At 41.0% G+C, this 288,358-nt stretch overlaps 1 protein-coding gene and 1 non-coding gene across 4 annotated transcripts; both read right to left on the bottom strand.

Moving 5' to 3' along the window:
- Positions 1 to 92,087: 92,087 nt before the first annotated feature.
- On the bottom strand, positions 92,088 to 247,719 carry LOC126249507 (uncharacterized). Of its 3 annotated transcripts, none has more exons than XM_049951170.1 (9): positions 247,629 to 247,719; positions 211,730 to 211,902; positions 183,477 to 183,553; positions 161,579 to 161,635; positions 158,661 to 158,723; positions 129,057 to 129,183; positions 122,435 to 122,541; positions 122,302 to 122,355; positions 92,088 to 96,152 (listed from the first exon to the last, which is right to left on the bottom strand). In XM_049951170.1, exons 2-9 carry the CDS (start codon positions 211,899 to 211,901, stop codon positions 95,541 to 95,543), a joined length of 1,269 nt encoding a protein of 422 aa, XP_049807127.1. In that variant the 5' UTR covers position 211,902; positions 247,629 to 247,719; the 3' UTR covers positions 92,088 to 95,540. The 3 variants fall into 3 exon arrangements, with proteins under 3 accessions (XP_049807127.1, XP_049807119.1, XP_049807135.1); XM_049951162.1 differs by having other exon boundaries at positions 247,591 to 247,667; XM_049951178.1 differs by lacking the exon at positions 247,629 to 247,719 and adding an exon at positions 245,581 to 245,705.
- Positions 199,876 to 199,950, bottom strand: Trnas-cga (transfer RNA serine (anticodon CGA)). The gene has a single exon. It is a non-coding gene; the product is annotated as a tRNA-Ser (tRNA).
- Positions 247,720 to 288,358: the final 40,639 nt, after the last annotated feature.

Here is a 288,358-nt window from a genome sequence, read left to right as displayed (position 1 = left end):
TTTATAGTAGCATAAAGTAACAGTTAAGTCTCAAATAAAGTTGTTGCAATGTAAACAGTGTGAAATTTGATGAAACTGGATGAACACTTTGTGCAGTGCAATTTAGCTGCTTCAGCTCCTAACTAAGATCTGATACCATTTTCTCTGTATGATGTTAATATTAGTCTCTCTTGATTATGTCTTCAACAACAGAAAGAAAAGGGAATGTGGGAAAACTTAAGAAGTTGCAGATAAAGCAGAAAAAAATTAATTCAGAAGAATGTGGCAAAACAAGAAAAAATGTTAACAGTATAAATGGCAGATCCAAAGGAGGGGGGGGGGGGGGTGAGGGAAGGATGACATGCATTTTTCCATGTGTAAACAACTCTTAATCACAATTTCTGGAATCAGAAGACTATGGCATAAGGCGGGTAGTGCACACTTTACTTTTTGTTTATTTACTTATTTGTTACGAAGTGTTTTTCTCAGCAATACTGCTACAGGTGCTTAAGGTTTCTCTATGGGAACTGTTAGACCATCATGTGCTGATGTTTATGTTTATTCCTTCATTATAAACTTTTTCTATTCAGTATGGGCTTTCAAGCTGCTGTAGGTACCTTTCATGTGTTTGGAGGCACGTGCTAGAAACTAAACAAGTTTTGCTATTCTGAAAGATGCATCCAAGGTGATCAACTCCATTGTTTCACTTATCATCTGTTTCACAATACTGTGATAATTTACTATATTACACTGCATTCTATGAATGACATATTTACAATTTATCCTCACACTTCTTCATTTATGCAAAACTTTCATTTCCTTGTTTAATTCATCCTTTTGGAACCACATTAAAATTTAAGATTTTTGTTGCTCCCAAAAACCTGCCACTCTTGGTGGTGGTATGCCCCCCCCCCCCTCTTCCCAAATCTGCTCCATCCAAATGATTAGCAACAAAAGATTTTTCTGCATTGGTCCATACTGATGGTAGTACATCTCTAAATCTCCTAATAAAAGCAACAGGACTGACATTTCCTTTAAGTTTGAATCTATTTCATTGTGTACTCTGTAGAAAGTACAACTACCTTCACTCATCATTGCTTACATCACCGCTGTGCACACATGGCAAGTTTAAATCTGTATTCAGTCCCAGTGCAACGCTTCAGGCCATTTCAGTTTGAGTAGTCAATAATTGCACGTAACATTTGGTCACATGACTGCCTGCCTGGTGATACTTACTCTGTAATCTGAGCCACCTGTCTGTTAGCTGTTGTTGTTTCATGGCCATTTCCTGCACCTTCAAGTTGTGACTTGTGGTGTTATTGCCCTGCCATTCTCCAATACTTTCAACATTCTTAATATGTTCCTCAAGCTCTTTTCTTGTTTTACTCATGCACATACCTCTGTGTGTTTATTATCTTGTCCTTTAAAATCCGTGAGATTTAGATTAACTTTACCAACAGCATGTTCTTGACTAGCTAGCAGCCCTTGCCACAATTTATTAACTACCTCTTTATGATATTGATCAAAAACTTTTCTCTCTTCTTTGAACTGATTTCTATTATCTGTTTGTACACTGCCAATTTTCTCCAATTCTAACAGCTAACTCTTTTAGCAAAATTAGTCTGACTCTGCCAGATACATCTCATCATACTAGAAAGATCTTCTACCACTGGATTGTCTCTCTATTTCCAGCTGGCTAGTATTTGGTAATACTGTGGAGGGATTTTGATCTGCACTCTCAACATTACTATTTGTACCAAAACTGTGTGGCGTAGAGCGCCATAAATATTGATATTTGTTCTGTGCATAAGTGTGCTATCTTGGAGGAGAGGGCTTTGGGCAGGATGTTGGACGCTAATGGCACTTAGCCTCCGGACTTGTATCTGTGTAGAAGCTAAATGTGAATAAATCTGTATCTGAGTGAATTCTAGTTGTTTACCTACAACTATTACATATTCCCTTACTGGTGACCCCTTTTTTGTGTAATAAGCATCCGAGTTACCGCCCAAAGGTTATTTACGCGCCTACCGCGTCGGGTTTCTCCGCGATCGTGAGGGCCTTTGTTCAGCTCCAGACAATGGCCTTTCAGCATTCACCGCCGCCCGGATTCCAGCAACATCTCTCCAGCATTCCTGCCGTCGTAGTGGACATGCCGCAATAATCTTCGGAATCCTTCAGCCAGAACATGCAGTGGAATTTATCGAGTGCCGCCAGTTTCTTCCAACCGCCAACGGTCGTGGACTCTGGCTTTGTTAGCCTGGACCTTCCCACGTGTTCTCCACAGAGTGTGGGTCGGAACATTCCTACTCCTGTGTCGAACACACAATTCAATACAGTTCGTGGCGTCAAGCGAGGTTTTGCTACTTTGGAAAATCCAGTAGTAAATTCAAACTTGAATCAGTTCCCGCCACGTGTGTATCCTTCTGCGCCGGCTAGTCAACAGGTGTTCAGTGCTCGCCAAACAGCAAATATCACACCAAGTGTGCATCCTAGTGGACGTGTGTGGGATCCTTGTGTTGCTTCTAATCAAGTCAACAATTCTGTGCTGGACAGTAATTACTCCGACATCTACAACCAGCCCCACCACTCACGGTCGAGTGAATACTCTGTGCATAACGAACATTCACCGGCATACTTAAGCACTTGTGGCTTCTCTCCGAGCTACCATGTCAATAAGAATGCACATTTTGACTACGATCCTCACACCGTTTGAGCGTCCGTCGCTTCTCAGCCCCCCCCCCTCCCCCCCCCGGCGTCTAGTGAATTTCGCGATTCCCGCATTACGGGACGCCAATAATTCGGACTCTCAATCTTCTGCATGCTCTACTTCCGTCCGAAGTAATAGGCGCACCTCCGCAGTGACTGCAGTGCCGAATCTGCCGAAATTACCAGACTTCAAACCCGCTCACCCGGATTTCTGGTTTAACCTGGTTGAGCAAACATTCAATGTCTGTGCTTTGGACGACGACGCACACTTCGCCTGCCTCATGAACCATCTTCACGACCGCGTCGATTTAATTTATGATCTGGTCAAAGCATCACCCCTAGCAGGGAAGTATGCTGTGGCGAAACAGATGATGCTGGAGCGCGTCTCTAAAACCAGGAGAGAAAATGTGCGACAGCTCATCTACGAAGAGCGTCTCGGCGACAGGTCTCCGTCCCAGCTGTGGCGGTGCATCCGTCTTCTCGTCGATGAGCAAGTTATGCCTGATGACATGCTCGCAGAAATCTGGACTGAAAAGCTGCCTTTGCCTGTCCAGACTGCAATCTCTGCATATGAAGATAGGCCAGTAAATGAGCGTTTACGTGCCACCGACAGAGCATACTCCGCCAGGCAACGTGAGCTCCGTGCACTGCATTCTGGATGTGACCACACTAAGACGTTTTCTGCGCCACGCCCTTGTCTGGTGCTGCTAATAACAAGTTTGTTAAACTAGCCGCCCTGCCTGCACCTTCAACTCCCCGCAACGACAGTGCATCAGCCTCTGTGGAAGACTCTGGGGCACATACTCCGTCACCTAGCAACTACCCACAGGAGCACAGGCCCGCCCAACCTTACTGTTTCCTCCACGCGAGATTCAGGGAGCAAGCTCGCAGATGCCAGTCACCGTGTTCTTACCCAAACTCCAACCGCAGGTAGGCTACCGTGCCACCTCCTGCGATGTAAACAACGGGCACCATCCCATGTTGCACTCCGTTTCGGACAATAACAGTGAGTGTGGTCGAGTCTATGTTCGCGATTTATGATCAGGTGTATGTTTTCTGGTAGACACAGGCGCAGACGTCTCTTTGCTGCCGGTTCGCCTAGCAACCAATAAAGTGCAACCACATGAAACAGTACTTCGTTCAATGAACTTGTCTACCCTACAGTGTTCGGGTTCCACTTTGTATACAGTGAAACTTTTGCCCGAGTGCAAGCTGGAGTGGACGTTTCTAGTGTCAAAAATTGAAGAACCTATTCTTGGAATTGATTTCCTCAAGCACTATCAGTTGTCACTAGATTTTGTGCAAAATACTGTGTTTTACCCCCCCCCCCCCCCCCCCTAACAAACATATTCCTTTCGCTTCGCCGAGTGACAGTTCGGCTAACACCAAACATGTGTGCTGTGCTAAGAAGTGTGTAAACCTATCCTTGGAGCTGCAATCTTGGACAAATAAGTGGCTAGTGGAGTGCGCCAAGTCTTCGAAGTTGCGGATGGAACGTATGGAAATGCTGCTGCATCTCCGCGACATACACCACGAATTGGCCTCCACACAACAATGCCTCACGGCACTACAAGCAGACGACTCGTCATCTACAGACAGTCAGTCCATGCCAATCTGGTGTTTCCGTGCCCGCGCACGTTAACGACAATGTTGTGAACTCTGTAAACTGTGTCAGCACCCCCTTTTGAAATGATAGGGTATGCCCGAGTGCTCATACTCCTTGCATTCCGAATGGACAATTAACTTGCCAAGCTCCTCTCACAGATGCTCTCGCTGGCCCACAAACTTCTGGCACCCGCCAGGTACCATGGACACCAGACATGGACAAGGCATTTAATGAACTCAAACAGCTGTTGGCCTCCGCTGTCACTATTGCTCACCCACGGGCAGATGCCACAATGTTTATCACTACTGACGCTAGTGACAATGCTATCGGCGCAGTACTGAGTCAGACATACAATGATGTTAATACCCCCCTGCAGTTTTTCTCAAAAAAGCTAAACAACGCGCAGAAGAAATACTCAGCATTCGACAGAGAATTACTTGCAGTTTACGAGGCCGTAAGACACTTCAGAACTGATGTTGAGGGACGAGATTTCTATGTGCTCACTGATCACAAGCCGTTGGTTCCTGCCATAAAAAATCCTGCGGCTGATCCGCCCCCACGACGCTTTCATCACATCGATTACATCTTGCAATTTACAAATGACATTCGCTACATCTGAGGAGCGGACAATGTGGTAGCTGATTTTCTCTCTCGTGTTGGTGCTGTCACAACCTTAATTGACTTAACGGACCTACCTTGGTTGCAATCGGCAGACCCCGATACCATGCAGTTAATTTCAGACCACAGCTCCTCTCTCCAACCGGTATGCTCTACTTTCCCTGGCATATCTGACTTAGTGTGGTGTGATGAATCGACTGGTACATTGCTGCCATTCATTCCTAAGCCCCTTCAACGCCAGGTCTTTGACAAACTACACACATTAGCACAACCCGGTGTCAAAGCTTCCACCCGTCTGGTAGCTGAACGGTTTGTCTGGAGAGACATGCGCCGTCTTGGGCAAGGGCATGCATGGTGTGTCAACAGAACAAAGTTTCCAGGCACACTTCTCCACCCCTTGGCTGTTTTGCCCAACCTCCAGGCCGGTTTCACCATGTTCATGTCGACCTCGTAGGCCCTTTGCCCCCTCCGGGGGGTTTCCGTTACTTGTTTACAGCTATTGATAGGATGACTCGGTGGGCTGAGGCTGTGCCTATTCCGAACATTACCTCTGAGACAGTAAGTCAAGCATTCTTAGATTCGTGGATCTCTAGATTTGGCTCACCTGTTTACCCCACCACTGACCAGGGGCAACAATTCGAGTCTTCAGTTTTCTCTGACTTATGTAAAATGTGTAGTATTGTCAAAATTCATATTTCTGCATACCACCCCCAAAGCAATCGGCTTGTCGAGCGATGGCATCGCACCTTAAAGTCTGCCCTGCATTGCCATGACTCACTATGGACAGAGGCACTGCCCTTCGTGCTTCTTGGCCTTCGTGCGACTTTCAAGGAAGACCTCAAGGGTTCCGTAGCCGAGTTTGTGAATGGCCAACCTCTGGTTTTGCCTGGAGAATTAGTCACTCCGACCCCACTTCCACAGCCCTCTGAACTCCCTTCACTTCTCGAGCGGGTGCCCTTGCACTGCAGCAAAATTCAGCTGCCACCTCCGGCTGCTCATACACCTCCGCACGTGTATGTACCGCGCACGCTAGACTCTTGTGAGTACGTGTTTCTCAGAGACGACTCAGTCAAAGCCCCGCTTCAGTCGCCCTACACAGGTCCTTACAAGGTCATCAAACGCTCTGAGAATAACATGGATCTTCTCATAAAAGACTCTGTAACCACGGTCTCACTCAACCGAGTGAAACCAGCTTTCATTGAGCCTCAGGTGAACCTCCCTGATTCTGCCCCTATTTCTCCCACTCCTGCTTCGAGCGGCCATCCATCTTCCCACACTATGCATTCGGGTATTGATTTTCCACAGCGTGTTTCCTCTGCCGAGCACTGCTCCTTCTCCGCGTTCATCTAATTCGAGTGGCCAATCTTTCCGTGGCTTCACTCCTCACAGCCCTCGCAGTCTAACTGCCAACCACTCGGATTCTACCATTGTGTTACCATCTTCGTGTGACAGCTCTTTGTCACGCCGTTCAATCCACACTGGCTCCTCGTTGCCTTCGGTCACGCTCCCTCGTCTGTCAGCTGATCGCCCGAGGTTGTCTCCTGCGCAGTCCAGTGCACCTGCAACCCCCCTCTTAGCAGATGCTTCCCCCTGCCATGGCTTTCCCACACCTCCCTGCCTCCCTACCATTGCTCGTACAGGTGCCATCCAATAATTCACAACACATGTGCACCCTGATGACATACATAAATTATCTGTTGTCGTAGATGGCGATGCGTGTGACAATACTGAGGGAGGAAGTGCAGAATCTCGTGTGGTGCGCCGCTTTAAATTGAGCAGAAGTGCTGCGTGTGGCAATTTGCGTGCCTTTGTTAGGCCTTCTGGCAAGGTGATTCTCCGCCTGCCAGCTGATGAAGTGCTACACCTCCACTCCAGGACGGGACATCGTCTTCAGCCGCCGGCGTCGCTTGCTGACTTCATCGTCGACGTACCGGGTTTCACCCCCCGGTCTCCTACCAGTTGACCGCTTCTGCCTGACGCAGAAGAGCTGTGCGTTACCTTCCTAACTTCTCACCCCCCCCCCCCATTCACAGGGACGTACTCCATACTGTGCGGGGGGGGGGGGGGGCTATGTGCCGATATATCGATATTTGTTCTGTGCGTAAGTGTGCTATCTTTGAGGAGAGGGCTTTGGGCAGGATGTTGGACGCTAACGGCAGTTAGCCTCCGGACTTGTATCTGTGTAGAAGCTAAGTGTGAATAAATTTGTATCTGAGTGAATTCTAGTTGTTTACCTACAACTATTACATATTCCCTCAACTGTTTCCAGTTCTTCTATATTCCTCACAACTTAAATCTACTGGCACTTTTTTCCCTTGTGTGTTCACCTTTAATTATGTCTGCATTTGCCACATCAGTCATCTTGTCTGGCATCCATCTTAGATTTCTTACTATGTGAAATAAAAAGGATACTAACACAGCACAGTAAATTAGTCTACACAAAACTGTTTTAAAATTTGCAGCACACTATTCACACAATTAACCCCACCAGGAAGCAATGTGGTACTTTGCTGTACTGCACCCTTTGGCCAATTATGTGTGGCACTTGGCTGCCCGTGGCAATCTGGTTGCTGTTCAAAATACTGCAGATGCAATGGGATTGCTCTGCAACTCTTCTTTTTTGCGTAATCCAAATCCGATGAAAATCACTTCCTATGTACCGCAAAAGGGGGCTACTTTGCTCCAATATTTAGACACTTTGTACTCATGCTTGAAAATAGCTAAGTTAAAGCTAACAAATAAATTTGATAATTTCCAAGCAGTTAATTAAAACACAAAGGAATAATGTCTGAGTGAAGAGGTCTTTGGATTTTCATTTTATAATGAGTTACACAATTTTTAAATGTGGGGCAAAGTTTCCCATACAGGTTGAATTGAATTGAATTTTATTTGATCCTGTAAGATACATTGTGTACAGTAAATGTAATATAGGAGATGTCAAAGTATTAACATTCATTATCACTTATCTTTCTACACCTTTAGCTTACATTTTTACATCATTGATAATGAATAACAATATCTACAAATTTAATGGCATAAGTATTCTGCAACACTGTAAATCTCTTTTTCAATGAGATAGTCTTTAAGTTTCTTTGGAAAGTCATTGTCAAGTTCACTATCTTGCAGGTTTTTAGGCAGACTTCTTAGTAGTCTGATACCAGAGTACTGGGGTCCTTTTCCTAGCATTGCCAGTCGGTGGGGTATGCTCCGTACTTCGTTCTTCCTTCTTGTATTGTGGGTGTGTACACTAGCAGTTGTAATCCGATCCTCACTACCTTTTGTGATGTACATTATTGTTTTGTATACATACAATGATGAAAAAGTTAAGATACCTAAATTCTTGAAACAGTTTCTGCATGTTTCAGAGGTCTTTCTTCTTAAAATGGTCCTAATTTTTTTTTATGTGAACACTCGTTTTGTTTCTTGTTTGTTTGAGTTTCCCCACACAGTCACTCCATACTGTAAGTATGGTTCAAAAAGTCCATGATACACTGTACACAGAAGGTTCTTGTCTGAATACTGTGGTAGCTGCATCACTAAGAATATGACAGAGCTCAGTTTCTTACAGACATTATTAATATGTTTTTTCCATTTCAGTTCATTATCCACAAGAATACCTAAGAACCTAGCAGATTCTACTTCTTCCAGCCTTGTTCCACCAACCTCTAAATCCATGTCTATAGCCTTCACTTTGTTTTTAAACACTGCATACATACTCTTTTTTAGATTTAAAACCAGTTCATTTTCCAACAGTCATTGAGCTGTGACATTTGCAGATATGTATGTTTTTCTCTCAAGCTGTTCCATATTTTGGTCACTATTTAGTATTGTAATGTCATCAGCTGACAATATTTTCTTTTCTTCCACCTCAACACTTATGTCATTAACAAACAGATTAAATAACAATGGCCCCATTACCAAACCCTGTGGCACTCCCTATTTGATGGGTTTGGTTTCTAATTGGTAGGGGTTTCCTAATGATACATACTGCTTGCAGTTGCACAAGTATGATTTTATCCATTCACCTGGTTACCCTCGAATGCCATAGTTGCCTAATTTTTATATCAGCATTTTGTGGTCAATGGTGGCAAATGCTTTTGAAAGATCCAGAAACAAACTTTTTCTCATCTAAGAACTGTAAAATGTATTCCGTTAGAATGGCAATTGCTGATTCTGTAGATTTACCCTTTCTGAAACCATGTTATGAGGGTATGAGAATGTTATGTTTGTCCAAATAATTAACTAATGTGGTATACATAAGCATTTGTAGGATTTTCGAGTAACCTGATATTGGTGAAACTAGACTGTAGTTGTTGGGGTCATCCTTATACCCTTTCTTGTACACTGGCACCACCTTTGTTATCTTCAGTTTTTCTGGAAAAATTGCGTCTCTGAAAGAACAATTTGCAATGTTCAGCAGTGGTGTTGTTATCTGCTCACTTACCAGCTTTAGTACATGATTTGATATGTCATCATCACCAGCTGATTTCTTAGACTTCAGTTTCTGTATAGTTTTCCGCAATTCATCTTCCGTGACTGGTCTTAAGAACATAGTATATTTCCATGCCATCTGTGACCCCTGTGTTGTCCATTTTAATTGACCTAATACCTTCTTCTTTGTTTCACCCATCTTTTTCCTTTCTTTCAGCACTGATTACATTCCAAGCTGCCTTTGCCTTGTTTCTTGAGTTCGTTATGGTGGTGTCAATTGCTCTTGCTGTCGCTTCTCTTATTGTTTTTCTGTACTTCTTTTTTAACATTTTATAGTTTTCAGCTTCGCCCATCCGTCTCAGATCGTGAAGCTTCCTTTGCTGTTCTAGTATTTCACTGGTAATCCAGTGTGTTTGATCCTGCTGCCTTTCTTGTCTCTTTACTTTGGGAAACGCTACATTAAAATGGCACTCAATTGTTGAAATAAATGCATCATATTTTTCATTTACACTCTGGGCCTGTGGGGTTTCATTCCAGGTTTCCTTTTTTAACATTGTTCTAAAGATGTTGATATTTTGTTCACTGATGGTCCTAATTTCTTTCGTTGTTCGTTTTGGTTCTGATACTGTGTCATTACTTCTGCAAAAGCTGATTAGTTGTCCATGATGGTCAGATATTTCTGTATGAACTACATGTGACTCATAGTTACACATATTAGTAATTATGTTGTCAGTAACTGTCTCACTTTGTGAAGTCACTCTTGTTGGTGCAGTTATTGTTACTTTCATGTTATGCTGTATTAACAATTCTTCAGAATCCTGTCTTATTGTTGTGTCTTTTCCCACGTCAATGTTGAAGTCTCCACATGTAATAAGATTTCTCTTCATATTCATTCTCGATAAGCTAGCAATTTTTTTCAGAAAGATTCTAATATTGCCACATGGTGACCTGTACACATAAAACACTCTAAAATCCTCTGTCACTATACCAGTAACTTCAAAGTCTTTTTCTCTAGCTATGGGCAATGTAGTAGCTTCACTGTTTACATTCTTTAGTAGAGTACCTGTTTTAATATATATACAAACGCCACCACCCTTATATTTAGATCTGCAGAAGTAACTAGCTAGTTTGTAGTCCTTTATTGCAACATTATGTATTTTACTTTCAGTTAGTCCATGTTCACTTATGCATAAAATGTCTCGTCTTACTTCACTCAGGAGTACTTCTGCTTCTAATTTTTTGTTACCAAAGTATTGAATATTTTGATGAAGTACTTTTATGTAATTTTTCTTTTGTTGGTTTACATGTTGTGAGCTGTGTTCTGAGGCAAATTCTTTAGTATCATCTTTTTTTGTATGATGCTTATATTTTTCTTTTCCATCTAGAGTGTTTAATTTTTCACCCTCCTCAGGCCATATTGGTTTCCCTTGCTTCTAATGATCTTGCAGACATCTGCAAACATTCTGCTGAATGTTACAGACTCCAGTCTATTTAAATGCAAGCCATCCTTCGCTAGTGAGTTTTGGGTCTATAAAAATTGCCCTAAGACGATCACATTGTTCTTTAAGAGCACAGTTTATTTTGGCGATATATTTTTCACTCACTGACCTTCTGTTCATGATTCCGCTAAGTATCAACCGAGATCCTGCATACATGTTTCTTGCAGAACGAATCATGTTTCTTGTTTCGTTTGCCATTTCTTCCTCACTGCTGCTCCTTAATGAATTCGTTCCAACATGTGTAAACACCCCTTTATAATAATGTCTGGTTCCAGAAACTGGTTCTGTAGTATCCTGTCTTGCATTTACCATATTTTTAAAATGTTTACCTAGTTGTTGTAAACACCCCTTTATAATTATGTCTGGTTCCAGAAACTGGTTCTGTAGTATCTTGTCTTGCATTTACCATATTTTTAAAATGTTTACCTAGTTGTTGTAAACACCCCTTTATAATTATGTCTGGTTCCAGAAACTGGTTCTGTAGTATCTTGTCTTGCATTTACCATATTTTTAAAATGTTTACCTAGTTGTTGCGTTCTAATTCCAGGTCGTACGTCAATCTTGCAGTTGGGGGCAGCGATATTATTCAGCAGCGAATCGCCAATTATTAAAAAGTCATTTTCCTTTTGTTGCTTATCTGTCACCTTGTTTTTCCTTTTGCTGTATGTCACCACCTTCCATTCATATTTATCTTCCGGTTTTTGGCTTACTGAGTTTACCGAGACATCAACGGGAAATGTTGTTTTTTTAAAGTCCGATCGGTCACTCGTATTTTCGCGATCTTCTTGCTTGTACGTTTGATGGCTTTTACACACACAGGACTTCTTTTCTTGTGTTATTGTATCGTTTTCTTTCTTGATGATCGAAAGTTCCGTTTTTAATGCCCCAATGTCACTTTGTAGTAACTTTATAATTTCGTTTCTTGTATCAACTGCACTTACAAGATCGGCCGTTTCGTCACGTAAACAACCGTAACACGTCCACGGAAAATAATCGCTGACGAATTTTATATTTACTTTGGCGCACTTTTCGTGTAACCAGTAGTTGCATTTGATACACAGAATACCCTTCATCACGTGCTTTTCACATTCTCTACACAAAGAACTGTTCATTTTTTGCCTTTTTAACGTCATTACACTTCCTTATCGGCGCCATCTTGACTACTCCAATTTCAAAATCAGAGTTTAATTCTAATGAAAAAAAATGTATGGAACAGTGTTAGACACACAGTATAGTTCAATTTTAACATTTGTTAAACAGAGAAAAAATCCACATACAAAAATATAGTATCTATTTTTCAAAATTGCAGCATTATTCTTCTAAAAAAGTAAATATTAAATTTTCTTGGATATACCATATTCACCAAAAATGAAGCATGTTTATATGATCTAGGTACCATCACCTAAGCACCATGCAGTTCAGCATTGTCACTCAACCTCACTCAGTTCAGGAATCTGGAAAAAGCCTCTTTTATTCACCATGTTTGGTGGATCTATGCCTCCTACAATATCTTTCCATTCATAAAAGTGTTCATCTGGTTTTGATGGCTATTTCCACGATTTTTTTGACTTAGTCACAGCAGTTATTGCTGCCCCAGTCTCATTAAAGTTTTGAATAATACCTGGATACAGACGATCCTCATAATGAAAGATCAATAAAGCACCGACTTCTCTCTTTACTGGTTTAATTTGTGGTCCTAGAGAGTTCTGTAAGTTTTCCTCTTCTTCTTCTTCTTTATGACCTGCTTCCACAAGACGTCTCTTCCTGTAAGACTTCCAGGATTCTTCGTCAAAAGTGTCTTGTGTATAGTGATCTTCACTTCTCTTAGAATGCCAAATTTGCTTTCTTTTATGTTTTCCTGGTTGGCCTCTAGATGTTTGCAAAGCGGTTTCTGCTGCGACGCCCACATTCTTCACCATTCTACTACCGGTACAAGTTGCAAGAGAGAGGCTTTGTCCAGGTGAGACAGGAAACTTTTTTCTTTTTATGTACCTTTATCCTCCGGAATGTTGAGAGTTTTCTTTCTTTGAAAAATGAGCAGAAATGAGTCATTAAGATCGTCTTGTTGCACCTTTCCGTGTCTGATGCATTCAAGCAATTGTTCAACATTACAGGGAAATATCCCACACTTCCTAAAGCCACTTTCAAGGTTACTTTTTACATTTGGTTGCATCATATCAAGAGCCCTTTTCAGCAGAGCAAGAAACTGGTGTTTAGGAAGACCAGCACACTTCGTTCCTTCAAGTGTTTGCTTCCATTCACACATTTAATGCTGCCATACAGCTTTCAGGGATAAAAGAAGGCAGTGTCTAAAGGTTGAGTTAGATGAGTCAAAGTTGGTGGAAGACACACGAAATGAATATCATTTTCTCTACATGTCTGGAAAATTTGGATATTCAAATGTGTAGAGAGATTGTCAGTAATCACAACCTTTTTTCCTTCCAGCTTCTTCAGTCTGGGCAGCAGTATGGTCTCAAACCACTCACTGTAGGCCACTGCATCACAACATCCTGAACTAGAATGATTGTACTTGCATCCGTTTGGACCTCCCTCTGTCCATGTGTTCGACAGCTGCCCAGACTTGTAGACAACATAATGTGGCAAAAGTTCCCCTGCTGCACTGCAACACATAATGTAGCAACCTGAATTAGAAAACTTACAAATCCTTTCTGGGTAATTTGCACCTTGGCAACAGATAACACTGCTTTTACCAAGATAGTCTGTGAGACTTATCTCATCTAGATGCCAGATGTATGATGGTGTTACACCTCTCGTTACATTGGACAGATTTTCAGTGTATTTACGCAACTCGGTTTCATCAATAACTGCCCTGCCGCATTTGATGTTGGTAGCAAATCTTTCAGTCAGTTGAGGATGTCATTGAAGGAAACCTTTTGTCCAATCTTTCCCTAGTATATTGTTGAAAAATGCTTTCACATTATGCCCCATTCTAACCGGATAAGATTTTACTACATAACGCAGATCAGCAAAATTTAAGGGGAAGCCATAATGACTCATCATTTCTATATATTATGCAGACACATTCTCCTCATCTTCATTAAAAACAGGCTTCATTCCTGGGATATTTTGGTGTTTTTGTTTAAGTTAGTTTAAAATCATAACTCTTGGAATTTTGAAGTGATCTGCAGCCTTCTATAGGAAAATGTAACATTCCTGATACTTTCAGGGCATTGTTCCAACAGTTGGGGTGAATAATCGATGTACCGACGTGATACTGGTTTTCTTTTATATTCATGAAACATGTTGTTGTTGTTGTGGTCTTCAGTCCAGAGACTGGTTTGATGCAGCTCTCCATGCTACTCTATCCTGTGCAAGCTTCTTCATCTCCGAGTAACTACTGCAACTTACATCCTTCTCAATCCGCATAGTGTGCTCATCTCTCGGTCTACCTCTACGATTTTTATCCTCCACGATTTCTTCTAAATTGGTGATCCCTCGATGCCTCAGAACGTGTCCTACCAAATGGTCCCTTCTTTAAGTCAGGTTGTGCCACAACTTCCTATTCAAAAATGGCTCTGAGCACTATGGGACTTAACATCTATGGCCATCAGTCCCCTAGAACTTAGAACTACTTAAACCTAACTAACCTAAGGACATCACACGACACCCAGTCATCACGAGGCAGAGAAAATCCCCAACTTCCTATTCTCCCAAACTCTATTCAGTACCACCTCACTTGTTACGTGTTCTACCCATCTAATCTTCAGCATTCTTCTGTAAACCACATTTCGAAAGCTTCTATTCTCTTCTTGTCCAGACTATTTATCATCCATGTTTCGCTTCCATACAGCGCTATACACCATACAAATACTTTCAGAAAAGTCTTCATGACACTTAAATCTATTCTCGATGTTAGCAAATTTCTCTTCTTCAGAAATGCTTTCTTTACCGTAGACAGTCTACATTTTATATACTCTCTACTTCAACCATCATCAGTTATTTTGCTCCCCAAATAGCAAAACTCATCTACTACTTCAAGTGTCTCATTTCCTAATCTAATTCCCTCAGCATCACCAGATTTAATTCGACTACAATCCGTTAGCCTCATTTCGCTTTTGTTGATGTTCATCTTATTTTCTTTTGTTTCCTTTACTGTTTGCTCAATATACAGATTGAATAACATTGGTGATAAGCTACAACCCTGCCTCACTCCCTTCTCAACCATTGCTTCCCTTTCATGCTGCTCTACTCTTATAACTGTCACATGGTTTATGTACAAATTGTAAGTAGCATTTCGTTCCCTGTGTTTTACTCCTGCCACCTTCAGAATTTTGAAGAGAGTATTCCAGTCAACATTGTCAAAAGCTTTCTCCAGGTCTGCAAATGCTAGAAATGTAGGTTTGCCTTTCCTTAATCTTCTAAGATAATAGTAGGGTCAGTAATACCTCGTGTGTTCCAATATTTCTACAGAATCCAAACTGACCCCTGAGTTCGGCTTCTACCCATTTTTCCATTAGTTTGTAAAGAATTTGTGTTAATATATTGCAGCCATGACTTATTGTGCGGTAATTTTCACACTTGTCAACACCTGCTTTCTTTCAGATTGGAATTATTATATTCTTCTTGAAGTCTGAGAGTATTTCGCTTGTCTCATTCATTTTGCTCACCAGATGGTAGAGTTTTGTCATGGCTGGCTCTCCCAAGGCTATCAGTAGCTCTAATGGTTCAAATGGCTCTGAGCACTATGGGACTTAACTGCTGAGGTCATCAGTCCCCTAGAACTTAGAACTACTTAAACCTAACTAACGTAAGGACATCACACACATCCATGCCCGGGGCAGGATTCGAATCTGCGACCATAGCGGTCGGGCGGTTCCAGACTGTAGCGCCTAGAACCGCTCGGCTACTCCGGGCGGCTAACTCTAATGGAATGTTGTCTATTCCTGGGGAGTTTTTTTATTTAGGTCCTTCAGTGCTCTGTCAAATTCTTCACACAGTATCATATCTCCAATCTCATCTTCATCTACGTCCTCTTCCATTTCCATAATATTGCCCTCATGTACGTCGCACTTATTTATACCGTTTATATACTCCTTCCACCTTTCTGCTTTCCGGTCTTTGCTTAGGACTGGTTTTCTATCTGAGCTTTTGATACTCATACAGGTGCTTCTCTTTTTTCCAAAGGTCTCTTTAATTTTCCTGTAGGCCGTATCTATCTTACCCCTAGTGATATATGTGTCTTCCTCCTTACATTTGTCCTCTAGCCATCCTTGCTTAGCCATTTTGCACTTCCTGTTGATCTACAGTAAAGCCATATGCCCTTGGGAAAAATTAAGGCTGTAGTTTTGCCTTGCTTTCAGCCGTTTGCACTACCAGCACAGCAAGGCAGCTTTGGTTAATGTTACAGAGCCAGATCATTCAATCGTCTAGACTGTTTCCCCAGCAACTACTGCCCCTCTTCAGAAACCACACATTTATCTGGTCTCTCAACAGATAGCCCTCCGTTGTGGTTGCACCTACGGTACAGCTAGGTACGGCTATCTGTATCACTGAGGCACGCAACCCTCCCCACCAAAGGCAAGGTCCATGGTTCATGGACCATCATGAACCATATCTATGGGAAATAATACAGAAATATAGCTAAAATACATTTCATAGAATTGAGTGGGATTACTTTGTTCCATTTTATAGGTGGTGCAAAGTAGCCCCACAATTGCTGAAAATGTAACCTCACTTTTTTAGTTTCGAATAAGAAGTAAACAAATGCAACCACATTATCAGGTGAAGTAAATTTTAATTCAGCATTAAATTCTACAACCGATGGTTGTATACTTGCTCTTTCAGTAATAAAATTCTGTTCTGTAGAGACAACTTTTCAGACGCATGTTTCAGTTTTATAAATAACACTTCCATTCAGTAACTTCCACTCAACAGCTAAACACAAAATGGCACACCCAAAAAGTACTGGAAGACGGACTGTGATGCCATTGATGATTTAAAGCTGAAAACTTTTAATTTTAGTTGCGATTTCCCCTCCAGAGGTCTTTGAAATTTCTTCCATTTCTGGAGAAAAGTGACCCCCATAGGATCAATGTAGCCCCAATTTGCGGTATGCACAATTAGAGTTCGCATCCATTATTACTAACGCACTTCAGTGGTCTGTCATCTCTCTTCAGTGTCTACGATTACTGCAGTACCGAAAATTACTGTCATTTTCAAGCGACACATGTAACCTCCTTGGTAAATTATCACGATTCAATCTGGCACAGTCTGTCCTGATAAAGTTCTTTCATAAAATGTGGCACTATTTTCATTTGACGAAATTTCGATTAATTTCCTGTGATTCCTACTTTTCTCTACAGATCCTTTCTGAAGACCAGAGTTCTTTCACGAACCCCCCGTTTACATGGGGCTCCCAAAACAGTATTTCACAAACCGATTTTCCAATAACGCTCCTTGGTAGAGGTGCAAACATTCCAAAATCAATTCTGAAAATCCGCTTCTGGTTGCCGGTTTTCCAATTCCGCAATGGATCTTCGCTCCCTTGTAAACGCAACCGGTATTGATGTGCCTGGCCTATCTTGTTCCGTTTTGTTTTTAAAAAATTTCGGCTTATATGGACGGAGTGGCTTTTTGTACAGGGAGGGATAAGAAGATTTATTAGTCTTAAACTGTTCACATGTCTCTAACCAAAGAAAAATAGCGAATGTGCTGACTAACCATAAACTGTAAGAGTTGTTTTACAGCCACCGTATTTAACTGGGCCACCAAATCTGCTTCAGAGCTTCACAGACGTAGACAGCGAAAAACGGTTTCCGAAATTCGGCTGTCGTCTTTCGGAAGATGTGTCGCATGTAAACGTAGTGACAGTGCCTGGTGTACAGTTTCTTCGTTAAAAACGGTTTCTTCACTTTTCCACTACTTCGTCCAAAGCTTACGTTAATTCAGTCATGTCAAGCGTTAATATGTGCTACTATACCCTATTTATTAAATAAATCGACTAATAAGAAAAAAGGGATAGTGAATATCTCCACATAAGTAGACGGTTATCAATTCTGCAATGTGCTTGAACCAACCTAAGCACTGCTTTCTATGCTTATAGGGATCTATATGGAAACAATCAAGTTTAATTTGAAAATTACGTTCAGAAATATTAAACTGACTCACTATCTCACAATACAACTTCATCCAGTATCCAATAATATCGATGGACACCTTAATTATATTCATACTTCCATGTGGCATTAATGGCAGCCACACAGAATATACCACAATCTCTCATCAGGTTATAACTTTCGATACTTTCCAAATGTATTGACAAAACTTCTTCCAGATTTATAGGAATACTTCCTTCATTCACCGCACTCCTCAAAATCACAATACTGCAAATGCGTTAGCCCAAGCGCTCGAGTTCTCACAAAAGATACCCTATCTGTTGGCATGGACTGTTCCTTCTGAAGCCTAGTTAGCCAACAATGTGGTATCGACCAGAAGTAGGTGAGTGTGATCGATTATTAGTAAAGGTATCCACACTGATACCATTACAAGCTACAATACCTATGATATCAATAATAAGTTTTCATGATATCTTATTCATTCAAGCTGAAGTCAATTACTATATACGCAGTATATGAAATGGATTCAACCTATAGCATTCAATTGTTCCCCATGTGATGACCATGTTATAATGCATGGGTAGTGTGTGTGTGTGTGTGTGTGTGTGTGTGTGTCACTGAAACAGGTTTTTGACGAGCTAAATTTATCACAGTGGCAGTGCTCACACTATAGTGAAATTTGCTGTGGTGACGCCAAATTGAAGACTTCTGCACACCATAGCAAAATATTCCCTTACATCATGTTGAAATAATGTCGTCTGACAAATACCAGATACTTCTATTAGCCTACCCAGCAGCATTTACCGTATTTGTCGCAAACAAATATAAATAGTTCTCTCAATGCAACTGTCGGTCTTATATTTGAAAATGAAATCGCTTTTTGCCTGTTAAACTCCCATAATTGAAATTCTATGTACTGATATCCTTGAAACAGTGCACTCTGGTTATTCTGCTGTGGCTTAATTTATTATCTATTTCATCAACATTACCCCTGACTCTGCACTCATATTCTGCTCACAATGCGTTGCGAATAGTGATATGTTATACCTTTGGGGAATCGAGAAAATGTCTACTACTATTTAGTGTATGAATATTGCATCTTATGCTCGGTTTACACTAGCAAGTTATTGCAGCAATTTCCTTGCGCGGAGGAACTTGCCACGCGATTTGCGAGTGCAAACATATCGCCAAGTCGACTTGAGACTGTAGCAATTTATTGCGGAAGTGACTAGCTGCACGTTTTCCGCTTCCAGTGTGAACACCACGCAAGAAGTATCTGCAACTAACTTGCAGCTTTTTAGGATTTATTTCTATTTCCTACAAGTAGGAAGCGCAAGTTATAGTAAGTATGTCGTCTGCATAACACTCATATTTAACATTTTACTTAAAGTGGTGACTTAATTTTATGCAACCATCTATTATACGCAAACAAATTTCAGAAATGGTGGAGAAACGGGAATGGATGAAGCAGGATACAGAACATTTTATTGAAGCCGTGGAGAGCTATCCCGAAATACGGAACGTGCATAACTGAGACTTTAAGGATAGAGTGAAGAAGATGAGCGCATTAAATGAAATCTCGTCGATATTCGACACATCTATAAAAGAAGTACATAGAAGGTAGCATAACTTGAAGACACGACCCCTTTGCCATCTGCATCCACTCGCTTGTTGTTTTAGGGGTCTAGAAAAAGACGATGTGTAATTATTTCATGTTCTATTTACTTAGCTTGTCATTTTCCATTTTATGAGCATTAGAAAAAAAAAACATTTTTATAAGCATATCATTCTGTAAAATGCAGTTTATTTCAATAAAAATTTAATTTCATTGTTGTGTTTTCACATATCTTCAAATAATTTTCCCTTTTCAAGACCTTAAAAATGGCTCTTCATACATCGGGTATGATCAGAGAAATCGTGCTGACAGGAATATGAAACAAGTACATTAGGGACTTGTACGAGTCTCCTACAAAGAAAAGATTTCAAAATTTAAACTTTTTTTGGTTGTATGTTTCACATAAATAAATGAAATGCCTATGTTATTTGTAGCTCACCGGTAGCTATAAATCATAGAGTGACTAGCAAACGTTCCTTTGCTGAAATAGCAGTACCGATGTTTGTGTCTCGTTTTGATATGACTGGCGTTATTAACATCAACAAATACTCCAGATCATTTGAGGACATTCTGCAAAGGTTTTCAAAAGTATCCATGCTCTCGATACTAAGTTCTTGCAAAAGGTTATTACAGGCACCATTTTGCGATCTTCTCATTATCTACTCTCTAACTCAAATACTTCTCTTTTTCTTTTTCACGTTTTGCATTACAATTACAAGAGCTGCAGCATGTCTCACCCGCCTACTTGTCATTTTACACTTCGGCTGACACTCGTAGTGGTACTGAAAGCATATGTAAACAGTATCAGCAACTTGTTAACGCAAGTTTCTTGCCAAAGAACTTGCGTAAGAATCTTGCTTAATTCTTGCACTGCTGTGTAAACACAGCTGCAAGTGGCTAGCAATAACTTGCAGCAATAACTTCTGCAAGAGACTAGCTAGTGTAAACCCAGCTTTAGTTTAAATGAGGGCGACATACGCCGTAATATTTAATAGAAACGGTGCTTTTTCTAGCTTTTGTCGGCGAATGTCAACTTTAAGGACGCATAAAAATCACATCGTAATTAGGAGAACCATTCCCTGTGCACAAGTTAAAGATACAACCTTGATCTGTTTATAGGCGGATTTAAGTTATTGTCTGATTACTCGTTTCACCGCTATAATGTCAAACGCAAGATGCTGCGATTTCTTTACTGTCGTAGCTACTGCGACAGAGAAGGCACTGATATTAAGCTTCAACTTTTGTTGGTTAAATCATAATTATGTCTTTATTTATGAATACTTCTCGTTCGGTAGTTAAGCTTTGTAAGGCAACTGTGTTAGTATAATCCATTCATCATAAGAATAAACCTGACGTAAACAAACACAACGCGATGATTGGTCAGAATCCATAGCACATGCACACTGGTGTTGTTGCGCTCTTGGAAGTAAGTCCTACTTAGGCATAAGATATCTTATTACTAAGTTATGTTATATGAAATTTTAAGGTATTCAAATGTGTTAACAGCCATCAACATTTTTCTTAATCATGCTTCAGCTACATAGTTTTTATTTCAAAAATCGTGTACAGTCACAGCCTCTGAGCTGTTAATGCGCAGTATAAAAATGGCTGAGACTGCTTTATGTCCCGTAGTGAAACACGCACGTGGAACGAGGTTAAAAAGTGCCGAGAAATATGCTGTTCTTAATGTTTTTCATAAATTTACAGAGATAATCGGCTTTGAAGTTTTCCCATTGTTGTATAAAATGCAGTAATGTTCAAACACACATGAAACATGTAGCGCAGTCGGTAGCATAATGAATGTGAATTAAATTCCGTTATTCATGTGTTGGTACAAATCTCCCCAACAAAAGTTTCTTTTCTCGTTCAATTTGAAATACCTACATCTTGTAATTATAAAACTCACCATCATTTTTTATGAGGAATTTACGTCTTCTTGTTTCTAATTATATATTGGAAGCAAAATTCCTGTTTCCATTTGAAATACAAATTGTTGATCATCGATGTTTTATGAAAGACTGTTCATAAAACTTCCTTGCAGATTAAAACTGTGTGCCCGACCGAGACTCGAACTCGGGACCTTTGCCTTTCGCGGGCAAGTTCTCTACCATCTGAGCTACCGAAGCACGACTCACGCCCGGTCCTCACAGCTTTACTTCTGCCAGTATCTCATCTCCTACCTCAGTCGGGCACACAGTTTCAACCTGCTAGGAAGTTTCATATCAGCGCACACTCCGCTGCAGAGTGAAAATCTCATTCTGTTCATAAAAGTTGATAAAATTAAGAAAACATAACAATTTAATTTTTAAGGCAAAAATGAAAAACCAAATCCTCTTTATCTGAATAATATCCATCGTTTCACGCCCCAAAGGAAGATAAGTATCACAGAAACATGAAATACTATAATTTTAATAGCACCGAGCACGTTATACAAATGCTGCATTTTTACATTTGCTACTATACCATTAAAATATTGTCGCAGAGGAAACTGACCAGCAGAGGCACCTTGGTGTAGTGGTTATGATACTAGACTGTTGCATAGAGGGTCCTGAGTTCAAAACTCACATGAACTGTAAACTTTTAATTTCTATATGTGGTTCGAGCACATTCTAGAAGTATCTACAAATGTCAAGAATCATTGTACTGGAATGTTCTGTAACTGTATACATACCGTATATGCTCTGCCCTGAGGCAGTTCACTCTGCGCTCTTGCATGTGCAAGTGCTGAATAAACCTTGGTTAATTACACCGTCTTCTATGTGACATTATTCTGGTGGAGGCGCCGGGTATTGGAATTTGTGATAATGCACATTATCGACGACACAGTGGCTCCCATCAGGCCACGACAAAGCCGCCGTTTACGTGGCGAGAAACCCGAGCTCGAACCATATTCAACAGATCACAATCTGTCGGAGACAGAAGATGAAGAGGACGTTACGATGACAGCAACTGTGGGCCACCACATGAGACATCCTTCCGGGTTGTCTGGTGATGATGGCCAAGATCCAAACAAGTGGCTGAAGGTATATGAGAGTATAGCCAAATTTAACAAATGTGTTTGGCTAACGTGTTTTTCTACCTGGAGGACCACGAGAACAACGAGGAGATGTTGACAAGTTGAGAAGTATTCCAGGCGGAACTGCGCAAGAATTTCGGCAACACACAACGACAGAAGTGCAAGGCTGAAGATACATTAAAGTGCAGGGCACAGCGTCCAAAAGAAACTGCAGCATCCTACATTCAAGACGTCTTGAAGCTGTGTAAAAAAGTAGATCCTAGAATGAAGGATGAAGATAAGGTTGCACATCTAATGAAGGGTGTTACTGAGGACATGTGTCAAGTCCTACTCTTGAAGGAGGTTTCGACACCAAACGACTTCGTAAAATGGTGCCAGTATATCGAGACAATGCATCAAAAAAGAATTACATGGAAGAAGTTTGAACAGCTTTCAAACGTTGAATTGATGTCTGTGATGGAGGAAGAAACTGATTTTGCAAGTGTTCTTCGTCAGATAGTGAGAGAAGAAGTTCAGAAGGAACTTGGATGGCACGGCGAGCAAAAAACCGAGATGCTTCAAGTGTTCATAAGGGAGGAAGTAGAACAGACATTGAACCCAATCTCTCGTCTTTCATTTCCCTTTAAAACGGTGAAAAAGTCGAGACATAGGTAGAGTTACGTTCCTACAATGCCGCATGAGGAACCTGTTTGGGCACCAAGGAAGACTGGCGTCTGGAGGACACATGGTAACCAACCAGAATGTTTCCACTGTAGACGACCAGGACGTGTGGTGCGCTATTGTTGAGAAAGACGGCGGATATTTTATGACGCCCGCGCCAGAAGACAGCAGACCGATCATAGCCAACGCCACTCCAGGACGACGAAGATGAACACGAAGATGTCGAAAACTAAAGGGTGCGACCTTCCTTGGAGGTGAGGCCGCCGAAGAGAAAAATCCTCCGCCGTCGATCACTACAAAAATGATAGGAAACTAGATCGATATCCTCATGGATGGCCGACCAGCCTAAGCTCTTGTGGACTCTGGAGCATCATATTCAGTCATTCCGGAGAAGTGCCGTCCCCAGTTGCAGAAAACCGTATTCGTCAACAACAAAACATCTCTGCTGAAGGTGGCTAATGGGAAATACACTCCTGGAAATGGAAAAAAGAACACATTGACACCGGTGTGTCAGACCCACCATACTTGCTCCGGACACTGCGAGAGGGCTGTACAAGCAATGATCACACGCACGGCACAGCGGACACACCAGGAACCGCGGTGTTGGCCGTCGAATGGCGCTAGCTGCGCAGCATTTGTGCACCGCCGCCGTCAGTGTCAGCCAGTTTGCCGTGGCATACGGAGCTCCATCGCAGTCTTTAACACTGGTAGCATGCCGCGACAGCGTGGACGTGAACCGTATGTGCAGTTGACGGACTTTGAGCGAGGGCGTATAGTGGGCATGCGGGAGGCCGGGTGGACGTACCGCCGAATTGTTCAACACGTGGGGCGTGAGGTCTCCACAGTACATCGATGTTGTCGCCAGTGGTCGGCGGAAGGTGCACGTGCCCGTCGACCTGCGACCGGACCGCAGCGACGCACGGATGCACGCCAAGACCGTAGGATCCTACGCAGTGCCGTAGGGGACTGCACCGCCACTTCCCAGCAAATTAGGGACACTGTTGCTCCTGGGGTATCGGCGAGGACCATTCGCAACCGTCTCCATGAAGCTGGGCTACGGTCCCGCACACCGTTAGGCCGTCTTCCGCTCACGCCCCAACATCGTGCAGCCCGCCTCCAGTGGTGTCGCGACAGGCGTGAATGGAGGGACGAATGGAGACGTGTCGTCTTCAGCGATGAGAGTCGCTTCTGCCTTGGTGCCAATGATGGTCGTATGCGTGTTTGGCGCCGTGCAGGTGAGCGCCACAATCAGGACTGCATACGACCGAGGCACACAGGGCCAACACCCGGCTTCATGGTGTGGGGAGCGATCTCCTACACTGGCCGTACACCACTGGTGATCGTCGAGGGGACACTGAATAGTGCACGGTACATCCAAACCGTCATCGAACCCATCGTTCTACCATTCCTAGACCGGCAAGGGAACTTGCTGTTCCAACAGGACAATGCACGTCCGCATGTATCCCGTGCCACCCAACGTGCTCTAGAAGGTGTAAGTCAACTACCCTGGCCAGCAAGATCTCCGGATCTGTCCCCCATTGAGCATGTTTGGGACTGGATGAAGCGTCGTCTCACGCGGTCTGCACGTCCAGCACGAACGCTGGTCCAACTGAGGCGCCAGGTGGAAATGGCATGGCAAGCCGTTCCACAGGACTACATCCAGCATCTCTACGATCGTCTCCATGGGAGAATAGCAGCCTGCATTGCTGCGAAAGGTGGATATACACTGTACTAGTGCCGACATTGTGCATGCTCTGTTGCCTGTGTCTATGTGCCTGTGGTTCTGTCAGTGTGATCATGTGATGTATCTGACCCCAGGAATGTGTCAATAAAGTTTCCCCTTCCTGGGACAATGAATTCACGGTGTTCTTATTTCAATTTCCAGGAGTGTATGTAAAACCTACAAGAAGATGTGTCATTCGTGTGGATATAAGTGGCCATATACAGCCCTTAGAATTTATCGTCTTACAAGAGTTTAGTCATGACGTCATTCTCGGATGGGACTTTTTGAAAGCCTCTCAGTCTATTATAGACTGTGGTCGCTCGAAGATTATGGTAGACGAGATGAGATACTATGGACAGGAAGATGCACATCCGAGTGTGTGGAGACTATGTGCGCTGGATGAAGTGATCATTCATGCAGTCAGCGCTAGAAAGGTAACTGTCATGTGTCATGCCATGCATCAACCCATGGCTCTTGTAGTGGAATGTAAGAGAAGCATACCACTCAAGAATAACTTGGTCATCCCAGCGTCTGTCGTCTTGTTTAAGAATGGATTCGGTGAATTATGGATAGTAAACTGTCTCCAAGAACCGCAGATCCTTCCAAGACGCTTGTGTGTTGCAGACGCTGAGCCGTTAACTGAAGAACAGCTGAATGTCATAGATACCTCCCATGCTGAGTCTGTGGGCGAAATTAGTGCTGCCACTATGAGACAAGATCTTCTAGCTTGACTATCGCCAGATTTCACTAAGGAACAGCAGAAGAAGCTACTTGCCATTCTTCAAGCGTTCTCTGAATGTTTCAATCGACAGGTGAAGAGCAAATTAGACAAATCGAAGGAGAATCTCCGGATTAGCACTGGAGACCATCAACCAATAAGCCAGAGAGCATACCGTGTGTCAGCAACAGAACGTCGAATAATTCGCGTCGAGGTAGAAAAATGATGAAGAATGACATCATCCAGCCTTCGCAGTGCCCATGGTCGTCACCAGTGGTTCTCGTCAGGAAGAATGGCAGTTGGCGCTTTTGTGTTGATTACAGGAAGCTTAATAAGATAACTAAAAAGGACATTTAGCCTCTTCCACGAATTGATGATACACTAGATTGTCTGAAGGGGGCTAAGTTTTTCTCAACCATGGGCATGTATTCGGGACACTGGCAAATCGGAGTAGATGAGGCTGATCGTGAGAAAACTGCATTCATCACCCCTGAGGGGCTGTATGAGTTAATGCCGTTTGGTTTGTGTAATGCACCAACAACTTTTGAACGGATGATGGATAATCCTCTACGTCACCTGAAGTGGACGATGTGTCTTTGTTATGTAGATGACATTATAGTGTTCTCAGAGACATTGGATGAACACATAAAAAGACTGAGGGCGCTTCTTAAGTGTCTCCAACAAGGCGGACTGAAACTTAATCCAAGAAAGTGTCTCTTTGGAGCATAAGAAATCAAAATATTTGGACAGCTTGTGTCAAACAATGGTGTGCGGCCAGACCCAGAAAAGGTGAGATCTATAACGGAATATCCTATTCCTAAAAGCATTAGAGATGTGTGAAGCTTCCTCAGATTATGTTCTTATTACCGTCGTTTTATCAAAGACTTTTGTATCAAAGCCAGGCCACTCCAAGAGTTGTTAAAAGCCGACGCTAAATTTATCTGGGTGGTGCTCAACAAGATTCTTTCAATGTGCTGTGAAAAGCTCTGACGACTGACCCTGTACTTGGTCCGTATGATGAGAGAGCACCTACAGAACTACACACAGATGCCAGTGGGTATGGGATCTGTGCTGCTCTGTTGCAAATTTCGTATGGAAAAGAGAACGTTATAGCCCATGCTTCTATGACACTTACAGAATCCGAGAGAAACTACTTAACTACAGAAAGAGAATGTCTTGCTGTGATCTGGGCCACGTGCAACTTTCGACAGTATCTCTATGGAAGGCCATTCACAGTTGTTACAGACCATCATTCACTTTGTTGGCTGACAGGTTTTAAGGATCCAACAGGGTGACTCACCAGGTGGGCCCTACATCTTCAAGAGTATGACATTACCATACTGTACAAAAGTGGAAGGAAACGCCATGATGCCGACTGTCTGTCAAGAAACCCTGTGCAAGCCCATCAAGACTTTGATGAAGATAGTGACTGTCTCACTGCACTCCAGGATCTCCCTGCTGAGCAGAAGAAGGACGCCAAGATATCTCAAATGATGCTTGCCTTAAATCGGTCAGAGGATGTGAAAGGACAATTTAAGATAGTTAATGGATTACTTTGCAAGAAAAACTTTGATCTATTTGGTAAGAGGCGGCTACAAGTGATTCCTAAACACATGCACTTAGATGTTCTACAGAAATTCCATGACACACCTGAGGCCGGACATTTAGGATTTATTAAGACATACGATAGGATCCGGAAGAGATTTTTCTGACCAGGTTTATTTAGGAGTGTTCGTCACTATGTGTCGCACTGTGGAGAATGTCAGAGGAGAAACGCAGTTCCTCAGAAACCACCTGGCCGACTCATACTAATTCCTCCAGCCGAAACGCCTTTCTAGCGTGTTGGGATTAACCTCCTCGGACGATTTCCAACGTCTGCTAGTGGCAATATATGGATTATTGTTTGCACTGATTATCTGATATGCTATGCCATTACAAAAGCCGTGAAAACAGCCGAAGCATTCGAGGTAGTCAAATTCATCGTGGAAGACATTGTATTAAAACATGGTGCCCCAATATCGTTAATACGGATCGAGGGAAAGTTTTTCAATCGAATCTTGTGACAGAGATAAGCCGTCGGTGCAACATTACTCATCACATGACGACTGCCTACCATCCGCAAACTAACGGGCTTACTGAACGCCTTAATAAGACCTTGGCCGACATACTATCAATGTTCGTCAATACTGAGCACAGCAACTGGGATGAGGTGCTACCTTTCGTGACATGTGCCTACAACACCGCCAAACAAGACAACACAGGATTTACGCCATTTTTCCTGGTGCATGGGCGTGAGGCGACTATGACGATGCACACTGTGTTTCCGTTACATCCTGATGACGTGGACGACGACTACATCGGCCAGGTGTTAACCAGAGCTGAGGAAGCTCGGCAGTTAGGTCGACTGCAGGCTCAAGAAAACGATCGCCGAAGGTATGAAGCAAGCCACCATCCTGTTGTCTACTAGCCTGGTGACCTCGTCTGTATCTTCACTCCTTTGGAAGGTTGGTCTCTCTGAGAAGCTCCTCAGGCTCTACTTTGGACCTTATAAGGTTGTAAGATAGTTGTCTGATGTTACTTATGAAGTTGAAGATTTCTACCCTGACACAAGACGACGAAAGATCAGAGATATGGTCCAAGTCCTTCTAATGAAGCCCTATAAGGATCCTGCAACCCAGGATAAATTCACAAGACGACGAAAGATCAGAAATACGGTCCACGTCCTTCGAATGAAGTTCTGTATGGATCCTGCAACCCAGGGTAAATTCGAAGCTCCAGAAACAGGCAATAAGCGGAAAGGTGACGAAGAGCGTCGCGGCAAAGGAAGTTCTAAGAAGATCACCGCCAGGTCGAACTTCAATCATCGGGAGTCGGAGTATGCAGGACCGATGACTCATTCCCAGACTAGGTGGACGTAACACCGAGACACTCTTCTCTTACGATGGGAGCAATGTCGCAGATGAGCATGTGTAGTGCAGTCACATTGGTGAAGTGGTTATGATACTAGACTGCTGCATGGAGGGGTGTGAGTTCAAATCTCACCTGAACTGTAATATTTTAATTTCTATATGCGGTTCGAGTACATTCTAGAAGTATCAAATGGTTCAAATGGCTCTGACCACTATGGGCCTTAACTTCTGAGGTCATCAGTCCCCAGGAACTTGGAACTACTTAAACCGTTAGTTAGGACATCACACACATCCATGCCCGAGGCAGGATTCGAACCTGCGACCGTAGCGGTCGCGCAGTTCCAGTCTGTAGCGCCTAAACCGCTCGGCCACTTCGGCCGGCCTAGAAGTATCCACAAATGTCAAGAATCATTGTACTGGAATGTTCGGTAACTGTATATACCGTATGTGTTCTGGCCGGAGGCAGTTCGCTCCGCACCCTGAATAAACCTTCGTTAAGTGAAGTCAGAGTTCGTCATTCATCTAATTACACTTGCTTCTACGTGAGAATATGAACCCAACAGAACTGATTTGGCCCGAGAAGTGACTAGACTTTTATGCTGCCAGACGTACTGGAACTAACGCACACAGCTTTCTCACACGTCACTGCCGAACGTTGGCGGGATATAGAATGGCTCGTCATAGAGAGAAAATGCTGCTCCTGGTTGGCTTCGTGGATTCTGTTGTTGATAGGCTCGTTATCAACGTAGCAGGTGACACTTCCAGAACTGAAATGTATTTCTCGGATTCGGATAAGGAAGGAGTTGAGAGATTACCAGACAACTGACTGTAAGCAATACCATCAGTGACTTCAATATTTAACTATATAGTGAAATCCTTCAATACTCTCTTACGTTACACACAGCTTATGCAGAAAAATTACCCTGTGGTTAAATAAGGAATTTTCATTGTTCCCGCTTTTAATTACTATAGCATGTTAGCTAAAAATGATAACGTGTTGCGGCTTTCGTCTTGTCGTCTAAGGAGCGTATTGTGGGAGATTTGCTGTGTATTATTTCATTTTGCTTAAAAATTAAATGACGTTCGAAGCTGTATTGCTCCTCTGCTCGTCTCGTTTTACGTGTAAACTGCAACTGGTCACGTTACTGCAGGCTAGCTGTGCCAGCTGACCCGCCAGTGCTGTCGAAGTTAAATGCTCCGGTAAAGCAGTTGTCGCGTATGATCGTTAAGTCGATGTGCCCGTAACGCTCGGCGCAAAACGTACCCTTATTATCGTACTTAGTTATCGAGACAGCTTGGCTGCAGTCCCACGTGAAGCGGAAATCCAATGAGGTTCCAGCTAACGTGGTAGAATACATAGTGCAATGTTGTTGTTGTTGTGGTCTTCAGTCCTGAGACTGGTTTGATGCAACTCTCCATGCTACTCTATCCTGTGCAAGCCTCTTCATCTCCCAGTACCTTCTGCAGCCTACATCCTTCTGAATCTGCTTAGTGTATTCATCTCTTGGTCTCCCTCTACGATTGTTACCCTCCATGCTGCCCTCCAGTACTAAATTGGTGATCCCTTGATGCCTCAGAACATGTCCTACCAACCGATCCCTTCTTCTACTCAAGTTGTGCCACAAACTCCTCTTCTCCCCAATTTTATTCAATACCTCCTCATTAGTTATGTGATCTAGCCATCTAATCTTCAGCATTTTTCTGTAGCACCACATTACGAAAGGTTCTATTCTCTTCATGTCCAAACTATTTATCGTCCATGTTTCACTTCCATACATGGCTACACTCCATACAAATACTTTCAGAAACGACTTCCTGACACTTAAATCAATACTCGATGTTAACAAATTTCTCTTCTTAAGAAACGCTGACATTAGGTTCATTCTTAAGATGAATGGATTATAGCTGCAATATGTACGAGGCTGTGGTGGGGCGTAGTCGTCACACCAGCGCGCAGCTACTGCTGTAAGCGACTATTTATCACCGAAGAACGGCAACTTCGTAGTCGCATTCCAGTACAGCATTGCCGCATTCAGTTCTTGTTGCAAGTAGAGGCAAATAAAATGCGGAATTTCAAATAAATGCTCGATATGCAAGCACTTAGTAATAAATGTACATTTGTATAGCACATGTCAACAGTCAATGGAAAAGTCGATTAGCTCGAATAAATTTTGCAGTAAAGAATGATGATTGCAATAAAACCTACTTTAATCACATTTGCTGCTGGCTGAGGTGTCGCTGGTGCTATCGCAGTCGTCTGCTTGGATCAGAAATGGTTCTGTTGCTACATCAAGACAGTAGGCTCTGTCTGTATCACTGTTTTCAAGTTTGTGCACATGATTCACTGAATTTCTCCAGACGCTTTGGAGGACACTTTCCAGACCCGAGCGACACAACTGTAAAGTATCATTTATTTTAAAATTCTTGTTCTCTTTCGCTACCTTGTTCTTAGCAAATACCCAAATAAGTTCAATGTCATACAATTCACAATGGGCTAAGGTTCAAATGGTTCAAATGGATCTGAGCACTATGGGACTTAACATCTGAGGTCATCAGTCTCCTAGAACTTAGAACTACTTAAACCTAAGTAACCTAAGGACATCACACACATCCATGCCTGAGGCAGGATTCGAACCTGCGACTGTAGCGGTCGCGCGGTTCCAGACTGAAGCACCTAGAACCGCTCGGCCACTCCAGCCGGCAGTGGGCTAAGGCAACTAGAGAAGTTCACTGGTCACAATACACTTTCCAAAAGATATTCTTGCACCCTGAAGTGCAGTCGTACTTGTTCCAGTAGGCCAGCTTTAGTAAATTCCTCATATAAAGTGGCATTACAGGGAAGCTCTACATTTAGCTTTCCATCCATTCAATAATAGAACCTTTTCTCCATTTCGGAGATGGATTTCGTAATACTGAATTTATCATCATGTGATATGGAGCCTGATCTAAAATAACCATGGATCTGTTTGGTTAATTTGTCGAAAGCGCTCCTAAACCACTCTACATAGTATCTGGCATTCATTTCAGAAAGCTAACCTACACCTCCTTTTTTCCCAGTAAAACATAAGTTAGCATTTTGCATGAACCCATCTTTGTTCCCAGTGTGGCACATTGTAACCCTGTTTCCAGAACTGGATGGTGTTTGAATTCCTACCTTCTCGCCACTCCACTTTCGAATGCTTCCTCTGTGATAATTGTACACATTTTAAGAAGCATAAGGCATTTTTCGTTTCTGTCAACGCAACTTTCCAGAACGATGTGCACCACAGTAAATCTCATCAGTGTAATAAATAGTCTTATTTCCCACAAGAACTCGTCTGTTTTTCCTGCTACTTAGTTATTTTCCATCAGCACAGGTTTTTTGTTGAACTTTATGCATCTCAAGCTCAATTTTCGAACAGCACGCCAAAGAGTTTGAGAGGTGGCATGAGCCCCCTCTTATATTTCTATCTTACTCTGAGTAATTCGATTTTGCTCTCTAATTGCATGTGGTGAAAAGTTGCTATTCCTTCACACATGGACTTCCCACGCAGCGTCTCTCATCACCCGGGTGATCCGGTAACAGGCGGGTTCTGCTGAGCTTGAAAGGGTTAAGCCGACGGGTGTGAGGGAGTCGAGTGGATGCTTGCCAGACGCCGACATTTTCATAAGAGCGGGAGCGACACACCCACAGGGGCCTGAAGGAGCGGCTGGGCTAGAGATCCCGTTACTTCGCAGAAACTTACTGAAAACACTTTCTGGCGGGCTACAAGCGAGGTGTGGGAATGACTTGTGTTCCCAGGCGGGCAAATTCCCGCGTTTTCTGCAAAATCGTAACTGTGATTGGCTTTCTCAGGGCATAGCTCTGTGACGTAGCAAAATCGACGCAGAAATTGGTGCCTAGAATCTCCATTGGTGGAATGGTAGTGCTTTGGCAATAGAGTGAAATTTTCCGCCGGTTTTTGAGTTGCTGATTAGAACATTTAACCAAGGCCACTGTTGTGGGCGCGGGAATGTTCTGTGTTCGGCTTGTACGCGTGCTCTTGAGAGAGTCGGCTCTCACCTTTCGGTCGGGGTAGGTTACAAGACTGAGCTCTCACTGCTCTGGACAGCCTGCCTTCCGTTGGCTGTCTAATATACTTTCATTTTTTATTGTAACTGTTTGACGAAGTTGCTGAAGTTTCGACTTCAACGTAACTTTCCGAGTACAGTTGGCAATTGAGTGTCCTGCGTACAGGCAGCCGATGTTGTCCGTCTTGAGCAGTTTTGGCTAAAGTTGGCTGTCTCGGAGTTACTGTGTGACTTTGCTTGTTAAAATCAATCACTGTATCATCAGTGATTGTGTGGCAAGCCTTCTTCATCTCCCTCAGAGGCGCATTTGTATTGATAGGAAGTCTTTAGTCTGGAACAACCAGACCAGGATAATTTGTTTCGGGCTATACCCGCGACATTATCATCACCACGACGGGACGTTGAAGCAACCAGCCATCTCTTCTGGTACGCCAGATCATGTCCTTGCAATTAAGAAGACAGTTTGGTAATGTATGTCCGCAGCACCGGCAGATTAGGGAATTTGCTCTGTGATAATCAGAGCTCAGCAGAGCGCGCCTGTTCGTCTTTTCTTACGTGGTTCTCTCTTGGATGTTCATTGCCTGAGTTCTCACTACAGTAGTAGCAATTAATATTTCTCTTAAGATTTGATCTGCAAGGAATCGGCTCCACATACCACTTGGTCATAAATGTCACAATCTAGTTTATGGACAACCTCACCTTCACAGCATTTATTTGAGTATCCAATTTGATGTACTGTAAATGTTTCATGTGTTTGTTTACTATTTTGAGTTTAGTCATAATAAATAAAGTTGTTATTTTGGACAGCACTTTCATTCTGTTAATCAGTAGAGCAACCCTTTCATTTCTCACTATGTTAATGAAACTTTCCTTTATCTAATTAATTTCTATCAAATTAAATTATTGCAGGTGCCAAACTTTTTTCTACTCCACTTGCAGGCTCGATTACAGTCAGTTCGCATTTCTTCTTAATCCATGTGCAACAGCAAAAGTCAGAGTTAGAAAAGGGGGGGCTTAGAGCATCATTTCCATATGAAGATTCTAGAAGAATTTAGTGTTAAATACACTGCTAGCCCTGGCACCTCGCAACTTGTTTCACTCATATCATGACAATCTTACACTTGAGTCTTCCACTTCTTCAACATGGCTGCCACTGTTGGAAACTGATTTTTCACACAGAAGTTTTGGTTTTTCTTCTTACGACACCCCAAGTAAACTCAAAACTCCAATACAAACTTACGTCGCCTACCAAACTTTTTTTTATGATACACGACAAAGTTTCTCTATATTCTTTCGAAATACACCTCACTGTACTTTCACTGATACTGAGACAGTCAGAAGTTCTCTTTGCTGACTGTGATACGAAACTGCTCACGTCCTGTTCTTTTTTGGCCTCAAAGTAAGTACGCACACTGATCACCATAGACTTTCCACAACTCTGTAAATGACGCACACAAGTACAAACTAATTGTGATACGAGCACTGCCTCACACGACTAAACAATGAATGGGGCACAATTGTTCCCCATCTGAGGGAAAGCCGCGATGCAAACACTACAACAATAAAGTGGAAATAATGTCCAGAGGTTCAGTAACATAGTACACACGAGCATGCGGCGCATAGCAACACAAAAGCAAATAAATACAGGGTGGCGCACAATAAGTCACCTGATTTGTTTCGTGAATAACACATTTGTTGTTGACAAGATTTGTAATTTATTGATGTAGGAGTAAATAAAACAGCTTGGAAATACAACCTAATGAATCACGTGTTCAATATGACTGCAATTTTGGTTTACAACTTACTCAAATCGCACGCGTGCATTTGTGATGACTCTGACACAAATGGAATGGGATGGCAAAACTCCACAATCATGGCCCTAAGTTGCACTGCATTTTCGGGTTTTCTGTGGCAAAACCTTCTCTTTAAGGAAGCCCTAAAGGAAGAGGCCACATTCCTCCTCTTGCATAACGAACTGGAAATCTGTTTGACAATACTCTAAGGCCAAGTCTTTCAAGTAGGAAATCAAGCGCAACGTTAGCGTTATGGGACCGTGCTCCATCCTGCATGAACCATTGTGTCTGCAGTGGAAGACATGAGGCCATGAATTGAGGAAGGAACTGTTTCCACAGCATGTGTACACAGCGTTCGCCGGTTACTGTAGCATCAAAGAAGAATGGACCGATGATTACATGGCTTGACAATGCGACCCACCCACCCACACACACACACACACACACACACACTTTCTCCCTGTAGATTTCTTTCGTGTGGATTAGTCACGGAGGTTCATGTGCCCAGAATCGATTGTTCTGTTTTTTCACAAAACTGTTCACGTAAAAATAAGCTACGGCAGAAAACCGTGTGTAGCACTGCCTCTTCGTCTTGCTTGATTACTCACCTTGCAAACTGCAGTCTCCACTCCTTATCTCTCGCAGTAAGCTTATGAGCCACAGTCATCTTGTATGGATACAAGCGAGGGTCAGATTGAATAATTCTTTGCACAGATCGGCGTGAAATTCCGAACTCGGCACTGGCTCTTCTTGTTGATTTACTCTGACTACGAGTCAAAGCCACTAGAAATGCTTCAGTGTTCTCGGGCAAATGTATGGTACGTGGATGTGGCCGCTAACACTTTAAAACAGATCCAGTATCTTAAAATTATTTATGGAATCTGCGTGTTGTCTGTGGTCTGAGAACCCACCGTGTGGCAAAATGAGCATGAAACCTTCTCTGTGTCAATGTAACGGTGTTTGTCGCAGTGAACAGTAACACAATCGTTAGTTTTTGTGCGCCGGTCAACCGTCCTTTGTCCGCCATAGCGGCAAACTGAAATGGCAGACTCACGACGGAAGAGATGAACTCGCAACGACATCTGTCGTAAATTCCATGAACTGCACGAAGTTAAGCACACAATTTGAAAGCTATTGCACCCTGTAGAAAATGTGATATTAGCACTTTTTGCCGATGGTGGGGAGGCTTGTGCGCCTCAGCCATACAGATGGCCGTACCGTAGGTGCAACCACAATGGAGGGGTATGTGTTGAGAGACCAGACAAACGTGTAGTTCCTGAAGAGGGACAGCAGCCTTTTCAGTAGTTGCAGGGGAAACAGTCAGGATGATTGACTGACCTGGCCTTGTAACATTAACCAAAACGGCCTTGCTGTGCTGGTACTGCGAATAGCTGAAAGCAAAGGGAAGCTGCAGCCGTCATTTTTCACAAGCGCATGTAACTTTACTGTATGGTTAAATGATAGTGGCATCCTCTTGGGAAAAATATTCCAGAGGTAAAATAGTCCCCCATTTGGATCTCCAGGTGGGGACTACTCAGGAGGATGTCATTATCAGAAGAAAGAAAACTTGCGTTCTACAGATCGGAGCGAGTAATGTCAGGTCTCATAATTGCGCCGGTAGGTTAGAAAATTTAAAAAGGGAAATGGATAGATTGTAATTAGATATAGCAGGAATTAGTGAAGTTCGCTGACAGGTGGAACAAGCCTTCTGGTCAGGTGAATACAGGGTTATAAATACAAAATCAAATAGAAGTAACGCAGGAGTAGGTTTAATAATGAATAAAAAAATAGGAGCACAGGTAAGCTACTACGAACAGCATAGTGAACGTATTATTGTGGCCAAGATAGACATGAAGGCCATGTCTACCACAGTACTACAATTTATATGCCAACTAGCTCTGCAGATGAGGAAGAGAATAAAGAAATGTATGATGAAATAAAAGAAATTATTCAGACAATGAAGGGAGACGAAAATTTAATAGAAATGGGAGACTGGAATTCGATAGTAGGAAAAGGAAGATAAGGAAAAGTAGCAGGTGAATATGGAATGGGAGTAAGGAATGAAAGAGGAAGCCACCTGGTAGAATTTTACACAAAGTATAACTTAATCATAGCTGACACTTGGTTTAAGATTCATGAAAGAAGATTGTACAAGTGGAAGAGGCCTGGAGACACTGGAAGGTTTCAGATAGATTATATTATTGTAAGACAGAGATTTAGGAAAAAGGTTTTAAATTGTAAGATATTTCCAGGGGTATATGTGGACTCTGACGACAATCTATTGCTTATGAACTGTAGATTAAAACTGAAGAAACTGCAAAACTTTCGGAGTTTAAGGAGATGTGTTCTGGATAAACTTAAAGAACAGGAGGTTGTGGAGAGTTTCAGAGAGAGCATTAGGGAACGATTGACAAGAATGGGGGAAATAAATACAGTAGAAGAAGAATGGGTAGCTTTGAGAGATGAAATAGTGAAGGCAGCAGAGTATCAAGTAGGTAAAAAGACGAGGGCTAGTAGAAATCCTTGGGTAACAGAAGAGATATTGAATTTAATTGATGAAAGGAGAAAATACAAAAATGCAGTAAATAAAGCAGGCAAAAATGGAATACAAACGCCTCAAAAATGAGATCGACAGAAAATGGAAATGGCTAACTAGGGATGGCTAGAGGACAAACGTAAGGATGTACAGGCATATATCATTAGGGGTAAGACAGATACTGCCTACAGAAAAATTAAAGAGACCTTTGGAGAAAAGAGAACCACTTGTATGAATATCAAGAGTTCAGTCTAAGCAAAGAAGGGAAGACAGAACGGTGGTAGGAGTATATAGAGGGTCTATTCGAGGGTGATGTACTTGAAGGCAATGTTATGGAAATGTAAGAGAACATAGAGGAAGATGAGAAGGGAGATATGATACTGCGTAAAGAGTTTAACAGAACACTGAAGGACCTAAGCCAAAAAAAACGCCAAGTGAGTACATAACATTCCATTAGAACTTTGGAGAGCCAGTCATGACAAAACTCTTCCACCTGGTGAGTCAGGCGAAATACCCTCAGACTTCAAGAAGAATATAATAATTTCAGTCCCAAAGAAAGCAGGCTTTGACAGGTCTGAAAATTACCGAACTATCAGTTTAATAAGTCATGGCTGCGAAATACTAACACGAAATCTTTACAGACAAATGGAAAAACTGGTAGAAACTGAACTCCGGGAAGATCAGTTTGGATTCCGTAGAAATGTTGGAACACTTGAGGCAATAATGGCCCTACTACTTACCTTAGAGATCAGGTTTAGGAAAGACAAATGTACGTTTCTAGCATTTGTAGACTTAGAGAAAGCTTTTGACAATGTTGACTGGAATACACTTTTTAAAATTCTGAGGGTGAAGGGATAAAATACAGGGAACAAAAGGCTGTTTACAATTTGCACAGAAATCAGATGGCAGTTATGAGAGTCAAGGGACATGAAAGGAAGCAGTGGTTGGGATTGGAGTGAGACAGGGTTGTAGTCTATTACCGGTATCTATGTATTGAAACGTCCCCTTAGAAAAATTATGCATGACTGTGCTTAAACTGACACACAATAGTTTTTAGCGCAACGCAATCTGACTTCCAATAATCCCTAAAAGAGAATGGCCCTGACTAAATTAACCTATACGTTTCACAAATCACTTACCTCACAAAAATCTTCGTTACTCGAACTACTCAATACAGTGAGCTCCACTACTGCCAGCTAAATAAAAGATTCAAGCTACTGAAGGCACTAACTACTGATAGGCATAGTTAGCAAAAGAAAGCTTTTGATAGAGAACAAACAATGTATTTACCTTAATAGTGTTCAAAAGTCATTATATATATATATATATATATATATATATATATATATATATATATATATATCAGTCCATGATATCCAATATTACAAATTTACTCTTTCTGATGGACACACGTCCAGATCGTCCGCTCTCAAAATTCCGCCATCTCTCTCCCCACATCCACCACTGCTTGCAGCTCACCTCCAACTGCGCAACGCTACGCGCTGTTAACAGCCAACTGCCCAACACTACAATAGCAAATTCCAACAATGCCACCCAGCCACAGACTGCACACAGCACAGCCAGTGATTTTCATAAAGAGCGCTACACGGCGGTGGCGTTAGCAATATAAGAACCTAAACAGCCTACTTACAATATTAAGCAAGCAGTAAAGGAAACAAAAGAAAAATTTGGAGTATGAATTAAAATCCATGGAGAAGAAATAAAAATAAAGAATAAAATTGCGATTTGCCAATGACATTGTAATTTCGTTAAAGATAGCAAAGGACCTGGAAGAGCAGTTGAACGGAATGGACAGTGTCTTCAAAGGAGGATATAAAATAAACATCAAGAAAAGCGAAATGAGGATAATGGAATGTAATCTAATTAAATCACGTGATGCTTAGGGAATTAGATTAGGAAATGATACACTTCAAGTAGTAGATGGGTTTTGCTATTTGGGGAGCAAAATAACTGATGATGAACGAAGTAGACAAGATGTAAAATGTAGACTGGCTATGGCAAGGAAAGCGTTTCTGAAGAAGTGAAATTAGTTAACATCGAGTATTGATTTAAGTCTCAGGAAGTCTTTCCTATAGGTATTTGTATGGTGTGTAGCCATGTATGAAAATAAAACACATGCTAAAAATTGTCGAAAAAGCATGTTTCCCCCCCCCCCTTTCCCTCTTTTCAACTAAAATTTAATATTCATACACAAAATAATAGTAGATGATACCACGATCCATCAAGGTATAACACATCAATGTCTGTCATGCGATGTGAACAGAATATGAGCTCAAAGCCAGAGGTCAGTCATTATGATATGGATAATAGTTATTTGGTAAGATTCTCATTCAGAAATGTGTCTCCACGAAATGGAATTTTAGTATCGTCGTTGACTACTCCTGATTTAACATGCAAAATCGCATTGTGTTATGTTGGTCGCCACTTGCACCTTTGTTTTGAGACTGGGAAGTACCTGCCTTCTGTTTCTTTGTTCTGGAGAGAATAAATTACACAGCAGATCGTCATTTCTGATGCACAGAAATAGCTTAATACCACCTCAAAAATAAATAAATCAATAAATAAATAAAATTGTGCAATATTCTAATTTCCCTTATGCTATGAAGCCTGCTCATCACAGTAAATCTGCCAGTGAATGAAGATGAATACGGAGATCAACACACAGAAGATAAGGGATATATGCATGTTTATTCAACATTTCAAAATCACTACCATGTACTGACAGACAAAACCATGAGTGGGAAAAAAATCCTCTATTGGGAATGAACTACTGCATGGACAGAAGAATTAATATCGTCAACTGTAATATAAAATGAACAAAGACTGGACTCGCATAAATGGGCCGGCCGCTGTGACCAAGCAGTTCTAGGTGCTTCAGTCCGGAACTGCGCGACCGCTGCGGTCGCAAGTTCGAATCCTGTTTCGGGCATGGATGTGTGTGATGTCCTTAGGTTAGTTAGGTTTAAGTAGTTCTAAGTTCTAGTTGACCGATGACCTCAGATGTTAAGTCCCATAGTGCTCAGAGCCATTTGCACCATTTGAACCATAAATGGGAGTTGTATAGATCTCAGATCAGAAACAGTAGTGGCAACCTTAACAGTTTATTAGTTAATAACACATTAACTGATAAACTTTTAAGACATTCCCAAACAACCAGTTAGTTGATACATGACAACTTAGCAACGCAGCCCAGCTTTGCGTGGGTAGTGTTATGTATCTTTGGCCAGACGACTTGTATGGCGTTGTGTGCTTTGTTTGTGCCCCACTTTATAGTTACGATGAATTTCAGAGAACACCGTGAAGTAACTGAATCTCATCACTTTTATATAACTTAAGCGATGTAAGCAGCACACGGCAGGAAGGTAGTCTGAAAGCATGGATGTTAAGGTGCCATTACTGCTGATAAAGTTGGTCAAAATTTACGATTTTCTATACATTATCATTCTTTCAGTAATTAATTAAAATGTAGGAAATATAATTTAATCCTCTATCCTTCTAATTTCGTAACACAATAATAATTAAGTGCATATCTATAATTATCGATACATATTAATCGATGCACCAATGATCGAGTGTAGCATATGAGGCTGCTAAATTCGATCACCATTGAAATAACACAAGAAGTAATTGCAGCATTTGTGACAGTAAAGTTGATTGAACAAATACAAAATAAAAATCACTTAGAAACCTTTACTAACATATTATAATTATTAACTAGTACATTATTTATTAATTATAAACTGCAGGAAATATTCAAATAACTTCATACTCACGGCCAATTCACACTGTCTATCACGTCATGTCACATCTCATCAAAACTTTCTGAAATGCACTTCAGATGGCAGCATCCACATTGCCCATCCCGTCCCATTCAGGTTTCTCTGGAACAAAATTTTGACAGCTGACCTCATCTGTTAGTTGTTGATCTCGTGATCCCTAAGCTCATTTCGACCCGATAGATGGCCATGTGCAGATCTCCATATTTCGTTTTGTCATGGCTGATATAAGTTGTTTGTAATTGTTTCGTTTTACGAGGGAAGTTGTTTGAGCTGTTGCCCCAGATGATCATTAGGCGAAATATTTGTCAGGATTTGTAAGCAGTGGGTCATTGCGGTACGCAATACGTGAACAAGAGAAGTAAGTTTGAAAAGTTTTATTAACAAATGCTGATTATAAAAGACACATGCTACGTGCACCCATCCTCATTGTGTCTGACATCCCAATTATGGTAATGATGAGGTAAGAAAAGAGACATATTCGTACCCGAGGCCATGCTACTTAATACAGCGAGCTGCGGACGCTGGCCAGTGGCTTAAGCGCGCGTCACACTGTGGCCAGACACACGTGTACTGAGTACTTGTAGGGAAGCAGCATACTCACGCCTTATAAAATTCACATCAGTCTTTCCATTGTGTGCCAGCCTAGTCCGCTGTAACTAGCTCTGACGTCATAAATATTGCGCAATACTTTAAAATGAAGTAAATAACCTGAAACGTTTCTAGCATGTCAGGAGTAATACAAAATCAATATGTGTTGGATATCAGTTCAATAACTTTAACCATTTTCGAAATTTTGATGTTTTTCTGTAAAAATCATTGGCGCAACAGAAAAGAGCTAGAAACTTAAAAATTTATATTTAGATTCCTTTTGCTTAATAATTTAGTAGAAACAGTATTATGGATCTCACAAATTAAAATTTTAGTTGAAATTCGTGATTTTCTGGTTTTTGTCTTAGAAATTAAGGAAGCAAGATAGATTAAGTGGGCGAATAAATAAAGCTAGGATGTTTAAATTTAAGTAGAAGGGAGATCCGCTATAATCATAAAAATGTGAGAAGTTTCAACAGAATAACTATAAAACTATAGCTATAGCGTATCTCCAAAGAGCAAGTTCAGAGCTCGTCTACTGCGTGTAGTGTAATTCAATTAATTCTCTCGCCCAAAATATTTGACTTAGTCACGTCAGACTTTTATTATGATTACTTACTTGTATGCTGATTGCACAATTAAATTGAAAGCTTCATCGTCCATCAGCAAAGGAAGCAAATAATTTATTCGATAACTTCAAGTGGTGCATTACTAGCCCAGCGGCTAGTTGGGAGAGCAGATCTGATCAGGCGTTCCCTTAACCGTCTGCACCGCGGCTTTTTATGTCAGATCGCTGCGTGAGAGGAAGAAGGCCCCAGTTCTCTCCAGATGCTGATTAGCGCACCACCTGTGCCGGGAGTCGCGTCGCGTCGGTATCGTTTATATAAACAGCCTCGGATGCCGTAATAAGTTACTCAGGATACGCGTAACCATGAAATTGTTTTCGAGTGAAGTGTTAATTTTGGGATGACGTTAATGATCTATCTTTAGTTTGTGTATGTCGTATTTTCACGTGCCGCCGCAGGACAGACATTCTACCATTATTAGTGTGGCGTTTGATGAACATTATCATCAAATTATGGCGAGCATTCATTTAAACATTTAATTTGAACAGTTATAGTTGCATCAGCACATTAGACTCTGAACTGCTCTGGTAGTTGGATTGTGTGGATTCTTTTTGGTCTGTGACTTTCAGAATATAGTGAACATTTTAGAGAGAATGGTTTTTGATTATGAATCCCAGACAATCTCCTAATTCCTCAGAGCTATAAGCTGTAGCTATAAATGTATTTCTCAGATGAAGTGGGCACTAGGAATTCTAATTACAGGCTTCACGTTTTGCTAATCACTTTCTGGTTGCCAATATTGAAATTAGAGAGCCAGTGTTGAGAATGGCAAACAACAGCATTAAATGAATAATAGGAACATTAATAACAATTATTCCACTCGCCGCCCCACATATGGTGCATCGGCCGGGAAAGAAACTGAGTAAAAGTGAAAGTGATTTTTAAATATTCGGATTCGAGAGTGAAATGCGACACGCAACTGAGTAATAGAACAGTGATAGTGTTACGTATGCATGTGGACGATGCAATTGGATTAACAACGTATCTCGATTGACGGAGCTGGCACTGAGTGTAGCAGCGCGGCCGGCATCGCGAGAAGCCAGTTTCGCTTCACCGCAGTCGTTCACTGGAGCAACCGGAGCCGCGCCTGCAGTTGCGGGCCATGCAAACACACAGCAGCCGTCGAAGTGCCGTCTGCAGTTCAACGCGCCGCGTCGCATCAGTAATCCTGGTACGTCGCGCCGGCAACGCCATACGTCGTGCAGAAGGAACTAAGTTAAGTGAAAAGCTGTTAAAACTTTTACTAACCTGCACTAAAAGACTGTCGGCGATGGAACCGCCAGAAGAAACTGAGGTTAAACTTAAATCAGAACCTATGTCTGTTGAGGGAACTGTAAATCCAGACAACGGTTCAAGTGTAAATATGCATGAAAATAGTAATGTTAAAGTGAAATATGAAGTATTGTCTCCTGACAGTAGTGTGAAAAGGGGCAATGATTCAATAATAGAGACCCCTGTAGTAAAGCAGAAATCAGAAATTGTTAATTTATTGGATGATAGTTTATCTGATGAGTTAAAAACGAAACAGTCATCAGAGGTGGTAGAGTTTAAAAAGGATAAGTTAGATATGACTGATCAATCAGATGTTTCATTTCGTTTCGATGATTCTGGTATTGCAGCTAGTTTTTCGTCACTTGAGTGTGATAAAAAAAACAGCTAGTGAGCAACCCAAAGATACTGGGGCTATTGATTTATATGTTATATTACAAGCAATAGCTACCAGTAATGCTAAAATGACAGCTGAATAAAAGTCTGAAATAACTGAGGTCAAAAGCAGTAATGCTGAATTAAAGTATGAGATTGTGGCCAGCCAAACTAATTTTAATAAACGATTGGAGGTAATGGACAATACCTTCAAGGCTGGTTGCAATAAGTTGAAAGAGTATCTGTACAGTTTGAATTATAAAACTGATTACAATCATGAGGATATTAAGAAAAAGGTTGCTCAACAATTTTCTGAAATGTATAAAACCGTAAAATCCGAAGTTGCTGAGGTTCGCAAAGACTTTCAAATGGAAGATGCGAAGCTGGAGCACAAGTTAACAGAAAAGATCGAGGCGGAATCTGAACTGTGCTCAGATAGGTTTAAAGATGTTAATATAAAAGTAAACATATGTCAAGCAGACGTAGATGCAATCAAAATTGATACTACTCATATTGTGCAAAGAGTAGATAATGTTGAAATGAGAGTAGAAAATATTAGTACTAACATTGCTAACATTGAGAGGAAAGTAGCTTCAGTAACTTCTGGTAATGGTAGTATGCAACAAGTTGTAGCTGCAAACGCCGCTTTTATCGGGTGTCGGCAGTTCTTGCCGTTCGATCCAGATAAAAATATCCACCCGATAGATTTCTGGAACGATTTTGAAGATGTGATTCCACCAACTAGGTCTGAACGAGAGAAAATCTCATTTATTAGAAGCCATTTAGCGGGTGACGCCATGCGTTGGTCAGCTGATGTTATGTTGAAGTGTAAAACATTAGTGGAATTTAAAACAGCTTTCATTAATGAGCACTGGTCTAGCAATAAGCAAAATGAAGTGTTGAGAGGATTTTGGAGTGGAAAACGCTTCAATGCAGGCAAGGAATCTATTAAAGAGTTTGCTAGGTCATGGATCTCACGTTTGTCACATTTGGCGGAAAAGCTGAAACCTGAAATGATAATACTAGGTCTTGAAGCCAAACTGCCATGGTATTGGCAAACTAGAATTATATCTGCCCCTAGAGACAATCTTGATCGTTTCATTGAGTATTTGGAACGTGTAGAGCGTGTGGCTGCCAATGAGGAGCAAGCACGTAATAACAGAAATGGTAATAACACTAGTAGTAATTTTAAGAACGAGCAGAATGGCAATGTAAACATCAGAACAGTAGGTGTTCGCCATCCTAAGAGAGGCAGGAATTGGAGAAATAATTATCAGAACCAACAATGTCATCTAAATGATAGTAATTTTGTTCCGAACAAAATTATGCAGGTAAACAACAGTGCGGTAAGCAATGCTGTGCCAGCTAACTATAATGGAAATAAAGGAAACAGTAGTAGGCTGAGGCAGGAAAACTAGTTCCCATCTATGAGGACACTGGCGCTCACCAGGCGGTTACTTTTCCTAAGCCAGTAATTACAGTAATTGGTAAGACAGATCAGAATACTCAGACTGAACATGTGGATGAGGGGTCGGTAGCATCTAAGGATACAGCAGAAATATTAAACCACTCACAGTATTTGATAAATACCAGGTTAGAGACGCTTTCTAAGTGGGAAGAGAAAGAGAAGGCGCAGCAGTGTAACGATAGGGAAGAGCTACAAAATACTGAATTGTCAGGTGAAGAAGCAGAAGAAATTCATGCTTATATTTACGATGAGGATGATGTGCTCTTATCTAAAGTGCCTGTGCAGGATGTTGATACTGTACTAATAGATTCAGAACAGGAGGTAAGTGAGAATGCAGAGGATAGCCTGTTGTGGGTCGATGAACCCAGTAGCTGTGACCAGTTGTCACTTGAGAAGGAACCCAACGATAATAGTGAAAGAGGTTTAGCTGTAACTAGTGTTATGCCCGGTCTGGAGGCGCAGAATCGCTCAGACTACATTAATTTGGGTCATGTTCAGCAAACTAAATCTAATGAAACATGCGGTGTTTCGATTTAAAATTAATAGACCGACTGGAAAAGGCAGCTGAAAATGTAATTCAGGAAACCCCTACACACTTTGACCTAAATGTAATGAAGACAGATGTCGATCACTTTAGTTGGAGACAAATTGAAAAGGAACTATTGGATGAGTTTGAGGAACCACTGTACAACCTAGAATAAGCCACCCTATAATAATAGTGAATATGTTGGGTATCAATGTACGTTGTCTTTTAGACAGTGGAAGTGAGGTGAGTGCGATATCTCAGTCCTTCTTTGATGCATTACCTGGTAAAGGCAAGCTTACGGTAATGAGGGTATCAGGACGAAGAATAATTGGTGCTACTGGCAAGGTGTCAAAAACGGTCAAACAAGAAGCTTTGCTGCCCTTTAACATTAATGGTAATTTAATTGATCATCCATGCTTAATTGTAAATAATACCAGTATTGAGGTTTTAATTGGCATAGATTTCTTGTCAAAATATCAGAGTGTTGTTGACTTTGAAAGAAGCCAGTTGAAAATGGTCTTGCCGATAACCGGGGTAATTATGGTACCTTTTATTGATAAACATGTAGTAACTAATGATGAAACTTGGGAGCTGCCTATACGAGTTCTGAAAAATAGGAGATATTGGGACGAAGGTGTTAATCTTAGTAAAAGTAAGCTAAACACAGAAGAAGAAGAAGAAGCAATTATTTTGGACAAGATAGAAGCTAAATTTCAGCTAATCAGAAGGAAGGACTGAGACAGGTTTTAAAAAGGCATCATAAGGTATTTTCAAATCGACCTGGCGCGGTCAAAGGTTATGAATGTCAATTAAAGGTGAAACCTGGCCAAGTGTTTTTCAGGAAACCATACCAAATACATGTAGCTAGGAAGGAGGCGGTTCGAAAGGAGATACAGAGAATGCTAGAGTGGGGTGTGATTGAAAAAGCGGTCAGTGAGTACAATAATCCTCTTGTTGTTGTACCAAAAAGAGACGGGAGTGTCAGATTGGTCTTGGACGCTCGTTGGTTGAATGAAATAGTGGTTAGGGAAAGTGATAGACCGCAGAACATGGACGAGTTATTGCAAAAGTTCTGGGGAGTAAAATTCTTAACTTCTATGGACATCACATGTGGATATTGGAATTTGCCACTGGCGGAAAAATTCAAGGAAGTACACAGCTTTCTTGTACGAAGGAGTTTGTTACCAATACCTTGTGGTACCTTTCGGACTTAATATCTCTGTTTGTGCCTTCGTACGTGTGATGTGCCACGTTTTAGGACCAGCCTTAAGTAATAAAATAACAGTCTACGTAGATGATCTGTTAATAGCAACTTCTACCTGGGAAGAACACATAGTTTTATTAGAGGAAGTGTTAGAGGCTATTGAGAGAGGTGGCATGAAACTAAACATTGAAAAGAAAGAGTGTGTTAAAGAGGAAATAGGTTTCTTGGGATATATGATAAGTGGAAAAGGTATTCTTCCTGACCCAGGCAAGCTAGCAGTCATTGAAAAATTTGAGGCTCCCAGAAACAAGAAACAGTTGAGATCGATGTTCGGTCTTTTCGGCTTCTATAGGCGTTTTGTTAGTGATTAGGCTTTTAATGCGCCCTGTCTTCACCTCCTGCTGAGAAGGAATACCCCTTGGGTTTGGACAGCAGAATGCCAACAGGCGTTCGAGGTGCTTAAACAATCTTTAATTAATAGTCCTATTTTACATCATCCTGATTTTGAAAAACCATTCTGTATATCTGTTAATGCTAGTGGCTATGGTATAGCTGTGGAGATATTCCAAGTAGAAATAGAGAACGAACAAGAAGTCCACAAGACTATAGCTTTCGCAAGTCGATCTTTACAGGCAGCAGAGAGAAATTATGGCATCTCAGAACTGGAAGCATTGGCAACTGTATTTGGGGTACAGAAATTTGAGCAGTATCTATTAGGTCACATATCCCAAATTGTATCATTACCCTTAACAGAACGAATTAGATCAATTTGCTTCTTTACAGTATTGAACTGTTGCTGGATTTCACTCAGGTTGTACTTGAGGACAAGTTTTGCATAACTTGTTGAAACTACCATGTCTGATTGTTGTTCAAGCAAAACATCTGTACTCTGTGGTACTATTACTACATCATTATTAGAATATGCTATCATAGCAAACATTAGAATAAAAATGAACATGGTTAATTAGTTCTAAATACTAGAGTTAACAATGAACATAAAATAAAAGAGTTTCTTGAGGTAACCTGTGGAATAAAAGGTTTAGTTTCACTTGTGCACTCATGTAACAGCTCAGTACTAAATTTTCACAACACATTCACATAATCACATGGCTGAAATAAGCACACGCATTGCACTCTCACACTCTACATACGTTTATGTAGATTGTAGGGGTGTCTCGAACAGGATCGCTCGGAATTTGGCGATGCTTCAGCCTTGAAGTCTGGACTGCGACCTCGCGATTCTCGCTTCCTGAGTTTGAGAACAGCAGGTCTGCCTCTCGGTCGGTCCTTGTCGTCTTGCGATACTACAGGAAATCTTCCCAGAAATGACTTTACACGATTGAAATGAACAACAATCGAACGAAACGGCAGCTGGAGCTTAAGAGTGACTGGCGACAACACCTCCAAGATTGGATATGATCCCTTCCAAAACTTCTTAAACTTTTTGACTTGACCCTTCTTTAACACCACTTTGCTCATATACACAAGATCTCCAGCTCTATACTGTGGCACTGCTGCTTGGCGGTCGTGTTGTCTTGCATGCTGAAGAAAGGATTGATGATTTCGCTGTTTCACTCACCTCCATGCTTCCTTTAGCTTGTGTGCTAGATCCCTTACGTGTTCATTGCTGATTCTGGCAGTCGATAGTGCAAAGTCCAAGGGTGAATGCATTCTTCTTCCCTAGACGATCTCATATGGACTTAGGCCAGTTGAGCTGTGCATTTTGGCATTGTAACAACTTACCAAGTACGGTAAACAGACATCCCAATTGTGTTTGCTGCTCACATAATGGCTAATCATTTTAATAATTGTTCTGTGGACCCACTCGACTCTTCTATTTCCTTCAGTGTATGTTGGTGTAGTTCTTAAATGAGTTATATGCATGAGCTTATGAGTCTGTTTAAGTAATTCACTCATGAAATTCGTTCCTTGGTCACTAATTATACTTAATGGTGATCCAAACTTAAGAATCCATTATTTTACAAAAACTTTAGCTATAGTCTCAGAGCTCTGATCAGGTATTGGTATCACGAGATGGTATCTAGAGAAATGATCTAACATTGTCAATATGTATTTGTTTCCATCTTTAGTCTTAGGTAACGGTCCTACAACCTCTAGTCCTACTCATTCAAATGGTTTACTTGTCTCTGGCAGTTCTTGCAATGGCGCTCTATTTTTTCATACATTATTCCATCTGTTACAAGAATCACATTGTGAAACAAACTCGAAAACGTCAACTTTGCGGCTCGGCCACCAAAACATTTGAGCTATTTTAATGTTTGTTGCTTTTTTTACCATAATGTCCTGATAATAAAGAATCGTGCTGTTCTCTAATGATTTGCTCTTTCATGCTTTCTGGGATAACTAGGTGGTTTCCTTTACTAGTGATTTTGTACAATAATCCATCTACTTCAACAAAATGTTGATCATTTTTCCATAATTTGCATTGTGGATCTTCTTCTTGAGCAGCCTTTAATTCTTCTTCTCGACTTATTGTAACTCAAACATTGACTTTTCGACTCATTGCATCAGCATTCACATGTTGTTTACCAGGTTGGAGAATAACCTTAAATTGGTACTCACTCAGTCTTAATGCCCATCTTGTTAATCTGGAACTTGGATCCTTTAAGCTCAATTCCATTCAAGTGTGGCATGATCTGTAATAACTGTAAATTCTCTTCCTGTTAAGAAACATCTGTTATACGTTATACCAAAAACCAAAACACAAAGCTCCTTCTCAGTAGTAGTATAACTACATTCTGCTTTGTTTAATTGTCTGATAGCAAATAAGATTGGATGTTCATAACCATCAACTTCGTGAGACAAGATTGCACCTATAGCAAAATTGGATGCATTTGTTGAAAGCATAAAAGGTTTACTGAAATCCGGATAGGCTAACACTGGGGCTGTGGTTAGAGCAGTTTTAAGTTCTTCCATTGCCATTTGCACTCTGTTGATCAATTAAATGTGGCTCCTTTCTACAGTAGCTGTGTCACTGGACGTGCTATATTCGCATAACCAGCTATAAATTGTCTGTAGAAATTTGACAGTCCCAAGAATGATTGTAGTTCTTTCAAGTTCTGTGGTTCAGGAAAATTCTTTACATCTTCAACTAATTTTGGATCAGGTCGAACACCTTCACTGCTTATAACATGACCAAGATAGTTAACTTTACTTTGTGCAAAATGACATTTATCTGTTGATAAAGGCAGGTTTGAGCTTCTTATATGCTCGAAAACAGCTTGTAGTCTCTCAATATGCTGCTTCTTGATTTCACCAAAACTTATTACATCATCAATGTAAACAAGTGCTTGTGTTGGGGTGAGCCCTCATAAAGATGAATCCATCAGGCGTTGAAATGTAGCTGGAGTATTACGAAGTCCAAATAGCATATGAAGATACTTGTATACTCCTGTTGCTGTTACAAATGTAGTTTCTGCTTGATCATCTGGATGTACTGTTAACTGGTGATAACCACTTGTTAAATCACATACTGAAAAAATGCAACATCTGCCCAAGTAATCCAAGATTTCCACTAAATTTGGTAAGGGGTAAATGTCGGGTGTGGTCACAGCATTCAAAGACCGGTAATCAACACAAAAACGGAACTGTGGTTCTCCAGAAATTGATTTCTTCTTTACAATTACAACAGGCGAACACTACGGTGGGTCTGAAGGATCTCTTGGCTTTATAATTCCGGCTTCTAATTGTTCTTTAATCATGTCTTCTAGTAACTCTCTTCGACTGAATGGTATTCGGTAAGGTTTCTGTGTGATTGGGGCTGCATTCCCTGTATGAATACGATGCTGAACTAAATGAGTGACAGGTAAATCGGCAAGTTCTCGGAATAAATCTCCATACTCCAACACAAAAAGCCCTAAAATCTTTTGTTCATCAGCTGTCAAATGTTCTATCTTCTTCCAAATTTTGCGCTTCAGTTCATTATTAACTTAGTCGCCTCATTGTAATTTTATGGTACTGTTACCAAAATCTGTGTTTATAACTGCAGCATTGTTACCTCATCTGAAATCTATATTACGACACTTCAACAACTTTCGCTCCTCGTGACAAAGCAACATCCTCATTGCTCATATTCGTTACTGTAATCGGGACTTTTGCGACATTCTGTCTCACCTACACTTCTAGCAACATAACTATGGATTGTATCCAGTAGCTCACTTTTCTCGGATCGCTCAATTAATAACAAAGTTCCTTCCTTGCATTGGGGTGACTTAAATTCAGTGTAGATTGTCGTTCCTGGTCCCTTGGGAATTTGCTCAGGCTGATCAAGTTAAAGATCGACTCGGACGGTTTGAACTGATGCATCGTTTGGGCGGTCCATTCCCATGACGTCAGTATTGCTGATCCATTGAGTACGATCAGAAGAATGATTTCCTAGGTTGCAGTTGCTACGGCCTAGTCTGATATTTCTTTCTGTGACAAAATATCTCTGCCTCGTTAGCGGACAAGAAATCAAAGCCAAGTACACCGTCATAACGCGTTTCGTTATTTGAAACTACTTGCACCCTTGTTGTGTATTTATCTTTATCTTTATTTTCACCTTCATCTTGGCCTTGGCCAAGAATTAATTCTACGTCAGCATCTCCATATTTATGTAGCATTCCTCCGTTTAACCCTCGCACTTTTAATAGCGGCGGTTTCAGTTTATCCCGTTTATCTATGCCACACCACATTAATGAGGTCTGTGCTCCTTTGCCAATAAGTAGTTTGATGTTTCTTCCACGATATACAGCACCTATCACGAAGTCATTTTCGGTCTGATTTTCGCTGGAACTAACAGGAGTCACTGTGTCTGGCAAGGGGAGGACGGAGTGGTGGCCCGTACGTCACCGTACTTGTTTAAAGATCTGGCAGATTGTCTGTTCGCATTACCTTTCTTCTTGTTGCTACCCAGCTTATTGCATCTGTAGCAGTGTACTATCGTGTTGAAAACTCTGCGTTCTTGTTTCTGCATGTCATTCGGCCGTCTTAGTGCTGCAACGAAACCAACAGTTGATTCTACTGCTTTCTGAAACATTTTACATCGTACCAATCTAATAGCTTTGCTTACTTCCTCTCTGTGCAACTCATGAATGAATATGTCCAAAGTTCTCTGGTTGGCTTCGAACAACTGAATGCGATTTTCATTTTCATCTTCTACTTACTCGTTTGTTTGAGCGTTGATGTTTCGAATTCTGTCGGCAAACTGCTCGATAGATTCGCCTCGTCACATTCGCAAACTGTGAAGCTGCTCTCTTTTACGTTTAAATCTCTGAACAACAATCGTTCTAAACCAATTGTAATCATCTGTTTTCATGCAAGTAGACTCCGCGCTAATGAAATCTTGTGCTGCTCCCTGTATTCTTAACTTGGCAGTTACTAGCTTATCGGAATCTGTCCAGGATCCTAACAGGGCGGCACCTTCAAGTTTGAGAAAAAACACCTTCACATCATCTTCGAGTTTCCCACCAAACACTGGTACTGATGGCAATAATGAAAAATTCTTTACTGTAGTTGAACCTGTACTGCATGAACAAGTCTTTCGGAATGTTATGCTCGCTTCTTTCTGCTTTTAACTGCCGAATCTCTTCTTGCAGTTCATTAATAACAGTTTGTAGATCGACAACGTTACTCTGACTGGATTGCGACATTTCGTCTAATTTAACGCCAACGAGTCACTCAAATGTAAAATAAAAATCCATCACTGTCTTTCGTATTCTAGTTAAACTGGAGTAGACCAACCTGAATTCAAGTGTTGGATGGCCCCGCGTCGTCGGAAGATGTTCATTCTGCTGCTGCTGCTGCTGCGCGAAGTTTACGTTGTGCTGCACCTCTTCAGCACTGTAGATTTTCCGTAATTATCCCCATGCTGACAGCACTTCCATAAAGGGGTTGTTTGAGTTGTTGCTGTAGATGATAATTAAGCGAAATATTTGTCAGGATTTGTAAGCGGTGGGTCCTTGAGGTACGCAATACGCAAACACGAGAAGTAAGTTTGAACTGTTTTATTAACAAAGGCTGATTATAAAACATGCACGCTACACGCACCCATCATCACTGTGTCTGACATCCAAATTACGGTCGTATCGAAAGGCTCCATGGTGAGCTAAGAAAAGAGACATGTTAGTTAATAAGGCGCGCTGTAGACGGCGGCCAGTGGCTTGCTCGCACATCACACTGTGGCCGGACACGCGTGTACTGACCAAGTAAATTGTCAGCATTCCAGACAGGTTGGCTGGCGAGTGCGTGCTAGGTTCCGTACGGCTGCATGCAACCCGTAGACCCTCACAGTTTCATTATTTTTGTTAAATGCTGTATTTTTATAGTATATGATGAAAGATTAATTAAAGCAAGATAAGTCGTAAGGTCAGTATTGCCTCACGTGTGCCAACATTTCTACGGAATCCAAACTTGTTTTCCCTGAGGTCGACTTTTACCAGTTTTTCCATTCGTCTGTAAAGAATTCGCGTTAGTATTTTGCAGCTGTGACTTATTAAACTGATAGTTCGGTATTTTCACATCTGTCAACACCTGCTTTCTTTGGGATTGGAATTATAATATTCTTCTTGAAATCTGAGGGTATTTCGCCTGTCTCATACATCTTGCTCACCAGATGGTAGAGTTTTGTCATGACTGGCTCTCCCAAGGCCGTCAGTAGTTCTAATGGAATGTTGTCTACTCCCGGGGCCTTGTTTCGACTCAGGTCTTTCAGTGCTCTGTCAAACTCTTCCCGCAGTATCGTATCTCCCATTTCATCTTCATCTACATCCTCTTCCATTTGCATAATATTGTCCTCAAGTACATCGCCCTTGTATAGACCCTCTATATACTCCTTCCACCTTTCTGCCTTCCCTTCTTTGCTTAGAACTGGGTTGCCATCTCAGCTCTTGATATTCATACAAGTGGTTCTCTTTTCTCCAAAGGTCTCTTTAATTTTCCTGTAGGCAGTATCTATCTTACCCCTAGTGATATAAGCCTCTACATCCTTACATTTGTCCTCTAGCCATCCCTGCTTAGCAGTTTTGCACTTCCTGTCGATCTCATTTTTGAGACGTTTGTATTCCTTTTTGCCAGCTTCATTTACTGCATTTTTATATTTTCTCCTTTCATCAATTAAATTCAATATTTCTTCTGTTACCCAAGGATTTCTACTAGCCCTCGTCTTTTTACCTACTTGATCGTCTGATGCCTTCACTACTTCATCCCTCAAAGCTACCGATTCTTCTTCTACTGTATTTCTTTCCCCCATTCCTGTCAATTGTACCAGCCCTCGTCTTTTTACCCACTAGATCGTCTGCTGCCTTCACTGCTTCATCCCTCAAAACTACGTTTTTTTCCCCCATTCCTATCAATTGTTCCGTTATGCTCTCCCTGAAACTCTGTACAACCTCTGGTTTAGTCAGTTTATCCAGGTCCCATCTCCTTAAATTCACATCTTTTTGCTGTTTCTTCAGTTTTAATCCACAGTTCGTAACCAACAGATTGTGGTCCGAGTCCACATCTGCCCCTGGAAATGTCTTACAATTTAAAACCTGGTTCCTAAATCTCTGTCTTGTCATTATATGATCTATCTGATACCTTTTAGTATCTCCAGAGCTCTTCCATGTATATAACCTTCTTTCATGATTCTTGAACCAAGTGTTAGCTATGATTAATTTATGCTCTGTGCAAAATTCTACCAGACGGCTTCCTCTTTCATTTCTGTCCCCCAATCCATATTCACTCACTACGTTTCCTGCTCTCCCTTTTCCTACTCTCGAATTCCAGTCACCCATGACGATTAAATTTTCGTCTCCCTTCACTACCTGAATAATTTCTTTTATCTCATCATACATTTCCTCAATTTCTTCATCATCTGCAGAGCTAGTTGGCATATAAACTTGTACTACTGTAGTAGGCATGGGCTTTGTGTCTATCTTGGCCACAATAATGCGTTCACTATGCTGTTTGTAGTAGCTAACCCGCACTCCTATTTTTTCATTCATTATTAAACCTACTCCTGCATTACCCCTATTTGATTTTGTATTTATAACCCTGTATTCACCTGACCAAAAGTCTTGTTCCTCCTGCCACCGAACTTCACTAATTCCCACTATATCTAACTTTAATGTATCCATTTCCCTTTTTAAATTTTCTAATCTACCTGCCCGATTAAGGGATCTGACATTCCACGTTCCGATCCGTAGAACGCCAGTTTTCTTTCTCCTGATAAGGATGTCCTCCTGAGTAGTCCCCGCCCGGAGATCCGAATGGGGGACTATTTTACCTCTGGAATATTTTACCCAAGAGGACGACATCAATTATTCATACAGTAAAGCTGCATGCTCTTGGGAAAAATTACGGCCGTAGTTTCCCCTTGCTTTCAGCCGTCACAGTACCAGCACAGCAAGGCCGTTTTGGTTAGTGTTACAAGGCCAGATCAGTCAATCATCCAGACTGTTGCCCCTGCAACTACTGAAAAGGCTGCTGCCCCTCTTCAGGAACCACACGTTTGTCTGGCCTCTCAACAGATACCCCTCGATTGTGGTTGCACCTACGGTACGGCCATCTCCATCTCTGAGGCACGCAAGCCTCCCCACCAACGGCAAGGTCCATGGTTCATGGGGGGCTTAAACAAATTGTTTGTATACTATTGGCATATATGATTTTTTATGGTTTTCTGCAGGGAATAAATTCTCTTTTCCTTTAATTCACAAATTTCGTAAATTGTGGGCCATTGGTGTCATGAAATTATGTGGTGTCCTTGGTTATATTCATCTGCTTCCGCCATATGTATTTATCCGTGTGTATAACAGTTCTTAATCGGGCTACTTCTTCCAATGCAGGTCACTTGTGGACCTGACATTGAGATGGTGCGTGGAAGGAAAGAAAACTTTCGTGGTTTTGCACAAAAAACGAATTTTGAGACTTAGTATTTTAATAGGATTGTTATTCAGACGACACACTGACTCACAAGGTAAACGTTCTCGCCACGAGAACTAAAGACAGAGTCTCTCTATTAATTGACAAAAAAAATCGAATTAGGTTTCCCTCATTTGTTACTGCCTTCCGTCATAGTAAAATACATCTTCTGCTGACGCTTACAACGGTTGTGCCAATGTTTTTTGTCAGTGCTTTTCTTACGTTCAAATACAATTGCTCCCACACTGTGTGGTAACATGAGTGAAAGCGCACAGTGTTTTGTATATATTCGTATAGCTGAAATTTAAGTTTGTGCTGAAGGGGGTACAATAACCTTTATTTGTCGGCGTATTTCTCTTTGTATTTTTGGGTTGGATATGTTAGCTGGTTTGGATTATATATTATCTTATAGGAAAACACACAACTTAAATATGGAATGATAATTTACCAAGTATTTACATGAGGGTGCTCCAACTGCGATTACTTGTCTCTTTGGCAACATTGCTAGTCTCTGTGCGCATGCGCTCTAAATATGTTTGTTGACTGCGCAACAACCATTAAATGTTCCACATATTATTGGGTACGGTCGTCCGCGCTTCCACTCGCACTTTTAGTGTCATTTTCACTCTGAGATCCCTACTATCCGTAGAATAGCTCGTTGTGGCCTGGTTTTCCATTGTGAGTGCGGTGCATGTGCGTTTATTCTCCAACAACCGATGCTGCGGCATATAATTCACCTTTAATACAGCCCGGGAAGGATCTTCTCCATCATATCCACATTTTCAGTGGGATGAACACTGCATATCAACATCCGACGACAAGGTAAGTGATGCTTGCAGAATTGTAGTTTGCTGCATGACATTACCATAATTGATCCGTTGCACTATTGCACATGTGTTTGGATACCACTACCTATTTTGTTGTTCACTTTGGTGTGAGAATTGTTTTTAGTCCTTGAGGTTTCTTCCTTTTCTGTTAGTTTTTCAAGTTCACCTTTTACATATGGCTCGATATACACATAAAATTCACAAAAAACCTTTGACATAACAATGCATATTACAATAGCTTATATCTAAAGCTGACATTCCACCCATTATTTGTATTAAACATAGAAAATTATTAAGTACTAAAACATTACAAAATTCCTTCTCCAATTACAGTTACTGGTTAGTAAAGTTTGTTTGTTAACTCCCAAAAAATATTCCTTTGTACTTAAATACAAATACCTTATTTACATTTCATTACATTGTGTTATTATATATGCGTTTAACATATCCACATTTTATTTTCGGGTCATGCATACATCAGTCATGAGAATTTACTTTTTTCCTAGGGAGAAACAGAGAGAAACATTTACATCACGATTTTACTTTACGCATTGCTGACTTTACTACGGTTTGGCGCTGCCTCCTACGTTGGGGAGGGAATATTTAATACTATTCTACTGGTTTATGGATTATTAAGGAAATGCTGTTCTTCCTTTCTTAAATCACTTACCAGGGAACTCCGTTTTCATGGAACCGAAACATATTAATGACTTATGTACTGTATACCATTCTGTTGCTTATAATTGTTTACATGTAGCTTTGTGTTCGTAATGCAAAAGTTTTTGCATTAAGTCATGCTTACCTCTTTACGATTATGTGGAAATGTCGTCGTTTATAATTGCATGTGACGCGATATGAATTGATTATTTTCATTTTAGGTCACATGCCTCCGTGAGCATGTGCACTTTGTAGTCAGTAGGCACCAATAAATGTTTTGTAATTGCACTGCGACAGTGTATATTCTTATTTTTCATTTGCTTGATGACCAAAATATACACATAGACATACTAATAACTAAATCATTTCTTTGAGGTGCGCCTGTTTTTTCATTTGGTACCTATAACACCTGTCGTAAATCTCTGCTTCTGTGCCATGTCGATGCACTGGTTGCTGCAATATAAAAGACTTTAACTAACTTAAAAACCAATTGTGTTTCGTAGCTCATAGGCCACACATATACTTGGTCATCACATTCGTTTGGAGACGTTTTTCATATTTCATTATTATTTGTTTATATATTTATTTATTTGAATTTATATTCCTTTTATTCATTTACCCTGCAAAGAAAGTTACTTTGACATCTCCTACGGTATCTTATCCTTTTGTTAGATAACACGTCCTGTATGTTTCGTTGCAATGATTTCTTTTAATTCTAGTTACAATGTATATATTTTAGTATTGACGCAACTTCGCATGTTGATATAAATGTAATATTATATTCTTTCGTTCCCTCATAGTAAATATAGTTGTTACATGTTATTATTTATTTTGAAATTAGGCTTGATACTTGTGCAGCTTCGCTTTTCTATTTGGTTGCGCTACGAGTTAGCCTGTTGCACTTGCGCAAGATCATTGTCTCATCCCTAGTACTGACTTAAGCATCCATTATTGAGCATGCACAACTGAGTCGTACGCTGCTGCAGTTTGCATTTTGCTTCGCATGAAGCTGTTTTCTCACTTCCTCCCAAACAAATGTTTGCCTTTGCTTAGAAAACAAGAAAGTTACTTGAGTTTATACACATTTCATTTAAAATACACATAATAAAATTTCTTACTTATAAAACTACGACATTAATTATAAATATATTTTAGGACAAGAAAACTGCTGTGACATCGTGTCACTACTCGTGAAAAGCTTTTAAGTCTTTGTGAGGGTGGAGACCTTTGTCTCTCCCTGTTCTTTCGTATACCAATCTATAAGTTCCAAGGTAAGGTATTTTACAATAATATAGGGCTCTAAGTATAGTAATTGCCATTTTTTGTTCAACTTACCGCTCTTTTTGTCGATTTGGGATGTGTTCTCAAGAGGTCTCGTTGCCTTTCGAAAAAATGTGTAACTCGTTTTAACTTTTTGTTGTATATTCTCTTTCTGTATTCTACTCTATTCTCTAGTGTAATTACTACTTGTTTGATTTTATACTGTAAAATTAATTCCTTAGTAGGTAATTTTGGTATGGCTGATTCCCATTCGTCAGTTTGCTTTGTGTTAAACATAAGTTCATTAGGAGTGAAACCTGTGGAAGAGTGGGGGAAATTTTTTACTGTTTGCATAAATGGAGTCACGTATTCAATCCATTTTAAATGTTTATTATGAGTGTAAGTCCTTATAAATCTATTAAATTCTTTAAACACCCTCTCCACAGGACTTGCTTCTGGATGGAAGAAACTTACCAAGATGTGTTTAATGCCCTGTGTACTCATGAATTGTTTCCATTTGCGAAATAGGCTGCATTGTCTGTTAATATTGCTTTGGGTTTCCCTACTAATTGTAAATAATCCTCTTCAATTCTGGCTGTGGTGGTTTTGATAGCATAAAGTTTGATGTATTGTGTGAAAATATCATATAGAGCTATTATGTATTTGACACCACCGTTTGCTGTAGGATATGGCCCTGTGATATCGAGAAACCATTTCCAGTGGAGCTTAGGTTAGTATGGGGTGTAGTTCTGTAAACTTTGACACATTGGTTGGTTTTGTTCTTTGACAAATAGCACACTTTTTTAGTATTAGTGAAACACATCGTTGTAAATTAGGACAATAACAAAGTTTGGAAATCTTGTCTGTACATTTTGTTACTCTGTAATGTCCCCATACTTTGTGTGTGTGTTTGATAAATTCGTCGATGTATTCCTCTGGAAGGCACATGCACCAATGATTAGAACTTTCGTGCTTCCAGTGGAACAAAACGCCTTTGTACAACTGATACCATTTACTTACCCTGCGGTTTGCATTCCGGTTAAGATTTTGTATTACCCTCTTACACATGTTGTCTTGCTGCTGTATTATTCCCATTTGTTTACAAAATTTTTTGTAGTGTGATTTATGTGTACTACTTTGCATCAATAATGTATGGATTTCTGAATCGTGCTCAGACAGTTCACTGAACTCGTCTGGTCCCTGTAATAATCTGGGTAATGCATCTGCAATAAAATTCTGACTGCCCTTTATGTATATTGTTTCAAAATTCAATTCCTGCAGGTACAAACACCACCTCGCTAGTCTTCGGTGTAACAGTTTATATGCTAAGAGAAAAGACAATGATTGGTGATCACATTAGACTTTAGTGTTTTTATCCCAAAGAAAATATTCAAATTTCTTAAACGCCCAAATCACTGCTAAACTTTCCAGTTCTGATACGGAATAAGATCTTTCCGCCTCTGATAAAGTTCTGCTGGCAAAGCTGATGACTTTGGGTACAGTTTTTACTTCTTCTTTTTGTATCTGGAACAAACATGCCCCCAGCCCCTGAGACTAGGCGTTTGTGCTTAAACAAAAGTCTTTGGATATGTCAGGATGACTCAAAATGTTTGCTGATATTAATGCATATTTTATTTTGGTAAAGGCTTCCTGGCATCTCTCATCCCATATCCCATAACCAAGGCTTAAAAATGTGTGAGAAATCTCATGGGACTTAACTTCTAAGGTCATCAGTCCCTAAACTTACACACTACTTAACCTAAATTATCCTAAGGACAAACACACACACCCATGCCCGAGGGAGGACTCGAACCTCCGCCGGGATCAGCCGCACAGTCCATGACTGCAGCGCCTAGACCGCTCAGCTAATCCTGCGCGGCCTAACCAAGGCATATTCTTTCTCAACAAGTAGGGCATCGCTATTCATAAGCTGCTGTGGTATAAATTTTCGGAAAAAGGAAGTTAGTCCTAAATATGCTTTTCAATTGCTTTCTGCTCCTTGGGGGTGGGCAATTACATAGGGCATCTAGTTTCTTTGGGCTTGGTAATATACCCTGTCCTGAAACGACATGTCCTAAAAATTTTACTTGTTCTTTGCCAAAGTTAGATTTTTTTTAGGTTTGCTGTTACTCCGTACTTTATAAATCTCTGAAATACCTTTTCTATTATACTGATGTGTTCTGCCAAAGTTGATGTGGCTATTAACATTTCGTCAACATAAATGGTTTCCCTCATTTTTACCGCCTTCCGTCATCGTAAAATCCGTCTTTTGCTGACGCTTACAACGGTCACGCTAGTGTTTTTTGTCAGTGCTTTTCTTACGTACCAATACAGCGTGCTAAATTCCTTGCCCTCTACTACATTTATAAAGTTCATTTTCATACATACCGGGACCGTATTTAATACTTTACAATGAGATGGATTGCAATATGGCTGCAACTTGAAGTGAAAAAAGCACTGTGGGTAGAATGAGCTTGATTAGGAAAGGCAATTCACACCGGCCATCGTGTCAAGATGTAAATATTCACACTCTCCATCACGTCACGGAACGTCAAGTCACTTCAGAACACATGATCTCAACTCGCATTACCGTCCTTAACTGTTTTTTCGCGGGAATTGTGATCTTTGCAAGATGATTTTCAACTGTTTTTACGCACGAAGTGCAGCTTGCAGGAACAGCTTGTATATTAGAGAAGGAAGGCAGAAGTGTAAAACAACAGAAGAAGAATGTGGGTCCAAAAAATCTCATTACGTGGTACAGTAGGGGAATTTCGCACACTACAATGAACTCACAGAGGTGGAATCTGCATTTTATGAGTGTTTTAGAAAGCTGAAGCACCAGTTTTTTCGTGCGTTACGTCAAATTGCAGCCAGAATTACTAAAAGGAATATAGTGTAATGAGTTGCTATCACATCCCATGACATATTGGTATATTTAGTGTTAACTTTAGTTGCCAGATAAGTGCAAATTGTTGTGCAATAGTCGTGTCTCCCACAATACCTTTCCCTTCAAGATTTATAGGTTTTTCTTAAGTCTTGTATTTCGCTTTTAATAGTTCAAGTGCCTTATTTGCACTGGGGTTACTTAGAGTGGCCACATAAATTTTGATCACTGATTCTGGCAAATCCAGAGAGCTTTTGCCACAAACAGATATTTGAACAAACAGATATAATACATTGCTTGATGTATACTTCAAAGAAACATTAGGCTACTGTTGCAGTGCCTGAAAGTTTCAGCCCATTTCTTTCTGAAACATCACAAATACCTGACTATGAACAAACGAATTCCACTGAATAATCAGTCTGATTGTACCCACAGTACGTTATTCACTTCAAGTGTCAGCCCTATGGCAGTCCATCTCATTGTAAAATATTAAATGCTCACTATGTATGAAAATGAGCTTTATAAAAGTAGTAGAAAACAAGTAATTTAGCACACTCGTGTCATACAATTCAGATGGGTGATTTGTTGCTTCAGTTACTGTTTCGTCATATTTTATTATAAAATTATAACTTTTAACAAAAGGAATAACGAAACAATTTATAAGAAATAACAGACAGCTGATATCAACCAAGAAAACCACAATGAAACGAAACATGGGGATGTGCAAATGGCCATGTAACAGGTGGAAATGAGCTTCAGTGTCACGTGATTAACAATGAACACATGACGTTAGCCGTCAAAAGTTTCTTCCCAAGATACCTTGATGGTGGCGTGACAGGACGGCAAGTGTGGATGTTGTCACTTGAAATGCATTTCAGAATGTTTTGATGGGACGGGACGCGACAGACTGTGTGGACTAGTGATGTTTTATAAAGAAATGAACTGAAACCTCCAGGCATGGCAACAGTAGCATAATACTTTTTTGTGAAGTATACATCAAGAGACGTATTAGAGTTGTTTATTTAAATAAGTATTTGTGGTAGGCTTATTTACTGCTCTGTGGTTTGTATGTGAAGCAGCATCGGTGCTCAATATTTATGTGGTTTCATTAGCCAGTCCCAGTAGAAAAAAGGTACTTTAACAATTAAAAGCCAAATGCAAGACGAAAAAACCTATAAATCTTGAATGGAAAGGTATTTTGGGAGACATGACTATTGCACAAAGCTGCACAACTTAACCTCACACAAACCAACTTTTCATGGGATGTGATGGCCGATAAGAACCATGTGTTCTATACAGTAATTTTGGGTGCTATTTAATGTAAAAAAAAATGGTGCATCTACTCCCTAAAATATGTATTAAATACAGATTCCTCTTCTGTGAGCTCCTTGTATAATATGTGAGATACCTTTCCTCCACATAATGACATTTTTTTGGACCCACATCCTTTTTGTGTTGTTCTGCAACTCTATCTTCCTTCTCTAATTATAAGCTCTAACTACAAGCTGCATTTCACATGTAAAAACAGTTGAAAAGCATCTTATGAAGATCGCTATCAAAATAACAGATCAGGGCGGCCACGTGAGTTGAGATCACGTGACTTGAAGTTCTGTGTTATGTGACAGATGGTGTGAATACACCTTGATGAGATGGTACTTTGATGGCCAGGGTAAACCTGCCTTTATTTAATGTCCATGGGAATAGTGTTTCTTAAAAAATTGCCAGTTTTCTGAACAGTGTAACTCAAAGAATAGGATTTGTAAGCCCATATAATATATACCATCTTTTAAGACATCTTTTGGGAACATTTTTATGAATGAACAATAGCTTTAGCTATCAAACTTTTTTAAAAAATTGCATGTTTTTGTTGCAAGTAAAAAAACTCATTCTAATTATTTACATAGATCATAGGTACACAGTAGTCAAAACATAAACAAAGTAGATGGTTTATTTTTGCCCTGTAAGTTCTTTACACTATTTGTCTTTAAAGCAGACGATTGAAAGGATGGTGGTACAAAAAATGTTAAGTATGATTATCAAAAATTTTGGAAATGACTTCAGGGTTTTTCTACAAAAAAGCATTTTATTTTCAAAGGTAAGTCACAAGACTAGTCTACTTTTTGGTTAAGTGTGTTTTAAGGCAATATACGAAATTTCAGCTTTCTATCTTTAATAGTTTTTAGCCAAAGTGTACCAGTACATAAAATAATTTAACTTTCTCGAAATTGGAGTTAAAGCTAAAACTTGCTTGGCACTAATGCATCCCAGGTCCATATTCATCTTGTTTCCTGTGTTGTTCTTCCTACCTTCTCTTTTTCACACTTGTTCTTCTTATTCTTGCATCTTTGGTGGTTTCCAACACTGATTTTTCTGCATCAAAGAGTCTTTCAGTCAATGGCTATTAGAGCTCTATGCATATTTAATCCACCAGGCCCTCCCATCAGTTCCATAACATTAAGCCTTCATACTGCTCTATCGTTGAAACATAGAACAGCATCTAGCACATTTATTTTCGAAGTATTTAATCCTACTAGACAAGTTTTTGGTACCCGTTTCCCTATACGATTGTTGAAGCTTTCATTTGGATTTTGAGTCTTACCGTGTAAACATTTCTCTAATAATCTTGTGTCACTAAGACACCTATATACAGGTTTCATAACTTCCATTATAGCAATCTGTCACCTGTGGAGAATTTATGAATGAAGATAGCCCATACTGCCGTTTTCTTTCCCTAAGGGTTATTTTTATTTTGCCTTATGGCTGGTCCGTAGTAATACTGCAGCCTGTTTCTTCGTCTGTAAACCGACCACATCCCCTAATGCACTTACCATCAGCTAATTTCTTTTGCTTCAAATTCCTCAGTCTTGCATGTAACCTTTTCTGGACATGTCCAACACATTTCATATTTACAATTTTTGTGTCAGCGTAAGGTTTGGATTCACAGACTTTTTGGTACCCTTTTGAGTCTTCCATCTCCTTGGTAAGATATATACATCACACCATATTTCTCCACTGCCCTGTGGAATATCTTTACAACACCTTAAGATTCCATAGAACCACTATAACCACTAAAATTAATGAAATCTTTATAATTTTCAGTTCCACTAGTACAACCATGACAGTACTTCGTAATACATTTTACATCAGTGCCTTTACCATTGTCCAAGGAGGTGGCTATCAGTACATCATTTGGGGAACTATGGCCTCTTCGTTGCCAGGATGCTTCCAGGGCTGCAGACAGACAGGTATTGCTGTCATTCATGTCTTCACTTTCCTGAACAGCAGTTTTCAATCTATCATTTGCTACATCTTCTGAAGTCTGTAGAATAATTTTATTGTACCTGTAATACCTTGTAGGGGGAGGTATGTACATAAGAGTACAAAGAAATTGTGTACTTCTGTATCTTTTGCCTGTACACCTCATAGCATAAGCCAGTTTAATATTTGTGTTATGCACTCTCTGATTAGTTATGTCACAAGTATAACCACATTCGCTTAAATCACAAAAAAATTACATACAGTTCTTAATTTTGATGCACAACCTCTTCTAGCACGTATCTCAACTACCTTCACACCACTATTGCCACATTCTTTTAACTGCAAAGCTTTATTTATTGGTTGACATAGAGCAGAAAGATCAACAATAACACAACCTCAATCAGTAGTTTGTGTCTCTATATTATCAGCATTAATACTGTCAAGCCCATTGTCCAAATATTTCAGCTCAAGCTTCGAAGCACTTGGAGTAGTTGAAGCTGATTCAAGTGTTGTATCACGTTTTATTTCAGTATTAGCAGAGTTAATGCGTTTGGTGAACGGATTTCCATAAAACTTACATTGTTTAATTTTGAACTTCTTAATTCTTCCCATTGCTTTCAAGTGGAATAAAAAACTCATGCACACAATTACTTTGCTGCAAACAAAATATTCGCACCAAAACAACAGCAACAAACAAAACATAAGCAACTCTAAAGCTTTCGCAAGTTAGCCAACTTAAGGGACTAAAAAGTCATAAAAACGAAACAAATGAGAGCAAAATTATATTTTTAACACAGCTAACTGTATGCTATGGGGACATTGAGGTGCATGCAACCACTTTTAAATTCCTCTAATTTTGGTACTTTTTACATGTGACGAAGCAAGCTGGGATAATTTTAATTTCCCTCTTGTTTTGCCATCTGCTTCCTTAAAATTAGTTTTGTTACTTTCAACTATTTAACATTAGCTTATGTGAATATAATCTGCATATGCATAAAAGAGAAAGACTGGCCCTCAGTTGTAAAGAATATAACACCAGATTTAGTTTTGTGATTAGCTTGGGTATGTAATTGATTTTCTAATTAATTCCAACTATTCCTAGTTAGTACCTTTCATTATATGACGAAATCAGTAATTGTTTCTTAACTTAAATTCTATTGTTGTCATATAAACAAATATAAATTCTGTAATAATTGTAAATATTTGGAAGATGACATACTGGTAATCTTAAAGTACCTATTTAGCTCTCTTCGAAAACATGTTAGCAAAACCAGTCCCAAATTAAATCCTAAGTAATTAACAGTTTTGTCAAGAGCATTGTTTGCATAATTTTGTTGGTTAATTTCATGATTTAAACAAATAATTTGGCCTAACTCTTGCAGCAGAAGAAACTGCTAAAAAGAACCGATGTTTCGATGTATTCAGTTAATGTAATGAGTTAAGTTTTAATAGTAATTTCTGTAAATTTAACTTTAAACAATGTGTAGTTTCAGTAACTATCATTGTGATGGTATATAAGGGCCCAATTTTTGGTCACTAGACAGTCAGTCCACAGCTGGTTTGAACAACAACAATGCTTCAAGTTAACAGTGTAATAAGTTAAACAATTCGGCTGTGTGTTACAACAATGACAGTATGTGCTCAATACGTGCCTGCTTATTCTTCGAGAAGTGTGAATTTTGTGGTTAGGTTTTACTGATTGTAGATGTTCAGCAGGAAACTATAGTAGGACTTTGTGGAGTTTCGCCTGCAAACTATTAATGTGGTTTATGGAAAGTTTAAACAATATTGCACTGGCCACACATATGTAACTGTGTATTATAAGGGGTTTGTGAACAGTGAAATTAAAGTACTTTAAAACGTAATTGTGCACCTGTCGGCTACATCATTTAAGGTACTCGTTGTCGGAATTACAAACCCCATATTTCAGCCAGTAACAGGACACCAAGGACAACAAATGAAGAAATAGAAAGCAGGTGGAACCGCTACGTGCGGTCCATTTTCATGGAAGTAACTTTTTCTCATTCAGAAAACTACAGAGAATTTTTTTAAGATAAAAATTTAAAAAATCGATTTCGCAGCTTTTCACAAACAAGTCCCCTTAACAAGACATAACCTGTCACAAACCCATAATGCTGTTTCATTACTGTAAAAATGTCACTATATTAATTGATATGTGTAACATCAATGCATGTAGACCTCATCTGATATCTCAACCTCTTACTTTTGCTACAATATCAGTTTGCTTCACAGAAGTTTTGACAACAGCTTGAGGAAAGACAAAGTAAGTTTCTTTGTGAGTGACCCCTTTCCTCATGATACTGATTGTGAGGTTCTCTACCTCATCACTGACACCAATAATTTCCCAACAACAAATTTACAGTTTCCATTGTTGTCTTTCAGATCAACTAGATCAAGATCTCCTACTATGTATATATTTCCTTTCGCAGAGACACTCTCAATATTAGGCCTGCCAAAGATTTCCCCACCCCCTCCACCTTGCATTTCCTCATCCTCACTGAGAAAAATACATTCTCTCTTGCCATTTTCTTCCGAGGGCTCACTCTGGTTATTAACCCTTTCCAGCCCAGTGATGCCATATGGCATCATCATATTTAACTTTTTCCCAAGGCCAAACTGTTTGTTCAAAGATTATAAACAAGGGTGCAGGGCTTTCTAAAGTTCATTGTTCTTAGGTTGGCTACCGTGAATTCGCTAAAACAGAGAGCACCAGGCTACAATGCCTTGACAAAAGTATTGTTGCATGGTGTCTACGGTACAGAGCACCCAGCTGGACTTTCAAAATATTATATCAAGTTAAAGGAAGCAAACTAATATAAAAGTTGCACTAATAAATTATTGTTGAAAGTGTAAATTAACTAGTAAACTCTTTGAAAATAATGCTAGTTACAGTTATTTTCTGCTTGGAAGTCACAAACATGTGTGATTCCTTTTGGCGTCATTGGGCATTTGTTATGTTACCAAATGTAGTACATGCAATAACATCGACTAAAGTTTACCATAATGTGTAACTCTAATATTTTCAAGTTTCTTTTGAAGCTTTATTATACTAACTAATATTAATATGTTAAAATTTTTATTCATATAATTTACCATTTTTTTTGCTGCTTTAGTAAAAAATTCCTGGTTGGTTTACCAGATGACTCGCAATCATAAATCATTATCAGAAGAAGAAATATTGCTACTTCTTCAAGGTGATTTATCTGATTTGGACCTTGATACATCAACTGCGGAGGAAGAGATTGAAAATGCCTGGCAGCAGGACCCTACTACACTGGATATACAGTTTCTTCAAGGAATGAACCTTGATATGGTTGAAATTCTGGACACTCAAGCCAATGCTGAAGATGATGTTCCCTTAGCTTCAAGATTACTTGCTGAGCCAAACCTTGCACCAAGTCATTCAGCTCAGAAAATTCAGTGTGATACACACCGGGATCTTTGGTGGAGAATGGAGGACATTGAAGAAGTGGACACATCATGTAATGCAGTTTTTTCTGACTCTCCATGAGATGAACTGACACCTTTGCAGTATTTCAGAACAACATGTAGTGATGACATTATCCAGAACCTAGTCGAGCAATCTAATCTATACTGCATACAGAAAACAGGTGCATCTTTAGATACAAATGTTCATGAAATAGAAAAGTATATAGGGATAAACATCCTAGCAGGTGTTGTGAAAATGCCTCGTTACAGAATGTACAGGGCAGAGGATACAAGATATTCTCCAATAGCTGACTCAATGCCTAGAAATAGGTTTGATAAGCTGAGAAATTATTTACATGTGAATGACAACACTAAAATGAAACAAACAGAGGACCCTGATTATGACAAGCTATTCAAGGTGAGACCATTTGTTGACAAAACCAAACAAGGTTTTTCAATTATTGAACCTGAGGAATATCATTCAGTGGATGAATTAATCATTCCTATCAAAGAATGTGTTTCCACCATCAATCGTAACTGTATAGTATTCAATGTCTTTCCGATTCTTCCTCCAATCCTTAATTGTCGTGACACGTACATTCAGTTCCTTTGCAATTTTTTTTGGGGCGATTCTCCTTTGTCCAGTCTTTGTAGCACTGCTAATTTTTCATTTAGTGAAAGAGTTACATGTTTACGTTTGAATCCAGACATGTTGAAAAACAGACAACTGTACACACAATGAATCTACAGTAATAAGTACTGTAGAGAACACGGAATAAAGCAATCAACGACGTTTTTTAATCCCAACAAAGGATAAAATTGCACAATAACGTACAGTATAACAATATGCACAGCGATAGACACCGCAACAATGGCCCGACAGGCGTCCAGTCATTGGCAAGTCGGCACAGGCTCGCGGGCCTGAGCATGGTCAGACTGACCGGAGTGCCGGACCATCCAAGGTCGGATTAGAGGGGTTCTATTGTATGTTAAATTGTATCCTATTAAGAAAGCAAATGCACCAACCATGATTCCCTGTCTGCAACAATACTTTCTGGTGGTAGGAAAACCAAAAAGGTTTCTTACCAATAACGGACCTCAGTTTGTTAGTAACGATTGTAAAGAATTTCTAGCTTGGGAAGATATTCGTCAAGTATTAATGTCCATGTTTAATCCGTCTTCCATCCCGTGTGAAAGGGCTGTGAAAGAAAGTGGGAAATTCTACAGCACGTACTACTATGAAAAACATCCTTCATGGGCAATTGTTCTATAGTTTGTTATGTCCGTTTTCTCTCATTCTTGGTACAATTTTAGCAAGTTTTAGCTGGTTTGGAAATGTTCCCTCTATAAATGAGGTATTTATGATATTTGACAGGGCTCCCGTGATGTAATTTTAACACTTGTGTAGTAAGTAGCAGGGTATCATACCATGCCCTGCAAAATAAATCTTTTTAACTCTTTTTTTAATAATATCTTCAATTTCAGATGGTGTTGTAGAAGATAGGAAAAAGGAGTTCAGAGGAGTATTGTTTTTGAGAAGACAGTGTACAGTGTTTGGAGAGTTAGTCAGGAGGTTTTTGGGAAGAGAGTGTAGAGTATTTGATTAGTTGGTAGGAGATTTCTGAAAAACAGCTGTTGAATTTATTGGCAATTTTATGTACATTTTCAGTCTTTTGTCCTTCTATATTTAGTGTGATTTTATCCTCTATCCTTAACTTTCTACCAGTCTGTTCATTTACTATACCCCAGACGGTCTTACATGTGTTGGAAGAGCACCTAATTGTTTCATCATTATGAGCTTTTTTAGCCCATTTGATATTAGTAATTTTTATAGTATACCATGAACTCTCTGGATTTTCTGCTGTCCAGTTTGCTGAGTCTATGCAGCTGCCTCATCTTTTCTGATGAAGTTTTAATACCTTTTGTGACCCAAGCATTGTTTTTTGTTAATAATAATCTTTTTCTCTGGGAAATGGCAATTAAAGTAATATTCAAAAATTGCAGAAAATTGTTATATTTTTCATTTGTAGTCGAATAAGCAAATACAGTTTGCCAGTCTTCTTTCTTTAAGTTAAGTGCAAAGTTATTTATTTTACTGTCCCTGTAACTTCTACACTGAATAACTTTTTCCTGTTGGGAGTACATTGAGTGGTGGATTAAAATGTATTGTTAGTGCACTGCGATCTGTAAAAGCAACATCTATAATTTTTACAGTGCAATCAGTGTTAGTAGCAACCCTGTCAAGACAGCTGTTTAATCTCGTTGGACATGCGACATTCATATTTAAGTTGAATGACACCATTAAATTTACTAATTGCGGCTTTCGAGAAGATTCTTCAAGGAAGTCAATGTTGAGATTACCACATATTATTATATTTTTCGAGTTTTTGTGACATGCTTTTTCTAGCAGTAGTGAAAAGTTTCTGAGGAAGATAGAAAAGTTACCACTAGGTGATGTGTATACACACATTTATACATATTTAGGTCGGCAAGTACTACCCCAGCTATTTCAATGCTTTTGTCTAAGGAATACACTTCACAGGGATGGAAATGTTCACAGCTAATGCTATTTCTTATGTAGATCCAAGTTCCACCACCTATGTAATTTTTCCTAGAATAGTGGTGAACTAATCTAAAGTTTTGAATATACTGATAAGGTAATTCTGACTCTTTTAGCCACTGTTCACTAATACACAGTAAGTGCATGTCTGACAAAACATTAGTATCACTCGTAAGAATTTCAAGTTCACTTACTTTATTTCTCAATCATTGTACATCGTGACAGTATATGTTAGGGTTGTCTCATTCTTCTGTTTGAACAAGATTTATGTCTGCTGTGTCCTCTTGCGAAAGAGGGGACTTGACCATAAGAAATCTTCGTCATTAGCTGACCCTTTTTTTATTTTTCTTGACGATCTTCTCGGAGATATTGTGATCTTGCTGCTTGGAGCTGTACTCCCGCAAGAAACGTGACTCTCCAATTATGAACATGATGTGGTGGGAGTATGTTGCGATCTCATAGACTTCTATTGTTGAGCTGTTGTTTAAATAACGGTATCCAAATTTTGACTGTCTAATAATTCACCACCAGTTTCTTGTGTTTTTGTGGGTGAAGTTTTTTTATCTGCTTCTTCATTAATTCCAAGAGAATTTTTTGACGCAGCCGTTTCTTCTTCTTCCAATAGTTCAGTTTCATTACGCACATGTGCTTTCAGTGCGATTGGTGGCGCAGTGCTTTCATATAATTTGGACGTTTCTGTTAATAATGCAGCAAGTAGATGGTTTCGTAGGCGTTTTCTGTGCCTTCCATGGCGAGTAAAGTAGCTTCTTTCTTCGGAGCAATGTCTAAGAACTTGACATGTTTGAATGCTTTACAGATTTTTTGAAACTTCCTGTTTATTAAACTTATATCAGTATTTACACATGATCGTTTTACTAAGTCATGTCTGTATGGAATGCTAACGGCGATCGTTTTCTGTTGCGAAATTCTTTCCAACGTTTCGTGTAATGCTCTGACTGCATTTTTTGACTCATAATTACATACATTAGCTCCAGCAATAACTACACAGACATCATTTGGGTGTCTCTCCCACTTTAACTATTTCCTGGAGGGGAGACCCGTGTTTTACAGTTCCTACAACTAAAAATTCCGATTGCTTATTCATAAGAATAGTGGCCAAATCTCACCCATGGTTATCAGAGAAAAAACCAATTTTTGGTTTTGTTGCCTCTTCTCTCAGTAACTTGTTTTGTCTTTCTGGACGTAAATCGAGTTTTAAGCCATTTACTACACTTTAATGCCTTTAGATTTGCTCTGTATACTATTTGTTTGCTTCTGTTTTGAGACTTTCGGTCGTACGTCTACATCAGTTCAAATACCTGACCTCTTTGCAATTCCAGTCTTCTTTTGTGAATGTTTCTCGAGCGCAAGGAGTTGAAATGTTTTTCTCGTATTTGTAGCATATATTGAAGCACTTTGTCTAGCGCAAACCGTTTCCGTACAGATATTGTAAATAGCACTTTGTTCTTTTTTCATACACGAAGAATTTATATCGACACTCAGTGTATTCATTAATGATTCAATAGCTTTAATATAGTTTTTTGCCATTAAGAGTTCTTCTTGCAGCGTATCTGAGACGAACTCTTCAGTACCGGCGTTATACTTCTTGATTGCACTATCTCGTCGATTGCACTGAACGAAGTCACATTCACAATACGTGTTGTATGTTCTTCATGCACGATTTATGGATCCATAAATGTGTGAAAGAGCACAAACGAATACCACTGTAAACACTATTTTGATGGCTTATGCACTTTAAATTGTATATAACTGGCTTTTCTATAGAACACTTTACTGTTATTTGCGTACCCGACGCCATCTTGAAGTTGTTAGAGGACAGAGCAGTGTTGCCAACTCTAAAGAACCCGAGCCGCTAGATTCAATATCAATAGTCGCTAGAAAGGCGCTAAAACTGATTTTACTGGGGGTGTACTGAAAATTTCGTGCTCTGAATGGTGCAATAAGCCGGGGGGAGGGGGGGGCGGTTAATAAAATATTAATAAAAATTGTCTCTTACGTAATTGCAATGTTGTCTTAATTAAATGACATATCGCTTGCAACAACATACATATAAAATACGCTAACGTTTAATTAAACATGTTACCATAATTGACACAACACATAAATTGTTGTTTCAATCACAGTAGTCAAATATACTAAAAATATACAACTAGATTTGTAACAAAAGAAAGCAAGAACTCAAATTAGGTTACAAAATATTGACATACCGATATGTGAGCTATTCATCGTCGTCACTAAGAAGATCGAATAACTCTTCTGTTTCATGCTCTGACAGAACTGTAGTTGATGTAGAGGGTTGAACGTCGCTCAAAAGATGTTGCAGTTCGACTGGTTTTGTCGCAAATGAGTAATTTTTGTTCGTTCCAATAAGCTCCAATACGTCTGACGGTATGTCAAAAGATGCACAATCTTTATTTTGTTTCTTCAGCTGGTCTCTCAATATGATCAAACCATTAATTGTCTTTAACGATAAACTGTTATGTTGTTTGGTTTTTATAATGTTCATAGAGCTGAATATTCTTTCCACGTCTGCATTTGAATGCGGTAGGCATAGAACAATCATTGCTAACTGTGAAATCAAAGAAAAAGGATTCTCCCCTGTGGCATTTTTACACTGCAAAACCTCACTCCAAAATCGACAATGTTAGTAGTGTTATTCCACCTAAAGAGGTTGATATTATGCCATTATTGCAGCATACCTTCTATGAAATCGCCACTAAAACTCAATTCTTTAGCTACATCCGCTACAGCATTATTTTTATTCACTTTTAGTGTTTCTTCAACATTCAGCATTGACATCTTTTTCAGGATCGCAACGTTTCTTGGCAGTCTTTGTTGAATTTCTTTTATGAGTTTCAGACTAAACTGAATGCATCTCTTCTTTAAATAAACTTTATTTTCTTCAGACATAAAAAGCCAAGGTTCGGATTTGGGTACATACATTCGCTTGGAACTGGTGTTGTCAACAAATCAACAGTTGGAAAAACTATGTTTTGTCCGAGTGACTGCATGAGAAATACAGGCGTATCTAATAATTTAGTGGGGTCATTGTCTTCTCCTTCAAAAGCTTTTATTGCTATTCGTACATCTTTCGAAGCATGTTTAAGGTAAAACATGTAGAGATGATTTGAGTCGTCACAATACATCTTGTACAAAAGATCGGTAGTTTAACAATTGTCTTGAACCATGGCAAGTGAAAAATGTAGCTTTAGTTCTTCCCACTGCTCCAGAATTCTTCGTATTGCTGGTTCAATTGAAATCCAACGTGTTGCACAGAACTTCAAAATTTTTAGTGGCTGTTTTCCACAATTTATTGTCTCATAAACCTTTTTATATTCCTCTTGTCTTTTGGGTGAAATGGAGAACCAATTGTAGGTTTCCCATACAAGAAACTGTAAGCTGAAGAGAGTGACAAATACCACGGATCAATACCAAATTCTTCAAACCATATTCTCTCTTGAGTTGTTCGAAAAGCCCATTGTGCATACCAACCATTGCAGAAGCATTATCTGTGCCAATTCCTACCATATTAGCGATTGGAAGTTTGAGATCTTTCAAAGAATTCACAAGAACAGCAGCCAGATTTCTTGCATCTGCACTTTCTACTACAGCGAGTTTGAGAAATGCTGATCTAATGGTTTGGTTGTTTACACTATAGTACCGTATAACGATACCTAGCATTTCAGATATTGATACATCTGTGGATTCATCTATTAGTACACTGTATTTTTGGTTACCTATATCTTCAACGAATGATATGGAGCCAAACTTCAGTTATAGTGTTAGTGCAGTTTGTACGATGTAATTGCATGTTTTTAGTGCCCTCATCACCGGAAAACACCTTCTTGCACAGTATTCCTAAATAATCTACAGCTAAAATAGAACAATGTTCAGCAATAAATAAAGAAAGGGAGCCTTCCGCTCTGCTTGCAATTCTAACTGTAGTTTTCGGAACAATTTTCACAGGTAAGGTAGTTTGAGTTTTTTTAAAATCAATTTTTTGTTTATGCTTCATAGTTTTCGAATGTTTTCTAATATCACACAATTTAGCATAAAACTCTGTTGCACATCTTGCCTTGGATGAGTCTCCAACGACTGGTTTCAGCCACCCATTGAATTCAGGTTCTGCTTCCCACGCATTCCGATATTTTTGAGCGTACTGCTTCTTCGTCTGTGGTAAATCCATTATGTATGCCACCACAACATAAGTTTCACCAATTTATAATCACTGAAAATACAATAAAATTTAGGCGAACTAGAGGTCATGAAACAATCTACTCACTCGGTAACTCGATATCAGTCCTATTGTTCATTGTTAAAAAGGTAATGTCTGAGATACCCCTTATCGAATTGTTCTTGCGTAACCATTGTGCATGTGGTAATAATTTGACTGTGAGTTAACGTTTAGAAAAATTAGAGGTTGCTGGACAGAAATGTATTTTATTATACTTAATATTATGTATGTTTCTTTTTTTTTTTAGTGCCCTCATCACCGGAAAACACCTTCTTGCACAGTATTCCTACATGATCTACAGCTAAAATAGAACAATGTTCAGCAATAAATAAAGAAAGGGAGCCTTCCGCTCTGCTTGCAATTCTAACTGGCATTCTACGGAAATGTATGATGAGATAAAAGAAATTATTCAGGTAGTGAAGGGAGACGAAAATTTAATAGTCATGGGTGACTGGAATTCGTCAGTAGGAAAAGGGAGAGAAGGAAACATAGTAGGTGAATATGGATTGGGGGGAAGAAATGAAAGAGGAAGCCGCCTTGTAGAATTTTGCACAAAGCATAACGTAATCATAGCTAACACTTGGTTCAAGAATCATAAAAGAAGGTTGTATACCTGGAAGAATCCTGGAGATACTAATAGGTATCAGATAGATTATATAATGGTAAGACAGAGATTTAGGAACCAGGTTTTAAATTGTAAGACATTTCCAGGGGCAGATGTGGATTCTGACCACAATCTATTGGTTATGAACTGCAGATTGAAACTGAAGAAACTGCAAAAAGGTGGGAATTTAAGGAGATGGGACCTGGATAAACTGAAAGTACCAGAGGTTGTAGAGAGTTTCAGGGAGAGCATAAGGGAACAATTGACAGGAATGGGGGAAAGAAATACAGTAGAAGAAGAATGGGTAGCTCTGAGGGATGAAGTAGTGAAGGCAGCAGAGGATCAAGTAGGTAAGACGACGAGGGCTAATAGAAATCCTTGGGTAACAGAAGAAATATTGAATTTAATTGATGAAAGGAGAAAATATAAAAATGCAGTAAATGAAGCAGGCAAAAGGGAATACAAACGTCTCAAAAATGAGATCGACAGAAAGTGCAAAATGGCTAAGCAGGGGTGGCTAGAGGACAAATGTAAGGATGTAGAGGCTTGTCTCACTAGGGGTAAGATAGATACTGCCTACAGGAAAATTAAAGAGACCTTTGGAGAGAAGAGAACCACTTGTATGAATATCAAGAGCTCAGATGGCAACCCAGTTCTAAGCAAAGAAGGGAAGGCAGAAAGGTGGAAGGAGTATATAGAGGGTTTATACAAGGGCGATGTACTTGAGGACAATATTATGGAAATGGAAGAGGATGTAGATGAAGATGAAATGGGAGATAAGATACTGCGTGAAGATTTTGACAGAGCACTGAAAGACCTGAGTCGAAACAAGGCCCCGGGAGTAGACAACATTCCATTAGAACTACTGATGGCCTTGGGAGAGCCAGTCATGACAAAACTGTACCATCTGGTGAGCAAGATGTATGAGACAGGCGAAATACCCACAGACTTCAAGAAGAATATAATAATTCCAATCCCAAAGAAAGCAGGTGTTGACAGGTGTGAAAATTACCGAACTATCAGTTTAATAAGTCACAGCTGCAAAATACTAACGCGAATTCTTTACAGACAAATGGAAAAACTGGTAGAAGCGGACCTCGGGGAAGATCAGTTTGGATTCCGTAGAAATGTTGGAACACGTGAGGCAATACTAACCTTACGACTTATCTTAGAAGAAAGATTAAGAAAAGGCAAACCTACGTTTCTAGCATTTGTAGACTTAGAGAAAGCTTTTGACAACGTTAACTGGAATACTCTCTTTCAAATTCTGAAGGTGGCAGGGGTAAAATACAGGGAGCGAAAGGCTATTTACAATTTGTACAGAAACCAGATGGCAGTTATAAGAGTCGAGGGGCATGAAAGGGAAGCAGTGGTTGGGAAAGGAGTGAGACAGGGTTGTAGCCTCTCCCCGATGTTATTCAATCTGTATACTGAGCAAGCAGTAAAGGAAACAAAAGAAAATTCGGAGTAGGTATTAAAATTCATGGAGAAGAAGTAAAAACTTTGAGGTTCGCCGATGACATTGTAATTCTGTCAGAGACAGCAAAGGACTTGGAAGAGCAGTTGAACGGAATGGACAGTGTCTTGAAAGGAGGATATAAGATGAACATCAACAAAAGCAAAACGAGGATAATGGAATGTAGTCAAATTAAATCGGGTGATGCTGAGGGGATTAGATTAGGAAATGAGACATTGAAAGTAGTAAAGGAGTTTTGCTATTTAGGGAGTAAAATAACTGATGACGGTCGAAGTAGAGAGGATATAAAATGTACACTGGCAATGGCAAGGAAATCGTTTCTGAAGAAGAGAAATTTGTTAACATCGAGTATAGATTTAAGTGTCAGGAAGTCGTTTCTGAAAGTATTTGTATGGAGTGTAGCCATGTATGGAAGTGAAACATGGACGATAACCAGTTTGGACAAGAAGAGAATAGAAGCTTTCGAAATGTGGTGCTACAGAAGAATGCTGAAGATAAGGTGGGTAGATCACCTAACTAATGAGGAGGTATTAAATAGGATTGGGGAGAAGAGAAGTTTGTGGCACAACTTGACTAGAAGAAGGGATCGGTTGGTAGGACATGTTTTGAGGCATCAAGGGATCACAAATTTAGCATTGGAGGGCAGCGTGGAGGGTAAAAATCGTAGAGGGAGACCAAGAGATCAATACACTAAGCAGATTCAGAAGGATGTAGGTTGCAGTAGGTACTGGGAGATGAAGAAGCTTGCTCAGGATAGAGTAGCATGGAGAGCTGCATCAAACCAGTCTCAGGACTGAAGACCACAACAACAACAACTCGAAAAATGAAGGGAGTTGAAAAGTTGAAGAATTATAGATCGATACGCTATCGGCGATAACAGGCTAGTGTGTAATGAATAATGAATTGTTCTATAGTCAAGGTTTTCTTACTCTGTAGGCAATTCCCACATTCAGGTTTAGTAAAAAATGCTTAACAATGGGACATGATCTGCTAAGAACTTAATTTAACTTAGTAAATCTAGAACAAAGTCAGTGTAGTACCCATTATATAGTTAAAATCTTAGTTTTGTTAATGAAAATAGTGGCCCAAAATAGTTTTGATTTGTACTTCAAAAGTGGTCAGTACTCCAAAACTCGCCAGATAAGTCGCTAAATAATTTTTGCCGCTAAAAAGTGTTTTTTGTAGCTAAGACGAAGGCAAAAGTCGCTAACTTGGAAACACTAGGATCGAGCCCGTTAAGTACTTAAGTCACCTTCACGCTCCGCTCTAGTCATCAGCGGTCTCGATTGTAAGGTCGACAGCAGCAGCCGCGGTCTCTGAAGGAGTGTGCCCACAAACGTATTTAGAAGATGTCGTCATCGGTTGTTAGAGGATCGTGCCCGATACGTATTTAAGTCGTCTTCACGCTCCGCTCTAGTCAGCGGTGGCCTCGATTGTAATGCCTAGCCAGCCAGTCTTACCCGCCATCAGCGTATAGTTAAGTCTTATTTTTGCCTAGCCAGCGGTTGCAGATTAATAAACTGCAAATAATGTTAGATTAATAGAAAATGGGATTTTGTCTGAATCATTACACAATTGTGATAACACGATACATAATTATACCTTTATGAGATGTGATGTGTAGAGGAGGCTTTATATAAGTTTTTGGAACGGGTTGGTAGTGTAAGTACAAAGATGGGTAACACAGAACACGTACACCACACTTTCCAAACAACCCTCGCAAACATGTGTGACTGATTCTTCCTCATTTGCCGTTCCGTAGGGTTTGCCAAGATTTTTTTTTTCTCCGGGGACTTCAAAGGTGAAGGTGAGAATGTCCGTTCTGTAGGAGACGTTTAACACCATACCTCCTCTGGCTTCTCACTCAGGTACCGGCGAAGTAGGAATCCTGGGGAAGGGGGGTGGGGGGGGGTGGGAAGGCTTTCCTGTCTTTGGGCCTATCTTGTTTTTCTTCTTCGATCTTGGCAACCATTTCTACTTTTTTCCTTTTTTACTTCTCATCTGAGTACTAGTGTATCTTTCCCTCTTTCCATATTCATATACTTCTATCGCTGAAGTCCTACTTGTTTTCTGTGGTTTCCAATAACCTACAACTTATTTTATAAAGGGTGGTCCATTGATTGTGACCGGCCAAATATCTCACGAAATAAGCGTCAAAAGAAAGAACTACAAAGAACAAAACTTGTCTAGCTAAGGGGGAAACCAGATGGCGCTATGGTTGGCTCACTAGATGACACTGCCATAGGTCAAACGGATATCAACTGCTTTTTTTCAAAAAATAGGAACACCCATTTTCTAAGAATCATAAAAGAAGGTTGTATACCTGGAAGAAACCTGGAGATATTAAAAGGTATCAGATAGATTATATAATGGTAAGACAGAGATTTAGGAACCAGGTTTTAAATTGTAAGACATTTCCAGGGGCAGATGTGGATTCTGACCACAATCTATTGGTTATGATCTGCAGATTGAAACTGAAGAAACTGCAAAAAGGTGGGAATTTAAGGAGATGGGACCTGGATAAACTGAAAGAACGAGAGGTTGTAGAGAGTTTCAGGGAGAGCGTAAGGGAACAATTGACAGGAATGGGGGAAAGAAATACAGTAGAAGAAGAATGGTTAGCTCTGAGGGATGAAGTAGTGAAGGCAGCAGAGGATCAAGTAGGTAAAAAGACGAGGACTAGTAGAAATCCTTGGGTAACAGAAGAAATATTGAATTTAATTGATGAAAGGAGAAAATATAAAAAATGCAGTAAATGAAGCAGGCAAAAAGGAATACAAACGTCTCAAAAATGAAATCGACAGGAAGTGCAAAATGGCTAAGCAGGGATGGCTAGAGGACAAATGTAAGGATGTAGAGGCTTGTCTCACTGGGGGTAAGATAGATACTGCCTACAGGAAAATTAAAGAGACCTTTGGAGAGAAGAGAACCACTTGTATGAATATCAAGAGCTCAGATGGCAACCCAGTTCTAAGCAAAGAAGGGAAGGCAGAAAGGTGGAAGGAGTATATAGAGGGTTTATACAAGGGCGATGTACTTGAGGACAATATTATGGAAATGGAAGAGGATATAGATGAAGACGAAATGGGAGATAAGATACTGCGTGAAGATTTTGACAGAGCACTGAAAGACCTGAGTCGAAACAAGGCCCCGGGAGTAGACAACATTCCATTAGAACTACTGACAGCCTTGGGAGAGCCAATCCTGACAAAACTCCACCATTTAGTGAGCAAGATGTATGAGACAGGCGAAATACCCTCAGACTTCAAGAAGAATATAATAATTCCAATCCCAAAGAAAGCAGGTGTTGACAGGTGTGAAAATTACCGAACTATCAGTTTAATAAGTCACAGCTGCAAAATACTAACGCGAATTCTTTACAGACGAATGGAAAAACTGGTAGAAGCGGACCTCGGGGAAGATCAGTTTGGATTCCGTAGAAATGTTGGAACACGTGAGGCAATACTAACCTTACGACTTATCTTAGAAGAAAGATTAAGAAAAGGCAAACCTACGTTTCTAGCATTTGTAGACTTAGAGAAAGCTTTTGACAATGTTAACTGGAATACTCTCTTTCAAATTCTGAAGGTGGCAGGGGTAAAATACAGGGAGCAAAAGGCTATTTACAATTTGTACAGAAACCAGATGGCAGTTGTAAGAGTCGAGGGGCATGAAATGGAAGCAGTGGTTGGGAAAGGAGTGAGACAAGGTTGTAGCCTCTCCCCGATGTTATTCAATCTGTATATTGAGCAAGCAGTAAAGGAAACAAAAGAAAAATTCGGAGTAGGCATTAAAATTCATAGAGAAGAAGTAAAAACTTTGAGGTTCGCCGATGACATTGTAATTCTGTCGGAGACAGCAAAAGACTTGGAAGAGCAGTTGAATGGAATGGACAGTGTCTTGAAAGGAGGATAAGATGAACATCAACAAAAGCAAAACGAGGATAATGGAATGTAGTCAAATTAAATCGGGTGATGCTGAGGGAATTAGATTAGGAAATGAGACACTTAAAGTAGTAAAGGAGTTTTGCTATATAGGGAGTAAAATAACTGATGATGGTCGAAGTAGAGAGGATATAAAATGTAGACTGGCAATGGCAAGGAAATCGTTTCTGAAGAAGAGAAATTTGTTAACATCGAGTATAGATTTAAGTGTCAGGAAGTCGTTTCTGAAAGTATTTGTATGGAGTGTAGCCATGTATGGAAGTGAAACATGGACGATAACTAGTATGGACAAGAAGAGAATAGAAGCTTTCGAAATGTGGTGCTACAGAAGAATGCTGAAGATAAGGTGGGTAGATCACATAACTAATGAGGAGGTATTGAATAGGATTGGGGAGAAGAGAAGTTTGTGGCACAACTTGACGAGAAGAAGGGATTGGTTGGTAGGACATGTTTTGAGGCATCAAGGGATCACAAATTTAGCATTGGAGGGCAGCGTGGAGGGTAAAAATTGTAGAGGGAGACCAAGAGATGAATACACTAAGCAGATTCAGAAGGATGTAGGGTGCAGTAGGTTCTGGGAGATGAAGAAGCTTGCACAGGATAGAGCAGCATGGAGAGCTGCATCAAACCAGTCTCAGGACTGAAGACCACAACAACAACAACAACATTCGTGTAGTACGTAAAGAAATATGAATGTTTTAGATGGACCTCTTTTTTCGCTTTGTGATAGACGGTGCTGTAATAGTCACAAACAATTTTAGATGAACAGTTGGTAACAGGTAGTTTTTTAAAATTAGAATACAAAACGTGGGTACGTTTGAACATTTTATTTCGGTTGTTCCAATGTGATACATGTACCTTTGTGAACTTATCATTTCTCAGAAATCATGCTATTACAGCGTGATTACCTATAAATACCACATTAATGGAATAAATGCTCAAAATGATGCCCGTCAACCTCAATGCATTTGGCAATACATGTACCGACATAACTCTCAACAGTGAGTAGTTCGCCTTCCGTAATGTTCGCACATGCATTGACTATGTGCTGACACATGTTGTCAGGCATTGTCAGTGGATCATGATAGCAAATATCCTTCAACTTTCCCCACAGAAAGAAATCTGGGGACGACCAATCCACCTGTAATGAAATATGCTATTCAATACCGCTTCAACCGCATGTGAGCTGTGTGCCAGACATCCATCATGTTGGAAGTACATCGCCATTCTGTCATCCAGTGAAACATCTTGTAGTAACATCGGTAGAGCATTACGTAGGAAATCAGCATGCATTGCACCATTTAGATTGTCATCGATAAAATGGGGGCCAATTATCCTTCCTCCCATAATGCTGCACCATACATTAAACCGCCAAAGTTGCTGATGTTCCACTTGTCGCAGCCATCGTGGATTTTCCTTAGCCCAATAGTGCACATTATGACGGTTTACGTTACCGCTGTTGGCGAATGACGCTTCGTCACTAAATAGAACGCGTCCAAAAAATCTGTCATCGTCCCGTAATTTCTCTTGTGCCCAGTGGCAGAACTGTACACGTGGTTCAAAGTCGTCGCCATGCAATTCCTGGTGCATAGAAATATGGTACAGGTGCAATCGCTGTTGATGTAGTATTCTCAACACCGACGTTTTTGAGATTCCCAATTCTAGCGCAATTTGTCTGCTACTGATGTCTGAATTAGCCATGACTGCAGCTAAAACACCTACTTGGGCATCATCGTTTGTTGCAGGTCGTGGGTGGCATTTCACATATGGCTGAACATTTCCTGTTTCCTTAAATAACGTAACTATCCGGCAAATGGTCCGGACACTTGGATGATGTCATCCATGATACCGAGCAGCATACATAGCACATGCCCATTGGGCATTTTGATTACAATAGCCATACATCAACACAATATCAGCCATTTCCACAATTGGTAAACGGTCCACTTTATCATGGGTAACGTATCACTAAGCAAATACCAGCCGCACTGATGGAATGTTATGTGATGCCACGTACTTATACGTTTGTGACTATTACAGCGCCATCTATCAAAAAGTGAAAAAGTGGTTCAACTAAAACATTCATATCTCTTTACGTACTACATGAATATGTAATAAGAAATGGTGGTCCCTATTTAAAAAAGCGCAGTTGATATCCATTTAACCTATGGCAACGCCATCTAGCGGGCCAACAATAGCGCCATCTGGTTTCAAGCTAGATGAGTTTCGTTCTTTGTAGTTTTTCCATTTGATGCTTATTTCGTGAGATATTTGGCCCAATCACGATCAATGGACCACCCTGTATATGTAGGCTGAAGAATCAGGCTGCACAAACACACTTACACATACACACAAAAAATTCGATTACAGAAACAATGATCTTACACATCAAAAGGGGACAACCATTAAGCGTTGTAGGGGAAATGGAATGTGTACCCTGGGAAAGGATGCATATATTGTTGTTTATTGTGGCGGTTCTGTATTGCACATATATATATATATATATATGTGTGTGTGAGAGAGAGAGAGAGAGAGAGAGAGAGAGAGAGAGAGAGAGAGAGAGAGAGAGAGAGAGAGAGAGGGGGGGGGAAACATTCCACGTGGGAAAAATATACCTAAAAACAAAGATTCTGTAACTTACCAAACGAAAGTGTTGGTACGTTGATAGGGACAATAACAAACACAAACACAAACACACACACACACACACACACACACACACACACAAGCAGACATATGTAAAGGCAAAGAGTTTGGGCAGAGATGTCAGTCAAGGCGAAAGGTGTGTGTGTGGGGGGGGGGGGGGTGTATACCTGTCCCTTTTTTCCCCCCCAAGGTAAGTCTTTCCGCTCCCGGGATTGGAATGACTCCTTACCCTCTCCCTTAAAACCCACATCCTTTCGCCTTTCCCTCTTTCCTGATGAAGCAACCGTGGGTTGCGAAAGCTTGAAATTTGTGTGTGTGTGTTTATGTTTGTTATTGTCTCTATTAACGTACCAACGCTTTCGTTTGGTAAGTTACAGAATCTTACTATGACGATTCAGTATCATATATGTATAAGAACTGTAACCATTTCCGAGTATATATAAGACGGAGGCATGAGTAAGAAAAAAGAACGTAAGTCAGAGAGAAATCAATGGGGGTAATTATTAAGGAAAGTCAGTCTAACAAACGTTCTGACGATTTGTAGGATAGTGGGACTCTTATAACCCAAGTAAACATATTATATATTAAATGGTGTATGGAGACATAGTATATACCAAGTATGTATAAGTTGAAAAGAAGGGGAGCACTCTGGAAACTAAATGAAGTATCAAGAAGTGGTGTTGATGTGTAAAATAGATTTGTAACTTTACCAGAAAACATTCCATTATAGTGTACATAAAGATGTATACTAGGGAAATGAACCATGAGGCCTACTCGTAAAGGATAGGGGGATGCACCCAGCATTTACTGAATATAAAAGGCAGATCTAAGAAAGGCTGACCTGTACTGTTCGGACAGGGGCACTAAGAAGGGGATTGACCTGTGCCATAGGAACATAGGAATCAAGTGGAGCGTACCTACTGAAACGAAAGGAGGGAGTGCACTCATAGGGTCAACCCATATATAAGGTATAGGTACTGTTCCAGAAGGGGAAATGGACAGTATCGTGACACAAGTCGCACATTTTATAGGGATTATTCTGGCAAGTTTGAATTCTATATACCACTAGCATTATGTTTTACGAGTATCGGAGAGATCACTTTCATTTGCCCAAAGTTCCTCCAGAATACAAACTACTATGAGTTATGATACTAGTCGGTACTGAGGAAAAATATTACAAAAACTTAAGAATATAGGATGTAATATTTAAATGTCCATGACACCTGGAATTTACGATTGGAGGTGAAGAGCAAGTCCTCACGATTTGTAAGTAAGAGTAATGCGGAATGAAACTATAAATAGAAGCTTATGTTCTAAAAACAAAGCAGAATAAAGAATTTGTGGAAAAACAACAATCGGAAGCCTGCTCCAAAGAGTACAAGGATTTATGGAGGGGGGGGGGGGGGAAATATATAGAATGTGTATATAGATTTATGCAGTAAATGATTACTTTTGAAATGTGGATACTAAGTACGATATCAGTGTACATAATGGTTATGTATAAAATACCGCGTGTTCGATCTGAGGAGGGGGATACGTAGTATTTTGAGAACTTGCACGTAAATTCCGGAACCACTCGACCTTCTACCACCTTGAACACGCGATATTTTAAAGATAAGTGTGAGCGAGAGCCTATTTACTGCAAGTGCAAGTCTGGGTCAGGTTATAAGAGGATGTAGGTTCACTTTGTTAAGACTTCAAAAAGGAAGACACCGTGGTAATAGTGGGTGGGGTGGGCAACAGCATAGATAGGAACCAAAATTATTCAATTGAGAGTGACGTGGTGAAGATAGCTTCAGCAACTAGACATAATGTTGTTGGGATTGTCTGTTCTGAGTCGCCATGACCGGCCTCTTTTAGACTCTTCTGTTAGGAGAGTTAATTTAGAGGTGGAATTGCTGCTTGGATCGGGTATGGGGTCTCATATCGGTGCGGTACCTGTTGGGTCTATCAGCAGATGGAACTATGCTAGGCATGGCCTTCACCTCAACAGGAAAGGGAAGGGAAGGGAAGGGAAGGGAAGGGAAGGGAAGGGAAGGGAAGGGAAGGGAAGGGAAGGGAAGGGAAGGGAAGGGAAGGGAAGGGAAGGGAGGGAAAACTGTCTGGGCTAATAGCAAGTAACTTAAGTGGGAGGGGGGCACTGTCACAAGTGTTAAAATACCATTGGTTATAAGTGACAGATCAGCAATATTTTTAGGGTAGGGAGGGCAGAAACGAAAGTTGTTCAGAGACAAGCTGAAAATGGCATTCACATTGATAAAACAGGCAGCCAGAAAGCAAATTTTAATCTACACAATTCACACAGACAGCCTCCGATTGAAACTGAAGATACTCAAAAATTGGCAGGAATATTAGGTTCATCTAGTCTTAATTCAGCCAGTGCACAAAATCAGCTATCACAATTGCATCAGAATATGTGAGGACTAAGGGGTGAGTTTAATGAGATGCTTATTTGTGTTGAAGAATTAAGAGTTGAGCAAACCAGTTGAAATAATCTGCCTCTCTGAACATCATGTGACCACTGGTATAGATATGTTAAATGTTACAGGATTCAAGTTGGCTTCTTATTTCTGTAGAGGAAATATGGAGAGAGGAGGAGTTGCCATATTTGTCAGAAACTTATGATTAAAACAGTACTGATATTAATAAATTTTGTTCAGAGCAGCACTTAGAAGCTTGTGCAACTTAAGTAGTATTTCATAATAAGTCCTTTATAATAGTAGGAGTACACAGATTTTAACCTCTTCATAAAAGATCTGGAAGCTCTGCTGTCCCACCTCACAGGAGAGAGAGAGAGAGAGAGAGAGAGAGAGAGAGAGAGAGAGAGAGAGAGAGAGAGGAAATAGATGTTGCTGGAGATTTTAATGTGGATTTATTGAAAAGCCCTGCCAGTGAACAATTATTGCAGTCAGTAACACTATCATTCAATTTAGTTCCTACTATGAACTTTGCTCCTAGGATATGCAAATGCTCTGAGACTGCTATTAATAATATCTTTGTAGATAAATCTAGGGGAAAAAGTCATATCACAAAACCAATAGTAAATGGGCTATCTGCTCATGACATGCAGCATCTTGTGTTAAATGTTGAAACTTGTCAGGATAAAAAAAAATCAACTAAATCTGAGTACAGGAGAGTAATAAATAAGTAAAAAATTGAGAAATTCAGGAAATTGCTCAAAGACATGGACTGGATAATTGTTTACAATACATCTGACTCAAATGGAAAATACAAAGCATTCATTAATAAAGTTGCCTCCACTTTTGAGAATTGTTTTCCCCTTAAGGTAACTTAACTCACACACAAGCCAAAAAATAAACTGTGGATTACACAAGGAATAAAGATATCATGCGGGACAAAAAGGAGGCACTCTACTATCTAGGAACAGCTTTGAGGTTAGAGTTGTAATGCATTACAAAGAATACTGCAAAATACTGAAGCAAGTATTCCAGAAATCGAAGCAGCTTTATTATGAGAGAAAGATAATCACATCAGGTAACAAAATAAAAACTGTATGGGATATTATGAAGAGAGAGACAGGTGGGGCCAAAAAGGAAGAGGAACACATAGCTCTAAAAAATAAATGAAACTTTGGTAACAAGTACAGTTAGTGTTGCAAACCTCTTAAACAACTACTTCATTTCTGTTACTGACAGCTTGGGGTTATCAGGTTCAGTGAATAACATATCAACAAAGTGAATCAAAGAGTGCTCATGAGAGTTAAGTTTTATCTTACATTATTTGTGTAATCAATCTCTTATCAGTGGAACATTTCCAGACTGGCTAAAATATGCTGAAGTTAAACCTCTTTACAAGAAGGGGGATAGGGAGATACCGTCAAACTATCAACCAGTTTCACCTTTGCTGGCTTTCTCACAAATCTTTGAAAAGGTTTTATTCAAGCGTCTCCTTAAGCATCTGACTGCAAATAATATTGTCCAAGTCACAGTTTGGATTTCTGAGGGGTTCTAATATAGAGAAAGCTATTTGCACTTACAGTGAGAATGTACTTAATTCATTAGATAATAAATTACAGGCTACTGGCATTTTTTGTGACCTGTCAAAAGCCTCTGACTGTGTGAACCACAGCATTCTCGTAAGTAAATTTAGAGCATTATGGTGTGACCGGCAATGTCTTATCTATCTAACAGGAAACAAAAGGTGTCGTTGCAAAATACCTGTGCAATAAGCAGTCAGTCTTCATCTGACTGGGAATTAATTACATGTGGTGTTCATCAAGGTTCCATTTTGGGTCCATTTCTTTTTCTAGTGCATATTAATGACCTCTGATCTGTTACATTGCCAGATGCTAAAGTTTGTTTTGTTTGCAGATGATACAAACATTGCAATAAGTAGCAAGTCAAGTACAGATTTAGAAATAGCTGCTAATCAAATTTTCACTGACATTAATAAGTGGTTTAAAGCTAATTCCTTGTCATTAAACTTTGAGAAGACCCACTATAAGCAGTTCAGAACCTGTAAGAGATTTCCTTCCAGCATGAGAAGAACATATGAAGACATGAAGATCAAAGAGGTTGACAGTGTTAAATTTCTGGGATTACAATTTGATGATAAATTCAGTTGGGAAGGGCATACAACAGAATTGCTTAAGCGCCTAACCAAGTCTGTATTTGCCGTGAGAATGATGTCAGATGTAGGAGAGAGAAATATAAAAAAGTGCATACTGCTCACATTCATTCTGTTATGTCGTATGGGATCATATTCTGGGGCAACTCATCAAAGCGAGCAAAAGTTTTTAGGGTGAAAAAGCGTGTGATAAGAATCATTTGTGGTGTAAATTCGAGAACATCTTGTAGAAACCTATTCAAGGAACACTGTATTCTAACCACCGCTTCTCAGTATATTTATTCCTTAATGAAATTTGTTGCAAGTAATACATCTCTATTTCCAAACAATAGCTCAGTACACAGTATCAATACTAGGAATAAGAAGAATCTACATAAAGGCTTACAATCACTTACCTTGTTCCAAAAAGGGGTCCAATATTCAGAAACACACAAAATAAATTGCCAGCAACCATTAAAAACTTGGTTTCAAATAAATCACAGTTTAAACAGAGTTTGAAAGACCTTTTGATAGACAACTCCTTCTACTCCATAGATGAATATCTTAACAGAGACTGTTAAGTCAGCTTAAGTAAAAATATGTTAGATTTCAGTTCTGACAACACTCAATCACAACAGTCAAGATTAGGTATTTTGCGTATGATAAATTTATTAATAGTGCATAACAGTGTTTCATTCTGAGAGTGTGTTAATTCTGTAAATATTAGCTGTCCCAATTTAATGTATTGTATTAACTTATTTTCGACTATCTCCTGACAAATGATCAGGGTAGTAAGTATTATATTCAAATATTTTTATGACATCCTTTCTGACATGTTCCACACCCATGAGAATCATGTCATTTTTGGGCCTATGGAACGAAAACAGAATCTAATCTAATCAACACGTCTGTGTGTGCAGTGTTGATGTTTATCATGGGAAGACAGGAGCTGCATCAAACAAGCAGCAACAACAAATATTTGCCGTAAGCACCACAGTAGCTGTAGGAGGACACGGAGTAATTAAATGCTACTCTTTGTTGTGTTAGTGAATGTGACTGCAGTAAAAAAAAAATAATAAAAAAAAATGAACATTTGTCTATAGACTTTTAACTTACTTCGTAGCTTAGCTTTGAATGAAGCGAGACGCAGGGGACGTCTATAAATTATTTGTTTGTTAAAACCAGGCGCTGTCACAACATGTCTTCAAGATGGTTGCTACACTTGACGTTCGTCAGAAGCAACGTGCTGTCATAGAAAGCAGGTTACCTTATGAAAGTGGGCACGGCAATATTGAGGATTGTCCTCGCAGCGGCAGGCCTCGTACTCCACACACTCCAGACAATGTGCAGAGAGTTAACAAATTGGTGACTGCTGACGCATCACAGTGAACGAATTGTCACACTACGTTGGGATAGGGGAAGGAAGTATTTGCAGAATACTGAAAGTGTTGGTGTTAAAAAAACGTTTGTGCTAGATGGATTCCCAGGATGTTGACAGTGGCTCACAAAAAAAACGGTATGCAACGAACTTTTGGAACAGTAAGAGAATGGTGGAGATGAATTTCTTGGAAGAATTGTGACAGGTGGTGAAATATGGCTCCATCATTTTTCACCAGAGATGAAGAGGGAATCAATGGAGTGGCATCATGCAAATTCACCCAAGAAAAAAAAAAAGTTCAAAACCACACCTTCTGCTGGAAAAGTTACGGCTACAATGTTTTTCGATTCTGAAGGACTCTTCTTGTGGACATCATGCCAAGTAGAACCACCATAAATTCTGATGCATATGTGACGACACCGAAGAAACTTCAAGCTCGACTGAGTTGTGTTCGACTACATCGGCAAAAGCAGTATGTTTTGCTGTTGCATGACAATGCACGGCCACATGTCAGTCAAAAAACCATGGAAGCGATGACAAAACTCTGATGGACAACACTGAAACATCCGCCTTACAGTCCTGACCTGGTTCCATGTGCCTATCATCTCTTTGGGAAACTGAAAGACTCTCTTCGTGGAACAAGGTCGGAAGATGATGACTCCCTTGTGAATGCTGCCAAACAGTGGCTCCAACTGGTTGGTCCAGAATTATACTGTGCGGGTATACGGGCACTGGTTCCACCATGTTGTAAGGCAGTTGAGAGGGATGGAAATTATGTGGAGAAATGAAAATATTGTTCCTAAAGGATGTATCTACACACTGTAAGACTTTCAAACATTTAGAATAAAAGATGGATTTTAAAAAAAATAGTGTGCATTTCTTTTGGAGTGACCCTCGTATCTAACAGGTGTCATCATAGTTGACCTACAAGGATTTGTATGTTTATGTGAAACTTGTGAAGATGAAAATATACCTGAACTGAAAGTATGAGGTTACCGAGTTATTTCTAGTGTGTGTGTGTGTGTGTGTGTGTGTGTGTGTGTGTGTGTGTGTGTGTGTGAGAGAGAGAGAGAGAGAGAGAGAGAGAGAGAGAGAGAGAGAGAGAGAGAGAGAGAGAATTTATTAGTTCCTCTACCCAGCATTATTTCTTCGGAGAAGTTGTGGAGATCGATGTGCAGCCGCATATCCAGAGAAGAGGAGCGGCTAAAAGTTTCAAGAAAGTCAACTGTAGGAAGAGAAGTGTGAAGTTCACAATCCAGCTTTGCACTGCTTCTCTTGTCGCCAAAACTGTCGGAGCTCTCTTCAGACATCTGAAATGTGCTACATCCAAATGCTGACAGATGTGTCGAGTTTGGAGGTGGTAAAACAAAAGCTATGTCTTTTCTTCACAAAGTTTAATTACCTCCAAAGGCAAATGACTGGACAGATTGTCTCAAATTACAATTTTACACCCGGAAAATTTTCTTACACGTGGGAGCTAAAGTTTCCTGAATAACTGCCCGCAAGTCAAACCAACCATTAGCACTTAAGTCGTAGACTGCTCTTCTCACCCCATCCCAGGTAGATGTGTTTTGCCTTACACACTACATAAGGTGGACCATTTCAGCCAATGCACAAATCATGAAACTGATGCTTGATAGGAGTCTGGAATCTGCTACACATGTTTTACCACAAATTTGCTGACTCCCAGGTCATCAGTAAAACTGAGTTTGTCAAAGTTAAATACATTTGATGGTGGCACATCTTGGAGGGTTTCCTTTAGATTGATAAAATAGTCCCTTATCTCTCTTGGTATGGCACATCTTGATCTTTGTACAATTTCTCATAATCAGGCCATTAATATTTTATTCCGTAGCATGACTATACTTACCCATTCCTTTCCTGGTCTGTTATCTATAAATCTTCCTTATTACTTGAATAATCTTGACCTACGTCACAAATGTCTGTCATAGGAAAACCCCACTCAGCAAATGTCATAAAGCCCTCCACCAAATGTCATTCATCACAGGTTAACACTGTCTGCCTCTCATAATTTAAAAGGATGCCTATTATTAACTCTGTCATTGAGTGTAGTATATGGTGCAGCATTTTCATTAGAAGTCCTTCTGATTCTCATATTATCCGATTTCACAGCTTCAACTTTTTAACATAATATTATTACAGTTATACTCACAAGATAAACATATTAATTGCTGGAATATTAATGCAGTGTTAAAAACCTTCAAATCAGGGCTCTACTAATAACTATTTCTGTTTGAACATTTGTCACTATATGTCAGTCTGAATAGTTTTAACTGTATTCTATGAAACTGGAAGTTCCACGACAGAGACGACAAACAGATATAAAGAGTGGCAACCACTCACCTATCACTGACTGATGTCTGGTGTATAACCAGTGACCGCAGTGACTGCTTAGGCCTTTACTGTATTATATTTTGTAACATAGGAGGAAAGGGATTTAAAATCACAAATGATCCTGCTCCCCTCCTCAGCAAGGGTATAATCTAAAATTATGTAAACAAAGCATTTTTCTTTAATAAAGGTGAGTTTTATTAGAACTTTCATACATATTTACAAAATTAAATTTACTGTTTTAAAAATAGATCAGTAAAAGTTACCTTAACAGCACTACAAACAAATGGATTTTAAATTTCGTCCACATATTTAAGCATTTAAACCTCTGTCAATGTTTTTCACAATTATTTTACACAATGATCATTTTAAATATCCAGTATCTAAAAAAGAACTAAAATAGCAAAAACATGTATTATATGTCTTTTTTCAACAACTTCAGCCATTTACATATGCCTCATTCCATGTGAAAGGACCCTTCATAATAATAAAAAAAAGTTTAAAAGATCTTACAGTGTAGCATATCTTTCTGTAGCCAAAAGGTCAAGGAAGCAGAAACTAATCCCAGTTTTCATTATATCCTGGCCTGAAAGGTGTAAAACAGTTACAAACTTATTCTTGGTGTCGGGGAAAAAAATTGTAAAATTTAATGTGAAATGTTGGCAGACCTACAGACTAGTGTCTTTGAAGTTGAATGTCCATGTATTGTGCATATACTCTCTGGATAATTGTGAAGCTGTAACTGTGGTTTTACATTTATAATACAGGTAAATAAGCTCTGTATCTTAAAAAAACAAAATACGGAATTTCTCTCACACCCACAACACAGAAATAGACATTTATTTGTTTATCAGTTTAGGTTCATGTTATGTAAAGTTGAAAGTTTGTAAAAGTGAGGTTAGTTCCATGGGATACAACTCTGAATTATAATTTTTTTTTTTTTTTTTTTGTAGAAACACTACGATGTCAAGAAACGCGTTTCGAGTGTGACACGTCAAAGTGTTAGAGCTGTTACCGTGATACCATAACTTTGTAACAAGGAAATTTTACTGTAAAAACAGACAGTTATTGTTATTGTTGATATTATTGCTGTGATTGTTATTATTATCAACCAGCTGAAAGTATTATTCTTGTAATTTATTATAGGACAAGCATGTCATCCACTGAAAGGTGCTGCAAGTTTAGGGAAAAACTGAAGCAATCTCCAATTCAGTATCAGGCAATGTTAGAAAGGAACGCAAAAATGATAAGTTACGGAGAGAAAAAAATAAAGCTGCCTTGCAGGATGATCAAAAGAAACTTAAACATATGCAAGATAGGGAAAGACAAAGGGGGCATTGAGAAAAGAATAAAATTTCTGCTCAAACTCCCGCTTCATCTTGAAAATCGTCGCCCTCTAAATCATATAGTTCCAAAAGATCATTTGGGAAGGCGGTAAACAAGGTGAAGAAAAGTGTAGCATGCAGCCTAGGAAACGAAAGGTTGTAGTGGCAAAGCTGTATAATGAGCTGCCTGAAGTTGCAAATAAACTTAAAAAAGATATGTACAAGAAAGGGAGTAAGTTTCTCAGTGCAGATACAGAAAATAAAATAAAGAACTTCTACCTTCGTGACGACATAAGCCGAAAAGAACCAGGAAGAAAAGATGTGGTTAGTGTCAAGAACCCTGAAACTGGAGAATGAGAACAGAAACAGAAGTGCTATATGATGATAATATCTGAAGCATATGAAAAATTTATTCTTGAATATCCAGAGTGTCAGATAAAAAAATCAAAATTCTTCTCTCTTCGTCCACCTTTTGTATACCCTGTATCATTTATGCCACATAATGTGTGTATTTGTCGATACCATGCAAACATACAGTATTTTGTTGAAAGCGTTGCAAGAGAAACCAATACATTTCCAAGCAGAGCACAAGCACAGAAAATTATAAGTGTATGTCCAGTGCCTGCGAAAAGTGTAACACTTTAAATGCGAAGAGCCTTGTTGATGATGAAGTACTGAACAATGAGCTTGAATGGACGCAATGGAAAGATGCTGAAGGTCTCCCTCAGTGTATAGAAACAGTTGGGACAGTTTTGAATGCCATTAAAGAAATAGATAAAACAGCTTCTGGGATTCAAACTGCACTGTTATGTTAAGAAGCAGCAATCAAAGTACTTTGAGGATGCAAAAGTAAATTTCAGTAATCACGATTTGATTTTGCAGGTTGACTATGCTGAAAATTATACTTCTGTTTGTCAGGATGAGATCCAGAGCGCTCACTGGCACCAACAGCAGACAACTATATTTACAGCTGTGGCCTGGATTAAAGATGGCACCGTACGCAGCTATGCCATTGTTAGCGATGACTTATCCCACAATAAATATTCAGTTTGGACAATGATTAAGCTGCTTTTTCAGGACTTAAAGAGAGAATTTCCTTATCTTCAAAGAGTCAAGATTTTCTCCGATGGTTGCGCAGCGCAATTCAAGAATCACTTCACATTATTAAATGTTACATATTTACAGGCTGACTTTGGCATTACTGGTGACTGGTATTTTTTTGCCAGTTGTCACAGTAAAGGTGCAAAGTTGATGGCATTGGTGGTATCATGAAAAGAACAGTGTAGAGAACTGTAAAATCACAGAGGGTTACTATTAACACTCCTTATGATTTTTACAAGCGCGTCGAGGAGAAACTGAAAGGGATTACAACCCTCTACTTATCATCTGAAGAAATTAATTCAGCAATGGCTATGTTGGATAATTGTTGGAAAGGCGTACAGCCTATTCCAGGATTGCACAAGCTCCATTGCACAATTGGGAGTTCTAAGGGTTTCGGCTACATCTGCTCAGGCGATTACAACAGTGATATCACTTCATAACCATGAAAATGCACACAATTCGATATGTAGTGTTGATAGTGAAGAATCCTTGAAACTTACTATAGGAGACTTTGTACTGTCAGAGTTGACTGCCACTGGAAAGTCCTGTTTGAAGAAGAAATACTTTGCAGAAGTTCTTCAAGTCGATGAACAAGCTGAGCAGGTCATGCTGAAGTATATGCAACCAATTGGGAAATGCTGGATTTGGCCCACAGAAGAAGACATATATATATGGGAAAATATTTCAGTAATCTCCCAGAAAGTAAATCCACCCAAGCTGTTGAACAACAGAGGCAACTTGTTTTTCAGTAGTATTGAAATAGGCCTAGTTCTCTTGTTTAAGTTTTTATCATTTTAACATAATAATTAAAGTACTTTCTTGCTGTTTTGTTTTAAATTACACTCAATAATATTGATGTATCTATGTGTCACAACCGCAAAGTCACACCCGCAACATGAAGGAAAAAAATATGTTGTGTTTTGGAAGTGTCTGTGAATAAAAGTTATCATATCTTGTATTTTATTACTCCTTTCTTCACTGTGTAAAAAATTATCAACCATCCTGATTCAGAAGTAGGAGACAAAATAACTAAAGAACACAGCTATGCGCAAATGAAGGGTAAAGTTTTGTCACACCCGCAACACTTCTTCACGATTTTTTTTTTTTTTTTAGCAGGTTGAGTGTAAAATTAAAACCTAAAATTTTTTTACAGGAACTTAATAACATTCTATTCTATTCATTAAATTAAAGTTAGCCTTACTCTGACAACTGAAGTACAAATAAATATAACTTTACGCGTGAAAAATAGGGCAAAATGTCACACCCGCAACAGTGGAATGACCCATATGTTAATGTCAATGTACTTAATCACCATACAAATCGTTCAACTGAGCAATGACTTTTCTGGAAATTCTTCCTGGGGTGTTCATCTTTTTAGCTGATCCATGTCGAGGAGTTGTAAGTAATTTGGTACTCTTCCTAAGACTCTCATATGCATACTGAGCGCCTATGTTATTTAGCCTTTGAGACCTCCTTAGTGAATAGTGTTTCTTCTCAGAGTCTAAAACACAGTTCTTTGTCTCTGAACATTGTTCATCAGAGCTGACCGGAATTCCTATCTGTTCCAAATTATTTATTGCTGTACTGCCATTGCTTTTTGTAGCAGTTGCTTGCGTGGTCTGGCAGTGACATGAACATTTTCTACAGACAGTTTCCTGATTTGAAGACAGATTTTTAACAATTTCTGTCAAATTTGCCAGTTCATTTAAAGTTTTATCCAACTTTTCATCCATGTTTTTTAGCTTCTCATCCATGTTTTTTAGCTTTTCATTTATTTCAGTTTGTTCATTAAGAATTTTCTGTTCATTTCTTACATCACAAGTGTTGACTCCTGTGTTCTTGTGTATCTGCTTTAAAATTTGAGACTTTAATAGGCTTGACTCTTTCACTAATTTTTCTTCTATATCATCAACATTCTGAAAAAAAAAATTAATGTTATTTATGCTACCACAGGTTAAACATACGTACACACCAGTAATAACTATAATTTTGAATTTCCATGTAAATAAAATTAGAGTCAAACGTACGTTTCCAAACTATAATGTTTACTAGAATTAATGAACTCACTTTTCCATTCTAACAATCAGTTTTAGTTTAATACTCATTCCTTGTGACTGAACTAATTATTATTCGAAACAGGAATAGTGTCTGGTATTTTAGAAAGAAAGTAAGAACAGACTTTTAAGTTTAAGACTGAATAAGACTGCTTGACACGCCATTTCACATCTCTAATTTTCTTTTTCCTGTTTGAAGACATGTACACTATGTGACAAATAATGCTCAGTTTCTTTCATTCTTATTTAAATACTTAAACATAGGAGTGAACTACCAAAATTGTGAAATGAGCAGATGTGACATAAATGAAGTACCGGTAGGCTAAGAAAAAAGTGCATCTTGATCTATTATGACTGGTGGAAAGATGAATTGACAATGAGTCTACATGAGCATGCATTACTATATGAAGTTAAACCTGTCAACATACAAGCATGAAAAAATAAATAAATAAATAAATGTCACAAAAAAACACTAATTTGAGAGAATAAAATAAAGAGATTATTTTGGGCCATACTGACCTAAACACTGGATATGTCACAACTATCATTTGCAACAAACTATTTTAACGATCAGAAATCTGCCTCACTGACAGCTCTTGCAATTACAAATGAAATCAATGATTTTTACAAATACCTCATTCGACAAAAAAGATAAAAGAATACTTCTTTTAGGAGTTTTGGACCAGAACGGGACTAGCACAGTTAAATTCCTCTGCTCACTGTTACTAGTCTAGTCACTGCTTTACAGTTCCTACAGAAGGGATAGATAAGAGGCTGTAATATATTCCTCACTGGTTCTTAAAACTACAAGCATCTGCCATTCCAGGTTATTTTTAGCATTTCTGCGAAACTCTCTCGTGGATAAGCTAACTTTTAACTATTTGTTCTGACCACATTTATGTACGTTTATAGATTCCCTGTTAGTCCTCTTATTTCAGCCCCCCACACTTGAGCAATTGTGCAGAATAGGTTGCACAAGCACTCCACTTGGCAGACTGACTGCATTTTCCCTTAATCCCACCAAAGAACCTAAGTCTGCCACTTGCTTTATGACAGTCTATGTGACTGTTCCACTTCATAATCCCCGAATTATTACACCTAGGTGTTGTACGAGATGACCAATTCCAATTGTGACTCACTGATAGTTTAGTACTAGGATACTTCGTTCTTGTATTTTGTGAAGTTAGCAATTTTACATGTCTGAATATAACCTGATATAGTACAACTGCACACACATGCAACATGTTTATAGTGATGTTCACGGGAATGCCAATTCTAAGGCTGTATGGAAATAGAGTCCAATAATTGTGGATACCACAGCCAAGAAAATGAACAATTTAAATTCAAAAGAATGTGTAAAAAGCCTTACACCACCGATAACTGTAACTTGAGTCATGCTGGTTAATAAATGTGTGGTAATGTATTCTATCCTCCTTTGCATTACTCCAATTTCCATGATCTATCATGTTTGTAGCGTGTTCTTCCCAGTTATTTTCTATAACTGTATGCTACACGTGTCATCAAACCATCAAAAAATTGAGTTTGTGTGTATGTCAGTTATCATAACTGTGTATTGTGTTTCTGAGATCAACTTTGGGAAAAAACCTTGTATTTGCCTAGGTGATAGCAGAAAACCATATGAAATTCAAACAAGGGTTGTCTAATCTGTCACACCTATAGGCTTTCATCTGATATGTAGATTAAACCTAAGTCTCACTGACTAATGTGAGTCTCAAGCTGTTGTACTGTTTTTATCTTTATACATTTCTGAAGACGTGACGTGGCATCTGCTACATACTACTGTTATAGTGTAGTACCCCAGATCACGTAAGAAACAGATTGCCCAATCGCTTGGTCTAGCAGGCAACCCTTGTCAGGGAACAGCCACCAGGCGGCAACAGCGTCACACCCTTACTTGTGACACCAACCACTAGATGGCACTCCGTTCTGTGAAATATGTGGCAACATCGTCCGAACGCATGCAGCTTTCCACCATTTGGCGTCTGTGAAGTACAGCTGTTTCTGACATACCGGTGGTAGTGGATCGAGTCGTCATGTCGAGGGCGTGCGAGTATATCAACTGTGGAAGGAGTAGACGGACAAATCCTGAACTAAAAATGTTCAGATTTCCCGTCAAAGATAAAGAAAGGTTACAGGAGTGGATTTTAAATTCAGATAAATCAATAAATTAGTTACGAGTAAGAATTAATAAAGAGCCCTAAGCATTCGATCCTATCTAAATTTTGTCGATCTTATATTCTGATATAACGTGGCAGCCCTTCCTGTACAAGAATCATAGCATACAATTTTTAAATGAAATCTTTGCTGCGATTTGGACTTTTTTAAACTGTTTATTCACTGCACTATTGTAATTTTGGCTGTAGAGGCATTTTTGTGTGCAATGAGAAAACTGAAACAAATATAAGATATGGATAACAAAATGCAAAGCATAGTGTGGTAACATTTGGTAAACAATTTAAGAAGCATTACCTTACAAGACTTTGTACTTGAAAATGGCTCTAGAGCTGAAATCGCAACAGTGAAATAAATGAATAATAGCCGTCATCTAACTGCTAGGTCATCGGTCCCTCTAAATCCTGGTATATACTAGAGCGAACGAAGTGAACGAGTGTAAAACCTCGTTTACACTGCAGCAAACGAGTATTCATAGATAATTCGCCAATTTTCACTGCCATTCATTTATACTTGTGAACAAGTGTTTATACTGGAATGAAGGGAGGAGATTAGAAGAGAACGAGCATAACATGCAAACTGTAGACGCTGCCTTTTTTTTTTTTTTTTTTTTTTTTTTTTTTATCTGTGCGCTAATAATCCTCTCACAGCTTTCACTCTAAAACAACACTACTTATAGTAACAGGTCTGCGCGAGTGCGGATATCCCCAGTAATAACTGTGTTGCAGATAAAAGCGTACCTCTGTTGCGAATATTTGCGGGTTATCTTTAAACTGTACAAAGTAAATTTTTAACATAATTATGGTTTGCCGTCTGTGGCTCTTCAAAGTTGACACCGCCAAAATATGCTCGAAAAACACGCTTCCACTTGTATATTACCGCGTTTGCAGCCCCCTTTCAACAACAATCCAAAATTCATCGTTTTGTGCCACTCTTATATCATTTACGATAAGTTACATGCAAAGTAAAAGAATTTAAATTTGAAATGACTGTCACTGAAATATGTCCAGCATTAATTCGCATCATAACGGAGTGTGGATTTTGAAAACTTTCTAGTGTTAACCTGCACATGGAGATCTTTTTTACCACCATAATCCGTATGAGAAGAGCTGTATAGCAAAGAGGAAATAGACAGCATGGAAGGCGAGTGTAAAACCTATGTGACTGCAATACAGTCTGCATTTAAACAGTAACTCGCGAGAAATGTTTGTGTGTTATGTTTCATTTATTTCATTTCGCATATGATTGTGAGAAATAAACTTGGTTTGTAGAATTACAGGAGCTAATCTACATTCTTAGATTGAAAACTCGGGAAAAACCACAGCCGATCATGAGCTACTACAGTCAGCAGTGTGACAAATGCATTTCGCGCGCATCGCTCTAGCCGAACGCAAATCAGCGTCATTCACGTCACAGAAGATACAGCGTTGCCAATTCCGCGACATGGGCAGGTCAGTTAGCATTGTAGCGTCGCCTGCGACATTTGTTGACCAACAGGAAAACTATTTTTTCGGTTGCCTGTTCTGCTGTAAGGACGTCAATCTGTTTCTTACGTGATCTGGGGTAGTACTATTCAATAAACTTAAAGCACTGTTCATGTAACACAGCATAATGTCAATGTTAGTTTGAATAGTGACACCTTCCCTGACATAACACAATCTGCTTCATTCCATGGCAAATAACTTTCTAAAACCAAGATTGCATAAATACTTATTTGTTTTCGAAAAACGGCTTCAACAGGCTTTGCTGTCATCTTCTGACCTTAAAATTGTTACAAAACATGTTCACTGCAAGCTGGAGCCTCATGCCGAGTTGCCACATTAGTGGATAAAATGTAGCACATTAAGCAAATGTTTGTCACAATGAACAGAACTCGTCAAGCTAACATACACAGATGTGCTATTTCACATTTTAATGTATACTGTGTTTTTTAAGACTTAATCATCTGGGAGTGCTATACATACAGAAATGTAATAGGCTCTTCAAAATAAATTAGTGTGCTCAATTTTTTGCCATATAACACCCTCACACAAAGAAATGAAACAAATATCTAGATATTATCTCTAAGTTTTAAACTTACACAATTTTATAATGTACAGCTAGTATTCTCACACAGTAATAAAGGAAAGAAAAAAGTTTCCAATGAACTCTAACCACAACCATGTTTGCAGCATCTGAAGATAAAATTTTGAGAAAGAATTTAACTGTGGATAATAGTTTATTTACTTTGATAATGACCACATCCTGGGCAAATAACTGAAACACCATCCAATCTATCACAGAATGCAAACTGAAAAACAATCTGTCGGAACATCTAGCTTCAAAATTTACATATTTGCAACAATTCCTTTTGATAACTTATAGCTCATTAGAAAGAGTAGAGGACTGAGTATACACAATGCACTTTAAATTGTGTGGAGACTGTCATGTTACAATACAAGTACCAAACATACAAATTGCACTTCCAATCAATATTCTAAAATACAATTTTCATAGACTGACACTAACATTTTATTTGGTTTTTTGTAATACTGAAACAAAATATACAAGCTGGAAAGCAACTTTATGAGCAAAATAATAATTAAACTTTAATGATGTCTTGACAAGTATCAAAACAACTGCTGAAATAAAGTTACATTTGCTGAGGGGGGAGGGGACCACAAACTTACTTGCACACTTAAAACCGGAATGCTAAGATATTTTTTGGAGTTACTGATCCTTATGAAGAAGTAGAAATATTGCTACGAAGTCTTTCGCGACGTATTTCTTGAGTAAAAATCTCTCGGTGTACATGCCGCGTCAATTCAGGATAAAACTCCAAGCTTTCGACCACTTTACCTCCTGATTCAAGGGATGGCGCTGCAAGCAACGTGGGATAGCAACTACATCTATGGAAGTAGAGGGCACCACTTCACTACGCGCCATATCGCTAACGTATTCCAGCCAATCAGAAGCCGTCCTTTGCATATAAAAGTGGGAACCTCGCTAGTTCACGACAGTCAGTTTTAGCCCTGACGACGACCATGGAGGTAGTGGTCGAAAGCTTGGAGTTTTATCCTGAATTGACGCGGCATGTACACCGAGAGATTTTTACTCAAGAAATACGTCACGAAAGACTTCGTAGCCATATTAGTTTCCTCTACGGGGAGGATATAGCACGCAGCGTTCGTCACCTGGAGAAGCTGCGCTTGAAACAGTCTCAGTTGCTGAGCAATCTGGCTTTTTTACAACGCTGTCGTGACAAGGAGGTAGTACCGAAGTTTGCAGTCGTCAAACACCACATCAGAAGCGCTGCAGTAAACGGAATTTTACGAAAGACCAGCCATGCTATTGTGAAAGAGAGGATACATCATACCAGGTATGAACTAGACATGAACGCTCGCCTGTTATTTAGTTGCCATTTATTTCTGGCTGGAGTCCTCTCACCATTGGACTGGGAATGGGTGGATATGACTTTGGCGGCACACCAACGAGCCAATTTAAGCAGGACTACGGCGAAACAGGCCGATAAATTTGAGCGGCTTAACCGTGATCAAGGAACTACTGGGTCCAACGGCATTCACCGCACTGTTATCAACTTCTCTGACAAGGAACTTGATGAAGCTACCATCTCGGCTCTCAGTAAAGGATTGAACTTTGCTCCAACTCCACGTAAGTTACCTGTGGTTGAGATCATTAGTGGAGCGGAACAAGCAGTTCGTCATCTTCCTCAAGAAGCAGTGGATGACGTAAGGCTTGCTACTAGCCGGATTTTAGCGACATCCAACCCGCCTAAGTCAAACATCAGCAGAGAGGAGAGACAAGGACTAAAATTGTTGCAGAAGGATGAAGATCTAGTTGTTTTACCTGCTGACAAGGGGAACGCCACGGTAATCCTCAATGCTACAGATTACCACAAGAAAGTTGGATTATTACTGGAGGACAGCACATACCGGATTCTCAGACGGGATCCCACATCGGTGCTCAGCAGGAAGACAAGGGAGCTACTAAAAAACTCTGGCCTCTCCGACGAACTGGTGAAGAACTTACGGCCGAGAGCACCTAGGCCACCAAGACTGTACGGTTTGCCAAAGGTTCATAAGGAGAACGTCCCGTTGAGACCGATTGTTAGCGCTATTGGCTCTCCTACGTACAAGCTTGCAAAGCACGTAACTAAATTGTTGGCGCCTATAGTTGGTCACTGCCCACATCATATTAAAAATTCAAAAATGTTGTTGATATCATAAAACAGATGAAGATAGGCCCAAGTGATATCATCGTCAGCCTCGACGTGGTTTCTCTGTTCACCAAAGTACCTGTGGATGAGACATTACAACTGTTGGCAGCTCATTTCTACTCAGAAATTTTGAAGTTGTTCCGGCTTACCTTGACGACCACTTATTTTTTATACAGTGGAAATTATTATGAAATGACGGATGGAACAGCCATGGGTTCACCACTGTCACCAGCAATAGCGAATTTTTTCATGGAGGACTTCGAAGAACGAGCCCTGAGCAGTGCTCACCTCCGCCCATCATGCTTCTACAGATACGTCGACGATACTTTTTTAATCTGGCCACACGGCAGCGACATGCTGCAGCAGTTCGTCGAACATCTGAATGGTGTACATCCAAACATAAAATTTACATTGGAGGTAGAGAAGGAAGGGAAGTTACCTTTTTTAGATGTGTTGGTAGAGCGAAAGCCGGATGGACGACTGCGCCATTCTGTGTACAGGAAGCCAACCCATACAGACTTATATCTGCATAGCCATAGCTTCCATCACCCATCTCAGAAGAGAGCTATGCTGAATACTTTAGTACACAGAGCCAGGACTATTTCCGACAAGGACCACCTCGGTCCCGAGATTAACCATTTGACGACTGTTTTCAAGAGGAATGGTTATTCTGCCGGTGAAATTAAATCAGTATTGTCCAAGAAAGTAAGACACGATGCCGGCCACATACAAGAAGAGGACCAACACACAGCGCGGCTTCCTTTTTGCGGTGCTACAACGAGCAAGATAGCCAGAGTCATGAAGAGGCAAGGAATAAAACCAGTTTTCCGACCACCTAGGAAAATTAAGGAAATGTTGAGACCAGTCAAAGATAGTCTCGGCTTAAGAGTGCCGGGAATTTATACTATTCCTTGCGAATGCGGCAAGAATTACGTGGGCCAGTCTGTAAGAACTGTTGCCGCCGCTGCATCGAGAACCAACGCCACCTGAAATACAGGTATTTGGAAAAATCAGCGGTGGCTGAACATAGCCTGCTTAACAAGCATAAGATTTTATTTGAAGAAACCAGAGTAATAGCCCACACATCGAATTACTGGGACTCTGTGATCCGGAAAGCAGTCGAAATTAGACTTAGCGATAATAATTTTAATAGAGACAATGGCTATGCACTTAGCAACACTTGGAAGAGTGCACTGGATAAAGAAAAATCGCAGAGAAAAACTTCTCGCACTTTACCTCCTGATTCAAGGGATGGCGCTGCAAGCAACGCGGGATAGAAACTACATCTATGGAAGTAGAGGGCACCACTTCACTACGCGCCATATCGCTGACGTATTCCAACCAATCAGAAGCCGTCCTTTGCATATAAAAGTGGGAACCTCGCTAGTTCACGACAGTCAGTTTTAGCCCTGACGACGACCATGGAGGTAGTGGTCGAAAGCTTGGAGTTTTATCCTGAATTGACGCGGCATGTACACCGAGAGATTTTTACTCAAGTAGAAATATTATATAAAAAATACAAGCTGGCGTTCTATGAACCGGGGCATGGAATGTTAGACCCATTAACTGGGTAGGTAGGTAGGTTAGAAAACTTAATAAGGGAAATGGATAGGTTGAAGTTAGATATAATGGGAATTAGTAAAGTTCGATAGCAGAAGGAACAGGACTTCTGGTCAGTTGAATACAAGTTTATAAACACAAAATCAAATACGGGTAATGCAGGAGTAGGTTTATAATGAATAACAAAATAGGAATGCAGGCAAGCTACTATGAACAGTATAGCAAAAACAAGACAGACACAAAGCCCACACCCATCACTGTAGTACAATGTAATAAAATGGAACACCTTCAGCTGTCCTTTTGCTGTTATTTATTATATAGCTACCAGTTTCCGAGATTCAGTGCACCACCTTCAGGCCTTAATTGACACTGAGGGATTAACTCCAATTGTGTACATGTTACCTCAGTGTCCAACATCAATGAACTAGCTTCCATAGCCTGTAACAATGATGTTGTGTCTCCAATCATCAACTGGCAACTACCAACTGTTTGAGACATATCATCACTGTTACAGTCTACAGAAGCCAGTTCAAAGATGTTGACCACTGATAGAATCGTGTGTACGATTGGGGTTAACCTCCTCGGTGTCAGTTAAGTTCTGAAGATGGTGCTCTGAATCACCGAAATTGGCAACTATATAATAAATAACATTGAAAGAACAGCTGCAGGTGTTTCATTTTATTACTTAAGTGAACGGTCAAAGTTCCTCAAACCTTCAGTGAGAAAGGATACCAACTACATGGTGCATATCTGGACATGGGGAAAAAAATTCCCAGATTTCCTGGTTAAAAATACAGGGTTTTTTTCCGGGTGAAAATACACTTTTTCCATGTTATGTGACAGTACACTATCCTTCGTAACTGTAATACTTATGAACCCTTCAAATGGTTAAGGTTTTATATATCGGCATATAACTTCCTGGCAGTTTAGGGGAGGGGGGAAGACGACGACCACTTTTTGAAAGATCTTTGATGTGAGCAACATGTACGCTGCATATTTTCATAGTCCAATACACTGCATGTTTTTGTATTACAAAATTATAAATTCGAATTTCACCAAAAACACACGATAGTTTCCAAAGCATTGAAATCGAGATTGTGATGTGATTTTGTAAGTCAATAATAGCTTATGTCACATGATCTCACCAGACAATAACAGCAGATATTCAGTGCATAAGGTATGTGATGTAGCAAACTACTAGCAACCTCACTTTTAAGTAGTGCTAGCACACAGTTAGGAAAAAGTTAATGGTTTAAAGTAATATACATAGTGTAGTTACAAGAAAAGCTAAGCTTTCACATATAATATTGGTCTCTAGTAAGATCAATAAGCTACAAGAAAAGCTACGTTTTTACTTATAACATTGTTTTTTTTGTTATTTTTTTATTTTTATTTATTTATTTATTTTTTTTTTTTGCCTGTGTTACATTGTAAAATATATCATACCAATGCGCCAGGAAAATTTTAATAATGACATAAATGACTGGTTTTCAGGGCTCAAAATTATTCTAAGTGGTTGGTCCTCAAAGTTTTAAATGAGAGTCAAACACTCTGTGGTTTAAGAAATTCTTCGCATGTTCTCATATGTAACATATTTCATCTAGCGTAAAAGTAAAAATTTACTTTGATAGTAATGTGTTTCAAACCACCATTTGCAATATCTTCCTGCTATCTGTTGGAAATGAGGTCATTTCAGCAGTTTCCTGAGAGTGCCAAAAAAACAGGTGTTACTGTGCGTACGCAGCTACGATGACGTAGGAAGCCCTTATATTCAATACATATAAAGCATTAAGACATCTTACATTATGTCATAAAAGAAACAGGACATCAGAGGATACTCCAAGAGCATTGGAATTTCATAAACCATACTAAACTGCATAATTCAGCTAAAGGTGCACATTTGAATGTCCAGATTCACAATGAAGTAGGCCCCAACCTGATATTAAGCTTTTCAGTGCGGTTTTCTGGATGTAAATTTTCTCATGTTTGATTCTTTATTATGGCATAATGTCATATGTGCCTGGAGATGAAAACGTGCACTTGAAATTCAACAAACAGTTGGAACTAGCCAATAGTATGGAATGAAACACTTTATTTCAAATAAATTGACTGCCTCAGGAGAAAAGATTAATAAAAGCCAAATTTCTTTAGCAAACTGACAAAAATAACAGAAATGTCTGCTTGTGTCTGTGTATGTGCGGATGGATGTGTGTGTGTGTGTGTGTGTGTGTGTATGTGTGTGTGTGTGTGTGTGCGTGCGTGCGAGTGTATACCTGTCCTTTTTTCCCCCTGAGGTAAGTCTTTCCGCTCCCGGTATTGGAATGACCCCTTACCCTTTCCCTTAAAACCCACATCCTTTCATCTTTCCTCTCCTTCCCTCTTTCCTGACGAAGCAACCAGGGGTTGCGAAAGCTCGGATTTTGTGTGTCTATCGTCCTGCCAGCGCTTTCGTTCGGTAAGTCACATCATCTTTGTTCTTAGATATATTTTACCCACGTGGAATGTTTCCCTCTATTATATTGACACACACACACACACACACACACACACACACACACACACAAACAAAGATGATGTGACTTACCAAATGAAAGTGCTGGCAGGTCGACAGACACACAAACAAACACAAACATCACACAGAATTCAAGCTTTCGCAACAAACTGTTGCCTCATCAGGAAAGAGGGAAGGAGAGGGAAAGACGAAAGGATGTGGGTTTTAGGGGAGAGGGTAAGGAGTCATTCCAATCACGGGAGCGGAAAGACTTACCTTAGGGGGAAAAAAGGACAGGTATACACACACACACACACACACACACACACACACACACACACACACACACATATCCATCCACACATATACAGACACAAGCAGACATATTTAAAGACAGAGAGTTTGGGCAGAGATGTCAGTCGAGGCAGACGTGCAGAGGCAAAGATGTTGAATGACAGGTGAGGTATGAGTGGCGGCAACTTGAAATTAGCGGAGATTGAGGCCTGGTGGATAACGGGAAGAGAGGATATATTGAAGAGCAAGTTCCCATCCCCGGAGTTCGGATAGGTTGGTGTTAGTGGGTAGTATCCAGATAACCCGGACAGTGTAACACTGGGCCAAGATGTGCTGGCCATGCACCAACGCATGATTAGCCACAGGGTGATCCTCATTACCAACAAACACTGTCTGCCTGTGTCCATTCATGCGAATGGACAGTTTGTTGCTGGTCATTCCCACATAGAATGCATCACAGTGTAGGCAGGTCAGTTGGTAGATCACGTGGGTGCTTTCACACGTGGCTCTACCTTTGATCGTGTACACCTTCCGGGTTACAGGACTGGAGTAGGTGGTGGTGGGAGGGTGCATGGGACAGGTTTTACACCGGGGGCGGTTACAAGGGTAGGAGCCAGAGGGTAGGGAAGGTGGTTTGGGGATTTCATAGGGATGAACTAAGAGGTTACGAAGGTTAGGTGGACGGCGGAAAGACACTCTTGGTGGAGTGGGGAGGATTTCATGACGGATGGATCTCATTTCAGGGCAGGATTTGAGGAAGTCGTATCCCTGCTGGAGAGCCACATTCAGAATCTGATCCAGTCCCGGAAAGTATCCTGTCACAAGTGGGGCACTTTTGTGGTTCTTCTGTGGGAGGTTCTGGGTTTGAGAGGATGAGGAAGTGGCTCTGGTTATTTGCTTCTGTACCAGGTCGGGAGGGTAGTTGCGGGATGCGAAAGCTGTTGTCAGGTTGTTGGTGTAATGCTTCAGGGATTCCGGACTGGAGCAGATTCGTTTGCCACGAAGACCTAGGCTGTAGGGAAGGGACCGTTTGATGTGGAATGGGTGGCAGCTGTCGTAATGGAGGTACTGTTGCTTGTTGGTGGGTTTGATGTGGACGGACGTGTGAAGCTGGCCATTGGACAGGTGGAGGTCAACATCAAGGAAAGTGGCATGGGATTTGGAGTAGGACCAGGTGAATCTGATGGAACCAAAGGAGTTGAGGTTGGAGAGGAAATTCTGGAGTTCTTCTTCACTGTGAGTCCAGATCATGAAGATGTCATCAATAAATCTGTACCAAACTTTGGGTTGGCAGGCCTGGGTAACCAAGAAGGCTTCCTCTAAGTGACCCACTCCCAGATTCAACCAAACAGCCCTGGTCAAAAATTTACTGTCCTACACTCGTACTCTTTGCTGGAAGTATCACTTTGCCACGAAGAAAAATTATCCTAATCCTACCCCTAATGATCCAACTCCCCAAGACACTATCCAAATTGAACCCTGCCTGGAACAGTTCCGTCCTCCGTCACAGGGGGACCCACCTCCTCTTCCTCAAAATCACCCTCTCCAAACCTTCCAGGAATTTCTGACTTCCAGCCTTGCCTCTCAATCCTTCTTAAAAAACCTTAATCCAACTCCCAACATCACCACTGCTGAAGCCCAGGCTATCCGTGATCTGAAGGCTGAGCGGTCCATCGTCATTCTTCCGGCGGGCAAGGGTTCCACAACCGTGGTACTTGATCGTCGGGAGTATGTGGCTGAGGGACTGCGTCAGCTTTCAGACAACACCACATACAAAGTTTGCCAAGGTAATCCCATTCCTGATGTCCAGGCGGAGCTTCAAGGAATCCTCAGAACCTTAGGCCCCCTACAAAACCTTTCACCTGACTCCATCAACCTCCTGACCCCGCACCCCTACCTTCTACCTTCTACCTAAAATTCACAAACCCAATCATCCCGGCCGCCCCATTGTAGCTGGTTACCAAGCCCCCACAGAGCGTATCTCTGCCTACGTAGATCAACACCTTCAACCCATTACATGCAGTCTCCCATCCTTCATCAAAGACACCAACCACTTTCTCGAACGCCTGGAATCCTTACCCAATCCGTTACACCCAGAAACCATCCTTGTAACCATTGATGCCACTTCCTTATACACAAATATCCCGCACGTCCAGGGCCTCGCTGCGATGGAGCACTTCCTTTCACGCCGATCACCTGCCACCATACCTAAAACCTCTTTCCTCATTACCTTAGCCAGCTTCATCCTGACCCACAACTTCTTCACTTTTGAAGACCAGACATACCAACAATTAAAGGGAACAGCCATGGGTACCAGGATGGCCCCTTCGTACGCCAACCTATTCATGGGTCGCTTAGAGGAAGCCTTCTTGGTTACCCAGGCCTGCCAACCCAAAGTTTGGTACAGATTTATTGATGACATCTTCATGATCTGGACTCTCAGTGAAGAAGAACTCCAGAATTTCCTCTCCAACCTCAACTCCTTTGGTTCCATCAGATTCACCTGGTCCTACTCCAAATCCCATGCCACTTTCCTTGATGTTGACCTCCACCTGTCCAATGGCCAGCTTCACACGTCCGTCCACATCAAACCCACCAACAAGCAACAGTACCTCCATTACGACAGCTGCCACCCATTCCACATCAAACGGTCCCTTCCCTACAGCCTAGGTCTTCGTGGCAAACGAATCTGCTCCAGTCCGGAATCCCTGAAGCATTACACCAACAACCTGACAACAGCTTTCGCATCCCGCAACTACCCTCCCGACCTGGTACAGAAGCAAATAACCAGAGCCACTTCCTCATCCTCTCAAACCCAGAACCTCCCACAGAAGAACCACAAAAGTGCCCCACTTGTGACAGGATACTTTCCGGGACTGGATCAGATTCTGAATGTGGCTCTCCAGCAGGGATACGACTTCCTCAAATCCTGCCCTGAAATGAGATCCATCCGTCATGAAATCCTCCCCACTCCACCAAGAGTGTCTTTCCGCCGTCCACCTAACCTTCGTAACCTCTTAGTTCATCCCTATGAAATCCCCAAACCACCTTCCCTACCCTCTGGCTCCTACCCTTGTAACCGCCCCCGGTGTAAAACCTGTCCCATGCACCCTCCCACCACCACCTACTCCAGTCCTGTAACCCGGAAGGTGTACACGATCAAAGGCAGAGCCACGTGTGAAAGCACCCACGTGATCTACCAACTGACCTGCCTACACTGTGACGCATTCTATGTGGGAATGACCAGCAACAAACTGTCCATTCGCATGAATGGACACAGGCAGACAGTGTTTGTTGGTAATGAGGATCACCCTGTGGCTAAACATGCCTTGGTGCATGGCCAGCACATCTTGGCCCAGTGTTACACCGTCCGGGTTATCTGGATACTTCCCACTAACACCAACCTATCCGAACTCCGGAGATGGGAACTTGCTCTTCAATATATCCTCTCTTCCCGTTATCCACCAGGCCTCAATCTCCGCTAATTTCAAGTTGCCGCCACTCATACCTCACCTGTCATTCAACATCTTTGCCTCTGCACTTCTGCCTCTACTGACATCTCTGCCCAAACTCTCTGTCTTTAAATATGTCTGCTTGTGTCTGTATATGTGTGGATGTATGTGTGTGTGTGTGTGTGTGTGTGTGTGTGTGTGTGTGTGTGTGTGCGCGTGTGTGCGTGCGCGCGAGTGTATACCCTTCCTTTTTTCCCCCTAAGGTAAGTCTTTCCGCTCCCGGGATTGGAATGACTCCTTACCCTCTCCCTTAAAACCCACATCCTTTCGTCTTTCCCTCTCCTTCCCTCTTTCCTGATGAGGCAACAGTTTGTTGCGAAAGCTTGAATTCTGTGTGTATGTTTGTGTGTCTGTCGACCTGCCAGCACTTTCATTTGGTAAGTCACATCATCTTTGTTTTTAGATATATTTTTCCTACGTGGAATGTTTCCCTCTGTTATATATATATATATATATATATATATATATATATATATATGATGAGACTTACCAAACAAAAGCGCTGGCAGGTCAATAGACACACGAACATACACACAAAATCCGAGCTTTCGCAACCCCTCCTGGTTGCTTTGTCAGGAAAGACGGAAGGAGAGGAAAGATGAAAGGATGTGGGTTTTAAGGGAGAGGGTAAGGGGTCATTCCAATCCCGGGAGCGGAAAGACTTACCTTAGGGGGAAAAAAGGACAGGTATACACTCTCGCGCGCGCGCGCGCGCGCGCCCACACACACACACACACACACACACACACACACACACACACACACACACACACATATCCATCCGCACATACACAGACACAAGCAGACATTTCTGTTATTTTTGTCAGTTTGCTAAAAAAATTTGGCTTTTATTAATCTTTTCCCCTGAGGCAGTCAATTCATTTGAAATAAAGTGTTTCATTCCATACTATTGGCACACATAAACAAGAAAAATTAATGCTTTAAATCGATATACATACTGACTACAAGAAAAGCAAAGCTTTCACGTATAATGTTGGTCTCTAAGGTTAATAAGTTGCAAGTGAAGTTTCTCTCTTTGTGCATGTTACACTTTAAGATATATTGCACAAATGCGCCAGGAAAATTTTTAATAATGACATATAAATGGCATCCATTTGGCTTTACACCACTCAGCTCATTATAGCCCCATCCCTTTTTGTCTGCAGGAAAGTTTATTTCTAGATACAATGAGGATTCCCCTGACAGAGACATCAAGTACACTATACAAACATTGAAAAAATAGGTCATGATTCATTCAGAAATCAACTTAGAATGTGTTCAAAAATGTTCAAAAACCAACAGAGATGCATTTCAAAATCATATGAATAATCGATAGACCAACATTCGCTGAATGCTAGGCCCTTTGTGAACCAATTTTTTTTCCTCATGAATATATCTGGAGTCATCAGACTCATCTGTTTGGGCAACTCACAATTCATGGTGATCATGACAAATGTGTTTTTTGTTTCAGAAAGTATATTCGTCTGAAAAATCAACATGTACAACTGGCAGAAATAATGGACTACTGCAGTGGTCAATTATTATCTTATGACAGTGCTGTACACAAATTATCCGCTTAATAACAGCAGCAGAAGGCATGTCCCACTCTCTTATCTGGGGGGGGGGGAGAACTTCATGAACAATTGCTGTATCCGTATAATCTAAAAGTGCGTTAAGGTCCTAAGGCCACACTATCATCATGGCAGATAGCAGTTCTGTCAATGGCTGATGCAGAAGTGCGCCGCAGATCTACTATTCACATCCAAGACTTTATTTACCAATGAGGCACGTTTCACAAGGGATTGTGTTATGAATCTCCATAACTGACATGTATGGCCAGATGTGAATTCCTAAGCAATTCAGGAAAGGGGCATCCACACTGATTCTTAACCGAAGTATGGGCAGGAGTACTTGGCGATAGATTAATGGGGCCATATGCACTACACCACACAGGTTAACTGGGGCACATGTTCTGGACTTTTTCATTAATGTATCGCCTACCTTGCTGGAGGCTGTGCCTCAGTCCCCTAGACTTTTGGTTATGGGGACACTTGAAGGAATTTGTCTTTGTCTACGCCGCAGCAATCAACGATGGGCGGACACTACCGGGTCATGTCTTCAATGCGTGCCAACAACAACAACAACAACAACAACAACAACAACTACTACTACTACTACTACTACTACTACTACAACCCATTCAGTGGTTGCATCATTCCTTATGCCGGAGGGCAGAGGGGTTTGTTGTCATGAATAGATGCCATGTTGAATGCCTTCTTTAAACGTATTTATTGCATGAAGTATCGATTTCCGGACCCGTGTTTATTGGACTTATTTTTCTTGTTTCAGTGAGTACTACCAGCTCTCAAAGTATTCAACATTTTTTAAACACCCTATATATGACAGAACATGCAAAAGAAAATGCTGCTTACACTGTCACCGAATTGTAACTCTTAAGAATAAACATTCTGAGCAAAATTGTGGAGCACTTTTTGGACAACTCTCGTATTTACGTAGTTTGAACAAAAAGTAGCAGCAGACGACTCAGCACAACAGAAAGAGTGAAAAGATTTCTTTTATATTATATCTGAACAAAGACAAGAACTTCAAAACACCGTTACTTTGGATTTATAAGAATAGTTTTGCAACTGGAATTAAATTTAGAATATAACGAGAGTGAATTTATGTAAACTAAGCCTTTATTTTTTTTTTACTTCATAGAACTAACTAGCAACAATACTAAAAGAAATAAATAATAAACAGACCAACAAAGAAGGAAGCAGTCCATGACCAACAATGAAGAATGACCACCAAAAAAGGCACAAATCAATTGCGGAATTAATGGAGATAGTGCATGGACTGCGGTAGAAATTTTTATTCCTTGATGAGTGAAAAGGCGTGGCTAGACCATGCACTACAAGTAATGGTCGATGCTGAGCTGAGAACATGAGCAACCGTGCATGCAATCGCAAACATTACTGAATTGCTGCTATGTTAATTATACAAATTGGTAATCAAAGAATATTTATTTCTGCAACTGAAATGAAATAGTACACAACAGTTGAAACTACATCATTTGTATGAAAGTTAAGTGTTAACTGAAAAACACTGTTTCGAGTGGTTAAATAAGTAAGCTGATCAAACAAAAGATTTGACTGGAACCATGGCATGATCCAGATGATAAAATTACTCTGAATGGACAAGATCACAAGCCAAAGAATTGTAGGGCAAGGGTCTAGAAGCTTTTCGAGATTACAAGTCACAAACAGATGGACATCTTGTAGCAGTAATCAGATTGCAAATTGATGCCTAAGAAAATAGCAGACAAACACACGTGAAATTTACAAAAATATGGACAAGATACAATGAACAGTTTGTAAGGAATTAAAGAGAGTCATGGAAATTATCAATATCCACAAAATGTCAAAAAAGGTGTAAAAGAAAGCACGGCCCAAGTAAAAGAAATGTGTGTTTGAATATCCATATCAACTAAAACAAGTAAAAAATGGCATAAATGTGGGAGATTTTCCAAGAACTACCACCAGTATGGGGGCAGAAGCAACTAATGACATATTTGCTACAAGATGATCTAACCAAACTACCATTTTCTACATTTATACCTGGAAGATGCAAGGTACACCCAGTGATTATATAAAATAATTCCACAATGGACTGCTACAGCACTGGACAGAGAATGAGAAAATTAGACTTGTCGAAGGTCATAAGTAAGGAGAAGCTCTGTTCTCTGCAGGTACTTTGAAAAATACCCAAACAAGGCCGTACACGGACACCAAGATGTGTCACAACTGGTCGCTTTGAGAGTTTTGAATAACGAACTTCCACTTAACAAATGACAAAAATTGTAAATGGTACCAGACCATGACTTAGAGTCAATTTTACTTGTCCTCTACAATACAAGCCAAAGGAAAATCAGAGAGCCACACATAGTCGAAGTTCGACACAACACAGGATGATGCAATAAATCAAGGAATCAACAAAAGTGCGGACAGTAAGATCAAACAGAAGTGATATGTGACATCAGCACAGAGACAGAAACCACTGAATGCTTGAATAACAGCGTTAGACATTGGCAGTCACAATGTAATCACAGATACCAACCTGTTTGAAATGACACAAATTAGAGATATGAACTGGAAAGATGTTAGAACAACAACAGAAATAATGGACAAGAACTCAATAATGATGAAACAGGAATGAAGGTGGACATTTACGAAATGGACAGAAAAAACTAAAAAAAGGCCAGTTGCATTGCAAAACTGCTGGGCAAAGCTACAAATGCAGTGAAAATTATTACTGTATAATAAAGATGTAACACATCAAAGCAGAATGAACACAAAAGAACCAAGTGTTTAACATTAATGTAAATGAGAATGGTCACAGCTGCTGAATACAGGTGCAGATTTCAGAATGATCCTGTAGACTAAAAAAAAGAAAATATTAACATTACCAGTAAGTGATGTAAAATTAATTGGAGTTATTGGACAGAGGACAAAGCTAGAGAGAGAGAGAGAGAGAGAGAGAGAGAGAGAGAAATTTAAGTTTCTTTTATAATTGTGTGGCCTACATCACAGAGATGAAATCATTCATATTTACACATTCTGAACGGAAAGAAATGGTAGCCAGCTCAGCAGCCCAGAAAGTAAAATAATGGTGAAGATATAATTTTTTTAACATTACATCAAGCCCAATGAGAGGTTTAGCTCTTGAAGTGTATTGCTATGTTATTTAAAGATTGCGTTAAGTGTGCTGAATACTACAAAGTTATAATGGCAGTGGCTTTTGCATTAATGTGAGTAGATGCACTGTAATGTGCTTATGCAAATTAAATGCAAGTAATATTAGAATTTCAATGTAAGTAACATATTACTGAAATGATAATACAATTGTGTGTAATACTTAAGGATGAAAATAAATTTTGCATGATGTGTCACTGTCAAGTGTGAGCATACATAGAAGCACTACAGTATAGTACCAAAGGTAACAAAGCAATATACCATGAGATGAATAGAAATGACAGATAGTAATTACAGTGAAGTTACTGTGGCTCTCAATGGTCCACTGAACATTATGAAACACGGGACATGGTTCTTAATAGTGCATGTGATTACCACAGACGGCAATGCTCACTCTCGAACATGCTCCAATGCTGGCCACAAGGTCGGTGAGGGGTTCTTGTGGTTGGGCATTCCATTCCTTCACCAATGCAGTTAAGAAGTGCTGGACAATCGTCAGTGCATGTGGATGTGCTGCAATACAGCTCCCAAATGCATCCCATACATATTTGATGGGATTTAAGTCAAGGGAACAGGCAGGCTAGTCCATTTGCCAAGTATTTTCTCATTCCAAGAGCTCCTCCCACTTGTACAGTTCAATGCGGTCAGGCATTGTCATTCATAAAAATGAAGTCAGGGTTGAATGCACATCTAAAAATACACACATGTGGAAAGAGTACAATGTCATAATAACATTGGCCAGTGAGTATACTGTGTCCAAAAGTTTGGAGGTAAGTAAATCTCTCATGCAACATTATGGTCCCCCCACACCATAAAACGTCTCTCTCCATATGAGGATGCATCCAGCACAGCCAAACACAATCATTTTGGTGGTCCAGGTGTTACACTTTGGGGAGGCATAATGTTGCAAAATACCGATCTCCAAATCTTTGAACATGTGCACTCACTCTGTACTACTTTCACATTTGTATCTTTCCAGGGGGTGCATTTGGCCCCGACTTACAAATTTTAGGCATGAAAATGTGTGACTGCATTGAACAGTGCAGGTGAAGCAGAGATCTTTCAATGAGAAGGTGTTCAGCAAATGGATTAGCCTGCACCCTCTTCCCCAACTAAAATATCACTGAGTACCTGTGAAGTGTGGGGTGCAGTCAGGAGACATACTGAAGTATGTCCACATGCACCAATGACCATCCAGTACTTGTCAGCTGTGCTGGTGGACAAATGGAACACCCTACAAATAAAAACTCCTTACTGAACTAGTGGCCAACTTGGAAGCATGCTGCAGAGCATGCACTGCTGTCCATAATGAACACACACCCTATTAAGAACCACATCTCGGGTTTTATGATGTCCAAGGGACCATTCCTGGGTGAATTGCAGTGACACTGCACTGAATAGACACGTGCCAGTACAACAGTTCATATTGGGAAGGAATCTCCATGATACAGTCACTGTAAAAAAACTTTTAAACCAAACAGAGATTACTGCATAACAGGTATAAAACAAAGTTTAGACCTATAGATAGAGAGATGCTGAATGAAAGGCGTTTGGCTGTCAAGGAGCAATGCATGATGCCTTCAATGACTACCATAGCATAATATTGTCAAATAACATTTTACAAAATTCAAAGACATTCTAGTCATTATGTGATGGCTGTTAGTGGCACCCAAGTTATTGTCCAGCCCTAATGAATGAGACAGGAACTGAAACAGAGGATAGCAAAGCAAAAGCTGAAATGCTTAATTCCATTTTCAAATGTTCCTTTGCAGTGGAAAACCCAGGAGAATTGCCCCAATTTAATGGTCGTACCACTGAAAAGATGGATGAAATAAGTATTAGTCTCAGTGGTGTTGAGAAACAGCTAAAATAGTTAAAATTGAACAAAGCTCCAGGTCCTGATTGAATCCCTGTCAGGTTCTATGCGAATCAGCGGCCGAGTAAGCTCCTCTTCTAACTATAATCTGTCATAGATACCTCGAACAAAAAACTGTGCCCCCTTCTTGGAAAAAGGCACAGGTCACACCCGTCTATAAGAATGGTAGCAGAAGTGATCCACAAAACTACCGTCCAGTATCCTTGACTCGATTTGCTGCAGAATCTTAGAACATATTATGAGTTTAAATAAAATGAGGTAGCTTGAACAGAATGACCTCCTCAATGGCCACCAGCACGGATTTCAGAAACACCAGTCATGTGAAATCCAAATCACTTTTCTCGCAGGACATACTGAAAGCTTTGGATGAAAGCAGCTAGGTAGAGGCAATACTTCTTGATTTCTGAAATGCGTGTGACTCAGTACCACACCTATGCTTATTTTCAAAAGTGTGAACATATGGGGTATCAAGTGAAATTTGTGACTTGAGTGAGGACATAGCATGTTATCCTGGATGGAGAGACAGAGTGTCATCATCAGATGTAGAGGTACCTTTGGGTGTGCCCCAGGGAAGTGTACTGGGACCCTTGCTGCTAATGATGTATATTAATGAGCTTGCAGACAATATTAACAGTAAAATCAGGCTTTTTGCATATCTATAATGAAGTACTATCTGAAACAAGCTACATAAATATTCAGTCACATCTTGGTAAGATTTCAATGTGGTGCTGAGATTGGCAACTTGCTCTAAATGTTAAGAAATACAAAATTTTGCACTTCACAAAACGAAAAAAAAAGTAGTATCCTGTGACTATAATACCAATGAGCCACTGTTGGAATTGGCCAACTCATACAAATACCTGGGTGTAACATTTTATAGGAATATGAAATGGAATGGAATGATCACATAGGTTGTCGTGGGTAAAGCAGGTGGTAGACTTTAGTTTATTGGTAGAATACTGGGGAGCGCAATCAGTCTATAAAGGAGATCACTTACAAATCACTCGTGCAACCGGCTACAGAATAGTGCTCAAGTGTGTAGGACCTATACCAGATAGGACTAACTGGGGGTATTGAACGTATACAGACAAGGGCAGCACAAATGGCCACAGGATTGTTTAATCCCTGGGAGAGTATCACAGAGATACTGAAGGAACTGAACAGGAAGACTCTTGAAGATAGACAAACTATCCTGAGAAAGTCTATTAACTAAGTTTGAAGAACAAGCTAAAGCTCACATAGGGCTCACAGAGAGATTGTGAAAATAAGATTAGAATAATTACTGCAAGCACAGAGGCATTCAAACAATCATTCTTCTTGTGCTCCACACATGAATGGAACAGGAAGAAACCCTTATAACTGGTACAATGGGAGAACATACTCTCTGTCATGCACCTCACGGTGGTTTGCAGGTTAATGATGTAGATATAGACATCAGTATAATAATTGTCTCTTACTGAAAGTGTCATTTCTATTAATTGCATTGCATCTTTATTTCAGTTACCTTTTGTACTATGCTGTAGCAGTTATTTGTGTGTATGGTCCAAGTTTTATTGAGTTATGTTACATGGCAGTGACACATGATGCAAAATTTACTTTCACTGAGGTGACAAAAGTAATGACACAGCAAAATGCACATATACCGATGGCAGCAATACTGTGTACACAAGGTATATAAAGGCAGTGCATTGGCAGAACTGTCATGTGATCCATATGGAGAGGTTTCAAACATTATTATGGCTGCACAATGTGAATTAACAGATATGAACACAGAATGGTAATTGGAGATAGATGTGTGGGACATTACATTTTGGAAATCGTTAGGGAATTCAATATTTCAAGATCCATAATGTCAAGAGTGTGCCGAGAATACCAAATTTCAGGCATTACCTCTCACCACGGACAATGCAGTGACCGATGTCCTTCACGTGACAACCGAGAGCAGCAATGTTTACGCAGAATTGTCAATGCTAATGGACAAGCAACCCTGTGTGAAATCACCACAGAAATCAATGTGGGATGTACCACCAACGTATCGGTTAGGACAGTGCAGCGAAATTTGGCAGTAATGAGCAATGGCACCAGACAACTGATGTGAGTGCTTTGCTAACAGCATGACATCGCCTGCAGCGCCTCTCATGGGCTCGTGACCATCGGTTGGACTCCAGATGACTGGATAAATGTGGCCTGGTCAGATGAGTCCCAATTTCAGTTTGTAGGAGCCAACGGTAGGGTTTGAGTGTGGCACACACCCCATGAAGCCATGGATCCTAGTTATCAAGAAGGCACTGAGCAAGCTGATGGTGGTTTCATAACGGTGTGGGCTATGTTTGGTCCAACTGAATTGACCATTGATTGGAAATGTTCAAGTTCGGCCACTTTGAGACCATTTGCGGCCATTTGTGGGCTTTGTGCTCCCAAACACGTCACCAGGCCGAAACTGTCTGTGACTCGCTTGAAGAACATTCTGGACAATACGAGCAAATGATTTGGCCAGCCAGATCGCCCAATATGAATACCACTGAGTATTTATGAGACATACTTGAGAGGTTAGTTCGTGCACAACATCCTGCACCAGCAGCACCTTAGCATTTATGGACGGCTATAGACACATCTTGGTTCAGTATTTCTGCAGGGGACAACCAGCAACTTGTTGAGTCCATGCCACATTGAGTTGTTGCATTATGCTGTGCAAAAGGAGGTCCAGCACAATGTTCGTAGGTATCCCATACTTTTGTCACCTTGGTGCATAATCAAATAATATGCAGGAGTCACTGTTATTGGAGCCACTATGATCAAACTGGTTCCACAGAAACTATATTTTCCATCTTGCAATTTTTGAGGAAGTGTTGTATCTTTTCTGGTTAAGTTTCACATACTGTATGATACGTAAGACCTTATGGTATCATTATTTCTGATATGTGGTCAATAGTATACTGCATATGATTAGCCCATCCTGTCATTCGCACTGCGCTGTATTTCATGTAGAGTGTGTGTGTGTGTGTGTGTGTGTGTGTGTGTGTGTGTGTGTGTGAATGCACACCATTCTTTAATACTATTTCACAAGGTTACCAATTACCTGTTTGAAAATACTATTGTCTAGGATGTTGAGCATAAAGCAGATGTGACTGGATAATTATTCTGAATGACAGATCAAAAAGATGTAAAATTAATTATGTATTTGGAACCTACAGCAAACGACTAAAAACACACATTACACTGGGGCGAGTCAAAAGTCCTTGGACACCTTCATAAGTTGGAAGATTAAAGGAAAAATTGAAATGTTATGATGGGAACACAGGTTTGACGTGGGGCCGCAACTTTTGTAGTGAATGTCATTCATGGCCGCCATCTTGAAATCCGCCATTTTGGATTCAAGTCCTTTTTTTTAAATGGGGAGGGGGATGTATGACACATCAAATAACACTCGCTTGAGCTCTGGAATTGATTGGTGTAATTTGTTTTTGTCTATCTTGTAGAGTTTAGAAGTTATTAATGTTCAAAATTACCTTGATACCGACTCAAGTCTCTCTCTGTTCCAGGTGATCTAAAATGGGTCTGACACGTGAACAGAAGATCGAAATCATTCTTATATCAGGGGAACGCAGCTACCGAACAATAGCGGCTGACTACAACAGACGACACCCAGACAGAGAACCAGTATCGCACATAACGGTGGCTCACGTGATCACCAAATTCCGTGAGACGGGCTCTGTTCACAATAGGGCATGTAGTAGGCAACCAAGGACTACCACCAATGAGGAAACTGCAACTGTGGTTTTTGCGTCGTTTGTGGAAAGTCCTAAACAAAGTACCCGTCGTGTGGCCCTAGCATGTGGAATACGCCAAACCTCCGTTGTCCGGATATTGTACACCAATAAGTGGCATCCTTACAAGCTGCAGATGCAACATCGACTTAATGAGGATGACCTTGAGTTGGAGTTCTGCCTATGGGCTACTGAACAACACGAATTGGACCCTTCGTTTGCCAAGGGCATACTGTTCAGCGACGAGGCGTATTTCACTTTGAACGGGGAGGTTAATCGACATAATTGGCGATACTGGAGTGACGTAAATCCACTGGGTTGCCCCAATTCGAGAACATAGCCCAGTGAAGGTGATGGTGTGGTGTGGCATATGGGACACCCACATCATTGGGCCATTTTTCATTTACAACACCTTAACTGCAACACAGAATCTGATGCTGCTGCTGCAGGAACTCGTGTTCCCTTCCACACTGAACGCCGACGGAATTTTCCCATCTTATTTTCAACTCGATGGAGCCCCTTCACACTATGGCATTGGTGTCCATGAATGGTTGGAGGAACAACTGCCAGGGAAGTGGATTGGTCGCCGTGGAGTGGCCGCCCAGATCCCCTGACTTAACGCCCCTTGAATTTTATATATGGGGACATCTTAAGCAGATAAAGTATACTGAGAGCATCCGTGATTTGAGGCAAATGGAGGAAGGCGTACAACACGCCCGTGACCAAATTGCAGGAGACACTCTCCTCCGTGTGCAATCAGAGTGTTTGTGGTGACTACAGTTGTGCATTGCACGGGATGGACAAAACGTAGAACGTGTGTTGTAGCAGTCGGTATGAAGGCAATTTCCCAACTTTGAACATTAATAACACCTAAACTGTACAAGATAAAAAAAATTACACCACTAAATTCCAGAGCTCAAACGAGTGTTATTTGATGTGTCATACACCCCTCCCCCCTTCCCATTTAAAAAACAAATAATAATTGTAATCCAAAATGAAGGATTTCAAGATGGCGGACATGAATGACATTCACTACAAAAGTTGCGGCCCCACGTCAAACCTGTGTTCCCATCATAACATTTCAATTTTCCTTTTAATCTTCCAACTTATGAAGGTTTCCAAGGACTTTTGACTCGCCCTGTATAGCCTTCCTGATGAGGCAGTATGGTTGAATTTTATACTGAAACCAGTCATTTCTATATTTACACTTCTAAATGGAATGTTTAACCTGGCATGTTCTGTAACAACATTTGTGGTACAAGTAGTTTGGGGATAAAAGCTAAAATGATTGTATTTTAAACAGAAGCAAGATGGCATTTAAATTCAGATAACTGTTAAATATACTTACAAGGAGATTAACAGAGTTTTCCAAGTTTGCAAGGCGAGGAAGGTGCCCCGTAACCTGAAAAACATGAAATTGTTGACATAATAAATGCTGAAACAGTGAACTGGCAGCTGAGTGAAATTATAGTATCACATACCTTTCCATTACTCTTCGGCTGCCTGGATGGCAGAGCTGTGGCTGAACTGGTTTGATTTTGAAATCTGGTTACTGGTAGTTTAGTGTCTCCTTTCTTGGCACTGCTTGCTACGGTGATATGCAAGAACAAAGATCTTTTCACTTAATACCAAAGCACATTTTCTTAAGGATAGTTTAATACATTAAAATAACAAAATAAAAGAAATCTAAACACAGAGTATAATAATCATGAAAGCAATGTCTTAAGTTTACATTCCACTACCTTAAGATACAGTCGTGTGATGACACTGGAGTGGGTGGAAGGTGGAGACAGATAGATGTATATTCCATGTTGATTAAAGTGAAAGTTCACATTCCCCCCACCAGGCAAATTGGAGAAGCACATTTTACAATACTAAATAAATCTGGATTTCACCTAATCTAAATTTTGAGGTGATATGTCCAATAAAATCTTCAAAGACAAATCCACTTTATGCAGGAACAACATACCTAATTTTTAAAAATTATTACTATTATTATTCTTATAAAGTGAGCATCTGATTAACATTCTATTAAAATTATTCTCAGTTTAATTGGTTGATGATGCCTGTGTATTGCTATGGATGTGTTTCCTTGTTGATTTGTCGCTTTTTTAGTTTCATTTATAGTTTTCTAATCTCTTTCCTTTATTCCTTTCTTGAACTTCATATGACCATTCCAAGTAACTTTAAGCGGTGATACATGTATTTAAGTTAATAATATTACACTGAGCAACACTGGAGTGTTTAACTTTTCTTTGGGCATACTTCAGCACTGAAAGTTTTCAGGCAGGAAAAAATAGCTGGTAGTTATATAAACATAAAATAATAGATTCAATTATCGATTTTCAAGCAATCTCCCGTAGAACTTCAATTTTGGGTTTAAAAGCATCCAACAGAATTTATACCATCATTAATGCCCCATGCCCCTACTAATGAAAATAATTTTCTAACAAAGACTAGGAAAGAAGTGGAAAAGTTTTGGGATCTCCTTGACCAAAGAATAAACCAAGTAAATATTAACAATGTTAAGATCCTGTTAGGGGACTTCAATGCCCAACTCTGAAGAGAAAAGTAATACCGGGATATCACTGGGAAATAGGCTCCACATAAAAAGCAAATAAGATTGGCCAAAGACTTGTTGATCTCTGTAGGAAAACAAACTGATCTCAAAGTCCACATCCTTCAAAAGTCGGCCAAACAAACTTAAAACTTGGAAACATCTCGATTGGAAAAAAGGGGAATGGCAGCTGTATCATGTATTTATGGACTTATTCTTCCACAGAGAAATCTACAATGTTGAAATATTTAAGAGGGGTAGATACAGATTCAGATCATTACATTGTCAAAATCAAAATTAAGTTCACATCACTAAAAAAGAAACCAAAATGCAATGAACGAACAAAGAACTTCGATCCCCACCAGTTAATTAGAAACGATAAATATAGAGAGGTCACACAGAAAATATAAAACTGACAATTTAGAAGAACTGGTTCAAATTCTCAGGCAACAAACAGAAAATTTAGCCACATTGAACACACGTAAAAGACATGTCTGGTGGAACTCAGAATGTGACGAAATTCGTGAAGAAAGACATCAATGCATGGTTAAAATTTCAAACTCACAAAATAGAAGAAAATGCAGCCAACCTCAAAAATATCAGGAAAAAGTTCACACAAATTATCAGGCAAACCAAGAGACAATCACAGAAAGATCTAATCGACTCAATAGAAGAAAATTACCATAAAACCACTTCCAGAGACTTTTACAAAATGTTTGGAAGACAAATACAAAAATTTGCCCCTCCCGTGTTAATGCTGAAAAGGGAAGATGGAAAAATGGCACATAATGACACGGAAAATGCCGAAATAATGGCAAAAGCATATAGTAAACTTTTGAATTGTGAAGAACCCCAGGAACTTTTAGCAATTAATACAGACACACCCATCAAGACTCCAACTGATCTCATAAATCCTCCAACAACCCAGGAGGTGGAAATGATACTCCTCAGAGAGATGAAAAATTATAAGGCATGTGGAGAAGACCAAGTGTTTTCAGAAATGTGGAAACATGCCAGTGATATAGTTTAAACATCCTTAGACATAGCCCTAACAAAAATCTGGATAACAGAAAAGTTTCCCGAACATTGGGCCACAGACATTACCCACCCTCTCCACAAAAAAGGAGATAAAAGCAACCCAGATCAGGGCAGAGGTATCTCTCTCTTAGACTGCACACACAAAATTTTCTCCAGAATCCTATACAAGAGGATCAAAGAGCAACTCGAGGAAGAATTAGGTGAATAGCAAGGAGGCTTCAGACCTTGGAGAAGCTGTGCAGAACAGATCATCACTTTAAAATTAGCCACGTTACAAGAAACGAAATAAACCTCTTGTAATAACCTTTGTGGACTTTAAAAAAGCATATGACTGTACCCATAGACCTTGAATGTTAAAAATCTTAACAAATTTTGGACTCCATACAAAATTAATCAAATTGATAGAACTCACCTTAACCAACACAGTACCAAAAGTCAAGTTATGGGGGGAACTCTCTGAACAATTCATCATAAAAACAGGTTCAAGACAAGAAGATTGCTTTGCACCCCTGCTGTTCAACTGTGCTTTAGAATACATAATGAGCGAATGGTACAAGATTAACCCAAAGAACATCCAAATTGGAAGACACAAAGACAACATAAGTTTAAATTGTCTAGGATTTGCTGATGACCTTGCTCTCTTGTTCAACAGTATTCAGGAAACCAAACACCAAGTTATCTCATTACAGGAAATAGCACAGAAATCTGGCCTTGGAATATCCTTTGAAAAAACAGTCAACATGTTAACTGACCCACCATTCATAAACAAAATTGCCATAGGAAACAAGAAATGAAAATTGTAGATAAATTTAAATATCTGGGAGAAATCATAACATATAACCTCGATGGAAAGCCAACATGGCATAACAGTAAAGACAAATTGACTAGAGCACAATATATCACCAAGAACACCTACAAAAAAGAGCCTGTCAATAGAAACAAAATTAAAACACTACAAAACAGTCACTCAACCAGAAATAACATGAGCAAGTGAAACCATCTTCAAAACAACTAAAACTGCACAAATAGACAAAATACTCAAAATAGAGAGAAGAATCATCAGAATGTGCATCAACAAATCGTACCAGAAAGATGGACACTGAAGAGTAGCTGCAAATGACACAGTCTACAAGGAAATAGAACTGGTAATGCGTACAATCAGGAAGAAACTCATTTCATTTTTCGGGCATCTAATCAGAAGACCAGAGAACAGGATCATCAGGAGAATAATGGAAAAATTGTGGAATAATAAGTGCAACATTAAGTGGATTACAGAAATAAAGGAAGATATGGATGAGCTACAGATTACATTGGAAGACCTACGAAACAAAACTGACAAAATCAGGAAACAGACAATAGGAAGGGTAATTTCTAATGAAGAAAGGATGAGATCTGAGAAAATGAAAAAGTACTGGGTTGACAGGAAACTGAAAAATTTCTTTGCATAAAGTTGGCCAGAGAGGTCCAATGAAGGCCATAAATAAAACATAAAACGAAGTTGTTAATTAAATGCTACCTGTCTTCAATTAGTCCAGCTTGGTAGAGCTTGCAAACTGACAGACAATACTTTTAAGACCAACATGTAACCATATCATCTTACTTCGATCATGGATAAATTACTTTCTCTCCAAACAAATTGCAGTCTAGCACCTATACACTGCATACTTTATGTGGTCACTCCATTTAAAAGCCCTCCACCAGATGCAATCCTTGAGGTTTTGTTCTTTCTCAGATTGTCATCAAGTATTTATCTAATTGTAATAGCATTTGGGTACCTTGCAGTGGTCAGCTGACAGTTGACAATAGGTGATGCAATTTAAAGGTCTTCCTGCAATTTACAATTTTCTAGTGTCTCAGCCTTGCTCTGCAAAGAAGTACGGGTTATGTAATGGTCATTTACATATTTTATGAACTGCAATGGACTTTTTGCACTTTCCTGAGCAATGTCTGATGATACTTTAATCACAAGATGCCTCAATGAGAACAATGTACTGAATTCCCTTTGATAACACAACTTCAGTTCAGTCACATGCTGTTCTGGGATTTTATATCAGTTTATTTACTACGAAGCACTGCAGTTTCCTTTACACAAAAACTACAATCAACCTGGACTTCATTAACTACGGCCTTTTGGAGCCGAATTTCACGAAATCCGCATATATAGAATCACATTGCTACAGCGGAGTAGTAGTTTGGTCTTCAAAATGTAATAATATTCAAGCAGACAACATCCATAATTCTACATTAAGTTGATCCTTGTCACCGAAAGTCAACACTCCCTAAAATAGATAAACTTATGTTTTTTTTCTGTTATTATTGGTCACACTAATGCTCTGAAGATCTATAATAAATGCAATAAATGGTTGCTAGAGCAGTAGTTGAATATTTTGCATTATCAATATGATTCTAATGGATATTCCATCATGTCCTTACTTTTCCTGTACCAAGGAACTTGCTTTTTGAATTTGTAATCTGTAAGTCTGTCATTTTGGTACCTGTGTGACACTCAATAAGAAGAACTGTGGTCACTATTGTTTAGGAGATGTAAATTCAGAGGACAGTATATAGTTTATTTGGTCGCATTTCATTATATTCCACCTTCATGCTAGTGTGATGAACAAGCAACACGAAGAAAAGATTTTAATTTCCTGACTGACTACATAGGACAAAACATTTCTGAATTTTTATATCTTTTCCTGAAAATTTGGCAGGTAAAGAATTTACTAAAACACTCCCTGCACAGCTGTTCTTACTCATTCTCACTTCATTCAGCTTTTGTTTCTCTGTAGTACACAGTTTTGTTTGAATCTGCATTTATCGTATTTCTGATTTCATATTAGCTTACCAAGTTTGTTACTGTACTGGCTGAGGGTGGACCCTTTCTATCCATGACTACCTTTCTCGATATATAATTATCTAACACATGACCTGCAATAATTTAGTTTATATTGTTGATTCTATATGTTTATACCCCTTCCCATGAGAGTACTAGCTGCCTGGATAACTAGAACTCAGGTTCTTATCACTCTTGTTAAGCAGAAATATTTCATACCTTTCTTAAGAATCCCCTCGATGACTGCAGTCTGATATAGTTAGTGATATGATCATAAAGTTGTACTAAATTCACTGTGTGTGCCTCTTGTCAGGATGTTCAAGTTCTTACCATAGCAACTATGTCATTTAGACACTCAATGTGAATTTTCACCCCTAACATTAATAATGAAAATGTGCACCTTTCACTCTGCTGCTGCAAATTGCAGCCTCCATTTACAACTGTAGTGCACACAGTTTACAAGAACACGCTAAGCTTTCTGCGATGTGTCTGATGCCTTCAATGCTTGATGAAGATGGTTAGTAGAACGAATTGATCAGTAGCATTTGTCCATCTTTAATGTCTAACTTTATACGGAATATCTCACATTCTAAATCACTATTTATTTCCTGACTTAAGATTGTGGTTTTTAGAACGATAAATACGCCATTGTTACTGGCACCTAACCTCTTATTTCCTATGCGCATGCCATTCAAAAATATTTTCCTGCTACATTTCTGGTTTCAGCCTGTAATTCTGGGATCTTACAGTGAAGGTCACAGCAGTTAAGTATTACTAGTGTACATTTTTATTCTCTGATTAGGAAATACACAATCTTCTTGCTTAAAATGCTCATTTCTCCAGAGTATTTACCCACATTTTTCTCTCTTGCTCCACAGGTCTGAAGTTTTAAGATAAAGTGTACATGTGCCAAATATTGCAAACAGTATTACCTACAGCTTATCACTCAACATTGTCTTCTTTTACAGCATTATTTTTTAGTGTTTTGAGAGAAAATGAGTAATGAGTGATGCTTGTCCATTGCAACCATCACTAATTTAAAGCAAGGGCACAAAAACACTGGCAAATGATGTTTCATGAACAAACAATGCTAAAACAGGCAAGGATTGCTTTTCACAGGAAGCCAGTTTATAAAGGGTTGAATGGAGCTACTACCCTAAACAGCGTTAAAACATTTTGCAAGAGATACCATGTAAAGTTTCTGAGAACTCCTAATATGACATAAATACGTTCACATTTTTTAAAATTTATTTCTGCACACATTCTTGCTATCATGGTAACACTGGATTGTTATTTTCAATTATCATTAAATACCTTCAATCAGCGTATAAAAAATTGTGCTCTCTCACTCCACTCTCCTCAGAGCAACCTTTGTATATAGAGGGGGGGGGGGGGGGGGAATTCACATCACGGCACATGCATCCCTCTCAAAGAGCTGCAGAAAACATTTTAGTACTCATCTGGCATACAGAATATCTTTAACCTAAGGAAACCCACATGTAATTTCACTTAAAATGCCCCGTCATAACTTAACCAAAAAACTATTACCAACTGAGAGAGAGAGAGAGAGAGAGAGAGAGAGAGAGAGAGAGAGAGAGAGAGAGAGAGGCACTTGACACAGAGAGAAGAGATGAAAAAACTTCAGCAATACCAAGGAACATTCATTCTTTCTTACCAGAAATCTGAGCACTTCTAATAGATCCAAGAGCAACAGGCACTTGTGTTTTCCTTTGATACATTTTACTACCACGCCTGTTACTAGGATGTTGTGCTTGCCCAACACTGCACCGGTTTTTATTTACCTGTTGACAAAATTGAGTGATATAACAATGAATTATTCAAATTATAGCTAAGGTTGAGACAGGAAGAGTCATTCACAAATAGTATTTGAATTTAGTGGAACAGAGATACACGATCAGACTGTGCCTTCTCTTTTCTTATTTATGGAAATGTAACAACCCATTCATACAAAGGTAATTGGAGAGAACAACAGGTTATTTACAGCAGGTTATTTACAAAATGAATGAAGAAAATGTCCGCTTTTGTTAGATTAACGATGCCAACATTCATGTGTAGAGTTGTAGTGAAGTCACAAATACATGGGTTGGATAGAAAGTAGTGGCAACACTGTTATAAATCATACCAGATGTTCACCATATTAAACGCCCTCAATAAAGCAGCCCCGCGTCTCTATCACCTTCCCCCACATAGACGGAAGGTGTCACACACTGTTAGCGCGCCTATCTCTGTTGACCTCTCTTAAGGACTGCCCTATGGCAACGTGATGTCTTCTGTTGCATTGTAGTGCATGCCAGGAAGACGTTCCTTCATTCTGGCGTGTGAGTCGTAATCACACTGTCTCATATCGGACGAATGCATGGGATATTCAAGTATTTCCCACACCTATATACACAGGAGCTCCTGCACAGTGTTCGCTGTGTGGCACCATGCATTGACATCAAGGATGATGGGATGCAGTTCCAGGTGCCATCAATCAGTTCCAGGTGCCATCACTTTTCTTCTCATTGCAGGATGAAGGTAATGTCACAAGAAACAGTATTAGTAAGCAGCAGTGACATACTAATAGGGAGCTTGAATTGGCCTCCTACATTTCCAGACAGTAGGCACTGCAACTGACTTAAACACAGCCGTCACCGTTCACTGCACTACTTCAACAGACCTTCTGCTGTTGGCTGTAGAGTGTGCATACCATTTGACATACATCATGTTTCCACTGTATTAACCTTATTTTTCATCCAACCTACGTAATCAATTAAAATGGCAGTACTGGGACTTCAAGCACAAGTAGCACACCTCACTGCAATAACACAACAGCTAAAGTTTATACAAAATTAAGAAAAGGATTAATGGCGGGCTTTTGGGTGTTCTGCTGAGTTACTGTTTCCATTTTACGCATAATATTTCAACGACTGCCACAGCTATTTTCTTCCGAGGCTGTAAGTTTTCCTGTTATATGTACTTGCTGCCTGGATTCCAACCAGTCGGCAAAACTGACAGCATCTGAAGAAGATGGCAGAGTGTCATCTAAATATTTTGCAGCCAGAAGCATACCATTGATCAGTCATCCCAGGAAAACCTCACAAGAAACAAGACATCTGAAATGAATGTGAAATACATTTAAGGAGTTGGAGTTATAACAAAGGGAAAAATACAAGACAAATTAAACTCACTATCAATAAATCATTGGGCAGAAGCTCAGGAAAGAGATCTAGTATGTTTATTTATGAAAAAACAAAAGGAGGAAGGGAAAAATATTACTTCTCTCCCTTTGGCACTCACTTGTTCAAAAAAATTATTAGCAGTATAACCCCTCAAACAGATCAAATGAACCACATAGCCAAAGTCAACAAGGTAGATTAGGAGTTAATTTCCTGATGAGATCAGAGAGTAAGCCACAGCTCAGAGAGGACAAATGTGGATCAAGGAAATTAGTTGTGGCCACTGGATAGGTCTCTACATTGTAAAAGTTATGCTTACTGCTATAGCGCAATTACTCTTAAAACTCATCCCTAACAGACATTTCTCCTGGATGAATGTATGCTACTCTGCAGCATGAAATCATTCCACAGCTGAAACTGTACAAGAGCAGCTAACGAGTGATGCAAATTTTGCACCACTTTCATTTGGCACCTTTTATCCAGGAGAGACTGAACACATTTTCTGAGAGTATGTACACACAGATTAAAAACACAGATGTTACTTGTTATTTTTGCATTCAGAGGAGAAAGTTGGCAACTGAAATTTTGTGAGAAGATTCCGCCACAACAAAAAATGCTTTTCTTTAAATGACATCCTCCCCAAATCCTGTATCGCGTCAGTGACGCTCACTTCCATTTCACTAAGTACAAAATGTGCTGCTCTTCTTTGAACTTTCTCTATATACTCCGTTAATCCTATCTGGTAAGGATCCCAGACCATGCAGCAGTACTCCCAAAGAGGACAGACAAGCGCAGTAGATCTATTACATTTTTTAAGTGTTCTGCCAATAAAATGCAGACGTTGGTTTGCCTTCCCCACAACATTTTCTACATGTTCTTTCCAATTTAAGTTGCTCGTAATTGCAATTCCTGGGTATTTAGTTGAATTTACAACCTTTAGATTTGATAGATTTATTGCAGAACTGAAGTTTAACAGATTCCTTTTAGCACTCGTACGGACGAGTTCACACTTTTAATTATTTATGGTCAACTGCCAATTTTTGTGCCATACAGATATCTTTTCTAAATCTTTTGCAATTTGTTTTGATCTTCTGATGACTTTACTAGACAATAAATCACTGTATCATCTGCAAATAACCAAAGTTGAGTGCTCAGATTGTCTAGTAAATAATTTATATAGATAAGGAACAGCATATGACCTAAAACACTATCTTGGAGAACAATAGAAATCACTTCTGCTTTACTCTACAACTTTCCATAAATTACTACAAACTGTGACAGAAAATCGCAAATACAGTCACATAACTGAGATGATATTCCATAAGCATGCACTCTGACCTCAAGCCGCCTGTGTGGTACTGTGTCAAAAGCTTTCTGGAAATCTAGAAATACGGAATCAATTTGAAAATCCTTGTCAGTAGCAGTCAACAATACGTGTGAGTAAAAGAGCTAGTTGCGTTTCACAAGAATGATTTTTTCTAAATCCCTGTTGACTGTGTGTCAACAGACCATTCTCTTTGAGGTAATTCATAATGTTAAAAAACATGTCCCTAAATCCTGCTACAAGTCAACTTTAATTATATGGGCCTGTAATCTAGTGGATTATTCCTACTATTACTTCTACTACCTTTCTTGAATATTGGTGTGACCTGGGCAACTTTCCAGTATTTGGATATGGATCTTTTGTCGAGCGAGTGGTTATATATGATTGTTAGGTATGGAGCTATTGCATCAGCATACTCTGAAAGGAATGTAATTGATATACAGTGTGGACCAGAAGACTTGCTTTTAATAAGTGATCTAAACTGCTTCACTATTTCAAGGATATCTACTAAGTTACTCATGTTGGCAGTTGTTCCTGGTTTGAATTCCGAGATATTTACTTCGTCTTCTTTGGTGAAAGAATATTGGAAGGCTGCGTTTAGTAACACTGCTTTGGCAGCACTGTCATTGCTAGTATTTCCGCTGCTATCATGCAGAGAAAGCATTGATTGTGTCTTGCTGCTAGCATACTTTACATACGACCAGAATTCCTTTGGATTTTCTGCCCGGTATCAAGACAAAGTTTTGTTGTGGAAACTAATGCAGGTATCTCACATTGAAGTCTGCATTAAATTATGAGAGTCTGTAAAAGATCGCCATCTTGGTAATTTTGTGTCCATTTAAATTTGGCATGCTTCTTTTGTTGTTTCCGCAGCAATGTTCCGACTTGTTTTGTGCACACAGGGTGCTCAGTTCCGTTGTTTGTTAATTTATTTGGTATAAATCTCTTAACTGCTATCGATACTATTTTTTTTTAAGTCAAGCCACAGTCTACACTTACACTGTTAATTTGGAAGGAGTGAAGATATTCTCTCTCAGAAAGGTGTCAAGTGAATTTTTATCTGCTTTTTTGAATAGGATATTTTTCATTTATTTTTGGAGGATTTGGGGGTTACAATATTCAATTTCAGTACGACAATCCTTTGTTCATTAATCCCTGTACATTTTGATGTTCATTACTAGCTCAGGATTATTTGCTGCTAAGAGGTAAAGTGTAGTTTCACAATCATTTAATATTCGTGTGGGCTCCTGAACTAACTACTCGAAATAACAACAGGATATGTGGGAGATGAATCAAGTGTGTGGGAGTATCTGGAGTGTCTTTGAAGGCAGAGTGCAGTCTATACCCTCTCTCGTACTTTAGCTTTCGACCAGAGAGGAAAGCTCACTGGCCTTTAAAATAAATAGGAGAACATGTGATACAACACCCAGTATGTTAAACCTATTTTGATACAGGTGGTACCTGTGGTCTTACTGCATGGCTTGAAATTTTCACTTTCAATTTATGCTACAACTAAAATCATTCACCATTATTGGCCATGTCATGCATTAAAGGAGGGTACACAGATGATAAGTCGTCATTTGTGGACACTGTATTCAACCAAACACATGCAACACGACATCTTAAGGTAACACAAGTTGCAAGGGTGGTCTGTTTTATCCAGAAAGGATGGATTTTCTGCTGGATTTGTTGCAGCTGCCAATGTCTCTCCATCTGTCATACATAGGTTGCGGACACGCCTCAAGAAGACAGGGCAGTACACAAGGTGAGCTGGACAGGGTCGCCAACACATTACAACCATATGTGAAGACATATCTGGCCATCTCCGCGTGGCTTCTCACAGATACCACCAGGTACTGCAAGACAATCTCAGAAGGGCCACTGGAGCCACTGTGTCTGATCAGACTGTAATGAACAGGTTATGAGAAAAGGAACACACCCTGCTTGATAGGACATCTTGCAGCTCACCTTCTGTTCTGCCGTTCACATGTCAACTCGTTACTTCATCTCTAGTGAAATGTGTTATTCACATATGAGTCCAGATATCCTCCAATGCAAGATGATGGCCATGTTTATGATGAGCGGTCTCGGATGTCCATGAAATCTACAGATCTCCAAGGTTCTATGTTGTTGTGAGGAGGCATCAGTGTTGAAGGTCACAGGGATCTCATCGTCATCCATGATCAGTGTACCGCCACACAAAGTAGAACAGATCATGTGCTGGATGCTGCACAGTCATGGCCCAGAATTATTTCTATTGCCAGGGCCTATGTGGCAGGAGTCAGCAGGGCTGTCTTGTGAAGCCTGGACATTGAAGTAATGGAATGGGCAGCGGTGACGTGTGTAGCGGCACCACCATTTAAGATGGGAGAAGGTTAGCTTAGGTACAATATTTCTGAGCACACAAGTTACAGCCAGGTGCAGGCCTGTTAACAGTAAGTTACACTACCAGCGGTTGCAAAGTAGAATGGAGTAGACCCGCTGAAAAAGGTAAATGCAGTGATGTGCATGGTGCAAGTTACAGACAGAAGGGGCCCACTGGCCCAACCCAGGTGTTATGAGTACACGACTCGGGGTGGCACATTAGCAAAACAGAGGTGCACAGCCGCGAATAAATAGGCACTGGTTCACTAACAAGGCATTATAGTGTGACAGCTCTCCTGGATGGCGGGGCGTGTCACACCACCGGCTACAAACTGCAGATGGGGCGCCAGTGTTCCAGTCCACGGCAGGTCGCTGGTTTGACACTCTAAGGCCAATGCGGGGTCCACAGCCAGCCAGCGGCGTGCCATGCCATGGCTCGCTACTGCGGGCAGTCTTGTTGGCTTCCAACACACGCCGGAGGCATCCCGAGACAAAGGCCACACATTTGGACGCCTGATCACGGGTGCTTGTTGTCACAGCAATCTAAACCACACTGGCGAGGAAGCTAGCTGCAGGCCGCCCTGCAGCTCCCAGCAGGCGCGGCGCTGAGGCAGCGGGGACGGAGACCGCAGAGTTGACTGCCAGCACATCCTGACATCATTACAACTCCGCAGCCGCACAAGGCCAACACACAGCATGGCATTGCACAAGTCAGTGAGGCAGCCATTCTGCACCAAGCTGTTTTGCAGGCAGCGAAGTGGTGTCCTCAGCACTGCAGGAGCCGGTGTCACAGACCGAGAAGAGGAACGGGGGGCACTGCAGCTGGAATAATAAATCACTTGGGAAACTGACTAGTTTTAATGCCGCACATCCTGACAGTTTCCATACTCGTGCAACATTCCTCTACATTTGGTGTCAGAATACTGGGCATCGTCTGTGCGGTACGACATTCGAGCCCACCACCTGCATTATGTTTATAAAATGTGGCGAGTGTTGAACAACTTTTCTTTCTGAGTGTTGGACGTTTTCTTTCCTTTCTTGTTTGTGTTTTGAGTACGGCTCCTGGCAGGCCAATTTAGACGTTTTGTGCAAGCATTTTTTGTTGTTGTCAGAATAAGTGTCAGTGAGCTTGAGGCAGTAAGATGTTTTTTGTGGCATTTGATTACTTTTGCATTGGTTTATGATGATACTGAGTATGATGATACAGAGCTGTAGGAAGTCAGGTTATTCTTGTACTTAAATGTTTTGTTTCAGGATTAACTGGGAACGAAAGCAACAAAATGGCAGAGTCAGGGACGCAAGGTGTGTCGGAACTAGAAGCAGTACGGATTTTGTTGGAAATCGTAGCACAATTGACAGCAGACAATACACAGTTGAGAAGTGAATTAACAGCCAGAAGTGATCAGGAAACCGCATCGGAACAGCCGTTTTTGCTTAGGGTGCCGGAGCAGCAGATTGGTCCAGCCGCCGCAAATTTGATTATTCTGTTTTCTGGCAAGGCATCTGAGGATGTGCGGTCGTGTGTGGAGGACCTGGAAACTTCAGCTGTGATGAATGGTCGGTCTGATGAACAGCTGTTACATGTAGCCAAGATTAGATTTATGGGTGAAGCGAAGACATATGAAGGTGTTCTGAGGCCTTAAGGAAGGCGGGGCAGTTTAAGCAGTTGAAGGAGAGGCTTTTTACAGAGGTACAAGAAACAGAATAGCGCTCGGTACTTCAAAGAGAGGTTGAGTACAATGACAAAGAGGCAGCAGGAGACGGTAGTGAAATTTGCGGACAGGATAAGAGAAATTAATGAGTATACTTACGAGTTGGATCAGAGTGATGAGGCGAATGGTGTTCTGTTGCAGGACACCGAGTAAAGGGCACTTGATGTATTTTTGAGGGGATTATCGGTGCATATGTCGCGGAATGTGCGTGAAGGGACTCCGAAAGATTTGTATTTGGCCATTCAGCTGTCAATTCAATGTGAGGAAATAGACGTGGCAACAGGGGTACGTGATAGACAAGCAGTGTTTACAGCGGGTATAAAATGTTATAAGTGTGGTCGTGCGGGACACATACAGAGGCAATGTGCCCAGTCACTGCGGAATAGAGGAAAGGGTGGAAATCAGCAGCGTGGAGGATGGAGAAGTGGAGTTAGTAGAGGTGGACAATAGTTAAATGGCAGAGGGGGCTCAAGACCCACCGAAGGGAGCTCCCGTTTAATTTTAATGCTACAAATACGTATGCAGAGGTGGAATGTTCAGTGGTAAGATCCTTAGGAACTAAAGAGTTCAAGATTTTGTTGGACACAGGGGTGTAAGTGTCACTGGATACTAAGAGTTTAATGGGACGAAGGATGTTAGACCCACCACGTTATAGGCTACGTGGAGTGGGGGATAAGGAGGTCACACCTTTGGGGTCAGTGACAGTTGACTTTCACATAGGGAAAGTCTGATTTGATGCGTGCATGGAGGTAGTACAATGGGTAAGTGAGGGCTACGACATGATCCTAGGAGTAGATTTATTGCATCAACATCATACCAAAATTGACCTTGGACAATGAACTGTGGAACTTGGTGGAACGTTATTTCAGCTAGGGGAAACTGTTGTCAATGCAGAGCTGTCATGAGGGGCATTCAACACAATGAACAAACCAACTGAACCGCGTACATTAGCATTAAGGCTTAATTTGCATGTGTGTGTGTGTCTAGTGGCACCGGGAAGTCACTTTGGGTAAGTGTAGAGTCAAATCTACCTGTGGGTACGGTACATGTTATTGAACCATTGGAGGATAATGAATTTTTGGATCCATTAGGTTGTTTTGTGAAACGTAGTATTGTAGGCGTACGAGAGGGAAAAGAAGGGTGAGTAGTCCCGGTGAACTTGGATAATTTTAGTGCTGTAGATGCAAATATGAGAAAAGGAGTTTTAGTAGCGAATTTGGATGTATTGATAACGAAGACTGGTGTTCGAGAGGTAGGCGTAGCAATCAACCACCAACTGCTGACAGAACTGCATTGCAAAACAAAGTTAAGCATTTGAAAGGAGGAGAAAAAGACCATATGGAAGAATCGTTGTGGGAATTTAAGGATTTGTTTTTTCTGTGAGGGCCATTACCAGCAACTCCATTAGTTCAACATAGGATACCAACAGGGAATGAAGCACCTGTTTACTGTAAACCATACAGAATACCGAGGTATTTGCAGCCGACTGTGGAGGATTTCATTGATCAGCAGCTTGCAGACGGTATTATAGAGTGTAGTAATGGTTGCTGGGGAATGGGCATTTTCGTTGTGCCTAAAAAATCTATGGATGAAACTAAGAAATATATGTTCAGTTGTGACTACAGATACCTCAATAATAAGACCGTAACATACGCATACCTCATTCCAAACATATCTGAGACTTTGGATCACTTAGGACAGTGCCAGTACTTTTCTACGATGGATTTGACAAGCGGTTATCATCAGTTACAGGTGGCTCCAGAGGATTGTCTAAAAACTCTTTTCTCTAATCTTGGAGGCCATTACCAGTACATCAGAATGCCATTCGGTTTGGAAAACACTCCAGCAATGTTGCAGAGGTTGCTAGACAGTGTGTTAAGGGGTTTGAAACCACGGCAGTGTCTTGTCGATTTGGATGACATAGTATTTTCAAGTAGTATGGAGCAACACATAGAAGTCTTTATGAGGTTAAGAGCATCTCATTTGATGTTGAGCCTGGAGAAGTGTCATTTTGCATTAGAAGAAATAAAATATTTCGGTCATATTATCACAGGGTGTATACGAGGACAAGGAAAAGAAATTCCCGGATTTTTCCCAGATCTCCCGGTTAAAAATACATTTTCTCCTGGGTGAAAATACACTTTCTCCATGTTAAGCGACAGTATACTTTCCGCCGGAACTGTAAAACTTATCAATTTATCAATCCTTTGAATGGATATGGTTTTGTACAGCAGCATAGACTTTCTCGTCACTTTATAAAACGAAACTCGGGGGGCAGGAACACGTTTTGGAAAGATCTTTGATGTGCTGCAACATGAACGCTGCATATTAGCCTATTACGAAAGTATAAATTTGAATTCCACCAACAGTAAAAGTTAAGGGTGTAAGTTTATATATATAGTGTTGCTACAAGAAAAGCAAATCTTTCGCATATAATATTTGTCTCGAAGATTAATAAGCTACAGGAGAAGCTAAGCTTTCAAATACCGTATTTACTCTAATCTGAGCCGCCGCACACTCTAATCTGAGCCGCCGCACACTCTAATCTGAGCCGCCGCACACTCTAATCTGAGCCGCCGCACACTCTAATCTGAGCCGCCGCACACTCTAATCTGAGCCGCCGCACACTCTAATCTGAGCCGCCGCACACTCTAATCTGAGCCGCCGCACACTCTAATCTGAGCCGCCGCACACTCTAATCTGAGCCGCCGCACACTCTAATCTGAGCCGCCGCACACTCTAATCTGAGCCGCCGCACACTCTAATCTGAGCCGCCGCACACTCTAATCTGAGCCGCCGCACACTCTAATCTGAGCCGCCGCACACTCTAATCTGAGCCGCCGCACACTCTAATCTGAGCCGCCGCACACTCTAATCTGAGCCGCCGCACACTCTAATCTGAGCCGCCGCACACTCTAATCTGAGCCGCCGCACACTCTAATCTGAGCCGCCGCACACTCTAATCTGAGCCGCCGCACACTCTAATCTGAGCCGCCGCACACTCTAATCTGAGCCGCCGCACACTCTAATCTGAGCCGCCGCACACTCTAATCTGAGCCGCCGCACACTCTAATCTGAGCCGCCGCACACTCTAATCTGAGCCGCCGCACACTCTAATCTGAGCCGCCGCACACTCTAATCTGAGCCGCCGCACACTCTAATCTGAGCCGCCGCACACTCTAATCTGAGCCGCCGCACACTCTAATCTGAGCCGCCGCACACTCTAATCTGAGCCGCCGCACACTCTAATCTGAGCCGCCGCACACTCTAATCTGAGCCGCCGCACACTCTAATCTGAGCCGCACTCTAATCTGAGCCGCACTCTAATCTGAGCCGCACTCTAATCTGAGCCGCACTCTAATCTGAGCCGCACCTGAAATTTGAGACTCGAAATTAAAGGGGAAAGATAAGTTTTAGGCCGCACCTCCAAACAGAAACAAAGTTGGTACATTGTAATATGAGCGACAATTTAGGTCGAATGAATGACGATACAGTTATAGTAGTTTGTTTTGAATCTTAAGCTGAGCAGTTACGCTTTACCAGGTAGCCATTGCTATGCGTCAGGCGCCCCGTCCGTATTTATACAGGTACCCTTCCTTTTTCACGTGCTTCGTCTGGTTTGAATTGATTGCTTATTTTTCTTTGATCTGATAAGTGCCGTTCTCTTTGTTATAGGTGTTTACGTCACTCTGAGCAGAAAATGCATTACTGTACTGTGTCGTGCATTGTTTGTCGCATTCTGACAATGAGTGTTTATGACCTGTTGCCGCTCGCGGCACGGCTTGCTTTTTGCGCGCTACCGCGCTTACAATTAAAGAGAGAGAGAGAGAGAGGGGGGAATTGTCTCATTAGCAAAACAATAGCAAGAGACTGCTATTTGTTGATACTTACACTGCTGTTTTCTTTGATAATCATCAACAAGAACCAAATAATAGACTGCCTATGATAGAAGATGTTCTGAACAAGAGTTAAGCGAAAATTCTTACGCCTAATAGTGATACAGTCAGAAATGAAGCATGACAACTCACTAGATTTATAAATGTAAGATGAATCTAATTTCTGTGCAGAATGTAATGTACTAAAGAGGCGTCTGCAAAGATTTTAAAACAGAGAAAAATTTTCGCTAAACTCTCGTTCAGATCATCATCTACCATACGCAGTCTATTATTTGGTTCTTGTTGATCATTATCAAAGAAAGCTGCAGTGTAAGTAACAACAAATAGCTGTCTCTTGCCATTGTTTCGCATATGAGACAATTCCTCTCTTTTTTTATTGTAAGCCGCGGTAGTGCGCACAAAAGCAAGTAATGCCGCGAGCGGCGACAGGTCATAAACACACATTATCAGAATGTGACAAACAATGCACGACACAGTACAATAATGCATTTTCAGCTTAGAGCAACGTAAACACCTATAACAAAGAGAACAGCACTTATCAGATCAAAGCAAAATATGCAATCAATTCAAACCAGACGAAGCATGTGAAAAAGGAAGGGTACCCATATAAAAATGGACGGAGCGCCTGACACACAGCAATGGCTACTTGGTAAAGCTTAACAGTTAAGCATACGACTCTAACCAAACTACTGTAGCTGTATCTTCAGCCATTTGACATCAATCGTTTCTCCTGTTACAATGGACCAACTCTGTTTCGATTTGGAGGTGTGGTCTAAAACTTTTCTCTCCCCTTGAATTTCGAGTCTCATTTTTCAGGTGCGGCTTAGAGTCGAGTAAATACGGTATATTCTATGGCAGAAGTTAGTTGTAGCGGCACATACCAACATTTTTCATATCTTCCACTTACTTTGCACTCGATTCTAAGCCGCAGGTGGTTTTTTGGATCACAAAAACTGGAAAAAAAGGGCGGCTTACATTCGAGTAAATACAGTAATTTTTCCAAGCAGCGTACTTGCAATCAGTGAAGTAGCGAAGTGGTTTAAGACATTGAACTGTCATTCAAGAGGAAGGCCGTTTAAATTTTGAGAGCTTTTGTGAATAGAAATTGAAAGAGGCTTGAATTGATTCTGGTATAGGAGGATCTGTTTGGTGGATTTCTTAAATATAACAGTTTTTTTGCATTATATTACTGGGAATCAGAGCGTTCAGCAACATCTTCATCGTACTTGTAATTGAGAAGACATTAAGGAATATGCAGTTGTAATAATGTCAACCAATATGAAGAGTGTGTGCATATAATGTTTAATAGAATGTGTATGTCGTGCCTTACGACAGTTGAACAAAAAGTGAAAGTATGCAATATAGTACGAGTAGAAGGAGTGGGAGTGGGAGCAGTAAAAGTAGTCTGGTTCTCCAAAACTGGCATTAACTGTTAGGGTTGTGTGCTAATCAAATGCCCTTCATAGTAACATTCAGTGATGCCTTAGGGCAGAGATCAGCCAGCAATACGTTGACTGTGAGATCTGATCACAGATTTAATACCTCATAACTGAAAAGTATGTAGCATTGGTACTGCATTTTTACTCACTGGTGCAGTGTGTTCTGATTCATGGAGAAGGGAGAGTATAATTAATTGTTGATGGAACTCAAATCACTTCTCCCTGGAAGAGGTGTACCATTATTCGATGATGGAACTGAAATCAAACTGCACTCCCACCTATCTTTCTAAAGCCAAAAAGTGTTATCTCTTCAACTGTCTGATGTTATCTGGCAAAGGCAATGGAATATAAACAGTAAAATCAAACAATGGAAACTCCAGGTAGAAATATCAACAATTTAGGAAAAGAGAGACTGAAGCTTACTGTAAAGAAGACACATTAAGTTGCAGACATGCACAATTAAAAGACACTTAGACAAAGCTTTTGGCCACAGCCTCCATCAGCAAAAGAGAAACACACCATTCCTACTCACAAACAAGCGCGCCTCATGCACACATGACCACTGACTTGGCAGCTCTGGCCAGAATGCAGCAATCTGGAGGGAGCAGGGAAGGAAAGGGATAGTACAGGGTGCATACGTGGACAAGGAAAAAAAGTCCCAGATTTTTCCCGGATTTCCCTGTTAAAAATACACTTTCTCCCGGATAAAAATACACTTTTTCCGTGTTAAGTGACAGTATACTCTTCCTCAGCACTGTAAAAGTCATCAATCTTTTGAATGTTTATGGTTTTATATACCGATGTATAATTTCCCAGCACTTTAGAAAACAAAACTAATGGGGAAAAAACACGTTTTGAAAGATGTTTGATGTGCAGCAACATGTACGCTGCATATTTTCTTATTACAAAGGTATAAATTTGAATTCCACCAAATAACGCATGTCCCTTTCCAAAGCATTGAAATTGAGATTGCGATGCGCTTTTGTACGCATCATAGCTCATTCACGTGATCTCGCCAGCTGATGACAGTAATAGGACACGTGATGTAGTCAGCCAATAGTAAGATCACTCTTAAGTAGCGCGAATACACAAATAAGAAATGTTAATGGCTTAAATTAATATACATAGCATTCACATATAATATTGGTCTCTAAGATTAATAAGTTGGAAGAGAAACTACGCTTCCACATATAATGTTGATCTTTTTTGCGCGTGTTGCACTTTAAGATACACACACAAATGTGCCAGTAAAATTTTTAATAACGACGCAAGTGTCTCATCTTCTGGGCTTGAGATACTTCTAAATGGTCGTCCTCAAAGACTTAATTTTTAAATGAGAGTCATATGCTTTGCGATTTAAGAAATTCATCATATATTCTCGCACATAATTCATCTTGCGTAAAAAGGAATCTGCTTTTCAAACCACCATTTTCGAGTCCTCCCTCGGGCATGGGTATGTGTGTTTGTCCTTAATTTAGGTTAAGTAGTGTGTAAGCTTAGGGACTGATGACCTTAGCAGTTAACTCCCATAAGCTTTCACACACATTTTTTTAAACCACCATTCGCAATATTTTACCATGACCTGTTAGAAATAGGTTCATTTCAGCAGTTGCAAGGAAGCGCTTGCGCAGCTACGATGACGCATGAAGCTCATATGTTCGTACGTATGAAATATTAAAAGATCTTACATTATGTCATAAAAGAAACAAGACATCAAAGGATACTTCAAAAGCATCAGGATTTTGTGAACCATACTAAAGTGCATAATTCCACTTAATATGCACATCCATATGTAAATTTTCTTGGAGTACCAGTACTCATGTTTGGTTCTTTATTATAGCATAATGCCATATGTGCACTTGAAATGCAGCAAACAGTTGAAACTAGCCAATAGTGTGAAATTAAACACTTTGTTTCAAATAAATTGACTGCCTCATTAAAAAGGATTAATAAAAGCCAAATCTCTTTAGCGAACCAGCAAAAATAACTTCATTGTTCTGTAAGGTGATTAATGCTTGACTGTCAAAGGTGGAAATAAAATCTGAAACTATCAACATATTTTAGCCTGCCGTAATTATGCGAACATATTAATTCATTTGATAGCTCTCGGCCACAAAAATCCGTTTTGTTATCATTTAACGTGAGAGCAATAAACGAAGAGGAAACAACAAAATCACTGAACGTAAACACAGGTCACGTGGAGACGACTCACCTCCCCACCATAACTCGGACTGCTCTGTGCATCAGGCCTGGATCTACGATATTTCCGAACCGGGGCAATATTAAGTAGTGGCGCCCAGCCACACTTCCGTGACCAGAAGCGGGAGAAGGTACTACACATGCACGGCTCAACTGCGCATGCGCAAGAGCCCGCCCACAACTGCTCAAACGAATCTAATTTAAACAGTTGTCAAGTCATGCTCATCGGAGGCAATTTGTTGTTATAAAGCATTGCATAGAGTTTTTCACGATAAAGGATGACAGCCAAAAACAGTTGCAGGATAAAAATTTATTAAAATTTCTTGACCAAGGTTTCGGTACATATAAATATACCTTCATCAGAAGTAAAAACTCCTGAACAGGAAGACACTAGTGCCGTCTCTCGTTAGATGTTCCATAGCGCAAGCTTTATCTGTTTGACACTAGGACACAGGTAAATTGGTTCTATATTTTCTATTTTACATAAATGTTTTTAAATGGCCTGATACTTTTATTTATTATGACAGAAAGTTTGAATTAACACAACTTTTAATCATTTTTGATGCGCTTATGTATGTATTCATGGATTTTAATATGCGCGAGTGTCTGGCACATACAAGTGCCCTCTCTCGGCGAAACCATCTGCCCTAGTGCTTTCACACTCTTGTCTCGATAGTTCATAGGCGAAGTAATGGTGCTAAGCTGTTTGCTTTGACCCTGTGCCCATAGTCATGTTGTACTAATGGAGAAGATGTCTCAATTATTGACGACGCCTTTGGCACAATTGTTTTATTAATCTCCATTACATGATGTAATTTCATGTAAGTAACTAAAGATTTTGTGCCTGTATTACTTTGGTAATTTCACTGTTACTTAAGCTTTTGTTTCTCACTTCCGATGGTATGGCTTTTCTAATGTAAGTGTCTTCCTGTTCAGGATTTTTTACTTCTGATGAAGGTATATTTATATGTACCGAAACCTTGGTCAAGAAATTTTAATAAATTTTTATCCTGCAACTGTTTTTGGCTGTCATCCTTTATCGTGAAGAATTTCAACAGTTGCTGTTGCAGCCATGTTTAAAATCTTGAAATTTCATAGTGTTCCTAAAGCCTTTGACACACTTTACTGTTGGCAGACGCTTGTATGAGCATTGTTTTGCTGTTGTATACGGCGCATTTCCTTTGCGACTTAAGTTTTATTTTCGTTTTTTTCCCTCCCGTTCATGTTTTGTTGCTGCACTATCATTCTGCAGTAGCGGGATACAATAATATCCTTAGTTAGAGTATTGGTTCTTACCAGTCAAAATTACAAATATTTAACTGAAAACTAAAACAATGAAAAATTCCCGGAATTCTAAACAATTCCTGGGTTTTTTCCGGTTTTCTCCCGGATGGAAAAATTCCCGGGTTTCTCCCAGATCTCCGGTTGTCCCGGGTCGTATACACCGTGTAGTACCACAAAGCTGGTGGTGGTGGTGGTGGTGGTGGTGGTGGTGGTGGTGGGAGGAGGGGGGAAGAGGATCGCTATGTGGCATTGTGTGAAGGGACTAGAGGTTGTGGGGCAAGGACATGGGGAAAAAAGGAGCAAAACAGGAGAAGAGCGGGGAAAGACAGCAAGTGGCAAACAAAGAGGGTGGGATATGAGAATGGGGAGGAAATGATAGGACGGAGGAGGGTGGAAACTGTTGGGTGGAGGGCACGGGGACAGCATGTTACCATGGGTGAAGGCCACAATAATTACGGGAGTGGACAATGTGTTGAAACAATGTATACTTCATCATAAATCAAAGTCATAAATTTTCATACAGGTATGAAATGAGGGTTGCCTTAGCTTCAGCTGCCTAGTTTTAACTACTTTTAAAGATAACTGAACTCCTTGTTTTGAACTTATATGAAAAATCATGATTTTCAAATTATACTGTTGCAGCAAATGAGCGATATAGAAAAATGAAACTTTCTTAAAAAACAGAAAGCCATCATTATCACAGTGACATAGAACTGAGGAAGAGACATTTAAAACTGTGTATTCAAAGCACAGCACCTTACTGAGGTATGATGTCTACAGCGAAGATATGCAGTAACAGCACTGAAGTCTTGATGCTCCAGATTCGTCCTACATGAAATAGTTTTCTTTCTTTGTAGCAGTAATGATATTACGAAAGCATAGCTGGGATCAAAAATCACATTCCACAACAGCAACAATTCAGGGACTCTTACATCATCTAAAATCTATTTGCTTTTGTAACTGATGTAGATGGAAGTTTACCAGAGTCTATACCAATTTGTTTATTCTGGTGGAGGTTGTCACTGTTTTCGAGGGGAGATGCCTTAATTGCCTGTTACAATTGCCACAAACATGAATTGCTGATAGAAGCTTCACATAAACAGTTCACTGGGAAATGGACGATGTGCTGTTTTATCAAAATTAATGATGAGACTGAATACAGAGATTTGCACACTACAACATGTATTTTCACAGCAAAAATGTGCAATAGTAGTTACCAACCACTGGACAGTATTAACAGCACACTACTTTTTTAGTAGGAATGATTCTAATAAAGTTGGCATGCCTTGCCATGTAAAGACCGGGGCAACAGCTTTTTAATGGGAAAGTTATAATTTAATTATGAGTCAAAACTATTTTTGGCTTAATATGAAAGGAAAATGAGGTACTTGAAAGACAAATTAGTGGAAAAATGCAATCCATATTGGGTTGAAAGTGAGAACTGATGGGAACCCCAAGAACATGTCCTGCTGATGGAAGTATATAGGAGCAGTGATGCCGAGCCATTAGAGGAATACTGATGGCAGACCGAAGAAAGAATTGACGATGGATTGAACCAGTACATAGGTCGGAGAAGATGGAGTCTCCCAAGGCTTATCCAATAGCGAGAAAGGCTCATTCAATCAAGAGAAATACCCACACCAGCCCAAAGAATGTCGAAGACAGAGGCTGAAGAATGACTTCTAGTAGGCACATTCAGAACAGTAAAAGTGAGGAAACCCAAAAGCCAGTTGGACTGTCAATAATAAAAACAAGAGTAGAGAAACACAAAAGGCACCAAGTGAGCATCCCTGGGCCTCTGCATGCAACCCAATGCTGCTTCAGTTTAGTCATGGCGTTCAACAGAGTGCTACATCTAAAACAGAAAATATGGTGTAGCTGAAAAGGCGAGCAATGAAAAGAGAGTAAGAGAGGGGCAAAGTGTGAGCTGATCATGGGGGCAGGGTTGGGCGTTAGCCTGGTGTCATCAATAAGGGGGCATCATAGGATGGAGGATTCCTTTCGCGAGGAACAGAAAGAAGAGCGCCATGCAGCAGTAGTCTACTTCATAGTACGTACTTTATTAGAGGGGAGCATTTGACAACCAGGTGTCACTCTGGCCCCGAGTGAGCAGATGTCTTATTTGTACTTGCAGATCTGCAGATGGGATCAGCAAAGCAAATGGGGCCAAGTAACCACCACTCTAGCCAAATGGTCCACTAGGTAGTCAGTCAAAAAAGAGCCGTTTAATAAAGTGGAAGACTCATAACATTATCAATTCCACGGTAATAACACTATGATCCTGGCAACAACCGGCAAGCGATGTAAAAGCATATCCCATTTTATCCATGGTTTTCGAGCATTAAGTGTAAAAGATGGTAGCACCCTGAAACTCCTGAACGTAAAAGATCATGGGGCAAAAGACTTTAAGCCCTTGAAATAGAACAGTCTTCATTCACGTCTTGGGCACCAACCAAGAGTGGAAGGGCTGTTTACAAGAAAACACGAGGAGTGCATTCCGGGATGGAGAGGAGGAGATCCTGGCAGAGTGCTGCGAAGCGCATTCTAATTGGTAATCGAGGTATGGAGAGGATAACACCCCCTGAATGCCAAATGGGAAAAAGAAAGAGAGAGAGAGAGAGAGAGAGAGAGAGAGAGAGAAGGGATAACCTGGGTGATTAGAGAATTGTTGAATGGCAATTCCATAGGAGACCAAGAGTTGATACTGTCTGAACACAAGAGGTAAAGTTAAGTCCCCACAATGTCTCTTCCCTCGAGTGCAATCGTAGACACTCAGGAATACAAAGGCATGCACAAAATTTGTGGAATGAACGCATGTATGAATGGGCATTCTCACGTCCACATGTTACCTCATTGTGCAAGCAGACTGCTGTGGATCCCCTTCTTTGCTTAGGAGCTTGTGCTGCATTTATTGTGATAAAAAGGTGACAGAAAAAGAAAATGCAAAAGTGACTGTAGGTAAAGAAGTATCTAAACAATGGAGGTTTGAGAAATACAGGGTGACGACAATGATCTGTTTGAAAATTTCAGAAGGAAATTAAAGTGAGAGTTTCTATTTTCTGCTTGGATAACTGTAGCGATAGGCTGGCAGTAAAATTTGATTAGCTGGCAACTGGCAGCCTATATACTGGGAGGTTCTTATTCATTATGTGAATGTTTATTAATTTTCAATGCATCATTTATATTTTATTTTATGAATACAGTTGTCTACATAATTTTGATCTTTAAAGCTTATATGCTATGTAGATTAACATCTTCAGACTCGACAAATTTGTAAATTGCACAGACGCGAAAATCTACTAGAAAGGAGGTTGTATTTTCAAATTTTGTATTTTTTGCATCATCAATGTCCTTCATCTCTATTTCTAGCTGTCTGCCGAGGAGCTACACTCCATCATTTGTTTCGTTCAGAGGTCAGGCTCCCCAGTTCTGCTATTAACTTGCCACAGGATGAACTTTCGTCTATAGTTTTCATGTACACTTTTTGTAAGTTTCTGTCTTATTCTTCCCTATTTTCCTACTTCGAAACTTACGGAATCTTATTCTTTAAAGTAATTCAATCGAACACTGTTTATCTAACACTTGATGCTCCGCGCATCTGTTCTAAAATTTTTATTTAATTAGTCTTTAGATGCTTTTTCTTTACCTGTAATCATCTATACATTTAAGCATGCTTCCTTTGAAGGCCCAAGTCAAACACAGCTCACACATATGAGTGCAGTCTCAGCAACTGAAACCACATTGCGAGCAGCACCACCTGTGCATGACAGGAGTAGCGACTGGGTGGGGGTGGCAGACAGTGAAGTGCTGCAGGTCAGACGGAGGACAGGGGAGACAGGGGGAGGGGGGGGGGGAAGTGGCGGAAAAGGAGAGAAATAAAAAGACTGGGTGAGATGATGGAATGATGGCTGTGTAGTGCTGGAATGGGAACAGGGAAGGGGCTGGATGGGTGAGGACAGTGACCAACGAAGGTTGAGGCCAGGAGGTTTACAGGAATGTAGGCTGTATTGCAGGGAAAGTTCCCACCTGCACAATTCATAATATTGTTAAATTCCATCCTGGATTTTCCATTTTGATTCAAGTCAAATCTATAGAACAAGAGTTAAAAAATGACTATACATCAATCCTAAGTGACATACGAGAAGACAGCTAAAAACAGGGACACTGAGAAAGATCCATAAAAGACTATACACAAATGGAGGTCCAGAAATAAAAATTAAATAGCCTACACCATATTGCTACAATGGATAAAGCGTAAAACGCCGACGACAGCTCGTGCTTCATTTGTTAAAATGGCTGATAACTCAGATGGCAAACCAAAGCGGGAATGTAAACAGTTTAAAAAATGGGCATTCCATAGGAAATGGCGGGCAGTAAAAACTTGGGCGCAATGTGTACAAAGTGATGGTGGAGCATCACTTAAATTACGATGGTTAAAAAGGCAGTGCCCAATATACAACCTAATTAAAATGACCTCCTCCCAGCGGGAGGTCCAAGAGGAGGTTGCCCAAGCTGCTGGGAGAGGCTTATTCCCATGAAGGGAGCACCAATGGTGATGCCAAAGTGAAACCACCTGCTGACAGATGGCAACACAGAGATCATCAGAGGGAATATAGGAACTAGAGGGATGAGGTACGATGAGACTGCAACCTTGGCAGCAGTGTCAGCAGCTTCGCTTCCTGGCAGACTGACATGACCAGGAATCCACATAAACATCACAGTGGCTCCACCAAAAGTGAGCAAGTGACAGTTTTCCTGGACCCGTTGCACTAAGGGGTGGGCACTGAGCCGGAATCCAATATCGAAAAACATTGGTGCCAATGACAAAGGCACGCCCGACACTATGGACAGTTCGAGAGCCATCAGTCTACACAAGGGCACTGTCGCGAAGTTCCATGGGAAGGTCTTGAAACTGAAGGTGATAGAGAAAGTCACAGCAGTAGGTCTGTGGCAGTTCGCATACAGACACTCAACCAGGCTAGTGTAAAAGGCGGCAGTGGCCAAACGGATGCCACAAGGATGGATAGTGTTTAGGTGGTGTAAGAGGGACGGCCATGTGGACGCAAAAACAAAGCACTCACTTATTTCGAACAGACAAGGGACTGCTACAAATGGAGGAGGGTGGCTTGATCTGCACTCCAGGAAGTACCACTGAGGACATTGATGGACAGTATACAGTGGACTGCCAGGTAAGACCCATGGGAGGACCAAGAAGAGTTTCCTATTGCGCATCAGCCCCAGGAATTTCGTAGTTTCAACAAATGGAAGAGCTACAGGCCCAAGATGTAAAGATGGTGGGAGAAACCAATTGTGCCGCCAGAAATTCATACAGATGGTTTTGTCAGTGGAAAAACGAAAGTCATTGTCGATACTCCAGGAGCAAAGATGATCAAAACATAAGTGTAGATACTGCTCAGTGAAACAGTTCCATGGAGAACTGCAACAGATTGCAAAATCATCAACAAAAAGGAAGCCGGAGATGCCCGGTGGGAGACAGGCCATTATAAGGTTAATGGCGATAGCAAAGAGTACAACACTCAAGATGGAACCCTCAGGCACACCGTTTTCCTGGATAAAGGTGCCCGACAAGGCAGAACCCACACGTACCTTGAGAACTCTGTCTTTTAAAAATTCCTCAAGGAAACGGGGCAGGTGGCCACGGAAGCCCCACGTGTCGAGGGTGCGGGGATACCAGTTCTCTAGCAGGTGTTGTAGGCCTTCTCCAAATCAAAAAATACAGTCACAATCTGGGATTTCTGCAGAAAACCATTCGTGACATGGGTGGACAAATTGATGACATAGTGAACTGCAGAACAGCGCACTCTAAGTCCACACTGTGCAATGGTTAGTAAACTGTGAAACTTGAGCCACCATACCAGCCGACATGAATCACCTTGTAAACACAGTTGGTGAGAGAGATGGGGCTTAGGTACGGGTATGATGGTGGCTTCATGACAGCGTGTGGGAAATGTGCCCTTTGCCCAGATGTGGTTGTAAGTAGTAAGCAGAAAAGTGCTTGTCCCCAAGAGATGCTGCAACATCTGGATGTGGACAGCATCTGGGCCTGGGAATGAACTGAGAGCATGATCTAGCTCCCTCATAGTAAAGGCAGCACTTTAGCACTCACGATTCTGGGAAGATAAGGGTACCGCCTGAGCCGCTTCTGCTCGTTTGCGATGGAGAAAGGTAAGTTTACAGTGGGAAGAGCTCGAAATTTCCGCAAAATGGCGGCCCAAGGTGTTGGAGATAGCAAAAGGGTCCACGATGACATCATCTGCTACTGTCAGGCCGGAAATTGGGGAATGGATCTTGGTCCTAGAGAGCCATCGGAGATTGGCCCTCACAACAGAGGAAGGGTGGAACACTGAAAGAATTAGTGAATGAAATCCAGCTATCTTTTTTGCTATACCAAAGAACGCGAAAATGTGCGTGCATCCATTTATAAAGAATGCAGTTTGCCATCGTAGGATAACAGTTAAAAACTTAGAGTGCACATCTGCGTGAATTGCGTCACGGCATGCCTCAGTCCACCTAGGGACTGGGACACGGTATGGTAAAGTGAAAGTGCGAGGAATGGACGTTCTGCAGCGGTAAGGATAATGTTTGTAAGATACTGCATCTGGTCATCACAACTGGGGAAATCTTGTTCTTCGAACTTTGCCAGGTAGGGGTAAAGCCTCCAGTCAACCTTAGTACACTGCCATTTAGGCGTGCACGCAGGTGTGGTAGGAGTCAGCAAACGGATAGCAGATGGGAAATGGTCACTCAAGTAGGTGTCAGAAAGAACGGACCACTCGAGACCATGGGCAAGTTGGGTAGTGCAGAAGGATAGGTCCAAATGGGAAAAGGTGTGCGAGGAGTCAGAAGGAAATGTGGATCCTCCTGTGTTAAGGCAGAATAGGTTAAGTTGATTAAGGAGGTCAGCCAAGAGGGTACCTCTCTTAACAGGTTCTGGGAGAACACCAAAGGGGATGATGTGCATTAAAGTCACCAAGTAGTAGAAAGGGGTGAGGTAGCTGCCCAATAAGCTGAAGGAAACCTGCCCTGGAGACATCAGATGACAGAGGGATATAAATGGTGCAAAGGGAAAAAGTCAAGTGAGGAAGGGAACAGCGAATTGCAACAGCTTGAAGATGGGTAGTCAGGGAGATGGGGATGACTGTGAGCATCAACCCAAATAAGTAGCGTGACTCCCCTACAAGATGGAATGTCGTCCTCAGGAGGAAGGACAAAACGGACCGGGAAGTGTGCGAAAGCTCAAGCGGTCGTGAGGACGTAATTTTGCCTCCTGAAGGCAGAGTACAAGGGGACAGTGCGATGCTAAAAAACAGCTACAAATCCTCTTTGTAGGATCAAAGGCTGTGAACATTCCATTGTAGGAGAGTCATGATGATGAAAAAATGAAGGAATGTCACCTCAGCAGCTGCCGAGTGCCAGCCTGTGAAGACTCACTGCTACAGGGCACAGAAGCAGGAGGATCCTGCTCCACGACGTCCACAGAAGCATCGGCTTTCTTGTGCTGTCAGTCTGTGGAGTCCAATGCAGAGAAACGGCATAGTGGTTGGCCGGGCAAAGGTATCACATGGCGACACTGGTGAAGAGGCTCTTCGAGTCGGTGAAGGAGGAGACTGTTTATGTTTGCTGGACTTCTTTGAGCCTTTCTGGTTAGCAGAGGAAGACTCCGGTATTTTGGCTGAAGGGATGCAGGAAGTCTTCATGGGTACTGCTTCTGTCCTTTCCGGCCTGCCGGGTTGTGTAGCTGGTGGCTTCACTCCTTGTGGTGACGGCTTGGCACTGGGCGATTCCACAACCTCAGAGACGAATTTGAGGTCACATGTCTGCATGACCATGTCCTTCACGGAATGAGATACGGCAAGAACAGAACTATACGCGCCAGACGGTGGAAAGCAGGGTTTGCGACTATCCAGTAACTTGCAAACAACCTGGTGAGGCACTTTTTCCCTTACATGGATCTACAGGACAGCCCATTTATCAAGATACACGGGACAATCTCGAGAGGAAGCAGCATGGCTGCCATTGCAGTTGATGCAGCGGGGAGACAGAGGCGGACAATCGCCTTCGTGCACATCTGTACCACAGGTTGAATATTTGGCTGGGTGTCGATAAGACATTCTAGTGTGGTTGAAACTGGTAGCAGCGCATTAGATTCAGAATGTACGGTAGGACTGTGTGAATTTCATAGCCTGCTTTGATCTTGGATGGAAGCACCATCCTATCAAATGTGAGAAAGAAAGAGCGCATGTTGCACTAAGAGCGCGTGTTGCACCTGATGGACGGCAATGACTCCCTGATCAGAGGTGTGACTGGATCTCAGCCTCGGCTAGACTGTCGAGCAGTCTTGTGTAAATAACACCATGGGAAGAATTCAAAGTTCTATGGGGCTCGACACGGACAGGACAGCCGTGGAGAAGTGAGCGGCAAGCAGTTGTTGTGCTTGAGAATCAGAAGTAGTCTCCAAAAGGAAAGTGCCATTCCGCAAACGAGAGCAGCATTTCACAGGGCTGGCATCAACACCTTTCTGAATAATAAACGGATTTACCGTTGCAAAAGACTGACTGTCTTCAGTATGTGAAACACGAGGAACCGTGTTGCAGCTGGAAGGGTCTTTGAATTGTTAGCTTCATTCCGTTTACATTTAGTAGACATTGGCTCATTGTGACAAAATCTCCCATGATTGCCAGTGTCTCCGATGGCATGCTACTTCCAACTGGGGGCTCCTGTCACATGGGGTGCACCTGCCTTAGGTGATTGTTCACACCTCAGGTCACACCTCCCAAACACCTGACAGAGGGATCAATCGGCAATTTGGGAAGGTAACAGCTCAGGCAATCACCCCTCACTGAGCCTGGCCTGTACCAGGGGGTACGAGCGAACCATAATTGTCAACCCAGGGCTGGGAATTATGCATTACTCAGTCACCTGTTACGCGCCAGAATCGTAGGCCAGCCTTCAGGAGTGCACAGGGAGGAAGAAGAAAAAGAGGAATCTCAAATGCAAAATCGGAGGAAGGCAAGGAGAAGGGGAATGAAAAACAGTGGTGAGACATTCCCAATAACACCCCAGACATGTTCCCAAGGGGGGGGGGGGGGGGGGCAAGAATAGCTAAAGGATAGAGGTGCAACACAGAAAGAAGGAAAAGATGCTGCAAAGGCTGGGGATCCATGGTAGCCAAGCACAAACCCACCAAGGAGTGGCGAGCCCCCTGGGGGGATTACTGCTTGTAAATCACTTCACAACTTAACCTCAACACACTACGCAGTGAAACACCCATGGGGCCCCAGCTGTTTTTCATTCCTACCAAAGCTGGGAAACAATGCACTATATGAATGGCCTCCTTCCAGGAAATTACGCATGCACATTTATGCGTGTGTGCAAAGTTGCACATAAGAAAGTGATTGTGGCATGCACCTTAAGATCCCTGCTTCAGCAAGGAGACTGTCTACAGAACTAGTCCGGAAGGCACCAGTGGCCTAACAAACTCCACAATGATGAAATGGGCCTAACAATTTCAAAGCCAAAGGGACTGCTGACCCATAAACCTGGCAACCATAGTCCAGTAGAACGAGACCAGAGAATGCTAAATACGGAGAAGAGTAGCGCAGTCCACACCCTATGTGATGTAGGCAAGGAAGAGAGCGTTTTAAGCTTCTGAATGCAACTAATCTTTAGTTGAGGAATGTGGGGCAACCAAGTCAGCTTTTTATGAGGAAGGAGGCCCAGGAAACGGGATTGTGCAACAGCTTCCAAACACTGAGTATAAAAATCGAGATCTGGGTCAGGATGGACCACGGTACGACAACAAAAATACATAACCGGTGTTTTTCCAGGAGATAATTGGAAACCATGAGAAAGGTTTCACACTGTGACCAGTCAGACAGCACCTTGGAGATGGCATTCAACGAGGCTACTGAGTGGGAGCTGTACCAAAAGCAATAGTCATTGACATAAAGGGGATGAACTGCAGACCAACAGAGGTTAGTAACCCATTGATAGTGATGTGGAGTGTGATACTCAGGACAGTGGCATGTGGGACACTGTTCCCTTGGACCTATGGAGAGCTGAGTGATGTACGAACTTGAACTGGGAAAAATCGATCGGATCAAAACTGATGAATAAAAATCAACAGGGAGTGTCAAAAGCTCATCATGGTGTGAAAGTAAAATGTGAGGGTGCCAAGTGGTGTCATATGCCTTATATAGGTCAAAAAGAATGCAATGAAGTTCTGACACTTGACACTTAGGAAAATGCCTGTTGGAATGCTGTTTACCGGACCAGATGGTCAATTGTGGCTCTGATATGAGGACAAAATGCCCTGAGACATGAGAGACCAGCACAGTCTGCAGGTAAGGATCATTTCCAGAACTGTGCAAAGCACATTAGCAAGGCTTAATAAGCCGGTAACAGTAGAGAAACATTGGGTTTTTGCCTGGTTTAATGATTGGGACGATGAAACTACTTCACCACTGCGAAAGGAAGACACCTTTGGGGCAAATACAGCTCTCCTTAATCCATATCATATAATGCAAACTGTGTTCTTTCCAACAAGGGTGCAGAGGAACAGTAGCACAACAACTGACAATATATTTTGTTCATTTTCATTACTAGGGGAACATTCTGCTAGCAAAAAGGTGAATGGCCTTTCAGACCATGATGCACAAATTTTATCACTAAAAGGTTTTTGTGCTCAATCACATGTTAAATAAAACTATGAACTACTCAGAAAAATTAATCCAGTTGCAACAGACCTTTCTAAACCTCTTTAAGGAACAAGAGCAGCCAGGGTACTAGCACTAACAAGCAGCCTGGGTGGCTGACTAGGGCCATAAGAATATGTAGAACAAAGTGGGAATAACACTAAAATGTTAGAAGCAGCCACAACCGAGCTACAGCAGCCCATTAAAAACAATACTGTAAGGTGCTTAAAAACGTTATCAGGATCGCAAAAAGTATGTGACACACAATAGAATAGCTAATTATCGTGACAAAAATAAAACCATAAGGTCAGTCAAGCAGGAAATGTGTGGTCAGCAGCACCATGTTGAGGATATAAATTTAGTGCGTAGTAGATATGTTTCAGTTACTGATAAGTCAGTTATATGTACAGTATTTAGTAATCATTTTCTGGATATAGCAGGTGAACCAAATAGAAGCTTAGTTCCTACAGGGAATCACATAACTGTCGTAGAAAATAACTTTCCAAGACATTATCCAAGATATTCTTCCATGATACTGATAAGAGGGAGATTGAGCCAATAATTAAATCACTGAAGACTAAGGACTCTCATTGATATGACGAGGTCTCTAGCAGAATACTAAAATACTGTTCTGCATATGTTAGACCAGTACTTAGCCGTATCTGTAGCTTTTCCTTTTGGAATGGTCAATTTCCTGACCTATTAAAATGCTCGGTAGTGATGCCACCTTTGCTAAAAATCAAGAAAGAATAACGTAGAAAATTTTAGACCTACTTTGAAGGCATCTGCATTTGCTAAAGTTATTGAAAAAGCTTCATATACAAGGGTAATTTATCAATTCACATACCTTGCTGTCAAATGTACAGTTTGGTTTTAGAATGGGATTAATGACTGAAAATGCTATTTTCTCTGTAAATGCTAGACTGTCTCTTCTTTGATTTAACTAAATTGTTTGTGTTCATAACAAAATATTATTGCAGAAGTTGGACTATTGTGGAATAATGGGAGCAGCTCGCAATTGGTTCAACTCTTACTTTAAGAGCAAAGAACAGAAGGTCATTTTCCGCAGTATTGAGAATGGCTACAACGTGCAGTCCCAATGGGGCACAGTTAAGTGGGTGGTGCCCCAAGGGTTGGTGCTGTGGCCGCTGATGTTTCTTATTAATATAAATGATATGCTTTCCAGTATGACAGGTGATTGTAAAATGTTCCTGTTTGCTGATGACTCCAGTTTGGTAGTGAAGGATGTTGTCTACAATTTTGACATATTATAAAATAATGCAGTTCATGACAAAGTCATGGCTTGCAGAAATAAACTGACACTAAATCACATCAAGACTCAGTTTTTACAATTTCTAACAAACAATTCAGCAAAACAGTCATTTTGATTCACAGAATGGACATACGTTTAGTGAGACTGAACAGTTCAAATTCCTAGGTGTTCAGACAGAGAGCTGTAGTGGAAAGCCCAGGTTCAGGATCTTGTTCAAAAACTAAATGTTGCATTATTTACCATAAGAAAAGTATCTGAAATATGTGATGGTTCAACAGGAAAAGTAGTCTACTTCGCTTATTTGCGATCGCTTATGACACATGGTACAAATTTTTGGTGCAGCTCTTCCGATTCAAAAAGGGTCTTTTGGGCTGTTATAATTTCGCATACTGACTAGTTACATGATCATGGAGACTTGCTCCTGAATTAGGTCCTACAGAACATGACATAAAATAAAATAAACCACTCACAATTGCGAAGGGAAGACACGTTAAAGGCAAATACAGCTGAAGACCCTGAGTAGATGTAGCTTTTGAATGTTCAGGTAACGAATCATCTGATCAGAAATTGAGTCAGGGCCTGGCGCCGTATTGTGAGATGAGGCAGGAGCCTGAAGCAGTTCCCAGTCAGTGAAAGGTTCACGGATTCAGCTTGGTGGGGGTGAAACTTAGAGAGATGCCTTCAACTTGTCATTTATGCAGCAGAAAGACAGCTAGATATGAAAAGGACACTGGTGTTATTGCAAGGTGTTCAGCAAGAGCCAACACATAGGTACAAAGACCACCGTAAAGGACAAGACCCAGAACAGTTGGTCAACATTTCATGTGTAAAATGCCCATAATGACGCCACCTACTATGATCAAGCACTCTCCCCAGGGTGCCACCCAGCTACAGCAAATGCCAACTGGTATGATGGCTATTGCTGGGAGTGCTGTTGCCCAAGGAAGATGGGCATCTACTCCTTGGCATCCATGTGGAGCTAGCAGCTCAATCAACAGTGTGATCCCTGTGTTGTTAGTGGGCTCAACAGAATGGGTAAGTAATGACCTCACCACATCAGATTGGCTACTGTGTTGGCTTTGAAGTGCAAATAAGAGCCTATATAGGTATTTAGAGCAGATGGTCTTTAACAATGTATGCAGCAAGCACTATTTAAGGTGTTCTTCCCAAGTTGGTACACACCAAAGAAAAACCTGCAGAATCCCAGAAGGGGACCACAAACTACTTTTGTCAAAGGTGGTGAAGAAAAGAATATTTCAAGAAAGAAAGACAGAGCCAAGGGAATAGCCTGGTCACCATCCAAGACAGTCACCATGAGAAAGAGAGCTGTAGGAGGAAGGATAATCAGAAGTGAGAGATTGCAGTACAGGATAGGAAGTCAGTGCTGCAATAGCTTCGGACTCCACGCCCTATGAAAGAGTCATGAGCCCCCTGAGGGGAGGGGAGGGGCCATCAACATGAACAGAAGAAAGGAAAAGACAACATGAAGAGAAGATGAAACGTACTGGAAGAATAAAAAACAGCAAATAAATAAGAGTAATTTGTTATACGATCATAGTAGCTCAATACAAAGATAAATAATAAGTACCTAGCAAATAAATTTAACAGAAAGAATACAATGACCAGTCAGGGACACAAACACTTCTAATTATTTCAGTTAATAAAAGCATTATCATATAAAGAAGTGCATTGAGCTACGTTCACCAAATCAGAATAACCTCTTTCTCACATAAAATTTTTAGTTTGCAGTGTGCCAATAAACTTTTATATTGAGGGAAAAATATCTTAACTGATTCATGATCAAAACAAATTTTTAGTAACAATTATCAAGCAAGCCACTCCTAGTTTATATTTATTAATACTTATCAGAGAAAGTTTTAAAAGTAAAACGTACCAGATTTTTTGATTTTAAAAATGATGCTTTGTAAGTTTCTGATGGTCTTCGTACTGAGGATGACTAGAAAAGAAATTATAAAGAACAATTTTTTTTTAAATTCTAAATCCTTATAAACTAAATAACAACACATTAAGAATTTCACATGGAATGTAAGAATTTTAGTAAGAACTACAATGGATATTCCCACACAACCATATATGAGTAAAGACTCAGCTAAAACTAGTTAAACTACTCAATAATACAGATGAATGTATGAGCATAATCCCAAAAGTAAGGTCTCCTATTTTTTTATAAATACAGAACTCTGTTTGTGTGGCAGTTGGTCACACTGTAATGAAGAGTGCTTCATGCGCTGTGTGTAAACATGCGCACGCCATGCTGAGGTGCTCATTCTTGGCTTGGGAGGTGTTGAGAATGGAGCTCCCATTGGATGTTACCGCCAAGTGTGAACTGCGCGCAGTCATTCGGTTTCTGAATGCAAAGGGCATTGCACCAATTGAAATCCATCGCCAATTGACGGAAATGTATGTTGAGTCATGTATGGATGTCAAAAATGTTCGTAAGTGGTGTAGAGAGATTGCAGCTGGTTGGACCGAAATTCATGACGAACAAAGGAGCGGGAGACTGTCAATTTCTGAAGAGACTGTGTTGAAGGTTGAGCAAAGGATGCGTGAAGATCGGCAGATCACCCTGGATGATCTCTGTACATAGGTTCCTGAGGTTTCCCGAAGCACCACTCACAGAATTTTAACAGAAACATTGAACTACTGGAAGGTGTGTGCAAGATGGGTGTCACGCATGTTGACTGAAGACCATATGCAGCAACAAGTTGATGCTTCCTGCGCATTTCTTCACCGCCTTGCAGCTGAACAGGACAACTTTCTGGACTCAATTGTCACGGGTGACGAGAACATTTGACCGGAAAGCGATTCAGCTCCGACAACGAGGTGAAAGAAGAGGTTCATAACTTTCTGAACAGCATGGTGGCAAGCTGGTATGGCATGGGCATACAAAAACTGCCACAGTGTCTACAAAAATGCATTAACACAAATGGTGATTATGTCGAAAAATAGCTAAATGTTCAAGCTGTAAACTGATGTAAACCATTGTAGAAATGAACAGGTCTATGTACTTATTAAAAAAAATAGGAGGCCTTACTTTTGGGATTACCCTCGTATCAACTTTTACTTCTCTACAATGAAACAGGGAAAGACAATTGTCATGAACTTCTTGCTGAAGAACCATATAAAAGCCAGTTCAAAAATTTATTTAACAATACTCACCATGAAAGTCAATGACATAGTTAGCAGTAACAGCCACAGACATAAGCAAATTGATTTAATGTTTTTGGTAGTTTAATCATAAAATGAAACATTGCATGTGCAATAAAAGATCAATATCAAATTTTAAAAAATAACAATATGATCATCATCATTAACTAAGCTGTTTACATGCTCAAATATCAAAGAATGCCAAAACACATGTAGAAGTGCACAAGTATGGATTTTTAGTAATGTTGCACCTTGAATACATGCATTACAGTTTTCACTGAAACACATCCAAACTGCTCCTGCAGGTTTTTCAGTCTTGATCTACTCTTGTTTTGTTACATCATATCTCTCTTTTCTTACCTCTTTAAATATAAATTAAGGACGCGTAATTATGCTTCCACTCTGATTCATTTGTTCCATGTAACCCTTTCAGCTGCTCTGTATTGTAGCAACCAGTGACTACTCAGGATTCTCACCATTTCATTATTATTTTTCCCCCCTCAGCTTAATTCTTTCAAATTTAATTGTGTCAATAGAAATCTATAGACATTCATGGATAGGACTAACTTAATGTTTTTAATAAAGTGCACAGTATTAGTTTGTCATCACATTTGTTATGCCAAACTATCAAAACTTTTAAATGTAATGGTGCACTGGCTTTGCACTGGAAGCAATATGCTTGGCAGAATCATTTATAAGCAATGACAAATTATGCTTATATGAACTTGCCAACCCAAGTACTAAAGCAAACTTCGAAATTTTATTACAATTCTATCATGTCAACGCACAGATTATGAACCATATGTTGGAAGAAGCCTTTAGTGAAAACCACCTGCAAAGTATCTGATGTATAGAAACTGCAAGCTTCCAGAACAGTTGAGGCTTATTAGACTATCATCTTGCACAGAACTGCAGTGATGTTTGGGGCAAATGGTAAGGTATTTGTATGCAATTTCATACTTAAACACCACTTCTTGTTTATTCTGTAACTCGTTCCAACTTTCAATCATGGTGCCACAAACACAGACTTTTCATCTCCACTGGGGTGTAGGGAGAGTCTTAGTCCAGACAACTGCAATACTGTTTACATCATTTCATGAACAGGTTTCAGCAGTCTAGACTGTATCATCACCTTATTTGGAGCAACTCTACCAAAGTGAGATTGCTACATTAATTTACAATATCAAAATTTTTGACTATTCACTTGGATGGGAAAAAAATAATAAGGGGCAGTATATATCACCAAATGGAAAAGAATGGAATCTCATTCTATGAAGGGTAGCAGAAGCCATAAGAACCAAAGCTCAAATTTTTAGGGAAATTATTAGTAAAAAGAAGTATCAGATACGATTTTTCCAATGGCAAAATTCCGTGCTAACAGAACTTCCAGCTAGCAAATGTATTTTGATTACACAGTAGCACAGCAACAGCCAATCTCACCTCACTTTCCTTCAATAAATTTCTTACCCAAAAGAAAATCAAAAAGGAATTCCATGTTTTCCGTTAACGACATCAGTTTCATTTATCTCAATGTTCTGAATTTTTCTGTACCCTTGACTTGCAATAAAATGTCTTATAAACTAGAACATAAAAAACAACATTAAAGACTTTGTTACAGTCAATGCTATTATCTAATAGGCTTACCGCATGCTGTGGCAGAACTGATAATGTCTTTCGAGCAGCTGCCTTGTTTTGAATGTCCTGTAATGAGAAATATGAATGGATTAGGAAAATGAAAAGTTGAAAATATTAAGCAAGTATAAAAGACGAAATTTTCCTATGTTTGATGAGAGCCGTTTGCCTCCCCCCATACTTATCACAAAGATCATGACAATTTAAATATGAATTACAATATAGTCTCATTCTACACTCCTATATCACGGGGAACAAGACTTGTCTCTGCACCTTCCAGTAAGAGCTGTGGGAATACGAATGAGCACAAACTTAATGTCATGTAGAACAGTTCACTGTCCAAACAATGGAAAATACAGAATGGATGACCCTCTTCGATTTATTTGAAGTAAGTATGCATGTAATATTCATAAAGAGTACCACAATTTCTTTTTTTTTTTTTTTTTGCATTTTTCTGAGGAAAGGATACTGAGTAATGGGTGGAAAAACAGAGTATTTTTGACTTGCAAAACAATATTGATTTATTCACAACTTCTGTTCTAATTAAGCTGGAACAATGAAACTGAGTCAACTTCAAAGCTCTTTTAAGTGTGTTTCACATGATATAAAACGTAATTAGTTGAAAATACATATATACATTTTTAAAATAAAAACATTATTGAATTTGCTAAATTTTGCAAAACTATTTTTAAAATTATAAAAAAAATGTGAAAGTTATTTTTTCATCTACCTATTCTGAAAGTTTCAACTTGGAATGAGCATGAGATCACTATTAAAAGTAATTTTATGTTTATCATTATTGTGTTAAATGTCATTCAGATAGTGAATTGCTTTTATTTTGCTACCTGTGACAATTTTACAAAATCTTAGTTGTAATTATTGCTTGGGCTACAAAATTGTACCTTTCATACAAATAACTGTATTTTAAAGTGTAGCACTAGCTAAATTTCTAACTCAAAATTAATAAATAGACCAACATATCCAAAATATATATCTTAATACAAACAAAAGACCTCATTTTGAACACTACACAGAAAAGGCTAAAAGGGTAAAAGATTTGGTGAAGGTCTGCATCTACATACATACTGGTTTGGTTTGGTTTGTGGGATTAAAGGGACCAGACTGCAATGGTCATCGGTCCCTTTTTCCAAAAAATTAAAACCGCCCAAAGAGCATTTAAAAAAAAAAAAAACGAACAGCAGGAAAGACGTCAGACGACACAGGACGAGAAAGACTCCGACAGAGAGCAGACAAAACAAAGTAAAACACACAAAGTGTGACGGTGGTTGGCCGACCATAGAGAAAAAAAAGAGGAAAAGTCAACCACCAAGAACTCATTAAAAAACTCAGTTTGAAATCAGAGGCTAAAAGCCAGAATCAACACTAAAAAAAAAAAACAAACACTCAGATGAAACTGTAAAAACCCCCTGCCCGAATAAAACGCAAAACTAAGTCCACCATGGCAGAGTCATCTAGTAAAAGGGCAGGGAGCGTATCAGGCAGCGCAAATGTCTGCCTGAGCACAGTTAAAAGCGGACAAGTTAATAAAATGTGCACCACCGTCAAAACCGCCCCACAGCGACAGAGAGGCGGGTCCTCACGACGCAATAAATAACTGTGAGACAGTCGGGTGTGGCCAATGCGGAGCCGACAAAGAACAACTGAATCTCTGCGAGTGGCTCGCATGGATGACTGCCACACTTGCGTCGTCGCCTTGAGAGAACGGAGTTTGTTTGGCGTGGGCAGATTGCGCCATTCAGTGTCCCAAAGCGAGAGAACGTCGCGGCGGAAGACTGCCCGCAAATCAGTCTCCGGGAGGCCAATGTCCAGGGTGGGTTCAGTGGTGGCCTGTTTGGCCAGGCGGTCAACATTCTCATTGCCCGGGATACCAACGTGACCGGGGGTCCACACGAAGACCACAGAGCGGCCGCAACGCGCAAGAGTATGCAGGGACTCATGGATAGCCATCACCAGACGAGAACGAGGAAAACACTGGTCGAGAGCTCGTAAACCGCTCAGGGAATCGTTACAGATAACGAAGGACTCACCTGAGCAGGAGCGGATATACTCTAGGGCACGAAAGATGGCGACCAACTCAGCAGTGTAAACGCTGCAGCCAGCCGGCAAGGAACGTTGTTCGGAATGGTCCCCTAGAGTTAGCGCATACCCGACACGACCAGCAACCATCGAACCGTCGGTGTAAACAATGCCAGAGCCCTGATACGTGGCCAGGATGGAATAAAAGCGGCAGCGGAAGGCCTCTGGAGGGACCGAGTCCTTCGAGCCCTGTGCCAAGTCGAGCCGAAGGCAAGGGCGAGGAACACACCACGGGGGTGTACGCAGAGGCGCCCGGAAAGGAGGTGGAACAGGGAAAAACCCAAGCCCGCAGAGAAGCTCTTTGACGCGGACCGCTATTGTACAACCAGAGCGGGGCCGACGTTCTGGCAGACGGACGACCGATCGCGGGAACAGGAGACGATAGTTAGGATGCCCGGGCAAGCTTAGAACATGGGCAGCATAAGCGGCCAGCAAACGTTGGCGTCGGAACCGCAGTGGAGGGACACCTGCCTCCACTAGTAAGCTGTCCACAGGGCTGGTGCGGAAAGCACCAGTGGCAAGGCGTATCCCGCTGTGGAGAATTTGGTCCAGCACCTGCAACACAGACGGGAATGCTGAGCCATATGCCAGGCACCCATAATCCAGACGGGACTGGATTAACGCCTGGTAGAGCCGTAACAGGGCAGAGCGGTCGGCGCCCCAGCGGGTGTGGCTCAAACATCGCAGTGCATTGAGATGCCGCCAACACGCCTGTTTGAGCTGCCGAATATGAGGCAGCCAAGTCAACCGGGCATCGAAAACCACCCCCAAAAACCTGTGTGATTCCACCACCGAAAGAAGTTCGCCGTTAAGAGAAAGCTGCGGCTCCGGGTGGACAGTACGTCGCAGGCAGAAATGCATAACGCAGGTCTTGGCTGCCGAAAACTGAAACCCATGCGCTACAGCCCAAGACTGCGCTTTACGGATAGCGCCCTGTAGCTGACGTTCAACAGCTGCAATGCCAGTAGAGCTGTAGTAAAGGCAGAAGTCGTCAGCATACAGGGAAGCGGAGACACAATTTCCCACGGCCGCAGCAAGCCCGTTAATGGCTATTAAAAACAGACAGACACTTAAAACAGAACCCTGTGGCACACCGTTCTCCTGGACGTGGGAGGAACTATACGAGGCCGCGACTTGCACGCGGAAGGTACGACACGACAGAAAATTGCGGATAAAAATCGGCAGAGGACCCCGAAGACCCCATCCATGAAGCGTAGAAAGCATGTGATGACGCCATGTCGTATCGTACGCCTTTCACATGTCAAAAAAGACAGCGACCAGGTGCTGACGGCGGGCAAAGGCAGTACGGATGGCCGACTCCAGGCTCACCAGATTGTCGGTGGCGGAGCGGCCTTTACGGAACCCACCCTGAGACGGAGCCAGAAGGCCCCGAGACTCCAGTACCCAATTCAAGCGCCGGCTCACCATCCGTTCAAGCAACTTGCAAAGAACGTTGGTGAGGCTAATGGGACGGTAGCTGTCCACCTCCAGAGGGTTCTTTCCAGGTTTCAAAACGGGGATGACAATGCCTTCCCGCCATTGCGACGGAAACTCCCCCTCGACCCAAAGACGGTTGTAATGATCGAGAAGGCACCGTTGGCAGTCCACTGAAAGGTGTTTCAGCATCTGACAGTGGATGCCATCTGGCCCAGGAGCGGTATCAGGGCAAGCAGCTAGGGCACTGCGAAATTCCCACTCACTAAATGGAGCATTGTAAGGTTCCGGGTGGTTGGTGCGAAACGAAAGGCTCCGACGTTCCATCCGCTATTTAATGGAGCGGAAGGCCTGGGGGTAATTCGCAGAAGCGGAACTCATAGCAAAATGCTCTGCTAAGCGATTTGCAATGACGTCGGAGATAGTACAAACTGCTCCATTCAGTGAGAGCACAGGGACGCTGACAGGTGGCCGATAGCTGTAGACGCGTCGAATCTTGGCCCAGACCTGCGATGGAGTGACACGGAGGCCAATGGTGGACACATACCGCTCCCTGCACTCCTGCTTGCGTTGGCGGATAAGGAGGCGGGCTCGTGCACGCAGCCGTTTGAAGGCGATAAGGTGGTCTATGGATGGATGTCGCTTATGACGCTGTAGTGCCCGCCGACGATCTTTAATCGCGTCAGCGATCTCAGGCGACCACCAAGGCACAGTCCGCCGCCGAGGGGAATGGCAGATTCGGCGGCAGTAACGATGCCAGTGGTGACTGATTGAACCACCCCATCAATATCATCATTAGAGAGGCTCAATAGCGGCAGTGGAGGAGAACAAGTCCCAGTCAGCCTTATTCATAGCCCATCTGCTAGGGCGCCCAGAAGAGTGGCGCTGTGGTAGTGACAAAAAGATCGGAAAGTGGTCACTACCACACAGGTCGTCATGCACACTCCATTGGATAGACGGTAAGAGGCTATGGCTACAGATTGAAAGGTCAATGGCGGAGTAGGTGCCATGCGCCACACTGAGGTGTGTGAAAGCACCATCATTTAACAGCGAGAGATCGAGCTGCGACAATAAATGCTCAACGATGGCGCCTCGACCTGTTGCCACTGACCCACCCCACAGAGGGTTATGGGCGTTGAAGTCGCCCAATAGCAAGAAAGGTGGCGGCAATTGGGCGACCAGTGCAGCCAGAACATGCTGCGAGACATCACCATCCGGTGGAATGTAAAGACTGCAGACGGTAACAGCCTGTGGCGTCCACACGCGTACAGCGACAGCCTCTAAAGGCGTCTGGAGAGGGACAGACTCGCTGTGCAGAGTGTGAAGGACATATATGCAGACGCCACCAGACACCCTTTCATAAGCTGCTCGGTTCTTATAATAACCCCGATAGCCACGGAGGGCAGGGGTTCGCATTGCTGGAAACCAAGTTTCCTGGAGAGCAATGCAGAAGAAAGGGTGAAGGCTGATAAGTTGGCGGAGCTCAGCTAGATGGTGGAAGAAACCGCTGCAGTTCCACTGGAGGATGGTATTGGCCATGGCTGGGAAAGGCGTGACGGGACTGGGAAGGCAGATTACGCCGCCGGGTCACCTGCTGCCCCCGATTGAGCACCCGCGCTAGTGCTATTCATGGCGTCTGAGGGACCGGCGAGATCCATGTCCTCAGCGGACGCCAGAATCTCCACCTCGTCCTCAGACGCAGAGCTGGAAGGTTGCGGTGGGGTGGCTGCCACCGCGAGTTCCTTGGGCTTAGAGCTATTCTTCTTTGGTTTCTCACGCTGCTCCTTGGGTTTAACTGGCTGGGAGGGCTTCACCGATTCAGTCTCCGGGACTGAGGAGGATCGTGAAGCCCTTCGACCAGCTGATTGTGGGCACTTACGCCACTGTCGGTCGTCAGCCTTCCCGCTGGTGGAAACCTGGGAAGGGAGGGACCCAAGGGACCCCTTGCGAGCGTGAGAAGCCGAAGAAGTGGGACACTTCTCCGGCTTAGAAGCAGGGACGGACGTCCCTGATGGGGGGGATGGTGTTGCCCCTGAGGTAGGTGGCGCAGGAGCAACCCGGCGGGTAGAGCCCCCCACTGGCAAGGGGGCAGGAGGAGTTGTACCACTCAGCGATCCGGCCGGAAGTCGCGAAACTGATGGGGCGAGCACAGGTGTTGTAGCAGCGGCATAGGAAGATGTCATTCTCACTGGATGTAAGCGCTCGTATTTCCTTTTGGCCTCAGTATACGTCAGTCGGTCCAGGGTCTTATATTCCATGATTTTGCGCTCTTTCTGGAATATTCTGCAGTCTGGCGAGCAAGGTGAATGGTGCTCCCCGCAGTTGACGCAGATGGGAGGCGGGGCACATGGAGTATCGGGATGAGATGGGCGTCCGCAATCTCGACATGTGAGGCTGGAAGTGCAGCGGGAAGACATATGGCCGAACTTCCAGCACTTGAAGCACCGCATCGGGGGAGGGATATAGGGCTTGACGTCACATCGGTAGACCATCACCTTGACCTTTTCCAGTAACGTATCACCCTCGAAGGCCAAGATGAAGGCACCGGTAGCAACCTGATTGTCCCTCGGACCCCGATGAACGCGCCGGACGAAATGAACACCTCTACGTTCTAAGTTGGCGCGCAGCTCGTCATCAGACTGCAAAAGGAGGTCCCTATGGAAAATAACACCCTGGACCATATTCAAACTCTTATGTGGTGTAATAGTAACGTTAACGTCCCCCAACTTGTCACAAGCAAGTAACCTGCGTGACTGGGCGGAGGATGCCGTTTGTATCAGTACTGACCCAGAGCGCATTTTAGACAAGCCCTCCACCTCCCCAAACTTGTCCTCTAAATGCTCGACGAAGAACTGAGGCTTTGTGGAGGGAAAAGACTCCCCATCAGCTCTCGTGCAAACTAAGAATCGGGGCGAATAACTGTTACCTCCAGCCTGAGACTTACGCTCTTCCCACGGCGTGGCCAGGGAGGGGAACGTTTTTGGGTCGTACTTCTGAGCATTAAATTGAGCCCGAGAACGCTTAGAGACTGCTGGCGGCTGGCCGCCAGCGAGAGATGATGTACCACGCTTCATTGCGGGTCATCCGCCCTGATGCCACCTACTCCGACCAAGGGCCCTCCCCACGGGCGCCACCCAGCCGCAACAATAGCCACCTGGCAGGACGGCCATTGCCGGGAGTCCCGATGCCCCAAGGAGATGGGCATCTACTCCTTGGCATACGTGGGGAGTTAACGGCGCAGGCATCAGTAGAGCGATCCCTGTGTTGTCAGGGGGCTACAACCAAGAGGGTACATGGCGGCCCCACCACAACGGGCTGGCTACCGTGCTGGATCTTAGGTGCAAAACTGTCCAAGGTCGTCGTCGCAGAGAAAAGAAACACTGCAGAGTGCAGCGTGGTAATCGCCCAAGAGATCGAAAACGAGCGGGACACCATTGCAACGACGAGAAAGCCGGCTAAAGGTCTAATTGCACGACGGATACAGTGCACCATGTAAGGCGCCCTTCCCCAATTGGCTCGCTCTTCGGAATAATTTAGAAAGATGGAGGTCAAACCCGAGAGGGGACCATCACAGAAGGCCGAAACATTTGAGACTCCTTTTAGTCGCCTCTTACGACAGGCAGGAATACCGCGGGCCTATTCTAATCCCCGAACCCGCAGGGGGGTACATACATACTCTGCAAGCCACTGTATGGTGCATGGCGGAGGGTACCCTGCACCACTACTAGTCATTTCCTTTTCTGTTCCACTTGCAAACAGAGCGAGGGAAAAAATGACTGTCTATATGCCTCTATATGAGCCTAATCCCTCTAAGCTTACCTCCATGGTCTTATGTGATACATATGTTAGTCGCAGTGGGATTGCTCTGCAATTAGCCTCGAATGCCGATTCTATAAATTTTCCTAATAGTGCTCCTAGAAAAGAACGTTGCCTGTACTCCAGTGATTCCCATTTGAGTTCCTGAAACATCTCCATAATACTTGCACGATGCTTGAAACTACCAGTAACAAACCTTGCAGATCACCTCTGAAATGTTTCAGTGTCTGCCTTTCATTCCACTTGGTGCAGATCTTAAACACTATCAGTACTCAACAATGGGTCAAACTAGTGTCCTACATGTGGTCTCCTTTATAGATGAACCACACTTTCCCAAAATTCTTCCATTAAACCTAAGTACCATTTGCCTTCCCTACTCCAGTCCCTACATGCTCACTCCACTTCATATTGGTTTGCAACATTTTGCCTAAATATTTAATCAACATTACTGTGTCAAGCAGTGCACTACCAGTAATGTATTCCTACATTATGGTTTGTTTTTCCTACTCATCTGCATTAACTTACGTTTTTCTACATTTAGAGTTAGCTGCCATTCGTCACCCAAACTAGAAATTTTGCGTAAGTCATCTTGTACCCACATGATAGATAAGTGTACACGGTTTTCTTGGGTGAGAGCACCCTTCAATGCCAATGGAAACAGCATAGTCCACTATGCATTCGACTACCACCACCCCTGCCACCAACAGCTGGTTGCACCATACACATAGCACTGACAAGACCATCCCAAGTTCACCAACAATTATGGACAATCAACAGCACATTAACGAGGTGTCTGCCTGGCCTGCACCCATGCCGATGCAGCCTTACCACGATACTATCGCTTTGCTGTTGTAATGCCATCAGTATGTAGGCCTAAAAGCAGTATCAAGGATGAAGAAGTCCAGGTGCTGCAACAGTCAACCAACATGAAAGTCACTGACTGAACAGCTGCCACAAGTGACAACCAATCTCAACAATGTACCAACTTTCCACTACCGCTACTTCCCTCGCCCTGACACAAACATGCCCATTTCAGGTAATGAGGAGGGAGGGTGCTACACTGATCAATAACCACATCATAATCTTTAAGTAAAAGAGATGTCAGCACCAACAGTATTGCTATGCTGACCACGTGATTGGCAGCACAATGTGAACTGTATCTCATTATGAAGAGTTTGAAAGCACAACACACAAAGCTCAGGTTCTTATTTAAAGCTAACTAGCCTATTGTTCCTACCTCAAAGGTTGTTGTTATGGGCAGTGCTTTGGTATGTTGCAGAGGGATCCATCATGGGTACCTCATTAGCGATGTTTCATACGATGGCCCCTAGTTTCTGATATAATCGGTTTGATGTTTTATGAGTACCTCCTGCACCCATAATGTTACTCATGTTGCCACCAAGCAAATGTAGTGCAGCACCTAATATTTAGGACTACCACAATATATGTACAGGTTCAGACCCTACTTATATTCTTTTTCAGTTTCAATGTCATCGTAAAAAATATCATTAAATAATATACATCAATCAAAATTATTCAAAAATTATTCCACCCAATAGTACCATTTTTACAGGTAGGTTAAATACACACTTAAAAAAATGTTTTGCGTCAACCTAGTTCCCACAACTCCTGAAGGTAGATGTTGACTGTGGATATTGTATCACAGACACAGTCCCTTTGACTGTCCAGAGATGTCACTAACCACGACCAAAGACGTAAACAACCAAGCATGAGCAGCACCTGTTAGACAGAGGGGTGCGAAAACTAATCAGTTCCAGTCATTCCACCAGGAAGGAGGTACACGGCTCGTGTTGTCTGTAGTTCAACCATGCCTAGACAATCAAAACTGCAGTTTGATCGCGTCCGCATCGTTACTTTGTGCCAGGAAGGGCTCTCAACAAGGGAAGCGTCCAGGCGTCTCAGATTGAACCATAGCGATGTTGTTTGGACATGGAGGAGATAATGAGGTACCCATGATGGATCCCTCTGCAACATACCAAAGCACTGCCCATAACAACTGTTGCCATGCCTCGCTCAGGCCACCCAAGGGCTACTACTGCAGTGGATGATCGCTCCCTTCGGATTATCGCTCAGAGGAATCCTGACAGCAATGCCACCATGTTGAATAATGCTTTTCGTGCAACCACAGGACGTCGTGTTAAGACTCAAACTGTGTGCAACAGGCTGCATGATGCGCAACTTCACTCCCAACGTCCATGGTGAAGTCCATCTTTGCAACAACACCATGCAGTTCGGTACAGATGGGCCCAACAACATGTCAAATGGATCGTTCAGGATTGGCATCACATTCTCTTCACCGATGAGTGTCGCTTATGCCTTCAACCGGACAATCGTTGGAGACGTGTTTGAAGGCAACCCGGTCAGGCTGAATGCCTTAGACACATTGGCCAGTGAGTGCAGCAGGGTGGAGGTTCCCTGCTGTTTTGGGGTGGCATTATGTGGGGCCGACATACACCGCTGGTGGTCATGGAAGGCACCGTAACGGCTGTACAATACATGAATGCCATCCTCCAACTGATAGTGCAACCATATTCGCAGCATATTGGCGAGGCATTGCCATCATGGACAACAATTCGTGCCCCCATCATGCACATCTTGTAAATGTGCTTCCTTCAGGATAACGACATCGCTCAACTAGAGTGGCCAGCATGTTCTACAGAGGTGAACCTTATTGAACATGCCTAGGATAGATTGGAAAGGGCTGTTTATGGACAACGTGACCCACCAACCACTCTGAGGGATCTATGCCAAATAACCGTTGGGGAGTGGGACAATCTGTACCAACAGTGCCTCGATGAACTTGTGGACAGCATGTCATGACAAATACAGGTACGTATCAGTCAAAGAGGACGTGCTACTGGGTATTAGAGGTACTAGTGTATACAGCAATCTGGACCACCATTGCTGAAGGTCTCACTGTATGGTGGTACAATATGCGAAGTATGGTTTTCATTAGCAATAAAATGGGCTGAAATGATGTGTATGTTGATCTCTACTCCAATTTTCTGTACAGGTTCCAGAACAGAGGTGATGCAAACCTTTTTATGTGTGTATTTCGTGAAAAATTTCAAAATACTTGCATCTTGGTAGAGATCAATAGAGAAACTGCTTTAAGGGAAGATTCCATAAAAATACATTCTTGAATTCTGCATTATTTTAGTGCAGCTACTTTCACAATAATGATAAAATATTCTTGATTCACATCAGAGGTGATGGAAGATAGAACTTTTTTAAAAAATTTTTAAACGAAGTAGTTTTTCAGTGTAGCACTTCTCTGTGCATAGTGCTTTACCAGTTTGTGTTTCAGTTACTTCTACGCCTACTGTACCGCCCAGGATTCAGTTCTAGCACAGCAAGTGCTATCAAGTACGTCATTTCTGTGATACATTTGGAACACACATTTGGGGCAAGTTTTCTGTAATTATTACTTTATTAATGATATCACTACTGCAAAAATGACTATTTTTTAATAATTTAGCATTACATACACATTTACAGATATTTTGTAGGATGAAATTGGAAAGAAAAGTACATGGATAGGTTTTGAACTTTTATCACTAGCGTGATAACCATGGACTTTAGTGAGTAGGCTATGCTCGCTAGGTCAAAACAGAACTATTGTTACAGGTGTAACTCATACATATAAAAATTCAACAAGCATTTTCTGGGAAACTAGGGGCACTGCGTGGAAAATGGCTAGCCAGATACTCAGAACAGGTGCTTCAGCAACATACTAATCAAAACCGGTGAATAAAAGGTCTAATGGTCCCTTGTGGGTTTGATCATTTAAAAAAAAAAAAATGTATGCTATTTGACAAATGTTTATTGATCAAGAATTACCCACAACAGCTTTCACACTTTGTTTGCTGAGAGGAGGCCATGTCAGTATGTTGTGTAGCTATGACATTCATTCACTACAACGTCAGCATCTTGAGAGTTACACTTTTCTTTTGCGACACCTTTCAGCTATAGTCATACTGGGCTAGTATTTTAGAATGGCTTGTCCGAACTGACTAATATTAAACTTATCAAAGTCGGAATATACACACGTATTCTCAAATTAGGTACTAGTACATGAAAATACAATGATTAATGTTACTTAACTCCATATTATCTCTGAGTTTTTAAATTTGTTACGGTGTGGAACACCACTGTGCTCTACATGGCATGGCATGGCATAGATATGTTCCTTGGAAATCTTCCTTCACTTGTTTTATGTGAGTCCATAAAGCATCAGCAACAGTTGCTAGAGAAGCATAATAAATGAGCATCTCTTAGATACAATCAGAGGGACATGAAAACCAGGGAAGCAGAGAAAATCATAATTCTTGGAAGAGCCTTTGCAGGTTTCTAAGTAAGTAAGTCAAGCAATATCTTGCTGAAATATGGCATGTCAGTTTGCCTACAGTAGAGGCAGTAGGTCAGGCTCTCAATTCTTCCCAATTTAGATATGCTTTTCAGATTGCTCTCAATACATAGAAGTTAAGATTGCATGCTATATCCAATGACAAAAACAGCACTTGCATTTATCTGTTACTCTGCTCAGAAATGCAATGTTTCACACCAAAAACACCACTATCACTGATGGACTTTATAGTAGGATCTGACAAAAAAATTCAATTGAGTATTCGTTCATTCTTTTCTGTCACTTGTGATTGTGATTCCTGAACAACAGATGACTACTCAGTTGCATCCAAATCAACAACCTAAATCACATCAGATTTCGAACTTTCAATTGACACTTATTTGATTGCTCTAGCACTAAACCAACACCGAAGACAAAATTCTATGGTCTGTTATAACGATAGAAGCAAATGGTCATTATCTCAACCTGTAAATACATGACATGATCCAAAAAGTATTGTGTTGCTGATATGACATCCTTCTATGCACTAGTTACACCCAAGCATCAATGAAGTAGTGGTGTTACTGTACAAAATGAAGTTTCACAATATGACAGATTAAATTACTGGATACCTACAATCCTGATGCATGTGAACATTATGGGCCAATATGCCTTTTGAATTTTAAGAGGAAAACATTCTTTGACATTTCCTCCTCAATTGAGGACTCTTTACTGATTGAGCTCTGTAGGATATGGATCTTTTCACTCACACAAGAGAAAGAGACGGGGCAGTCTTTGTGAATACTGAAATGTTCAAACTTTCAACGTACAATAAAGTTAAACATTGTTCACTATAAACAGAATGCTAACAGCATTGTAAACAGGTACGTATGCATCATGTAAGGGGCCCACAATCCCTTACCCAATTATAAACACATTTTTGCCTTACACATGTCGATGGTAGGGAAAATCTACTGTCATGCGCCGCTAGTGCTAAGACAATAAGAGACAGGGTTCAAGTTTGGAGTCCATCGAGCTGGAGCGAAACCGTACTGGCTGAGTGTGTCCCTACCACCGAGGGTCGATCCTCAGCAAAACTTTACCGATTCCTTACAAATGATATTTCTGACAAGTTTTTAAAAGTTTACAGTGTGCCGTATTTTTGTGTTCATATCAACTACGTCAGCCATCCCGCAGTGAGGATTGTGTGTGTTAATCACTGCTACAGAGTGTGATACAATACCAAGAATTCTAATCTCTGATGAGATGAACCATAATTAGAAGTGTGAGACTGAAGTAGTATCTGCCTCATATTGTATTTAAACATAATATAGAAGTCAAACAGTGTAAAACATTTTGGCGTTGGTCATTGTAAAACCCTTTGTCATTGTTGTGAACATCATTGAGCAGCTGCATCCTGATTAGAAATGACCCTCAAAGCAGCTAAATCCAATCATCATTTATCTATCAGGCCATGGGCACATAAAAATTACAACTAGGCTGCTATTTTGGTTAATAACAACTGACATCATCAGATCAAAATGACTGTTGCATTGGGGAAAGGAGATGTTCAACATCTAACTTATTGGCTTCACAGATTACAGCATCGCAACTTCCAACCACTCATGATTATTACTTCACAATGATTATCCCATACCAGCAATTACCGCATATTATCAATGTCTTGCTCATGATGCATTCACAAGCTGCTATGCCCACTAAGTTCTTCCCTTAGAAGATGAGAGTCCATTGACAGCACTACCACTGAACTATTCAAGTCTTTTATTGAACAGTGGAATGTCATAATGTCATCTCTCAGGTTTATAATAAATAGAAGTAAAATGAAATACTACCAGTAGCACTTTTTTAAAAACTGAAACAAAAGTCAAATTTTTTTTAAAACAAACTAAAGACAAATACAGCTAAGAGAAAAAAGTCTGGTGGACCACTGGCACACTGGGAACAAAATAGTGTACCAAATGAAACAAACCTGAGACACGGTAAACCAACTGCAGTGGTAGTTCTCCATAATCAGAGCTAAGTTTTTATGGCAACAAAATAATGACACAGAGGCAGCCAAATAAACAACATTTACATCTGCCATGTTTCTTTACCAGGTACTAGATGAAATATGATGCTGGTGCACTGGAATTAAGTGGCTCAACAGGAAGATTTGTACAAAACATGAGAGCAATCACAAATCCAATAAATAGAGCACAATCAACACACAGTTGAGTGGAGTGGGCATTCAACCCAATTAATTCTCTGAATTAAAGCTTTCTTTGGTAATGGGTCTTGTTGAGGAAGACAAATATTTTGGTGCTCATCTTCACTCAATCTACAAACTACTGTGGCTACAGAAGCTTAGAATGCTAACAATGTAGCACTGTTCATAGTAAAACCATCCCTGAATTTGGGTCTTAAATGCAAATTCTCTCATTTCATCCACACTCATGGCAACTGAATATAAAGCATAATACAACAATGAAAGCGCTTTTAATGCCCACAGTTCACACACATTTTAACAACATATTACACACAATGAAGTTATTACTTGTCTCCTTAGAATTGCAAAGTTTGTCAGAAACCAGTCTCTCTCTCTCTTGTGTATATTGATAATCCCTTATAGTAGTCCAAACAACAAAGGAACATTAGGGGAAAAAATTCGCGTTTGTGCAGTGCTAGGGGAGTGTATCATGAACAACACACTAAAAATCCTGACTGGTGTGGCGGAAACATGGGATGGGAGATGTTTAAAGGTCACTAAGTTTTTCCTGAATAACTCAAAAACTGTGGCTCCTAGTAAAAATGTTTCCCAGTAAAAAATTAAACTATATTAAATTTCCTACAAAAAGAGCCCTATCAATGTTTCCTCTAGGACTATTAGTTTCCATGCCGCAGGGGGTGGAAAAATCACAGATTGTTAAAAATAGTGTTTCTGTTATAAAATTAATATTTATTGTTAAATGAAATGGGTTAAGAATGAATATTAAATTAGTGTACCACATTTCAGTGCAACAAAATGGTAATAAGGGCTAAACTGTGTTCTCTTGTGAAACAGGACGGAAAGGGGGAGAAGGAAGGGTGAAAATTTTGACGGAAGGTACACCGCCCTAGACTGCTGTCATGCACTTCACTTTTCACAGGTCTGCAAACTGAAGAGCAAGCAGACAATTCCCAATTCTCTCTACTGCACAATGTCTTTAAAAGCAACTACAGCATTTTTCACAAAGTTATACCAATCCTTCTGCAGCTAGTCTTATGAATCACTGACGATGCCGTGTGCACACATTTCCAGGAGTATTTATTTTCCACCAAGTGTGTTAACACTGCACAGAATACATACTACTAATGCAAGAAACGCATGTGGACAGAATCTATGTAAGTCTCTGCATACTGCTCTACACTGCTAGAGGGAAACTGATTACTAGTCATCCTGTATAGCAGCTGTAGTGTTCTTCTGAGAAGGGACACTTCCCCCACCACAAGTGCTTCTCACTTTCCAGTTTACAAATACACTATACCTAACAAGCATTTCCTATCCAGTTCTCTCATCTGAGTAGAAAAATAATTGATCTTGTGTTTATATTGTGGAGTTATTTTCAGTTTATTAAGTGAATACACACTTGTGTATTTGTTTCCAGTTATGAAGTGAGCTATTGTGTAAAAAAAAAAAAAAAAAGCTCCAAAGCTGAAGCTATCACCTGTGTACCATATTGAAGAGCCTGTCTCAAATGCAATACAATGTCAATATCAAATCAAACAGTGGAAAGTCAAGGTAGGAATATCAATAACGTAGAACAAGACAGATTGTTACTTACCACACAGTAATCACGCCAAGTTGCAGAGAGGCACAATTAAGAGACACAGAGAGACTCGCGTACAGCTACACACACCACACACACACACACACACACACACACACACACACACACCCACACCTCATGCATGCATGACTGCCAACTCCAGCATATCAGGATGGAATGCTCATCAGGTGAGATGCAAGCAGCAATCTGGAAGGGGTGGGGAAGAGGAATGGGGTAGTACAGGCGCAGCGTTAGGATGTTGTGGGTCATGGAGGTGGGGAAAAAAGGAGTTGGGCTGGGTTATTTTGGGGGAGGAGACCAGTTGGCAGAAAAGCCCTGCACACTCCACCTGACAGCACTCATCTCTCTCCCTACCTGTACACTACTATCCCTTCCTCTTCCCCACCCCCTACAGATTGCTGCTTGCATCCCATGTCACGTTGCATTCCGGCTCAAGAGGCTGGAGTTGGCAGTCGTGTATGCGTGAGGCGTGCTTGCTTGTGTGTGTGTGTGTGTGTGTGTGTGTGTGTGTGTGTGTGTGTGTGTGTGTGTGTGTCTTGTTTATGGCAAGTAGCAATCTGTCTTTTCCTACATTGTTAACAATGTCAGTATGTTTTGAGCAATGTTGATTTCATTGTCACTACTATCAGAAGCTGGAATACTTTTCACAGCACAAGGGGTATCAAATGCATTACCCCAGCCTCAGCTCTTCCATCATCTGTAGAGGTCCAGAGGTGAACTGCCTCCCTCTGTAATCAAGCAGGTCACCAAAGTGTCAGACGTTTCAACAGAACTCAAGCAATGCATTACAATAGGTTACTGTTATCTGTCATATTCAACCAGACATACTGGCACCCACCCTGAAAGATATACTATGGATGGTGCACAAGTGGCACCATTCAGCACAGCCTACTCTGCAAGTGCCAACAATTCCTGAACGGAACAGGTATATGTAGTCTACCACTTGCATAAAGGCAAGAGAAACGCAATAACTTTCAGGACATTCATTAATTCACTGAGTGACTACAACATAGTTACATGGCTTCATAATAAATACTATCAATGACAAAAAGCAAAAAGACTACACATTTACCAATCCAATCTATTTCCCACCAACATTACATAGGTTACTGACAACATCACACTTACAATTTAAGCACTTCTCAGACACTGTTTATAGGAATGTATTTCACATAAAAGCTCACTTAACAACTGCAAACAAGTATTCCAACACCAAAACGGAAAATAAGTCCACTATATAAACACAAGCTCAGTGAAGTTATTTTGTCTATTCACATAAAAGAACTAGACAAGAAATACCAGAGAGGGATAGTCTGCCTGTAAAAAGAAAAGCGAGCAGCACTGGTGTAGAGGATATTGCTTATTCCAGAAGAACACTACAACAGCCGTACACTATGGCTAAGAATCCATTTCTTCTCTAGCAGTGTGGATCAGTGTGCAGAGATTTACAGACAATTTATCCATATGTTTTTCTAGCATTAACATTTTTAGCATATCCTACATTAAATGTTGTGTTAACATACTTTTTGGAAAATGAACAACCCCTGGTAATGTGTGTTCACTGTGTAGCCAGTGATTAATGAGGCAAGCTGCAGACAGTTTGGTATAACTTTGTGAAATACCCTGTACTGGCTTTTCGTGACATAGTGGGGTATAGAGAATGGGACTCTCCTGCTCGCTCTTCAGTTCACAGATCTGCAAAGGGGGAAAGCACATTACCACAATCAGGCTACCAACCTTACGTCAAGCATCTAACCTATAGACCCCTTCCCCCCATCCAGCCTGCCACATGCCATGAACACAGATTATTCCCTGATAGGTTCTGATGCACTTAGATGTGCCACATGCATTTTATTTGATTTTTCCCCCACCCTTGACCTGCTTCACTCGACAACAAACTTTGTTTTGTTGTTGTTATTGTTGTTGTCTTCAGTCCAGAGACTGGTTTGTTCTAGCTCTCCAGGCTACTCTATCCTGTGCAAGCTTCTTCATCTCCCAGTACCTACTGCAGCCTACATCCTTATGAATCTGCTTAATGTATTCATCTCTGTTTCCCTCTACGAGTTTTACCCACGCTGTCCTCCAACACTAAATTGGCGATCCCTTGATGCCTCAGAACATGTCCTACCAACAAATACCTTCTTCTAGTCAAGTTGTGCCACAAACTCCTCTTCTCCCCAATTCTATCTCTTCATTAGTTATGTGATCTAGCCATCTAATCTTCAGCATTCTTCTGTAGCACAACATTCTGAAAGCTTCTATTCTCTTCTATTCCAAACTATTTATCGTCCATGTTTCACTTCCATACATGGCTACACACCATACAAATAATTCCAGAAATGACTCCCTGACCCTTAAATCTATACTCAATGTTAACAAACTTCTCTTCTTCAGAAACACTTTCCTTGCCATTGCCAGTCTACATTTTATATCCTCTCTACTTCGACCATCATCAGTTATTTTGCTCCCCAAATAGCAAAACTCCTTTACTACTTTAAGTGTGTCATTTCCTAATCTAATTCACTCAGCATCACCCGACTTAATTCGACTACATTCCATTATCCTCATTCTGCTTTTGTTAATGTTATCTTATATCCTCCTTTCAAGACACCGTCCATTCCATTCAACTGCTCTTCCAGATCTTTTGCTGTCTCTGACAGAAGTACAATGACTTCAGCAAACCTCAAAGCTTTTATTTCTTCTCTATGGATTTTTAATTCCTACTCTGAATTTTTCTTTTGTTTCCTTTACTGCTTGCTCAATATACAGATTGAATAACATCGGGGATAGGCTACAGCCCTGTCTCACTCCCTTCCCAACCGCTGCTTCCCTTTCATGCACCTCGACTCATAACTGTCATCTGGTTTCTGTACAAATTGTAAATAGCCTCTCGCTCCCTGTATTTTACCCCTGCCACCTTTGGAATTTGAAAGAGAGTATTCCAGTCAACACTGTCAAAAGCTTTCTCCAAGTCTACAAATGCTAGAAATGTAGGTTTGCCTTTCCTTAATCTATCTTCTAAGGTAAGTCGTAGGGTCAGTATTGCCTCACATGTTCCAATATTTCTACAGAACCCAAACTGATCTTCCCTGAAGTCGGTTTCTACCAGTTTTTTCATTCGTCTGTAAAGAATTTGCATTAGCATTTTGCAGCCGTGGCTTATTAAACTGATAGTTCGGTAATTTTCACATCTGTCAACACCTGCTATACATTTGGGATTGGAATTATTATATTCTTCTTGAAGTCTGAGGGTATTTCGCCTGTCCATACATCTTGCTCACTAAATGGTGGAGTTTTGTCAGGATTGGCTCTCCCAAGGCTGTCAGTAGTTCTAATGGAATATTGTTCCCGGGGTCCTGTTTCAACTTAGGTCTTTCAGTGCTCTGTCATACTCTTCACACAGTATCGTATCTCCCATTTCATCTTCATCTACATCCTCTTCCATTTCCATAATATTGTACTCAAGTACATCGCCCTTGTATAGACCCTCTATATGCTCCTTTCACCTTTCTGCTTTCCCTTCTTTGCTTAGAACTGGGTTTCCGTCTGAGCTCTTGATATTCATACAAGTGGTTCTCTTTTCTCCGAAGGTGTCTCTAAGTTTCCTGTAGGCAGTATCTACCTTACCCCTAGTGAGATAAGCCTCTACATCCTTACATTTGTCCACTAGCCGCTTAGCCATTTTGCACTTCCTGTCGATCTCATTTTTGAGACGTTTATATTCCTTTTTGCCTGCTTCATTTACTGCATTTTTATATTTACTCCTTTCATCAATTAAATTCAATATTTCTTCTGTTACCCAAGGATTTCTACTAGCCCTTGTCTTTTTGCCTACCTGATCCTCTGCTGCCTTCACTACTTCATCCCTCAAAGCTACCCATTCTTCTTCTACTGCATTTCTTTCCCCCATTCCTGTCAATTGTTCCCTTATGCTCTCCCTGAAACACTCTACAACCTCTGGTTTAGTCAGTTTATCCAGGTCCCATCTCCTTAAATTCCCACCTTTTTGCAGTTTCTTCAGTTTTAATCTACAGTTCATAACCAATAGATTGTGGTCAGAGTCCACATCTGCCCAGGGAAATGTCTTACAATTTAAAACCTGGTTCCTAAATCTCTGTCTTACCATTATATAATCTGAGACCTTCTAGTATCTCCAGAATTCATCCACATACACAACCCTCTTTCACGATTCTTGAAACAAGTGTTAGCTGTGATTAAGTTATGCTCTGTGCAAAATTCTACCAGACTGCTTCCTCTCATTTCTTACCCCAAATCCATATTCACCAACTACGTTTCCTTCTCTTCCTTTTCCTACTATTGAATTCCAATCACCCGTGACTATTAAATTTTCATCTCTCTTCACTATCTGAATAATTTCTTTTATCTCATCATACATTTCATCAATTTCTTCGTCATCTGCAGAGCTAATTGGCATATAAACTGGTACTACTTTAGTAGGCGTGGGCTTCGTGTCTATCTTGGTCACAATAATGCATTCACTATGCTGTTTGTAGTAGCTTACCCGCACTCCCATTTTTTTAAATTCATTATTAAACCTACTCCTGCATTACCCCTTTTTGATTTTGTACTTATAACCCTCTCTTCACCTGACCAAAAGTCTTGTTCCTCCTGCCACCGAACTTCACTAATTCCCACTATATCTAACTTTAACCTATCCATTTCCCTTTTTAAATTTTCTTACCTACCTGCCCGATTAAGGGATCTGACATTCCATGCTCCTATCCGTAGAACACCAGTTTTCTTTCTCCTGATAACAACGTCCTCCTGAGTAGTCCTCGCCCGGAGATCCAAATGGGGGACTATTTTACCTCCAGAATATTTTACCCAAGAGGACGCCATCATCATTTAACCATACAGTAAAGCTGCATGCCCTCGGGAAAAATTACGACTGCGGTTTTCCCTTGCTTTCAGCCGTTTGCAGTACCAGCACAGCAAGGCCATTTTGGTTAGTGTTACAAGGCCAGAACAGTGAATCATCCAGACTGTTGCCCCTGCAACTACTGAAAAGGCTGCTGCCCCTCTTCAGGAACCATACGTTTGTCTGGCCTCTCAACAGATACCCCGCCATTGTGGTCGCATATACGGTACGCCTACCTGCATCGCAGAGGCATGCGTGCCTCCCCACCAATGGCAAGGTCCATGGTTCATGGGGGGAGGGGGGGACTTTGTTTTATGCTGTTAAAATAAATTTTTTTAATAATTACGATTTTTCAATGTCCTGTAATGCAGGAACTATGTCATTGTAGGGGGGAAAATAATGAACAGGACTTTTTCTGTGGCAAATTTAATGTATTTTAATTTTGTATTGGGAAACATTTTCAGTAGAAGCCACAATTACTGAGATCTTAAAAAAACAAAAATTTACCATTAAATGCCCCCCCCCCCCCACTACTATCACCCCATCAGTCAGGTTTTTCCGTGACCCTCCCCCCATACCCCCAAACACTGTTCAAAAAATTTGCGACTACATGAATTTTTTCCCCAGAGTTGACTTTTTTTTTTTAGTCTTCACTGACTTTCATAACACACACCACTTTCAACTTACAGAATTGAAGATACAGTGAGTGGTACAATTGGCTCATAATGCATTTTTGTATGTGTATTCTCATACACAATTTACTTACAATCATGGCATTATTTATAAAATATTACATTTTGTTTTGCCATATTTATGGCTTAACTATGCAGCTATCTCAATGAGCTATTTATGTCAGAGATGTAAGTCTCATTACACTTTTTTTTATCTTTGATGAACATAGTTTTATTTGATGTAAATATTTCAGGCTATATTCTGTCCTGAACTATCTATATATTAAATAATTTTATCCATATTATCAATATATTTTTTGTTTGGAACTCAGTTTATTTGTTGGCTTTTTTGTCTTGTGTAGATCTCTAAACAATGGAAAATCCAGAATGGAATGTAACAATCAGCGCGCGTGCGCGTGCGCGTGTGTGTGCGTGCGCGTGCGTGCGTCAAAAGCTATAATCGTGTGAATCTTTTTGTTGTGCCTATCACGATTCAGCATCTCCACTATATAACTTGTCTAAAATGTTCATATGGCTCTCCCCTTCCACTCTATGAAGAATTGTAATGCTACTTCTTATGTCTAGTTCAGAGTACTGTTTGCAAGATGAGTACTCAATTTGGAGAGATTGGTTTTGCTTTTGTTTCTATGTTCATCAGAATGTAACAGCAGTTAATGATATTCAAATGAAGAAGGAGTAAAAATGGTTAGTTCGTGCAAGACATGTAGCCTACAGTGTGTCACAGGAGAAGTGATGAGGAGGATACTTCACTTTAAAGAGGACAAGAGCTATTTAAATAAAATTTATGCAACTATTTTACCTTCATCACATTTCTTCCTGATGCGAAGAGCTGCCGTTGTGTCACTTTCTTAGCAGAATGTGGTAGCAACAGTCCACCTAAAATACGAATGAAACATTCATTTATCATCCTCTTTGATATTTAAATAATGGTGTGAGGACTGATCAACTCTCACTGTACTAATAATGTTTGGTAAGTGTGGTGAAAATATGTTTAAGATCTCCTTTTACAAACACATTCTTCATCCCTGATTATACATTTTTTCCTATAACCTTTCACGAAAACATGCCAACCTCTGCAAAATAGTAGTTGATAGCAATGATTATTTTCTCATTGAATGCATATTTATTCCCATTCTAGAAGACAATCAAGGATGAGGAAGCAATTTAAATCCTAAATCAAACATTTCTGTCACTGTGACTGCTGGAATAACTACAGAATGGTGTATTGTCCTGGTGAAACGCCTTTTTGTGCAAGGCAGTTGTAAGTGTCGAGAAGTATTAAAGGTAAGAAGTGGTTGAGAAGGGCTTGAGACAAGGTTGTAGCCTATCCTTGATGATGTTCAATCTATACACTGAGCAAGGAAACCAAAGAAAAATTTGATGAAGGAGTCAAAATTCAAGGCGGAGAAATAAAAATTTTGAGGTTTGCTGAAAACACTATAATTCTGTCTGAGGAAGCAAAGGACATAGAAAAGACGTTGAACAAAATAGTATTTTGAAAAGAGGATATAAGGTGAAAGCAAACCAAGGGTACTGGAATACAATCGAATTAAAACAAGCAGCCTAGGTTAGGAAATGATTTTCTGCCACTGCTTGGTTAGGGAAAGACGAAAGGATGTGGGTCTTTCCCTCAACAAAGATGATGTGACTTACCGAACGAAAGTGCTGGCAGGTCGATAGACACACAAACATACACAAACACACACACAAAATTCAAGCTTTCGCAACAAACTGTTGCCTCATCAGGAAAGAGGGAAGGAGGGGGAAAGACGAAAGGATGTGGGTTTTAAGGGAGAGGGTAAGGAGTCATTCCAATCCCGGGAGCAGAAAGACTTACCTTAGGGGGAAAAAAGGACAATGTTTCCCTCTATTATATATATATATATATATATATATATATATATATATATATATATATATATATATGAGAGAGAGAGAGAGAGAGAGAGAGAGAGAGAGAGAGAGGGAAACATTCCACGTAGGAAAAATATATCTAAAAACAAAGATGATGTGACTTACCAAATGAAAGTGCTGGCAGGTCGACAGACACACAAACAAACACAAACATACACACACACAAAATTCAAGCTTTCGCAACAAACTGTTGCCTCATCAGGAAAGAGGGAAGGAGAGGGAAAGACGAAAGGATGTGGGTTTTAAGGGAGAGGGTAAGGAGTCATTCCAATCCCAGGAGCGGAAAGACTTACCTTAGGGGGAAAAAAGGACGGGTATACACTCGCAAACACACATATCCATCCACACATATACAGACACAAGCAGACATATATATATCAGCCGTATACATTCCTTAATAAAGCCCAAAAATGTTAGTAGTATAGAAATCCATCGGCAAAAAAGTAATCTGTTAGTATCAAGTGGGATCTGAAATTTTATATTACTTACATAATTCCTTTTCTTGTTGGTCTTAACATAAAGTAATCCACAACACACTGAAATAATTTTGATTGTCATTATATACCAAAAACATTCAGTTATGTTGCAAATATCTTTCTTACAAGGAACCCCTTGAGTGCAAGGTTGCAAGTTCAATCTTTAGTAAGGCTGATTTGAAAGTAACAATTACAGACAATCTGTAATAGTCGGCAATCATGCTTTTTATTGCGCAATATGCTGTGAACCACTGATGAAGGGAAACTGGCAGTTTACACATCCCTAGATTTCCAGAAAGCATTCACACAATGCCACACTACAGATTGTTAATTAATGTCAGCACATACAGAATAAGTTCTCAGATACGTGAGTGGCTCGAAGACTTCTTAAGTGATATAATCCAATATGTTGTCTTGGACAGTGTATGTTCATTGGAGACAGGTGTATCATCAGCAGTACCCAAGAGAAATGTGATAAGACCACTCTTATTAAGTGTATACACAGACAATCTGATGCCAGGGTGTGCAGCAATCTGTTACTATTTGTTACAAATACCTTAGTATACGGGAAAGTGTCATCATTGGGTGACTGCAGGAGGATGCAGGAAGACATGGGAAAAGTTTCTTTTGGTATGATGAAAAGCAGCTATCTCTAAATGCAAAAAAACTTAGTTACTGCAAATGAATAGAAAAAAACAATTCCTTAACATTCAATTACCGTATCACAGGTAGTGTTGTACTGTTTGGTACAGTTACACTGCCGTAGCGTAGCAGAGCAACATGAAATGAACAAGCACATGAGGCTGGTTTTACAGAAGGCAAATCGTCAGCTTCGGTCCACTGGGAGATGTCTAGAGAAGTGTAGCTCCCTACAAAGTAGTCTACACAAGGAACATAGTATTTTAAAAGACAACGATCACTTTAGATCACAAATGATGTTTATTTTTCCAATAACCTGTTATAGATACAGAAATATTATTTACACCAGTACGTAAAACTGAAATTAATACAGTAGATCAGGGATAACATTTATTCACCTTTTACAACATTAAATAAGCAGCATAGCTACAAAATAAAAATACATTGTGTATATACACGACAGTAACACTTTTGAGGTGATGCGCAGAGCCTCTGTACATGCAAGGGAGCACCATTTGTCAACTGTTTTTCTTTTTACGACCTTCAGCTTCCCTATGCTAGCAGAGTTCCATCCATAAAGTCACCACATGTGATCAATTTAATAACCAGTAGAGTGGTGCTACAATACTAGAAGATGGAGTGACAAGTGGAGAAATCTGAAAATTTCCAACATATTCTTCTGTTTGAGATCAACAGGTGGGTTACAGCAGCGGAGGCAGCCAGAAACATTTGCGCTGTGTATGGGGATAATGCCTCAATGGACAGAACATGACAAGAAAATGGTTTTCTAGCTTTAAGAAGGATCATTTTGACATCAGTGATTCCACATTCAGGTACACCTAAGGGTTTGATGAAGAGGTTAATCCATAATGATCCATGTCACTGTACTCAAGAATTGGCAAATGTGATGAAATGTGATCATTCCTCTATTGTGTGACATTTACACACAATGGGAGAGGTTCAAAAATCGGATGTATGGGCACTGCATGCTTTAAGACAAAATCACAAAAATCTGCGACTGGATATATGTACATCTGTTTGCTTGTCATCAATTGGTTCTTGATGTTAACGTAAGGAAAAGAAAGGAATGACTGGGCCCAAACAAAGCAGCAATTTCCCGTACAAAGACCTGTGCATACCCACAAAATACAATGTTATACATATGGTAGAACAGCGATGATGTGGTATACTAAGAATTTCTTCCTCGAAGTGTAACCATCACTGCTGACATTTATTGTCAACAAATGAGAAATCTTGCAGACATAATCCAAGAACAACTAAGAAGACTCCTTGAAGTGTAGCTACTCCACAATACTACCCACTCGTATTTTGCTAGACTGACAAAAAACACTATACAGTGAAATTCTGCTTTTACACTTTTCAAGGGACTTCAGAAAAATGGTGGAAAACGTGGGAGAATGTAACATGTGGGAAATAAAGTCTTAAGCTGTAAAAGTTACGTATAGGATACCCCTTGCACTTTATGTATGATATATGTACATAACAGGCATCAAAAGACTTGTCAGGGTCTTGTTTATTATCTATTTAAGGTTTATTATCTAATAAAAACTGCTGATGTAACTGGAACTGGTAAATAGGAACATTTCACACAATTTCGTATGTCACAATCAATGTTTTTTAAAGTCTGCAGCTGTCATTAATTTTTTAAATAATGAAATACTGCACTAGTTATGTATTTTTCATGCTTAGCACGACACATTTCAAGAATTTTCCCTTGTGTGCATAAGTACACAAGCATGTGTACATAAGTATTCTGTGTGGTGTTTGAATATGTGTTATTCTGCATCTCTTGCACTGTAGTCACCTTTTTGAGGTTATCAGGTACTGTGTCTCATCAGTTCTGTAGAAAACCACACACGCGCACACTCACATTGTATGTTTGTGTAACATCACAAAAAATACATATGTAAATACTGCACTTGACAACAAGAATAAATTCTTGAAGCACGTTTTTCTCAGCATGAATAAAATACATAACCAGCGCTGTGTTCAAATTACAAACATTGACCAATGCAAAGTGAAGGTCGGCATCATCTAGCATTCCAAGTGGCCATACGCCGAAACACACTAAATATGGTTCGACAAAGGTGTCACGATTATCACAATAACCATGAAACTGCGTTTGTTTAGTAGAGACACTTTGGACTGTTCATGATATCTTCATTCGAACGAACCTAGTTACTCCCATCAGCCACCACGCCAAGTAGAGCTTGGCAGCGGCGGGAGAGACGTCACAAATTGTTCCAACTTTTACACGTTCACCAATTCATATCCGATGAGCAGAGTGCCCTGATGTCAATAAACTTAACCACGTAATATCTGTAAACACTACTGGACAACAAACATCATGCCAGTGTCATTTTTTCTCCACAAACATTATTTCGTAATGCGTAAATTGCGGGAAAATTATAAATAATAAAATTTTCTCGGGCTTCCAGCTGCGTCAGGTGGTTAAAATCCCACGGGCTTTCGACCGAGCTCTCCTCGGTCATTGTCAAGTGTTAAGACTGACTGCTGTGTCGCCATGGCCGCGTCGTCATTTACGGTAATGTTTTCAATCTGCATCTGTCGCGCCCATTTTCACCTCGCGATGGTCAGGTCCCAGGCTGTGCTGAGCTGCAAACCGCCGTCCTTGTTGATGGTGTTTTCAGAGGTTTTTATTTCAATAGCTTCTTTTATGACACTATCCCAAAATCCCTTCGTCCTCATAACGACAGATGTTTCGTCGAATAGAATTCGGTGTCCATTTTCTAAGGCGTGTTCTGCCACGACTGATTTTTCTGGATAGCGTAGGCATAAGCACCTCTTGTGTTCTGCCCGGCGTTGCTCCACAGTGCGTACTGTTTGGCCGACGTAGTAACAGCCACACTGACATGGTATCTTGTACACTCCAGGCGTTCTAAGTCTTAGGTCGTCCTTTACAGGCCTCATGAGCAGTTGAATTTTTGCTGGGGGCCTGAACACCAATGAAATGTTATATCTCTTCAGGAGCCGGCTAATCTTTCCCGACACTGTACCACAGAAAACCTGAGTTTCTTGCTTTCTTCTTATGTGGTGTTCTCTTCTCTGTTGGTGTGTTTCTTGCGTGTCACCCCAGATATAGCCTGTGACACCTGTCTGGCTGTGCCCGTTTTCCCGGAAGACTTTTCGGAGGTGGCTCAGTTCTAGTGGCAGACTTTCAGCGTCTGAGACAACTTAAGCACGATCAATGAGGGTATTCAGAGTGCCACATTTTTGTGCCGGATGGTGGTGGCTGAGAGCGTGCAGCATGTGTCGGTTTCCTGTAGACAATATGGCTGAGGTGCCCATTTGTTTTCCATTGTACGAGAACGTCAAGGAAGGGCAATGCACTATCTGTCTCTACTTCCATCGTAAACTTTATGTGGCCGTGAATACTTTTCAGATGTTCTAAGAATTCTCCCAGTTTTTCACAACCATGGGGCCAGATGATAAAAGTGTCATCAACGTAATGATAAAAACAACTTGGCTTAGCTAGAGCCGTGTGCAAGGCAATGTCTTCAAATTTTTCCATAAAAAGGTTGGCTATGGAAGGAGCTAATGGGCTTCCTATAGCCACGCCCTCCAACTGGTCAAAATACTGGCTGTCACGTACGAAATACGACGATGTCAACGTGTGCTTAAACAGTCCCACAATTGTGCTATCAAATAACTGCCCATTACCGTGGGTAACAAACGATCACTAGTGCTGCCACTCCAATGATAATATGTGATTGCCAGCAGCCAGTAAACTAAATCTGTTCCACTGCATGCCTATCATTTTGTTATAAAACATGTAGTTAAGAACAGTGAATTATTTTCAGATAAAGATTAGTATCTAAGAATCTTTAGAGAAGTTAAAAATGAAATTATAAAAGGGGTCAATCCAAATGAAGTGGGGTCCAATAAAATTAAGTTGGTTGCTTGACCATTTTTGAATATTTTAATTTTTTATATGTAATTACCCTATAATTGAGAAGTTCAAAACAGTTTTTTAAAAAAATTTACCTTTCACCTTTACTGAATGGCGGCCATTTTCGTTTGTATGCGCATGACAATGTTTCAGTTTAGAGACGTTAGCAAAAATATGAATATCTCTGCGCTGGGTTAAGTAACAACACTGCAGTTTTTAGAAAAGTGTCCTCTACAACATTGTCTATTACACAAAATACCCTAAATCAAAAAAGAACCAGTCAAAATGACAACCAAAGTTTGGTATCCAAATTTTCAAAAATCCACTTTTTAGGCCCAAAAATAACAAACAAGGAGTGATTTATGAGAGTATTTTTTTCCTATAGTTAGATATCATACACTACTAGCCTCATATAGAGCAATAACACTTATAAATGTTTCTTTAATTTTCTAATGAATTTTTGAAATTTGAAAATTTTCATTTTTCGTGAAGTTTGGGGTAAGCTATCTCAGGTGGGACTGAATATAAAAATATGATTTATGCACAGTTTGTATACCTATATGATAGCAACGTACTGTAAAAACTTCAACATTGATATCCGACTGAACAAAGATATGAATTTTGGAAAATGAGATAATTCACTTTACAACTGATCTCATGGCTGTTGCCTATTCATGTGTGATATTGGCAGCATATAATCAATTATTATTGAAGTAAGGCACTGAATTATATACAAAAAGTGGAAATGTCACTGAAATTAACATTTATATTATTTTGACATACTTAAAATAAATATTTTCAATTAACATCCTTCAAGATGCGACTGTTCCTAAAATTGGTGGTGAATGTTAAGAACACTTATTTCTTCAGACAGCTTCTGTGATATAGAATAAGACCTCCCAGTTGTTGTGGTAAGTCCAAGCACCGAAAGTTTCCTTAAAACATTTTTCATTGGTATCCAAACGTTGACACTAATAGATTTCTTGAATGGTGTTCTTGGGCCAGCAGGGAGAGGGGAAAAAAAATCATTGTTTTCCAAACTTATTCTTTCAATCTCTGCAAGTCACCACTGTCCATCATACACACATGCCACCATGTCATTCAACGTTAATGAGACAATTATCCTCATAAATTTCGGTTTCTGATGTTACATAGCATCGAACTAAGTTTTCTGCAATACCAAGGAATTTGTGGAAATGCCTTGTTCCTTTTATTGCTATACAGTTTTCAAATTTGGTTTGAAGTGTTGTTTTCATATGCAGAACCACTTCTTTCTTGATCAGAAAATAGGTAATGCCTTTAATATTATCCTTACAAAAGATATGCATGTCCTGTACTGTGTGAATTTAGTCTGTGGTTGGTCTTTTAGGCTGGCTGCACTTCACATTTTGTTGTACTCCTACTCCATCACATACATTATGCATTTTTACTATGGCAAGATGCAAAAGAGTGCCATTCAGCCTCCAACCCAAAGTCTACTTTGTTGTTACACAGATTTGAAAAATTCTTTTTGTTCTAATACTGACTACCACTTCCATCTGAAAAGTATATCAGCTTCTCAACCTTGGGAAAATTTTCTTTTATGTAACTTATTACACACTTTTGAAACACATGTACAGCCAAAGTGTTGTGCTCCAAATAGTCGCTTAGAATGCAAACTGAAGAACTGCAAAATTCTCATTTTTAAAGTAGAGAATAAGTGGATGCACTGCTGCCTGGTCACTGACTCAGTGCTACCCTAGTATTGCATCCTGAATCACAAATGTAAAATTTTCTGCAAAGTCAGATAGTACTATGCATTCAGTTTCATGACATTGTGCTTTTTTGTCCTTCAAAAACTTTGGATTTTAGAAACATAGTGGTGACTTTTGAGTTTTTGTAAGTTATCAGTAAAGATTCCAAGTACTCTCCCTGAGATTTATCCACTGTTATCATTTCTGTCCTGTCAGTTGTGACCCACTGTTCGAAGGTAATACTGTCTGGCATTTCCTCATCATATTCGTGAAACAATTCAGTAACTGTTTCCGTATCAGGGCATTTATTACACAAACTCATAATGCAGTCATAACTGATAGTGTCACAGACCATTAAATCTAGTAACTCTTTGTAGCTAAGATCACCGAGTTTTGCACCCGCAATCATCAGTTTGACATTTTGATGGAATAAACAAACAGATACGGAGTATGTCCCTGAGGTCCCAGCCAAAATACATCGATTACGGCGGAGGTCACAAAATTTTGACCTTCCAATTTTGCATTCACGATGAGAATTTTTGAAATCTACATAAAGTTCATTTAAATTTGACAGCACTAGTCATTTCTGCTTTGTTACTTGAACTCCATTTATAACAACTCTTTTGCTATTTTTGCAACCTGGGGACATTCTCCTGTTTTCATCATCTTCAAAAACTGCTGGATCTTTTTAATTGTTTGTTCACTTATACTTACTCTCCTTTCTTCTTTCCTAAAACTGGAAGAATGCCTTGCTCTTTCACTAATTTGCAGGTTACTTTAACCAAACGATGGGAAACGCTGAACTCGTGAACCCTTACAGCTTACACTGCACACATGAAATATAACAATTCCCTGTTCACATCACTCTCCCCCAAGTGTCAACGGAATTTGGGGTTGAAATGTATTCTCCTCAATGAGGACCATAACGAATGGTCACACTTATGGTGTCGATATGTCACAGTACAGTGTCATGTTCGAGCTCGGTACTTGGGTGCGTCGGAGCAGGCAACAGCTAGTGCGAAGCTTTGTGACTTGGTTCCACTTAATGGACTGGCAGTTGTCAGTGGTCAACAATGGGTGCATCCTGAAAAGAGCCAACTGTACAGTGGGTGCATCCTGAAAAGAGCCAGCTATGGCAGCTATACTTTATGTTGGTGGATAAGGCCTGGTGAAACTGATGTTATTTTGAGTGGCCGTATAGTGCAACTGACAGACCTCACAGCCATTCATAGACTAGTTGCCTATTATGGATGCTTCTGATAAACATCTGATTGAGTTTAATAATGAAAACTGAGGGCATGGTGTCTGCTTGTAAGGTGATTTAAATTGTGTTTGAACAAGTGCTTCACTATTTCAGCTGAAACTGAGGCAGTAACTGTACCTTTAGGTGTCCTAGATTTTGAGGGCATCCACTTGTTTGGTTAACTTGCCTAGAGATTACTTTGCTTGTCCAGATATTGGCTCACTTCCTTGGTTAACAGCAACTTTTTCAGTACCTGCCCCTTTGACTGGCCAAAGCTAAATTGTTTTGATTGGGTTTTATTCAGAAACTGGGGTAAGCCATTTCCTTCAAGATTGGGTTCTTCTAGCCACTGTGAGATTTATATGGTTCCATTAGTCATTGCCGAGTTCAATGAACTGAAGTTAGTTTAATTATGGCAGTACTCACTGATCAATTTACTTCCTTAAAATTTTACTGTTAAATATTTTAAATTTCTTTAAAAGATGGGGCTCTTCTAGTTACTATCCTCTGAGTCATTACTACACTGAAGTTCTTAATCACAAAGGGTGTATACACAGACAAGGAAAAAAAATTCCCGGATTTCCCGACTAAAAGTACACTTTCTACCAGATGAAAACACAGTTTTTCCACATTGAGTGACAGTATATTTTCCCTTGGAACTGTAAAACTTATCAATCTTTTGAATGGTTATGCTTTTATACACGGGTGTAGAATTCCCGGCACTTTAGAAACAAAACTCAGGGAAAAAACACGTTTTGGAAAGATCTTTGATGTGCATATTTTCGTATTACGAAAGTATAAATTCTAATTCCATCAAAAACTGCAAGTTACTTTCCCAAGCACTGAAATCGAGATTGCGATGCGCTTTTGTAAGCCAGTCATAGCTCATGTCACGTGATCTCACCAGCCAATGACAGCAGATATTCAGAGCATAGGACACATGATGAGTCAGCCAATTAGCAACATCACTGTTAACTAGCGCGGACACACAAACAAGAAAAGTTAATGGTTTAAACTGATATACATATTGTTACTACAAGAAAAGAAAAGCTTTTGTGTATAACGTTGGTCTCTAAGGTTAATAAGCGGCAAGAGAAGCCAAGCATCCATCTATAATGTTGATCTTTTTGCGCGTGTTACACTTTAAGATATATCAAACAAATGTGGCAGTAAAATTTTTAATAACGAGATAAATGTCTGATCTGCTGGGCTCGAAAATCTTCTAAATGGCTCATCATCAAGGAGTTTATTTTTAAATGATAGTCAAACGCTGTGTGATTTAAGAAATTCGTCGTACATTCTCGCACATCGCTCAACTTGCATTAAAGGAAATTTACTTTGAATCACCATTCGCAATATTTTCCCGCGAACTGTTAGAAATAGGTTCATTTCAGCAGTTGCCAGAGAGTGCCAGATGACAGGTGACATCGCACTTGCGCAGCTACGATGACGGAGGATGCCCGTATGTTCATAATTGTAAAGCATTAAAAGATCTTACATTATGTCATAAAAGAAACAAGACATCAGAGGATACCCCAAGAGCATTGGAATGAGCACATTTAAAGTGCATACTTTAAGTGCACATTCATATGTCCAGATTCCCAATGAAGTAGTGCTCAACCTGATATTTTAAGCTTTTCAGTGTGGTTTTCGGGATGTAAATTTTCTTGGTGTACCAGTACTGTATTATCTCATGTTTGGTTCTTTATTAGGGCATAATGCCACATGTGCTAGATGATGAAAATGTACACTTGAAATGAAGCGAACAGTTGAACCTAACCAATAGTGTGGAATGAAACACTTCGTTTCAAATACACTGACTGCCTCAGCGGAAAAGATTAATAAAGGCCAAATATCTGTAGCATACCGACAAAAACAACTTCGTTGTTCTGCAAGGGGATTAATGCTTGACTGTCAGAAAGGTGGAAATAAAATAAAATCTGAAACTAATAACAAATTTTGCCTTCCATAATTATGTGAATGTATTTTAATTCACTTGATAGCTTCTGGCCACAGAAATCTGTTTTGTTTTCATTTGATGTGATAGCATTAAACGAAGAGGAAGCAGTAAGATCACGGGTCACGTGGAGACTACCCACTTCCCCACTATAACTCAGACTGCTCTGCCCATCAGCCCCGGATCTATGATATTTCTGAACTGGGACAATACTTGATAGCTTCTACTATAACAAAGAGGCGAGCCTGGAAGAAAATGAGGTAACAATGCAGCCTCTGCAATAGCAGCTTTTTTCTGACCAATGATGTTGTCTTTTCATCAGTCCAATATAGCATGTCTCCAGACTTAGGAAAAATCTTTTAGCATTGCACTGAGAGATGCTGCCAACAGTGCATGACTGTGCACAAAAAACTGATTAAATTTTGTGAAGCTCAAGAAATGACAAAATTCTCATATTATCGTGGGATGGGGAAACTGAGAGATAGCTTCCACTCTATTTTGAGGTAACAGAATTCCTTGTGATGGTGTTTACTTCTGTCACACCAAAGACATATTTTTTCGGGTTAATCACTAAGCCACGTACTTTTAGACTAGTGAACAGTTGCTGTAGATGTGCCACATGCTCTGCCTCATTAGACAACACTACAAGCAAGTAATCAATGGAGATGTAACAAAACCCTCAATCTCTAGTTACTTCACATGAAGCACTGGTAAGTCTAAGCACTACTGCATAATCCAAAGAACATTCGCACAAATTCATGAAGTCCGAATGGAGTGCAAACAGCGGTTTTGGGTATACCTTCCGGTGATGAAAGGCATGGTGAGGTTGATCATGGAGAAAACAGTCTTACCATAAATGTGTATGTGTGGCACAGAATATCAGGTATCGTTCTGGCGTTAAAATTAACAATAGATGGTACCCGTTATTTTTCTTGGGAGTATACGGAGCTGAGAGTTTTAGTTACTATTTGAAGGGGGAAAGATCCCTAGTTCTAACACAAAAGAGAACTCTAGCTTTGCCATCTTTAGTTTTTTTATTTTTTTATTTCATATACACAACGAGGCTGTGTGCAAACTAGCGGTACTGGTGTAGTGACAAAGTAACGTACCGTTGAGTGTCTTACCAGTGCTGGGGTAGGTGATGACAGGTGATTTCAGGGAACTGATGAATCACCTGCAATCACTATGATGCCAGCATGATTAGGTAAGTTGTAGAATCAAGGATGTATCAAACTGTGAAGATCTGGTAGGAGGCTATAAATAGATAACAAGTTCACTCCAACAATCTGATACAGGACATCAGCAACAATCAAGCTTCAGACGAATTCTCATCGGAGATTGAAGTTTAGATGTAAGGTGATGTAACCGTAATTCTTCATGGAAGATCTATTTTCAGTATATGGGTGATTGCCATTAGTATTCTGTGAGGAAGATGAGACTTTGTAGGGATATGAAATGGAATTCTCACATAGGCTTAGTCATGGGTAAAGCAGGTGATATACTTTGGTTTATTGGTAGAATACTGGGGAAGTGCTATCAGTTTACAAAAGAGATTGCTTACAACTCATTCTTGCGACCGTTCTAGAATATGGTTCAAGTGTGTCGAAACAGGGGATATTGAAAGTTTATCAACAAATTTTCTAAAACTGGCTTTAAATGATGACTCTAGAAATATACTACAACCCCTACATATCACTCAGATAGGGATCGTGAGGATAAGATTAGAATAATTACTGCACACATAGACGCATTCAAAAAAATCATTCTTCCAATGTTCCACACATGGCTGGAACAGGAAGAAAGCCTAATAACTAATACAATGGGATGTACCCTCAGCCATGCATCTCACAGTGGTTTGTAGATTATAGATGTAGATGTAAAAGAAAGGTAAAATGAGATCAGCACACACATTAATGAGATATTGCAGCTGTTACGAATAGTCAATGGCTGTCGAGCTTGAAATCAGTGACCATCACTACTGATTTCCAGCAGAATTTCCCTTGTCAGAGTGTGGTCGACATTTCTGAGCTTCAGCTCCAAATTTGTGATACCAGCAAATATTATCCCAAGTGGATGAACACTTGTTTCTGCTAGAAGAGTGTTGCCATCACAATGCACATGTGAAGCACCGTATTTGTAGGGCTGCAACTTGCTAAGAAAGCTCAGCTACTTGTGGTTGGTTGGTTGGTTGGTTGGTTGGGGGAAGAGACCAAACAGCGAGGTTATCGGTCTCATAGGGTTAGGGAAGGATGGGGAAGGAAGTCGGCCGTGCCCTTTCAAAGGAACCATCCCGGCATTTGCCTGGAGCGATTTAGGGAAATCACGGAAAACCTAAATCAGGATGGCCGGACGCGGGATTGAACCGTCGTCCTTCCGAATGTGAGTCCAGTGTGCTAACCACTGCGCCACATCGCTCGGTAGCTACTTGTGCTTGCAGTGGTTACAGAGAAGTCTGTTTTGGCGGAGACAGCTATGACACTCATCAATGGAAACATCTTTAATACCTGACTAGCAGTTTCCGCAAAAGCACTGAGATCACCAGTGCATCCACATGCAAGTGTAACAGCCGTATATTCCACAGAATATCGTAATTAATTGCGTTGCCTGCCAGTTTGTGAAAGCAACAAAGTAGTTGAGATGATGGGACACTGCTGAGTTCCTCATGCAGAGCAAGTTTTCAAGTAGCATAGTTTATGACTGTGACAATTTCATTATCAGTGTGTGCTTGATAGTCTTATCTTCCAATGCTTGGCGGTGAAGCCAGGATGTCCTCTACTTCTGTAGCCATTGGCTCATTAAGTGCAACCACCGCATAACTGTATGAGCTTTGTTGAGGGACGTGGCCCAAGCAAATTGGCTTCTAGATGGATAAAACACAGTGCAGGATTATTTGACCAGCAAGGTGGTGGTTTCACACCAATCTAAGGATCATGTTTGCCACTAGGAAGTTAATGTTTGTCATGGCTCGCGTTGATTATGTGATGTGGTTGCTCACAAGTGATTTTGCATGACCCAGTTGATACAAAAGCTTATGCACAATTTTATTGCTCTGATGCACAATTCAGTTCTTCTGCATGCTACGTTATTGTTCTGACACGATTCAAAAATGTGGAGTCAGCAAATGTGTGTAAATGCCATGAACTGCTACATGGGAAAGGGAGAGATGTTAGATATACTTGAGTGACAAATTGGCAGTATGGCTGCATACTGGTTGAAGAGTATTCTTCCTTTTGGTACAGTAGTAACCAGCTTTGATCTTTCTTTGTCAGAATTCCGACAGAGTCTCTCAGTGTGGTCATGGAAGAGTAACAATTGATAGAATTCAGAGCTTCTGCCTTAGTCTCCTGCTTTCTTCACTCAAAAGACCATTGCTCTTGCTACTCAAAATGCTGCAAGGTTTTATGCTGACAGCCTGCACCTTAATCTTCAGAATTCCTTACTCCATCACAGCACACACAATCTTCTAAACTGACTAGACTCTGGGAAGGATTATTCAATGCCTTGATAAATCTGAAGTAAATCATCTAATGGACATTGCTGCATTTTTCAAACATGCCCACTAAATATATAGCCTCCAGATCGCTTTTCATAATTGCCAATACAAATCCAAAAGCACATCTAACAAATAATTTAAGCTCTTGTCGGATACTTAACCAACTCAAAATTAGAAGAACATCCTATCAACAAATATAGAAACATAACCTAAGACTATAATCTGTTCAAACATTGGCCAAACACCACATTAGCAATTGTGGGCTCATTGGAAGTGGTACCGCTTTTGGTTTTCGCTAAGCACAGAACCAGTTCATCTAGCCAGTTGGTAGTGCAAATATATTGAATGAGCAGTCTTTATTGTCATGAAGTTCCATTTATTCACAAACACAAAGCTCTAGCAGGAGCCAAAATATTTTTCTCAGGAAAAAAGGCAAGATTAATCGAGAACCAAAGCACTTCAAAATTAGAATCTGGCATTTACGTGTAACCGTACAGCCACCGATATAACAATGTACATGAAATCATAAAGTCGTATTTACACAGAGTTTAAAAACTTATTTCTGTTTGCAACTTTTTCCGCAATATCGTTCGCTGTTTGTCCCCCCACCAATATTAGTAAAACATACTTGCACATATACATTCACATTGTCTGTTACACATTTCACACTGTGTATTCACATCAAGAGCTACACTATGACAAGTGAAGAGGAAGAATTAATGATACTCGAGGAATTTTTTTGAAAGATATAGCTGCCATCGGTGGACAAAAACATAATACAGGAAGTGAGGCACAAGTGACACGCTGCGTGAACTGAATTTGGAAGACATATCTGGTTTTTGTAACTTCACTTTGATACCACCATCCAATTCTGAAATATTAGAGAGCCAATTCCTTCAAAGAAAGACACAAATTACAGAAAAGCAATTTCTGTGAAGACTTGCTGTTACCCTTTGTTTTTTTAGCAACAGGAGATTCTTATCAAAGCCTTGCATATTTATTCCACATTTTCAAGCCAGTCATATCTCAAATAGCTCCTGCAGTCGGTGAAGCTTTGGTTGAAGGGATGAAGGATTATGTAAACGTAATTCAGTAACATTAATAGCATCAAAACACACATCTAATTGATCATATATTTATATTTAATTTCATATTAAAATTATTTTAAATAAAGAAAACTAATTCAGCTTCAACGTCAGCCACACTTCCAATCAATGTAAAAGGTTAATCTATAGCTGATGATCATCCTGTCATATACACATTTACTACTGGCTACTGCCTCCAACATACATCATTTCTGCCTCCACAAAGCTTTTTTTTTTTTTTTTTTTTTTTTTTTTTTTTTTTTTAAATCGCACTCTCATTAGGCAATAGCTCGCGTAACTTGCCGAGTACAAATTTTTCCAAAGTCAGATAATGAATCATGTTTCCTTGTTGCTGCAGTATTGAAAAATTAGACACTTTTTTATCAATGTCACTGCTGCTAGTGCCCAGTAACACAGCATTTTAGCAAAAAGTCATGCTTCTGTTTAACATTTTAATAAATTTGACAGCGAACATTCTAGAGACACTCTTCTGGACTCCAAGGCAAGATGCAACACTACAAACAGAGTAAAAACAAACACTAGCACAGCATAGTGGCACTTAGTGCTAGCAGGCATGGAATAATGTTCCTTTGATCTGTACTGACACAGTCACGAAACACTGGTTTTGTGTTGGCATCATGTTGCGAACATCAATAGTCCAGGATGAGATTTTCATTCTGCAGTGGAGTGTGCACTGATATGAAACTTCCTGGCAGATTAAAACTGTGTGCCGGGCCGAGACTCGAACTCGGAACCTTTGCCTTTCGAGGGCAAGTGCTCTACCAACTGAGCTACCCAAGCATGACTCACGCCCCGTCCTCACAGCTTTACTTCTGCCAGTACCTCGCCTCCTACCTACCAAACTTCACAGAAGCTCTCCTGCGAACCTTGCAGAACTAACACTCCTGAAAGAAAGGATATTGCGGAGACATGGCTTAGCCACAGCCTGGGGGATGCTTCCAAAATGAGATTTTCACTCTGCAGGGGAGTGTGCACTGATATGAAAATTCCTGGCAGATTAAAACTGTGTGCCGGACCGAGACTCACAAGATTCACAGACGAGCTTCTCTAAGTTTGGAAGGTAGGAGGCGAGGTACTGGCAGAAGTAAAGCTGTGAGGATGGCGTGTGAGTTGTGCTTGGTAGCTCAGTTGGTAGAGCACTTGCCCGCGAAAGGCAAAGGTCCCAAGTTCGAGTCTCGGTCCGGCACACAGTTTTAATCTGCCAGGAAGTTTCATCAATAGTCCAATATAGTGGTTCCCAACAAGTGGTCTGCGGACCCCCAGGGTCAGGGGGTCCGCGAGACTGTGCCAGAGGAGTCCGCAAGATGCTATTAGAATAAAAAATATATTAAATATATTTCCTATGATAACAGATTTTTAGTCACTTCCTGCGCGAGAAGAGCTATAGCGAACGCTAACTTCTGCGTCTAGCGTCTTCCTAGAGCCAACTGACACTAGCACACTCTAGCGCAAAACTAGAATTAGATAGGATTTCAGACCGAAAGTTTCAAGTTTGGAACCTAATATTTCAGAAATAATGGACTCCAAGGTCAGATTGAACTCATCTCATTAAGAACTTAAAATTAAAAGTAACTGTATACTGATGGAGTATTCTGTTGTAACTGTATTTTTTTAAATAAATAATACTGTGTATGAAATTAGTGTTTTCTTATTTTTCACACATGTCTACTCAATGCAACCTCAAGTGTAGTACACTTTAAAGGCCAACACTCCCAGTTTTAATTTTTTTCCTGTCATTTTCAGTTCATACTCAATTTTTATTTTTTTAAGGAGTTTGTTATATTAAACACCCAGATTTGAAGACAAAGATTTTGAGCAATAATCAAAAATTTAACAGTAACAATGATGGCTAAATTGAAAAAATTTTAAGCTCAATATTTTTTCAATAATGAATATGTCAATTTTTTTTCAAGTACCAAAAATAGAAAGCGTATAAAAAGACTCTTAATTTGGCTCTTTTAGGTACTTGATACAGTGATACGACAAGGTACCAATCATGCTCAATGGGAGGGGGGGGGGGAGGGGGGGGGGTGTCCTGGAGAAAATTTTGTTGGGAACCCCTGGTCAAATACTAGCTGGCATAATCCGTATCACTTCAGGCAGGGGGGTTACCTTCCTAGTCTTACATAAAATTCAGAAGTAAGTAAGGAACTTTGTTTTCTTCCCCCTCCAAAAATATTCCTGCCCCGAGATACAGGCCTACAAAGATGACACTGCAAACACCATTTTGAATATGCAAATTTCGGAATTTTTTTTTTAAATGCTGTATCTCTGTAACAGTTCTAGATATTCTGATAAGAGTTGTTTTTATTTGAAAGATAGTTGCTTTATGATTACAATGGTATCCTCCATATGGACATTCTGTCAAAGTTCTTTTACTGCCACCTTTTTAATTTTTTTTTACAATTTACAGAAATATTTTTTTTTAATTCCAATCCAGAAAAGTTAGTTTTTTTCTGTTGATTAGTAACATGTAGTACTACATACTCTGTAAATGAGAGCTTCCACTTTTAAGTTGGACAGGTTTTATTTTAAAAAATCATTTTTTGAACTTTCAAGGGTAATGTATGTCTTCACTGAAGTTGTTTCTCACTTATTTCTTTGTTACAATGTTAATTAGTATTGTCTTTGTTGCACCTATTTCTCATCACTTTCTTTGTTGCAGTTATTTTCACTTTCATTGTTGCAGCTGTTTCTTACACTTTGTAATACTTTCTTGTCAGTTTATTTATCGTGGTCGTTCATTGCAGGTTTCTGTATTGTAGTTGTTCAATGCTAATTTGTTTACTGAAGAAACTTCTAAGAAATCTGAGACGTCTATTTATGTGTGTACTGCACGAATTTTGAACGTTGTGTGATAACTTTGAAGAACTTACTGGAGCACATGACATGTGACATCTTGGTTGGGTGTGTGAAGTCATTAGTAGTCTGGGATGTAAAGTGAGGGTCTTGTTTGCTTTAAAAATGTGTTGACTGCCCTGGAAAGGGAAGACTGTCTTTACGGACACTTTGCCTGGACGAGGTAGCAGATAACTCTGCAGAAATTACATACGTGACATGGGAGGAAAATACACTAATTAAGAAAACTGTTCCCTTTGACACTTTCATGAACTTGGTAAATCGTCAGTCAAGCAGTAACACACCAGCACCTGAAGAAATTGCAACAACACATTACAGAAGTGAAAGGGTGTGGCGTACAGGCTGAAGGTTTAGTGCTTCACTGTAATTTTGCTGAGAACTGGTCTGTAATTCTCCCACAAGAAGTACAAGGGTCTCATTGGAGTAATGGCCAGGTTTCAATTTTGACAGGAGCGACATATTTTCAAAACAAGACCACAAGTGTTGCAGTTATAAGTGATGACACAGGACATGACTCAGCACGTGCTTTGCTAGCAATGCATAAAAAATTCAACTGCAAACAGGGGCAGAGAAGATCATCATTATTTCTGCTGGTGCTCCTCGTCATTTTATAAATTGTTACCAGCTTTTTGAATTGAGTAAGTCGCTTGTGCCAACTGACTGACTCGTTGGTTTAAAGGACGAAGGACTGGGGGGGGGGGGGAGATCAAAGTGCGATGTCATTGGTCCCTTGTTCCCGGTAAAATAATTACACAAGGGAAAGAAGAAAAGAAAGGAGACGTACAGCCCAATAACAGGAGAATGGAAGAACCAGAAGAACGACAGAAGGAAAACCAACACTACTATGACTAAAACAAGAAAAGAAAACCACAGAGAGAAGCAAGAAACAGGTAGAAGGCATAAAAACAAGAGAGCAGATGACCATAGCCGGCCGACATGAGAATAAAAAGGACAAGCTAACCACTCTGCGACACATTAAAACATCCAGCCTTAAAGCATTACAGTGGAGAACATAAAGGGATAAAAGACATGTGCGAAAACTTATATGGAATGATAAAACTCACTGTCACGTATAAAACTAAATTAGTCGATGAGGCGTTGTCAGCTAAAATTAATGGCAACGAGTCCGGTAACTGAAGAGTCTGTCGCAGGGTAGCCAAAGGAGGACAGCTCACCAAGATATGGGCCACTGTCAGCTGGGCACTGAACCGACACTACTGAGGTGGGTCATCATGGCAGAGAAGGTAGCCATATGTCACCCAAGTGTGGCCAATGTGGAGCTGACAGAGAACCACAGAGCCCCTGCGAAAGCCCCGCGTTGAGGTCTTCCACACATTCGTAGTCTCCTTAATGGCACACAGTTTGTTGTGCGTTCTGAGGTTATGCCATTCCACCTTCCAAAGCCGCAAAACATTACAGTGTAGTACTGAATGCACGTCAGTTGCAGAGACACCGTTCTCCGTAAGCGGTTTCCGCGTAGCCTGTCGGCAAGTTAGTTGCCTGGGATTCCGACATGACCTGGGGTCCAGTCAAACACCACTCAACGACTGAACCGTTCTAGGGCATAGCTAGACTCTTGGATGGTCACTACCAAATGATGACAAGGGCGGCACAGGTTGATAGCTTGCAGGCTGCTCAATGAGTCAGTACACAGAAGAAACGACTACCCAGGGCATGAACGGATGTGCTCAACAGCACGAGATATAGCCACCAGCTTGGCAGTGAAAACACTGCAGCCGTCAGGCAAGGAATGCTGTTCAATATGTCCTCCATGGACACACACAAAGCCGATGTGATCATCAGCCATCGATATAAACCACTTCATGGCCTCGGTACATGTCAAGGATCTTGAGGAAGTGGTAGTGGAGAGCCACGGGATTAACTGAGTCCTTAGGGTAATGTGAAAGGTCCAGACGCAGCTGCAGCCTCTGTGTACACTATGGAGGCGTTCGTGAATGGACCTCAAGAATAGGGGATAAAGGCAAGGACTCCAGTTCAGAAAGAAAGGACTGGACACAAACTGCAATTGGAAGCCCTGATGTGGGAGACAAAACCACAGTCGGTGGGAAAAGGAGACGGTAATTCAGATGTACAGGAGAACTACGAACACGTGCAACGTAACTGACCACCAGTTGTGCACGCTTAACCTGCAATGGAGGGACTCCGGCCAACACCAGGACACTGGTCACCGGACTCATCCTAAAAGATCCTGTCGCTAGGTGAACACCAGAGTAGTGCAATGGGTCGAGTAAACTCAACACTGAGGGCGCCGCCGAACCAGAAACCAGACTCCCATAGGCAAGGCGGGGTTGAACAAGGGCTCTGTAGAGCTGCAGCAACGTAGAGCGATCTGCACCCCAGTTGGCGTTGCTCAGGCAGCAGAGGGCATTGAGATGCTGCCAGCACTTCCGCTTAAGCTGATAAGTTGAGGAAGCCAAGTCAATCAGGCATCTAAAACCAGTCCTAAGAATCAATATGTCTCCATTACAGTGAGTGGATCGTCATTAAGGTAAAATTCTGGTTCCGGATGAACGATACGATGCTGACAGAAGTGCATAACACACGACTTTGCCGCTGAAAACTGGAAACCATGGGCTAGAACCCATGACTGCACCTTGTGGATGTTTCCCTGTAGGAGCCGCTCAGCAACACCAGTACTGGTGGAGCAGTACGAAATGCAGGAGTCGTCTGCATACAGAGAAGGTGAGACACACGGCCCTACAGCTGCTGCTAGACCATTAATGACCACTAAAATTAGAGATACATTCAATCAGTGCCCTGCGGGACCCCATTCTTCTGGATATGGGGGGGAGGGACTCTGGGAAGCAACAACTTGGACACACAAAGTATGAAGTGACAGGAAATTTTGGATAAAAATAGGGAGTGGGCCTCTGAGACCCCACTCGTATAATTTGGCAAGGCTATGATGTCGCCAGGTCGTGTCATACGCTTTTCGTAAATCAAAAAAGATGGCAACCAGGTGTTGGCATCTAGAAAAAGGCTGTTCAGATGGTAGACTCAAGGGACACAACATTATCAGTGGTAGAGTGACCCTTGCGGAAGCCGCCCTGGCATGGAGTCAGTAGGCCATATGACTCAAGGACCCAACCCAACCGCCGACACACCATAGTTCCAGCAGCTTACAAAGTATGTTGGTGCAGCTGATGGGCTGATAGCTACCCACATCAAGCGGGTTTTTACCGGGTTTGAGCACCAGAATGATGGTGCTCTCCTGCTATTGCGATGGAAAGACGCCATCGCATCAGATCCGGTTGAAGGTGACAAGGAGATGTCGCTTGCAGTCAGATGAGAGATGTTTAATCATCTGACTGTGGATCCGATCTGGCCCAGGAGCAGTGTCGGGGCAATGTGCAAGGGCACTGAGGAGCTCCCACTCTGCAATGGGGCGTTATAGTATTCACTATGACGTGTAGTGAACGAGAGGACTTTCCCTTCCAGTCGCCGTCTGAGAGTGCGAAAGGCTGGAGGGTAATTCTCCGATGCAGAGGATCGAGCATAGTCCTCAACAAATGGCAATCACGTTTGCATCGGTAGATAACACGCCATTTATGTTAACACCGGGAACACCTGTTGGGATCTGGTACCCGAAAACACGTTTGATCTTTGTCGAGACTTGGGAAGGTGACTTATGGCACCCAATGATCGAAACGTATCTCTCCCACACTCCTGCTTCTGTTGTTTAATAAGGTGGCGAATGCGGGCACAGAGCCATTTAAAGGCTATGAGGTGCTCCACAGAAGGGTGCCGCTGTAGAGCTCGCCGACACTCCTTAATTGCTTCAGCGACTTCCAGTGACCACCAAGGGACTGCCTTTGTGAGGGATTGTGTTTTCTGCCACAGAAACCATTGTTTTAGTCACCTGCTCTACCATCACATCGATGTTACTGTGTGGGGGAGATTCAACGGTGACAGCAGAGGTGAAAGTCTCCCAGTCCCCCTTGTTTAAAGCTCATCTGGGCAGGCGTCGGTGGGCCTGACAGCGGGGCAGTGACAGGAAGGTGGGGAAGTGGTCACTACCACACAGGACGTCATGTACTCTCCAGTGGATAGATGGGGTAAGTCCTGGGCTGCAAAGTGATAAACCAATGGCCTACTAACTACCATGAGCCACACTGAAATGTGTGGCAGTCCCAGTATTAAAGAGACAGAGGTTGAGTTATGGGCATTAAAATCTCCCAAAAGTAGGAAAGGTTTAGGGAATTGGTCAATCAGTGCAGTTAATACAGTCAGGGATACAGCACCACCTGGAGGAAGATATCCATTGCAAAAAGTAATTTCCTGTATCGTCCTTATCCTGACAGCCACAGCTTCAAGAGGGGTTTGAAGGGGCACAGGTTCATTACAGACAGAGTAGGACATAAACGCAAACTCCACGTGATACTCTATTATAGTCGCTACGGTTCCTATAGTATCCCTTACAGCCATGGAGGGAACGAGGTATCCTGGAGGGCAATGCAGAAAGCTGGAGTAAAGCGTAACAGTTGTAGCTCAGCCACACGGTGGAAAAAAATGCCGCAATTCCACTGGAGGATGATGTCATTGTGAGACTGGGAAGGCATGGAACATTCAATGGGGCAGTTTACGCCTCAGGGTCACCTGCTGCCACTGACTTTTTGCCTGAGCAGTCTATATCCATTGTGTCTGGGGGTCCGGCAAGATCCAGGTCCCCAGCAGACGCCAGAATCTCCATCTCACCCGCAGACGCAGAGCTTGTAGGCAGCGGTAGTGTGGGTGCCACCACAATTCCCTTGGTCTTGGGGATCTTCTCTTTGGATTTCTCTCGCTGCTCCTTGAGTTTTCCTGGTGAGGAGGACTTCACTGATTCTGTCTCCGGGACTGAGGATGAATGTGAAGCCCTATGACCAGCTGTTTTTGGGCTCTTTAGCCACTGGCAGGTGTCATCTTTCCCCCTAGCAGAAACCTGGGAAGGGAGTGACCCAAGGGACCCCTTCCTAGCGAGAGGAGTCTAAGAAGACTTACGCTTCTCCGGTGCAGAAGTGGGGACTGATATCCCCGGGGGTTGGGGGGTGTTGCTCCCAAAGTAGATGGTGCAGGAGCAACAGGGAGGGAAGTGCCCCCCACCATCAAGGGGGCAGAGTAGTCTTCCGGCTCTGAGAGGCGACCTGGGTTGGCGGAGCTGATGGTTCCAGATTGTTGTAGTGGCGGCATAAGACGATGTCATACACACAGGATGAAGACATTCAAATTTTCTCTTAGCCTCAGTGTAGGTCAGTCAGTCCAGGGTCTTGTACTCCATGATTTTCCTTTTTTCTGGAGAATCCTGCAGTCAGACAAGCAAGGCAAATGGTGCTCTCCATAGCTGACACAGATGGGAGGCGGTACACATGGAATATTGGAATGTGATGGGTGTGCGCAATCTCGACAGGTGACACTGGAAGTACAGTGTGAAGACATATGGCTGAACTTCGAGCACTTAAAGCACCACATTGGGGGAGGGATGTAGGGCGTAAAGCAGTAGACCATCACCTTGACCTGCTCGGGTTATGTATCACCCTCGAAGGCCAAGATGAAGGCACCTGTGGCAACCTGATGATCTCTCGGACCCCAGTGGACACACCGAAGGAAATTTACACCTTGCCGCTCTAAATTGGCGTGCAGCTCATCATCAGACTGCAAAAGAAGGTCCCTGTGAAATATGATACCCTGGACCATATTTAAGCTCTTATGGGGCATGATGGTTACAGAAACATCCCCCAGCTTGTCACAAGCGAGTAACGCCCGTGACTGGGCAGAGGATGCTGTTTTGATTAAGACTGACCCAGACCTCATTTTGGACAAGCGCTCCACCTCCCCAAACTTGTCCTCTAAATGCTCAACAAAAAAGCTGAGGCTTCACTGTCATGAAAGATTCCCCATCAGCTCTCGAACATACAAGGTACCAGGACAAATAATAGCCGCTGCCATCCTTAGCCTGACGTCCCTTCCATGGTGTTGCCAGGGAGGGAAACGATTTGGGCTCGTACTTCTGTGCGTTGAAATGAGCCATGATCGCTTAGAGACTGCTGGTGTTTGACCACCAGCAAGAGATGATATACTACGATTCATTACGTGTCATCCACCCTGATTCCTCTCACTCCAACCAGGGGTCCTCCCCACAGGTGCCACCCAGCCGCAGCAAAGTCCACCTGGCAGGATGGCCATTGCCGGGAGTCCCAATGCCCCAGGGTGATGGGCATCTACTCCTCGGCATACGTGGGGAGTTAATGGTGCAGGCATCAGCAGAGCGATCCCTGTGTGGTCAGGGGGCTACAGCCAACAAGGTACATGGCGGCCCCACCACAACAGACTGCTACCGTGCTGGATATCAGGTGCAATCAAGCAAACAAGTACATTATCATCATTAGTGTAGAAAACGATACTGCACAGTTGATGGAAAAATATGCACCCAGGAGAGTGACCTCACACAACAGTTGCAGAATGAGCAAAAGTGCAGATCCATTTCGACGAAGGATGGAAAAGGTCTCAGCGCATGATGGACACGATGAACCATGTAAGGCGCCCTCCCCAATTGGCTCGCTCTTCGGGAAAATTTTGAAAAATGGAAGTCAAACCCTCCAGGGGACCATCACATAAAGGCTGAAACGTGTGAGGCTCCTTTTAGTCTTCTCATACGACAGGCAGGAATACCTCGGGCCTATTCTAACCCCCGGACCCGCAGGGGGTCAACTGACTGGGTATACAGTGCTACTGGTCACGGGAAGGAGCCTTGTGATGGTGTAGGAGGCCCGCTGATGCACCATGCTATAAAACATAATCTTTCCAGACCAAATAAGCTGCGATTTAGAATGCTGAGGATTTTATGAGAGTCGTGAAATCTTACACATCCACAACTCTCACTTTTGTCCAAAGAGGAAATCTGAGAACTCCGTGAGCAGAAAAAAGAAAATGGTCCAAACAAACTACTCCTGTGAAAGGAATTCAAGAGACACATTTTTGGACTCAAAGTGATGGGTGAACTCGTACTGTTCGCACTTTAAAGAGCAAGAAAGAAGAAATTTCATGCGTTCGGCCTATACTTCAGAAACAGCAGATTAATGTTCAGATTCACAACCTGAGAAGGGGAATGTTTGTGGCGTGTGTGTATGACTATGACTGGTGCATTGCAGATATTATAGACACCAATTATGAGTTAAACGAAATTGTAGTGAACTTTATGCTACCACATGGACCAAATGCTGGATATAGGTTTCCAGCGAAGGACAGCAACAACACCATCAGTGCTCACTTCCTGTTCACAATGTTTTGAAGATTGTATAAGTGCTCCAGTTCCTATTGGTTCAACAGGATGGCATCACTCTATACTGAAGGAAGATACTGAAGCAGGGGAACGCACTTTTAGTTCACTGACTGGCTAATTTCAGTACAAAACAGAGTGCATATAAGTTGTATAAACTGAAGCCTTCACGTCTTTGGACCTTTCACATACATTTTGGAACCATTTAAAATACTTGAAAAATTGAGTCTCTTACTCATCATTCAAAACTGAAATTATGTTAAGTAAGGCTAGGTTTCGATTTTTATGAGCCTGTTATGTGATAATGTGGTAATTAAACAGGTTTTAGGTATGGCAAAAATTTCAATTGTTTATAAAACCTGTTCAGCCTAAAAGTGGAAGCTCTCCTTTTCAGGGAATGTAGAACTATATGGTACTAATCAGCAGAAAATGAATCAAAAATTTTCTGGATTGGCATTTTCGACAAAAAAATCCACAAATTATAAAAAGTTCAGAATGCCGTAGTACAAGAACTTTGACAGATAAGCCCAAATGGAGGATTCCTTTGTAATCATAAAGTAATTATCTTTCAAATAAAAGAAAAAACCAACAAAATATCTAGAACTGTTCCAGAGACACAGCATTTTAAAAATTTTTACGAAATTCTTATCTTCAAAATGGCACGCGCAGTGTCATCTTTGGAGGGCTGTATCTCAGAGCAGAAATTTTTTTGGAGAAAACAAAAAAATGTGTGTTCCTTACCTAGTCCTCCATTTAACAAATGCTAAATTCAATAACTCCCCGAGACTATGCAGATAAGATTTTTTCCTAGCCTGCCTGAATTGATATGGACTTTGCCAGCTGTGAACAACATTGCAGGACATGTTTCAAACTCAGTGTAAACAAATCTTAATACATAACTGCAAAGCTACTGAACAAATTATATTTGTATAATGCATGTTTGCCCATCAGCTATTTTTATTTTAAACCCCAATGTAAAACAGTTTTAGTCTAAGACCATCTTCACGGATACCAAAAAATAAACTAAAATAAAAAATTATTACATGTAGTGCACAGAAAATATTACAAATTCTGATCCAAGAAAGTGCAAAATATACATGAATACTTACAAGGTTAAAACAGTTTAAGCCACAAGATCACATCTGTCATTACTTAAATAATAGCCATGTCTCGTGTCGAGCATGTCATGAATTCCAGAATACAACACAGGACTTTTAGAAGCAAACATACTAATAACAAATATAAATAGAGCATTACTGAGGAGACAATCAGAAGTGTAACTATTACACAACCCATGTGTATGATAGTGGTAGTGGTGAGTAACATACTTTACCCAATCCAAAACTAAAAGGCATAAGAGGCTGAGCTGTTAAGTAAATATTTTGGGAGGTAATGTGTTGTCAATAATCCTTAAAGCCAAATTTGGGCAGCAGATTGGTTATACTGTGGTTATTTACCCCCTTCCTTTCTTTATGGTGTATAAATATTACTGACATACTAGGCCTCTAATTAAGCACTTTTAACAAAACTTTATTTACATATGATGTTTTTCTCTAAATGTAGTCAATATTTTACAGTAATTGTTCACTACTAAAACTTGGATGCATATGAATGCTGAGTGACATTTCAATCCACTGTATTTTAGGTTGTTTTTATGTTATGGACACTATTTTCCATTACATTTATGATACAATTGACATTTGTTTATACACATTTCATTGAGTGTACGCAATGATTAAAATACTGTTTAACTTTAGGGTTCTACAATGCTTTTTACCTCGTCTAGTAAGATCGATGTTATTCTATGTTTCGGGATAACAAGTTCATTTTTCTGTTTACATATGTAACTATACCAGAGATGATCACCAAAGATAGTCCAGTCCTGTGCATTTAGCAAGAAATTTTGTCATTGAGGTATTTTCATACCATACGACGAAAATACTTTCTGACGATCTTTGATCAACTCCTCAATATTTTGTACAATTATAATACTTATACTTCTGATCTCTTCAGTATTGCTCTGTTTACACTTGTTATTGGTATATTTGTTTCTAAAAATCCAGTATTGTATACTGGAGTTCATGACATGCTCTACACATGAGACATGGCTCTTGTTTAAGTAATGACAGATATGGTTATGTGGCTTAAACTGTCTTAAACCTGTTAAGTATTCATTCCTCGGAACAGAATTTGTAACATTTCCTGTATACTACATGTAATTTCTAATATATATAGAATCTGTGAATATGGTATGTGACTGAAACTGGTCGATATTTGAGTTTAAAACAAACAACAGCTGGTGGTAAAACATGCATTTTATGCATTACTTGACAGCTGTTTACAGTCACCTTCCAAAAATGTTCAAATTATATTTATTTCCACAGACACAAAAATTAATATTATGGGACAAATACCATATACATACCTTGCATAAGAGCTACATTAAGTTTGACAGGTTTGTCCCAACTCTTATGTGAGGACTGAGCACCATTAGAATTTTCATCTGAGGAACTGGGTTTAACTTCCGGTTGCGAAGCAGGATATTTTGCTAGGTCCTGCAAACTTCTCATTTGTTGCGAAGCAGGTCCACAAGCCATCCTGATAAATAAATATGACAGAAATGAACATTATTATAAGTATCTATGACAGCTCTGTAAAATGTGTTAGCTCAGTGCTGTCAAGTATTTGTGACTGCTCTGAAAGACATATCTTAAACCACTCTTGAGGATACAAGCATCATAACAATAGAGCTCTTACCGTGTTTAGAAGAAATGTTGAGAAGCCAGTGACAAGTTACAGCTTATAGATAGTGTATGAGCCACACTTACATCATTCAATTGTAGCAACCCCATCAGGGAAATGCAGGTATTCATGTCCAACACACACGGACAGCTGTCAAATCACCCAAATATTTATACTAAAGGCTAGCATATTTGGCAACTCATTGGTTGTGTATTTTGTTGGTTTTAGCATCATCAATACATTCCATATGAACAAAGTTGGTTTTCCCACCGTCATATCATTATGCAACATAAAATCTTCAAGATTGCAGGATATGAGTATCACAGTTTATGGAAATTAACTGATCTCTAGTCACGTTCTGGAGTCTACCCAACACAATTGCTCATACACAGTTTTTATAGGTTGCTGATGCCTTAATGTAGATGACAGTTCAGGTGAACAGATCTATTGCTCTCTCAGATATTCTTTTACTGCTTCATGCTCTAATATTGTCCAGGCAATGATCTCTATTATACCGAATATTGTGGAAGACTTAAATCTGATTTGTTTCTGAAGAACACTTTCTTCTTCACAAGCACCGAATCTATTTTTCTGCAAGCTTTGGTATTTAGTATGAATAAAAAGAAAAGATTCTAAATGAATGGCCTATATCTACTGAAATTTCACAAGCAATCAGGTGATTGCAAAAGGCACAAAATAATTACTAGCCCATGCTGTATCCATTTACATATCCTGAAAAGGAATAACACCATTAATATTAATAAATTAACAATTAACTATGCCTCAAACTGATTTTAACACTGTAATCCACGTGTTATACATTAGTAAAAGGGTGGCACACAAATGTGTGTTCCTTGGCAAATGTGTGAAGAAATAGCCCTGGAATTTTTAATGTGATGGCAACATACTTTCCTGAATGAGTCTTAATTATCTGTCATGGTCTTGTGAAGGCCTTTGTACATGTCAGGAACCGCACGTTTTTTTCTGTGAACTTTATTGATTCTTTCATTAATTTCAGTTTATTAAGCCCCCTGAATTAGCCATATTGAAGGTGAATCATGGAAGTGTCTTGAAGGATATTACTTCATTTGAGAAACTAGGCCAACACTCAGGCCAAATACTTTAAACGAATCAGCCTACTCTTCTTTTCCACGAAGCACTAGTAATCCAGAACAGGTATCAGCTTAGCCAAGAATTTGAGATGCATTATCCTGAGTAATCTGGACACATTACATCACTGTCAAAGTTGTCTCTTCTCTGAAAGTCCACTGTTAACCAACTGACCACTATCATTGACGAAGCATTCTAAAAATGTCATTTGTAGCTCATCTAATTCACTTGGGCTGGCTTCGCTACGCAACAATGATTTAACCTGAAAGAACATCACCGACCAAACCAATTTTTTTAGCAGTTTTCATCTGTTGCAGGGAGAACTATCAGAAATTATAAACTGTTTGGCGGTGGTGGTGTTGGGGAGAAGGATGGAGGAGCGGGCGTAAAAAGAGGGGAGGAATGCAAGGCTGAAGAAATGGTTGTACTGCAGTAGGATTTGCTCAACTCAAAAATAGTGTCGCCACCTATAATTGATTTTAATAACAGCAAAGATGGAGCTGATTTACTACTGCTGTAAAGACTTGCTGAAAAACTACTCATGCATACATCACATTATCTGATACCAGATAAGAAATTACAACTCTTGCTGCTAGCTAGCAATTGTGTGTAGGCAAACGTCTACAAGAAAAATAGGCTCACAGATACCATTAACACACACTGTGGAATTAAGCCTTTCCCAGGTACCTAGCCACCAAACAGATATTCAAATAAGAAAGATGAGGCATCAACAATCAAGAACAGGTATCAGCTTAGCCAAGAATCCAAGATGCATTATCTCGAATAATCTGGACAAATTAGGAGCACACTACTGTGCTCACAAATGTGGAATTTGTTGAGATTGTGCATCAACATGAATGGCCTTGGCTGCTGTGTAGTACCACCTGCACAATCTGGCACTGACCCACGATTATCCTTTTCCTAAGTCAAACTGTTCAATTCCCAGGTACCTTATTATGCTGCACAATAATGCATTATACTAAAATACCTGGGAACTGAACAGGGTGACTTAGAAAAAGGCTAGCTTTGGATCAGTGCCGGGCTGTGCAGGTGGTAACACACATAGCATTGACTACACTTTAATAGGGGTGGGGGGGGGGGGGGCGGGGATGTAGGTTTGTAGATATGTTAGCTGTGAAGGCACGAGAGCCACAAATATATGACAGAATTACTGCTATCGAAGAGACTCTGCCTACACTTTTTTGGGGGAGGTGGGGTGGAGGAGGTGTAATATCTTCAAACTGTAATAGAGATTCGTTTTAATGAAATACAGTCAATTGTTGAACCACATGACAGGCAATGTGCCATGTACAGTAAGTTTTCTGCAAAAATATGCTATTTTGGCAGACTGCAGTTAAGTGTTACTGTTTTGAGAAGTAAAGAAAATGATTGATCTCTGTCACATACCGATGAAAATTTCATGTGGCAAAGAACAACCTATGGATGTTCATATGGTGTGGAATGTGATACGAAAAAATTGAGACTGGTGAACCAAAATATAGTTAATGTGACCTATTTTTATATATGGTTTCATCACTAGATCATCATTAGTGAATGTTGTGCTGAAGTGAGCTCTGAACTAACTGTGGAAGACAGTGGTACCTGTGATGGTTGTCAAAAAATTAATGAACTGCATTTAATTTTAATTTCATGAGTGTATGGAAATGTGTTGGACATGTTTATTTAGGGTGGGGAAGGGGCTGGTTATTTGAGTGCAAGTAGGAGCAAGTTTTTTTTTTTTTAGTGTGTTCTTTTTTGTGTTATGTAACTATGGAACTGCCAACCTTGCCAAATGGGGAGGATTGCTTACTTCACCAATACATCTTTCAAATAACTTCCGGGAATTCAGCCAGGTAACACTTTCAGCGACCGCCGATATTTCGGCGGGAGAACACCCCGCCATTTTCAAGGCAAACTGCAACGGACAGGCGGCGTGCATGCAAATTTAATACCTCGGTTCTGCGACAGAAGCAGGAAAGATAACACACACACTGAACACTAGTGCCACCAAAGATGACCAAAGTCAGAGCTATCGATAGTGAGACTATGAATTCACAGGTGAGGCAGCATTGACTCTGTTCCTCTGTTTTTTGACAAGGGAGAGAGCCGGATTCCAAACAGAGTTTAAACAGAAACCTCCATCCCTGTTAACGAGGTTGCTCGCTAGTTTAATCTCAACTGCCTCCTTAATGACACTGTCCCAATAGCTGGACGTGCATGCCAATATCTCGGTGTTATTATATAACATGGGGTGACCAGTATCCAAGCAATGTTCGGCAATAGCAGATCTATTTGGCTGCTGTAATCGTGTGTGCCGTTTATGCTCAGTACATCTGTCCTCCACGGTCCTGATAGATTGACCAATATATGCCATACCGCAGCTACAGGGAATACGATACACACCTGCCTTACGCAATCCAAGATCATCCTTAACGGAACTCAAAAGTGCTCTAATTTTAGATGGAGGTCGGAAAACACATTTCACATCGTATTTCCGTAAAATACGACCGATCTTATTGGACGTGTTTCCTACGTAAGGCAAAAAGGCAGTAGACTTAGGTGTTGACTCAGAATTATCATCAATCACCCGATGTACAGTTGGTCGATAGCGCAACGCACGTTCAATCTGTCTATCACTATAACCATTTTGACGAAATGTAACTTCAAGATGGGACAGCTCAGCTGGCAAAGTCTCAGCGTCAGAAACGACATGTGCCCTGTGTACCAAGGTACGAAGTACCCCTTCACGCTGAGCCGAATGGTGACAACTATTAGCTTGTAAGTACAAATCGGTGTGAGTACGTTTCCTGTAGACTGCATGTCCCAATGATCCATCATCCTTCCTCCTAACCAACACGTCGAGAAAGGGAAGGCAACCATCCTCTTCCACCTCCATCGTAAAACGAATGTTCGGGTGGATCGAGTTCAGATGTTCTAGAAAGACATTCAAATTTTTCCTACCGTGAGGCCAAACAACGAAGGTATCGTCAACGTATCTAAAGAAACAGGCGGGTTTTAAAGGCGCCGACTCCAATGCACGTTCCTCGAAGTCTTCCATAAATAAATTTGCGATCACAGGAGACAACGGACTACCCATCGCAACTCCATCTGTCTGCTCGTAATACTGGTCATTAAATAAAAAGTAAGTGGATGTCAACACATGCCTAAAGAGATTAGTTAAATCAGCACCAAACCTGGCTTCAATTAACCGCAACGAATCAGACAGAGGAACACGAGTGAAGAGAGAGACCACATCGAAACTCACTAAAATATCAGAGTCATTCAGCCTCAGTCCCTCCAAACGACGTAAAAAATCAGCTGAGTTCCTGATATGATGTTCACACTGTCCTACTTGTGGACTCAACAGAGAAGCAAGATGCTTGGATACACGATATGTCGGAGCGCCGATGTTACTCACTATAGGACGGAAAGGAACCCCTTCCTTATGAACCTTTGGAAGGCCATATAACCTAGGGGGAACGGCACTATAGGTGTTAAGCCTCTTGATTGTGTCCTGCGAAAAACCACTTTTCTTCAGGAGGCTGTTGGTCTTTCTCTCAACACTTTTCGTGGGGTCAGCATCGATTCTGCGATACGCTGAATCAGATAGTAAATGTTGCATCTTTTGTACATAATCAGGTTTATTTAAAACAACGGTGGCATTGCCCTTGTCAGCAGGTAAAATAACAATACTGGGATCAACTTTGAGAGAGCGTAAAGCAGCCCTCTCTGCTGCTGTTACATTACTCTTGGGTGGACGAGCCCTAGTTTCTCCTGGCGTATACAACTTTCAAATAACTTCCGGGAATTCAGCCAGGTCTCACATTGTTTACCTCTACGGGGAGGAAATGTATCGGTGTTTACGTAAGTTGGATAAACTTCGTAGCTGTCGAGTTAGACTGCAATGTGCTTTGTCGTTTTTATTGAGGTGTCGTGATGAAAATCATGTCCCAACATTTGCTAAGGTTGTGCACCATATTAATTCACCTGCCGCCAATCGTATCAAGCAACGTGCTGGCTTGGCTCTTGTTCGCGAAAGGATTCGTTTTACTCGTCGACGTTTGGATTCTGTTTCCAAAGAATTGTATCGTTTTCATTTAATGGTTGCATCTGAAGTGTCTGATTTCACTTGGGATTGGTTGGACGGTGCCTCATGGACCCAAGCTGACTGGGAGTACAACTCCGTTACTGCCCGGCATTTGGCAAAGTTTGAACGTTTTCATCGCGCGGAGTCGGATGTTATATCTCGACGTTCTGTGATAAATCTCACAGAGAAATCTTTTGACGACGCAACCTTATCCGTGCTAGGGAAGGGTTTAAATTTTGCACCCACTCCGAAGAATTTGCCGGTAGTTGATTTTATTAGTTCAATTGAACAGGCAGTTTGCAAACTATCTCCTGACGCTGCAGAGGAAGTTAGGAGGGAGGCATGCTGTGTTTTGACTAGGGCTCGTCCACCCAAGAGTAATGTAACAGCAGCAGAGAGGGCTGCTTTACGCTCTCTCAAAGTTGATCCCAGTATTGTTATTTTACCTGCTGACAAGGGCAATGCCACCGTTGTTTTAAATAAACCTGATTATGTACAAAAGATGCAACATTTACTATCTGATTCAGCGTATCGCAGAATCGATGCTGACCCCACGAAAAGTGTTGAGAGAAAGACCAACAGCCTCCTGAAGAAAAGTGGTTTTTCGCAGGACACAATCAAGAGGCTTAACACCTATAGTGCCGTTCCCCCTAGGTTATATGGCCTTCCAAAGGTTCATAAGGAAGGGGTTCCTTTCCGTCCTGTAGTGAGTAACATCGGCGCTCCGACATATCGTGTATCCAAGCATCTTGCTTCTCTGTTGAGTCCACAAGTAGGACAGTGTGAACATCATATCAGGAACTCAGCTGATTTTTTACGTCGTTTGGAGGGACTGAGGCTGAATGACTCTGATATTTTAGTGAGTTTCGATGTGGTCTCTCTCTTCACTCGTGTTCCTCTGTCTGATTCGTTGCGGTTAATTGAAGCCAGGTTTGGTGCTGATTTAACTAATCTCTTTAGGCATGTGTTGACATCCACTTACTTTTTATTTAATGACCAGTATTACGAGCAGACAGATGGAGTTGCGATGGGTAGTCCGTTGTCTCCTGTGATCGCAAATTTATTTATGGAAGACTTCGAGGAACGTGCATTGGAGTCGGCGCCTTTAAAACCCGCCTGTTTCTTTAGATACGTTGACGATACCTTCGTTGTTTGGCCTCACGGTAGGAAAAATTTGAATGTCTTTCTAGAACATCTGAACTCGATCCACCCGAACATTCGTTTTACGATGGAGGTGGAAGAGGATGGTTGCCTTCCCTTTCTCGACGTGTTGGTTAGGAGGAAGGATGATGGATCATTGGGACATGCAGTCTACAGGAAACGTACTCACACCGATTTGTACTTACAAGCTAATAGTTGTCACCATTCGGCTCAGCGTGAAGGGGTACTTCGTACCTTGGTACACAGGGCACATGTCGTTTCTGACGCTGAGACTTTGCCAGCTGAGCTGTCCCATCTTGAAGTTACATTTCGTCAAAATGGTTATAGTGATAGACAGATTGAACGTGCGTTGCGCTATCGACCAACTGTACATCGGGTGATTGATGATAATTCTGAGTCAACACCTAAGTCTACTGCCTTTTTGCCTTACGTAGGAAACACGTCCAATAAGATCGGTCGTATTTTACGGAAATACGATGTGAAATGTGTTTTCCGACCTCCATCTAAAATTAGAGCACTTTTGAGTTCCGTTAAGGATGATCTTGGATTGCGTAAGGCAGGTGTGTATCGTATTCCCTGTAGCTGCGGTATGGCATATATTGGTCAATCTATCAGGACCGTGGAGGACAGATGTACTGAGCATAAACGGCACACACGATTACAGCAGCCAAATAGATCTGCTATTGCCGAACATTGCTTGGATACTGGTCACCCCATGTTATATAATAACACCGAGATATTGGCATGCACGTCCAGCTATTGGGACAGTGTCATTAAGGAGGCAGTTGAGATTAAACTAGCGAGCAACCTCGTTAACAGGGATGGAGGTTTCTGTTTAAACTCTGTTTGGAATCCGGCTCTCTCCCTTGTCAAAAAACAGAGGAACAGAGTCAATGCTGCCTCACCTGTGAATTCATAGTCTCACTATCGATAGCTCTGACTTTGGTCATCTTTGGTGGCACTAGTGTTCAGTGTGTGTGTTATCTTTCCTGCTTCTGTCGCAGAACCGAGGTATTAAATTTGCATGCACGCCGCCTGTCCGTTGCAGTTTGCCTTGAAAATGGCGGGGTGTTCTCCCGCCGAAATATCGGCGGTCGCTGAAAGTGTTACCTGGCTGAATTCCCGGAAGTTATTTGAAAGTTGTATACGCCAGGAGAAACTCAGGCTTCACCAATACAGATTGCCATACCATAGGCACAACCACAATGGAGGAGTACCTGTGGAAAGGCAAGTCTAATGTGTATTACTTGAAATGGGGCAACAGCCTTTTCACGGGTTGCATGAGGGGGAGGGGGATGCAACAGTCCGGATGACTGAAGTATCTGGTCTTGTAAAATTACACAAATGTCCTTGCTATGCAGGTACAGGGAATAGTTGGCAAGGGAAAACTAAGTTGTTATTTTTCCCCAGAGCTTGGAGCTCTACAGGTTAGAGAATTCGAATACAAACCATAGGGTGAAGTTAGATATTGTGGAAATTAATGAAGTGCCGTGCCAGGAAGAGCAGGGTTTCTGTACAGCTGAGTACCAAAAAATCAAAAGCAGTAATGCACGAGCAGTTCCAATAATGAATCAAAAAATAGGAATGCAGGTGAGCTACGATTAAAAGCATAGTGAACGCATTATCATAGCCAACGCAGAAACAAAGCCAACACACACCACAGTAGTTGTTCAAGTTTATATGCCAACTAATTGTGCTGATGAAGAGATTGCAAGAATGTTTGATGAAATAATAGAAATTATTCATATAGTTCCATGACACAAAAATTTAACTATGATAGGAGATTTGAATCCAAAAGTATGAAAAGGAAGAGATGGGAAAATAGTAAAACACTGACTGTGAGAAAGGATTGGTTGGTTTTGGGGTTTGATGAGGGCTAAACATCGAGGTCATCAGTCCCCTGTTCCAAACAGACATACTTGTTAAAGGCCTATACAGTAAAAGCGTAGCCTCTGCACCCAGAGGGAAGGAACACCAAGGGGTACAGAGCTAAAATGAACACTGCAGTAACACAAAATAGAGGACACTTAAAAGGAGCAGAGCAAATAGTTGACTAGAGTAAAACAGACTACAGTGGTTGATGGATCAGGTAAAAGGTCAACCACGCAACTACAAACGAAGAACCTCCAGCTGGAAAGTGTTGATAGAGGTACCAACACAACTTGTTACATGTCACAATTAAAAGTCAAGTCACTGGAGTGGGTGTAGCCTGAGAAATCATGCGAGAGCACCCACACTAGAGAGTGATAAAACCCAGCTGCACGGATAAAATGTAAAACTGAGTCAGCTATAGAGGCATCGTCACCTAGAATTAAAGGAAGTGCAGCTGGTAAATTAAAGGGCTGCTGTAAGGAGCCTAAAAGGGGGCAGTCCATCAGAAGATGGACCACTGCCAGCCCTGCATCACAGCGACTCTTGGGCGGGTTCTCACAACGAAGGAGGTAGCTGTGGGTCAACCGTGTATGTCCAATTCGGAGATGGCAGACGACAACTGAGTCCCTACACGTGCCCCTCAAGGATGAGTTCCATACGGCCATGGACGACTTGACCATGCGGAGCTTATTTGGCGTGTTCAAGACAGGCCATTCAGAGCTCCAGGCATCGCAAACCTTGCTCCAGGGGTGACGAAGTGGTGGCCTGCTTGGCCAACCGATCGACACGTTCGTTTACTGGAATGCCGATGTGGACTGGGGGGGTCCACACAAATGTCGCTAAACAACCACATTCGGCGAGAGCAAAAACGTCTTGAATATCGCGAACCAAAGGGTCCCGAGAAAAACACTGGTCGAGTGCTTGCAATCCACTCAGGGAGTCACTGAATATTACAAATAACTCCCCAGGGCAGGAGGAAAGGTGAGCGAGTGCACGATAAAGAGCAACCAGCTCCGCAGAGAAAACACTGCTCCCACAAGGCAGAGAATGCTGCTCAACGTAGTCGCCGTGGATGAAAGCAAACCCAGTGCATCCATCGATCACAGAACTATCGGTGTAGACTACATCTGCATCACGAAACGAGGCAAGAAGAGCCAGGAAATGTTGACGAAGACTGGCAGGTGGAACGGAGGACTTGGAGTCGCAGGACAAATCGAAGCAAAGCCGCAAGTGAGGGAGGGACCAAGGAGGGACAGAAGAAGAGGGTAGGAAGGATGGAGGAAGGGGAAGGGACTCAAGTGACAAGAGAAGGGAACGAATGTGGACCGCCATCAGGACACCCGACCTAGGCCGCCGTTGTGGGGAGGGGAGTGCAGAAGATGGAAAAAAGAGCCTGCAGTTTGGGTGGTCGGGCAAGGCGTGGACGCAGGCAATGTATGACGCAAGCAACTGTTGTCGGTGGAATCGCAGGGGAGGGATTGCAGCTTCTATAAGAAGGCTAGTCACCAGACTAGTGCAGAAGGCACCTGTCACCAGTCTGACGCCACAATGGAGAATCGGGTCGAGGATCTGCAACGTTGAAGGTGCTGCTGAGTTGTACACCACGCTCCCGTAGTCGAGACGGGACTGGACTAAGGCCTTACAGAGCTGTAGGAGGGTTGTTCGTGCAGCCCCCAAACGGTGTGGCTGAGGCAGCGAAGGATGTTGAGGTGCCACCAGCACTGTTGTTTAAGCTCGCAAAGATGAGGTGTCTAAGTGAGCTGAGCATCAAACAGCATGCCAAGAAAGCGATGTCTCTCCTCAATACGAAGGAGTTCATTGGCAAGGTAGAGCTCTGGATGGAGGAGGCTGAGAACTGAAAACCATGGTTGGATGCCCAAAAATGTGCCTTACGGATAGCTCCCTGCAGCCACCATTCAGCGACACTGATGCTTGAGGAACTGTAATAAAGACAAAAGTCATCAGCATATAGAGAGGAACAGACCGATGAGCCCACCGCAGACGCAAGACCATTAATCGCCACCAAAAAGAGGGGAACACTGAGAACAGAGCCCTGCGGGACACTGTTCTGAGTATGAGCAGACGTAAAATAAGTGCAAACTCTAACCCGAAAGGAGCGATGGGAGAGGGAATTCCGTATAAAAATCGGACGTGGACCCCGTAAGCCCCATTTATGCAGCGTAGCAAGGATATGATGGTGCCAGGTGGTATCGTACGCCTTCCGAAGATCAAAGTAAACAGCAACTAGATGTTCTCACCGAGTAAAAGCTGTATGAATAGCCGACTCTAGCGAGACTAAATTGTCGATCGGTAGATCACTGAGCGGCCCTGACGGAAGCCCCCTGTTGCTGGGACACGAGGCCCTGAGCTTCAAGGATTCACATGAGCCGCCGACTCACCATCCGTTCCAGGAGTTTGCACATAACGTTGGTAAGGCTGATAGGGCGATAGCTATCAACCACCAACGAATCTGCACCAGGTTTCAGCACCGGGATGGTAACGCTATCCTGCCAACGAGTTGGGAAAACGCCCTCCGTCCAGGTGCGATTAAACAGGGCGAGTAATTCACCCTGACAGTGCTCCGAGAGATGGCGAAGAAACTGGTTGTGAATTCGGTCTGGACCTAGAGAGGTATAGGGGCAAGCTGTAAGGGCACTTTGGAACTCCCATTCAGTAAACGGGGCGTTGTATCGTTCCCAATGGTGCGTGCGAAATGACAACTGCGTAGCTCAGCCTGCTCTTTAATGGCGCGGAGTTCTGCGCTGTAGCCTGCTGTCGCGGAAATACGAGCGAAGTACTCTGCCAGATGTTCGGCGATGGCAATTGGGTCAGTACAAAGTGTACCCCGAAGAGAAGGGCAAGGGACAGACGCATGAGGGCGAAAGCCAAAAATGCGCCGAACCCACGACCACACCTGACATAGGGAGGTGCGAAAACCTATGGAGGCAACGTATCGCTCTCAGCAGTCCTGTTTGCTCCGCCGGATTAACCGCCGAGCCAGGGCCCGCAGCTGTTTAAAGGCAACCAGATTCTCTAGGGAAGGATGACGCCAGTGTCGTTGCAGGGCACGCCGGCGATCCTGGATGGCTTCTGCAATCTCTGGTGTCCACCAAGGGACTGACTTACGCCTAAGGGTACTTGAAGAACAGGGGACAGTTGCCTCGGCAGCAGAAACAATGGCCATAGTGACCTTGGCCACTGCCAAATCAATGTCATCAGGAAGCGGAGCAATGGCCATAGTAGCTGAGGTGTAGGCTGCCCAATCGGCTCCACAAAGAGCCATGGCAGCCGGTCAGGGGGTTGGGATTGAAGAAGAGAAACCAGGATAGGAAAGTGGTCGCTACCACAGATGTCGTTGTGGACCCTCCAACTGAGGTATGTAAGAAGACCTGGGCTACTAAGAGAGAGGTCAATGGCCGAGTATGTGCCATGAGTCAAGCTAAAATATGTGGGCGCACCAGTGTTAAGGAGCCAAATGTCCTGCGGTGCCAAGAGAGCCTCAACGTTCCGACCCTGGCCCGAGATCTGGGCCCCACCCCATAAAGGGTTGTGGGCATTAAAGTCCCCCAAAAGGAGGAATGGCGGGGGAAGCTGGGCGAACAAGGCAGCTAGGTCGGCAAGAGGGACAACCTCATCCGGGGGAAGGTACAGGGAACAGATGGTAAGCTCCATTCCTGCCCAGATTCTAACAGCCACAGCCTCGAGAGCCATGTGAAGTGGCACTGGGGCACTAGGAACAGTGGCAAGAACATAAAACACAGACACCGCCAGACACCCTGCCGTATACTACGCGATTCTTATAGTAACCCCGGTAGCCACAGAGGGAGGGGGTCTGCCGAACAGGAAACCAGGTTTCCTGTAGGGCCGGACAAGTGGCCAGGAAGTGGCACAAAAGCAGTTTCAGCTCAGCAAGGTGGTGGAAAAAACCACGGCAATTCCATTGAAGGATAATGGTATCCGACTGTGAAGACATGAAAGAACCTGGGGGGGATAGGTCACGCCTTAGAAGTGCTCGCCGCCACCGATTCCGAAGCAGCCTGATCAACTTCCATAGGAACTGCAGGTCGAGCAACATTTAGCTCCTGAGTTGCCTAGATGCTCCACATCATCTTCAGGTGCAGTGGTGAACTTTTCTGTCTCTACGTCCTTCTCTTTTTGCTTTTTCTTCTTTCTGGTAGGGTCCCATTTGTCCTTCAGTTTATCAGGCTGGGTGGGCTTTTCTGACCCAGTCTCATGGACCGAGAAAGACCTGGAAGCCATACGGCCCTCAGGTGGTGGCTTTTTCAGCCACTGGCTGACATCTGGAGGGGCAGTAATCGTGGAAGAGAGGGCACCAAGCGATCCCTTCCACGTGAGGGGAGCCGGAAGAGGCAGGCACTTCTCCAGTTCAGAGGTGGGGACTTCAGTCCCCAATGAAGGAGAGGTTATTACTCCTGATGTTGACAACAGGGGAGCAACGGAAGACTGTGTTCCCCGAACTATCAGGGGGGCAGGAATAGACGGCTGGGCTGGAGGACCCACAAAAAGCAGCTGAGCTTGGGGGCTCATCGCCAGGGAAGGCGACGTCGAAGCTGCTGCAGCAAACATCGATGAATTGCGCACAGGGTGAAGTCTGTTTTACTTGCATTTAGCCTCTGTGTAAGTGAGCCTGTCCAAGGTCTTTCTGTTCTTTTCGATAAACTGCACAGTCTGATGAGCAAGGCGAATGTTTCTGTCCGCAGATGACACAAACAGGGGGCGGGGAACAGGGGGTGGCGAACACGGGACGTTGGGGTGGGAGGCACGTCCACAATCCCGACAGGTAGGGTTGGCGTCACATCTCGATGACATATGCCCAAACCTCCAGCAATTAAAGCAGCGCATGGGAGGAGGGATGTAAGGCTTAACATTACATCAATATATCACCACCTTGACCTTCTCAGGCAGCGTTTCTCCCTCAAAAGGCAAGATGAAGGCGCCGGTGGTGACCCTACTATTCCCTGAAGACACCTCATACAAAGTGGACACCGCGGCGGTCCATATTTGCACAGAGCTCGTCGTCAGACTGCAACAACAGGTCACGATCAAAAATAAGTCCCTGAACCATATTGAGGCTCTTATGAGGCGTAATGGAGACTGCAACATCACCGAGCTTGTCACAAGCAAGCAATGCCCATGACTGTGCTGGGGATGCTGTCTGTATGAGGACTGCTCCAGACCTCATTTCAGACATGCCCTCAATTTCTCCAAACTTGTCCTCTAAATTTTCCACAAAAAACTGAGGCTTTGTGGTCAGAAATGAGTCCCCATCTGTTTGGCTGCAAACCAGAAATCAAGGAGAATACGTCTCACCAGGTAATTGTAAACTGTCAAAGCTGCATTGGTAAAGTACCGGAACTTCAAGCGCTGATAGAAAGCACCGAAGCTGAAATCGTTATAGGTACAGAAAGCTGGCTGAAGCCAGAGATAAATTCTGCAGAAATTTTTACAAAGGCACACACGGTGTTTAGAAAGGATAGATTGCATGCAACCGGTGGTGGCGTGTTTGTCGCTGTTAGTAGTAGTTTATCCTTTAGTCAAGTAGAAGTGGATAGTTCCTGTGAATTATTATGGGTGGAGGTTACACTCAACAACCGAGCTAGGTTAATAATTGGCTCCTTTTACTGACCTCCCGACTCAGCAGCATTATTGGCAGAACAACCGAGAGGAAATTTGGAATACATTTCACAAATTTTCTCAGCATGTTATAGTCTTCGGTGGAGATTTCAATTTACCAGATATAGACTGGGACACTCAGATGTTTAGGACGGGTGGTAGGGACAGAGCATCGAGTGACATTATACTTAGTGCACTATCCGAAAATTACCTCGAGCAATTAAACAGAGAACCGACTCGTGGAGATAACATCTTGGACCTACTGATAACAGAGAGACCCGAACTTTTCGACTCTGTATGTGCAGAACAGGGAATCAGTGATCATAAGGCCATTGCAGCATCCCTGAATATGGAAGTTAATAGGAATATAAAAAAAGGGAGGAAGGTTTATCTGTTTAGCAAGAGTAATAGAAGGCAGATTTCAGACTACCTAACAGATCAAAACGAAAATTTCTGTTCCAACACTGACAATGTTGAGTGTTTATGGAAAAAGTTCAAGGCAATCGTAAAATGCGTTTTAGACAGGTACATGCCGAGTAAAACTGTGAGGGACAGGAAAAACCCACCGTGGTTCAACAACAAAGTTAGGAAACTACAGCAAAAGCAAAGAGAGCTTCACTCCAAGTTTAAACGCAGCCAAAACCTCTCAGACAAACAGAACCTAAACGATGTTAAAGTTAGCGTATGGAGGGCTATGCATGAAGCGTTCAGTGAATTCGAAAGTAAAATTCTATGTACTGACTTGACAGAAAATCCTAGGAAGTTCTGGTCTTATGTTAAATCAGTAAGTGGCTCGAAACAGCATATCCAGACACTCCGGGATGATGGTGGCATTGAAACAGAGGATGACACGTGTAAAGCTGAAATACTAAACACCTTTTTCCAAAGCTGTTTTACAGAGGAAGGCCGCACTGCAGTTCCTTCTCTAAATCCTCGCACAAACGAAAAAATGGCTGACATCGAAGGAAGAACAAGGAATAGAAAAGCAACTGGAATCACTCAACAGAGGAAAGTCCACTGGACCTGACAGGATACCAATTCAATTCTACACAGAGTACACGAAAGAACTTGCCCCCTTTCTAACAGCCGTGTACCGCAAGTCTCTAGAGGAACGGAAGGTTCCAAATGATTGGAAAAGAGCACAGTCTTCAAGAAGGGTGGTCGAGCAGATGCGCAAAACTATAAACCTATATCTCTGACGTCGATCTGTTGTAGAATTTTAGAACATGTTTTTTGCTCGCGTATCATGTCGTTTTTGGAAACCCAGAACCTACTCTGTAGGAATCAACATGGATTCCGGAAACAGCGATCGTGTGAGACCCAACTCGCTTTATTTGTTCATGAGACCCAGAAAATATTAGATACAGGCTCCCAGGTAGATGCTATTTTCCTTGACTTCCGGAAGGCGTTCGATACAGTTCCGCACTGTCGACTGATAAACAAAGTAAGAACCTACGGAATATCAGACCAGCTGTGTGGCTGGATTGAAGAGTTTTTAGCAAACAGAACACAGTATGTTGTTCTCAATGGAGAGACGTCTACAGACGTTACGGTAACCTCTGGCGTGCCACAGGGGAGTGTTATGGGACCATTGCTTTTCACAATTTATATAAATGACCTAGTAGATAGTGTTGGAAGTTCCATGCAGCTTTTCGCGGATGATGCTGTAGTATACAGAGAAGTTGCAGCATTAGAAAATTGCAGCGAAATGCAGGAAGATCTGCAGCGAATAGGCACTTGGTGCAGGGAGTGGCAACTGACCCTTAACATAGACAAATCTAATGTATTGCGAATACATAGAAAGAAGGATCCTTTATTGTATGATTATATGATAGCGGAAGAAACACTGGTAGCAGTTACTTCTGTAAAATATCTGGGAGTATGCGTGTGAACGATTTGAAGTGGAATGATCTGATAAAATTAATTGTTGGTAAGGTGGGTACCAGGTTGAGATTAATTGGGAGAGTCCTTAGAAAATGAAGTCCATCAACAAAGGAGGTGGCTTACAAAACACTCGTTCGACCTATACTTAACTATTGCTCATCAGTGTGGGATCCGTACCAGATCGGGTTGACGGAGGAGATAGAGAAGATCCAAAGAAGAGCGGCGCGTTTCGTCACAGGGTTATTTGGTAACCGTGATAGCGTTACGGAGATGTTTAATAAACTCAAGTGGCAGACTCTGCAAGAGAGGCGCTCTGCATCGCGGTGTAGTTTGCTCGCCAGGTTTCTAGAGGGTGCGTTTCTGGATGAGGTATCGAATATATTACTTCCCCCTACTTACACCTCCCGAGGAGATCATGAATGTAAAATTAGAGAGATTCGAGCGCGCACGGAGGCTTTCAGACAGTCGTTCTTCCCACGAACCATACGCGACTGGGATGGAAAAGGGAGGTAATGACAATGGCACGTAAAGTGCCCTCCGCCACACACCGTTGGGTGGCTTGCAGAGTATAAATGTAGATGTAGTAGATGTAATTTAGACCATCGTTCCTCCCCTGATGTGGGCAGGAAAGGGAACGATTGGGGGTCATTCTGTAAAGCACTGAACTTTCCTTTCTTAGAGACTTGTGCTTGCACACGTGAGAAAGGAATGAAAGAGAAATCGGAGTAGCAGGAGTAGCAGTAGTAGTAGTAGTAGTAGTAGTAGTAGTAGAGGGGTTTTTGGGCGCACGACAGCAAGGTCTTCAGCACCCGTTCAGTAACTTAGTGAGACAGGTGTCAAGAAGAAAACTCAGAACATTTATATAAAACGGAACATAAAACACGGGGAACAATCATTGAAAAATATGTGCTCACCCACACCAAAGTGTGGGATGAAGCAGAGCGTCAGCAGTAAAACATGGACAACACAGGAAGAAAATGATAGAGGGAGCTAAAACAATGTAGCAGATGGAAGTGGCTGGCTGACCGCAAGGGAAAAAGGCGAGGAGTCAGCCACTCTGCAATACACTAAAACCTCCAGCCTAAAAGTTTAGGCCAGAGTCCAGACACGTCACAAAACTTAAAAACCCTAAACACACACGTCTCATCATTAGCTAAAACAGAAGGCAGATCCCCATCAACTTGTGCTTCTGCCCTTGTATCACTGTATAAAATGCAGTCTGTTAAAATGTGCCGGACAGAGATTTGCACACCACAATCATCACAAAACGGACGATCCTCCCGCCGTAATAAAAAGCTATGTGTGAGAGGACAGTGCCCGATGCGAAGACGTGTGAGGGCCACCTCTTCCCGCCTGAGCAACCGGCAGGAGGAACGGCACGGCCGAGTGGTTGACTTTACCAAGCGCAGTTTATTGGCCGTCACCGCCAGCCATTCGTCCTCCCACAACTCCATGCACTTCCTGTGGAGTGCAGTAATGACTGACTGCAAGGGGATAGGACACTGGACCACATCCTGCTCTCTGCAGGCCTCCTTGGCAGCCCGATCGGCCTGTTCATTGCCCCATATTCCGACATGACCAGGCACCCAGCAGAAGGATACCTCTTTACCCTGCCGTTGGAGCAAGTACAGTTGGTCATATATCAGCTGGACCATCTGCTCAGTCGGGTATAGGTTCTGCAGTGATTGTAAGGCACTAAGAGAATCGGAGCAGAGAAGAAACCGATCGCCCCTACCATGATGCATCTGCTCCAGTGCCTTCAGGATCGCATGGAGCTCCGCTGCGAAAACGGTATATTCAGCAGGGAGGCGAATCCGGGTAATATGATCAGGGAACACCACAGAACAGCCAAGGAAATTCTCCTGTTTGGAGCCATCAGTGTAAACGACAGTGAAACCGTGATGCACATCTAAAATGTTAAAAAACAGAGACTGGAATGTAAAATCTTTTGTACCATCTTTCTTAAAATGGGTCAAATCTAAAATAAGTTTGGGTCGCCGGAGGAGCCAAGGTGGAGATCTGCTCCAACCGCGACGTAAAACACAAAGACCAGCCATAGACATCAAAGCGAGGCAATCCAGTGCGTGAGTCCCATAGGGCTGCATCGCACGTTGCCGGTTATGAAATAAACGTGCCAGAGGAGGCTGAGCAATGGTATGGTATGCAGGTGTGTATGGTGTGGCCAAAGTTTTATACGCCTGGCGGACCGTAAGTAGCCGTCGCCGCATATGAAGTGGCGGTTCACCAGCCTCTGCACAGAGGCTTGGTATGGGGCTAGTTCAGAATGCCCCAGTGGCCAACCGAAGCCCTTCATGGTGCACAACGTCCAACATTTTTAAGTAAGAAGGCCTCGCAGACCCATACACCGTGCACCCAAAATCGAGCCGAGATCGCACAAACGCCCTGTAAAACTGGAGCAGACAAGTCCTGTCATCTCCCCATGTACTGTGGCTAAGACATTTTAAAATACTTAAAGCCTGAAGCGACCGCCGTTTCAGGTCTTTCAGATGAGGTAACCACGTGAGCTTCGAGTCAAAAATGAGCCCCAGAAATCTCACCGTGTCTTTAAAAGTAAGAATAGTGTCCCTCATCCTCAACTCAGAAAAGGTTAAAATCGAACGAGAACGGTTAAAAAGAACACATGCAGACTTCTCGGTGGAAAACTTAAAACCACTCGTCTGCGCACAGTCATCCAAACGTCTAATAGTAAGTTGCAACTGACGCGTTGTCGTTGCAAGGCTGGAAGACGAGCAAAACAAAGAGAAATCATCCACAAACAAGGAACACTGGACAGGACTTTTCACTATGGACGTAATGCTATTAATAGCGATGGCAAAGAGAGAGACACTTAAAACGCTACCCTGAGGGACACCGTTCTCCTGCTCAAAGCGATCAGACAGGACGTCACCAATTCGGTATCTAAAATATCGTGGCGAGAGGAAAGACTGAATAAAAAGAGGAAGACAACCATGAAAACCCCATTCGTGAAGTTGCTCCAGGATGAGACGCCTCCAAGTGGTATCGTAGGCCTTCTCGACGTCGAAAAATACACCTAGAAGGTGATGACGGCGGAGGAAAGCTTGTTGTATAGCCGCCTCCAGGAGGGCAAGGTTATCAAAGGTGGAACGAAACCTCCTGAACCCACACTGAAAGCGACTAAGGAGTTGCCGCAATTCTAACATCCAGACAAGGCGACGGTTGACCATCCGCTCCAAGGTCTTCCCTATGCAACTAGTGAGGGCAACACTACAGTAGCTGCTCGGGCTCGTGCAGTCTTTCCCAGGTTTTAAAAAAGGAATTAAAACTGCCTCACGCCACGCGTCAGGAAAGTGACCCGATGCCCAAATGGCATTAAAAAGTGCGAGGAGGAGTACTTTGTTGCGCATTGTGAGGTGCCATAGCATACTGTAATGGATCCTATCATGACCAGGGGATGTGACACAAGCTCCAGACAATGCAGAATCCAGCTCCCACATAGAAAATTGGCAGTTGTAAACTTCATGAGAGGTGGACTGGAAGTCCAGACTACATCTCTCAGCAACGGCTCTATGGCGCTGGAAACCTGGATCCTGACTGGTTGTTGTAGTAACTGTCGCAAAATACGCTGCCATAGTCTGGGCAATGTCTCGCGGATCCGTGTGGAGAGCGCCGTTATTCATTACAGAAGCTATGGGGCACCTCCCTCCTCTGCCAGAAATTCTCCTGGTGGTCTCCCACACAATGGAACTTTTGGTGGAACGGTTAATAGTGTTCAGGAACTGTTGCCATGACCTCTTCTTGCTCTCACGAATAATGCGGCGACATCTTGCCCTCGCCACTCGAAAAGCTGCAAGATTCTCAGCAGTCGGCCGACACTTGAACCGACGCAGAGCCGCACGCCTGGTCCTGATTGCAGAGCGGCATTCGGCGCTCCACCAAGGCACAGGTGGCCTCTTCCGGTAGCCTGTGGACTGGATGCTGCAGCGGCGTGGTGGACCGTTTTGGTAATATGATCCACCCACACCTCAACATTCGCACAGTGTTCGAATTGGACCAACTGGCTATAATGTGTCCAGTCAGCTCCACTGAGCACCCATCGTGGTGGTCTCCTTTCGGGGCCCACGCCATCTGGCAGGTGAATCCAGATTGGGAAATGATCACTGCCATGCAAGTCAGTGACCCCTTCCCAGTGAGCACTGGTGACAAGAGCTGCAGAGCAAAGTGAGAGATCAATGGCAGAGAACGACCCAGTCGCTGTGCAGAAATGAGTACTCTGTCCTCCATTGAGCAAGTAGGCACAGGATGACAGGAGAAGCCTCTCAATTGCTCTACCCCTGGGGCAGGTAATTGCAGAGCCCCAAAGCACATTGTCGGCATTAAAATCACCACAAATAATGAATGGCTGGGGGAGCTGTGTAAGAAGGTCGGTGAGGGCCGCTTCATCAAGTGCATCATGTGGGGGCAAGTAAAGGGAACATACAGTCAATGGAAGACGCACGTGCACGGACACAGCGACAGCCTGTAAAGTCATCGTAAGTGAGAGAGGCGAGGAGTGGTAGTCTGTCCAGACGAAAATACCTACGCCTCCTCTAGCTCCCTCTCCACGCAGGTCGTCCTTTTTGTGGAGTGTATAGCCTCTTATCTCAGGGGAGTATGATGGATGGAAATAAGTCTCCTGGGGACATAGACACAGTGGTCTATCCTGAGACGAAGTTCTTCCACATGCGTCCTGAACCCTTGCAAGTTCCACTGCAGTATGGGAGCCATCTATGATGGGGGTAGCACCTTCATCCTGTCTCGCCGACGAGACCGCAGCAGGTGGAGGAGCAGGCGTGGGGCGAGATGATGGCCCCACAAATACATCGTATTCCATCAACTCTGGGGAAGAGTCAGATGAAGCCTCACGTAAAACAACATCCGCATGGTCAGATGGTTTACCACAGGATTTGACCCGCTGTTGCTGCTGTACAGGAGCTTTCTGTGGTTTGGTGGGCTTTGGGGGAGCTGATGTGGGAGTGGTAATGGGCTTGGGAACAGCCTCAGCTGTTGGAGGTGCCAGGGGCTGGCCCAAGTTCGCCGCTGTACCTTTGTCTGCCATTCGAGTAGGGGCTACTGGCTCTGAAACACTGGCTGTATTGCAAGTGCACTGACAGCTGCAGGTGTTGGTGCCAACACTCACCACCTCGGTCTGCGTTGAGGCATCGACTTTTGGAGTAGGCTTCTGAACTAGGGATGCAAAAGATGTAGCAAATGTGGGAGGTTGCATCGACTTATAGATCTTCTTGGCCTCATCATATGGGATACGCTGGGATGTTTTTATTTCCTGGACTTTGCGTTCCTCTAAAAATATTCGGCAGTCCCTACTCCAAACAGGGTGGTTTCCAGAGCAATTGATACATCTGGCTGGAGACGAGCAACCAACTCCTTCATGAGCAGCCCTACCACAGTTGCCACAAGTCGCTTCGCCTTTACACCCTAAGGTGGTATGCCCAAAACGCTGGCATTTAAAACAGCGCATTGGAGATGGGAAATAAGGCCGCACACTAAGGCGAAGGAAGCCAGCTTTAATATGTTCTGGAAGTTTCGTGCTACTGAAGGTCAGAATAAAAGAGTCGGATTTCACAAGATTGCCATCAACCCTCTTCATGATGTGCTGAACATCAACGATACCTTCCGGAGCCCACTCACGTTGCAGTTCGTCTTTGGGAATGTCGACTAGATCCTGGCATGTCACAACACTTTTGCTATAATTCAAGGTGCTGTGCAGTTCAGTGTGTATGGCATACTCCCCAAGGCATTTAGCAGCTTGCAGGTTAGTGGCTTGCTGGGAAGTGGAAGTTTCCACGAGCAAGGTCCCATTACGCACACGCTTCACTGATTTTAAGGAGCCACAGATGCCCTCCAGACCCTTTTGTATATAGAAGGGCGAAACCTTCTCAAAACTACCATCCTTCCGTTTTACAATGAGAAACACATTCTGATTACCAGAATGCATTCTGTTACTAAAGACTTGACTTGTCAAAGATGTGCTGCAGTCAGGCGGACTGACTGCACGAGCCCTCTTCAGAGACTGGGTGTTCGAACCTTCCAGCGGCCCACCCTTTCCGCTGGGAGGAGGTAAAGAGGAATTCGAAGGATCCATCTCGGTCCCACGAGCAGCTAGGGAACTAGAAGTCCACCTAGACAGAGCCCCGCGTGCCTAGGTAAGCCTTATACAACTGGGGTGCGGCAGGTGCCCCAGAGGTTGCCCGCTTGCGACTGTTCCACCCCAACAGCCATGCATCTTATAGGCGCGCAGCACACCGTAAGATTGAGGGGTTTTTATAGAGGTTTACCGTCCTCTAAATTCAGGTGGTCAAGCCAAGATTACCATTCCCCGCAGCACACAACATTCCACCACCACGCCATACGGTGGTCGCTGAAGCATGTCCGGGGGTTACGGTGACAGGAGACTGGCGGCGCTGACCAGTCCCCAGCTCAGGACCCCGGGGTCGCCAAGCCCATACTCAGCAAATGAATGCTGAGCCCCTACTTATACCTCCCAAGGAGATCATGAATGTAAAATTAGAGAGATTCGAGCGCGCACGGAGGCTTTCAGACAGTCGTTCTTCCCGTGAACCATACGCGACTGGAACGGAAAAGGGAGGTAATGACAGTGGCACGTAAAGTGCCCTCCGCCACACACCGTTGGGTGGCTTGTGGAGTATAAATGTAGATGTAGTAGATGTAATTTAGACCGTCGTTCCTCCCCTGGTGTGGGCAGGAAAGGGAATGATTGGGGGTCATTCTGTAAAGCACTGAACTTTCCTTTCTTAGAGACTTGTGCTTGCGCACGTGAGAAAGGAATGAAAGAGAAATCGGAGTAGCAGGAATTTTGCCTAGAGCATAATTTAATCATTATTAACACTTGGATCAAGACTCAGGTAAGAAGGTTGTGTACCTAGTAGAGACCATGCAACTCTGTCAGCTTCCAGACTGGCTACATAATGGCAGGGCAGACTTCGAAACCAGGTGTGCAACTGAGTCATTTCCAGGTGCAGAGAGGGATTCTAGCCATAATTTATTGGTTATGAACTGTAAATTAAACTGAAGAAACTGCAAAACCATAGCAAAATTAAGGTGATGGGGCAAGTAGGTAGGTAGTTTCATGTTCCACGACTCATTTTACATCCACATGTACAGTTAGGTTCAGAACATTTTTAAGTTATTTATTTTTTTATTTTTATGGAAAGAAAAACAATATACATAAGTGAGCAAGTAATTCCTACCATCCACATTTTACAAACTACAATAATACAAATTATTCTATGGAATAGGAGGAGTTGCCAAGGAAAAGTTTTCTCAGTTTTTCAAATTTTACTTTGGTGTCTAACAGAAATTTTATATCACTGGTAAGTGATCAAAAATTTTTGTTGCAGCATTGTGCACCACTTTTCGTGAGAACGACAACCTTGATGTGGAGTAATGAATGTCTTTTCCCTCTGGTGGTTGTAATCATGTACACCACTGTAGCTGGAAGTCCTTCAACAGATTGCGACCTGGTGTTGGGATCTGACTCAGAGAATGCCAATTTTATTTTTTTCTGATGACATCGCCCTCAGTAGTTCCCTCCCAGAGATGTGAATGGGGGAGTATTTTACCTCCGGAAAGTTTCACAGAAGACACCACCATTACTTAACCATATAGTAGTGGGAACACGCTAGTGGACCCTCAACCTGTGGTCATAGCCCACTTTTGGGTAAAAACAATTTTAAATTAATGTTTGTTAGTTCACCTACCCTTAAAGATATTTATTACTGTTTACTCATGTACAAATACATACAACTCTATGCTAATTCTAATGCATGCAACTGATTTGATCACTGTCACTTCCATGTTTAATGTGTTAATGTCCCTCATCCATGCACACATATTTATAACTGTTAAGCTTTTGGTACCTTCTTTGTAATCGATGCCTTGAAACGAATTAAAAAAGGTTGCTCTTTTTGAACTGTAGGGGAATATTTAGAACAAACTGATCTGTAGTCACAGAATGTCCCACTCCTTAAACTGATGTCTACAAGATGATCATGGGTGCGCACTATATATTATACTAACAGCAAGTTTTTGAGCAAAGAGGACTTTCTTTCTTAAAGATGTGTGCTACCCCAGAACATTATTCAATAAGGCATCAGTAAATGAAAATATACAAAATTCAGGGAGTAGAAATAAAAACCTTGAGCTTTGCTGTCAGAGATAGTAAAGGACTTAGAAGAACAATTGAACAGACGACATTTTGAAAGGGGGACATAAGATCAACAACAACAAAAGCAAAACAAGAATAGTGGAATGTAGTAGGATTAATCATGTGATACTGAAGGAATTAGACTGAAAAACGAGAAATTTGAAGTAGTAGATAAGTTTTGCTATTTTGGCAAAAGAAAAGTGTTCCTGGAGAAGAGAATTTTGTTAACATCAAGTTTAAGTGTTAGGAAGTCTCGTCTGAAAGTATTTGAACAGTGTAGCCATGTAAGGAAGTGAAACATGGATGATATACTGTTTAGACAAGAAGAGAATAAAAGCTTTTGAAATGCGCGGCTACAGAAGAATGCTGGAGATTAGGTGGGTAGGTGACATAACTAATGAGGAGGTACTGAATAAAACTGGAGATGAGAAAAATTTGTCGCACAACCTAAATAGAAGAAGGGATAATTTGATAGGACACATTCTGAGACATCGCGGGATCACCAATTTAGCATTGGAGGGAAGTGTGGGGGGTAAAAATTATAGAGGGAGTCTAAGAGATAAAAACAGTAACTAGGTTAAGAAGTATATAAGCTGCAGTAGTTATTTGCAGGCTTGCACAAGATGGTATAGCATGGAGAGCTGGGTGAAACCAGTGTGTGGGCTGAAGACGACAACGACAACGACAACAACAACAACATGTCAACTTACTGATTTGTCCCTCCCCGAAATTTGCGATGAGTAACTGCAATTGTGGCTGGATTGTGTTGTTTTAAGAGTTCTAAAATGTGCTTTTTCAGTTTAAACTCTCATCAATATCTAAACCTAATAATTTTGAAGTTCACACTCTATTATTTACTCATCATGTGTTACACTTATCAATGGTATAGCACCCCTAGATGTGCAGAACTGAGTATGTCTTGCCTTTTTAAAATTGAGGGCGAGACCATTCATTGAAAACCAGTCAATGATACTTTTAGGAACTCTGTTTACCATTTCGTCTGTTTCTGTAAAAAGTTTGGACTGATTACAATACTAGGTCCATCTGCAAAAAGGATCCAATTCTGGTTTTTGTACATTACGTGGATGGTCGTTTACATGTATGCAGAATGACAGTTGGCCTAAGATTATAAATTGGGGAACACCATATGTGATTTCTCCCCAGTCGGAATTAAGAACACAGATTACATTGGCTGAATTACTAAGTGAAACTTTCTGTATTCTTTTGGTTGGATATGACATTCATTGGTTGACTATACCATCAATCCCATGAAACTTCAATTTACCTATGAGAAAACTACAATTCACATAGTCAAATGCTGTACAAAAGACATAGAGAATACCTAACACTAATCTGTTATTTAATGCATCGATAAACTGAAGGAATAAGGGTCTGTTGAGGGTTTTCACAGTACGCATAAGACAACATTTAACTGAAAAAGAGAAAGTAATACAATATTAGACGAATGGGTAGTTTTGAGCAGTAGTGAATGCAGTAGAGGATGAAATACATAAAAAGGCACCACTTAGCAGATATCCTTTTATGAAACTGGAGATATTTAACTGGAAAAAATGAGGGAATATAACACTGTAGTGAATGACGCAGGTGAAATGGAATATAAATGTCTAACAAATGAAACTGACAAAGTGCAAAATGTCTAGGCAGGAATAGCTATAGGGCAAATATAAGGCCTTAGAGGTAAGCATAATAAAGACAGATTCAACCTGCAGGAAAATTCAACTAACATTTAGAAAAAAAGAAGCAGTTGTATTAATGCTGGCACACAAGTAACAAGCAAAGAACAGTATGAAGGTAGTATCTGTTTCCGAACAAACAGATACCATTGATGACAGTGCAGCTTCTCTAGAATGAAATGAAAATTAAATCAACACTCTAGCTGCAAGCAGGCATTGTTATACATCACTGGGGACATGTTGAAAATGTGTGCCCCGACCACGACTAAAACCCGGGATCTCCTGCTTACATGGTAAACACTCTATCCATCTGAGCCACTGAGGGCACAGGAAATCCAGGATCCGAGTCCCGGCCAGGGCACACATTTTCAACATGTTCCCAATGATGTATAACAACGCCTGTTTGCAGATAGGGTGTCGATTTAATTATCATGTCATTCTAGAGAAGCTGCACGGTCATCAATGATATCTGTTCTTTCGGGAACAGATACTACCCTCATATATAGTTAAAATATGGCTACCCAGCCACTGACCTTCTTGTGCGAATGCACACACTACGCCCCAACTTGTACAGGTCTTGGTAGATTAATCTGCCATGAGTAATGAGTGTGATGGGCAAACATCTATTAGACGCACTACGAATGTAGTAGTGTGGACATGTTGGGAATATGGGTCTTATGGGGATCGCACAAGGGATAAGTTCCTGGCACACTATCCTCTATGCCCTCAGTGGCTCAGATGGATAGAACGTCTGCCATGTAAGCAGGAGATCCTAGGTTCGAGTCCCGGTCGGGGCACACATTTTCAACATGTCCCCAATGATGTATAACAACGCCTGTTCGCACCTAGGGTGTCTATTTAATTACCATTTCAAAGACAAGAATTCTGGAAAAAAAAAAAAAAGGCGGTGAGATATATAGATGGACATGGAACTATCCGAGAACAATTTGACAGAGCACTGGAAGAGCCAAATCAAAACAAGATCCTTGAACAGAAGGTGTTCCATCAGAATTAACGTGATTCGTTGGAAAGCCAGCCACGACAGAACTATTACATACGGTGTTCAAGATATATTAAACTGACAAACTACCCTAAGACCTCAAGAACAATGTTGTTGTTGTTGTTGTTGTTGTTGTTGTGGTATTCAGTCCTGAGACTGGTTTGAAGCAGCTCTCCATGCTACCCTATCCTGTGCAAGCTTCTTCATCTCCCAGTACCTACTGCAACCTACATCCTTCTGAATCTGCTTAGTGTGTTCATCTCTTGGTCTCCCTCTACGATTTTTACCCTCCACGCTGCCCTCCAACGCTAAATTTGTGATCCCTTGATGCCTCAAAACATGTCCTACCAACGGATCCCTTCTTCTAGTCAATCCTATTCAATACCTCCTCATTAGTTACGTGACCTACCCACCTTATCTTCAGCATTCTTCTGTAGCACCACATTTCTAAAGCTTCTATTCTCTTCTTGTCCATACTAGTTATCGTCCATGTTTCACTTCCATTCATGGCTACACTCCATACAAATACTTTCAGAAACGACTTCCTGACACTTAAATCTATACTCTATTAACAAATTTCTCTTCTTCAGAAACGATTTCCTTGCCATTGCCAATCTACATTTTATATCCTCTCTACTTCGACCATCATCAGTTATTTTACTCCCTAAATAGCAAAACTCCTTTACTACTTTAAGTGTCTCATTTCCTAATCTAATTCCCTCAGCATCACCCGATTTAATTTGACTACATTCCATTATCCTCGTTTTGCTTTTGTTGATGTTCATCTTATATCCTCCTTTCAAGACACTGTCCATTCCGTTCAACTGGTCTTCCAAGTCCTTTGCTGTCTCTGACAGAATTACAATGTCATCGGCGAACCTCAAAGTTTTTACTTCTTCTCCATGAATTTTAATACCTACTCCGAATTTTTCTTTTGTTTCCTTCACTGCTTGCTCAATATACAGATTGAATAACATCGGGGAGAGGCTACAACCCTGTCTCACTCCCTTCCCAACCACTGCTTCCCTTTCATGCCCCTCGACTCTTGTAACTGCCATCTGGTTTCTGTACAAATTGTAAATAGCCTTTCGCTCCCTGTATTTTACCCCTGCCACCTTCAGAATGTGAGAGTATTCCAGTCAACATTGTCAAAAGCTTTCTCTAAGTCTACAAATGCTAGAAACGTAGGTTTGCCTTTTCTTAATCTTTCTTCTAAGATAAGTCGTAAGGTTAGTATTGCCTCACGTGTTCCAATATTTCTACGGAATCCAAACTGATCTTCCCCCGAGGTCCGCTTCTACCAGTTTTTCCATTCGTCTGTAAAGAATTCGCGTTAGTATTTTGCAGCTGTGACTTATTAAACTGATAGTTAGGTAATTTTCACATCTGTCAACACCTGCTTTCTTTGGGATTGGAATTATTATATTCTTCTAGAAGTCTGAGGGTATTTCACCTGTCTCATACATCTTGCTCACCAGATGGTAGAGTTTTGTCAGGACTGGCTCTCCCAAGGCCGTCAGTAGTTCAAATGGAATGTTGTCTACTCCCGGGGCCTTGTTCGACACAGGTCTTTCAGTGCTCTGTCAAACTCTTCACGCAGTATCGTATCTCCCATTTCATCTTCATCTACATCCTCTTCAATTTCCATAATATTGTCCTCAAGTACATCGCCCTTGTATAAACCCTCTATATACTCCTTCCACCTTTCTGCCTTCCCTTCTTTGCTTAGAACTGGGTTGCCATCTGAGCTCTTGATATTCATACAAGTGGTTCTCTTCTCTCCAAAGGTCTCTTTAATTTTCCTGTAGGCAGTATCTATCTTACCCCTAGTGATACAAGCCTCTACATCCTTACATTTGTCCTCTAGCCATCCCTGCTTAGCCATTTTGCACTTCCTGTCGATCTCATTTTTGAGACGTTTGTATTCCTTTTTGCCTGCTTCATTTACTGCATTTTTATATTTTCTCCTTTCATCAATTAAATTCAATATTTCTTCTGTTACCCAAGGATTTCTACTAGCCCTCATCTTTTTACCTACTTGATCGTCTGCTGCCTTCACTACTTCATCCCTCAAAGCTACCCATTCTTCTTCTACTGTATTTCTTTCCCCCATTCCTGTCAATTGTTCCCTTATGCTCTCCCTGAAACTCTCTACAACCTCTTTTTCTTTCAGTTTATCCAGGTCCCATCTCCTTAAATTCCCACCTTTTTGAAGTTTCTTCAGTTTCAATCTGCAGATCATAACCAATAGATTGTGGTCAGAATCCACATCTGCCCCTGGAAATGTCTTACAATTTAAAACCTGGTTCCTAAATCTCTGTCTTACCATTATATAATCTATCCGATACCTTTTAGTATCTCCAGGATTCTTCCAGGTATACAACCTTCTTTTATGATTCTTGAACCAAGTGTTAAAGAACAATGTAACAATTACAATTACAGTTCCAAAGAAGGTAGGTGCTGACAACTGAACATTTCCAAAACATCAGTTTAACAATTCATAGCTGCAAAATATTGACACGAATTATTTACAGAAAAATGAAAAAAATCAGTAGAAGCCAGCCTCAGGGAATATCAATCAGAATACCATAGAAAAGTGGGAACAGAAAGGGCAATACCGACCTTATGATAAATCTTAGATTTGTCAACAAAAGATAAAACTATCTTTATAGCATATGTATATGTAAGAAAGGTTTTGACAATGTAAAGTGGAATACACTCATTGAAATTATGAATATAGCAATGATAAAATAAAGGGAAAAATGTTATTTACAATCTGTACAGAAATCGGACAGCAGTTACCCAAAGTCGATGGATGTGAAGGGGAAGCAGTGATTGGGAATGGAGTGAGACGGAATTTAACCTATACCCTATGTTATTCAGTATGTAAATTGAGCACACAGTAAAGGAAACCAAGGATACATTTGGGAAGAGGATTAATGTTCAGGGAGAAGAAATAAAAACTTTAAGGTGTGCCTATGATATTGTAATTATGTCAGACAGACCTATGAACACTGAAGAACAGTTGGATGGAAAGGACAGTGTCTTGGATAGAAGTTAAATGATGTAGGGTGAAGTGGGTTAAGTGTAACCACGTTTTGGCATAGTTCAACTTTGACACAAAATTGCCAACTTGTTATTGAAGATACGATTTTGAAATTTCTCATGCTTAAAGTTTCACTTATTGACTTTTAAACAATATAAATTTTGTTTTTGAAAAAAAAAATATATGGTCAGATAATTGTTTTCAAAATGTTGTGTTGTGAGGTTACACTTGCCCCATGGTTCGGGGCAAGTGTAACCCTGCATTGTTGTACCCATACAGAGCATTGTAAAAGAGACTTGGGGTAAGTGACCTGATTACCCTATTTTTAATGAATCTGAGGATTTTTAAATTATTAAAATATCTTAAATTTTACTCAAGATATGAACTTTTTTGCACACGCCTCTTTGTATATTATGAAATACACAGAAAATCTGAGCTAAACTAAAAAATAAGTGTTAGCCTAAACCATAAAACACTGAAACAGAATGCTTCATAGATGATTTATTTTTGTTTTAGGCCAGTAATTTATTAGTTTAAATTGTACAAAAGTAGTATTTTTTCTTTAGTAGGCAATTTAACAAAAATAATAAAATATCTATTATCAAGAGAAAAGAAAAATTCACTCTATAAGTTCACTTTGTATTATCTTTCATGGTAATTGAACTAAAGTTGTTGGCAATTTGTGTTTAATGCTAAACTGCCCTAATTCAACTTCTTATATTCACACTTAGGCCCTAACTATTATTTAGTCACTGAATGTTGTATGAATCAAATGTAACACCAAATGTCAGGTCTCCCCTGCGACCCAAAGTAGGCTCAGGCAGCACTGAAATGACATCAGAGGATGGAACTTCCGTCTCATCTCTTCTATCAGGCCAGTAGAATGTGGTACCATGCTTTGTCTTATTTTTGCATCTGAGGAAAATCACTTCTGGATCTCTTAAATCACTAATTTTGGTAACTTGGCCAATAAAATGAACTTTCTTGCATTTTGTTGCAAAAGCTACCAGAACATAGTTTCCAACTGTAATTTTATCTTTGGCTTTACAAAAGTTTGCCTCTTTTTCTTCTTCTTCTTCTTCACAGTTTATCATTTCTTTCCTGGCATCGTCCAGTGTTATTACGGTCCCATTTTCTTCATCACTACTTATTAAAGATAGAGACGTAGCTTCCACACAGTCTATGGCTGCATTATCGTGAGCTGGCAATGGATTTGTTTCTGCCAAAGATTTGGTATGCGCTACATATCTTTTATATGCCTCTGGATCATATTTAGTTTTATCAATTACTTCTCTACTGTAAGGGAATATTCCTGCTTTTTGAAAACCACTTTTCAACAATTCAGGTGGTGTTCCTTTCCATACAGCAGTGAGGAGATTGGAAAAGTCACATTTGCTAATTTTTACCCCTTGATGATGTCTCTGGTGACGAGTTAACTTCTGGTCCCAAGTAGATTTCACACTCTTAAACACAGCTACATCCATTGGCTGCAGGATGTGACTTGAATGAGGGGGCAGCTTTATTATTGTAATATCATTTTCAATTGCACTTTTAATCACACGGTCATCAATGTGTGTAGTGTGGCCATCATAGATTAGAAGGATAGGTCTATGTGGACCACAAAATTTCAAAAAAGATTTTTCAAAATAATTTTAAAAAATGTCTGACTCCATCCATCCATTTACTGAAGCAGCATAGCAGGTTTCAGGAAAAGGAGATTGTGGTGGTGGTGCCATCCAAGTGTCCCAGACATTGTTACCCTTGAACACTTAAGGCAGGCAGCTTGTCCCCATTTGCATTACCACCAAGCAACACAGTGGTAGTTTCCCTAGCAGGTCCCACTGTGATTCTTGAAGAGGGAAAATTAGTTTTACCAACAACTTTGGTTTTTGTTGGGTCTAGAGAAAAACTAGTCTCATCAATATTAAATATCTGCTTTGGTTTGTTTTCAATGTCTAAGTCTGAGTGTTTGTTTCAGAATATCAAAATACCCCTCAATGATGAAAGGATCAGAGATAGCTTTTTTTCGTGCATATTCAAGGGTCTGTGGCTTTTTTATAGACAGTTTATGCCTTTTCTTGAACCCCAGGAACCAGTCTTCTCCAGGTATACAATTCTTGAACGGGTTCGGTATTTTATTTCTTCTTATGTACTTCCCAACCAATTCCAAAACTTCCTTCCTGCTTAGGCCCCACCCCCACTTTTCTAAAGTTGTCAGTCCATTTGCTAGTTGCTGCTCTTTTTCATATGGGATTACTGTAGATCGTCCTTGAGAAACACTTTTAACACCACAAGAACCTTTTATGTGCTTCTGAAGTGTTGAGTACGGTATTTGATATTTAGCACTAGCCTGATGTATTGTACAAATTCCTCTTTGTATATCATCAATTGCACTGGAAAACTGTTTTTTTTTTTTTTTTTTTTTTTTTTTTTTTTTTTTTTTTTTTTTGTAGGAAGTAGCACGGTTAGTCTTCCTCTGGTAGTTCCTAACCATTTTGGCACTTTATGTTTCACAGATAAAACTTGGCCTGCCACACTGTCACAAATCTGAAATAAAACAATTTAACAATGGGATAGATAAGTTATGAAAGATTAGGTTTACTCATGTGTGACTAATTTTTCTAAGAGAAATACATTCTAACCTTGCTGATGAGCCCTCAGTAGTCCAACCTCTCAATACACCGACACACATATGAAACGACAACACAGAAATGAATTATCATGCTCAACATTGTTGTCAGTCAAACAATGCTTCACATACTGTACTACAATCGAAATTGTGGCATTCTTTACAGTTCTGAGTCATATTTTATAAAAGTAAACGTGGTTTAAAAATATAGTAGACTTAAATAAAAAATAAAATATATCTCACACACACTCAGTAGGCCTACAAATCCAGCACATCAGGTATTCTGGTGTCCATATGTACAGGAAGGCCAGTTTAGTTGATCTAGTGTGATGGCAAAAACAAGGTTACAGCTTAAATAACTAAATCTGTTCCGATAAGTTTGTTTGGGGCAAGTGTAACCCCCCCCCCCTGGTTACACTTGCCCCACATGGGAAAAAGTTGGGGTAAGTGTAACCATGTCTGGCATATCAAGAGCTTTATCAGTAGAGTAAAATGAATCTCATATTTGAAATTATCATGCAAAAGTTAGTTTGTAACCAAAAAATTGTGCAGTTATCTTTAAAACTGCAAAAGTGACAGACCACCAAAGTCTGAGCATGTCACGCTCACAGAGTGAAAATGTAGACGTCAATTCAAGTCCAAAAATTAATTACCAATTTATGTCAGATTTGACAACTTATGGTTAAATATAACAAAGAAAGGAGTAAATTAACATGTGTGATAGGTCAGAGGTAATAATAGAGCTTCTTTAAGGCACCATAAGCCGTGGTTACACTAACCCCATGGTTACACTTACCCCACTTCACCCTACACGAAGAAAAAGTAAAACTGTGGTAATGGAATGTAGCCAAATTAAATAAGAAGCCATGGAGAAGTGGACTAGCAAGTGATACATTAAAAGTAGTTTACCAGCTTTTGCTGTTTGACCAGTAAAATAAGTTAACTGATGATAACCAAAGTTGAGAGCACATAAAATGCAGAGTGGTTACATCAAAAAAGCATTTCTGAAAAACAGCAATTACCACAGACATTGAAAACTATTATCTTCCCAGTGTTGTCTAACATTTTCAAGTAGTTTAACTGTTGAGAGTGTAAGTTATAACCCCCCTCCCCCATAAAAACGACATCACGGGGGTCAAAATTTGATAGTTAAATGCCTGCAATCTTATGGCATCAAATTCACCAAAGCTTATTTAATACTGATGAATAGTTACCTTGTTGAAACAGTCACTGTTCAAAGCTGGAAAGTTCTATTTCACTCTTGGCAGTTTCCATTTTCACTGTACTGAATCATTTATGGATGCAAAATTCAGTAGCCCTAACTACTTATGGGTTATGGTCTAAAAGTGATTCAGTTTCCTTCATAACAACTCCCACTAAAGTTTTTAAAAAAATCATTCATTCAATATTGCTGTAGCATCTTCAAAAATAAGACACTGGGTAAGTCACAATTTGGTTTACACCATTTCTGTTGGAAAAGTTGCAATAAAATATTTAAGGGAAACAAAATTGTTAAGGCTTTCGTGGCCACTTGTTGACAAACTGCCTATTGGCTTCTGTCTCGGGTTCTTCGGCCGACATTCATCTAATGATTTTTCTGACGTTTCGCCAGCACGAGTGGCTGGCATTGTCAAAGCTTCACCCTCCATTGCCGGTGGTGAACGTCGGCCGAAGAACCCGAGACAGAAGCCAATAGGCAGTTTGTCATTTAAGAGAAAGTTTCAGCAACTTGCATTTTTAGTGATCTGTGTCATACCACTACACACTGCCCTTTGTAGAACAACCAGTTTAACTTATATTCCATCAATAGCAAGCAAAGAGTCATGTTAGATACATCTACTTGTTTGAAGAATTATCTTCTGACTGAATCCAAATCACTATCGGCATGCCAATGCGGGCATTTTCATCAAGAGTTCCACCACTACAGTAATCTTGCTATACACTGAATTCCTATTAGGCTGTTGAGTCAGTACAACACAGTAAAGTGTCGCCTATATGATGACTGCTCTGACAGACACCGTTCAAAAGCTAAGCAGTATATTCCTAATCTTGGTTATGTGACTGTCTAATGATCAATGCCTCAACAATACAATGAGTAGTGAACTTCATAGTTTCCATTAATATAACTCCGTTACTGCAACAATAAAACACAGAACTTCCTCTGATGATGATGGCAACGTTCTAGTAAGAGTCCACAACAGATGTACCAAGATAGGGCACTAAAACTAAAATTTCAATTAAACTAATTTACTGGTCTTCTACAAACAGGTCATTTTAAACAGACAATACACAATTCCATTTAAAGCAGAATGTAATTGCGGGAAGATAAATACATAAAAGTGGATGTCCACAGTTTCTGTAACTGAATAAATCGATCAAAACAAGGATTGGAAATCACTAATCTCAAATGTTTAAGTTCAGTTGTTTTTGATATGTGCAGAATCACCGATTTTGTTGCTGAAATGATCTGAAGCAACACTCCTAAGACCGTACGGAATAATATCATAGGGTGGATCTAAAGACAATTGTAAAACACTAACACAAAATTAGTAACAAGTATTAAAATTATGTCGCATATATTTTCAAGCCTGATGTGCATTAGACAACAGTTTACACAATTAGATAGATTAGGAAAGAACCGAACACAGTTACTTGAGCCTAGAGAGTTTCCTTATATGGAATATGTTCTGAAAACCCTAGGTCCACATCGGTGGATGAGGTAATGAAACTTTCTGACACTATCAAATACAACGCTGTTCTGAGTGATATTTAATGAGGCACTACGATTGAAACGCATATATTAAATAGTATGGAGTAATTGTGTTCATAATTGCGTATTTCGAAAAAATTCCTCCAAATCGTTAACACACTCTCTCAAAACTTCGCCGTTTTGGGTACCATTTATTGCCTAAAATTTCGGGAATTATGGCTCTGCGCACCATAGTTATTGATTGACTTTTACGATATTTACTCAGAAGAAACACATCGCGCGACATAAAACAGGGCCGCCAGGAAGCTAACATAAAGGACACTCATGTGGAAAATACGTGGAAAACTTCAGTAGATTGGTTCAACATAAACTAAGAAATTTAACACTTTCTACCAGTTAGCCTTTGGGTCTTTTAAATTGAAATATAACTTGTTTCGCGTCTTAATGTGTTACACAGTTTGCTAATCGCATATGCACACTAATAATATTGTTTGGAAAAGATCTAAAAACTCACATCGAGTACAGCCAACAACATTACAACTACACTGTCACCAGTCACAAATAACAATTTCAAATCGTTTTAACCGCTTCTACCAAAGACGAGGAATGCAATCACAAAGATATACACATATCACAGGACTTTGCAAACGACCACGGAGATGACAGACAATTATCAAGAAAGTCTGGCTGGGTCGTCCAATAGGTGCTGTAGGATAATGCTGGATTGACTGTAGCAACGAAAGTCACGCAACAATTCATGGCATTCTATAGTGTCACCGTGAAATATCACACAGTACGCAACGTTAAAATAATCGAATTTGTTACAGTGTTTAATGTGCAGGTTACAGCAGTAGAGTGGTGAAAAGCGAATAGAAGTAAAAATAAGAAGAGTTGTGTTATATGGTGGTTTGAAGTCAGAGTGGGTGGGCCTGCCGTCATCTCAAATAGCCTAAAACATTAGCAGACTGCTGTTTACAATTGCTTCTTGATCGTTATTTTTCTAGAGTGCACCCAAAAACTGTCTTAAATACTTTACGTCAATAACATGGATAGGAAGCCAATTTCAGCGTTTTTCTGTTCTCAACTGTGTATTTACTCTAGTAATAGACACATCTGGCCTCTTCATTGTAACTTGTTTTCAGTTGATCTAGTTCGAATGAGAAGAAAAGAAGGATCTGATGTGAAAGGCATGCTTTCATAATCCATTTAATTTCCATTTTACTGTACTTAGATCGATAGAAAATGAAGCTGGAACTAAGAAATCAGTGCTTGTTTGCTTACTGGTACTGCTTCCTGTTCGTTACATTTTCAGCTTACATCTCGTATTCACAGTGTTTTACCTATTCACTTTTGGAAAAGAAACCTACTTACGTCTTCTTTGCTGCCTATAAACGAAATGTGTTCATTGAGAGACTACTCAAGGCATGCAATCGTGTCTTGTGCATGGCAGCAAAGTGAGCGATTATTGAAATGTCAAAGAAACAGAACTACATAGTTGTCTACTTCTATGCAGAACAGATTATTGGATTGTCAGTCCACTATTTTCACTGTATTTTACACATATTCTCACTTTGCAATCTTACTACGGATGCATTGCACAGTGTGTGTCCAATAACAGAAATTTACAGGGTAAAAAAAGGATATAATGTTTTAAACATGTTCTAGCACTGTGGTATACTATAAATGTGATTAAGGGAATGGTCTCAAACGCTTAGACCTTGTGAAATGGATATTACGCTCTAACATGTGTGTAAGTCATTTTTTAGTAATGATAGCCTAATCTGCGTAACATATAGGCCTACCTTTCCAACAATACCCTGTTTGCTTCTTTTCTGGGAATACTTCTCATCAGTAAGAATAACCAAACACATCGCAAATGCAATGTACAGTACGTCTACTTTGATCATCAGCTTCATTTTACTTCTGAATTTCATTTTGAGATTTTCAAATAACAGAAGTCTTAACCACGCATTGTGATACACCAATGGTTAGTTTCATGTTCCGAGTATCAACTTCAAGATAAATTTTAATGGTGTGGAACAAGTCATTTTATATTAACATTAATGTTTTTAAAAATATGCCTATATGCTGATCATTTATTAGTTTTTTGTTTAAAGACAGGTATTATGTCATTAATTCCTAGTCATCATCATTTATACAGTACAATAATAGATAGTCTACTGTGAAATAGGGGGAGCTGTCAAAGATAAACGTTTTCAGTTTTGTTTCACATTTTATTTTGCTGTCTGTCAGATATTTTATGTCACTGGGTTAGTGATCAAAACTTTTTCTTGGAGAATTTTGAACTCATGCTTGTGCTACAGACAACCCTAATGTGGAGCAAAGAATGTCTTTTTTTCTTCTGGTATTGTAATTATGTACATCATCGTTCCTTTTGGAGTGCACTAGATTGCTTACAACAGACCTCAGAGGCTGTACTGTGAAGTGCTTAGACCGCTACTCACACATGAGCAGCAGGCTGCCATGACGAAAAGAGTGTTGACATTAGTTTTCAGCCAGCGCGTTCTTCAAAAAGAAGCAAAGTGCATACATACATGCAAACGCACACACACACACACACACACACACACACACACACACACACACACAAGGGCGATTCTAGAAGTCGGTCAAGGGGGAGGAGGGAGGAGGGGGAGTTTTGGTGGAATGGAATATCACTTACGAAAAGGAAAGTTGGGGTCCACCACCGACGGATTGGTAAAATTTTGGTGTTGCTTAAAGTAGTTTTTGGTAACTGTTTTGGAATTCAGGGTAAAAATGTGTATTAATAAATAATGAGACACCAATTTTAAGTTAAATGATATTTATTGGTTTAGATAGTAAGCTATTTACCAGTCTTATTCTTTTGTTAAATGAATTTGAAATACATTACAACCTATATTGCTGCATAATTATAAAAAATTATTGAATCTGTTGGAATAATATATTTGCTGATTTCTGAAGTCATTTTATCCAGTGTAATACGATACTCCATTGGGGGGGGGGGGTTCTATAGCCCCCATTGCCCCTCCCCCCCTTGCCATCGTCCCTGCACACACACATATTCATATAATCATACACACAAAACACACACACACACACACACAGATGACTGCTGTCTCTGGCTGTTTTAGCTAGAATCTTTTTTAAAGGGGGAGAAAATGTGAACAATGAGTAATTAGGCATAAGATGCTACACCAACAATCAGCGCGGTTGTGTAGCCATGTGGTGTGAGGGGATGAGACCTCCAATACAGTGTGGCTCGGTTGTCAGGGCGTTTGCGATGTGGAAGGCAATGAAAAGCACAGGAAAGATGAGAATGAACAGATACTGAGCAAAGTAAGGCAAATCTAAAATTAAATGACTGAAATACAGTCACTACAATAAAAGTAAACAGTGCAGCCATAATTCAAAGAGAATATCGCTTGTACGGTTCCACTTGCGAATTAAACGTTATTCCTTTAAATTTTAGATTACTATCGGACAGATTAGTACACCCATAAACAACGCAAGTTGGCCTTTTTTATGGAACAACTATGTCTCCACACAATCAAAGCACCCAACACTTTCGAAACTGGGCACAGGCACATCAGAGAGACGTCACGGGGAAAGACCACTACGGTGAACCATGAAGGTATCAATACAGTGAATCTAATGTTTTGTGCTATTTAAGATGGCGGATGTCTGCGACGAGTTAGTGACGTAACGACAACTGCATTTTTAACGGGTAGCATTCACCTCACACTAGGTGAGGAGAACCCTACATCATAGTGACATAACGCTACGTCATCATGACATAAATAAACCTAAATCGACTTCTTGAGTACGTATATCGACATTTGCAGTTGCACCACAGAGGTTGTACCAATAACGTGAAAGCGAAATGTAAATAGACGTGTACGAACAAAGTGACAACAGTTGTGTGGTATGCTCATCCCAGTTGAATTACTTATTAAGCTGTAATCTCAACAATTTTGTGTGGTATTGTTTGTTTCTTGATGTAATGAATGCCTGAACGAAGGAACCATAACAATAACGAAAGTAAAAAACAGCGTGTAGTCATTTTTTTAAAATCCAATTAATTGTGCATAAATCATATGGATAGAAACGTGAAATAGCAAGAAGTTAGAGTTTCGTATTTTTATAAAAGCCAATGGATTGTACATAATTCTTCTGGGTAGAAACGTAAAACCGAGAAATTAATGTGGTTCTATAAATAATTCCAAATGTTGCTGGAATTTTAATTGTGCCTTCATGCTTTAGATCAGCACAGAAACTTTCCCTCTTCAGAAATAAATTATTGCTGATGATTATAATGTACTGACCTGTTGTAACACGTCATTATTTTTCTTTGGTTGTATACTGTGAAAAAACAATGACATGCAAGTCATATTTACCAGCATTTTAAGCAACTGAAAGGAATAAGTGTGGTCGCTATTATCAGCTACTTTTTGTATGACTCTTAGACAGTATGGAAATAAGTATAGTAATATGCCAAACACCGCCAAAATTTATACCATGTCTATTGAGAGAATAAACAAACACAGTATTCCACCATCGCATATGAAACATCACTTTGTGCTGCTAAAAACTGTAGGCTGTTGAGTTTATTTCGTCAAGTACCTTACCCATTGTGACAGTCAGTGTTGAACATCATTTGGCAACTACTAGGAAACTTACTTTTTTTTATATAGTTGATAGTATTTAAATATTAAAATGTGAGTAACAATTATAGACGAAATATCATTGGTTTTTCCCAGTATACAGTGCATAAAGAAAAATAATGACGTGTTATAAACAGGTTAATTTATACATTATAATCATCAGCAATAATTTATTTCTGAGGGGCAAAATTTACAGAGTTGATCCACAACATGAAGGCAAAATTAAAATTCCATCAACATTCGGTATTATCTTTTTTTAAAAAATGACTACTCGCTTTTTTTTACTTTATTTGTGGTTATGGTTTCTTCGTTCAGATATTTGTTATGTTCATGAAACAGACAATAGCATCCAAAATTGTTCCAGCTTAAGAACTAATTCAACTGTGCTGAACATACCACACAACTGCTATAACTTCGTTTCTACACATGTATTTATATTTAGCTTTCACGTTACTCTGTGCAAGACCACCTAAAATAATTCAGACCTTAAGGCAGCTGTCGATAGTTGAAAATACGGCGGCAATCGTGGAGGAAACAAACCAGTGTGCTTGTGTTTCCATAACGTGCGTGTGTGACATTGTGTTACGTTCAAGAGAACGAAAGCATTTATTACTAGCTGTTATTTATGCTATATGCTGTGAATGTCATCACAAGTTCTACGCTAGTATTTATTTTCTAGATTCTGTAGTAACTTCGGCATAATTTAAAGTGAAAACCGTTCTTGCGATGGGTCATAGCTGTTGTGTACCAGGATGTAAATCCAATTACAGCAAAACATATGATACCTCAAAATTTAAGTTTCCCAAGGAAACAGCATTGAGGAACAAATTGATTAAACTAATTCATAGAGATAATTTTGAAGTGAACGATAAAACTGTGGTATGCATTAAGCATTTTGAACCTAAGATTGTGGCTAGGGAAGACATTTTTCCTGTGGAAAATAGTGAACCAATACGTGTGCCACGAATAATACCAAAACTAACAAATGAATGCAATTCCAACTATCTTTCCTAATAAACCTTCCTATCACACAGTACCAGTTCCTAAGGAAAGGAAGAATCCTGAAGATCGTGTTCAACAGCTACTGGAACATGATGAATGTAGTATCAGTAAGTGGTGCGAAAATGGCAATACACCTGACTTTTAGCATTTTAAAAGCGAAGTGCACAAAAGGAATGTTTGTCCATTTACAATTTTAGTAAAGGATGACTACGCATCTTTCATTAAGTTAAAGGATGATTCAGTCAGCGATGTGCCATTAGTTTCAGTGTGTTCAAGATATCAAGTTCCTTGGAAGTAAAAGTGTTTCACAAAAACGTGTGTTTGCCTATATAAACCTTGAAATGGATATTACAGTCTGGGGACGAAGACAACTTAAAATGTTACAAGTGGACGAAATTTGACAATCTGGTGAGTCACCTAAATGGTTTTACAGATAATTCTACTGGCACCATTGACAAGATCATAATTTTTGTCAATGTTCTCAAACAAGCACTGAAAGCTGGTAGTGATTTTGACGCTGAAATAGCACCTAAAATAGAATTTGTTTTGGAGCAATTACAACTTGCAATAACAAAGCAAAGTAGATATTCTCCTGAGCTTTTGATATGGGCAGCAACCATTTGCTTTTCATTTCGTGGTGCCTACCATAACTTGAGAAAAACAAATGTGTTAACATTACCTCATCCTGTCTATTTAAGGCAGTTTCTATGCAAAATGGGTCCAAATAAACCTTGTATTGGTCAATCACAGGTAGCTTTTTCGAGGAAAAAAAATAAATTTCTTCAGGAAAGTGACAAGGTAATTTCAGTGATGCTGGATGAAGTTTATGTTAACTCAAAATTCTCTTATAAGGCAGGAAAGATACTTGGTGTTGCTGAGAATACTTCAGATACTACAACAGCAGGTACAATGCAGGTTTTCATGGCATCATCTTTACATTCTGATTTTAAAGAAGTAATAGCTCTCTTTCCAGTTAAATATGTTAATTCTGATACACTACTGAAAATGACAATTGATGTATTAAAGTTAATGCATGAGCTTTGGTATGATGTTATATGCCTGGTAACAGATAACCATAGCACTAATAGAAAAACGTATCAGCTTATGTGTGGTGGCACTTTACAGCCGTGTATTACAAATCCAGTCACTGCATCCAAATTTCTCTTTCTTCTGTTTGACAGTGTGCACTTGCTTAAGTGTATCAGAAATAACTGGTTGAATGGAAAAACTGAATCCTTCATAATGCCAAATACTGAGGATACATGTGCTTTCATCAATACCTTTCTACACAGTGATGAAGAGAATGCTGCATGTGAATATACTGTCAGTGAAGCAAATTTTTCAGATTTGAGGAACGTGTTTCATTCTGAGAAAAATAAAGTGTTGAAACTTGCCCCATAGTTAGTGAGAAAGGCAGTATATTCAGCTTCTATTGAGAGGCAGAATGTTACCCTTTCTCTCAGTGTTTTTGATTCTAAAAATGTAGCAGCACTAGAAATTTTGAGAAGTCAGGCAATTGAAATTTCTGATGGCGCTATTCAGTTTTTAAAATTAATCATTAAATGGTGGACAGTTTCTAATGTACAGCATCCCATGAAAGGCAAATACAAATCAGATTATAATTCTAGCCCAATCACTGCACCTACTGACCTACTGACTCCAAACTTGTGTTTCTTGAAAATTTGAAAACATATCTTGATATTTGGCTTGCATTGCCTACTCATGGAAAATTAACCAATGAAACACATACTGCTTTCTCTCACACACTTGCAACAACAGTTCAGTTATGCAGATACATTTTTAACACTTACAACTTGTCCTACATTCTTACAGCAAAATTACACACTGATGCTTTAGAAGCAAGATTTGGAGCTTATGGAAGGCTAAGTGGCTGCACATATAATGTTTCAGTTGAGTAAATCTTGGAATCTGAGAGGAAACTGAAAGAAATAAGTCTACTAAAGCTCAGATCTACTAAACATGGTGAATTTACATTAAATGATTTTGCCACAAAAGTAAATTTCAGCATAAAACACCAAACGTATGAAAATTTACATAAATTAGAACCTATAGAGGAACTAGCAAACTTTCCCATGATGTATGAAGATTTGAAAGTCTTGGTTTGTATTGCTAGCTACACCAGCAAAACAGCTTGAAAAGCTGCAAAGAGGTGGAAAATGTTCAGGCTGTGAAGAAATGTTACAGACAGAGGATGAAATTTTGTTGCAGTGTGAAACCAAAGAACTCCTTTCCTGTTTCAACCAACTGAATCACAGGGGACTAGTGTCCTTCTTCTATAATGATTTCCTTGTGTTGTAATATACATAAACGTTTTCGAGTTCTGATTAGCAGCACATATGGACCAGAATTTCTCAAACTTGAAAATCAGAGAGATGCAGTACTTGCCTTAGGAACTGAACTGTGTGAAAATGCCATTAGTAACCTCAGTGATGTGTGTAAATGTGGCATTCCTTTAAAGACAATAATCAAGAAAGGTATTAAAGTGCTTTCAAATATTTTTATTAATAATTACACATAACTGTTGAATGAAAAGTGTGTTTCAAAGGAAATTGTTCGAACCCCAGGTCAAACAAAAAAGAGGAACTCATGAAGACATTGCAGCAAAAATAACAAAACGCGAAGTGGCCAAGCTGAGCAGCAAATAAATCCAACAGGTTATCAAAATCAAACCACTTCTAGCATATAACGTTATGCCAGTGACTAGAATTAACTGCATATTGTTTAATACAATTTTGAGCTTTAGTTACATGCTTCATTTATTATTGCTATGTAGCTTCTATTTTGCAAATTATTATTAGTGTCCAAATATGCCATTTACATGTGTTGTGTAGTAGTTGTTTGGATTTGATTTTGAGTTGCATCTCATAATTTTACTTCATCATAGTACTTATTACGTAATTTGTGCCTTTAGTGACAACTTTTTATTTAAGTTTGAATATAGAAAAATACAATACAATACGACATTTCGTATGCAATTTAGAATCTACTTTCCATTTATGAAGTTTGTAAATAATTCGCATTAGGGTAGCTCTGAAATACTTGGCCTAAGACTGCCTCCATCTTGGTTTCTGTGTTGTGGTCTGATGGAATGTAGGTGGTCTTGCTCTGTGGTACAACTGCAAAGATCGATATAGGTACCCCTGAGGTGGATTTAGGTTTATTTACGTCACGATGACGTAGCGTTACGTCACTATGACGTAGGGTGCTCCTTTACCTAGGGTGAGATGAATGCTACCCTTTTTTTTACCAACATGGAAAAAGAGTTAAATGCAAGGAGAACGAAGCACAAATGTTGAATGCAAAAATAGATTTCACAAAGGATTAAAATAAGGACAACAAGCACATTTACAAAATAATAACCAAATTTTGTTGATCATGTGGTTATGATGTCTTTCCTGGGCATGGCACCTAAAACTATATAAGTATTATGTTTCCATTATTTTTTATTTTATTTGTTTCATTTTTTATTATAATCTAATTATTATATTTTTTAGCTGGATGTGTGCATGTTGTGAAAGCCTTCAGCTTTAATGGATTATTCGGTGAAGAAAAAGGCTGCCAGGATCTCTAATGAGTTGTAAAGCTATTCTTTGTATGCTTATTATTTTAAAGTGCAAATTGGTTACACAAACAGTGATTCTAACGGTCTTATTACGGACTATCTCCTGGTGGAAAACTATTTTGGCGACGACAGAGATCGAGCGTTCTGCAGCGTGATCAGCTGATCGCCGAGTTATGTCAAAGAAGTTCGCGCGCTCACCACCTGGGGCGCCGACGCACGCGCTTATTTCATACCTGAGGAGAGGCAAAGAGGTTTTTAATTTTTAATATTATTATTTCGTTGATATCCTTTTCATTTCCAAAAGCTGTCCCTATTCTCAACGTACACGGAGTGGAGAGTTTTTTAAATGCGGAAGAAAGAATAACACTCGCATTTGCCGCGTGCTGTACGCCCACGTATAACGCGCAATTTTTGTGGCTCTCTTATGGCCCTGTAAGCTTCAGTGGTGACCCGAACGTGATCGCGGCGCAGACAAACAGTTTGCGACGAGAAAATATCGTTTTGCGGTAGTAAAATGCCGAATGAAGAAATGCATGACACGTCAAGACTGACTGCACGACTTCCGCCGTTCTGGTCTACCAATCCAACCTCCTGGTTTGCGCAAGAGGAGGCAAATTCTTTATGTTCTGGCGTAACACCGGACACCACTAAACTCGCCCTGGTGGTAAGTCAACTTGATCACAGGTTCGCAGCGAAAGTGCAGTATATAATAACGGCACTGCCGGACGCTAAGGCATATTCTAAACTGAAGGCAGAATTAAAACGCCGATTGTCTGCCTTTCAAGAGGAAAGAGTACAACAGGTACACACGCAAGAAGACGTCGGTAATAAAAACCCTTACAATTCTTACATCACTTAAGAAACAAAGTGGACCCTCACACCGTGCCAGACGCGCAACTACGTACAATATGGAGCAGGAGGCTGCCAACCCAAGTGAAAGCGATATTACACTACCGGCCATTAAAATTGCTACACCACGATCTTGACGTGCTACAGATGCGAAATTTAACCGACGGGCAGAACATGCTGTGATATGCAAATGATTAGCTTTTCGGAGCATTCACACAAGGTTGGCGCCGGTGACGACACCTATAACGTGCTGACATGAGGAAAGTTTCCAACCGATTTCTCATACACAAACAGCCTGGTGAAACGTTGTTGCGATGCCTCGTGTAAGGATGAGAAATGCGTACCATCACGTTTCCGACTTTGATAAAGGTCGGATTGTAGCCTATCGCGATTGCGGTTTATCATATCGCGACATTGCTGCTCACGTTGATCGAGATCCAATGACTGTTAGCAGAATATGGAATCAGTGGGTTCAGGAGGGAAATACGGAACGCCGTGCTGGATCCGACCGGCCTCGTATCACTAGCAGTTGAGATGACAGGCATCTTATCCGCATGTCTGTAACGGATCGTGCAGCCACGTCTCGATCCCTGAGTCAACAGATGGGGACGTTTGGAAGACAACAGCCATCTGCACGAACAGTTCGACGACGTTTGCAGCGGCATGAACTATCAGCTCGGAGACCATGGCTGTGGTTACCCTTGACGCTGCATCACAGACAAGAGCGCCTGCGATGGTGTACTCAACGACGAACCTGGGTGCACGAATGACAAAACGTCATGTTTTCGGATGAATCCAGGTTCTGTTTACAGCATCATGACGGTCGCATCCGTGTTTGGTGACATCCCAGTGAATGCACATTGGAAGCATGTAATCGTCATCGCCATACTGGCGTTATCACCTGGCGTAATGGTATGGGGTGCCATTGGTTACATGTCTCGGCCACCTCTTGTACGCATTGGCGGCACTTTGAACGGTGGACGTTACATTTCAGATGAATTACGACCCGTGGCTCTACCCTTCATTCGATCCCTGCAAAACCCTACATTTCAGCAGGATAATGCACGACCGCATGTTGCAGGTCCTGTACGGGCGTTTCTGGACACAGAAAATATTCGACTGCTGCCCTGGCCAATACATTCTCCAGATCTCTCACCAACTGAAAACGTCTGGTCAATGGTGGCCGAGCAACTGGCTTATCACAATACGCCAGTCACTACTCTTGATGAACTGTGGTATCGTGTTGAAGCTGCATGGACAGCTGTACCTGTACACGCCATCCAAGCTCTGTTTGACTCAATGCCCAGGTGTATCAAGGCCGTTATTACGGCCAGAGGTGGTTGTTCTGGGTACTGATTTCTCAGGATCTATGCACCCAAATTGCGTGAATAAGTAATCACATGTCAGTTCTAGTATAATATATTTGTCCAATGAATACCCGTTAATCATCTGCATTTCTTCTTGGTGTAGCAATTTTAATGGCCAGTAGTGCAGCTTCTCAAACCGAGATGTCTTTGGACGAAGTCGCCGCGCTGGCTGTCAGCATACAAGATGCTATTGTGCCCGCTTCTGGATCTGCTGCTACCGTTATGTGCAACAGCACCGCAACAGAAACAAAACCTGACTGCGACAAGCTTTCAAAAAAAGTTACGACACTGGAGCAACAATTAAACGACGGCTAGATGAACAAAATTGATGCTCTGTCTAATCAGCTCAGCAAACTCCTTGCTGATTGCGCCGCTAAAAATAATTACCGACGGTGATCGCGGAGCCGCTCCCATCACGATACGTCCCATCGCGATGACGCCCAAATCACGAATATATGCTAGTATCATCAGCGATTCGGGGATCAAGCCCATACATGTAACGCGCCATATGAATACGGAAATGTTAAGTGCCAAGCAGAAGTGGACGTGCCTGTCTGTCTCTCTACCCACCTCTATCTCACCGACCGTTAAGTCGGGACGCAATACCGTCTCAGATTTAAGTACAGTAGAGCGTCGATCATCCGAAGTAATTGGGGGACATGGGTGTTCGGAAAACTGGTTTGTTCGGATAATCGAACTGTACATGTGTATTTGCCAAAAAGAAGTACTGTACAGTAAATTTATTCATAAAAATAGGCATCTCTTTTAGTATTACAAAGTAACATACAAAGGCAACTTCAGTAGGAATATATAGTAATAATCTCGTACTTGTCCCTCATAGAAAGGACAACACGTCTACGTTTAAGCATTTTGTATCGTCAAGTTCACTTCTTCACGCAGCAGCACACAATTGGTCGTAAGAGAGAACAGAAGGTGACTGTTTGCACCGTGAGAAGCTCTTCTTGGGGGCGCGCAATCCTTCAAACTGCGTGGAGCGGCACGCCTCAACTCTATAAGCTGGCGCAGGTATTGCTGTGAACAGCTTTGATACTGCCGTTACTTCTACTGCCTGTGCCAAGCCGACAGAAGTGTACTGATTGTTGAAACACAGCGACTGGCGGCTCGGCCGGTCAGCAGCGCCTTGTGAAGGCCCCATTAGAAGCAAAGTTAAGGTACGTTGTCCAAGACGCGACGCACACTAGCGACTGCGACGGGTCGCTACGTGACGTCAGAAGTTGCCTGCTGGCGCATGCGCAGTTCGAGTTTGGGATGCGACGCGCGACTGTTGCGGCAGCTGCCGCAGCACTGCACCAGTGAGCAGTGTTGCGACGGAAGTCGCACGACACAAAGACGTACGGCTGCCAGAAAGATGTCGAGCCACTCAAGGAAAACTGAAATGAGCCACTCACAGGATGTGATGCTCTGTGAGCTGGTCTCGCAACATCCTTGCCTTTACGATTTGAAGAACCCTAAATATAGAGACACTATGTTCAGAGACAGAATTTGGGAAGAAATTGGTGCACAGTTGAAACTGGCAGGTGAGTGAAATATATAATATTTGCCCATTAATGCAAATTTTTCAGGCCTGTTATGAAAATCAGTATAATCCATGCAGATGTAGAATTAGAATGATGAAAATGAATTTGAAGGTCAATTTTCGCATTACTCTTTTTTGTGACGATAAAAATTGAAAACGGCAAGTACATTATAAAATGAACAATCTAAAGTACAACGAGAAAGCTACATTTTACAATACCTTCACTTTGAAAGTAAACGATAGATTGGTGTCTTGATGATACCTTCTAGTTGTGAAAAACCACCACCAGATTGTTGTACAGCTTCCTGTAATCAATAGATGTTCGTTTTTGAGGAAGGCGCTTCTCAACAGATTGCGCAAACAGTATGCTGCAATAAGTAATTTGTCACATTCACTTCAATTCATTGGTAGAAGATGGTGCTCAAAAAACTTGTGCCAAAAGTGCACTACTGTTTTACAAGGCCCTTTTGGTCTGACACAGTTCACAATTGAAATTCGTCTTTTGTAAATCCTGGAGTCATCTTTTGAGTGCAGCTAGGCAAGTTTAAATGTTCATGTCATCCATAACGATGTATGCTGTCAGAATATAAGAATATGGAAGTTCATTTGGATGGGAATAAAGAGTCAGTCGGCTATGAAAGATGCCTTAGCTTGTTCCAAAAGCTTCTGCATGGGAGAAACTGACAAGTATAATTTGGGGAAATTTTGTGAACAAGCACGGACATTATTTCCTCCACATTTCTGCCAGTGTATTCTGTAGACGTTCAGAATGAAAATTCTAGAGATGTTTAAGGTGTAACCCTATCTTGTTGTCGAGAACTTGAAACAATGCAATGACGCTAGCGTGCGCTTATTGTTAATAAACTTATCTTTCATTGGAATTTTAGGTGAAATGTGCAAAAATAGATGGAGGAATATTCGGGACTCGTATCAGAGAAATAAACGAGAAAGAAAGCTGGGAACAGGTTCAGATGCCTCAGCAAAACCAAGAAAATGGGTTCTGCTTGATCACTTGGCTTTAAGAAACCTACATTTCGTGGCATTTTAAATGAAATTGTCAAGAGCATATGGAGAAATATTAGTAACTCATACCGGAGAAATATATGACATAAAATGGTTTCATTAGGTCCAAATGTGTCAGCGAAACAAAACAAATGCATTCTCTATCGTGTGATGACCACACGATTCTCGTTGCGCGTCGACAGAACTGGCGGCTAGTCGCGACGTTCCCGGAGATATATGAGCCCAAATCTCGGAAACGGAGATCGATATCATTCTGATCTCAACTTTAAAAATAATTTCGATATGTTGGCTTCTTTTCATCAGCAACGATGGATGACCTAACGTGAACCATACGTAAAGTAGCCAGCGACCACATTTTTCACTGTACACGATTCAAATTTTATGCAGTAGGTTACTTGTAAATTAAGTATCGGAATAACTGTGACGAATATCGGAAAAATAGACACCTCATTATCAAGCTGTGATGTGAAACTGTAAGATACGCAAACATCAATTTTTTGTGCCTTTTACTTTCCTCACAATTGATAGAGAAGTAATATACAGCGAAAAAAACACTCAAAACCGGAAGAGATACTTTTCTATTTTTTAAAGTAAAAGGAGAATCTGTATCGAAAAATTAACTCTGGGAGCCGATGTAACTTTGTTGCATTAACATACAGTATTTTTTACAGCAAGAAAATCGGAGTTCTTATTTTTCTTATGTATTTGAATCCGCCGCCGCCGATCGCAGCTTGGGAAACAGCGACGACTCCAGTCATGTTGCGGCCGTGTCGCCGTCTGCCAAGGTGGGAAAAGAGGAGGGGGCAGCGTCGCAGTCGCAGCCAACTGTCGCGTCTTGCACAACGTAACTTTAGGCCAGCGGTGGCCCAGTCCGGCGACTACTGTGGTAAACTTGGTTTGGGAGTGAGGGCGATGATGGACGGTAGGGTGGGAGAGTAACAGGTGCGAGCGAGAACACAGTTCGGTAAAGCGGTCGTTCGGTTGACCGACGTTCGGATAATCGACGCTCTACTGTATTATGACGCGGGACATGGCTCGCAAGTATCGCTCGATCACCGCCTTCAAATTGACAGCGGCCAACAATTCCGATATTCGAACACACGGCACACAGCATATGAAATTAGACCTGGGACTGCGTCGTGCAATAACATGGACATTCGTTGGCGCCGATGTAGCGGAATCGACATCTGGGAGGATCCACTCGCCCATTACCATCTGCTGTCCGATGTTGCCGATGCCTGCCAACTGGACGCAGTCGCTGGGCTGTCAGCGACCGGACTTGTCCAGGCGGCGGCAGACGAGCTTACCAAACTACTCGATCAGTTCCCGACTGTCACCAGTACTACCGGAGCTCGCAGCAGGTTTGCCACGGTACTATTAATTATATTAATACCACTGCAGGTCCTCCGTTTCGTGTAGGCACAGGCGGTTAGTCCCAGATAGATATCCCATAGTGAAGGCTGAGATTGAAGCTATGCTGGCAGAGGGAATAATACGCCCATCCAGTAGTGCATGGTCAAGTCCACTGCACCCGATCCCCAAAAAGAATGGCGCATGGCGGCGGTGCGGGCACTACCGCGCTTTGAACACTAGACTATACCAGATCGTTACCCAGTGGCACACTTAAAAGATTACAACCATGCATTGAGTGGGAAACGAGTGTTCAGTGTCCTCGACTGCGCCTAAGCTTATATGCAGATTCCTGTGGCCCAGAAAGACATACCCGAGACGGCAATAATTACACCTTTTGGTTTATTTGAGAGCCTGTTTATGACCATTGCCCTCAGGAACGCTACACAAACTTGGCAGAGACTCATCGATTCTGTACTAAGAGGATTCCCACATTGTTTTGCTTACCTCTATGATGTCCTCATCTTCTCAGAAACGCCAGAATTAAAGCAGCAGCACCTTACTCAGGTTTTCGAACGTTTCGCTACTTACGGCAACGTCTTAAACGTGTCGAAGTGTGTATATTGTCAACCAGAGGTGACTTTCTTGAGACATTGCATTTCATCAGAAGGCCCTTGCCCACTACTAGAGAAAGTCGAGGCCGTATTAAACATCCCAGGACCGGCTACAGCAAAAGAGTTGTACAGATACCTTGGAACGATCGAATTTTACCAATGCCATCTGCCACCTGCAGCTGAAGTACAGGAATCTTTCACAGCTGTGCTGTCAGGTCCCAATTCGAAGGGCAAAGCTTTACTGCAATGGACTCCAACAATGATCGACCTATTGAAGACCTCGCACACCCTACCACAGATGCGCCCCTGACATTAGTTGTAGACGAAAGTCAAACAGCAGTCAGAGCGGCACTTCAGCAACGTGTCACTGACACATAGGAACCTGCTGCCTTCTTTTTGCGTAAATCGATGCCAGCGCAACAAGGATGGAGCGTGTGCGATCGTGAATTTTTAGCCATGTATGCACCAGTAAAGTACTTCTGTACCCAATTGGAAGCAAGAAACCTTTACTATATATACCGATCACAAGCAGCTAACATATGACTTCCACCAAAACAATGACAAGTGTTCGCAGAGACGATTTAGACAGCTGGAATACATAGCGCAATTCTCGACCGATGTACAACACGTCTCCGGCCTCAGTAATGTGGTGGCTAACTGCATGTCTCAGGTTAATGCAGTCATGGAGACTATCGATCTTTCACACCTATGCAACATACAACAGACCAATGACGAGCTCTGTAACCTTCCGCACGATACAAAGATTGGCCTAGAGCTCAAACTTGTCAATGACCTGCAGCAAGCACGCAACTCTATTGCTACACTTCCACAGGAGCAAACCGCCCGTACGTGCCAGCGAGACTATGCAGGTTGATTTTCCTTGGACTACACACATCTGTCATGCAGGCATAAGAACATCAGTAAAACTCGTCGCCTCTTGTTATGTTTGGCCTGGTATCCAAAAGAATTGTCGGCGGTGGGCTCGCTCTTGCATAGCATCCCAATGAAGCATGATTACATGACACGTGCATGCACCCTGCCACCATCAGGACAGTGATACCTATTAACAATTATCGATAAATTCACGCGTTGGCCTGGAGCAATCCTGGTCGACAATATCTCTTCTGAGACAGTGGCAGAAGCTTTTATGGCGCAATGGGTCGCTCGATTTGGTTGTCCGCTACATATAACAACTGATATAGGGCGCCACATTGAATCTGAACTTTTCATCCAGATAGACAAATTATGTGGCGCAACACATCACCTCACCACAAGCTACCACCCAGCCAGCAACGGGATTGTGGAACGCTTTCACCACTCCTTGAAAGCAGCTCTCATGTGCTACGACACGTATTGGACCACGGCCTTAAGCCGTCGGCACACGGACCGTGCATCCGAACGTTGAGCGTTGAGCGTGCCGACTTTCTGACGTCATAGCGTGGAATAGCACGTTCGGGAGTCTTTCCGAACGTGCAGAGCAATATCTGGCATGTCAGATATTCTGAGCGTGCCTCTGAGCGTTGACCAATGAGATGGAACAACGCCACCTACGTCACACGCACGCCATCTCCCTTCAGTACAGAGTTGTGAGGCGCCATATTGGCATTCATTTCAAGCCTATATGTATATATGCGGTTTCTGAGGACCAGAAAATTGAGAATCACTGGAAAACCCGTTGTTAACTGTGTGATTCGTTCCAATAAATAATGAGAAACATCACACTCATGGCAAAAGAATTATTGTAACTTGGGTATTATGAGAGTAGGCTATTTGAAGGCAGCGACGCACCGAAGATCCACCCAAAACAAATTGATCTTGGTACAATGTGTTGTAATTAAATTTCAATTAGTAACAGTTATCCACGATTAACGATTTTAGTGCGGCGTAACACAATTTGGCGAACTACAAACAGCGTGTTGTTGGTTTAGCGTAATGAATACCGTCTCTGCTCGGTAATAAGTTTTTGTTGGAGCGGTGGTTCGCGTCTGAATACTTCCAATTTTTTTTCCCTAACATTCGCGCTTGTATTAGGTTCTGATACTTTATTACTAGTTTAATATAAGCATATGCTATAATCTTTGATGTTATGTAAATATAAGCTCACCTTTTTTTGAGGGTGACTTCGTTCGATTGGCTTCATCTACAGGACAGCTTGCGCTACTTGTGTAAAGATATTTTGCTCCTATTTCTTTTACGCTTCGTAGTTCACATGTTGCAAAGATTCTGCTATTGGATAGGAACAGTGATCAAGTAAGACTGACCTTGCGGTTTTACTAAAATGTGGGAATGATGAAATAATGTTTATCTTATGCGGAGAAGTATTCCAAATTTGTACGGCAATATTTTTAATGGAAGTTTTATAAGCCTATGTCCTTATTGCTTGGACATGGTACGTTCCTTTTCGTGGACGATGAAGGAAATGTGCATTTTAATAGGGCTAACGTGAGAATTTTACACGCGCCCATTGCGTAAACAGTGTGATTTACGAACTAGAAACATCCCTCAACTGCCGCAGAAGTGCGTTGCTATCGCGCATACCACGTTGGGGCCCACGTACCGTATGCACAAGTCGCATCGTTCCTGAGCGTTCAGCAGCACGTTGAACTCGGCACGCTCAACGTTGACGTTCGACAGCACGGTGCGTGTGCCGACGGCTTTACCCCTTGTTCTTCTCGGCCTATGAACAGTACACAAGCCATCCCTTGATGCGTCACCAGAGGAGCTCGTTTATGGAGAGACACTTGGTCTACCAGGGGAAATTGCTGAGGCAAGGAGAGACCTTTAACGTCAACCAGCTCCACTCAGAGAACACATCACTCCAATGCGACCTTAACTGGCGTCACGATACGGTTCACGTCCTTCATTTATGCATAAAGAATTAACAAACAGCACTCAAGTCATGCTTCAACATCTCACATCATCATATCGTGTCCTCGCCCATACTGATAAAACAATGGACATTGTGGTATCGATAGCAACGATGCCACGCCTTAGGTGCCAGTTAAGTTGGCACTACGACACCGACGACAGCGTTATCTAGCCGGCGCTGGAGAGCTCTACAAGCATCACTCCAGAGTCTGCTGATTTCATCAGGTGCAGCCAGCCAGGACACTTCGCTTCAGCATCTCACCTACGTACAAAGTTATGTAATCGTTTATCACCTTGTTTATGCACCAGTAAACCATTTCTTGCAATATCGACTTGTATTACCTTCTCCTGTTCCTACCCACGCGCCACCTCCCAAGCGGGATACAAAAGATGGCGACGAGATTAGTTTTTTTTTTTTTTTTTCATCTCCTATATGGCTCTGAGCACTATGGAACTTAACATCTATGGTCATCAGTCCCCTAGAACTTAGAACTACTGAAACCTAACTAACCTGAGGACATCACACAACACCCAGTCATCACGAGGCAGAGAAAATCCCTGACCCCGCCGGGAATCGAACCCGGGAACCCGGGCGCGGGAAGCGAGAACGCTACCGCACGACCATGAGCTGCGGACGCATCTCCTATACTTTCCTGTTTTGCTCGGTACTGCATTAGCTTTTTTGTGATGTCCCAGTGTGACCGTGTGGGTGTATGAGTGTTCCCACCATTCGCTATAAGACTTTCATTTGTGTAAACCATGGCTTCGCCACAGGAACAGGCTTCGCTGTCCGAGCTTGTCCGTTTTCAGGCTCAGCAAATGACGCAGCTGCTTGCTGCGATTAAGTGACTGGTCACATTACAAACTGCAGCTACTTCGGCGACACCGCCATTTCGTGCCTTAAATCCTGATGTTGAACGCTGGCCGGAATACATCGCCCAGCTCGAGGCACACTTCTCAGCTTACAACGTATTAGGTACAGAGCGGGTTGCTTTTTTCACTACCAACGCGTGTGTTGTGTTGTACCGTGTGCTCGTGAAACTGCTTCCCACCACCCGCCCTGAACTAAAACGTACGGCGAAGTGATTGATGCTTTGAACTCCCACTTCCGTGACAGCGTAAATGTGGTAGCTGTACGCTACAAATTCTTTCGCCTCCGGCATGGCCCTACTCAGTCGAATAAATCTTGGTTAGCGGACCTTCAGGGACTAACTTCTGATTGTGATTTTAATTACTCATGTGGACGCTCATATGCGCATATAATGATTAGAGACGCTATTGCGCAGAATTTGGCGGCTCACCGCATCCGCGAACAAGTCTTCAGATTTAAAAACCCGTCTTTGCAGGAAGTTGTGGATTTGCTAGACAGACAAGATACTTTAGACTTGGCTACTTCCGCGTTCGACGTGACCCCGGGTGTGTGTACTGTTAGTGCGGTACAACACGTGCCCTCCCGCCCGCTAGCACGGCCAGCCACGCCACGCCGCTCGCGCGCTCGTAAACATGGTTCAAACCAGGCACACTCTAAGAAACTGAAATCCTGTCCGGCCTGCTTTCGTGCCCACCCACGGGACAGTTGCCCCGTGTTACTTTTGTAATAATAAGACATGTGCACGCTGTGTGCAGTAAGAGAAACTCTAATTCCGAACTTTTCTCCCGTTCGCGTGACTCGCGTGGGTGTCACCGCAACGGCAACCGCCATGATCATGTTTTACATCAGCCTATGGACGTTAATGCCATATATTCATAGCCTTCTGCTTCACGTGCTTCGACAGCTCGTCGTGTGAATCAAGTTTTACCAGACACTTCCTCTCTCATTCAGCGCGATGCGAGGAAACTTTTTGTGATTTTGCACATTTTTGGACGTTCTGTTCGCATGCAGCTGGACACTGGTGCGACAGTTTCTTTACTGAACAAATCTACGTATGACTTTCTTGGTTCGCCCCCGCTTCGTCATTCACATTCCGCATTGACTGCATTTACTGGACAGGAAATAATCAGTGCTCGGCGTGTGTAGTTTGCTGGCCACGTATGGTGCCACGACCCGGACAGTGTCTTTCCATGTGCTTCGCTCTAGTGATGCTGAAACGTCCCCTTAGTACAATTATACATGACTGTGTTTAAACTGACACACAAAATTTTTAGCGCAACGCAATCTGACTTTCAATAATCCCTACAAAAGAATGGCTCTGACTAACATTAACCTATACCTTTCACAAATCACTTACCTCACAAAAATGTTCGTTACTCAAGCTACAGCAATCCAGCGAGCGACACTACTGCCAGCTAAATAAAAGATTCAAACTACGGAAGGCACTAACTACTGGTAGGCATAGTTAGCAAATGAAAGATTTTAATAGAGAACAGACAATGTATTTACCTTAATAAACATAATATATATAGCAGTTCATGACATCCAGTCTTACAAATTTCAAAACTCCGCCATCTCTCTCCCCACATCCACCACTGCTGGCGGCTCACCTCCAACTGCGCAACGCTACGCGCTGTTCACTTCCAGCTGCCGCTGCCCAACACTACAATGGCAGACAACAATGCAAACTAGCCACAGACTGCACACAGCACAGCTAGTATTTTCATACAGAGCGCTACGTGGCGTTACAAATATAAAAACCTAAATAGCCTACTTACATAGCCCCCATGCTCCCCACAAAAAATTTTACAAATTGTTTTGGGCAGTGGCCAATACAAATTTGAAAAAAATTTTCATAATTACAGTAAGAAAGATATCAAATGCACACACTTATTAATACAATGTTGGTCAAAAGCTAAAATATTCTCACAGTCCATAAAGACAGTCCTGATCATTCATCACAGTTAAACTGCCGTTCTTTTCTCAAAGTCTGAGCAGTAACAGACAATGCACATGGAAGTAGTGGATTTCCATGCAGCCTTGAAGAAGTAGTGTTGTCCTTCCAACGGAAAGACAGTGCTGACTCTTGACATGCTGAAAGGTAATGGGCCACAACAGAGCAAACCCACAGCAGAGTCATTCGACGTTTTGAAGAATATTGGTAGGTAGGTCATCACAGAGCAGACCCACTGTAGTCCTGGTAGATAGTATGGTATTGGTGGGCCACCAGAGGTGCAGACCCACTGCAGTCCTTGTAGAAATAATGGTATTGGTGAGTCATCAAAGGTGCAAACCCACTGTAGTCCTTGTGGAAATAATGGTATTGGTGGGCCATCAAAGATGCAGACCCACTATAGTCCTTGTAGAGACGGCCAGCAGCCTACTGTTGCGACTGTGCAGGTGCACAATCACCATCGAAGAGTCTTGCGGAGAATATAGCAAGTCCATAAACCACCACTTTTGCACTCACAAAGTTTTTGGAATTGTGATTAGAACCAGGAATGCTGTTAACCAGTCCCTTGCTGAATTATCAGCACACGTGCCAACACTAACAGTCCCAACTTCTCACATACTGTGCATATATTATGACCAACAGAAACGTGTGCAGTGAAATGATATTTAATTTGAAGAACTGGTTACAATTTGATAACATAAAAATACAATAACAAAGATATAAAATACATAATTAAAGAACATAACAATACAGATAAGATTTGTAGTAAAACAGGCTTTACAAAAGAATAGAAATAAACATGTACATCAGTGTTACAAGAATTATGATATAAGTACATACATAAAAGATCAGAATAACTTTCGAAACATCAACTTCACACATGAGCATTAAAACAAAACAGAATAAATAATGTCTAAACATCTTTACAAAGTAAATAACATAGCATTTGAAAAATTCTACAACATAAATCTTATTAGCTAAACACATAAAGACAGGAAAAAGACAAATACACAAGGGTACATAAACACATAGCAAAATAACACAGGGGGAAAGGACAGGGTTTGTTTTCAGTGTAACATTTGGTACTGCAGTATTTTGCAAACAAAACCTTTTCTTTCTTGGAGATCTCCCTTCGTTCATCATTATTCCCAAAAAGTCCTATCTATACTTTTTTTGTATAACTTCTCAATGCATTTCTTCCAATTCTTCGCAATTCATTCTCTTATATAGTCTACCCCCTCTTAAGCTAACTTAAATCTACTGAGCTCAGATGCTAAACTATGGAACGAGGCAATGCAGCAGCACAAAACAATTAACACAAACAGCAATGATAAAAAATACAAATCGCAAAGCAAGCGGCATAAATTAGCAAAGCAAATGCAATGTTACAACTAATATAAGGCAATGCGCAGCAAACAAGAAAAATAAATTCGTAGTGAAACTGGCTTAACACAGTAATGTAAAGTGAAATTTAGTAGCACTATGCCTGGCAAACAGCAGCAGCAAATGCAATAACTTACATCTAAACATGACATAGCTCAAGCAGAAAAAATAGTACACTAAAGACAACAACGCAGATAAGCGAAATGTCTGTTCACATCTTAATATCTATGTCATTAAAGTGGTGCACCACAAAAACTAATTCTACAAAAAATTACCAAGTACTTGAAAAGAAAATTAGATATGCAGTTACTGTTATTAGTCCCTTCTTATTGTTCTTTCCATTCCAAGAGCTCCTTTTTCGAAGAATATGGATCATAAAGTAATTATTTAATAGATCTGTTGACAGAAAGTGTTCACATTAGCAAATGCATTTAATTTTATTTTATAAAACCAATGCTGCAACACAGCTGGAAACCAGATATTAAACAAAATGAGCACTCTCTCAACTAGAAAGGCAATAGATGTAAAATGTTTCTCATCATTTCATTAGGCATTTTAGTAAATATCATAAATTAAGAGCTCCACAGTGTAATCATGTTTTCAAGTTTGAGCGTGTCGTATTTGCGATGCTTTCTACAAAGAAATGTCAACAGCGAGGATAATGGCCTCTCTTTTTTTTCCACCTGTGCCTCTGAAAGGCACACACTAATGGCTTTTTTCCAGGCGATCGTCGTGCAGCTGGGTGCCCACAACGCATTACGTGAAGGTGGTCACTTAACTTTCTTACCGAAATATTTACGACAGCAGTAACAGTCTCATATAAAAATTTCACAGGTCGAGAATTTGCGTTACAAATGTGTAGAAACAAAATCCTATCAATATAACAGAGTCCAAAAACTTTTCGGCGGCATTGTGATACATTCACGCATGTACACACATTTCGTAACTTTTTAAAGTCCGATTCTCAGCTTATTGATCATAAACGTACCTCAACAGCATAATACACATCGTCATCGGAATAATAACATCATTACAGATCAATCAAATCTCAGAATCGTCGGAGCTTCTTTCAATGATTCCAAGACCTTCAATAAAGTCATCTACCTCAAATGTACTTCAAAAATCATGATCCCTTACCAAATACATCATTCTAAGCTCTCATAGTATCACAATGGTTCCAAAAAAAATATGAACAGTTCACAAAGTACAGACAAAATACAATTTCATAAGTGTGAAGTTACCCAACTGTGTAATTGCGTAAACATGTGTCACTGATGTAGTAAAATAAATGTTTGTCTCTCCCAGTTAAATGATCAGATAGCTGTGTAATTTATGTGTTAAAGAAATATGGTACCGATGTGTAAAGTTGTATAAGCAAATACCATATTAGCTAGGGCTCCTTGTGCTTGCCAAACATATGGTACACAAAGTAAACGTGTACCCCCCTGAGGATTAATGTAATTATATCCTCAGGTGTTGCAGATTACAGCAATGGAATGAAATGTATCACGGAAAACTTTCTTTGTAATTCAAAAATCTTGAAAAATAAATGGTTTAAGTACAAAATTAATCACTCAAATGCGTCTCCTGTAGCGCTGAATGTGCGTCTTGCTGTAAGATAATTCTGTGGGAGTGTGGTAGTTATCCTCCTCTGTAAGCAAAGTTCTGCTGAAGTCAATGTACTTACCTCATCATAAACGAAAGTGAAATTCTTTGCGTATAGATATTGTAGTTATTACGTACTTTACTGTGATCAAGAAAGTACTATAATGTAACGTATTGTTGTGCTACCGAAAAGGCTGTCTCATTGTAGCTATACCACAAAAGTTACTATTAAAACATGTTTTACTTTCCAGAATAATACAGAAAAACTGTGCAGATATAAAACAGATAAACCGCAAAAGCAACAATGTAAATTGTGTCACACATTAGTAGCGTCGTGATATAATCGTGTAGCTGTCAAAGAAACCAAATACTAAGTCATCTTTAATCTCACAAAAACAATTTCAAATAAGGAATGTCTTTTCAAGTAAACCAAAATGTGGCATTGAAATCTCATTAGCAGTATATGTTCTAAGTATGTAAGCCTTATAGTCGTTATGTAATCGTGCAACTAACAAGCAAGAATGTACAAATAACAACACTGTGTCGTCTGTTCACTATAACAATTTATTCGTAATTTCTGTTTAAAAATGTTCCCTAGGTTCTTGACTGGATATTTAACTTCAAACATTGTTGCATGGTAACAGTTTCTTAAGTGTGACAGAGCATACTAGAAATGTGAAGTCAAAAGTTTTATGGCAAAGACAAAGTTAAAAAGCAGATTTTCTCTCAATAAACGGTTTTACATGTGAAATGTATTGCAGTCCTTTAACCTTTCCAGTGCGCAGAGTTTCAGCTTCAAAGTAATTATCTATGTTATTTTTCGCTGAGCCAGCCGGCGCACGTGGTTGCCTGCGGTGCGAGTCATTGTCCGTCTCTTTGTTGGCGCGCGTCGTTATTGGGATTAGGAGACCTAACTTCTACAAATTCACCTTGCCGAGAGGGCCCAGCTCTGTTTGAATCCCGCCAGTTCTGACACAATTCAGGTCCGTCGTTACGATTATATCGTCTGTCGTCATGTCGGTAATTTCTGTAATTAATTTCTTGTCGGTCACGTGGTGGAGAACTTCTCCCTGAGTCGTAACTGCTTGGAGGACCATTGTGTCTGAAGTTATTCTGTCTCCCTTGATAATAATTGTTTTGGTTCCCACATTGTTTGTATGGTTGTCTCTGTCACATTCATTACGATGGAAATGCGATCTTTCTCTGTAACTATTATTACTCTGCCAGTGGTTGTCATATGGGTGGTGTCTGTTTTGGCCACGATTTGCGTTGTAAGAATAGACTTGTCGTGTCCAGTTATTGTATCTGTCGTCACGGAATTGTGACGGATGTCACCTGTAGTGATTGTTTTCCTGTTTTCGCATCCTGCGACTGTCTGTGTCAAATTCTTGTAAGAGTCCCTGAAAAGCTTCAATGTCGTCTTTGCAACGCCCTGCCGAAATAATATTTTTTAAATGTTCGGGTAATTTGATTAAGCAAATGCGGATGAGTTCTGAAGGGCTGTATGGGTTTGACAGGTAATGATTCTTGTGCAACATGTCTTCAAAATATTTCACAAGACTGGAAAATTCAGATTGTTCGAAATGTTTCATCATTATGATGCTATGTTTTACTCGGTCTTGTGTAGCTTGAGGCCAATATGCTGAGAGGAAGGCATGATAAAATTCTCCTTCACTGTGACAATCGTGAATGACAGATCGCATTCTTACAGCTGGTTCATTCTCTAAATAGCCACACATAAATTCTAACCTGTGCTCCAATGACCAGTTGGGAGGAAAACAATGAGAGAATTGATGGAGCCACACTTGTGGATGAATGTCGTTGCCAGAATTCTTAAATGTTTTGAATTTACGTGTAGTAATGAAAGCCTATAGTCAAAATCATCGTATCGGCGAGTAGCATATCGGTCATTGTTACGTCGTGTCGGCGGTTCCATCTCAAAATTAGGTGCATCTTGCCAATTTCTTTCATAATTTCCGAAATGCTCTGTGTTATTATTTTGTGGCTTTACCGTATTTCTAAGTCCCTCTTCCCGTGTTGGAGCGCGAGTGTCCTCTGAAATATGTAATTTTTGTATTACTTGTGCCAACTGATCTTGTACTTCCCGGATTTCTCTTTTGTGTTGCGTATTAATTTGATTCTGATTTTGTTTGAATTTCTTAATTTTTTCATACTCTTCAGTGTCCGTGAAGGCTACAGATCTTGTGTCATTCAGATCATCATCTACCTTTGTAGATAAGTTAGTGAACTGATCTGAAAGTTCTGCTACTTTCTCCGATAGTGAACACATTTCCTCAGTGTGTTTTTCTGAACCAAGTTTCAGAGTGTCCATTTGTGTTGAAATCGAATCTACTGTGTCCTTTAAGTTTTCCTGAGTTTTTGCAAGTTGCGTAACCGAATCGGTAGATGCAACTGAGTCAATTTTAGCTAGCAAGGTGTCGTGATTTTCATGAACAATAGTTTGCAGTTCTTTTATGGCTGCTTCGTGATTCTGTAATGCATTTTCACGCCGCGAAAAAATAGGTTGAAAATGCTCACAAATTTGTGTTTTTACGTCATTACAGACTTTTTGACGTTTCGATTCAATGTTATGTAACTCAGTAGTTAAATCTTCACGTGTTTGTTCAAGTATGGTGTCTAACTTCCGAAGATTTTGTTCCATTGTGTCTAACTGTTGCTGTGTTTGTCTCTGGTATTGTTCCATTGTGTCTAACTTTTGAAGATTTTGTTCCATTGTGTCTAATTTTTGAAGCTTTTGCTGTGTTTGTCTCTGATTTTGTTCCATTGTGTCTAACTTTTGAAGCTTTTGTCCCATTTGTTGCATTAATTGTAATAACAATGCACTGGTGTCTGAAACATGTTCCTCACTGCTTTTCGGCAGTGAATTTGCACCGGCAACATTCACATTTTGACAAGCGGAAAATGTGTCTTGACTCATTTGAGAAAACGGTGAGAACCCAAAACCTGAGTCTACAGTATTTGCAATATTGTGTTCTGTCATTCCCGATTCCTGAGGCGAACTGTTGCCGACCGATCGATCGATAATGCTTCCATGTTCACTACCTGTTTCACTGTCTACACCATTACTTGACGCCCACTCCATTTCCCTATGCGTAGTTACCAAATTACTACTTTGAATAGTAGTTAATTCATTACTCGGCGGTGCTAAACACTGCTTTCGTCTTCACTGTCATTTCTCAGTTTACTTTGGAGCCTAGTATTACGCTTTTCACACGCCATTATTGTCACAATATTTCACACGACAACACAGAAAAACACAATTTGAAGAGCAAAAATAAGAGAACACATTAACATAGCACTGAAAATAATATCTAGTTAATTATAGCTGCGAAATACTTGGTGCAAATCTACATGCGTGCCACACCTGTTTTACTGTACAACAATGAAAGACTGCTACTACAAAGGAGATTCTCTCTACAATTATGCGCTAGCAATAAACAAAATCTACACTAATTACACAAACTACAAGAAAAAATCAGAAGATTCCAGTGAGGTATCCTAGCAGGTTCGCCATATGAAACGTCCCCTTAGTACAATTATACGTGACTGTGTTTAAACTGACACACAATATTTTTAGTGCAACGCAATCTGACTTTCAATAATCCCTACAAAAGAATGGCTCTGACTAACATTAACCTATACCTTTCACAAATCACTTACCTCACAAAAATGTTCGTTACTCAAGCTACAGTAATCCAGCGAGCGACACTACTGCCAGCTAAATAAAAGATTCAAACTACGGAAGGCACTAACTACTGATAGGCATAGTTAGCAAATGAAAGATTTTAATAGAGAACAAACAATGTATTTACCTTAATAGACTTAATATATATAGCAGTTCATGACATCCAGTCTTACAAATTTCAAAACTCCGCCATCTCTCTCCCCACATCCACCACTGCTGGCGGCTCACCTCCAACTGCGCAACGCTACGCGCTGTTCACATCCAGCTGCCGCTGCCCAACACTACAATGGCAGACAACAATGCAAACTAGCCACAGACTGCACACAGCACAGCTAGTATTTTCATACAGAGCGCTACGTGGCGTTACAAATATAAAAACCTAAATAGCCTACTTACAATGCTACGAACGTTTTTGTCATGGACGCATTTGTACTTTTTGACCTCGCAATTCAGGACAATGTACTTTGCGTCAACGCTAGTGACCATGCAGACGGTGTTGCCGCACTATGCGAGGATTTTGCTGCACTCTTTTCTGATGGGCTTGGTTGTGCCACAGACTTTGCAGCGCATGTTGTAGTTAAAGACAATGCCATGCCTCTTTTCCGGCGCGCACGCCAGGTACCGCACGCACTGCGCGACGCCGTAGCTTCTGAACTTAAGCATTTGCAAGACAGTGGTGTCATTGGACCTGTTTCTGCTTCGCAATGGGCTTTGCCTATAGTGTGTGTGAGGAAACCAAACGGTCGTCTACGTATTTGTGCTGACTTTAAGTCTACAGTATATCCCCGCACAGTGGTAGCTACGTTTCCCTTAGCGCGTCCTGAAGACATTTTTGATAAGCTTGGTGTGGGAAAATTCTTTCCCACGATTGACTTGCGGGACACATACTTAGATTCCGCTCGACGAACAGTCGCAGCGCTATTTTGTGATACACCCGTCTTGGCTTGTTCAAGTTTCGCCGCCTTCCATTTGGTTGTGCTTCGGCTCCTGCTATTTTTCAGTCTTATTTGCAGCAGTTGTGTGCCACTGTCCCTGGGTGTGCCAGTTATCTGGACGATATAGTTGTATCAGGTCGCACCCCTGACGAACATTTGCACAATTTGCGTGCCTTATTTACGGTACTTTTGCAGGCAGGACTAAAGTGTAACAGAAGTGTAAATTTTTTCAAACTGAGATTCAGTATTTAGGACATATGATTAACGAACAGGGTATCCTCCCCTCGCTGTCACATCTCAGTGCGATCAGAGACTTGCTAGCACCCAGGAACTTGAAAGAACTTCAGTTTGTGTTGGGCAAAATCACTTACTATATTCGATTTATACCAAATACAGAGCACATTGCAGCGCCTTTGCATCGCCTTCGGCGTAAGAACGTTCCTTTTGTTTGATCTTCGGAATGTGACGCTCCTTACCACAAGCTCAAATCTGCCTTGTTCAGTGATCGCTATTTGATTCCTTTCGATCGCTCCAAACCAGTTGTTTTGGCTGTCGATGCATCTTCTCACGGAGCGGTTCTCTCTCACCGCATTAATTCTGTCGATCGCCTGATCGCTTTTGCGTCTATTCTCAAATCGAGAAAGAAGCTTTAGCTATTGTATATGGAGGAACTAAGTTTCATGATTTTTTTGTACGGTCGAAAGTTCTATTTGGTCACCGACCAAAAGCCTTTGATGTCGTTGTTCCATCCATCAAAGCCAGTTCCGGCCTGTACTGCACAAAATTTGCAACGTTGGTCTTTGTTTGTCTAACTACAATTACGAAATTTTATTTCGGCCTACGGCCCAGCATGGCAATGCTGATGCTTTGTGTCGTCTACCTATCGGTCCTGACGAAGTTTGATTGTGCTGAACTGTCCTGCATGTTTATTGATTCGCAAGATAAGGAATTAGCTGATGGTTTTCCAGTGGATTTTCGTCGCATTGCTTCCGCGACAGCTGCCGACGCTTCTTTGCAGATTCTTTTGAAGTATATTCGTGCTCACTGGCTTCCATCTGCTTCGCAGGTTCGCGATCCACTTGTTCGACGTTACTTTGCGCATTGTCACAACCAGTCTGTACACCACGGTGTTATCTTGTTACGAACTGTGGTTGTACCTCGTTCGTTGCAGTTGGAAATTCTCCGCTTGCTGCTCGCTGGTCATTGGGCTATAGTGCGGACGAAGCAATCGGCGCATCGTCACTGCACTTGGGTCGGCACTGATAGACAAATTGAGAATTTGCTTGCTAACTGTCACTCTTGCGCGGAGCGTCAATCTGCTCCCCGCCAGCGCTTCTTTGCGTGGCCAACTTCTACTGCGCCTTGGCAGCGCGTTCATATTGATTTTGCGGGTCCTTTCTGGGACACCCGCTGGTTGATAGTTATTGATGCGTACAGCAACTTTCCTTTTGTTGTACCTGTGTTCTCTTCTACATCTGCCAGCACTATTCGGGCTTTGACGTCTATTTTTTGGATTGAGGGCCTTCCTGAAGTGATTGTCTCCGACAATTGCCCCCAATTCGCGTCCTCACAGTTTGAAGCGTTCTGTATTGCTAGTGGCATTCGTCATCTGACCTCAGTCCCGTTCCACCCCCAGTCGAACGGCGAGCCTGAACGCTTTGTGCGTACGTTTAAGTCGCAGATGAGCAAGTTGCGCGCCACGCACTCTCGCCAGCGCGCGCTCTGGACTTTCCTTGCTTCCTATCGCTCTCAGCCGCGCGGCACCCATTCACCAGCAGAATTGCTACATGGCCGCGCCCATGGGTCGCTCCTGCAGCTATTGCACCAGCCGCTGCAAGCTCCTGCTGCTTCGCATCATTCTGACTTGGTGCCGCATGATTTGGTGTTCTATTGCGTTTTCTCTGACAGGCAACGCTAGGAGCAGGGGCGCATTCTTCCCCAACTTGGCCGCGCCTTAGTCATTCCTGGTCCCTCCCGCACTGTCAAGCGACACCGTAACCAGATTCGTTTTTGCCGTCCTGGGTTTTCTGCCGCTGGTTTTCCGGCAGAACTGGAGGCTTCGCGGCTTCCGCCGCCACGGCGCTCGACTCCACCGACGGCGCCCCCGCCGTGGTCGCGCCTCCAGTCGTCGCCGCTGCCGGTCCGGTCACCTGCACCGGACGGACACCCGCCGCCGCCGCCGCCGCCGCGTCCCTCCACGGTGCCAGAACCGATGGACGCTGAGGCTGCCGTCACGCTGCCACCGCCGCCGCCCATGGAGGTCGTTGCTCCGCCTCCCCATCCGAGCATACCCAGTAGCAGCGCGCGGCCTGGGCAGTTTTTCCACAGGGCGTTTTCCTGGACAGCGCGCCCTGGCAGTACCGCTGTCCACCCCCTCAGCTGCGCTGTCCATGGGTCCTTCCACCCGCCATCGGAAGCCATACTCAACGACGGTACTCCGCTTCAGGAGAAGGGATGTGATATCGATAGCAACGATGCCACGCCTTAGGTGCCATTTAAGTTGGCACTAAGACACCGACGACAGCGCCATCTAGCCGGCGCTGGAGAGCTCTACGAGCATCGCTCCAGAGTTTGCCATTTCATCAGGTGCAGCCAGCCAAGACACTTCGCTTCAGCATCGCACCTATGTACAAAGTTATGTAATCGTTTATCACCTTGTTTTTGCACCAGTAAACCACTTCTTGCAGTACCGACTTGTATTACCTTCTCCCGTTCCTACCCACGCGCCGCCTCCCAGGCGGGATAAAAGATATCCTGCTAAAGGGCAAACACAGCACCATCTCCATCGGTCGTGTGAAGCCCACGTTTGTGTGTGATGACTCTTTTGAGGCAATACCGCCTTCTACGACCAGCCAACGTCCTTCCTCGCCGTTGTGATGAATCGCTGGTGCCTCAACTGCCGCGCAAAACACGGTAGGGCCGGCTCGTCCATTTTCCATCAACAATTCTCGACGGCGTCAGGGCTGATGGACACAGACGACGCTCCGCTTATCCGCTAAGGGCTGATGTGGCGATGGCGGAAATAGCGCGTTCTGCAGCGCTATCAACTGATCGCTAAGTTACGTCAAAGAAGTTCGCGCTTTCGACACCTGGGGCGCTGACGCGCGTACTTATTCCATACCTAAGAAGAGACACTATTGAACTCTGTAATTTTTAATATTCTGTTATCTGTCACAACGAAAGTTTATTTATCCTCTTCATTTCTAATAAATGTTCCTGTTCTCAACGTACACAACTTTCCTTTACATATTTGAGAGTCGAGTTTTTTAAATACGGAACAAAGAATAACGCTCACATTTGTTGCGTGCTGTACGCACATCACACGCAGTTTTATTGGTTGTCTTTTAGCCCTATAAGATGAGTTTCACTGTCGTTCTGCTGGATGATTGCCTAGTCATCGTTAGTATATGCATTACAAGAATGCTGTTTTAACGGAGCATTTGCTAATGGCGAAAAGATATGGTTGTCTATTCATCTAACGGTTTCGTCAGCCAGTTACTGGTAACAAATACATCTTGCAGGATCAAGACTGGAAAACATTTGTTATTTGCAGTTACTATGGTTGTCAAACTCTCACCTGCTAGCGTGTTAGGAGTGTGGAAAAATCTAGTGACAGTAATTTTTATTAATGAGAAGGTGAGTCCTGGCTGTCTTTCTGGTAAAAATATAAAACAAGTTACGACTTACTAATATGTAAAGGAGGCAATGTTTCTCAAGCAGTCTTGGCCCGTCACCTATAAAAATTTTCGTATGTGTAGTCCTAATGTCATTCTACAATTTGTCTCCTGGGGAAAGTAATACCAACTTAGCATTGACACCTAATTTTAAAACACATGAGTGTCAAATTTTTAGCTTGATGTGTGTACCTCTTGTGTAGTTTTAATGGATTATTCGGTAATGGTGGTATGGAATTCCACAACTCGATTCTCTACTTTAAAAAATCCCAATCAGGACCGACAATGGTTAAAAATCTGTGGGAATCGCTGTCACCAGATTGAGCATACAGTGTACATTGATGTTTATTCTGCGAAAGAAAAGAGAATCCTGTTCATTTGTTTTTATGTTTGTGGCCTTTGTTTTTTTGATAAACTTTGCTCCTTGTGTGGAATTGATTTAGCCTTTTGCGAATAAAGTTATAGCTTTCCTGAAACAGTATTTGTGGAAATTAATTACATAGAAACTGCCTCAAAGCTGTTTATAAATGGATAAAGCGATTATGACACCAATCCTTAAAATTTTTTAGAACACACACACACCACACCACACCGCACATTCCATATGGCACTATGTGACGTGCAAGGAGAGAGGGAAGTGTTTATCTGTATGAGTCTTATTTTCTCGTAGCTTTCATTGGCTGTGAATGTCGTTTCTCATTGTTTTCACGAAAAAAAAGCGTTGACCAATTTGAGTTCACATAATACTAGCGTCTTGATCGATCTTACCAATAACAATTAGAATATTACGTCATTGGTTTTCGAAGAAGCAGTCTACTTGGTAAGGGTCAAGTTACAGCGATTTCGCAAGCAACGAAAGATTTGCTGCTACGAAGTGTGGCCAGCAACCTTATAAAACCCCATTACATGATTTGTTCGTCATTCTGAGACACATACCAGGCTCGATTAATAGATGTGGGATATAATTTCGCACACCTAATCTTAAATGGATGGTCCCTAACCAACTTATCCAGTGGAGTGTCATAAGAGGAAAACATCGCCTGCAGGGATTAGGGCATTTTATTCCAAACGAGTTGTCATATTTACCAACTTGGGGAAAAACAGATTTAGTAATATCCTACCTATGGCCTTTTCTTCTCAGCATCAGGCTCTCAGCTTGACTCCAATATTAGCTGATTTATGCTTTGTCATCAATGAGTGTCGTATATGTGGCATTGTTGGAGCTCTAATAATGTATGAAACCAGGAGAGAAATGGATTTGTGGTAAAAGCTTAACGTCCAACGCTTTACCACTAATGTTCTTGTCTCGAGTACCTTATATAGATCTTTTGCTTCTAAATAATGCGTTTTTGTCAATAAAACTGTATGGATAAATCCAGCATTTCACATATGTATTCTGAGGCATACAAGAGCTGGGTGATCTCTTCTTTTCTTGTCTGGCTATATAAATTAAAGCTTCCCTTTTGTGTTCTTCTATATGTGCAGGCCAATCTCAGGTACTGCTGTAGGGATTATGATCTAGTTTTCATTAATGGAAACACTATTTCATGAGGAAGGTTTTTATCATAATTTATAAATATTTCGTAGAAATTGTCTTCATTATGATGAATTAAAGCTGAGTAATGAAAACGATTCCATTGCCATCTAGTGAACAGGTGCCATTACTTCAGAGAGCAGCAGTCCCTGAGAGTGTAGCAAGCATACAGTTTTGGTGGTCTAACGTTGCCGGCACGGTAGCTCAGCGTGTTAAATATAATAAATGATAAAAAATAAATAAAAACTAGATGAAGGCATCAACAACGAACTACAACGGATCTCAGGTGGCGTCCGCTACGTCCAAACACAGCGGAAAAGAAAGCGGATGAGAAAGTGTCTTGAAAATGAGACGTTGTGGGATCGAACCGTGGCTAAGTCACTTTCTTTTCACTCTGCCTTTTAACCTAGCGCTTGCGTGTGAATGAAGTGAAAATTCGCCAGGAACGAAAGGTATCTCGGATTCCGTGTTACACTGTAGCTCCCCTTTTCCTGGTTGGATAACTGATTAGGGACATGCAAGTCCCCTAAGTAACATCCAATTGATTGGAACTGTTTCAGCACAACTTCATAGCGAAAAAAACTCGCGAATCAATACCTGTGGTTTTCAGTTCTTCAGCAAAACATTTTCTGAAAATCTACTTCAGCCTGGGATGCAGCGTTCCTTGTTTTATATAAAGAGTTTTGTGGCAGTGCAGCAGACTCAACTTTCAGCGTTCTGCTTTCCACGAGGATAACATAGATGCAAACGCGATTCTTTGCATGCTGCTGCGATAGATATGATTTTTTTAACATTTTCAAATTATGCAGAAGACTGGTAAACGAATCTCTACTGGCAAAAAAGGTTTAGGCATTTTAAATATTATAAACACATGGGCTCGATCTTCGTAAATGGGACTTAGAAATTTCTTGAGAATAAATTAACAAGATTTCGAAATTTTTTAGAGACAATTGAAGGACGCATTTCGAAATATGATGGAAATTTGAGACTGACATTTTCTGCTTCCTCAGATTAGCAATCGCAATTTGCACCCTTCATTCACTGCAAATTCTTCAATCAACGGGCAGTGAGATACTCAACTTAGAAATATAGTGTTAAACAAGATGAACAACGAAAATATAACTACTTCATAGTCACGCTGTGGTGTGAGACATACAGTTTGAAATAATCTAACGTTTTAACCAATAGTTTTTCTACCATCGTTTGAGACTATTGCATAGCGAAATAACAAGCGATTCCAAAACATACTGTGTTTCATTTTTAATCCTACAAGTAAAACGTTTTCTGAAAAACTACTTCAGCAACCTTGTTTCATTACATAATGTATGTTCTTGCAGCACCACAACAGATGAATCAACGTTCATCTTTCAGCTTTCTTGAATCAAACGTAGATGTGAGTAAGATACCAGGGCAGATATGGGTGTAGATAACTATCTAATCAGATATAGTCTTATATTACACATCCAGTATCGGGTCACACACTTGGGCTCCTTGCTTCCCCCCCCCCCAGTAAAACTCAACCTCAAAAATTATTTATTTTTTTATATCACAATAATCAACTCTCTTGTTAATGAAGTGGTAAATCATTAGTTTACACCAAAATGAAGCACATATTTACTAAAGCTAGGAAACATGCTAGGAAGAATTTATATTCTGTATTTTACGAAAAATCCATTAAAATGTAATATGTATTCTTATAACTACGTATGTGACTATTATCATTCTGAATGAGACTCCTCCTCATTGAATTTAATATATTATCCAATGTAATTTTATTTTATGATTTATTCAGTGTTATTTAATGTACTGTTCTCTTACAAAATTCATTGTAATTCTTTAAATTTCTGTTTTTAATAGTTACATCATTATAAAAAAACCTATATAAGGCCCATGTGGAGCCCTGTTGTATGCACAGTTTTGCTTGAAGTATCGACATGCACCTATGCAATTCAGTTACCATGTAATCGGTTCACTGTGCCAACTTTGTTCAGATGTACTCCAAAATAAATAAAACTGAAGATTGAAATGACATGTGGCACACATTAATGTGGCAATTATAACTCGCTTCATCAGTATTTGTACCTTCAGGACATTGATTTATTCTCGTTTTCTTTATCAACTGCAGCATGATCAGCTCTTCAAAGCTGACAACCAGGTTAAGTATTTGATGCAGTGTGTAACCCAACAGTGAATGTGTAATATGTGACTGGACGAAATAAGATAGTTATCTGCAACTGTACCCAGCCTGGTATCATACTCAAATGCATCATTTTCAAACAATAGCAGGGAAACTATTGGTTAAGAAATGAGATAATTTCCAAGTCCCACATCACAGCCTGCTGATGAAGTGGTTATATTTTCGTTGTTGGTTATGGTTAACATTATCTTCAAAGTTCATTTTAGTACAACAATCTTCAAAGTTGAATATTGCAAAAGGGATATGTTTTGTAATTTCATAGTTACACTTTTATTTTAATTGGATTTAGTTCTTTACTTTTAACATTACTTTTAAACTATACATCATCACTATTGGTTCTAACTAAATTTCTTCTGACTTCAACTACTTTCAAATTACTCCTGTTTCAAATGTGTTATTGACAATAGTGACAGCAGAAATATATAAATTTTAAGAGAATAGAATGGTTTAAACATTCCCACCAAGTACAATGTCTACTTGAGACATAAGGAAAACATTGTGCAGACTTGTTTCTTGATAACAGCTCCCAAAGTCTAGTATTCCTAATGTAGCACATATTTGTCTACTCTTAGGAGTGTTGTGGATATGTTAAAAGCTTTCAAATTAATTAATGTGAGTTTGAAATTGCTGGTAACAAACTTAAGAAAGAGGGTAAAGGTCCTAGTTATTAAGTTGCTCCCCCCCCCCTCAAGTGGTTTGTGCAGCCAAAGGCTGTTCAAGTAACAGCAGGTACATGCAGTTTTACATTTTTATAAGTTGCAATTGAAAATGACAATATGAATTTCATAATCAGAATATCACTGGCATAAATATTTCTGTGAAACTTTACTGAGTGAATTGAAGATGGTTTGTATGATTTGAACTTGGCACATAATTGAAAAAGACAAAGGTATAAAAAATAAAGCATTACATCAGTTGTATTTTTCTTAACTAATTCTGGTGATCAGTACAAATCTCAGCATTTCAAGATGAAATAAAAAAACTTTTACAATTTCAGTGCACCAATATGATAGAAAATTTAAAACAAAGTAAATACTAAGGCATAATTACTAGTACTGTTCTTTGTATTAATTTTTACAGGTAATAATGCAATTCCTTTACAAACAAGAAGTAATAAGCTTTATCAAACTAATGTTACATATGCAGTTCTAAACACATGCCACTGTAGTTTAGGTGACAAAATGACAATGTGGTAATACATACAAATAAATTATTTATACAAATATAGTTTAAATATTATAACACAAGTAATTATCATTTACATATTGGTGTCAGAGGCAGTTCAATTTCTACAACTAAAGAATGTCTTATTGTTTTCTTTTTTCTTCGGCATCTGAGAAGGTAGGAGCCAGAAATTTTGAGTTCCAAAAATGTGTCTGACCATTTGTAAGTCAGTTAAGTATTTTACTCACAGTTGCTAGTATTTCACTCTCACTCTGTATATTGCCAAGAATCATAGCTCTCCAACTACTTGTTGCTCATCTGCCCACACTCTCGGGTCAAGGTTATGGCTCATCTTCATAGTCTGCGTTTTCTATCAGTAGTCTGAAGTGATTCCTGTCACATATTATTTCTTCTGTAACACCTATTTTGTTGGCATTTTTCTTTACTGCTTCAATCCATCCAAAGGTTTTTTCCATTTTACTAATGTAACTAAAAATTTTCTTTTTAATTTGTGTCTCTTCCATTCTTTTAAAATGTCCATAAAATTTTAGCCATCTCTTCCTCATTGGATCTGTGATCTGTGTATTTTTGTATAAATCTTCATTTCTCCTTTTAATGCACCTATTTTCATTGTTTTTCTCAGGACCTAGAATTTTTCTTAGTATTTTTCTCTCTTTTGATAGTTCTCCTAATTCGCCTTTCTTATTCAATGTTAGGCACACTGATCCATATTTTGCTTGTGTCCTAAAAACTGGGTTATAATGTCTAATCTTCACTTATATAGATAATGATTTCTTATGTAGTAATATTGTGTTAATTTATATGCAAATTCTAACTTTTTTATTCTTTCTTTATTTGTTGTGTTATCCAGTCCATTGGCTTGGATCCACTCCTGAAGGTTTTGAATTTATCAACTCTTTTATTTTTCCATACTTTATTTTCATAAACTTTTCTGTTGGTGTTCTATACACTCTGTTTTTTAATAGGATATTTTTAGCCCAGTCTTTTCAGCAATCTTGTGTAACAGATCAATCATAACTTTTGCATATGTGTATTTATATATACTTTAACAGGTAATTTGTGTCATTGGAGCCTAATATTTCCTTATTCGAAAGTGATGCTGTTGCTATGTCAAATCTTTATTTTAAAATGTAGCAACTTTTTCCTATCTTGGGCAAAATTGAAACATCTCCCTATTTCTATCATTATGAATATTATTTTTATCAGAAACAGCTGCAATGAAATGAAACTTTATTTCATTCAATATTGAACTTACATCACTCAACACACATGCAAAAGAATTAAAGTTTTTCCTATTTCACTTAATGTTTGTAGACTTTCTTGGTGCAATGAAAATTGATACTTTTTAAAAACACATGTGCAAATTATGCTGCAATTCCTCTATGTAATTTTCATTCTTTACTCATAATTGTCGAAAGTTACTAAATACAAATCTCTTTCCTGTTATCATAACAAATTTTTCAGTGCAGTGTGGCAAGTAATTTCTTATTAAATTCTACATGTCTGTATAGAAAATCATAAATGTATATGTTCATATGTGTAATAATTCTTCACTCTCTCATGACAGTAAAAATATCTCAAGCTATAATAATAATAATAATAATAATAATAATAATAATAATAATAATAATAATAATAATAATAATAATGAGAAGAAGAAGAAAATACAGTAATGGACTCAAACATCCCAGAGCAAACAAACGAAGAACAACACACATCAATTAAACAATCAGAGGAAAACGAAATCTGAAGACAGCCACCAGAACAAGCACAAATAGAACACGAAGTGACACACATCTTAGATATAGAAGAAAAATTTCAGCTGACATATATAGAATACAAAGACACAAATACAGACATTAGACCATTCTTGCATAGACCACCAAATAACCCACTAGTCGAAACAACAATAAAAACTATCAACACAATCATACACAACAAAATAAATGAAAACACAACAATGGAAAAGTTACAACTACTGGTTTATATAGGAGCACTCACTACACTAAATATACACACTAGGCAGAGATCAGAACCAACCAACACACAGAAGAAACCCACAAAACCAGCATGGCAACACAGGCTACAGATCAGAACAGAAAAACCGAGAAAAGACATCGGACAGCTAACACAATTTATAAGAAATGAAATGTCAGAAAAAAAACGGAAAAGGTTAGGTAAAATCTCACAACAAGAAGCGATAGAGCAATTAGATGAAAAGAAGCAGAAATTACAAGCATTGGCCAAACGACTTAGAAGATACAAAATAAGTGAAAATAGAAGGAAACAAAACCAAACATTCAACACAAACCAAAAGAAATTTTACCAGACAATAGATAACACACACATTAAAATAGACAATCCACCAAACATAACAGACATGGAACACTTCTGGAGCAACATATGGTCAAACCCGGTACAACATAACAGGCATGCAAGGTGGATACAAGCAGAAACAGACACATACAAGATAATACCACAAATGCCTGAAGTGATAATTTTGCTACATGAAGTCACCCAAGCAATTAATTCTACTCACAATTGCAAAGCCCCTGGAAAACATAAAATAGCAAATTTCTGGCTAAAGAAGTTCACCTCAACACATTCACATCTAACTAAATTATTTAACAGTTACATTGCAGACCCATACACATTCCCTGATACACTTACACATGGAATAACTTATCTGAAACCTAAAGATCAAGCAGACACAGCAAACCCAGTTAAATATCGCCACATAATGTGCCTACCAACATATACAAAATATTAACTTCAGTCATTACCCAGAAATTAATGACACATACAACACAGAACAAAATTATAAATGAAGAACAAAAACGCTGTTGCAAAGGAGCACGAGGATGTAAAGAGCAACTGATAATAGATGCAGAGGTGACATATCAAGCTAAAACTAAACAAAGGTCACCACACTATGCATACATTGATTACCGAAAAGCTTTTGATAGTGTACCCCACTCATGGTTACTACAAATATTGGAAATATACAAGGTAGATCCTAAATTGATACAGTTCCTAAACGTAGTAATGAAAAATTGGAAAACCACACTTAATATCCAAACAAACTCAAATAATATCACATCACAGACAATACAGATTAAGCGTGGAAAATACCAAGGAGACTCATTAAGTCCTTTCTGGTTCTGCCTTGCTCTGAACCCACTATCCAACATGCTAAATAATACAAATTATGGATACAATATTACTGGAACATACCCACACAAAATCACACATTTGCTATAAATGGATGATCTGAAACTACTGGCAGCAACAAATCAACAACTCAACCAATTACTAAAGATAACAGAAGTATTCAGCAATGATATAAATAGAGCTTTTGGAACACACAAATGTAAGAAAAAT

This window comes from Schistocerca nitens, chromosome 1 (assembly GCF_023898315.1).
Source record: "Schistocerca nitens isolate TAMUIC-IGC-003100 chromosome 1, iqSchNite1.1, whole genome shotgun sequence".
Classification (NCBI taxonomy): domain Eukaryota; kingdom Metazoa; phylum Arthropoda; class Insecta; order Orthoptera; family Acrididae; genus Schistocerca; species Schistocerca nitens.
Note: the sequence above shows the minus strand (reverse complement) of the source record. Positions and strands in the feature narration are given on the sequence as shown.

Bases quoted from the DNA above. Each gene is read 5' to 3' on its own strand.
- LOC126249507 (XM_049951162.1), bottom strand. The intron at 183,554-211,729 runs GTATGTATATGG...TTCGTATTTTAG, and splicing joins TAATGTAGCTCTTATGCAAG to GTGGACTGTTGCTACCACAT. The intron at 122,542-129,056 runs GTAAGAAAGAAT...ATATCACCGTAG, and splicing joins TAGAAGTGCTCAGATTTCTG to CAAGCAGTGCCAAGAAAGGA.